Source organism: Vicugna pacos, unplaced genomic scaffold (genome assembly GCF_048564905.1).
Source record: "Vicugna pacos unplaced genomic scaffold, VicPac4 scaffold_19, whole genome shotgun sequence".
NCBI lineage: Eukaryota > Metazoa > Chordata > Mammalia > Artiodactyla > Camelidae > Vicugna > Vicugna pacos.
This window is the reverse complement of record NW_027328740.1, coordinates 25,362,703-25,651,060: the sequence shown is the minus strand read 5'-3', so window position 1 is coordinate 25,651,060 and position 288,358 is coordinate 25,362,703. Positions and strand designations below refer to the sequence as shown.

General features: G+C 45.3%; 1 protein-coding gene across 3 annotated transcripts; it reads right to left on the bottom strand.

Annotated features, from left to right (window-relative positions):
* Window positions 1–168,617: 168,617 nt before the first annotated feature.
* Window positions 168,618–284,172, bottom strand: LOC140693336 (trafficking protein particle complex subunit 9-like). 3 transcript variants are annotated; one of them, XM_072957272.1, is made up of 6 exons: window positions 283,783–284,172; window positions 282,832–282,971; window positions 278,174–278,392; window positions 253,689–253,809; window positions 246,918–247,044; window positions 168,618–169,137 (listed from the first exon to the last, which is right to left on the bottom strand). In XM_072957272.1, exons 1-6 carry the CDS (start codon window positions 283,896–283,898, stop codon window positions 168,889–168,891), a joined length of 972 nt encoding a protein of 323 aa, XP_072813373.1. In that variant the 5' UTR covers window positions 283,899–284,172; the 3' UTR covers window positions 168,618–168,888. The 3 variants fall into 3 exon arrangements, 1 of the variants encoding a protein (XP_072813373.1); XR_012069082.1 differs by lacking the exons at window positions 168,618–169,137; window positions 246,918–247,044; window positions 278,174–278,392; window positions 282,832–282,971; window positions 283,783–284,172 and adding exons at window positions 217,733–218,006; window positions 234,850–234,976 and having other exon boundaries at window positions 253,585–253,809; XR_012069083.1 differs by lacking the exons at window positions 168,618–169,137; window positions 246,918–247,044; window positions 253,689–253,809; ... (1 more) ...; window positions 282,832–282,971; window positions 283,783–284,172 and adding exons at window positions 217,745–218,006; window positions 222,023–222,267.
* Between the last annotated feature and the right edge of the window lie 4,186 nt (window positions 284,173–288,358).

The following is a 288,358-nucleotide window of genomic DNA, read 5'->3' as shown; positions in this document are numbered from 1 at the left end:
ACGAACGTCTCTCCACATGCTCAGTTCTGAGAGATAAGTGTGTGTGAAAGCCGTCCTTCACCTAGCTTGAAGGGAACACAAAGTTTCTTTTCAGTTGCCAACTCCACTCCATACATATATATGGGGAGGTACAAGCTCCAACTCGGTTTTACAGTGAAAACGGCAGGCACTTCAAACCGGCACTAGGAAACAGACTGAGAAACCAGAGTAAGGGTTTCTCCTGCAACCCGTTCCCGTTGTGCTGGATGAACGAACGTCTCTCCACATGCTCAGTTCTGAGAGATAAGTGTGTGTGAAAGCCGTCCTTCACCTAGCTTGAAGGGAACACAAAGTTTCTTTTCAGTTGCCAACTCCACTCCATACATATATATGGGGAGGTACAAGCTCCAACTCGGTTTTACAGTGAAAACGGCAGGCACTTCAAACCGGCACTAGGAAACAGACTGAGAAACCAGAGTAAGGGTTTCTCCTGCAAACCGTTCCCTTTGTGCTGGATGAACGATCGTCTCTCCACATGCTCAGTTCTGAGAGATAAGTGTGTGTGAAAGCCGTCCTTCACCTAGCTTGAAGGGAACACAAAGTTTCTTTTCAGTTGCCAACTCCACTCCATACATATATATGGGGAGGTACAAGATCCAACTCGCTTTTACAGTGAAAACGGCAGGCACTTCAAACCGGCACTAGGAAACAGACTGAGAAACCAGAGTAAGGGTTTCTCCTGCAACCCGCTCCCTTTGTGCTGGATGAACGAACGTCTCTCCACATGCTCAGTTCTGAGAGATAAGTGTGTGTGAAAGCCGTCCTTCACCTAGCTTGAAGGGAACACAAAGTTTCTTTTCAGTTGCCAACTCCACTCCATACATATATATGGGGAGGTACAAGCTCCAACTCGGTTTTACAGTGAAAACGGCAGGCACTTCAAACCGGCACTAGGAAACAGACTGAGAAACCAGAGTAAGGGTTTCTCCTGCAACCCGTTCCCGTTGTGCTGGATGAACGAACGTCTCTCCACATGCTCAGTTCTGAGAGATAAGTGTGTGTGAAAGCCGTCCTTCACCTAACTTGAAGGGAACACAAAGTTTCTTTTCAGTTGCCAACTCCACTCCATACATATATATGGGGAGGTACAAGCTCCAACTCGGTTTTACAGTGAAAACGGCAGGCACTTCAAACCGGCACTAGGAAACAGACTGAGAATCCAGAGTAAGGGTTTCTCCTGCAACCCGTTCCCTTTGTGCTGGATGAACGAACGTCTCTCCACATGCTCAGTTCTGAGAGATAAGTGTGTGTGAAAGCCGTCCTTCAACTAGCTTGAAGGGAACACAAAGTTTCTTTTCAGTTGCCAACTCCACTCCATACATATATATGGGGAGGTACAAGCTCCAACTCGGTTTTACAGTGAAAACGGCAGGCACTTAAAACCGGCACTAGGAAACCGACCCAGAATCCAGAGTAAGGGTTTCTCCTGCAACCCGTTCCCTTTGTGCTGGATGAACGAACGTCTCTCCACATGCTCAGTTCTGAGAGATAAGTGTGTGTGAAAGCCGTCCTTCACCTAGCTTGAAGGGAACACAAAGTTTCTTTTCAGTTGCCAACTCCACTCCATACATATATATGGGGAGGTACAAGCTCCAACTCGGTTTTACAGTGAAAACGGCAGGCACTTCAAACCGGCACTAGGAAACCTACCCAGAATCCAGAGTAAGGGTTTCTCCTGCAACCCGTTCCCTTTGTGCTGGATGAACGAACGTCTCTCCACATGCTCAGTTCTGAGAGATAAGTGTGTGTGAAAGCCGTCCTTCACCTTGCTTGAAGGGAACACAAAGTTTCTTTTCAGTTGCCAACTCCACTCCATACATATATATGGGGAGGTACAAGCTCCAACTCGGTTTTACAGTGAAAACGGCAGGCACTTCAAACCGGCACTAGGAAACAGACTGAGAAACCAGAGTAAGGGTTTCTCCTGCAACCCGTTCCCTTTGTGCTGGATGAACGAACGTCTCTCCACATGCTCAGTTCTGAGAGATAAGTGTGTGTGAAAGCCGTCCTTCACCTAGCTTGAAGGGAACACAAAGTTTCTTTTCAGTTGCCAACTCCACTCCATACATATATATGGGGAGGTACAAGCTCCAACTCGGTTTTACAGTGAAAACGGCAGGCACTTCAAACCGGCACTAGGAAACAGACTGAGAAACCAGAGTAAGGGTTTCACCTGCAACCCGTTCCCGTTGTGCTGGATGAACGAACGTCTCTCCACATGCTCAGTTCTGAGAGATAAGTGTGTGTGAAAGCCGTCCTTCACCTAGCTTGAAGGGAACACAAAGTTTCTTTTCACTTGCCAACTCCACTCTATACATATATATGGGGAGGTACAAGCTCCAACTCGGTTTTACAGTGAAAACGGCAGGCACTTCAAACCGGCACTAGGAAACAGACTGAGAAACCAGAGTAAGGGTTTCTCCTGCAACCCGGTCCCTTTGTGCTGGATGAACGAACCTCTCTCCACATGCTCAGTTCTGAGAGATAAGTGTGTGTGAAAGTCGTCCTTCACCTAGCTTGAAGGGAACACAAAGTTTCTTTTCAGTTGCCAACTCCACTCCATACATATATATGGGGAGGTACAAGCTCCAACTCGGGTTTACAGTGAAAACGGCAGGCACTTAAAACCGGCAATAGGAAACCGACCCAGAATCCAGAGTAAGGGTTTCTCCTGCAACCCGTTCCCTTTGTGCTGGATGAACGAACGTCTCTCCACATGCTCAGTTCTGAGAGATAAGTGTGTGTGAAAGCCGTCCTTCACCTAGCTTGAAGGGAACACAAAGTTTCTTTTCAGTTGCCAACTCCACTCCATACATATATATGGGGAGGTACAAGCTCCAACTCGGTTTTACAGTGAAAACGGCAGGCACTTCAAACCGGCACTAGGAAACAGACTGAGAAACCAGAGTAAGGGTTTCTCCTGCAACCCGTTCCCTTTGTGCTGGATGAACGAACGTCTCTCCACATGCTCAGTTCTGAGAGATAAGTGTGTGTGAAAGCCGTCCTTCACCTAGCTTGAAGGGAACACAAACTTTCTTTTCAGTTGCCAACTCCACTCCATACATATATATGGGGAGGTACAAGCTCCAACTCGGTTTTACAGTGAAAACGGCAGGCACTTCAAACCGGCACTAGGAAACAGACTGAGAAACCAGAGTAAGGGTTTCTCCTGCAACCCGTTCCCTTTGTGCTGGATGAACGAACGTCTCTCCACATGCTCAGTTCTGAGAGATAAGTGTGTGTGAAAGCCGTCCTTCCCCTAGCTTGAAGGGAACACAAAGTTTCTTTTCAGTTGCCAACTCCACTCCATACATATATATGGGGAGGTACAAGCTCCAACTCGGTTTTACAGTGAAAACGGCAGGCACTTCAAACCGGCACTAGGAAACAGACTGAGAAACCAGAGTAAGGGTTTCACCTGCAACCCGTTCCCGTTTTGCTGGATGAACGAACGTCTCTCCACATGCTCAGTTCTGAGAGATAAGTGTGTGTGAAAGCCGTCCTTCACCTAGCTTGAAGGGAACACAAAGTTTCTTTTCACTTGCTAACTCCACTCTATACATATATATGGGGAGGTACAAGCTCCAACTCGGTTTTACAGTGAAAACGGCAGGCACTTCAAACCGGCACTAGGAAACAGACTGAGAAACCAGAGTAAGGGTTTCTCCTGCAACCCGTTCCCGTTGTGCTGGATGAACGAACGTCTCTCCACATGCTCAGTTCTGAGAGATAAGTGTGTGTGAAAGCCGTCCTTCACCTAGCTTGAAGGGAACACAAAGTTTCTTTTCAGTTGCCAACTCCACTCCATACATATATATGGGGAGGTACAAGCTCCAACTCGGTTTTACAGTGAAAACGGCAGGCACTTCAAACCGGCACTAGGAAACAGACTGAGAAACCAGAGTAAGGGTTTCTCCTGCAAACCGTTCCCTTTGTGCTGGATGAACGATCGTCTCTCCACATGCTCAGTTCTGAGAGATAAGTGTGTGTGAAAGCCGTCCTTCACCTAGCTTGAAGGGAACACAAAGTTTCTTTTCAGTTGCCAACTCCACTCCATACATATATATGGGGAGGTACAAGATCCAACTCGCTTTTACAGTGAAAACGGCAGGCACTTCAAACCGGCACTAGGAAACAGACTGAGAAACCAGAGTAAGGGTTTCTCCTGCAACCCGCTCCCTTTGTGCTGGATGAACGAACGTCTCTCCACATGCTCAGTTCTGAGAGATAAGTGTGTGTGAAAGCCGTCCTTCACCTAGCTTGAAGGGAACACAAAGTTTCTTTTCAGTTGCCAACTCCACTCCATACATATATATGGGGAGGTACAAGCTCCAACTCGGTTTTACAGTGAAAACGGCAGGCACTTCAAACCGGCACTAGGAAACAGACTGAGAAACCAGAGTAAGGGTTTCTCCTGCAACCCGTTCCCGTTGTGCTGGATGAACGAACGTCTCTCCACATGCTCAGTTCTGAGAGATAAGTGTGTGTGAAAGCCGTCCTTCACCTAACTTGAAGGGAACACAAAGTTTCTTTTCAGTTGCCAACTCCACTCCATACATATATATGGGGAGGTACAAGCTCCAACTCGGTTTTACAGTGAAAACGGCAGGCACTTCAAACCGGCACTAGGAAACAGACTGAGAATCCAGAGTAAGGGTTTCTCCTGCAACCCGTTCCCTTTGTGCTGGATGAACGAACGTCTCTCCACATGCTCAGTTCTGAGAGATAAGTGTGTGTGAAAGCCGTCCTTCACCTAGCTTGAAGGGAACACAAAGTTTCTTTTCAGTTGCCAACTCCACTCCATACATATATATGGGGAGGTACAAGCTCCAACTCGGTTTTACAGTGAAAACGGCAGGCACTTAAAACCGGCACTAGGAAACCGACCCAGAATCCAGAGTAAGGGTTTCTCCTGCAACCCGTTCCCTTTGTGCTGGATGAACGAACGTCTCTCCACATGCTCAGTTCTGAGAGATAAGTGTGTGTGAAAGCCGTCCTTCACCTAGCTTGAAGGGAACACAAAGTTTCTTTTCAGTTGCCAACTCCACTCCATACATATATATGGGGAGGTACAAGCTCCAACTCGGTTTTACAGTGAAAACGGCAGGCACTTCAAACCGGCACTAGGAAACCGACCCAGAATCCAGAGTAAGGGTTTCTCCTGCAACCCGTTCCCTTTGTGCTGGATGAACGAACGTCTCTCCACATGCTCAGTTCTGAGAGATAAGTGTGTGTGAAAGCCGTCCTTCACCTAGCTTGAAGGGAACACAAAGTTTCTTTTCAGTTGCCAACTCCACTCCATACATATATATGGGGAGGTACAAGCTCCAACTCGGTTTTACAGTGAAAACGGCAGGCACTTCAAACCGGCACTAGGAAACAGACTGAGAAACCAGAGTAAGGGTTTCTCCTGCAACCCGGTCCCTTTGTGCTGGATGAACGAACGTCTCTCCACATGCTCAGTTCTGAGAGATAAGTGTGTGTGAAAGCCGTCCTTCACCTAGCTTGAAGGGAACACAAAGTTTCTTTTCAGTTGCCAACTCCACTCCATACATATATATGGGGAGGTACAAGCTCCAACTCGGTTTTACAGTGAAAACGGCAGGCACTTCAAACCGGCACTAGGAAACAGACTGAGAAACCAGAGTAAGGGTTTCTCCTGCAACCCGTTCCCGTTGTGCTGGATGAACGAACGTCTCTCCACATGCTCAGTTCTGAGAGATAAGTGTGTGTGAAAGCCGTCCTTCACCTAACTTGAAGGGAACACAAAGTTTCTTTTCAGTTGCCAACTCCACTCCATACATATATATGGGGAGGTACAAGCTCCAACTCGGTTTTACAGTGAAAACGGCAGGCACTTCAAACCGGCACTAGGAAACAGACTGAGAATCCAGAGTAAGGGTTTCTCCTGCAACCCGTTCCCTTTGTGCTGGATGAACGAACGTCTCTCCACATGCTCAGTTCTGAGAGATAAGTGTGTGTGAAAGCCGTCCTTCACCTAGCTTGAAGGGAACACAAAGTTTCTTTTCAGTTGCCAACTCCACTCCATACATATATATGGGGAGGTACAAGCTCCAACTCGGTTTTACAGTGAAAACGGCAGGCACTTAAAACCGGCACTAGGAAACCGACCCAGAATCCAGAGTAAGGGTTTCTCCTGCAACCCGTTCCCTTTGTGCTGGATGAACGAACGTCTCTCCACATGCTCAGTTCTGAGAGATAAGTGTGTGTGAAAGCCGTCCTTCACCTAGCTTGAAGGGAACACAAAGTTTCTTTTCAGTTGCCAACTCCACTCCATACATATATATGGGGAGGTACAAGCTCCAACTCGGTTTTACAGTGAAAACGGCAGGCACTTCAAACCGGCACTAGGAAACCGACCCAGAATCCAGAGTAAGGGTTTCTCCTGCAACCCGTTCCCTTTGTGCTGGATGAACGAACGTCTCTCCACATGCTCAGTTCTGAGAGATAAGTGTGTGTGAAAGCCGTCCTTCACCTAGCTTGAAGGGAACACAAAGTTTCTTTTCAGTTGCCAACTCCACTCCATACATATATATGGGGAGGTACAAGCTCCAACTCGGTTTTACAGTGAAAACGGCAGGCACTTCAAACCGGCACTAGGAAACAGACTGAGAAACCAGAGTAAGGGTTTCACCTGCAACCCGTTCCCGTTGTGCTGGATGAACGAACGTCTCTCCACATGCTCAGTTCTGAGACATAAGTGTGTGTGAAAGCCGTCCTTCACCTAGCTTGAAGGGAACACAAAGTTTCTTTTCACTTGCCAACTCCACTCTATACATATATATGGGGAGGTACAAGCTCCAACTCGGTTTTACAGTGAAAACGGCAGGCACTTCAAACCGGCACTAGGAAACAGACTGAGAAACCAGAGTAAGGGTTTCTCCTGCAACCCGGTCCCTTTGTGCTGGATGAACGAACGTCTCTCCACATGCTCAGTTCTGAGAGATAAGTGTGTGTGAAAGTCGTCCTTCACCTAGCTTGAAGGGAACACAAAGTTTCTTTTCAGTTGCCAACTCCACTCCATACATATATATGGGGAGGTACAAGCTCCAACTCGGGTTTACAGTGAAAACGGCAGGCACTTAAAACCGGCACTAGGAAACCGACCCAGAATCCAGAGTAAGGGTTTCTCCTGCAACCCGTTCCCTTTGTGCTGGATGAACGAACGTCTCTCCACATGCTCAGTTCTGAGAGATAAGTGTGTGTGAAAGCCGTCCTTCACCTAGCTTGAAGGGAACACAAAGTTTCTTTTCAGTTGCCAACTCCACTCCATACATATATATGGGGAGGTACAAGCTCCAACTCGGTTTTACAGTGAAAACGGCAGGCACTTCAAACCGGCACTAGGAAACAGACTGAGAAACCAGAGTAAGGGTTTCTCCTGCAACCCGTTCCCTTTGTGCTGGATGAACGAACGTCTCTCCACATGCTCAGTTCTGAGAGATAAGTGTGTGTGAAAGCCGTCCTTCACCTAGCTTGAAGGGAACACAAACTTTCTTTTCAGTTGCCAACTCCACTCCATACATATATATGGGGAGGTACAAGCTCCAACTCGGTTTTACAGTGAAAACGGCAGGCACTTCAAACCGGCACTAGGAAACAGACTGAGAAACCAGAGTAAGGGTTTCTCCTGCAACCCGTTCCCTTTGTGCTGGATGAACGAACGTCTCTCCACATGCTCAGTTCTGAGAGATAAGTGTGTGTGAAAGCCGTCCTTCCCCTAGCTTGAAGGGAACACAAAGTTTCTTTTCAGTTGCCAACTCCACTCCATACATATATATGGGGAGGTACAAGCTCCAACTCGGTTTTACAGTGAAAACGGCAGGCACTTCAAACCGGCACTAGGAAACAGACTGAGAAACCAGAGTAAGGGTTTCACCTGCAACCCGTTCCCGTTTTGCTGGATGAACGAACGTCTCTCCACATGCTCAGTTCTGAGAGATAAGTGTGTGTGAAAGCCGTCCTTCACCTAGCTTGAAGGGAACACAAAGTTTCTTTTCACTTGCTAACTCCACTCTATACATATATATGGGGAGGTACAAGCTCCAACTCGGTTTTACAGTGAAAACGGCAGGCACTTCAAACCGGCACTAGGAAACAGACTGAGAAACCAGAGTAAGGGTTTCTCCTGCAACCCGGTCCCTTTGTGCTGGATGAACGAACGTCTCTCCACATGCTCAGTTCTGAGAGATAAGTGTGTGTGAAAGCCGTCCTTCACCTAGCTTGAAGGGAACACAAAGTTTCTTTTCAGTTGCCAACTCCACTCCATACATATATATGGGGAGGTACAAGCTCCAACTCGGTTTTACAGTGAAAACGGCAGGCACTTCAAACCGGCACTAGGAAACAGACTGAGAAACCAGAGTAAGGGTTTCTCCTGCAACCCGCTCCCTTTGTGCTGGATGAACGAACGTCTCTCCACATGCTCAGTTCTGAGAGATAAGTGTGTGTGAAAGCCGTCCTTCACCTAGCTTGAAGGGAACACAAAGTTTCTTTTCAGTTGCCAACTCCACTCCATACATATATATGGGGAGGTACAAGCTCCAACTCGGTTTTACAGTGAAAACGGCAGGCACTTCAAACCGGCACTAGGAAACAGACTGAGAAACCAGAGTAAGGGTTTCTCCTGCAACCCGTTCCCGTTGTGCTGGATGAACGAACGTCTCTCCACATGCTCAGTTCTGAGAGATAAGTGTGTGTGAAAGCCGTCCTTCACCTAACTTGAAGGGAACACAAAGTTTCTTTTCAGTTGCCAACTCCACTCCATACATATATATGGGGAGGTACAAGCTCCAACTCGGTTTTACAGTGAAAACGGCAGGCACTTCAAACCGGCACTAGGAAACAGACTGAGAATCCAGAGTAAGGGTTTCTCCTGCAACCCGTTCCCTTTGTGCTGGATGAACGAACGTCTCTCCACATGCTCAGTTCTGAGAGATAAGTGTGTGTGAAAGCCGTCCTTCACCTAGCTTGAAGGGAACACAAAGTTTCTTTTCAGTTGCCAACTCCACTCCATACATATATATGGGGAGGTACAAGCTCCAACTCGGTTTTACAGTGAAAACGGCAGGCACTTAAAACCGGCACTAGGAAACCGACCCAGAATCCAGAGTAAGGGTTTCTCCTGCAACCCGTTCCCTTTGTGCTGGATGAACGAACGTCTCTCCACATGCTCAGTTCTGAGAGATAAGTGTGTGTGAAAGCCGTCCTTCACCTAGCTTGAAGGGAACACAAAGTTTCTTTTCAGTTGCCAACTCCACTCCATACATATATATGGGGAGGTACAAGCTCCAACTCGGTTTTACAGTGAAAACGGCAGGCACTTCAAACCGGCACTAGGAAACCGACCCAGAATCCAGAGTAAGGGTTTCTCCTGCAACCCGTTCCCTTTGTGCTGGATGAACGAACGTCTCTCCACATGCTCAGTTCTGAGAGATAAGTGTGTGTGAAAGCCGTCCTTCACCTAGCTTGAAGGGAACACAAAGTTTCTTTTCAGTTGCCAACTCCACTCCATACATATATATGGGGAGGTACAAGCTCCAACTCGGTTTTACAGTGAAAACGGCAGGCACTTCAAACCGGCACTAGGAAACAGACTGAGAAACCAGAGTAAGGGTTTCACCTGCAACCCGTTCCCGTTGTGCTGGATGAACGAACGTCTCTCCACATGCTCAGTTCTGAGACATAAGTGTGTGTGAAAGCCGTCCTTCACCTAGCTTGAAGGGAACACAAAGTTTCTTTTCACTTGCCAACTCCACTCTATACATATATATGGGGAGGTACAAGCTCCAACTCGGTTTTACAGTGAAAACGGCAGGCACTTCAAACCGGCACTAGGAAACAGACTGAGAAACCAGAGTAAGGGTTTCTCCTGCAACCCGGTCCCTTTGTGCTGGATGAACGAACGTCTCTCCACATGCTCAGTTCTGAGAGATAAGTGTGTGTGAAAGTCGTCCTTCACCTAGCTTGAAGGGAACACAAAGTTTCTTTTCAGTTGCCAACTCCACTCCATACATATATATGGGGAGGTACAAGCTCCAACTCGGGTTTACAGTGAAAACGGCAGGCACTTAAAACCGGCACTAGGAAACCGACCCAGAATCCAGAGTAAGGGTTTCTCCTGCAACCCGTTCCCTTTGTGCTGGATGAACGAACGTCTCTCCACATGCTCAGTTCTGAGAGATAAGTGTGTGTGAAAGCCGTCCTTCACCTAGCTTGAAGGGAACACAAAGTTTCTTTTCAGTTGCCAACTCCACTCCATACATATATATGGGGAGGTACAAGCTCCAACTCGGTTTTACAGTGAAAACGGCAGGCACTTCAAACCGGCACTAGGAAACAGACTGAGAAACCAGAGTAAGGGTTTCTCCTGCAACCCGTTCCCTTTGTGCTGGATGAACGAACGTCTCTCCACATGCTCAGTTCTGAGAGATAAGTGTGTGTGAAAGCCGTCCTTCACCTAGCTTGAAGGGAACACAAACTTTCTTTTCAGTTGCCAACTCCACTCCATACATATATATGGGGAGGTACAAGCTCCAACTCGGTTTTACAGTGAAAACGGCAGGCACTTCAAACCGGCACTAGGAAACAGACTGAGAAACCAGAGTAAGGGTTTCTCCTGCAACCCGTTCCCTTTGTGCTGGATGAACGAACGTCTCTCCACATGCTCAGTTCTGAGAGATAAGTGTGTGTGAAAGCCGTCCTTCCCCTAGCTTGAAGGGAACACAAAGTTTCTTTTCAGTTGCCAACTCCACTCCATACATATATATGGGGAGGTACAAGCTCCAACTCGGTTTTACAGTGAAAACGGCAGGCACTTCAAACCGGCACTAGGAAACAGACTGAGAAACCAGAGTAAGGGTTTCACCTGCAACCCGTTCCCGTTTTGCTGGATGAACGAACGTCTCTCCACATGCTCAGTTATGAGAGATAAGTGTGTGTGAAAGCCGTCCTTCACCTAGCTTGAAGGGAACACAAAGTTTCTTTTCACTTGCTAACTCCACTCTATACATATATATGGGGAGGTACAAGCTCCAACTCGGTTTTACAGTGAAAACGGCAGGCACTTCAAACCGGCACTAGGAAACAGACTGAGAAACCAGAGTAAGGGTTTCTCCTGCAACCCGGTCCCTTTGTGCTGGATGAACGAACGTCTCTCCACATGCTCAGTTCTGAGAGATAAGTGTGTGTGAAAGCCGTCCTTCACCTAGCTTGAAGGGAACACAAAGTTTCTTTTCAGTTGCCAACTCCACTCCATACATATATATGGGGAGGTACAAGCTCCAACTCGGTTTTACAGTGAAAACGGCAGGCACTTCAAACCGGCACTAGGAAACAGACTGAGAAACCAGAGTAAGGGTTTCTCCTGCAAACCGTTCCCTTTGTGCTGGATGAACGATCGTCTCTCCACATGCTCAGTTCTGAGAGATAAGTGTGTGTGAAAGCCGTCCTTCACCTAGCTTGAAGGGAACACAAAGTTTCTTTTCAGTTGCCAACTCCACTCCATACATATATATGGGGAGGTACAAGATCCAACTCGCTTTTACAGTGAAAACGACAGGCACTTCAAACCGGCACTAGGAAACAGACTGAGAAACCAGAGTAAGGGTTTCTCCTGCAACCCGCTCCCTTTGTGCTGGATGAACGAACGTCTCTCCACATGCTCAGTTCTGAGAGATAAGTGTGTGTGAAAGCCGTCCTTCACCTAGCTTGAAGGGAACACAAAGTTTCTTTTCAGTTGCCAACTCCACTCCATACATATATATGGGGAGGTACAAGCTCCAACTCGGTTTTACAGTGAAAACGGCAGGCACTTCAAACCGGCACTAGGAAACAGACTGAGAAACCAGAGTAAGGGTTTCTCCTGCAACCCGTTCCCGTTGTGCTGGATGAACGAACGTCTCTCCACATGCTCAGTTCTGAGAGATAAGTGTGTGTGAAAGCCGTCCTTCACCTAGCTTGAAGGGAACACAAAGTTTCTTTTCAGTTGCCAACTCCACTCCATACATATATATGGGGAGGTACAAGCTCCAACTCGGGTTTACAGTGAAAACGGCAGGCACTTCAAACCGGCACTAGGAAACAGACTGAGAATCCAGAGTAAGGGTTTCTCCTGCAACCCGTTCCCTTTGTGCTGGATGAACGAACGTCTCTCCACATGCTCAGTTCTGAGAGATAAGTGTGTGTGAAAGCCGTCCTTCACCTAGCTTGAAGGGAACACAAAGTTTCTTTTCAGTTGCCAACTCCACTCCATACATATATATGGGGAGGTACAAGCTCCAACTCGGTTTTACAGTGAAAACGGCAGGCACTTCAAACCGGCACTAGGAAACCGACCCAGAATCCAGAGTAAGGGTTTCTCCTGCAACCCGTTCCCTTTGTGCTGGATGAACGAACGTCTCTCCACATGCTCAGTTCTGAGAGATAAGTGTGTGTGAAAGCCGTCCTTCACCTAGCTTGAAGGGAACACAAAGTTTCTTTTCAGTTGCCAACTCCACTCCATACATATATATGGGGAGGTACAAGCTCCAACTCGGTTTTACAGTGAAAACGGCAGGCACTTCAAACCGGCACTAGGAAAAAGACCCAGAATCCAGAGTAAGGGTTTCTCCTGCAACCCGTTCCCTTTGTGCTGGATGAACGAACGTCTCTCCACATGCTCAGTTCTGAGAGATAAGTGTGTGTGAAAGCCGTCCTTCACCTAGCTTGAAGGGAACACAAAGTTTCTTTTCAGTTGCCAACTCCACTCCATACATATATATGGGGAGGTACAAGCTCCAACTCGGTTTTACAGTGAAAACGGCAGGCACTTCAAACCGGCACTAGGAAACAGACTGAGAATCCAGAGTAAGGGTTTCTCCTGCAACCCGTTCCCTTTGTGCTGGATGAACGAACGTCTCTCCACATGCTCAGTTCTGAGAGATAAGTGTGTGTGAAAGCCGTCCTTCACCTTGCTTGAAGGGAACACAAAGTTTCTTTTCAGTTGCCAACTCCACTCCATACATATATATGGGGAGGTACAAGCTCCAACTCGGTTTTACAGTGAAAACGGCAGGCACTTCAAACCGGCACTAGGAAACAGACTGAGAAACCAGAGTAAGGGTTTCTCCTGCAACCCGTTCCCTTTGTGCTGGATGAACGAACGTCTCTCCACATGCTCAGTTCTGAGAGATAAGTGTGTGTGAAAGCCGTCCTTCACCTAGCTTGAAGGGAACACAAAGTTTCTTTTCAGTTGCCAACTCCACTCCATACATATATATGGGGTTGTACAAGCTCCAACTCGGTTTTACAGTGAAAACGGCAGGCACTTCAAACCGGCACTAGGAATCAGACTGAGAAACCAGAGTAAGGGTTTCTCCTGCAACCCGTTCCCTTTGTGCTGGATGAACGAAAGTCTCTCCACATGCTCAGTTCTGAGAGATAAGTCTGTGTGAAAGCCGTCCTTCACCTAGCTTGAAGGGAACACAAAGTTTCTTTTCAGTTGCCAACTCCACTCCATACATATATATGGGGAGGTACAAGCTCCAACTCGGGTTTACAGTGAAAACGGCAGGCACTTAAAACCGGCACTAGGAAACCGACCCAGAATCCAGAGTAAGGGTTTCTCCTGCAACCCGTTCCCTTTGTGCTGGATGAACGAACGTCTCTCCACATGCTCAGTTCTGAGAGATAAGTGTGTGTGAAAGCCGTCCTTCACCTAGCTTGAAGGGAACACAAAGTTTCTTTTCAGTTGCCAACTCCACTCCATACATATATATGGGGAGGTACAAGCTCCAACTCGGTTTTACAGTGAAAACGGCAGGCACTTCAAACCGGCACTAGGAAACAGACTGAGAAACCAGAGTAAGGGTTTCTCCTGCAACCCGTTCCCTTTGTGCTGGATGAACGAACGTCTCTCCACATGCTCAGTTCTGAGAGATAAGTGTGTGTGAAAGCCGTCCTTCACCTAGCTTGAAGGGAACACAAACTTTCTTTTCAGTTGCCAACTCCACTCCATACATATATATGGGGAGGTACAAGCTCCAACTCGGTTTTACAGTGAAAACGGCAGGCACTTCAAACCGGCACTAGGAAACAGACTGAGAAACCAGAGTAAGGGTTTCTCCTGCAACCCGTTCCCTTTGTGCTGGATGAACGAACGTCTCTCCACATGCTCAGTTCTGAGAGATAAGTGTGTGTGAAAGCCGTCCTTCCCCTAGCTTGAAGGGAACACAAAGTTTCTTTTCAGTTGCCAACTCCACTCCATACATATATATGGGGAGGTACAAGCTCCAACTCGGTTTTACAGTGAAAACGGCAGGCACTTCAAACCGGCACTAGGAAACAGACTGAGAAACCAGAGTAAGGGTTTCACCTGCAACCCGTTCCCGTTTTGCTGGATGAACGAACGTCTCTCCACATGCTCAGTTATGAGAGATAAGTGTGTGTGAAAGCCGTCCTTCACCTAGCTTGAAGGGAACACAAAGTTTCTTTTCACTTGCTAACTCCACTCTATACATATATATGGGGAGGTACAAGCTCCAACTCGGTTTTACAGTGAAAACGGCAGGCACTTCAAACCGGCACTAGGAAACAGACTGAGAAACCAGAGTAAGGGTTTCTCCTGCAACCCGGTCCCTTTGTGCTGGATGAACGAACGTCTCTCCACATGCTCAGTTCTGAGAGATAAGTGTGTGTGAAAGCCGTCCTTCACCTAGCTTGAAGGGAACACAAAGTTTCTTTTCAGTTGCCAACTCCACTCCATACATATATATGGGGAGGTACAAGCTCCAACTCGGTTTTACAGTGAAAACGGCAGGCACTTCAAACCGGCACTAGGAAACAGACTGAGAAACCAGAGTAAGGGTTTCTCCTGCAAACCGTTCCCTTTGTGCTGGATGAACGATCGTCTCTCCACATGCTCAGTTCTGAGAGATAAGTGTGTGTGAAAGCCGTCCTTCACCTAGCTTGAAGGGAACACAAAGTTTCTTTTCAGTTGCCAACTCCACTCCATACATATATATGGGGAGGTACAAGATCCAACTCGCTTTTACAGTGAAAACGACAGGCACTTCAAACCGGCACTAGGAAACAGACTGAGAAACCAGAGTAAGGGTTTCTCCTGCAACCCGCTCCCTTTGTGCTGGATGAACGAACGTCTCTCCACATGCTCAGTTCTGAGAGATAAGTGTGTGTGAAAGCCGTCCTTCACCTAGCTTGAAGGGAACACAAAGTTTCTTTTCAGTTGCCAACTCCACTCCATACATATATATGGGGTTGTACAAGCTCCAACTCGGTTTTACAGTGAAAACGGCAGGCACTTCAAACCGGCACTAGGAATCAGACTGAGAAACCAGAGTAAGGGTTTCTCCTGCAACCCGTTCCCTTTGTGCTGGATGAACGAAAGTCTCTCCACATGCTCAGTTCTGAGAGATAAGTCTGTGTGAAAGCCGTCCTTCACCTAGCTTGAAGGGAACACAAAGTTTCTTTTCAGTTGCCAACTCCACTCCATACATATATATGGGGAGGTACAAGCTCCAACTCGGGTTTACAGTGAAAACGGCAGGCACTTAAAACCGGCACTAGGAAACCGACCCAGAATCCAGAGTAAGGGTTTCTCCTGCAACCCGTTCCCTTTGTGCTGGATGAACGAACGTCTCTCCACATGCTCAGTTCTGAGAGATAAGTGTGTGTGAAAGCCGTCCTTCACCTAGCTTGAAGGGAACACAAAGTTTCTTTTCAGTTGCCAACTCCACTCCATACATATATATGGGGAGGTACAAGCTCCAACTCGGTTTTACAGTGAAAACGGCAGGCACTTCAAACCGGCACTAGGAAACAGACTGAGAAACCAGAGTAAGGGTTTCTCCTGCAACCCGTTCCCTTTGTGCTGGATGAACGAACGTCTCTCCACATGCTCAGTTCTGAGAGATAAGTGTGTGTGAAAGCCGTCCTTCACCTAGCTTGAAGGGAACACAAACTTTCTTTTCAGTTGCCAACTCCACTCCATACATATATATGGGGAGGTACAAGCTCCAACTCGGTTTTACAGTGAAAACGGCAGGCACTTCAAACCGGCACTAGGAAACAGACTGAGAAACCAGAGTAAGGGTTTCTCCTGCAACCCGTTCCCTTTGTGCTGGATGAACGAACGTCTCTCCACATGCTCAGTTCTGAGAGATAAGTGTGTGTGAAAGCCGTCCTTCCCCTAGCTTGAAGGGAACACAAAGTTTCTTTTCAGTTGCCAACTCCACTCCATACATATATATGGGGAGGTACAAGCTCCAACTCGGTTTTACAGTGAAAACGGCAGGCACTTCAAACCGGCACTAGGAAACAGACTGAGAAACCAGAGTAAGGGTTTCACCTGCAACCCGTTCCCGTTTTGCTGGATGAACGAACGTCTCTCCACATGCTCAGTTATGAGAGATAAGTGTGTGTGAAAGCCGTCCTTCACCTAGCTTGAAGGGAACACAAAGTTTCTTTTCACTTGCTAACTCCACTCTATACATATATATGGGGAGGTACAAGCTCCAACTCGGTTTTACAGTGAAAACGGCAGGCACTTCAAACCGGCACTAGGAAACAGACTGAGAAACCAGAGTAAGGGTTTCTCCTGCAACCCGGTCCCTTTGTGCTGGATGAACGAACGTCTCTCCACATGCTCAGTTCTGAGAGATAAGTGTGTGTGAAAGCCGTCCTTCACCTAGCTTGAAGGGAACACAAAGTTTCTTTTCAGTTGCCAACTCCACTCCATACATATATATGGGGAGGTACAAGCTCCAACTCGGTTTTACAGTGAAAACGGCAGGCACTTCAAACCGGCACTAGGAAACAGACTGAGAAACCAGAGTAAGGGTTTCTCCTGCAAACCGTTCCCTTTGTGCTGGATGAACGATCGTCTCTCCACATGCTCAGTTCTGAGAGATAAGTGTGTGTGAAAGCCGTCCTTCACCTAGCTTGAAGGGAACACAAAGTTTCTTTTCAGTTGCCAACTCCACTCCATACATATATATGGGGAGGTACAAGATCCAACTCGCTTTTACAGTGAAAACGACAGGCACTTCAAACCGGCACTAGGAAACAGACTGAGAAACCAGAGTAAGGGTTTCTCCTGCAACCCGCTCCCTTTGTGCTGGATGAACGAACGTCTCTCCACATGCTCAGTTCTGAGAGATAAGTGTGTGTGAAAGCCGTCCTTCACCTAGCTTGAAGGGAACACAAAGTTTCTTTTCAGTTGCCAACTCCACTCCATACATATATATGGGGAGGTACAAGCTCCAACTCGGTTTTACAGTGAAAACGGCAGGCACTTCAAACCGGCACTAGGAAACAGACTGAGAAACCAGAGTAAGGGTTTCTCCTGCAACCCGTTCCCGTTGTGCTGGATGAACGAACGTCTCTCCACATGCTCAGTTCTGAGAGATAAGTGTGTGTGAAAGCCGTCCTTCACCTAGCTTGAAGGGAACACAAAGTTTCTTTTCAGTTGCCAACTCCACTCCATACATATATATGGGGAGGTACAAGCTCCAACTCGGGTTTACAGTGAAAACGGCAGGCACTTCAAACCGGCACTAGGAAACAGACTGAGAATCCAGAGTAAGGGTTTCTCCTGCAACCCGTTCCCTTTGTGCTGGATGAACGAACGTCTCTCCACATGCTCAGTTCTGAGAGATAAGTGTGTGTGAAAGCCGTCCTTCACCTAGCTTGAAGGGAACACAAAGTTTCTTTTCAGTTGCCAACTCCACTCCATACATATATATGGGGAGGTACAAGCTCCAACTCGGTTTTACAGTGAAAACGGCAGGCACTTCAAACCGGCACTAGGAAACCGACCCAGAATCCAGAGTAAGGGTTTCTCCTGCAACCCGTTCCCTTTGTGCTGGATGAACGAACGTCTCTCCACATGCTCAGTTCTGAGAGATAAGTGTGTGTGAAAGCCGTCCTTCACCTAGCTTGAAGGGAACACAAAGTTTCTTTTCAGTTGCCAACTCCACTCCATACATATATATGGGGAGGTACAAGCTCCAACTCGGTTTTACAGTGAAAACGGCAGGCACTTCAAACCGGCACTAGGAAAAAGACCCAGAATCCAGAGTAAGGGTTTCTCCTGCAACCCGTTCCCTTTGTGCTGGATGAACGAACGTCTCTCCACATGCTCAGTTCTGAGAGATAAGTGTGTGTGAAAGCCGTCCTTCACCTAGCTTGAAGGGAACACAAAGTTTCTTTTCAGTTGCCAACTCCACTCCATACATATATATGGGGAGGTACAAGCTCCAACTCGGTTTTACAGTGAAAACGGCAGGCACTTCAAACCGGCACTAGGAAACAGACTGAGAATCCAGAGTAAGGGTTTCTCCTGCAACCCGTTCCCTTTGTGCTGGATGAACGAACGTCTCTCCACATGCTCAGTTCTGAGAGATAAGTGTGTGTGAAAGCCGTCCTTCACCTTGCTTGAAGGGAACACAAAGTTTCTTTTCAGTTGCCAACTCCACTCCATACATATATATGGGGAGGTACAAGCTCCAACTCGGTTTTACAGTGAAAACGGCAGGCACTTCAAACCGGCACTAGGAAACAGACTGAGAAACCAGAGTAAGGGTTTCTCCTGCAACCCGTTCCCTTTGTGCTGGATGAACGAACGTCTCTCCACATGCTCAGTTCTGAGAGATAAGTGTGTGTGAAAGCCGTCCTTCACCTAGCTTGAAGGGAACACAAAGTTTCTTTTCAGTTGCCAACTCCACTCCATACATATATATGGGGTTGTACAAGCTCCAACTCGGTTTTACAGTGAAAACGGCAGGCACTTCAAACCGGCACTAGGAATCAGACTGAGAAACCAGAGTAAGGGTTTCTCCTGCAACCCGTTCCCTTTGTGCTGGATGAACGAAAGTCTCTCCACATGCTCAGTTCTGAGAGATAAGTCTGTGTGAAAGCCGTCCTTCACCTAGCTTGAAGGGAACACAAAGTTTCTTTTCAGTTGCCAACTCCACTCCATACATATATATGGGGAGGTACAAGCTCCAACTCGGGTTTACAGTGAAAACGGCAGGCACTTAAAACCGGCACTAGGAAACCGACCCAGAATCCAGAGTAAGGGTTTCTCCTGCAACCCGTTCCCTTTGTGCTGGATGAACGAACGTCTCTCCACATGCTCAGTTCTGAGAGATAAGTGTGTGTGAAAGCCGTCCTTCACCTAGCTTGAAGGGAACACAAAGTTTCTTTTCAGTTGCCAACTCCACTCCATACATATATATGGGGAGGTACAAGCTCCAACTCGGTTTTACAGTGAAAACGGCAGGCACTTCAAACCGGCACTAGGAAACAGACTGAGAAACCAGAGTAAGGGTTTCTCCTGCAACCCGTTCCCTTTGTGCTGGATGAACGAACGTCTCTCCACATGCTCAGTTCTGAGAGATAAGTGTGTGTGAAAGCCGTCCTTCCCCTAGCTTGAAGGGAACACAAAGTTTCTTTTCAGTTGCCAACTCCACTCCATACATATATATGGGGAGGTACAAGCTCCAACTCGGTTTTACAGTGAAAACGGCAGGCACTTCAAACCGGCACTAGGAAACAGACTGAGAAACCAGAGTAAGGGTTTCACCTGCAACCCGTTCCCGTTTTGCTGGATGAACGAACGTCTCTCCACATGCTCAGTTCTGAGAGATAAGTGTGTGTGAAAGCCGTCCTTCACCTAGCTTGAAGGGAACACAAAGTTTCTTTTCACTTGCTAACTCCACTCTATACATATATATGGGGAGGTACAAGCTCCAACTCGGTTTTACAGTGAAAACGGCAGGCACTTCAAACCGGCACTAGGAAACAGACTGAGAAACCAGAGTAAGGGTTTCTCCTGCAACCCGGTCCCTTTGTGCTGGATGAACGAACGTCTCTCCACATGCTCAGTTCTGAGAGATAAGTGTGTGTGAAAGCCGTCCTTCACCTAGCTTGAAGGGAACACAAAGTTTCTTTTCAGTTGCCAACTCCACTCCATACATATATATGGGGAGGTACAAGCTCCAACTCGGTTTTACAGTGAAAACGGCAGGCACTTCAAACCGGCACTAGGAAACAGACTGAGAAACCAGAGTAAGGGTTTCTCCTGCAACCCGCTCCCTTTGTGCTGGATGAACGAACGTCTCTCCACATGCTCAGTTCTGAGAGATAAGTGTGTGTGAAAGCCGTCCTTCACCTAGCTTGAAGGGAACACAAAGTTTCTTTTCAGTTGCCAACTCCACTCCATACATATATATGGGGAGGTACAAGCTCCAACTCGGTTTTACAGTGAAAACGGCAGGCACTTCAAACCGGCACTAGGAAACAGACTGAGAAACCAGAGTAAGGGTTTCACCTGCAACCCGTTCCCGTTTTGCTGGATGAACGAACGTCTCTCCACATGCTCAGTTCTGAGAGATAAGTGTGTGTGAAAGCCGTCCTTCACCTAGCTTGAAGGGAACACAAAGTTTCTTTTCACTTGCTAACTCCACTCTATACATATATATGGGGAGGTACAAGCTCCAACTCGGTTTTACAGTGAAAACGGCAGGCACTTCAAACCGGCACTAGGAAACAGACTGAGAAACCAGAGTAAGGGTTTCTCCTGCAACCCGGTCCCTTTGTGCTGGATGAACGAACGTCTCTCCACATGCTCAGTTCTGAGAGATAAGTGTGTGTGAAAGCCGTCCTTCACCTAGCTTGAAGGGAACACAAAGTTTCTTTTCAGTTGCCAACTCCACTCCATACATATATATGGGGAGGTACAAGCTCCAACTCGGTTTTACAGTGAAAACGGCAGGCACTTCAAACCGGCACTAGGAAACAGACTGAGAAACCAGAGTAAGGGTTTCTCCTGCAACCCGCTCCCTTTGTGCTGGATGAACGAACGTCTCTCCACATGCTCAGTTCTGAGAGATAAGTGTGTGTGAAAGCCGTCCTTCACCTAGCTTGAAGGGAACACAAAGTTTCTTTTCAGTTGCCAACTCCACTCCATACATATATATGGGGAGGTACAAGCTCCAACTCGGTTTTACAGTGAAAACGGCAGGCACTTCAAACCGGCACTAGGAAACAGACTGAGAAACCAGAGTAAGGGTTTCTCCTGCAACCCGTTCCCGTTGTGCTGGATGAACGAACGTCTCTCCACATGCTCAGTTCTGAGAGATAAGTGTGTGTGAAAGCCGTCCTTCACCTAACTTGAAGGGAACACAAAGTTTCTTTTCAGTTGCCAACTCCACTCCATACATATATATGGGGAGGTACAAGCTCCAACTCGGTTTTACAGTGAAAACGGCAGGCACTTCAAACCGGCACTAGGAAACAGACTGAGAATCCAGAGTAAGGGTTTCTCCTGCAACCCGTTCCCTTTGTGCTGGATGAACGAACGTCTCTCCACATGCTCAGTTCTGAGAGATAAGTGTGTGTGAAAGCCGTCCTTCACCTAGCTTGAAGGGAACACAAAGTTTCTTTTCAGTTGCCAACTCCACTCCATACATATATATGGGGAGGTACAAGCTCCAACTCGGTTTTACAGTGAAAACGGCAGGCACTTAAAACCGGCACTAGGAAACCGACCCAGAATCCAGAGTAAGGGTTTCTCCTGCAACCCGTTCCCTTTGTGCTGGATGAACGAACGTCTCTCCACATGCTCAGTTCTGAGAGATAAGTGTGTGTGAAAGCCGTCCTTCACCTAGCTTGAAGGGAACACAAAGTTTCTTTTCAGTTGCCAACTCCACTCCATACATATATATGGGGAGGTACAAGCTCCAACTCGGTTTTACAGTGAAAACGGCAGGCACTTCAAACCGGCACTAGGAAACCGACCCAGAATCCAGAGTAAGGGTTTCTCCTGCAACCCGTTCCCTTTGTGCTGGATGAACGAACGTCTCTCCACATGCTCAGTTCTGAGAGATAAGTGTGTGTGAAAGCCGTCCTTCACCTAGCTTGAAGGGAACACAAAGTTTCTTTTCAGTTGCCAACTCCACTCCATACATATATATGGGGAGGTACAAGCTCCAACTCGGTTTTACAGTGAAAACGGCAGGCACTTCAAACCGGCACTAGGAAACAGACTGAGAAACCAGAGTAAGGGTTTCACCTGCAACCCGTTCCCGTTGTGCTGGATGAACGAACGTCTCTCCACATGCTCAGTTCTGAGACATAAGTGTGTGTGAAAGCCGTCCTTCACCTAGCTTGAAGGGAACACAAAGTTTCTTTTCACTTGCCAACTCCACTCTATACATATATATGGGGAGGTACAAGCTCCAACTCGGTTTTACAGTGAAAACGGCAGGCACTTCAAACCGGCACTAGGAAACAGACTGAGAAACCAGAGTAAGGGTTTCTCCTGCAACCCGGTCCCTTTGTGCTGGATGAACGAACGTCTCTCCACATGCTCAGTTCTGAGAGATAAGTGTGTGTGAAAGTCGTCCTTCACCTAGCTTGAAGGGAACACAAAGTTTCTTTTCAGTTGCCAACTCCACTCCATACATATATATGGGGAGGTACAAGCTCCAACTCGGGTTTACAGTGAAAACGGCAGGCACTTAAAACCGGCACTAGGAAACCGACCCAGAATCCAGAGTAAGGGTTTCTCCTGCAACCCGTTCCCTTTGTGCTGGATGAACGAACGTCTCTCCACATGCTCAGTTCTGAGAGATAAGTGTGTGTGAAAGCCGTCCTTCACCTAGCTTGAAGGGAACACAAAGTTTCTTTTCAGTTGCCAACTCCACTCCATACATATATATGGGGAGGTACAAGCTCCAACTCGGTTTTACAGTGAAAACGGCAGGCACTTCAAACCGGCACTAGGAAACAGACTGAGAAACCAGAGTAAGGGTTTCTCCTGCAACCCGTTCCCTTTGTGCTGGATGAACGAACGTCTCTCCACATGCTCAGTTCTGAGAGATAAGTGTGTGTGAAAGCCGTCCTTCACCTAGCTTGAAGGGAACACAAACTTTCTTTTCAGTTGCCAACTCCACTCCATACATATATATGGGGAGGTACAAGCTCCAACTCGGTTTTACAGTGAAAACGGCAGGCACTTCAAACCGGCACTAGGAAACAGACTGAGAAACCAGAGTAAGGGTTTCTCCTGCAACCCGTTCCCTTTGTGCTGGATGAACGAACGTCTCTCCACATGCTCAGTTCTGAGAGATAAGTGTGTGTGAAAGCCGTCCTTCCCCTAGCTTGAAGGGAACACAAAGTTTCTTTTCAGTTGCCAACTCCACTCCATACATATATATGGGGAGGTACAAGCTCCAACTCGGTTTTACAGTGAAAACGGCAGGCACTTCAAACCGGCACTAGGAAACAGACTGAGAAACCAGAGTAAGGGTTTCACCTGCAACCCGTTCCCGTTTTGCTGGATGAACGAACGTCTCTCCACATGCTCAGTTCTGAGAGATAAGTGTGTGTGAAAGCCGTCCTTCACCTAGCTTGAAGGGAACACAAAGTTTCTTTTCACTTGCTAACTCCACTCTATACATATATATGGGGAGGTACAAGCTCCAACTCGGTTTTACAGTGAAAACGGCAGGCACTTCAAACCGGCACTAGGAAACAGACTGAGAAACCAGAGTAAGGGTTTCTCCTGCAACCCGGTCCCTTTGTGCTGGATGAACGAACGTCTCTCCACATGCTCAGTTCTGAGAGATAAGTGTGTGTGAAAGCCGTCCTTCACCTAGCTTGAAGGGAACACAAAGTTTCTTTTCAGTTGCCAACTCCACTCCATACATATATATGGGGAGGTACAAGCTCCAACTCGGTTTTACAGTGAAAACGGCAGGCACTTCAAACCGGCACTAGGAAACAGACTGAGAAACCAGAGTAAGGGTTTCTCCTGCAAACCGTTCCCTTTGTGCTGGATGAACGATCGTCTCTCCACATGCTCAGTTCTGAGAGATAAGTGTGTGTGAAAGCCGTCCTTCACCTAGCTTGAAGGGAACACAAAGTTTCTTTTCAGTTGCCAACTCCACTCCATACATATATATGGGGAGGTACAAGATCCAACTCGCTTTTACAGTGAAAACGGCAGGCACTTCAAACCGGCACTAGGAAACAGACTGAGAAACCAGAGTAAGGGTTTCTCCTGCAACCCGCTCCCTTTGTGCTGGATGAACGAACGTCTCTCCACATGCTCAGTTCTGAGAGATAAGTGTGTGTGAAAGCCGTCCTTCACCTAGCTTGAAGGGAACACAAAGTTTCTTTTCAGTTGCCAACTCCACTCCATACATATATATGGGGAGGTACAAGCTCCAACTCGGTTTTACAGTGAAAACGGCAGGCACTTCAAACCGGCACTAGGAAACAGACTGAGAAACCAGAGTAAGGGTTTCTCCTGCAACCCGTTCCCGTTGTGCTGGATGAACGAACGTCTCTCCACATGCTCAGTTCTGAGAGATAAGTGTGTGTGAAAGCCGTCCTTCACCTAGCTTGAAGGGAACACAAAGTTTCTTTTCAGTTGCCAACTCCACTCCATACATATATATGGGGAGGTACAAGCTCCAACTCGGGTTTACAGTGAAAACGGCAGGCACTTCAAACCGGCACTAGGAAACAGACTGAGAATCCAGAGTAAGGGTTTCTCCTGCAACCCGTTCCCTTTGTGCTGGATGAACGAACGTCTCTCCACATGCTCAGTTCTGAGAGATAAGTGTGTGTGAAAGCCGTCCTTCACCTAGCTTGAAGGGAACACAAAGTTTCTTTTCAGTTGCCAACTCCACTCCATACATATATATGGGGAGGTACAAGCTCCAACTCGGTTTTACAGTGAAAACGGCAGGCACTTCAAACCGGCACTAGGAAACCGACCCAGAATCCAGAGTAAGGGTTTCTCCTGCAACCCGTTCCCTTTGTGCTGGATGAACGAACGTCTCTCCACATGCTCAGTTCTGAGAGATAAGTGTGTGTGAAAGCCGTCCTTCACCTAGCTTGAAGGGAACACAAAGTTTCTTTTCAGTTGCCAACTCCACTCCATACATATATATGGGGAGGTACAAGCTCCAACTCGGTTTTACAGTGAAAACGGCAGGCACTTCAAACCGGCACTAGGAAACAGACTGAGAATCCAGAGTAAGGGTTTCTCCTGCAACCCGTTCCCTTTGTGCTGGATGAACGAACGTCTCTCCACATGCTCAGTTCTGAGAGATAAGTGTGTGTGAAAGCCGTCCTTCACCTTGCTTGAAGGGAACACAAAGTTTCTTTTCAGTTGCCAACTCCACTCCATACATATATATGGGGAGGTACAAGCTCCAACTCGGTTTTACAGTGAAAACGGCAGGCACTTCAAACCGGCACTAGGAAACAGACTGAGAAACCAGAGTAAGGGTTTCTCCTGCAACCCGTTCCCTTTGTGCTGGATGAACGAACGTCTCTCCACATGCTCAGTTCTGAGAGATAAGTGTGTGTGAAAGCCGTCCTTCACCTAGCTTGAAGGGAACACAAAGTTTCTTTTCAGTTGCCAACTCCACTCCATACATATATATGGGGTTGTACAAGCTCCAACTCGGTTTTACAGTGAAAACGGCAGGCACTTCAAACCGGCACTAGGAATCAGACTGAGAAACCAGAGTAAGGGTTTCTCCTGCAACCCGTTCCCTTTGTGCTGGATGAACGAAAGTCTCTCCACATGCTCAGTTCTGAGAGATAAGTCTGTGTGAAAGCCGTCCTTCACCTAGCTTGAAGGGAACACAAAGTTTCTTTTCAGTTGCCAACTCCACTCCATACATATATATGGGGAGGTACAAGCTCCAACTCGGGTTTACAGTGAAAACGGCAGGCACTTAAAACCGGCACTAGGAAACCGACCCAGAATCCAGAGTAAGGGTTTCTCCTGCAACCCGTTCCCTTTGTGCTGGATGAACGAACGTCTCTCCACATGCTCAGTTCTGAGAGATAAGTGTGTGTGAAAGCCGTCCTTCACCTAGCTTGAAGGGAACACAAAGTTTCTTTTCAGTTGCCAACTCCACTCCATACATATATATGGGGAGGTACAAGCTCCAACTCGGTTTTACAGTGAAAACGGCAGGCACTTCAAACCGGCACTAGGAAACAGACTGAGAAACCAGAGTAAGGGTTTCTCCTGCAACCCGTTCCCTTTGTGCTGGATGAACGAACGTCTCTCCACATGCTCAGTTCTGAGAGATAAGTGTGTGTGAAAGCCGTCCTTCACCTAGCTTGAAGGGAACACAAACTTTCTTTTCAGTTGCCAACTCCACTCCATACATATATATGGGGAGGTACAAGCTCCAACTCGGTTTTACAGTGAAAACGGCAGGCACTTCAAACCGGCACTAGGAAACAGACTGAGAAACCAGAGTAAGGGTTTCTCCTGCAACCCGTTCCCTTTGTGCTGGATGAACGAACGTCTCTCCACATGCTCAGTTCTGAGAGATAAGTGTGTGTGAAAGCCGTCCTTCCCCTAGCTTGAAGGGAACACAAAGTTTCTTTTCAGTTGCCAACTCCACTCCATACATATATATGGGGAGGTACAAGCTCCAACTCGGTTTTACAGTGAAAACGGCAGGCACTTCAAACCGGCACTAGGAAACAGACTGAGAAACCAGAGTAAGGGTTTCACCTGCAACCCGTTCCCGTTTTGCTGGATGAACGAACGTCTCTCCACATGCTCAGTTCTGAGAGATAAGTGTGTGTGAAAGCCGTCCTTCACCTAGCTTGAAGGGAACACAAAGTTTCTTTTCACTTGCTAACTCCACTCTATACATATATATGGGGAGGTACAAGCTCCAACTCGGTTTTACAGTGAAAACGGCAGGCACTTCAAACCGGCACTAGGAAACAGACTGAGAAACCAGAGTAAGGGTTTCTCCTGCAACCCGGTCCCTTTGTGCTGGATGAACGAACGTCTCTCCACATGCTCAGTTCTGAGAGATAAGTGTGTGTGAAAGCCGTCCTTCACCTAGCTTGAAGGGAACACAAAGTTTCTTTTCAGTTGCCAACTCCACTCCATACATATATATGGGGAGGTACAAGCTCCAACTCGGTTTTACAGTGAAAACGGCAGGCACTTCAAACCGGCACTAGGAAACAGACTGAGAAACCAGAGTAAGGGTTTCTCCTGCAACCCGCTCCCTTTGTGCTGGATGAACGAACGTCTCTCCACATGCTCAGTTCTGAGAGATAAGTGTGTGTGAAAGCCGTCCTTCACCTAGCTTGAAGGGAACACAAAGTTTCTTTTCAGTTGCCAACTCCACTCCATACATATATATGGGGAGGTACAAGCTCCAACTCGGTTTTACAGTGAAAACGGCAGGCACTTCAAACCGGCACTAGGAAACAGACTGAGAAACCAGAGTAAGGGTTTCTCCTGCAACCCGTTCCCGTTGTGCTGGATGAACGAACGTCTCTCCACATGCTCAGTTCTGAGAGATAAGTGTGTGTGAAAGCCGTCCTTCACCTAACTTGAAGGGAACACAAAGTTTCTTTTCAGTTGCCAACTCCACTCCATACATATATATGGGGAGGTACAAGCTCCAACTCGGTTTTACAGTGAAAACGGCAGGCACTTCAAACCGGCACTAGGAAACAGACTGAGAATCCAGAGTAAGGGTTTCTCCTGCAACCCGTTCCCTTTGTGCTGGATGAACGAACGTCTCTCCACATGCTCAGTTCTGAGAGATAAGTGTGTGTGAAAGCCGTCCTTCACCTAGCTTGAAGGGAACACAAAGTTTCTTTTCAGTTGCCAACTCCACTCCATACATATATATGGGGAGGTACAAGCTCCAACTCGGTTTTACAGTGAAAACGGCAGGCACTTAAAACCGGCACTAGGAAACCGACCCAGAATCCAGAGTAAGGGTTTCTCCTGCAACCCGTTCCCTTTGTGCTGGATGAACGAACGTCTCTCCACATGCTCAGTTCTGAGAGATAAGTGTGTGTGAAAGCCGTCCTTCACCTAGCTTGAAGGGAACACAAAGTTTCTTTTCAGTTGCCAACTCCACTCCATACATATATATGGGGAGGTACAAGCTCCAACTCGGTTTTACAGTGAAAACGGCAGGCACTTCAAACCGGCACTAGGAAACCGACCCAGAATCCAGAGTAAGGGTTTCTCCTGCAACCCGTTCCCTTTGTGCTGGATGAACGAACGTCTCTCCACATGCTCAGTTCTGAGAGATAAGTGTGTGTGAAAGCCGTCCTTCACCTAGCTTGAAGGGAACACAAAGTTTCTTTTCAGTTGCCAACTCCACTCCATACATATATATGGGGAGGTACAAGCTCCAACTCGGTTTTACAGTGAAAACGGCAGGCACTTCAAACCGGCACTAGGAAACAGACTGAGAAACCAGAGTAAGGGTTTCACCTGCAACCCGTTCCCGTTGTGCTGGATGAACGAACGTCTCTCCACATGCTCAGTTCTGAGACATAAGTGTGTGTGAAAGCCGTCCTTCACCTAGCTTGAAGGGAACACAAAGTTTCTTTTCACTTGCCAACTCCACTCTATACATATATATGGGGAGGTACAAGCTCCAACTCGGTTTTACAGTGAAAACGGCAGGCACTTCAAACCGGCACTAGGAAACAGACTGAGAAACCAGAGTAAGGGTTTCTCCTGCAACCCGGTCCCTTTGTGCTGGATGAACGAACGTCTCTCCACATGCTCAGTTCTGAGAGATAAGTGTGTGTGAAAGTCGTCCTTCACCTAGCTTGAAGGGAACACAAAGTTTCTTTTCAGTTGCCAACTCCACTCCATACATATATATGGGGAGGTACAAGCTCCAACTCGGGTTTACAGTGAAAACGGCAGGCACTTAAAACCGGCACTAGGAAACCGACCCAGAATCCAGAGTAAGGGTTTCTCCTGCAACCCGTTCCCTTTGTGCTGGATGAACGAACGTCTCTCCACATGCTCAGTTCTGAGAGATAAGTGTGTGTGAAAGCCGTCCTTCACCTAGCTTGAAGGGAACACAAAGTTTCTTTTCAGTTGCCAACTCCACTCCATACATATATATGGGGAGGTACAAGCTCCAACTCGGTTTTACAGTGAAAACGGCAGGCACTTCAAACCGGCACTAGGAAACAGACTGAGAAACCAGAGTAAGGGTTTCTCCTGCAACCCGTTCCCTTTGTGCTGGATGAACGAACGTCTCTCCACATGCTCAGTTCTGAGAGATAAGTGTGTGTGAAAGCCGTCCTTCACCTAGCTTGAAGGGAACACAAACTTTCTTTTCAGTTGCCAACTCCACTCCATACATATATATGGGGAGGTACAAGCTCCAACTCGGTTTTACAGTGAAAACGGCAGGCACTTCAAACCGGCACTAGGAAACAGACTGAGAAACCAGAGTAAGGGTTTCTCCTGCAACCCGTTCCCTTTGTGCTGGATGAACGAACGTCTCTCCACATGCTCAGTTCTGAGAGATAAGTGTGTGTGAAAGCCGTCCTTCCCCTAGCTTGAAGGGAACACAAAGTTTCTTTTCAGTTGCCAACTCCACTCCATACATATATATGGGGAGGTACAAGCTCCAACTCGGTTTTACAGTGAAAACGGCAGGCACTTCAAACCGGCACTAGGAAACAGACTGAGAAACCAGAGTAAGGGTTTCACCTGCAACCCGTTCCCGTTTTGCTGGATGAACGAACGTCTCTCCACATGCTCAGTTCTGAGAGATAAGTGTGTGTGAAAGCCGTCCTTCACCTAGCTTGAAGGGAACACAAAGTTTCTTTTCACTTGCTAACTCCACTCTATACATATATATGGGGAGGTACAAGCTCCAACTCGGTTTTACAGTGAAAACGGCAGGCACTTCAAACCGGCACTAGGAAACAGACTGAGAAACCAGAGTAAGGGTTTCTCCTGCAACCCGGTCCCTTTGTGCTGGATGAACGAACGTCTCTCCACATGCTCAGTTCTGAGAGATAAGTGTGTGTGAAAGCCGTCCTTCACCTAGCTTGAAGGGAACACAAAGTTTCTTTTCAGTTGCCAACTCCACTCCATACATATATATGGGGAGGTACAAGCTCCAACTCGGTTTTACAGTGAAAACGGCAGGCACTTCAAACCGGCACTAGGAAACAGACTGAGAAACCAGAGTAAGGGTTTCTCCTGCAAACCGTTCCCTTTGTGCTGGATGAACGATCGTCTCTCCACATGCTCAGTTCTGAGAGATAAGTGTGTGTGAAAGCCGTCCTTCACCTAGCTTGAAGGGAACACAAAGTTTCTTTTCAGTTGCCAACTCCACTCCATACATATATATGGGGAGGTACAAGATCCAACTCGCTTTTACAGTGAAAACGGCAGGCACTTCAAACCGGCACTAGGAAACAGACTGAGAAACCAGAGTAAGGGTTTCTCCTGCAACCCGCTCCCTTTGTGCTGGATGAACGAACGTCTCTCCACATGCTCAGTTCTGAGAGATAAGTGTGTGTGAAAGCCGTCCTTCACCTAGCTTGAAGGGAACACAAAGTTTCTTTTCAGTTGCCAACTCCACTCCATACATATATATGGGGAGGTACAAGCTCCAACTCGGTTTTACAGTGAAAACGGCAGGCACTTCAAACCGGCACTAGGAAACAGACTGAGAAACCAGAGTAAGGGTTTCTCCTGCAACCCGTTCCCGTTGTGCTGGATGAACGAACGTCTCTCCACATGCTCAGTTCTGAGAGATAAGTGTGTGTGAAAGCCGTCCTTCACCTAGCTTGAAGGGAACACAAAGTTTCTTTTCAGTTGCCAACTCCACTCCATACATATATATGGGGAGGTACAAGCTCCAACTCGGGTTTACAGTGAAAACGGCAGGCACTTCAAACCGGCACTAGGAAACAGACTGAGAATCCAGAGTAAGGGTTTCTCCTGCAACCCGTTCCCTTTGTGCTGGATGAACGAACGTCTCTCCACATGCTCAGTTCTGAGAGATAAGTGTGTGTGAAAGCCGTCCTTCACCTAGCTTGAAGGGAACACAAAGTTTCTTTTCAGTTGCCAACTCCACTCCATACATATATATGGGGAGGTACAAGCTCCAACTCGGTTTTACAGTGAAAACGGCAGGCACTTCAAACCGGCACTAGGAAACCGACCCAGAATCCAGAGTAAGGGTTTCTCCTGCAACCCGTTCCCTTTGTGCTGGATGAACGAACGTCTCTCCACATGCTCAGTTCTGAGAGATAAGTGTGTGTGAAAGCCGTCCTTCACCTAGCTTGAAGGGAACACAAAGTTTCTTTTCAGTTGCCAACTCCACTCCATACATATATATGGGGAGGTACAAGCTCCAACTCGGTTTTACAGTGAAAACGGCAGGCACTTCAAACCGGCACTAGGAAAAAGACCCAGAATCCAGAGTAAGGGTTTCTCCTGCAACCCGTTCCCTTTGTGCTGGATGAACGAACGTCTCTCCACATGCTCAGTTCTGAGAGATAAGTGTGTGTGAAAGCCGTCCTTCACCTAGCTTGAAGGGAACACAAAGTTTCTTTTCAGTTGCCAACTCCACTCCATACATATATATGGGGAGGTACAAGCTCCAACTCGGTTTTACAGTGAAAACGGCAGGCACTTCAAACCGGCACTAGGAAACAGACTGAGAATCCAGAGTAAGGGTTTCTCCTGCAACCCGTTCCCTTTGTGCTGGATGAACGAACGTCTCTCCACATGCTCAGTTCTGAGAGATAAGTGTGTGTGAAAGCCGTCCTTCACCTTGCTTGAAGGGAACACAAAGTTTCTTTTCAGTTGCCAACTCCACTCCATACATATATATGGGGAGGTACAAGCTCCAACTCGGTTTTACAGTGAAAACGGCAGGCACTTCAAACCGGCACTAGGAAACAGACTGAGAAACCAGAGTAAGGGTTTCTCCTGCAACCCGTTCCCTTTGTGCTGGATGAACGAACGTCTCTCCACATGCTCAGTTCTGAGAGATAAGTGTGTGTGAAAGCCGTCCTTCACCTAGCTTGAAGGGAACACAAAGTTTCTTTTCAGTTGCCAACTCCACTCCATACATATATATGGGGTTGTACAAGCTCCAACTCGGTTTTACAGTGAAAACGGCAGGCACTTCAAACCGGCACTAGGAATCAGACTGAGAAACCAGAGTAAGGGTTTCTCCTGCAACCCGTTCCCTTTGTGCTGGATGAACGAAAGTCTCTCCACATGCTCAGTTCTGAGAGATAAGTCTGTGTGAAAGCCGTCCTTCACCTAGCTTGAAGGGAACACAAAGTTTCTTTTCAGTTGCCAACTCCACTCCATACATATATATGGGGATGTACAAGCTCCAACTCGGTTTTACAGTGAAAACGGCAGGCACTTCAAACCGGCACTAGGAAACAGACTGAGAAACCAGAGTAAGGGTTTCTCCTGCAACCCGTTCCCTTTGTGCTGGATGAACGAACATCTCTCCACATGCTCAGTTCTGAGAGATAAGTGTGTGTGAAAGCCGTCCTTCACCTAGCTTGAAGGGAACACAAAGTTTCTTTTCAGTTGCCAACTCCACTCCATACATATATATGGGGAGGTACAAGCTCCAACTCGGTTTTACAGTGAAAACGGCAGGCACTTCAAACCGGCACTAGGAAACAGACTGAGAAACCAGAGTAAGGGTTTCTCCTGCAACCCGTTCCCTTTGTGCTGGATGAACGAACGTCTCTCGACATGCTCAGTCCTGAGAGATAAGTGTGTGTGAAAGCCGTCCTTCACCTAGCTTGAAGGGAACACAAAGTTTCTTTTCAGTTGCCAACTCCACTCCATACATATATATGGGGAGGTACAAGCTCCAACTCGGTTTTACAGTGAAAACGGCAGGCACTTCAAACCGGCACTAGGAAACAGACTGAGAATCCAGAGTAAGGGTTTCTCCTGCAACCCGTTCCCTTTGTGCTGGATGAACGAACGTCTCTCCACATGCTCAGTTCTGAGAGATAAGTGTGTGTGAAAGCCGTCCTTCACCTAGCTTGAAGGGAACACAAAGTTTCTTTTCAGTTGCCAACCCCACTCCATACATATATATGGGGAGGTACAAGCTCCAACTCGGTTTTACAGTGAAAACGGCAGGCACTTCAAACCGGCACTAGGAAACAGACTGAGAAACCAGAGTAAGGGTTTCTCCTGCAACCCGTTCCCTTTGTGCTGGATGAACGAACGTCTCTCCACATGCTCATTTCTGAGAGATAAGTGTGTGTGAAAGCCGTCCTTCACCTAGCTTGAAGGGAACACAAAGTTTCTTTTCAGTTGCCAACTCCACTCCATACATATATATGGGGAGGTACAAGCTCCAACTCGGTTTTACAGTGAAAACGGCAGGCACTTCAAACCGGCACTAGGAAACAGACTGAGAAACCAGAGTCAGGGTTTCTCCTGCAACCCGTTCTCTTTGTGCTGGATGAACGAACGTCTCTCCACATGCTCAGTTCTGAGAGATAAGTGTGTGTGAAAGCCGTCCTTCACCTAGCTTGAAGGGAACACAAAGTTTCTTTTCAGTTGCCAACCCCACTCCATACATATATATGGGGAGGCACAAGCTCCAACTCGGTTTTACAGTGAAAACGGCAGGCACTTCAAACCGGCACTAGGAAACCGACTGAGAAACCAGAGTAAGGGTTTCTCCTGCAACCCGTTCCCTTTGTGCTGGATGAACGAACGTCTCTCCACATGCTCAGTTCTGAGAGATAAGTGTGTGTGAAAGCCGTCCTTCACCTAGCTTGAAGGGAACACAAAGTTTCTTTTCAGTTGCCAACTCCACTCCATACATATATATGGGGAGGTACAAGCTCCAACTCGGTTTTACAGTGAAAACGGCAGGCACTTCAAACCGGCACTAGGAAACCGACCCAGAATCCAGAGTAAGGGTTTCTCCTGCAACCCGTTCCCTTTGTGCTGGATGAACGAACGTCTCTCCACATGCTCAGTTCTGAGAGATAAGTGTGTGTGAAAGCCGTCCTTCACCTAGCTTGAAGGGAACACAAAGTTTCTTTTCAGTTGCCAACTCCACTCCATACATATATATGGGGAGGTACAAGCTCCAACTCGGTTTTACAGTGAAAACGGCAGGCACTTCAAACCGGCACTAGGAAACTGACTGAGAAACCAGAGTAAGGGTTTCTATTGCAACCCGTTCCCGTTGTGCTGTATGAACGAACGTCTCTCCACATGCTCATTTCTGAGAGATAAGTGTGTGTGAAAGCCGTCCTTCACCTACCTTGAAGGGAACACAAAGTTTCTTTTCAGTTGCCAACTCCACTCCATACATATATATGGGGAGGTACAAGCTCCAACTCGGTTTTACAGTGAAAACGTCAGGTACTTCAAACCGGCACTAGGAAACAGACTGAGAAACCAGAGTAAGGGTTTCTCCTGCAACCCGTTCCCTTTGTGCTGGATGAACGAACGTCTCTCCACATGCTCAGTTCTGAGAGATAAGTGTGTGTGAAAGCCGTCCTTCACCTAGCTTGAAGGGAACACAAAGTTTCTTTTCAGTTGCCAACCCCACTCCATACATATATATGGGGAGGTACAAGCTCCAACTCGGTTTTACAGTGAAAACGGCAGGCACTTCAAACCGGCACTAGGAAACAGACTGAGAAACCAGAGTAAGGGTTTCTCCTGCAACCCGTTCCCTTTGTGCTGGATGAACGAACGTCTCTCCACATGCTCATTTCTGAGAGATAAGTGTGTGTGAAAGCCGTCCTTCACCTAGCTTGAAGGGAACACAAAGTTTCTTTTCAGTTGCCAACTCCACTCCATACATATATATGGGGAGGTACAAGCTCCAACTCGGTTTTACAGTGAAAACGGCAGGCACTTCAAACCGGCACTAGGAAACAGACTGAGAAACCAGAGTCAGGGTTTCTCCTGCAACCCGTTCCCTTTGTGCTGGATGAACGAACGTCTCTCCACATGCTCAGTTCTGAGAGATAAGTGTGTGTGAAAGCCGTCCTTCACCTAGCTTGAAGGGAACACAAAGTTTCTTTTCAGTTGCCAACCCCACTCCATACATATATATGGGGAGGTACAAGCTCCAACTCGGTTTTACAGTGAAAACGGCAGGCACTTCAAACCGGCACTAGGAAACAGACTGAGAAACCAGAGTAAGGGTTTCTCCTGCAACCCGTTCCCTTTGTGCTGGATGAACGAACGTCTCTCCACATGCTCATTTCTGAGAGATAAGTGTGTGTGAAAGCCGTCCTTCACCTAGCTTGAAGGGAACACAAAGTTTCTTTTCAGTTGCCAACTCCACTCCATACATATATATGGGGAGGTACAAGCTCCAACTCGGTTTTACAGTGAAAACGGCAGGCACTTCAAACCGGCACTAGGAAACAGACTGAGAAACCAGAGTCAGGGTTTCTCCTGCAACCCGTTCTCTTTGTGCTGGATGAACGAACGTCTCTCCACATGCTCAGTTCTGAGAGATAAGTGTGTGTGAAAGCCGTCCTTCACCTAGCTTGAAGGGAACACAAAGTTTCTTTTCAGTTGCCAACCCCACTCCATACATATATATGGGGAGGCACAAGCTCCAACTCGGTTTTACAGTGAAAACGGCAGGCACTTCAAACCGGCACTAGGAAACCGACTGAGAAACCAGAGTAAGGGTTTCTCCTGCAACCCGTTCCCTTTGTGCTGGATGAACGAACGTCTCTCCACATGCTCAGTTCTGAGAGATAAGTGTGTGTGAAAGCCGTCCTTCACCTAGCTTGAAGGGAACACAAAGTTACTTTTCAGTTGCCAACTCCACTCCATACATATATATGGGGAGGTACAAGCTCCAACTCGGTTTTACAGTGAAAACGGCAGGCACTTGAAACCGGCACTAGGAAACCGACCCAGAATCCAGAGTAAGGGTTTCTCCTGCAACCCGTTCCCTTTGTGCTGGATGAACGAACGTCTCTCCACATGCTCAGTTCTGAGAGATAAGTGTGTGTGAAAGCCGTCCTTCACCTAGCTTGAAGGGAACACAAAGTTTCTTTTCAGTTGCCAACTCCACTCCATACATATATATGGGGAGGTACAAGCTCCAACTCGGTTTTACAGTGAAAACGGCAGGCACTTCAAACCGGCACTAGGAAACTGACTGAGAAACCAGAGTAAGGGTTTCTATTGCAACCCGTTCCCGTTGTGCTGTATGAACGAACGTCTCTCCACATGCTCATTTCTGAGAGATAAGTGTGTGTGAAAGCCGTCCTTCACCTAGCTTGAAGGGAACACAAAGTTTCTTTTCAGTTGCCAACTCCACTCCATACATATATATGGGGAGGTACAAGCTCCAACTCGGTTTTACAGTGAAAACGTCAGGTACTTCAAACCGGCACTAGGAAACAGACTGAGAAACCAGAGTAAGGGTTTCTCCTGCAACCCGTTCCCTTTGTGCTGGATGAACGAACGTCTCTCCACATGCTCAGTTCTGAGAGATAAGTGTGTGTGAAAGCCGTCCTTCACCTAGCTTGAAGGGAACACAAAGTTTCTTTTCAGTTGCCAACCCCACTCCATACATATATATGGGGAGGTACAAGCTCCAACTCGGTTTTACAGTGAAAACGGCAGGCACTTCATACCGGCACTAGGAAACAGACTGAGAAACCAGAGTAAGGGTTTCTCCTGCAACCCGTTCCATTTGTGCTGGATGAACGAACGTCTCTCCACATGCTCATTTCTGAGAGATAAGTGTGTGTGAAAGCCGTCCTTCACCTAGCTTGAAGGGAACACAAAGTTTCTTTTCAGTTGCCAACTCCACTCCATACATATATATGGGGAGGTACAAGCTCCAACTCGGTTTTACAGTGAAAACGGCAGGCACTTCAAACCGGCACTAGGAAACAGACTGAGAAACCAGAGTCAGGGTTTCTCCTGCAACCCGTTCTCTTTGTGCTGGATGAACGAACGTCTCTCCTCATGCTCAGTTCTCAGAGATAAGTGTGTGTGAAAGCCGTCCTTCAACTAGCTTGAAGGGAACACAAAGTTTCTTTTCAGTTGCCAACTCCACTCCATACATATATATGGGGAGGTACAAGCTCCAACTCGGTTTTACAGTGAAAACGTCAGGTACTTCAAACCGGCACTAGGAAACAGACTGAGAAACCAGAGTAAGGGTTTCTCCTGCAACCCGTTCCCTTTGTGCTGGATGAACGAACGTCTCTCCACATGCTCAGTTCTGAGAGATAAGTGTGTGTGAAAGCCGTCCTTCACCTAGCTTGAAGGGAACACAAAGTTTCTTTTCAGTTGCCAACTCCACTCCATACATATATATGGGGAGGTACAAGCTCCAACTCGGTTTTACAGTGAAAACGGCAGGCACTTCAAACCGGCACTAGGAAACAGACTGAGAAACCAGAGTAAGGGTTTCTCCTGCAACCCGTTCTCTTTGTGCTGGATGAACGAACGTCTCTCCACATGCTCATTTCTGAGAGATATGTGTGTGTGAAAGCCGTCCTTCACCTAGCTTGAAGGGAACACAAAGTTCCTTTTCAGTTGCCATCTCCACTCCATACAGATATATGGGGAGGTACAACTCCAACTCGGTTTTACAGTGAAAACGGCAGGCACTTCAAACCGGCACTAGTAAACAGACTGAGAAACCAGAGTCAGGGTTTCTCCTGAAACCCGTCCCCTTTGTGCTGGATGAACGAACGTCTCCCCACATGCTCAGTTCTGAGAGATAAGTGTGTGTGAAAGCCGTCCTTCACCTAGCTTGAAGGGAACACAAAGTTTCTTTTCAGTTGCCAACTCCACTCCATACATATATATGGGGAGGTACAAGCTCCAACTCGGTTTTACAGTGAAAACGGCAGGCACTTCAAACCGGCACTAGGAAACAGACTGAGAAACCAGAGTAAGGGTTTCTCCTGCAACCCGTTCCCGTTGTGCTGGATGAACGAACGTCTCTCCACATGCTCAGTTCTGAGAGATAAGTGTGTGTGAAAGCCGTCCTTCACCTAGCTTGAAGGGAACACAAAGTTTCTTTTCAGTTGCCAACTCCACTCCATACATATATATGGGGAGGCACAAGCTCCAACTCGGTTTTACAGTGAAAACGGCAGGCACGTCAAACCGGCACTAGGAAACAGACTGAGAAACCAGAGTATGGGTTTCTCCTGCATCCCGTTCCCTTTGTGCTGGATGAACGAACGTCTCTCCACATGCTCAGTTCTGAGAGATAAGTGTGTGTGAAAGCCGTCCTTCACCTAGCTTGAAGGGAACACAAAGTTTCTTTTCAGTTGCCAACTCCACTCCATACATATATATGGGGAGGTACAAGCTCCAACTCGGTTTTACAGTGAAAACGGCAGGCACTTCAAACCGGCACTAGGAAACCGACCCAGAATCCAGAGTAAGGGTTTCTCCTGCAACCCGTTCCCTTTGTGCTGGATGAACGAACGTCTCTCCACATGCTCAGTTCTGAGAGATAAGTGTGTGTGAAAGCTGTCCTTCACCTAGCTTGATGGGAACACAAAGTTTCTTTTCAGTTGCCAACTCCACTCCATACATATATATGGGGAGGTACAGGCTCCAACTCGGTTTTACAGTGAAAACGGCAGGCACTTCAAACCGGCACTAGGAAACAGACTGAGAAACCAGAGTATGGGTTTCTCCTGCATCCCGTTCCTTTTGTGCTGGATGAACGAACGTCTCTCCACATGCTCAGTTCTGAGAGATAAGTGTGTGTGAAAGCCGTCCTTCACCTAGCTTGAAGGGAACACAAAGTTTCTTTTCAGTTGCCAACTCCACTCCATACATATATATGGGGACGTACAAGCTCCAACTCGGTTTTACAGTGAAAACGGCAGGCACTTCAAACCGGCAGTAGGAATCAGACCGAGTTGGAGCTTGTACCTCCCCGTATATATGTATGGAGTGGAGTTGGCAACTGAAAAGAAACTTTGTGTTCCCTTCAAGCTAGGTGAAGGACGGCTTTCACACACACTTATCTCTCAGAACTGAGCATGTGGAGAGACGTTCGTTCATCCAGCACAAAGGGAACCGGTTGCAGGAGAAACCCTTACTCTGGTTTCTCAGTCTGTTTCCTAGTGCCGGTTTGAAGTGCCAGCCGTTTTCACTGTAAAACTGAGTTGGAGCTTGTACCTCCCCGTATATATGTATGGAGTGGAGTTGGCAACTGAAAAGAAACTTTGTGTTCCCTTCAAGCTAGGTGAAGGACGGCTTTCACACACACTTATCTCTCACAACTGAGCATGTGGAGAGACGTTCGTTCATCCAGCACAACGGGAACGGGTTGCAGGAGAAACCCTTACTCTGGTTTCTCAGTCTGTTTCCTAGTGCCGGTTTGAAGTGCCTGCCGTTTTCACTGTAAAACCGAGTTGGAGCTTGTACCTCCCCATATATATGTATGGAGTGGAGTTGGCAACTGAAAAGAAACTTTGTGTTCCCTTCAAGCTAGGTGAAGGACGGCTTTCACACACACTTATCTCTCAGAACTGAGCATGTGGAGAGACGTTCGTTCATCCAGCACAAAGGGAACGGGTTGCAGGAGAAACCTTTACTCTGGAATCTCAGTCGGTTTCCTAGTGCCGGTTTGAAGTGCCTGCCGTTTTCACTGTAAAACCGAGTTGGAGCTTGTACCTCCCCATATATATGTATGGAGTGGAGTTGGCAACTGAAAAGAAACTTTGTGTTCCCTTCAAGCTAGGTGAAGGACGGCTTTCACACACACTTATCTCTCAGAACTGAGCATGTGGAGAGACGTTCGTTCATCCAGCACAAAGGGAACGGGTTGCAGGAGAAACCTTTACTCTGGATTCTCAGTCTGTTTCCTAGTGCCGGTTTGAAGTGCCTGCCGTTTTCACTGTAAAACCGAGTTGGAGCTTGTACCTCCCCATATATATGTATGGAGTGGAGTTGGCAACTGAAAAGAAACTTTGTGTTCCCTTCAAGCAAGGTGAAGGACGGCTTTCACACACACTTATCTCTCAGAACTGAGCATGTGGAGAGACGTTCGTTCATCCAGCACAAAGGGAACGGGTTGCAGGAGAAACCCTTACTCTGGTTTCTCAGTCTGTTTCCTAGTGCCGGTTTGAAGTGCCTGCCGTTTTCACTGTAAAACCGAGTTGTAGCTTGTACCTCCCCGTATATATGTATGGAGTGGAGTTGGCAACTGAAAAGAAACTTTGTGTTCCCTTCAAGCTAGGTGAAGGACGGCTTTCACACACACTTATCTCTCAGAACTGAGCATGTGGAGAGACTTTCGTTCATCCAGCACAAAGGGAACGGGTTGCAGGAGAAACCCTTACTCTGGTTTCTCAGTCTGTTTCCTAGTGCCGGTTTGAAGTGCCTGCCGTTTTCACTGTAAAACCGAGTTGGAGCTTGTACCTCCCCATATATATGTATGGAGTGGAGTTGGCAACTGAAAAGAAACTTTGTGTTCTCTTCAAGCTAGGTGAAGGACGGCTTTCACACACACTTTTCTCTCAGAACTGAGCATGTGGAGACACGTTCGTTCATCCAGCACAAAGGGAACGGGTTGCAGGAGAAACCCTTACTCTGATTTCTCAGTCTGTTTCCTAGTGCCGGTTTGAAGTGCCTGCCGTTTTCACTGTAAAACCGAGTTGGAGCTTGTACCTCCCCATATATATGTATGGAGTGGATTTGGCAACTGAAAAGAAACTTTGTGTTCCCTTCAAGCTAGGTGAAGGACGGCTTTCACACACACTTATCTCTCAGAACTGAGCATGTGGAGAGACGTTCGTTCATCCAGCACAAAGGGAACGGGATGCAGGAGAAACCTTTACTCTGGATTCTCAGTCGGTTTCCTAGTGCCGGTTTGAAGTGCCTGCCGTTTTCACTGTAAAACCGAGTTGGAGCTTGTACCTCCCCATATATATGTATGGAGTGGAGTTGGCAACTGAAAAGAAACTTTGTGTTCCCTTCAAGCTAGGTGAAGGACGGCTTTCACACACACTTATCTCTCAGAACTGAGCATGTGTAGAGACGTTCGTTCATCCAGCACAAAGGGAACGGGTTGCAGGAGAAACCCTTACTCTGGATTCTCAGTCGGTTTCCTAGTGCCGGTTTGAAGTGCCTGCCGTTTTCACTGTAAAACCGAGTTGGAGTTTGTACCTCCAAATATATATGTATGGAGAGGAGTTGGCAACTGAAAAGAAACTTTGTGTTCCCTTCAAGCTAGGTGAAGGACGGCTTTCACACACACTTATCTCTCAGAACTGAGCATGTGGAGAGAAGTTCGTTCATCCAGCACAAAGGGAACGGGTTGCAGGATAAACCTTTACTCTGGATTCTCAGTCGGTTTCCTAGTGCCGGTTTGAATTGCCTGCCGTTTTCACTGTAAAACCGAGTTGGAGCTTGTACCTCCCCATATATATGTATGGAGTGGAGTTGGCAACTGAAAAGAAACTTTGTGTTCCCTTCAAGCTAGGTGAAGGACGGCTTTCACACACACTTATCTCTCAGAACTGAGCATGTGGAGAGACGTTCGTTCATCCAGCACAAAGGGAACGGGTTGCAGGAGAAACCCTTACTCTGGATTCTCAGTCGGTTTCCTAGTGCCGGTTTGAAGTGCCTGCCGTTTTCACTGTAAAACCGAGTTGGAGCTTGTACCTCCCCATATATATGTATGGAGTGGAGTTGGCAACTGAAAAGAAACTTTGTGTTCCCTTCAAGCTAGGTGAAGTACGGCTTTCACAAACATTTATCTCTCAGAACTGAGCATGTGGAGAGACGTTCGTTCATCCAGCACAAAGGGAACGGGTTGCAGGAGAAACCTTTACTCTGGATTCTCGGTCGGTTTCCTAGTGCCGGTTTGAAGTGCCTGCCGTTTTCACTGTAAAACCGAGTTGGAGTTTGTACCTCCCCGTATATATGTATGGAGTGGAGTTGGCAACTGAAAAGAAACTTTGTGTTCCCTTCAAGCTAGGTGAAGGACGGCTTTCACACACACTTATCTCTCAGAACTGAGCATGTGGAGAGACGTTCGTTCATCCAGCACAAAGGGAACGGGTTGCAGGAGAAACCTTTACTCTGGATTCTCAGTCGGTTTCCTAGTGCCGGTTTGAAGTGCCTGCCGTTTTCACAGTAAAACCGAGTGGAGCTTGTACCTCCCCATATATATGTATGGAGTGGAGTTGGCAACTGAAAAGAAACTTTGTGTTCCCTTCAAGCTAGGTGAAGGACGGCTTTCACACACACTTATCTCTCAGAACTGAGCATGTGGAGAGACGTTCGTTCATCCAGCACAAAGGGAACGGGTTGCAGGAGAAACCCTTACTCTGGATTCTCAGTCGGTTTCCTAGTGCCGGTTTGAAGTGCCTGCCGTTTTCACTGTAAAACCGAGTTGGAGCTTGTACCTCCCCATATATATGTATGGAGTGGAGTTGGCAACTGAAAAGAAACTTTGTGTTCCCTTCAAGCTAGGTGAAGGACGGCTTTCACACACACTTATCTCTCAGAACTGAGCATGTGGAGAGACTTTCGTTCATCCAGCACAAAGGGAACGGGTTGCAGGAGAAACCCTTACTCTGGATTCTCAGTCTGTTTCCTAGTGCCGGTTTGAAGTGCCTGCCGTTTTCACTGTAAAACCGAGTTGGAGCTTGTACCTCCCCATATATATGTATGGAGTGGAGTTGGCAACTGAAAAGAAACTTTGTGTTCCCTTCAAGCTAGGTGAAGGACGGCTTTCACACACACTTATCTCTCAGAACTGAGCATGTGGAGAGACGTTCGTTCATCCAGCACAAAGGGAACGGGTTGCAGGAGAAACCCTTACTCTGGATTCTCAGTCGGTTTCCTAGTGCCGGTTTGAAGTGCCTGCCGTTTTCACTGTAAAACCGAGTTGGAGCTTGTACCTCCCCATATATATGTATGGAGTGGAGTTGGCAACTGAAAAGAAACTTTGTGTTCCCTTCAAGCTAGGTGAAGGACGGCTTTCACACACACTTATCTCTCAGAACTGAGCATGTGGAGAGACGTTCGTTCATCCAGCACAAAGGGAACGGGTTGCAGGAGAAACCCTTACTCTGGTTTCTCAGTCTGTTTCCTAGTGCCGGTTTGAAGTGCCTGCCGTTTTCACTGTAAAACCGAGTTGGAGCTTGTACCTCCCCATATATATGTATGGAGTGGAGTTGGCAACTGAAAAGAAACTTTGTGTTCCCTTCAAGCTAGGTGAAGGACGGCTTTCACACACACTTATCTCTCAGAACTGAGCATGTGGAGAGACGTTCGTTCATCCAGCACAAAGGGAACGGTTTGCAGGAGAAACCCTTACTCTGGATTCTCAGTCGGTTTCCTAGTGCCGGTTTGAAGTGCCTGCCGTTTTCACTGTAAAACCGAGTTGGAGCTTGTACCTCCCCATATATATGTATGGAGTGGAGTTGGCAACTGAAAAGAAACTTTGTGTTCCCTTCAAGCTAGGTGAAGGACGGCTTTCACACACACTTATCTCTCAGAACTGAGCATGTGGAGAGACGTTCGTTCATCCAGCACAAAGGGAACGGGTTGCAGGGGAAACCCTTACTCTGGATTCTCAGTCGGTTTCCTAGTGCCGGTTTGAAGTGCCTGCCGTTTTCACTGTAAAACCGAGTTGGAGCTTGTACCTCCCCATATATATGTATGGAGTGGAGTTGGCAACTGAAAAGAAACTTTGTGTTCCCTTCAAGCTAGGTGAAGGACGGCTTTCACACACACTTATCTCTCAGAGCTGAGCATGTGGAGAGACGTTCGTTCATCCAGCACAAAGGGAACGGGTTGCAGGAGAAACCCTTACTCTGGATTCTCAGTCGGTTTCCTAGTGCCGGTTTGAAGTGCCTGCCGTTTTTACTGTAAAACCGAGTTGGAGTTTGTAACTCCCCGTATATATGTATGGAGTGGAGTTGGCAACTGAAAAGAAACTTTGTGTTCCCTTCAAGCTAGGTGAAGGACGGCTTTCATACACACTTATCTCTCAGAACTGAGCATGTGGAGAGACGTTCGTTCATCCAGCACAAAGGGAACGGTTTGCAGGAGAAACCCTTACTCTGGATTCTCAGTCGGTTTCCTAGTGCCGGTTTGAAGTGCCTGCCGTTTTCACTGTAAAACCGAGTTGGAGCTTGTACCTCCCCATATATATGTATGGAGTGGAGTTGGCAACTGAAAAGAAACTTTGTGTTCCCTTCAAGCTAGGTGAAGGACGGCTTTCACACACACTTATCTCTCAGAACTGAGCATGTGGAGAGACGTTCGTTCATCCAGCACAAAGGGAACGGGTTGCAGGAGAAACCCTTACTCTGGATTCTCAGTCGGTTTCCTAGTGCCGGTTTGAAGTGCCTGCCGTTTTCACTGTAAAACCGAGTTGGAGCTTGTACCTCCCCATATATATGTATGGAGTGGAGTTGGCAACTGAAAAGAAACTTTGTGTTCCCTTCAAGCTAGGTGAAGGACGGCTTTCACACACACTTATCTCTCAGAACTGAGCATGTGGAGAGACGTTCGTTCATCCAGCACAAAGGGAACGGGTTGCAGGAGAAACCCTTACTCTGGTTTCTCAGTCTGTTTCCTAGTGCCGGTTTGAAGTGCCTGCCGTTTTCACTGTAAAACCGAGTTGGAGATTGTACCTCCCCATATATATGTATGGAGTGTAGTTGGCAACTGAAAAGAAACTTTGTGTTCCCTTCAAGCAAGGTGAAGGACGGCTTTCACACACACTTATCTCTCAGAACTGAGCATGTGGAGAGACGTTCGTTCATCCAGCACAAAGGGAACGGGTTGCAGGAGAAACCCTTACTCTGGATTCTCAGTCTGTTTCCTAGTGCCTGTTTGAAGTGCCTGCCGTTTTCACTGTAAAACCGAGTTGGAGTTTGTACCTCCCCGTATATATGTATGGAGTGGAGTTGGCAACTGAAAAGAAACTTTGTGTTCCCTTCAAGCTAGGTGAAGGACGGCTTTCACACACACTTATCTCTCAGAACTGAGCATGTGGAGAGACGTTCGTTCATCCAGCACAAAGGGAACGGGTTGCAGGAGAAACCTTTACTCTGGATTCTCAGTCGGTTTCCTAGTGCCGGTTTGAAGTGCCTGCCGTTTTCACAGTAAAACCGAGTGGAGCTTGTACCTCCCCATATATATGTATGGAGTGGATTTGGCAACTGAAAAGAAACTTTGTGTTCCCTTCAAGCTAGGTGAAGGACGGCTTTCACACACACTTATCTCTCAGAACTGAGCATGTGGAGAGACGTTCGTTCATCCAGCACAAAGGGAACGGGTTGCAGGAGAAACCCTTACTCTGGATTCTCAGTCGGTTTCCTAGTGCCGGTTTGAAGTGCCTGCCGTTTTCACTGTAAAACCGAGTTGGAGCTTGTACCTCCCCATATATATGTATGGAGTGGAGTTGGCAACTGAAAAGAAACTTTGTGTTCCCTTCAAGCTAGGTGAAGGACGGCTTTCACACACACTTATCTCTCAGAACTGAGCATGTGGAGAGACATTCGTTCATCCAGCACAAAGGGAACGGGTTGCAGGAGAAACCCTTACTCTGGATTCTCAGTCTGTTTCCTATTGCCGGTTTGAAGTGCCTGCCGTTTTCACTGTAAAACCGAGTTGGAGCTTGTACCTCCCCATATATATGTATGGAGTGGAGTTGGCAACTGAAAAGAAACTTTGTGTTCCCTTCAAGCTAGGTGAAGGACGGCTTTCACACACACTTATCTCTCAGAACTGAGCATGTGGAGAGACGTTCGTTCATCCAGCACAAAGGGAACGGGTTGCAGGAGAAACCCTTACTCTGGATTCTCAGTCGGTTTCCTAGTGCCGGTTTGAAGTGCCTGCCGTTTTCACTGTAAAACCGAGTTGGAGCTTGTACCTCCCCATATATATGTATGGAGTGGAGTTGGCAACTGAAAAGAAACTTTGTGTTCCCTTCAAGCTAGGTGAAGGACGGCTTTCACACACACTTATCTCTCAGAACTGAGCATGTGGAGAGACGTTCGTTCATCCAGCACAAAGGGAACGGGTTGCAGGAGAAACCCTTACTCTGGATTCTCAGTCTGTTTCCTAGTGCCGGTTTGAAGTGCCTGCCGTTTTCACTGTAAAACCGAGTTGGAGCTTGTACCTCCCCATATATATGTATGGAGTGGAGTTGGCAACTGAAAAGAAACTTTGTGTTCCCTTCAAGCTAGGTGAAGGACGGCTTTCACACACACTTATCTCTCAGAACTGAGCATGTGGAGAGACGTTCGTTCATCCAGCACAAAGGGAACGGGTTGCAGGAGAAACCCTTACTCTGGATTCTCAGTCGGTTTCCTAGTGCCGGTTTGAAGTGCCTGCCGTTTTCACTGTAAAACCGAGTTGGAGCTTGTACCTCCCCATATATATGTATGAAGTGGAGTTGGCAACTGAAAAGAAACTTTGTGTTCCCTTCAAGCTAGGTGAAGGACGGCTTTCACACACACTTATCTCTCAGAGCTGAGCATGTGGAGAGACGTTCGTTCATCCAGCACAAAGGGAACGGGTTGCAGGAGAAACCCTTACTCTGGATTCTCAGTCGGTTTCCTAGTGCCGGTTTGAAGTGCCTGCCGTTTTTACTGTAAAACCGAGTTGGAGTTTTTAACTCCCCGTATATATGTATGGAGTGGAGTTGGCAACTGAAAAGAAACTTTGTGTTCCCTTCAAGCTAGGTGAAGGACGGCTTTCATACACACTTATCTCTCAGAACTGAGCATGTGGAGAGACGTTCGTTCATCCAGCACAAAGGGAACGGGTTGCAGGAGAAACCCTTACTCTGGATTCTCAGTCGGTTTCCTAGTGCCGGTTTGAAGTGCCTGCCGTTTTCACTGTAAAACCGAGTTGGAGCTTGTACCTCCCCATATATATGTATGGAGTGGAGTTGGCAACTGAAAAGAAACTTTGTGTTCCCTTCAAGCTAGGTGAAGGACGGCTTTCACACACACTTATCTCTCAGAACTGAGCATGTGGAGAGACGTTCGTTCATCCAGCACAAAGGGAACGGGTTGCAGGAGAAACCCTTACTCTGGATTCTCAGTCGGTTTCCTAGTGCCGGTTTGAAGTGCCTGCCGTTTTCACTGTAAAACCGAGTTGGAGCTTGTACCTCCCCATATATATGTATGGAGTGGAGTTGGCAACTGAAAAGAAACTTTGTGTTCCCTTCAAGCTAGGTGAAGGACGGCTTTCACACACACTTATCTCTCAGAACTGAGCATGTGGAGAGACTTTCGTTCATCCAGCACAAAGGGAACGGGTTGCAGGAGAAACCCTTAGTCTGGTTTCTCAGTCTGTTTCCTAGTGCCGGTTTGAAGTGCCTGCCGTTTTCACTGTAAAACCGAGTTGGAGCTTGTACCTCCCCATATATATGTATGGAGTGGAGTTGGCAACTGAAAAGAAACTTTGTGTTCCCTTCAAGCAAGGTGAAGGACGGCTTTCACACACACTTATCTCTCAGAACTGAGCATGTGGAGAGACGTTCGTTCATCCAGCACAAAGGGAACGGGTTGCAGGAGAAACCCTTACTCTGGATTCTCAGTCTGTTTCCTAGTGCCTGTTTGAAGTGCCTGCCGTTTTCACTGTAAAACCGAGTTGGAGCTTGTACCTCCCCATATATATGTATGGAGTGGCGTTGGCAACTGAAAAGAAACTTTGTGTTCCCTTCAAGCTAGGTGAAGGACGGCTTTCACACACACTTATCTCTCAGAACTGAGCATGTGGAGAGACGTTCGTTCATCCAGCACAAAGGGAACGGGTTGCAGGAGAAACCCTTACTCTGGATTCTCAGTCGGTTTCCTAGTGCCGGTTTGAAGTGCCTGCCGTTTTCACTGTAAAACCGAGTTGGAGCTTGTACCTCCCCATATATATGTATGGAGTGGAGTTGGCAACTGAAAAGAAACTTTGTGTTCCCTTCAAGCTAGGTGAAGGACGGCTTTCACACACACTTTTCTCTCAGAACTGAGCATGTGGAGACACGTTCGTTCATCCAGCACAAAGGGAACGGGTTGCAGGAGAAACCCTTACTCTGGTTTCTCAGTCTGTTTCCTAGTGCCGGTTTGAAGTGCCTGCCGTTTTCACTGTAAAACCGAGTTGGAGCTTGTACCTCCCCATATATATGTATGGAGTGGAGTTGGCAACTGAAAAGAAACTTTGTGTTCCCTTCAAGCTAGGTGAAGGACGGCTTTCACACACACTTATCTCTCAGAACTGAGCATGTGGAGAGACGTTCGTTCATCCAGCACAAAGGGAACGGGTTGCAGGAGAAACCCTTACTCTGGTTTCTCAGTCTGTTTCCTAGTGCCGGTTTGAAGTGCCTGCCGTTTTCACTGTAAAACCGAGTTGTAGCTTGTACCTCCCCGTATATATGTATGGATTGGAGTTGGCAACTGAAAAGAAACTTTGTGTTCCCTTCAAGCTAGGTGAAGGACGGCTTTCACACACACTTATCTCTCAGAACTGAGCATGTGGAGAGACTTTCGTTCATCCAGCACAAAGGGAACGGGTTGCAGGAGAAACCCTTACTCTGGTTTCTCAGTCTGTTTCCTAGTGCCGGTTTGAAGTGCCTGCCGTTTTCACTGTAAAACCGAGTTGGAGCTTGTACCTCCCCATATATATGTATGGAGTGGAGTTGGCAACTGAAAAGAAACTTTGTGTTCCCTTCAAGCTAGGTGAAGGACGGCTTTCACACACACTTATCTCTCAGAACTGAGCATGTGGAGAGACGTTCATTCATCCAGCAGAAAGGGAACGGGTTGCAGGAGAAACCCTTACTCTGGTTTCTCAGTCTGTTTCCTAGTGCCGGTTTGAAGTGCCTGCCGTTTTCACTGTAAAACCGAGTTGGAGCTTGTACCTCCCCATATATATGTATGGAGTGGAGTTGGCAACTGAAAAGAAACTTTGTGTTCCCTTCAAGCTAGGTGAAGGACGGCTTTCACACACACTTATCTCTCAGAACTGAGCATGTGGAGAGACGTTCGTTCATCCAGCACAAAGGGAACGGGTTGCAGGAGAAACCCTTACTCTGGATTCTCAGTCGGTTTCCTAGTGCCGGTTTGAAGTGCCTGCCGTTTTCACTGTAAAACCGAGTTGGAGCTTGTACCTCCCCATATATATGTATGGAGTGGAGTTGGCAACTGAAAAGAAACTTTGTGTTCCCTTCAAGCTAGGTGAAGGACGGCTTTCACAAACACTTATCTCTCAGAACTGAGCATGTGGAGAGACGTTCGTTCATCCAGCACAAAGGGAACGGGTTGCAGGAGAAACCCTTACTCTGGATTCTGGGTCGGTTTCCTAGTGCCGGTTTGAAGTGCCTGCCGTTTTCACTGTAAAACCGAGTTGGAGTTTGTAACTCCCCGTATATATGTATGGAGTGGAGTTGGCAACTGAAAAGAAACTTTGTGTTCCCTTCAAGCTAGGTGAAGGACGGCTTTCATACACACTTATCTCTCAGAACTGAGCATGTGGAGAGACGTTCGTTCATCCAGCACAAAGGGAACGGGTTGCAGGAGAAACCCTTACTCTGGATTCTCAGTCGGTTTCCTAGTGCCGGTTTGAAGTGCCTGCCGTTTTCACTGTAAAACCGAGTTGGAGCTTGTACCTCCCCATATATATGTATGGAGTGGAGTTGGCAACTGAAAAGAAACTTTGTGTTCCCTTCAAGCTAGGTGAAGGACGGCTTTCACACACACTTATCTCTCAGAACTGAGCATGTGGAGAGACGTTCGTTCATCCAGCACAAAGGGAACGGGTTGCAGGAGAAACCCTTACTCTGGATTCTCAGTCGGTTTCCTAGTGCCGGTTTGAAGTGCCTGCCGTTTTCACTGTAAAACCGAGTTGGAGCTTGTACCTCCCCATATATATGTATGGAGTGGAGTTGGCAACTGAAAAGAAACTTTGTGTTCCCTTCAAGCTAGGTGAAGGACGGCTTTCACACACACTTATCTCTCAGAACTGAGCATGTGGAGAGACGTTCGTTCATCCAGCACAAAGGGAACGGGTTGCAGGAGAAACCCTTACTCTGGTTTCTCAGTCTGTTTCCTAGTGCCGGTTTGAAGTGCCTGCCGTTTTCACTGTAAAACCGAGTTGGAGCTTGTACCTCCCCATATATATGTATGGAGTGGAGTTGGCAACTGAAAAGAAACTTTGTGTTCCCTTCAAGCAAGGTGAAGGACGGCTTTCACACACACTTATCTCTCAGAACTGAGCATGTGGAGAGACGTTCGTTCATCCAGCACAAAGGGAACGGGTTGCAGGAGAAACCCTTACTCTGGATTCTCAGTCTGTTTCCTAGTGCCTGTTTGAAGTGCCTGCCGTTTTCACTGTAAAACCGAGTTGGAGCTTGTACCTCCCCATATATATGTATGGAGTGGCGTTGGCAACTGAAAAGAAACTTTGTGTTCCCTTCAAGCTAGGTGAAGGACGGCTTTCACACACACTTATCTCTCAGAACTGAGCATGTGGAGAGACGTTCGTTCATCCAGCACAAAGGGAACGGGTTGCAGGAGAAACCCTTACTCTGGATTCTCAGTCGGTTTCCTAGTGCTGGTTTGAAGTGCCTGCCGTTTTCACTGTAAAACCGAGTTGGAGCTTGTACCTCCCCATATATATGTATGGATTGGAGTTTGCAACTGAAAAGAAACTTTGTGTTCCCTTCAAGCTAGGTGAAGGACGGCTTTCACACACACTTATCTCTCAGAACTGAGCATGTGGAGAGACGTTCGTTCATCCAGCACAAAGGGAACGGGTTGCAGGAGAAACCCTTACTCTGGTTTCTCAGTCTGTTTCCTAGTGCCGGTTTGAAGTGCCTGCCGTTTTCACTGTAAAACCGAGTTGGAGCTTGTACCTCCCCATATATATGTATGGAGTGGAGTTGGCAACTGAAAAGAAACTTTGTGTTCCCTTCAAGCAAGGTGAAGGACGGCTTTCACACACACTTTTCTCTCAGAACTGAGCATGTGGAGACACGTTCGTTCATCCAGCACAAAGGGAACGGGTTGCAGGAGAAACCCTTACTCTGGTTTCTCAGTCTGTTTCCTAGTGCCGGTTTGAAGTGCCTGCCGTTTTCACTGTAAAACCGAGTTGGAGCTTGTACCTCCCCATATATATGTATGGAGTGGATTTGGCAACTGAAAAGAAACTTTGTGTTCCCTTCAAGCTAGGTGAAGGACAGCTTTCACACACACTTATCTCTCAGAACTGAGCATGTGGAGAGACGTTCGTTCATCCAGCACAAAGGGAACGGGATGCAGGAGAAACCTTTACTCTGGATTCTCAGTCGGTTTCCTAGTGCCGGTTTGAAGTGCCTGCCGTTTTCACTGTAAAACCGAGTTGGAGCTTGTACCTCCCCATATATATGTATGGAGTGGAGTTGGCAACTGAAAAGAAACTTTGTGTTCCCTTCAAGCTAGGTGAAGGACGGCTTTCACACACACTTATCTCTCAGAACTGAGCATGTGGAGAGACGTTCGTTCATCCAGCACAAAGGGAACGGGTTGCAGGAGAAACCCTTACTCTGGATTCTCAGTCGGTTTCCTAGTGCCGGTTTGAAGTGCCTGCCGTTTTCACTGTAAAACCGAGTTGGAGTTTGTACCTCCCCATATATATGTATGGAGAGGAGTTGGCAACTGAAAAGAAACTTTGTGTTCCCTTCAAGCTAGGTGAAGGACGGCTTTCACACACACTTATCTCTCAGAACTGAGCATGTGGAGAGAAGTTCGTTCATCCAGCACAAAGGGAACGGGTTGCAGGAGAAACCTTTACTCTGGATTCTCAGTCGGTTTCCTAGTGCCGGTTTGAAGTGCCTGCCGTTTTCACTGTAAAACCGAGTTGGAGCTTGTACCTCCCCATATATATGTATGGAGTGGAGTTGGCAACTGAAAAGAAACTTTGTGTTCCCTTCAAGCTAGGTGAAGGACGGCTTTCACACACACTTATCTCTCAGAACTGAGCATGTGGAGAGACGTTCGTTCATCCAGCACAAAGGGAACGGGTTGCAGGAGAAACCCTTACTCTGGATTCTCAGTCGGTTTCCTAGTGCCGGTTTGAAGTGCCTGCCGTTTTCACTGTAAAACCGAGTTGGAGCTTGTACCTCCCCATATATATGTATGGAGTGGAGTTGGCAACTGAAAAGAAACTTTGTGTTCCCTTCAAGCTAGGTGAAGGACGGCTTTCACACACACTTATCTCTCAGAACTGAGCATGTGGAGAGACGTTCGTTCATCCAGCACAAAGGGAACGGGTTGCAGGAGAAACCCTTACTCTGGATTCTCAGTCGGTTTCCTAGTGCCGGTTTGAAGTGCCTGCCGTTTTCACTGTAAAACCGAGTTGGAGCTTGTACCTCCCCATATATATGTATGGAGTGGAGTTGGCAACTGAAAAGAAACTTTGTGTTCCCTTCAAGCTAGGTGAAGGACGGCTTTCACACACACTTATCTCTCAGAACTGAGCATGTGGAGAGACGTTCGTTCATCCAGCACAAAGGGAACGGGTTGCAGGAGAAACCCTTACTCTGGTTTCTCAGTCTGTTTCCTAGTGCCGGTTTGAAGTGCCTGCCGTTTTCACTGTAAAACCGAGTTGGAGCTTGTACCTCCCCATATATATGTATGGAGTGGAGTTGGCAACTGAAAAGAAACTTTGTGTTCCCTTCAAGCAAGGTGAAGGACGGCTTTCACACACACTTATCTCTCAGAACTGAGCATGTGGAGAGACGTTCGTTCATTCAGCACAAAGGGAACGGGTTGCAGGAGAAACCCTTACTCTGGATTCTCAGTCTGTTTCCTAGTGCCTGTTTGAAGTGCCTGCCGTTTTCACTGTAAAACCGAGTTGGAGCTTGTACCTCCCCATATATATGTATGGAGTGGCGTTGGCTACTGAAAAGAAACTTTGTGTTCCCTTCAAGCTAGGTGAAGGACGGCTTTCACACACACTTTTCTCTCAGAACTGAGCATGTGGAGACACGTTCGTTCATCCAGCACAAAGGGAACGGGTTGCAGGAGAAACCCTTACTCTGGTTTCTCAGTCTGTTTCCTAGTGCCGGTTTGAAGTGCCTGCCGTTTTCACTGTAAAACCGAGTTGGAGCTTGTACCTCCCCATATATATGTATGGAGTGGATTTGGCAACTGAAAAGAAACTTTGTGTTCCCTTCAAGCTAGGTGAAGGACGGCTTTCACACACACTTATCTCTCAGAACTGAGCATGTGGAGAGACGTTCGTTCATCCAGCACAAAGGGAACGGGATGCAGGAGAAACCTTTACTCTGGATTCTCAGTCGGTTTCCTAGTGCCGGTTTGAAGTGCCTGCCGTTTTCACTGTAAAACCGAGTTGGAGCTTGTACCTCCCCATATATATGTATGGAGTGGAGTTGGCAACTGAAAAGAAACTTTGTGTTCCCTTCAAGCTAGGTGAAGGACGGCTTTCACACACACTTATCTCTCAGAACTGAGCATGTGGAGAGACGTTCGTTCATCCAGCACAAAGGGAACGGGTTGCAGGAGAAACCCTTACTCTGGATTCTCAGTCGGTTTCCTAGTGCCGGTTTGAAGTGCCTGCCGTTTTCACTGTAAAACCGAGTTGGAGTTTGTACCTCCCCATATATATGTATGGAGAGGAGTTGGCAACTGAAAAGAAACTTTGTGTTCCCTTCAAGCTAGGTGAAGGACGGCTTTCACACACACTTATCTCTCAGAACTGAGCATGTGGAGAGAAGTTCGTTCATCCAGCACATAGGGAACGGGTTGCAGGATAAACCTTTACTCTGGATTCTCAGTCGGTTTCCTAGTGCCGGTTTGAAGTGCCTGCCGTTTTCACTGTAAAACCGAGTTGGAGCTTGTACCTCCCCATATATATGTATGGAGTGGAGTTGGCAACTGAAAAGAAACTTTGTGTTCCCTTCAAGCTAGGTGAAGGACGGCTTTCACACACACTTATCTCTCAGAACTGAGCATGTGGAGAGACGTTCGTTCATCCAGCACAAAGGGAACGGGTTGCAGGAGAAACCCTTACTCTGGATTCTCAGTCGGTTTCCTAGTGCCGGTTTGAAGTGCCTGCCGTTTTCACTGTAAAACCGAGTTGGAGCTTGTACCTCCCCATATATATGTATGGAGTGGAGTTGGCAACTGAAAAGAAACTTTGTGTTCCCTTCAAGCTAGGTGAAGTACGGCTTTCACAAACATTTATCTCTCAGAACTGAGCATGTGGAGAGACGTTCGTTCATCCAGCACAAAGGGAACGGGTTGCAGGAGAAACCTTTACTCTGGATTCTCAGTCGGTTTCCTAGTGCCGGTTTGAAGTGCCTGCCGTTTTCACTGTAAAACCGAGTTGGAGTTTGTACCTCCCCGTATATATGTATGGAGTGGAGTTGGCAACTGAAAAGAAACTTTGTGTTCCCTTCAAGCTAGGTGAAGGACGGCTTTCACACACACTTATCTCTCAGAACTGAGCATGTGGAGAGACGTTCGTTCATCCAGCACAAAGGGAACGGGTTGCAGGAGAAACCTTTACTCTGGATTCTCAGTCGGTTTCCTAGTGCCGGTTTGAAGTGCCTGCCGTTTTCACAGTAAAACCGAGTGGAGCTTGTACCTCCCCATATATATGTATGGAGTGGAGTTGGCAACTGAAAAGAAACTTTGTGTTCCCTTCAAGCTAGGTGAAGGACGGCTTTCACACACACTTATCTCTCAGAACTGAGCATGTGGAGAGACGTTCGTTCATCCAGCACAAAGGGAACGGGTTGCAGGAGAAACCCTTACTCTGGATTCTCAGTCGGTTTCCTAGTGCCGGTTTGAAGTGCCTGCCGTTTTCACTGTAAAACCGAGTTGGAGCTTGTACCTCCCCATATATATGTATGGAGTGGAGTTGGCAACTGAAAAGAAACTTTGTGTTCCCTTCAAGCTAGGTGAAGGACGGCTTTCACACACACTTTTCTCTCAGAACTGAGCATGTGGAGACACGTTCGTTCATCCAGCACAAAGGGAACGGGTTGCAGGAGAAACCCTTACTCTGGATTCTCAGTCTGTTTCCTAGTGCCGGTTTGAAGTGCCTGCCGTTTTCACTGTAAAACCGAGTTGGAGCTTGTACCTCCCCATATATATGTATGGAGTGGAGTTGGCAACTGAAAAGAAACTTTGTGTTCCCTTCAAGCTAGGTGAAGGACGGCTTTCACACACACTTATCTCTCAGAACTGAGCATGTGGAGAGACGTTCGTTCATCCAGCACAAAGGGAACGGGTTGCAGGAGAAACCCTTACTCTGGATTCTCAGTCGGTTTCCTAGTGCCGGTTTGAAGTGCCTGCCGTTTTCACTGTAAAACCGAGTTGGAGCTTGTACCTCCCCATATATATGTATGGAGTGGAGTTGGCAACTGAAAAGAAACTTTGTGTTCCCTTCAAGCTAGGTGAAGGACGGCTTTCACACACACTTATCTCTCAGAACTGAGCATGTGGAGAGACGTTCGTTCATCCAGCACAAAGGGAACGGGTTGCAGGAGAAACCCTTACTCTGGTTTCTCAGTCTGTTTCCTAGTGCCGGTTTGAAGTGCCTGCCGTTTTCACTGTAAAACCGAGTTGGAGCTTGTACCTCCCCATATATATGTATGGAGTGGAGTTGGCAACTGAAAAGAAACTTTGTGTTCCCTTCAAGCTAGGTGAAGGACGGCTTTCACACACACTTATCTCTCAGAACTGAGCATGTGGAGAGACGTTCGTTCATCCAGCACAAAGGGAACGGGTTGCAGGAGAAACCTTTACTCTGGTTTCTCAGTCGGTTTCCTAGTGCCGGTTTGAAGTGCCTGCCTTTTTCACTGTAAAACCGAGTTGGAGCTTGTACCTCCCCATATATATGTAAGGAGTGGAGTTGGCAACTGAAAAGAAACTTTGTGTTCCCTTCAAGCTAGGTGAAGGACGGCTTTCACACACACTTATCTCTCAGAACTGAGCATGTGGAGAGACGTTCGTTCATCCAGCACAAAGGGAACGGGTTGCAGGAGAAACCCTTACTCTGGATTCTCAGTCGGTTTCCTAGTGCCGGTTTGAAGTGCCTGCCTTTTTCACTGTAAAACCGAGTTGGAGCTTGTACCTCCCCATATATATGTAAGGAGTGGAGTTGGCAACTGAAAAGAAACTTTGTGTTCCCTTCAAGCTAGGTGAAGGACGGCTTTCACACACACTTATCTCTCAGAACTGAGCATGTGGAGAGACGTTCGTTCATCCAGCACAAAGGGAACGGGTTGCAGGAGAAACCCTTACTCTGGATTCTCAGTCTGTTTCCTAGTGCCGGTTTGAAGTGCCTGCCGTTTTCACTGTAAAACCGAGTTGGAACTTGTACCTCCCCATATATATGTATGGAGTGGAGTTGGCAACTGAAAAGAAACTTTGTGTTCCCTTCAAGCCAGGTGAAGGACGGCTTTCACACACACTTATCTCTCAGAACTGAGCATGTGGAGAGACGTTCGTTCATCCAGCACAAAGGGAACGGGTTGCAGGAGAAACCCTTACTCTGGTTTCTCAGTCTGTTTCCTAGTGCCGGTTTGAAGTGCCTGCCGTTTTCACTGTAAAACCGAGTTGGAGCTTGTACCTCCCCATATATATGTATGGAGTGGAGTTGGCAACTGAAAAGAAACTTTGTGTTCCCTTCAAGCTAGGTGAAGGACGGCTTTCACACACACTTATCTCTCAGAACTGAGCATGTGGAGAGACGTTCGTTCATCCAGCACAAAGGGAACGGGTTGCAGGAGAAACCCTTACTCTGTATTCTCAGTCGGTTTCCTAGTGCCGGTTTGAAGTGCCTGCCGTTTTCACTGTAAAACCGAGTTGGAGCTTGTACCTCCCCATATATATGTATGGAGTGGAGTTGGCAACTGAAAAGAAACTTTGTGTTCCCTTCAAGCTAGGTGAAGGACGGCTTTCACACACACTTATCTCTCAGAACTGAGCATGTGGAGAGACGTTCGTTCATCCAGCACAAAGGGAACGGGTTGCAGGAGAAACCCTTACTCTGGATTCTCAGTCGGTTTCCTAGTGCCGGTTTGAAGTGCCTGCCGTTTTCACTGTAAAACCGAGTTGGAGCTTGTACCTCCCCATATATATGTATGGAGTGGAGTTGGCAACTGAAAAGAAACTTTGTGTTCCCTTCAAGCTAGGTGAAGGACGGCTTTCACACACACTTATCTCTCAGAACTGAGCATGTGGAGAGACGTTCGTTCATCCAGCACAAAGGGAACGGGTTGCAGGAGAAACCCTTACTCTGGATTCTCAGTCGGTTTCCTAGTGCCGGTTTGAAGTGCCTGCCGTTTTTACTGTAAAACCGAGTTGGAGTTTGTAACTCCCCGTATATATGTATGGAGTGGAGTTGGCAACTGAAAAGAAACTTTGTGTTCCCTTCAAGCTAGGTGAAGGACGGCTTTCACACACACTTATCTCTCAGAACTGAGCATGTGGAGAGACGTTCGTTCATCCAGCACAAAGGGAACGGGTTGCAGGAGAAACCCTTACTCTGGATTCTCAGTCGGTTTCCTAGTGCCGGTTTGAAGTGCCTGCCGTTTTCACTGTAAAACCGAGTTGGAGCTTGTACCTCCCCATATATATGTATGGAGTGGAGTTGGCAACTGAAAAGAAACTTTGTGTTCCCTTCAAGCTAGGTGAAGGACGGCTTTCACACACACTTATCTCTCAGAACTGAGCATGTGGAGAGACGTTCGTTCATCCAGCACAAAGGGAACGGGTTGCAGGAGAAACCCTTACTCTGGATTCTCAGTCGGTTTCCTAGTGCCGGTTTGAAGTGCCTGCCGTTTTCACTGTAAAACCGAGTTGGAGCTTGTACCTCCCCATATATATGTATGGAGTGGAGTTGGCAACTGAAAAGAAACTTTGTGTTCCCTTCAAGCTAGGTGAAGGACGGCTTTCACACACACTTATCTCTCAGAACTGAGCATGTGGAGAGACGTTCGTTCATCCAGCACAAAGGGAACGGGTTGCAGGAGAAACCCTTACTCTGGTTTCTCAGTCTGTTTCCTAGTGCCGGTTTGAAGTGCCTGCCGTTTTCACTGTAAAACCGAGTTGGAGCTTGTACCTCCCCATATATATGTATGGAGTGGAGTTGGCAACTGAAAAGAAACTTTGTGTTCCCTTCAAGCAAGGTGAAGGACGGCTTTCACACACACTTATCTCTCAGAACTGAGCATGTGGAGAGACGTTCGTTCATCCAGCACAAAGGGAACGGGTTGCAGGAGAAACCCTTACTCTGGATTCTCAGTCTGTTTCCTAGTGCCTGTTTGAAGTGCCTGCCGTTTTCACTGTAAAACCGAGTTAGAGCTTGTACCTCCCCATATATATGTATGGAGTGGCGTTGGCAACTGAAAAGAAACTTTGTGTTCCCTTCAAGCTAGGTGAAGGACGGCTTTCACACACACTTATCTCTCAGAACTGAGCATGTGGAGAGACGTTCGTTCATCCAGCACAAAGGGAACGGGTTGCAGGAGAAACCCTTACTCTGGATTCTCAGTCGGTTTCCTAGTGCCGGTTTGAAGTGCCTGCCGTTTTCACTGTAAAACCGAGTTGGAGCTTGTACCTCCCCATATATATGTATGGAGTGGAGTTGGCAACTGAAAAGAAACTTTGTGTTCCCTTCAAGCTAGGTGAAGGACGGCTTTCACACACACTTTTCTCTCAGAACTGAGCATGTGGAGACACGTTCGTTCATCCAGCACAAAGGGAACGGGTTGCAGGAGAAACCCTTACTCTGGTTTCTCAGTCTGTTTCCTAGTGCCGGTTTGAAGTGCCTGCCGTTTTCACTGTAAATCCGAGTTGGAGCTTGTACCTCCCCATATATATGTATGGAGTGGATTTGGCAACTGAAAAGAAACTTTGTGTTCCCTTCAAGCTAGGTGAAGGACGGCTTTCACACACACTTATCTCTCAGAACTGAGCATGTGGAGAGACGTTCGTTCATCCAGCACAAAGGGAACGGGATGCAGGAGAAACCTTTACTCTGGATTCTCAGTCGGTTTCCTAGTGCCGGTTTGAAGTGCCTGCCGTTTTCACTGTAAAACCGAGTTGGAGCTTGTACCTCCCCATATATATGTATGGAGTGGAGTTGGCAACTGAAAAGAAACTTTGTGTTCCCTTCAAGCTAGGTGAAGGACGGCTTTCACACACACTTATCTCTCAGAACTGAGCATGTGGAGAGACGTTCGTTCATCCAGCACAAAGGGAACGGGTTGCAGGAGAAACCCTTACTCTGGATTCTCAGTCGGTTTCCTAGTGCCGGTTTGAAGTGCCTGCCGTTTTCACTGTAAAACCGAGTTGGAGCTTGTACCTCCCCATATATATGTATGGAGTGGAGTTGGCAACTGAAAAGAAACTTTGTGTTCCCTTCAAGCTAGGTGAAGGACGGCTTTCACAAACACTTATCTCTCAGAACTGAGCATGTGGAGAGACGTTCGTTCATCCAGCACAAAGGGAACGGGTTGCAGGAGAAACCCTTACTCTGGATTCTCAGTCGGTTTCCTAGTGCCGGTTTGAAGTGCCTGCCGTTTTCACTGTAAAACAGAGTTGGAGTTTGTACCTCCCCGTATATATGTATGGAGTGGAGTTGGCAACTGAAAAGAAACTTTGTGTTCCCTTCAAGCTAGGTGAAGGACGGCTTTCACACACACTTATCTCTCAGAACTGAGCATGTGGAGAGACGTTCGTTCATCCAGCACAAAGGGAACGGGTTGCAGGAGAAACCTTTACTCTGGATTCTCAGTCGGTTTCCTAGTGCCGGTTTGAAGTGCCTGCCGTTTTCACAGTAAAACCGAGTGGAGCTTGTACCTCCCCATATATATGTATGGAGTGGAGTTGGCAACTGAAAAGAAACTTTGTGTTCCCTTCAAGCTAGGTGAAGGACGGCTTTCACACACACTTATCTCTCAGAACTGAGCATGTGGAGAGACGTTCGTTCATCCAGCACAAAGGGAACGGGTTGCAGGAGAAACCCTTACTCTGGATTCTCAGTCGGTTTCCTAGTGCCGGTTTGAAGTGCCTGCCGTTTTCACTGTAAAACCGAGTTGGAGCTTGTACCTCCCCATATATATGTATGGAGTGGAGTTGGCAACTGAAAAGAAACTTTGTGTTCCCTTCAAGCTAGGTGAAGGACGGCTTTCACAAACACTTATCTCTCAGAACTGAGCATGTGGAGAGACGTTCGTTCATCCAGCACAAAGGGAACGGGTTGCAGGAGAAACCCTTACTCTGGATTCTCAGTCGGTTTCCTAGTGCCGGTTTGAAGTGCCTGCCGTTTTCACTGTAAAACAGAGTTGGAGTTTGTACCTCCCCGTATATATGTATGGAGTGGAGTTGGCAACTGAAAAGAAACTTTGTGTTCCCTTCAAGCTAGGTGAAGGACGGCTTTCACACACACTTATCTCTCAGAACTGAGCATGTGGAGAGACGTTCGTTCATCCAGCACAAAGGGAACGGGTTGCAGGAGAAACCTTTACTCTGGATTCTCAGTCGGTTTCCTAGTGCCGGTTTGAAGTGCCTGCCGTTTTCACAGTAAAACCGAGTGGAGCTTGTACCTCCCCATATATATGTATGGAGTGGGGTTGGCAACTGAAAAGAAACTTTGTGTTCCCTTCAAGCTAGGTGAAGGACGGCTTTCACACACACTTATCTCTCAGAACTGAGCATGTGGAGAGACGTTCGTTCATCCAGCACAAAGGGAACGGGTTGCAGGAGAAACCCTTACTCTGGATTCTCAGTCGGTTTCCTAGTGCCGGTTTGAAGTGCCTGCCGTTTTCACTGTAAAACCGAGTTGGAGCTTGTACCTCCCCATATATATGTATGGAGTGGAGTTGGCAACTGAAAAGAAACTTTGTGTTCCCTTCAAGCTAGGTGAAGGACGGCTTTCACACACACTTATCTCTCAGAACTGAGCATGTGGAGAGACGTTCGTTCATCCAGCACAAAGGGAACGGGTTGCAGGAGAAACCCTTACTCTGGATTCTCAGTCGGTTTCCTAGTGCCGGTTTGAAGTGCCTGCCGTTTTCACTGTAAAACCGAGTTGGAGCTTGTACCTCCCCATATATATGTATGGAGTGGAGTTGGCAACTGAAAAGAAACTTTGTGTTCCCTTCAAGCTAGGTGAAGGACGGCTTTCACACACACTTATCTCTCAGAACTGAGCATGTGGAGAGACGTTCGTTCATCCAGCACAAAGGGAACGGGTTGCAGGAGAAACCCTTACTGTGGTTTCTCAGTCTGTTTCCTAGTGCCGGTTTGAAGTGCCTGCCGTTTTCACTGTAAAACCGAGTTGGAGCTTGTACCTCCCCATATATATGTATGGAGTGGAGTTGGCAACTGAAAAGAAACTTTGTGTTCCCTTCAAGCTAGGTGAAGGACGGCTTTCACACACACTTATCTCTCAGAACTGAGCATGTGGAGAGACGTTCGTTCATCCAGCACAAAGGGAACGGGTTGCAGGAGAAACCTTTACTCTGGTTTCTCAGTCGGTTTCCTAGTGCCGGTTTGAAGTGCCTGCCTTTTTCACTGTAAAACCGAGTTGGAGCTTGTACCTCCCCATATATATGTAAGGAGTGGAGTTGGCAACTGAAAAGAAACTTTGTGTTCCCTTCAAGCTAGGTGAAGGACGGCTTTCACACACACTTATCTCTCAGAACTGAGCATGTGGAGAGACGTTCGTTCATCCAGCACAAAGGGAACGGGTTGCAGGAGAAACCCTTACTCTGGATTCTCAGTCTGTTTCCTAGTGCCGGTTTGAAGTGCCTGCCGTTTTCACTGTAAAACCGAGTTGGAGCTTGTACCTCCCCATATATATGTATGGAGTGGAGTTGGCAACTGAAAAGAAACTTTGTGTTCCCTTCAAGCTAGGTGAAGGACGGCTTTCACACACACTTATCTCTCAGAACTGAGCATGTGGAGAGACGTTCGTTCATCCAGCACAAAGGGAACGGGTTGCAGGAGAAACCCTTACTCTGGATTCTCAGTCGGTTTCCTAGTGCCGGTTTGAAGTGCCTGCCGTTTTCACTGTAAAACCGAGTTGGAGCTTGTACCTCCCCATATATATGTATGGAGTGGAGTTGGCAACTGAAAAGAAACTTTGTGTTCCCTTCAAGCTAGGTGAAGGACGGCTTTCACACACACTTATCTCTCAGAACTGAGCATGTGGAGAGACGTTCGTTCATCCAGCACAAAGGGAACGGGTTGCAGGAGAAACCCTTACTCTGGATTCTCAGTCGGTTTCCTAGTGCCGGTTTGAAGTGCCTGCCGTTTACACTGTAAAACCGAGTTGGAGCTTGTACCTCCCCATATATATGTATGGAGTGGAGTTGGCAACTGAAAAGAAACTTTGTGTTCCCTTCAAGCTAGGTGAAGGACGGCTTTCACACACACTTATCTCTCAGAACTGAGCATGTGGAGAGACGTTCGTTCATCCAGCACAAAGGGAACGGGTTGCAGGAGAAACCCTTTCTCTGGATTCTCAGTCGGTTTCCTAGTGCCGGTTTGAAGTGCCTGCCGTTTTCACTGTAAAACCGAGTTGGAGCTTGTACCTCCCCATATATATGTATGGAGTGGAGTTGGCAACTGAAAAGAAACTTTGTGTTCCCTTCAAGCTAGGTGAAGGACGGCTTTCACACACACTTTTCTCTCAGAACTGAGCATGTGGAGACACGTTCGTTCATCCAGCACAAAGGGAACGGGTTGCAGGAGAAACCCTTACTCTGGTTTCTCAGTCTGTTTCCTAGTGCCGGTTTGAAGTGCCTGCCGTTTTCACTGTAAAACCGAGTTGGAGCTTGTACCTCCCCATATATATGTATGGAGTGGATTTGGCAACTGAAAAGAAACTTTGTGTTCCCTTCAAGCTAGGTGAAGGACGGCTTTCACACACACTTATCTCTCAGAACTGAGCATGTGGAGAGACGTTCGTTCATCCAGCACAAAGGGAACGGGATGCAGGAGAAACCTTTACTCTGGATTCTCAGTCGGTTTCCTAGTGCCGGTTTGAAGTGCCTGCCGTTTTCACTGTAAAACCGAGTTGGAGCTTGTACCTCCCCATATATATGTATGGAGTGGAGTTGGCAACTGAAAAGAAACTTTGTGTTCCCTTCAAGCTAGGTGAAGGACGGCTTTCACACACACTTATCTCTCAGAACTGAGCATGTGGAGAGACGTTCGTTCATCCAGCACAAAGGGAACGGGTTGCAGGAGAAACCCTTACTCTGGATTCTCAGTCGGTTTCCTAGTGCCGGTTTGAAGTGCCTGCCGTTTTCACTGTAAAACCGAGTTGGAGTTTGTACCTCCCCATATATATGTATGGAGAGGAGTTGGCAACTGAAAAGAAACTTTGTGTTCCCTTCAAGCTAGGTGAAGGACGGCTTTCACACACACTTATCTCTCAGAACTGAGCATGTGGAGAGAAGTTCGTTCATCCAGCACATAGGGAACGGGTTGCAGGATAAACCTTTACTCTGGATTCTCAGTCGGTTTCCTAGTGCCGGTTTGAAGTGCCTGCCGTTTTCACTGTAAAACCGAGTTGGAGCTTGTACCTCCCCATATATATGTATGGAGTGGAGTTGGCAACTGAAAAGAAACTTTGTGTTCCCTTCAAGCTAGGTGAAGGACGGCTTTCACACACACTTATCTCTCAGAACTGAGCATGTGGAGAGACGTTCGTTCATCCAGCACAAAGGGAACGGGTTGCAGGAGAAACCCTTACTCTGGATTCTCAGTCGGTTTCCTAGTGCCGGTTTGAAGTGCCTGCCGTTTTCACTGTAAAACCGAGTTGGAGCTTGTACCTCCCCATATATATGTATGGAGTGGAGTTGGCAACTGAAAAGAAACTTTGTGTTCCCTTCAAGCTAGGTGAAGTACGGCTTTCACAAACATTTATCTCTCAGAACTGAGCATGTGGAGAGACGTTCGTTCATCCAGCACAAAGGGAACGGGTTGCAGGAGAAACCTTTACTCTGGATTCTCAGTCGGTTTCCTAGTGCCGGTTTGAAGTGCCTGCCGTTTTCACTGTAAAACCGAGTTGGAGTTTGTACCTCCCCGTATATATGTATGGAGTGGAGTTGGCAACTGAAAAGAAACTTTGTGTTCCCTTCAAGCTAGGTGAAGGACGGCTTTCACACACACTTATCTCTCAGAACTGAGCATGTGGAGAGACGTTCGTTCATCCAGCACAAAGGGAACGGGTTGCAGGAGAAACCTTTACTCTGGATTCTCAGTCGGTTTCCTAGTGCCGGTTTGAAGTGCCTGCCGTTTTCACAGTAAAACCGAGTGGAGCTTGTACCTCCCCATATATATGTATGGAGTGGAGTTGGCAACTGAAAAGAAACTTTGTGTTCCCTTCAAGCTAGGTGAAGGACGGCTTTCACACACACTTATCTCTCAGAACTGAGCATGTGGAGAGACGTTCGTTCATCCAGCACAAAGGGAACGGGTTGCAGGAGAAACCCTTACTCTGGATTCTCAGTCGGTTTCCTAGTGCCGGTTTGAAGTGCCTGCCGTTTTCACTGTAAAACCGAGTTGGAGCTTGTACCTCCCCATATATATGTATGGAGTGGAGTTGGCAACTGAAAAGAAACTTTGTGTTCCCTTCAAGCTAGGTGAAGGACGGCTTTCACACACACTTTTCTCTCAGAACTGAGCATGTGGAGACACGTTCGTTCATCCAGCACAAAGGGAACGGGTTGCAGGAGAAACCCTTACTCTGGATTCTCAGTCTGTTTCCTAGTGCCGGTTTGAAGTGCCTGCCGTTTTCACTGTAAAACCGAGTTGGAGCTTGTACCTCCCCATATATATGTATGGAGTGGAGTTGGCAACTGAAAAGAAACTTTGTGTTCCCTTCAAGCTAGGTGAAGGACGGCTTTCACACACACTTATCTCTCAGAACTGAGCATGTGGAGAGACGTTCGTTCATCCAGCACAAAGGGAACGGGTTGCAGGAGAAACCCTTACTCTGGATTCTCAGTCGGTTTCCTAGTGCCGGTTTGAAGTGCCTGCCGTTTTCACTGTAAAACCGAGTTGGAGCTTGTACCTCCCCATATATATGTATGGAGTGGAGTTGGCAACTGAAAAGAAACTTTGTGTTCCCTTCAAGCTAGGTGAAGGACGGCTTTCACACACACTTATCTCTCAGAACTGAGCATGTGGAGAGACGTTCGTTCATCCAGCACAAAGGGAACGGGTTGCAGGAGAAACCCTTACTCTGGTTTCTCAGTCTGTTTCCTAGTGCCGGTTTGAAGTGCCTGCCGTTTTCACTGTAAAACCGAGTTGGAGCTTGTACCTCCCCATATATATGTATGGAGTGGAGTTGGCAACTGAAAAGAAACTTTGTGTTCCCTTCAAGCTAGGTGAAGGACGGCTTTCACACACACTTATCTCTCAGAACTGAGCATGTGGAGAGACGTTCGTTCATCCAGCACAAAGGGAACGGGTTGCAGGAGAAACCTTTACTCTGGTTTCTCAGTCGGTTTCCTAGTGCCGGTTTGAAGTGCCTGCCTTTTTCACTGTAAAACCGAGTTGGAGCTTGTACCTCCCCATATATATGTAAGGAGTGGAGTTGGCAACTGAAAAGAAACTTTGTGTTCCCTTCAAGCTAGGTGAAGGACGGCTTTCACACACACTTATCTCTCAGAACTGAGCATGTGGAGAGACGTTCGTTCATCCAGCACAAAGGGAACGGGTTGCAGGAGAAACCCTTACTCTGGATTCTCAGTCGGTTTCCTAGTGCCGGTTTGAAGTGCCTGCCTTTTTCACTGTAAAACCGAGTTGGAGCTTGTACCTCCCCATATATATGTAAGGAGTGGAGTTGGCAACTGAAAAGAAACTTTGTGTTCCCTTCAAGCTAGGTGAAGGACGGCTTTCACACACACTTATCTCTCAGAACTGAGCATGTGGAGAGACGTTCGTTCATCCAGCACAAAGGGAACGGGTTGCAGGAGAAACCCTTACTCTGGATTCTCAGTCTGTTTCCTAGTGCCGGTTTGAAGTGCCTGCCGTTTTCACTGTAAAACCGAGTTGGAACTTGTACCTCCCCATATATATGTATGGAGTGGAGTTGGCAACTGAAAAGAAACTTTGTGTTCCCTTCAAGCCAGGTGAAGGACGGCTTTCACACACACTTATCTCTCAGAACTGAGCATGTGGAGAGACGTTCGTTCATCCAGCACAAAGGGAACGGGTTGCAGGAGAAACCCTTACTCTGGTTTCTCAGTCTGTTTCCTAGTGCCGGTTTGAAGTGCCTGCCGTTTTCACTGTAAAACCGAGTTGGAGCTTGTACCTCCCCATATATATGTATGGAGTGGAGTTGGCAACTGAAAAGAAACTTTGTGTTCCCTTCAAGCTAGGTGAAGGACGGCTTTCACACACACTTATCTCTCAGAACTGAGCATGTGGAGAGACGTTCGTTCATCCAGCACAAAGGGAACGGGTTGCAGGAGAAACCCTTACTCTGTATTCTCAGTCGGTTTCCTAGTGCCGGTTTGAAGTGCCTGCCGTTTTCACTGTAAAACCGAGTTGGAGCTTGTACCTCCCCATATATATGTATGGAGTGGAGTTGGCAACTGAAAAGAAACTTTGTGTTCCCTTCAAGCTAGGTGAAGGACGGCTTTCACACACACTTATCTCTCAGAACTGAGCATGTGGAGAGACGTTCGTTCATCCAGCACAAAGGGAACGGGTTGCAGGAGAAACCCTTACTCTGGATTCTCAGTCGGTTTCCTAGTGCCGGTTTGAAGTGCCTGCCGTTTTCACTGTAAAACCGAGTTGGAGCTTGTACCTCCCCATATATATGTATGGAGTGGAGTTGGCAACTGAAAAGAAACTTTGTGTTCCCTTCAAGCTAGGTGAAGGACGGCTTTCACACACACTTATCTCTCAGAACTGAGCATGTGGAGAGACGTTCGTTCATCCAGCACAAAGGGAACGGGTTGCAGGAGAAACCCTTACTCTGGATTCTCAGTCGGTTTCCTAGTGCCGGTTTGAAGTGCCTGCCGTTTTTACTGTAAAACCGAGTTGGAGTTTGTAACTCCCCGTATATATGTATGGAGTGGAGTTGGCAACTGAAAAGAAACTTTGTGTTCCCTTCAAGCTAGGTGAAGGACGGCTTTCACACACACTTATCTCTCAGAACTGAGCATGTGGAGAGACGTTCGTTCATCCAGCACAAAGGGAACGGGTTGCAGGAGAAACCCTTACTCTGGATTCTCAGTCGGTTTCCTAGTGCCGGTTTGAAGTGCCTGCCGTTTTCACTGTAAAACCGAGTTGGAGCTTGTACCTCCCCATATATATGTATGGAGTGGAGTTGGCAACTGAAAAGAAACTTTGTGTTCCCTTCAAGCTAGGTGAAGGACGGCTTTCACACACACTTATCTCTCAGAACTGAGCATGTGGAGAGACGTTCGTTCATCCAGCACAAAGGGAACGGGTTGCAGGAGAAACCCTTACTCTGGATTCTCAGTCGGTTTCCTAGTGCCGGTTTGAAGTGCCTGCCGTTTTCACTGTAAAACCGAGTTGGAGCTTGTACCTCCCCATATATATGTATGGAGTGGAGTTGGCAACTGAAAAGAAACTTTGTGTTCCCTTCAAGCTAGGTGAAGGACGGCTTTCACACACACTTATCTCTCAGAACTGAGCATGTGGAGAGACGTTCGTTCATCCAGCACAAAGGGAACGGGTTGCAGGAGAAACCCTTACTCTGGTTTCTCAGTCTGTTTCCTAGTGCCGGTTTGAAGTGCCTGCCGTTTTCACTGTAAAACCGAGTTGGAGCTTGTACCTCCCCATATATATGTATGGAGTGGAGTTGGCAACTGAAAAGAAACTTTGTGTTCCCTTCAAGCAAGGTGAAGGACGGCTTTCACACACACTTATCTCTCAGAACTGAGCATGTGGAGAGACGTTCGTTCATCCAGCACAAAGGGAACGGGTTGCAGGAGAAACCCTTACTCTGGATTCTCAGTCTGTTTCCTAGTGCCTGTTTGAAGTGCCTGCCGTTTTCACTGTAAAACCGAGTTAGAGCTTGTACCTCCCCATATATATGTATGGAGTGGCGTTGGCAACTGAAAAGAAACTTTGTGTTCCCTTCAAGCTAGGTGAAGGACGGCTTTCACACACACTTATCTCTCAGAACTGAGCATGTGGAGAGACGTTCGTTCATCCAGCACAAAGGGAACGGGTTGCAGGAGAAACCCTTACTCTGGATTCTCAGTCGGTTTCCTAGTGCCGGTTTGAAGTGCCTGCCGTTTTCACTGTAAAACCGAGTTGGAGCTTGTACCTCCCCATATATATGTATGGAGTGGAGTTGGCAACTGAAAAGAAACTTTGTGTTCCCTTCAAGCTAGGTGAAGGACGGCTTTCACACACACTTTTCTCTCAGAACTGAGCATGTGGAGACACGTTCGTTCATCCAGCACAAAGGGAACGGGTTGCAGGAGAAACCCTTACTCTGGTTTCTCAGTCTGTTTCCTAGTGCCGGTTTGAAGTGCCTGCCGTTTTCACTGTAAATCCGAGTTGGAGCTTGTACCTCCCCATATATATGTATGGAGTGGATTTGGCAACTGAAAAGAAACTTTGTGTTCCCTTCAAGCTAGGTGAAGGACGGCTTTCACACACACTTATCTCTCAGAACTGAGCATGTGGAGAGACGTTCGTTCATCCAGCACAAAGGGAACGGGATGCAGGAGAAACCTTTACTCTGGATTCTCAGTCGGTTTCCTAGTGCCGGTTTGAAGTGCCTGCCGTTTTCACTGTAAAACCGAGTTGGAGCTTGTACCTCCCCATATATATGTATGGAGTGGAGTTGGCAACTGAAAAGAAACTTTGTGTTCCCTTCAAGCTAGGTGAAGGACGGCTTTCACACACACTTATCTCTCAGAACTGAGCATGTGGAGAGACGTTCGTTCATCCAGCACAAAGGGAACGGGTTGCAGGAGAAACCCTTACTCTGGATTCTCAGTCGGTTTCCTAGTGCCGGTTTGAAGTGCCTGCCGTTTTCACTGTAAAACCGAGTTGGAGCTTGTACCTCCCCATATATATGTATGGAGTGGAGTTGGCAACTGAAAAGAAACTTTGTGTTCCCTTCAAGCTAGGTGAAGGACGGCTTTCACAAACACTTATCTCTCAGAACTGAGCATGTGGAGAGACGTTCGTTCATCCAGCACAAAGGGAACGGGTTGCAGGAGAAACCCTTACTCTGGATTCTCAGTCGGTTTCCTAGTGCCGGTTTGAAGTGCCTGCCGTTTTCACTGTAAAACAGAGTTGGAGTTTGTACCTCCCCGTATATATGTATGGAGTGGAGTTGGCAACTGAAAAGAAACTTTGTGTTCCCTTCAAGCTAGGTGAAGGACGGCTTTCACACACACTTATCTCTCAGAACTGAGCATGTGGAGAGACGTTCGTTCATCCAGCACAAAGGGAACGGGTTGCAGGAGAAACCTTTACTCTGGATTCTCAGTCGGTTTCCTAGTGCCGGTTTGAAGTGCCTGCCGTTTTCACAGTAAAACCGAGTGGAGCTTGTACCTCCCCATATATATGTATGGAGTGGAGTTGGCAACTGAAAAGAAACTTTGTGTTCCCTTCAAGCTAGGTGAAGGACGGCTTTCACACACACTTATCTCTCAGAACTGAGCATGTGGAGAGACGTTCGTTCATCCAGCACAAAGGGAACGGGTTGCAGGAGAAACCCTTACTCTGGATTCTCAGTCGGTTTCCTAGTGCCGGTTTGAAGTGCCTGCCGTTTTCACTGTAAAACCGAGTTGGAGCTTGTACCTCCCCATATATATGTATGGAGTGGAGTTGGCAACTGAAAAGAAACTTTGTGTTCCCTTCAAGCTAGGTGAAGGACGGCTTTCACAAACACTTATCTCTCAGAACTGAGCATGTGGAGAGACGTTCGTTCATCCAGCACAAAGGGAACGGGTTGCAGGAGAAACCCTTACTCTGGATTCTCAGTCGGTTTCCTAGTGCCGGTTTGAAGTGCCTGCCGTTTTCACTGTAAAACAGAGTTGGAGTTTGTACCTCCCCGTATATATGTATGGAGTGGAGTTGGCAACTGAAAAGAAACTTTGTGTTCCCTTCAAGCTAGGTGAAGGACGGCTTTCACACACACTTATCTCTCAGAACTGAGCATGTGGAGAGACGTTCGTTCATCCAGCACAAAGGGAACGGGTTGCAGGAGAAACCTTTACTCTGGATTCTCAGTCGGTTTCCTAGTGCCGGTTTGAAGTGCCTGCCGTTTTCACAGTAAAACCGAGTGGAGCTTGTACCTCCCCATATATATGTATGGAGTGGGGTTGGCAACTGAAAAGAAACTTTGTGTTCCCTTCAAGCTAGGTGAAGGACGGCTTTCACACACACTTATCTCTCAGAACTGAGCATGTGGAGAGACGTTCGTTCATCCAGCACAAAGGGAACGGGTTGCAGGAGAAACCCTTACTCTGGATTCTCAGTCGGTTTCCTAGTGCCGGTTTGAAGTGCCTGCCGTTTTCACTGTAAAACCGAGTTGGAGCTTGTACCTCCCCATATATATGTATGGAGTGGAGTTGGCAACTGAAAAGAAACTTTGTGTTCCCTTCAAGCTAGGTGAAGGACGGCTTTCACACACACTTATCTCTCAGAACTGAGCATGTGGAGAGACGTTCGTTCATCCAGCACAAAGGGAACGGGTTGCAGGAGAAACCCTTACTCTGGATTCTCAGTCGGTTTCCTAGTGCCGGTTTGAAGTGCCTGCCGTTTTCACTGTAAAACCGAGTTGGAGCTTGTACCTCCCCATATATATGTATGGAGTGGAGTTGGCAACTGAAAAGAAACTTTGTGTTCCCTTCAAGCTAGGTGAAGGACGGCTTTCACACACACTTATCTCTCAGAACTGAGCATGTGGAGAGACGTTCGTTCATCCAGCACAAAGGGAACGGGTTGCAGGAGAAACCCTTACTGTGGTTTCTCAGTCTGTTTCCTAGTGCCGGTTTGAAGTGCCTGCCGTTTTCACTGTAAAACCGAGTTGGAGCTTGTACCTCCCCATATATATGTATGGAGTGGAGTTGGCAACTGAAAAGAAACTTTGTGTTCCCTTCAAGCTAGGTGAAGGACGGCTTTCACACACACTTATCTCTCAGAACTGAGCATGTGGAGAGACGTTCGTTCATCCAGCACAAAGGGAACGGGTTGCAGGAGAAACCTTTACTCTGGTTTCTCAGTCGGTTTCCTAGTGCCGGTTTGAAGTGCCTGCCTTTTTCACTGTAAAACCGAGTTGGAGCTTGTACCTCCCCATATATATGTAAGGAGTGGAGTTGGCAACTGAAAAGAAACTTTGTGTTCCCTTCAAGCTAGGTGAAGGACGGCTTTCACACACACTTATCTCTCAGAACTGAGCATGTGGAGAGACGTTCGTTCATCCAGCACAAAGGGAACGGGTTGCAGGAGAAACCCTTACTCTGGATTCTCAGTCTGTTTCCTAGTGCCGGTTTGAAGTGCCTGCCGTTTTCACTGTAAAACCGAGTTGGAGCTTGTACCTCCCCATATATATGTATGGAGTGGAGTTGGCAACTGAAAAGAAACTTTGTGTTCCCTTCAAGCTAGGTGAAGGACGGCTTTCACACACACTTATCTCTCAGAACTGAGCATGTGGAGAGACGTTCGTTCATCCAGCACAAAGGGAACGGGTTGCAGGAGAAACCCTTACTCTGGATTCTCAGTCGGTTTCCTAGTGCCGGTTTGAAGTGCCTGCCGTTTTCACTGTAAAACCGAGTTGGAGCTTGTACCTCCCCATATATATGTATGGAGTGGAGTTGGCAACTGAAAAGAAACTTTGTGTTCCCTTCAAGCTAGGTGAAGGACGGCTTTCACACACACTTATCTCTCAGAACTGAGCATGTGGAGAGACGTTCGTTCATCCAGCACAAAGGGAACGGGTTGCAGGAGAAACCCTTACTCTGGATTCTCAGTCGGTTTCCTAGTGCCGGTTTGAAGTGCCTGCCGTTTACACTGTAAAACCGAGTTGGAGCTTGTACCTCCCCATATATATGTATGGAGTGGAGTTGGCAACTGAAAAGAAACTTTGTGTTCCCTTCAAGCTAGGTGAAGGACGGCTTTCACACACACTTATCTCTCAGAACTGAGCATGTGGAGAGACGTTCGTTCATCCAGCACAAAGGGAACGGGTTGCAGGAGAAACCCTTTCTCTGGATTCTCAGTCGGTTTCCTAGTGCCGGTTTGAAGTGCCTGCCGTTTTCACTGTAAAACCGAGTTGGAGCTTGTACCTCCCCATATATATGTATGGAGTGGAGTTGGCAACTGAAAAGAAACTTTGTGTTCCCTTCAAGCTAGGTGAAGGACGGCTTTCACACACACTTTTCTCTCAGAACTGAGCATGTGGAGACACGTTCGTTCATCCAGCACAAAGGGAACGGGTTGCAGGAGAAACCCTTACTCTGGTTTCTCAGTCTGTTTCCTAGTGCCGGTTTGAAGTGCCTGCCGTTTTCACTGTAAAACCGAGTTGGAGCTTGTACCTCCCCATATATATGTATGGAGTGGATTTGGCAACTGAAAAGAAACTTTGTGTTCCCTTCAAGCTAGGTGAAGGACGGCTTTCACACACACTTATCTCTCAGAACTGAGCATGTGGAGAGACGTTCGTTCATCCAGCACAAAGGGAACGGGTTGCAGGAGAAACCCTTACTCTGGATTCTCAGTCTGTTTCCTAGTGCCTGTTTGAAGTGCCTGCCGTTTTCACTGTAAAACCGAGTTGGAGCTTGTACCTCCCCATATATATGTATGGAGTGGCGTTGGCAACTGAAAAGAAACTTTGTGTTCCCTTCAAGCTAGGTGAAGGACGGCTTTCACACACACTTATCTCTCAGAACTGAGCATGTGGAGAGACGTTCGTTCATCCAGCACAAAGGGAACGGGTTGCAGGAGAAACCCTTACTCTGGATTCTCAGTCGGTTTCCTAGTGCCGGTTTGAAGTGCCTGCCGTTTTCACTGTAAAACCGAGTTGGAGCTTGTACCTCCCCATATATATGTATGGAGTGGAGTTGGCAACTGAAAAGAAACTTTGTGTTCCCTTCAAGCTAGGTGAAGGACGGCTTTCACACACACTTTTCTCTCAGAACTGAGCATGTGGGGACACGTTCGTTCATCCAGCACAAAGGGAACGGGTTGCAGGAGAAACCCTTACTCTGGTTTCTCAGTCTGTTTCCTAGTGCCGGTTTGAAGTGCCTGCCGTTTTCACTGTAAAACCGAGTTGGAGCTTGTACCTCCCCATATATATGTATGGAGTGGATTTGGCAACTGAAAAGAAACTTTGTGTTCCCTTCAAGCTAGGTGAAGGACGGCTTTCACACACACTTATCTCTCAGAACTGAGCATGTGGAGAGACGTTCGTTCATCCAGCACAAAGGGAACGGGATGCAGGAGAAACCTTTACTCTGGATTCTCAGTCGGTTTCCTAGTGCCGGTTTGAAGTGCCTGCCGTTTTCACTGTAAAACCGAGTTGGAGCTTGTACCTCCCCATATATATGTATGGAGTGGAGTTGGCAACTGAAAAGAAACTTTGTGTTCCCTTCAAGCTAGGTGAAGGACGGCTTTCACACACACTTATCTCTCAGAACTGAGCATGTGGAGAGACTTTCGTTCATCCAGCACAAAGGGAACGGGTTGCAGGAGAAACCCTTACTCTGGATTCTCAGTCGGTTTCCTAGTGCCGGTTTGAAGTGCCTGCCGTTTTCACTGTAAAACCGAGTTGGAGCTTGTACCTCCCCATATATATGTATTTAGTGGAGTTGGCAACTGAAAAGAAACTTTGTGTTCCCTTCAAGCTAGGTGAAGGACGGCTTTCACAAACACTTATCTCTCAGAACTGAGCATGTGGAGAGACGTTCGTTCATCCAGCACAAAGGGAACGGGTTGCAGGAGAAACCCTTACTCTGGATTCTCAGTCGGTTTCCTAGTGCCGGTTTGAAGTGCCTGCCGTTTTCACTGTAAAACAGAGTTGGAGTTTGTACCTCCCCGTATATATGTATGGAGTGGAGTTGGCAACTGAAAAGAAACTTTGTGTTCCCTTCAAGCTAGGTGAAGGACGGCTTTCACACACACTTATCTCTCACAACTGAGCATGTGGAGAGACGTTCGTTCATCCAGCACAAAGGGAACGGGTTGCAGGAGAAACCTTTACTCTGGATTCTCAGTCTGTTTCCTAGTGCCTGTTTGAAGTGCCTGCCGTTTTCACAGTAAAACCGAGTGGAGCTTGTACCTCCCCATATATATGTATGGAGTGGAGTTGGCAACTGAAAAGAAACTTTGTGTTCCCTTCAAGCTAGGTGAAGGACGGCTTTCACACACACTTATCTCTCAGAACTGAGCATGTGGAGAGACGTTCGTTCATCCAGCACAAAGGGAACGGGTTGCAGGAGAAACCCTTACTCTGGATTCTCAGTCGGTTTCCTAGTGCCGGTTTGAAGTGCCTGCCGTTTTCACTGTAAAACCGAGTTGGAGCTTGTACCTCCCCATATATATGTATGGAGTGGAGTTGGCAACTGAAAAGAAACTTTGTGTTCCCTTCAAGCTAGGTGAAGGACGGCTTTCACAAACACTTATCTCTCAGAACTGAGCATGTGGAGAGACGTTCGTTCATCCAGCACAAAGGGAACGGGTTGCAGGAGAAACCCTTACTCTGGATTCTCAGTCGGTTTCCTAGTGCCGGTTTGAAGTGCCTGCCGTTTTCACTGTAAAACAGATTTGGAGTTTGTACCTCCCCGTATATATGTATGGAGTGGAGTTGGCAACTGAAAAGAAACTTTGTGTTCCCTTCAAGCTAGGTGAAGGACGGCTTTCACACACACTTATCTCTCACAACTGAGCATGTGGAGAGACGTTCGTTCATCCAGCACAAAGGGAACGGGTTGCAGGAGAAACCTTTACTCTGGATTCTCAGTCGGTTTCCTAGTGCCGGTTTGAAGTGCCTGCCGTTTTCACAGTAAAACCGAGTGGAGCTTGTACCTCCCCATATATATGTATGGAGTGGGGTTGGCAACTGAAAAGAAACTTTGTGTTCCCTTCAAGCTAGGTGAAGGACGGCTTTCACACACACTTATCTCTCAGAACTGAGCATGTGGAGAGACGTTCGTTCATCCAGCACAAAGGGAACGGGTTGCAGGAGAAACTCTTACTCTGGATTCTCAGTCGGTTTCCTAGTGCCGGTTTGAAGTGCCTGCCGTTTTCACTGTAAAACCGAGTTGGAGCTTGTACCTCCCCATATATATGTATGGAGTGGAGTTGGCAACTGAAAAGAAACTTTGTGTTCCCTTCAAGCTAGGTGAAGGACGGCTTTCACACACACTTATCTCTCAGAACTGAGCATGTGGAGAGACGTTCGTTCATCCAGCACAAAGGGAACGGGTTGCAGGAGAAACCCTTACTCTGGTTTCTCAGTCGGTTTCCTAGTGCCGGTTTGAAGTGCCTGCCGTTTTCACTGTAAAACCGAGTTGGAGCTTGTACCTCCCCATATATATGTATGGAGTGGAGTTGGCAACTGAAAAGAAACTTTGTGTTCCCTTCAAGCTAGGTGAAGGACGGCTTTCACACACACTTATCTCTCAGAACTGAGCATGTGGAGAGACGTTCGTTCATCCAGCACAAAGGGAACGGGTTGCAGGAGAAACCCTTACTCTGGTTTCTCAGTCTGTTTCCTAGTGCCGGTTTGAAGTGCCTGCCGTTTTCACTGTAAAACCGAGTTGGAGCTTGTACCTCCCCATATATATGTATGGAGTGGAGTTGGCAACTGAAAAGAAACTTTGTGTTCCCTTCAAGCTAGGTGAAGGACGGCTTTCACACACACTTATCTCTCAGAACTGAGCATGTGGAGAGACGTTCGTTCATCCAGCACAAAGGGAACGGGTTGCAGGAGAAACCTTTACTCTGGTTTCTCAGTCGGTTTCCTAGTGCCGGTTTGAAGTGCCTGCCTTTTTCACTGTAAAACCGAGTTGGAGCTTGTACCTCCCCATATATATGTAAGGAGTGGAGTTGGCAACTGAAAAGAAACTTTGTGTTCCCTTCAAGCTAGGTGAAGGACGGCTTTCACACACACATATCTCTCAGAACTGAGCATGTGGAGAGACGTTCGTTCATCCAGCACAAAGGGAACGGGTTGCAGGAGAAACCCTTACTCTGGATTCTCAGTCTGTTTCCTAGTGCCGGTTTGAAGTGCCTGCCGTTTTCACTGTAAAACCGAGTTGGAGCTTGTACCTCCCCATATATATGTATGGAGTGGATTTGGCAACTGAAAAGAAACTTTGTGTTCCCTTCAAGCTAGGTGAAGGACGGCTTTCACACACACTTATCTCTCAGAACTGAGCATGTGGAGAGACGTTCGTTCATCCAGCACAAAGGGAACGGGTTGCAGGAGAAACCCTTACTCTGGATTCTCAGTCGGTTTCCTAGTGCCGGTTTGAAGTGCCTGCCGTTTTCACTGTAAAACCGAGTTGGAGCTTGTACCTCCCCATATATATGTATGGAGTGGAGTTGGCAACTGAAAAGAAACTTTGTGTTCCCTTCAAGCTAGGTGAAGGACGGCTTTCACACACACTTACCTCTCAGAACTGAGCATGTGGAGAGACGTTCGTTCATCCAGCACAAAGGGAACGGGTTGCAGGAGAAACCCTTACTCTGGATTCTCAGTCGGTTTCCTAGTGCCGGTTTGAAGTGCCTGCCGTTTTCACTGTAAAACCGAGTTGGAGCTTGTACCTCCCCATATATATGTATGGAGTGGAGTTGGCAACTGAAAAGAAACTTTGTGTTCCCTTCAAGCTAGGTGAAGGACGGCTTTCACACACACTTATCTCTCAGAACTGAGCATGTGGAGAGACGTTCGTTCATCCAGCACAAAGGGAACGGGTTGCAGGAGAAACCCTTACTCTGGATTCTCAGTCGGTTTCCTAGTGCCGGTTTGAAGTGCCTGCCGTTTTCACTGTAAAACCGAGTTGGAGCTTGTACCTCCCCATATATATGTATGGAGTGGAGTTGGCAACTGAAAAGAAACTTTGTGTTCCCTTCAAGCTAGGTGAAGGACGGCTTTCACACACACTTATCTCTCAGAACTGAGCATGTGGAGAGACGTTCGTTCATCCAGCACAAAGGGAACGCGTTGCAGGAGAAACCCATACTCTGGATTCTCAGTCTGTTTCCTAGTGCCGGTTTGAAGTGCCTGCCGTTTTCAGTGTAAAACCGAGTTGGAGCTTGTACCTCCCCATATATATGTATGGAGTGGAGTTGGCAACTGAAAAGAAACTTTGTGTTCCCTTCAAGCTAGGTGAAGGACGGCTTTCACACACACTTATCTCTCAGAACTGAGCATGTGGAGAGACGTTCGTTCATCCAGCACAAAGGGAACGGGTTGCAGGAGAAACCCTTACTCTGGTTTCTCAGTCGGTTTCCTAGTGCCGGTTTGAAGTGCCTGCCGTTTTCACTGTAAAACCGAGTTGGAGCTTGTACCTCCCCATATATATGTATGGAGTGGAGTTGGCAACTGAAAAGAAACTTTGTGTTCCCTTCAAGCTAGGTGAAGGACGGCTTTCACACACACTTATCTCTCAGAACTGAGCATGTGGAGAGACGTTCGTTCATCCAGCACAAAGGGAACGGAATGCAGGAGAAACCTTTACTCTGGATTCTCAGTCGGTTTCCTAGTGCCGGTTTGAAGTGCCTGCCGTTTTCACTGTAAAACCGAGTTGGAGCTTGTACCTCCCCATATATATGTATGGAGTGGAGTTGGCAACTGAAAAGAAACTTTGTGTTCCCTTCAAGCTAGGTGAAGGACGGCTTTCACACACACTTATCTCTCAGAACTGAGCATGTGGAGAGATGTTCGTTCATCCAGCACAAAGGGAACGGGTTGCAGGAGAAACCCTTACTCTGGATTCTCAGTCGGTTTCCTAGTGCCGGTTTGAAGTGCCTGCCGTTTTCACTGTAAAACCGAGTTGGAGCTTGTACCTCCCCATATATATGTATGGAGTGGAGTTGGCAACTGAAAAGAAACTTTGTGTTCCCTTCAAGCTAGGTGAAGGACGGCTTTCACAAACACTTATCTCTCAGAACTGAGCATGTGGAGAGACGTTCGTTCATCCAGCAGAAAGGGAACGGGTTGCAGGAGAAACCCTTACTCTGGATTCTCAGTCGGTTTCCTAGTGCCGGTTTGAAGTGCCTGCCGTTTTCACTGTAAAACAGAGTTGGAGTTTGTACCTCCCCGTATATATGTATGGAGTGGAGTTGGCAACTGAAAAAAAACTTTGTGTTCCCTTCAAGCTAGGTGAAGGACGGCTTTCACACACACTTATCTCTCAGAACTGAGCATGTGGAGAGACGTTCGTTCATCCAGCACAAAGGGAACGGGTTGCAGGAGAAACCTTTACTCTGGATTCTCAGTCGGTTTCCTAGTGCCGGTTTGAAGTGCCTGCCGTTTTCACAGTAAAACCGAGTGGAGCTTGTACCTCCCCATATATATGTATGGAGTGGAGTTGGCAACTGAAAAGAAACTTTGTGTTCCCTTCAAGCTAGGTGAAGGACGGCTTTCACACACACTTATCTCTCAGAACTGAGCATGTGGAGAGACGTTCGTTCATCCAGCACAAAGGGAACGGGTTGCAGGAGAAACCCTTACTCTGGATTCTCAGTCGGTTTCCTAGTGCCGGTTTGAAGTGCCTGCCGTTTTCACTGTAAAACCGAGTTGGAGCTTGTACCTCCCCATATATATGTATGGAGTGGAGTTGGCAACTGAAAAGAAACTTTGTGTTCCCTTCAAGCTAGGTGAAGGACGGCTTTCACACACACTTATCTCTCAGAACTGAGCATGTGGAGAGACGTTCGTTCATCCAGCACAAAGGGAACGGGTTGCAGGAGAAACCCTTACTCTGGATTCTCAGTCGGTTTCCTAGTGCCGGTTTGAAGTGCCTGCCGTTTTCACTGTAAAACAGAGTTGGAGTTTGTACCTCCCCGTATATATGTATGGAGTGGAGTTGGCAACTGAAAAGAAACTTTGTGTTCCCTTCAAGCTAGGTGAAGGACGGCTTTCACACACACTTATCTCTCAGAACTGAGCATGTGGAGAGACGTTCGTTCATCCAGCACATAGGGAACGGGTTGCAGGAGAAACCTTTACTCTGGATTCTCAGTCGGTTTCCTAGTGCCGGTTTGAAGTGCCTGCCGTTTTCACAGTAAAACCGAGTGGAGCTTGTACCTCCCCATATATATGTATGGAGTGGAGTTGGCAACTGAAAAGAAACTTTGTGTTCCCTTCAAGCTAGGTGAAGGACGGCTTTCACACACACTTATCTCTCAGAACTGAGCATGTGGAGAGACGTTCGTTCATCCAGCACAAAGGGAACGGGTTGCAGGAGAAACCCTTACTCTGGATTCTCAGTCGGTTTCCTAGTGCCGGTTTGAAGTGCCTGCCGTTTTCACTGTAAAACCGAGTTGGAGCTTGTACCTCCCCATATATATGTATGGAGTGGAGTTGGCAACTGAAAAGAAACTTTGTGTTCCCTTCAAGCTAGGTGAAGGACGGCTTTCACACACACTTATCTCTCAGAACTGAGCATGTGGAGAGACGTTCGTTCATCCAGCACAAAGGGAACGGGTTGCAGGAGAAACCCTTACTCTGGATTCTCAGTCTGTTTCCTAGTGCCGGTTTGAAGTGCCTGCCGTTTTCACTGTAAAACCGAGTTGGAGCTTGTACCTCCCCATATATATGTATGGAGTGGAGTTGGCAACTGAAAAGAAACTTTGTGTTCCCTTCAAGCTAGGTGAAGGACGGCTTTCACACACACTTATCTCTCAGAACTGAGCATGTGGAGAGACGTTCGTTCATCCAGCACAAAGGGAACGGGTTGCAGGAGAAACCCTTACTCTGGATTCTCAGTCGGTTTCCTAGTGCCGGTTTGAAGTGCCTGCCGTTTTCACTGTAAAACCGAGTTGGAGCTTGTACCTCCCCATATATATGTATGGAGTGGAGTTGGCAACTGAAAAGAAACTTTGTGTTCCCTTCAAGCTAGGTGAAGGACGGCTTTCACACACACTTATCTCTCAGAACTGAGCATGTGGAGAGACGTTCGTTCATCCAGCACAAAGGGAACGGGTTGCAGGAGAAACCCTTACTCTGGTTTCTCAGTCGGTTTCCTAGTGCCGGTTTGAAGTGCCTGCCGTTTTCACTGTAAAACCGAGTTGGAGCTTGTACCTCCCCATATATATGTATGGAGTGGAGTTGGCAACTGAAAAGAAACTTTGTGTTCCCTTCAAGCTAGGTGAAGGACGGCTTTCACACACACTTATCTCTCAGAACTGAGCATGTGGAGAGACGTTCGTTCATCCAGCACAAAGGGAACGGGTTGCAGGAGAAACCTTTACTCTGGATTCTCAGTCGGTTTCCTAGTGCCGGTTTGAAGTGCCTGCCGTTTTCACTGTAAAACCGAGTTGGAGCTTGTACCTCCCCATATATATGTATGGAGTGGAGTTGGCAACTGAAAAGAAACTTTGTGTTCCCTTCAAGCTAGGTGAAGGACGGCTTTCACACACACTTATCTCTCAGAACTGAGCATGTGGAGAGACGTTCGTTCATCCAGCACAAAGGGAACGGGTTGCAGGAGAAACCTTTACTCTGGATTCTCAGTCTGTTTCCTAGTGCCGGTTTGAAGTGCCTGCCGTTTTCACTGTAAAACCGAGTTGGAGCTTGTACCTCCCCATATATATGTATGGAGTGGAGTTGGCAACTGAAAAGAAACATTGTGTTCCCTTCAAGCTAGGTGAAGGACGGCTTTCACACACACTTATCTCTCAGAACTGAGCATGTGGAGAGACGTTCGTTCATCCAGCACAAAGGGAACGGGTTGCAGGAGAAACCTTCACTCTGGATTCTCAGTCGGTTTCCTAGTGCCGGTTTGAAGTGCCTGCCGTTTTCACTGTAAAACCGAGTTGGAGCTTGTACCTCCCCATATATATGTATGGAGTGGAGTTGGCAACTGAAAAGAAACTTTGTGTTCCCTTCAAGCCAGGTGAAGGACGGCTTTCACACACACTTATCTCTCAGAACTGAGCATGTGGAGAGACGTTCGTTCATCCAGCACAAAGGGATCGGTTTGCAGGAGAAACCCTTACTCTGGATTCTCAGTCTGTTTCCTAGTGCCGGTTTGAAGTGCCTGCCGTTTTCACTGTAAAACCGAGTTGGAGCTTGTACCTCCCCATATATATGTATGGAGTGGATTTGGCAACTGAAAAGAAACTTTGTGTTCCCTTCAAGCTAGGTGAAGGACGGCTTTCACACACACTTATCTCTCAGAACTGAGCATGTGGAGAGACGTTCGTTCATCCAGCACAAAGGGAACGGGTTGCAGGAGAAACCCTTACTCTGGTTTCTCAGTCTGTTTCCTAGTGCCGGTTTGAAGTGCCTGCCGTTTTCACTGTAAAACCGAGTTGGAGCTTGTACCTCCCCATATATATGTATGGAGTGGAGTTGGCAACTGAAAAGAAACTTTGTGTTCCCTTCAAGCTAGGTGAAGGACGGCTTTCACACACACTTATCTCTCAGAACTGAGCATGTGGAGAGACGTTCGTTCATCCAGCACAAAGGGAACGGGTTGCAGGAGAAACCCTTACTCTGGTTTCTCAGTCGGTTTCCTAGTGCCGGTTTGAAGTGCCTGCCGTTTTCACTGTAAAACCGAGTTGGAGCTTGTACCTCCCCATATATATGTATGGAGTGGAGTTGGCAACTGAAAAGAAACTTTGTGTTCCCTTCAAGCTAGGTGAAGGACGGCTTTCACACACACTTATCTCTCAGAACTGAGCATGTGGAGAGACGTTCGTTCATCCAGCACAAAGGGAACGGGTTGCAGGAGAAACCTTTACTCTGGATTCTCAGTCGGTTTCCTAGTGCCGGTTTGAAGTGCCTGCCGTTTTCACTGTAAAACCGAGTTGGAGCTTGTACCTCCCCATATATATGTATGGAGTGGAGTTGGCAACTGAAAAGAAACTTTGTGTTCCCTTCAAGCTAGGTGAAGGACGGCTTTCACACACACTTATCTCTCAGAACTGAGCATGTGGAGAGACGTTCGTTCATCCAGCACAAAGGGAACGGGTTGCAGGAGAAACCCATACTCTGGATTCTCAGTCTGTTTCCTAGTGCCGGTTTGAAGTGCCTGCCGTTTTCACTGTAAAACCGAGTTGGAGCTTGTACCTCCCCATATATATGTATGGATTGGAGTTGGCAACTGAAAAGAAACTTTGTGTTCCCTTCAAGCTAGGTGAAGGACGGCTTTCACACACACTTATCTCTCAGAACTGAGCATGTGGAGAGACGTTCGTTCATCCAGCAGAAAGGGAACGGGTTGCAGGAGAAACCCATACTCTGGATTCTCAGTCTGTTTCCTAGTGCCGGTTTGAAGTGCCTGCCGTTTTCACTGTAAAACCGAGTTGGAGCTTGTACCTCCCCATATATATGTATGGAGTGGAGTTGGCAACTGAAAAGAAACTTTGTGTTCCCTTCAAGCTAGGTGAAGGACGGCTTTCACACACACTTATCTCTCAGAACTGAGCATGTGGAGAGACGTTCGTTCATCCAGCACAAAGGGAACGGGTTGCAGGAGAAACCCTTACTCTGGTTTCTCAGTCTGTTTCCTAGTGCCGGTTTGAAGTGCCTGCCGTTTTCACTGTAAAACCGAGTTGGAGCTTGTACCTCCCCATATATATGTATGGAGTGGAGTTGGCAACTGAAAAGAAACTTTGTGTTCCCTTCAAGCTAGGTGAAGGGCGGCTTTCACACACACTTATCTCTCAGAACTGAGCATGTGGAGAGACGTTCGTTCATCCAGCACAAAGGGAACGGGTTGCAGGAGAAACCCTTACTCTGGATTCTCTGTCTGTTTCCTAGTGCCGGTTTGAAGTGCCTGCCGTTTTCACTGTAAAACCGAGTTGGAGCTTGTACCTCCCCATATATATGTATGGAGTGGAGTTGGCAACTGAAAAGAAACTTTGTGTTCCCTTCAAGCTAGTTGAAGGACGGCTTTCACACACACTTATCTCTCAGAACTGAGCATGTGGAGAGACGTTCGTTCATCCAGCACAAAGGGAACGGGTTGCAGGAGAAACCCTTACTCTGGATTCTCAGTCTGTTTCCTAGTGCCGGTTTGAAGTGCCTGCGTTTTCACTGTAAAACCGAGTTGGAGCTTGTACCTCCCCATATATATGTATGGAGTGGAGTTGGCAACTGAAAAGAAACTATGTGTTCCCTTCAAGCTAGGTGAAGGACGGCTTTCACACACACTTATCTCTCAGAACTGAGCATGTGGAGAGACGTTCGTTCATCCAGCACAAAGGGAACGGGTTGCAGGAGAAACCCATACTCTGGATTCTCAGTCTGTTTCCTAGTGCCGGTTTGAAGTGCCTGCCGTTTTCACTGTAAAACCGAGTTGGAGCTTGTACCTCCCCATATATATGTATGGAGTGGATTTGGCAACTGAAAAGAAACATTGTGTTCCCTTCAAGCTAGGTGAAGGACGGCTTTCACACACACTTATCTCTCAGAACTGAGCATGTGGAGAGACGTTCGTTCATCCAGCACAAAGGGAACGGGTTGCAGGAGAAACCTTCACTCTGGATTCTCAGTCGGTTTCCTAGTGCCGGTTTGAAGTGCCTGCCGTTTTCACTGTAAAACCGAGTTGGAGCTTGTACCTCCCCATATATATGTATGGAGTGGAGTTGGCAACTGAAAAGAAACTTTGTGTTCCCTTCAAGCCAGGTGAAGGACGGCTTTCACACACACTTATCTCTCAGAACTGAGCATGTGGAGAGACGTTCGTTCATCCAGCACAAAGGGAACGGGTTGCAGGAGAAACCCATACTCTGGATTCTCAGTCTGTTTCCTAGTGCCGGTTTGAAGTGCCTGCCGTTTTCACTGTAAAACCGAGTTGGAGCTTGTACCTCCCCATATATATGTATGGAGTGGAGTTGGCAACTGAAAAAAACTTTGTGTTCCCTTCAAGCTAGGTGAAGGACGGCTTTCACACACACTTATCTCTCAGAACTGAGCATGTGGAGAGACGTTCGTTCATCCAGCAGAAAGGGAACGGGTTGCAGGAGAAACCCATACTCTGGATTCTCAGTCTGTTTCCTAGTGCCGGTTTGAAGTGCCTGCCGTTTTCAGTGTAAAACCGAGTTGGAGCTTGTACCTCCCCATATATATGTATGGAGTGGAGTTGGCAACTGAAAAGAAACTTTGTGTTCCCTTCAAGCTAGGTGAAGGACGGCTTTCACACACACTTATCTCTCAGAACTGAGCATGTGGAGAGACGTTCGTTCATCCAGCACAAAGGGAACGGGTTGCAGGAGAAACCCTTACTCTGGTTTCTCAGTCGGTTTCCTAGTGCCGGTTTGAAGTGCCTGCCGTTTTCACTGTAAAACCGAGTTGGAGCTTGTACCTCCCCATATATATGTATGGAGTGGAGTTGGCAACTGAAAAGAAACTTTGTGTTCCCTTCAAGCTAGGTGAAGGACGGCTTTCACACACACTTATCTCTCAGAACTGAGCATGTGGAGAGACGTTCGTTCATCCAGCACAAAGGGAACGGGTTGCAGGAGAAACCCTTACTCTGGATTCTCTGTCTGTTTCCTAGTGCCGGTTTGAAGTGCCTGCCGTTTTCACTGTAAAACCGAGTTGGAGCTTGTACCTCCCCATATATATGTATGGAGTGGAGTTGGCAACTGAAAAGAAACTTTGTGTTCCCTTCAAGCTAGTTGAAGGACGGCTTTCACACACACTTATCTCTCAGAACTGAGCATGTGGAGAGACGTTCGTTCATCCAGCACAAAGGGAACGGGTTGCAGGAGAAACCCTTACTCTGGATTCTCAGTCTGTTTCCTAGTGCCGGTTTGAAGTGCCTGCGTTTTCACTGTAAAACCGAGTTGGAGCTTGTACCTCCCCATATATATGTATGGAGTGGAGTTGGCAACTGAAAAGAAACTATGTGTTCCCTTCAAGCTAGGTGAAGGACGGCTTTCACACACACTTATCTCTCAGAACTGAGCATGTGGAGAGACGTTCGTTCATCCAGCACAAAGGGAACGGGTTGCAGGAGAAACCTTTACTCTGGATTCTCAGTCGGTTTCCTAGTGCCGGTTTGAAGTGCCTGCCGTTTTCACTGTAAAACCGAGTTGGAGCTTGTACCTCCCCATATATATGTATGGAGTGGAGTTGGCAACTGAAAAGAAACTTTGTGTTCCCTTCAAGCTAGGTGAAGGACGGCTTTCACACACACTTATCTCTCAGAACTGAGCATGTGGAGAGACGTTCGTTCATCCAGCACAAAGGGAACGGGTTGCAGGAGAAACCCTTACTCTGGATTCTCAGTCTGTTTCCTAGTGCCGGTTTGAAGTGCCTGCGTTTTCACTGTAAAACCGAGTTGGAGCTTGTACCTCCCCATATATATGTATGGAGTGGAGTTGGCAACTGAAAAGAAACTATGTGTTCCCTTCAAGCTAGGTGAAGGACGGCTTTCACACACACTTATCTCTCAGAACTGAGCATGTGGAGAGACGTTCGTTCATCCAGCACAAAGGGAACGGGTTGCAGGAGAAACCCATACTCTGGATTCTCAGTCTGTTTCCTAGTGCCGGTTTGAAGTGCCTGCCGTTTTCACTGTAAAACCGAGTTGGAGCTTGTACCTCCCCATATATATGTATGGAGTGGATTTGGCAACTGAAAAGAAACATTGTGTTCCCTTCAAGCTAGGTGAAGGACGGCTTTCACACACACTTATCTCTCAGAACTGAGCATGTGGAGAGACGTTCGTTCATCCAGCACAAATGGAACGGGTTGCAGGAGAAACCTTCACTCTGGATTCTCAGTCGGTTTCCTAGTGCCGGTTTGAAGTGCCTGCCGTTTTCACTGTAAAACCGAGTTGGAGCTTGTACCTCCCCATATATATGTATGGAGTGGAGTTGGCAACTGAAAAGAAACTTTGTGTTCCCTTCAAGCCAGGTGAAGGACGGCTTTCACACACACTTATCTCTCAGAACTGAGCATGTGGAGAGACGTTCGTTCATCCAGCACAAAGGGAACGGGTTGCAGGAGAAACCCATACTCTGGATTCTCAGTCTGTTTCCTAGTGCCGGTTTGAAGTGCCTGCCGTTTTCACTGTAAAACCGAGTTGGAGCTTGTACCTCCCCATATATATGTATGGAGTGGAGTTGGCAACTGAAAAAAACTTTGTGTTCCCTTCAAGCTAGGTGAAGGACGGCTTTCACACACACTTATCTCTCAGAACTGAGCATGTGGAGAGACGTTCGTTCATCCAGCAGAAAGGGAACGGGTTGCAGGAGAAACCCATACTCTGGATTCTCAGTCTGTTTCCTAGTGCCGGTTTGAAGTGCCTGCCGTTTTCAGTGTAAAACCGAGTTGGAGCTTGTACCTCCCCATATATATGTATGGAGTGGAGTTGGCAACTGAAAAGAAACTTTGTGTTCCCTTCAAGCTAGGTGAAGGACGGCTTTCACACACACTTATCTCTCAGAACTGAGCATGTGGAGAGACGTTCGTTCATCCAGCACAAAGGGAACGGGTTGCAGGAGAAACCCTTACTCTGGTTTCTCAGTCGGTTTCCTAGTGCCGGTTTGAAGTGCCTGCCGTTTTCACTGTAAAACCGAGTTGGAGCTTGTACCTCCCCATATATATGTATGGAGTGGAGTTGGCAACTGAAAAGAAACTTTGTGTTCCCTTCAAGCTAGGTGAAGGACGGCTTTCACACACACTTATCTCTCAGAACTGAGCATGTGGAGAGACGTTCGTTCATCCAGCACAAAGGGAACGGGTTGCAGGAGAAACCCTTACTCTGGATTCTCTGTCTGTTTCCTAGTGCCGGTTTGAAGTGCCTGCCGTTTTCACTGTAAAACCGAGTTGGAGCTTGTACCTCCCCATATATATGTATGGAGTGGAGTTGGCAACTGAAAAGAAACTTTGTGTTCCCTTCAAGCTAGTTGAAGGACGGCTTTCACACACACTTATCTCTCAGAACTGAGCATGTGGAGAGACGTTCGTTCATCCAGCACAAAGGGAACGGGTTGCAGGAGAAACCCTTACTCTGGATTCTCAGTCTGTTTCCTAGTGCCGGTTTGAAGTGCCTGCGTTTTCACTGTAAAACCGAGTTGGAGCTTGTACCTCCCCATATATATGTATGGAGTGGAGTTGGCAACTGAAAAGAAACTATGTGTTCCCTTCAAGCTAGGTGAAGGACGGCTTTCACACACACTTATCTCTCAGAACTGAGCATGTGGAGAGACGTTCGTTCATCCAGCACAAAGGGAACGGGTTGCAGGAGAAACCTTTACTCTGGTTTCTCAGTCTGTTTCCTAGTGCCGGTTTGAAGTGCCTGCCGTTTTCACTGTAAAACCGAGTTGGAGCTTGTACCTCCCCATATATATGTATGGAGTGGAGTTGGCAACTGAAAAGAAACTTTGTGTTCCCTTCAAGCTAGGTGAAGGACGGCTTTCACACACACTTATCTCTCAGAACTGAGCATGTGGAGAGACGTTCGTTCATCCAGCACAAAGGGAACGGGTTGCAGGAGAAACCCTTACTCTGGATTCTCAGTCTGTTTCCTAGTGCCGGTTTGAAGTGCCTGCGTTTTCACTGTAAAACCGAGTTGGAGCTTGTACCTCCCCATATATATGTATGGAGTGGAGTTGGCAACTGAAAAGAAACTATGTGTTCCCTTCAAGCTAGGTGAAGGACGGCTTTCACACACACTTATCTCTCAGAACTGAGCATGTGGAGAGACGTTCGTTCATCCAGCACAAAGGGAACGGGTTGCAGGAGAAACCCATACTCTGGATTCTCAGTCTGTTTCCTAGTGCCGGTTTGAAGTGCCTGCCGTTTTCACTGTAAAACCGAGTTGGAGCTTGTACCTCCCCATATATATGTATGGAGTGGATTTGGCAACTGAAAAGAAACATTGTGTTCCCTTCAAGCTAGGTGAAGGACGGCTTTCACACACACTTATCTCTCAGAACTGAGCATGTGGAGAGACGTTCGTTCATCCAGCACAAAGGGAACGGGTTGCAGGAGAAACCTTCACTCTGGATTCTCAGTCGGTTTCCTAGTGCCGGTTTGAAGTGCCTGCCGTTTTCACTGTAAAACCGAGTTGGAGCTTGTACCTCCCCATATATATGTATGGAGTGGAGTTGGCAACTGAAAAGAAACTTTGTGTTCCCTTCAAGCCAGGTGAAGGACGGCTTTCACACACACTTATCTCTCAGAACTGAGCATGTGGAGAGACGTTCGTTCATCCAGCACAAAGGGAACGGGTTGCAGGAGAAACCCATACTCTGGATTCTCAGTCTGTTTCCTAGTGCCGGTTTGAAGTGCCTGCCGTTTTCACTGTAAAACCGAGTTGGAGCTTGTACCTCCCCATATATATGTATGGAGTGGAGTTGGCAACTGAAAAAAACTTTGTGTTCCCTTCAAGCTAGGTGAAGGACGGCTTTCACACACACTTATCTCTCAGAACTGAGCATGTGGAGAGACGTTCGTTCATCCAGCAGAAAGGGAACGGGTTGCAGGAGAAACCCATACTCTGGATTCTCAGTCTGTTTCCTAGTGCCGGTTTGAAGTGCCTGCCGTTTTCAGTGTAAAACCGAGTTGGAGCTTGTACCTCCCCATATATATGTATGGAGTGGAGTTGGCAACTGAAAAGAAACTTTGTGTTCCCTTCAAGCTAGGTGAAGGACGGCTTTCACACACACTTATCTCTCAGAACTGAGCATGTGGAGAGACGTTCGTTCATCCAGCACAAAGGGAACGGGTTGCAGGAGAAACCCTTACTCTGGTTTCTCAGTCGGTTTCCTAGTGCCGGTTTGAAGTGCCTGCCGTTTTCACTGTAAAACCGAGTTGGAGCTTGTACCTCCCCATATATATGTATGGAGTGGAGTTGGCAACTGAAAAGAAACTTTGTGTTCCCTTCAAGCTAGGTGAAGGACGGCTTTCACACACACTTATCTCTCAGAACTGAGCATGTGGAGAGACGTTCGTTCATCCAGCACAAAGGGAACGGGTTGCAGGAGAAACCCTTACTCTGGATTCTCTGTCTGTTTCCTAGTGCCGGTTTGAAGTGCCTGCCGTTTTCACTGTAAAACCGAGTTGGAGCTTGTACCTCCCCATATATATGTATGGAGTGGAGTTGGCAACTGAAAAGAAACTTTGTGTTCCCTTCAAGCTAGTTGAAGGACGGCTTTCACACACACTTATCTCTCAGAACTGAGCATGTGGAGAGACGTTCGTTCATCCAGCACAAAGGGAACGGGTTGCAGGAGAAACCCTTACTCTGGATTCTCAGTCTGTTTCCTAGTGCCGGTTTGAAGTGCCTGCGTTTTCACTGTAAAACCGAGTTGGAGCTTGTACCTCCCCATATATATGTATGGAGTGGAGTTGGCAACTGAAAAGAAACTATGTGTTCCCTTCAAGCTAGGTGAAGGACGGCTTTCACACACACTTATCTCTCAGAACTGAGCATGTGGAGAGACGTTCGTTCATCCAGCACAAAGGGAACGGGTTGCAGGAGAAACCTTTACTCTGGATTCTCAGTCGGTTTCCTAGTGCCGGTTTGAAGTGCCTGCCGTTTTCACTGTAAAACCGAGTTGGAGCTTGTACCTCCCCATATATATGTATGGAGTGGAGTTGGCAACTGAAAAGAAACTTTGTGTTCCCTTCAAGCTAGGTGAAGGACGGCTTTCACACACACTTATCTCTCAGAACTGAGCATGTGGAGAGACGTTCGTTCATCCAGCACAAAGGGAACGGGTTGCAGGAGAAACCCTTACTCTGGATTCTCAGTCTGTTTCCTAGTGCCGGTTTGAAGTGCCTGCGTTTTCACTGTAAAACCGAGTTGGAGCTTGTACCTCCCCATATATATGTATGGAGTGGAGTTGGCAACTGAAAAGAAACTATGTGTTCCCTTCAAGCTAGGTGAAGGACGGCTTTCACACACACTTATCTCTCAGAACTGAGCATGTGGAGAGACGTTCGTTCATCCAGCACAAAGGGAACGGGTTGCAGGAGAAACCCATACTCTGGATTCTCAGTCTGTTTCCTAGTGCCGGTTTGAAGTGCCTGCCGTTTTCACTGTAAAACCGAGTTGGAGCTTGTACCTCCCCATATATATGTATGGAGTGGATTTGGCAACTGAAAAGAAACATTGTGTTCCCTTCAAGCTAGGTGAAGGACGGCTTTCACACACACTTATCTCTCAGAACTGAGCATGTGGAGAGACGTTCGTTCATCCAGCACAAAGGGAACGGGTTGCAGGAGAAACCTTCACTCTGGATTCTCAGTCGGTTTCCTAGTGCCGGTTTGAAGTGCCTGCCGTTTTCACTGTAAAACCGAGTTGGAGCTTGTACCTCCCCATATATATGTATGGAGTGGAGTTGGCAACTGAAAAGAAACTTTGTGTTCCCTTCAAGCCAGGTGAAGGACGGCTTTCACACACACTTATCTCTCAGAACTGAGCATGTGGAGAGACGTTCGTTCATCCAGCACAAAGGGAACGGGTTGCAGGAGAAACCCATACTCTGGATTCTCAGTCTGTTTCCTAGTGCCGGTTTGAAGTGCCTGCCGTTTTCACTGTAAAACCGAGTTGGAGCTTGTACCTCCCCATATATATGTATGGAGTGGAGTTGGCAACTGAAAAAAACTTTGTGTTCCCTTCAAGCTAGGTGAAGGACGGCTTTCACACACACTTATCTCTCAGAACTGAGCATGTGGAGAGACGTTCGTTCATCCAGCAGAAAGGGAACGGGTTGCAGGAGAAACCCATACTCTGGATTCTCAGTCTGTTTCCTAGTGCCGGTTTGAAGTGCCTGCCGTTTTCAGTGTAAAACCGAGTTGGAGCTTGTACCTCCCCATATATATGTATGGAGTGGAGTTGGCAACTGAAAAGAAACTTTGTGTTCCCTTCAAGCTAGGTGAAGGACGGCTTTCACACACACTTATCTCTCAGAACTGAGCATGTGGAGAGACGTTCGTTCATCCAGCACAAAGGGAACGGGTTGCAGGAGAAACCCTTACTCTGGTTTCTCAGTCGGTTTCCTAGTGCCGGTTTGAAGTGCCTGCCGTTTTCACTGTAAAACCGAGTTGGAGCTTGTACCTCCCCATATATATGTATGGAGTGGAGTTGGCAACTGAAAAGAAACTTTGTGTTCCCTTCAAGCTAGGTGAAGGACGGCTTTCACACACACTTATCTCTCAGAACTGAGCATGTGGAGAGACGTTCGTTCATCCAGCACAAAGGGAACGGGTTGCAGGAGAAACCCTTACTCTGGATTCTCTGTCTGTTTCCTAGTGCCGGTTTGAAGTGCCTGCCGTTTTCACTGTAAAACCGAGTTGGAGCTTGTACCTCCCCATATATATGTATGGAGTGGAGTTGGCAACTGAAAAGAAACTTTGTGTTCCCTTCAAGCTAGTTGAAGGACGGCTTTCACACACACTTATCTCTCAGAACTGAGCATGTGGAGAGACGTTCGTTCATCCAGCACAAAGGGAACGGGTTGCAGGAGAAACCCTTACTCTGGATTCTCAGTCTGTTTCCTAGTGCCGGTTTGAAGTGCCTGCGTTTTCACTGTAAAACCGAGTTGGAGCTTGTACCTCCCCATATATATGTATGGAGTGGAGTTGGCAACTGAAAAGAAACTATGTGTTCCCTTCAAGCTAGGTGAAGGACGGCTTTCACACACACTTATCCCTCAGAACTGAGCATGTGGAGAGACGTTCGTTCATCCAGCACAAAGGGAACGGGTTGCAGGAGAAACCCTTACTCTGGATTCTCAGTCTGTTTCCTAGTGCCGGTTTGAAGTGCCTGCCGTTTTCACTGTAAAACCGAGTTGGAGCTTGTACCTCCCCGTATATATGTTTGGAGTGGAGTTGGCAACTGAAAAGAAACTTTGTGTTCCCTTCAAGCTAGGTGAAGGACGGCTTTCACACACACTTATCTCTCAGAACTGAGCATGTGGAGAGACGTTCGTTCATCCAGCACAAAGGGAACGGGTTGCAGGAGAAACCCTTACTCTGGTTTCTCAGTCGGTTTCCTAGTGCCGGTTTGAAGTGCCTGCCGTTTTCACTGTAAAACCGAGTTGGAGCTTGTACCTCCCCATATATATGTATGGAGTGGAGTTGGCAACTGAAAAGAAACTTTGTGTTCCCTTCAAGCTAGGTGAAGGACGGCTTTCACACACACTTATCTCTCAGAACTGAGCATGTGGAGAGACGTTCGTTCATCCAGCACAAAGGGAACGGGTTGCAGGAGAAACCCTTACTCTGGTTTCTCAGTCGGTTTCCTAGTGCCGGTTTGAAGTGCCTGCCGTTTTCACTGTAAAACCGAGTTGGAGCTTGTACCTCCCCATATATATGTATGGAGTGGAGTTGGCAACTGAAAATAAACTTTGTGTTCCCTTCAAGCTAGGTGAAGGACGGCTTTCACACACACTTATCTCTCAGAACTGAGCATGTGGAGAGACGTTCGTTCATCCAGCACAAAGGGAACGGGTTGCAGGAGAAACCCTTACTCTGGATTCTCAGTCGGTTTCCGAGTGCCGGTTTGAGGTGCCTGCCGTTTTCACTGTAAAACCGAGTTGGAGTTTGTACCTCCCCATATATATGTATGTAGTGGAGTTGGCAACTGAAAAGAAACTTTGTGTTCCCTTCAAGCTAGGTGAAGGACGGCTTTCACACACACTTATCTCTCAGAACTGAGCATGTGGAGAGACGTTCGTTCATCCAGCACAAAGGGAACGGGTTGCAGGAGAAACCCTTACTCTGGTTTCTCAGTCGGTTTCCTAGTGCCGGTTTGAAGTGCCTGCCGTTTTCACTGTAAAACCGAGTTGGAGCTTGTACCTCCCCATATATATGTATGGAGTGGAGTTGGCAACTGAAAAGAAACTTTGTGTTCCCTTCAAGCTAGGTGAAGGACGGCTTTCACACACACTTATCTCTCAGAACTGAGCATGTGGAGAGACGTTCGTTCATCCAGCACAAAGGGAACGGGTTGCAGGAGAAACCCTTACTCTGGATTCTCAGTCGGTTTCCTAGTGCCGGTTTGAAGTGCCTGCCGTTTTCACTGTAAAACCGAGTTGGAGTTTGTACCTCCCCATATATATGTATGGAGTGGAGTTGGCAACTGAAAAGAAACTTTGTGTTCCCTTCAAGCTAGGTGAAGGACGGCTTTCACACACACTTATCTCTCAGAACTGAGCATGTGGAGAGACGTTCGTTCATCCAGCACAAAGGGAACGGGTTGCAGGAGAAACCTTTACTCTGGAATCTCAGTCGGTTTCCTAGTGCCGGTTTGAAGTGCCTGCCGTTTTCACTGTAAAACCGAGTTGGAGCTTGTACCTCCCCATATATATGTATGGAGTGGAGTTGGCAACTGAAAAGAAACTTTGTGTTCCCTTCAAGCTAGGTGAAGGACGGCTTTCACACACACTTATCTCTCAGAACTGAGCATGTGGAGAGACGTTCGTTCATCCAGCACAAAGGGAACGGGTTGCAGGAGAAACCCTTACTCTGGTTTCTCAGTCGGTTTCCTAGTGCCGGTTTGAAGTGCCTGCCGTTTTCACTGTAAAACCGAGTTGGAGCTTGTACCTCACCATATATATGTATGGAGTGGAGTTGGCAACTGAAAAGAAACTTTGTGTTCCCTTCAAGCTAGGTGAAGGACGGCTTTCACACACACTTATCTCTCAGAACTGAGCATGTGGAGAGACGTTCGTTCATCCAGCACAAAGGGAACGGGTTGCAGGAGAAACCTTTACTCTGGTTTCTCAGTCTGTTTCCTAGTGCCGGTTTGAAGTGCCTGCCGTTTTCACTGTAAAACCGAGTTGGAGCTTGTACCTCCCCATATATATGTATGGAGTGGAGTTGGCAACTGAAAAGAAACTTTGTGTTCCCTTCAAGCTAGGTGAAGGACGGCTTTCACACACACTTATCTCTCAGAACTGAGCATGTGGAGAGATGTTCGTTCATCCAGCACAAAGGGAACGGGTTGCAGGAGAAACCTTTACTCTGGATTCTCAGTCGGTTTCCTAGTACCGGTTTGAAGTGCCTGCCGTTTTCACTGTAAAACCGAGTTGGAGCTTGTACCTCCCCATATATATGTATGGAGTGGAGTTGGCAACTGAAAAGAAACTTTGTGTTCCCTTCAAGCTAGGTGAAGGACGGCTTTCACACACACTTATCTCTCAGAACTGAGCATGTGGAGAGACGTTCGTTCATCCAGCACAAAGGGAACGGGTTGCAGGAGAAACCCTTACTCTGGTTTCTCAGTCGGTTTCCTAGTGCCGGTTTGAAGTGCCTGCCGTTTTCACTGTAAAACCGAGTTGGAGCTTGTACCTCCCCATATATATGTATGGAGTGGAGTTGGCAACTGAAAAGAAACTTTGTGTTCCCTTCAAGCTAGGTGAAGGACGGCTTTCACACACACTTATCTCTCAGAACTGAGCATGTGGAGAGACGTTCGTTCATCCAGCACAAAGGGAACGGGTTGCAGGAGAAACCCTTACTCTGGTTTCTCAGTCGGTTTCCTAGTGCCGGTTTGAAGTGCCTGCCGTTTTCACTGTAAAACCGAGTTGGAGCTTGTACCTCCCCATATATATGTATGGAGTGGAGTTGGCAACTGAAAATAAACTTTGTGTTCCCTTCAAGCTAGGTGAAGGACGGCTTTCACACACACTTATCTCTCAGAACTGAGCATGTGGAGAGACGTTCGTTCATCCAGCACAAAGGGAACGGGTTGCAGGAGAAACCCTTACTCTGGATTCTCAGTCGGTTTCCGAGTGCCGGTTTGAGGTGCCTGCCGTTTTCACTGTAAAACCGAGTTGGAGTTTGTACCTCCCCATATATATGTATGTAGTGGAGTTGGCAACTGAAAAGAAACTTTGTGTTCCCTTCAAGCTAGGTGAAGGACGGCTTTCACACACACTTATCTCTCAGAACTGAGCATGTGGAGAGACGTTCGTTCATCCAGCACAAAGGGAACGGGTTGCAGGAGAAACCTTTACTCTGGAATCTCAGTCGGTTTCCTAGTGCCGGTTTGAAGTGCCTGCCGTTTTCACTGTAAAACCGAGTTGGAGCTTGTACCTCCCCATATATATGTATGGAGTGGAGTTCGCAACTGAAAAGAAACTTTGTGTTCCCTTCAAGCTAGGTGAAGGACGGCTTTCACACACACTTATCTCTCAGAACTGAGCATGTGGAGAGACGTTCGTTCATCCAGCACAAAGGGAACGGGTTGCAGGAGAAACCCTTACTCTGGTTTCTCTGTCGGTTTCCTAGTGCCGGTTTGAAGTGCCTGCCGTTTTCACTGTAAAACCGAGTTGGAGCTTGTACCTCCCCATATATATGTATGGAGTGGAGTTGGCGACTGAAAAGAAACTTTGTGTTCCCTTCAAGCTAGGTGAAGGACGGCTTTCACACACACTTATCTCTCAGAACTGAGCATGTGGAGAGACGTTCGTTCATCCAGCACAAAGGGAACGGGTTGCAGGAGAAACCTTTACTCTGGTTTCTCAGTCTGTTTCCTAGTGCCGGTTTGAAGTGCCTGCCGTTTTCACTGTAAAACCGAGTTGGAGCTTGTACCTCCCCATATATATGTATGGAGTGGAGTTGGCAACTGAAAAGAAACTTTGTGTTCCCTTCAAGCTAGGTGAAGGACGGCTTTCACACACACTTATCTCTCAGAACTGAGCATGTGGAGAGACGTTCGTTCATCCAGCACAAAGGGAACGGGTTGCAGGAGAAACCTTTACTCTGGATTCTCAGTCGGTTTCCTAGTACCGGTTTGAAGTGCCTGCCGTTTTCACTGTAAAACCGAGTTGGAGCTTGTACCTCCCCATATATATGTATGGAGTGGAGTTGGCAACTGAAAAGAAACTTTGTGTTCCCTTCAAGCTAGGTGAAGGACGGCTTTCACACACACTTATCTCTCAGAACTGAGCATGTGGAGAGACGTTCGTTCATCCAGCACAAAGGGAACGGGTTGCAGGAGAAACCTTTACTCTGGATTCTCAGTCGGTTTCCTAGTGCCGGTTTGAAGTGCCTGCCGTTTTCACTGTAAAACCGAGTTGGAGCTTGTACCTCCCCATATATATGTATGGAGTGGAGTTGGCAACTGAAAAGAAACTTTGTGTTCCCTTCAAGCTAGGTGAAGGACGGCTTTCACACACACTTATCTCTCAGAACTGAGCATGTGGAGAGACGTTCGTTCATCCAGCACAAAGGGAACGGGTTGCAGGAGAAACCCTTACTCTGGTTTCTCAGTCTGTTTCCTAGTGCCGGTTTGAAGTGCCTGCCGTTTTCACTGTAAAACCGAGTTGGAGCTTGTACCTCCCCATATATATGTATGGAGTGGAGTTGGCAACTGAAAAGAAACTTTGTGTTCCCTTCAAGCTAGGTGAAGGACGGCTTTCACACACACTTATCTCTCAGAACTGAGCATGTGGAGAGACGTTCGTTCATCCAGCACAAAGGGAACGGGTTGCAGGAGAAACCCTTACTCTGGTTTCTCAGTCTGTTTCCTAGTGCCGGTTTGAAGTGCCTGCCGTTTTCACTGTAAAACCGAGTTGGAGCTTGTACCTCCCCATATATATGTATGGAGTGGAGTTGGCAACTGAAAAGAAACTTTGTGTTCCCTTCAAGCTAGGTGAAGGACGGCTTTCACACACACTTATCTCTCAGAACTGAGCATGTGGAGAGACGTTCGTTCATCCAGCACAAAGGGAACGGTTTGCAGGAGAAACCCTTACTCTGGTTTCTCAGTAGGTTTCCTAGTGCCGGTTTGAAGTGCCTGCCGTTTTCACTGTAAAACCGAGTTGGAGCTTGTACCTCCCCATATATATGTATGGAGTGGAGTTGGCAACTGAAAAGAAACTTTGTGTTCCCTTCAAGCTAGGTGAAGGACGGCTTTCACACACACTTATCTCTCAGAACTGAGCATGTGGAGAGACGTTCGTTCATCCAGCACAAAGGGAACGGGTTGCAGGAGAAACCCTTACTCTGGTTTCTCAGTCTGTTTCCTAGTGCCGGTTTGAAGTGCCTGCCGTTTTCACTGTAAAACCGAGTTGGAGCTTGTACCTCCCCATATATATGTATGGAGTGGAGTTGGCAACTGAAAAGAAACTTTGTGTTCCCTTCAAGCTAGGTGAAGGACGGCTTTCACACACACTTATCTCTCAGAACTGAGCATGTGGAGAGACGTTCGTTCATCCAGCACAAAGGGAACGGGTTGCAGGAGAAACCTTTACTCTGGATTCTCAGTCGGTTTCCTAGTGCCGGTTTGAAGTGCCTGCCGTTTTCACTGTAAAACCGAGTTGGAGCTTGTACCTCCCCATATATATGTATGGAGTGGAGTTGGCAACTGAAGAGAAACTTTGTGTTCCCTTCAAGCTAGGTGAAGGACGTCTTTCACACACACTTATCTCTCAGAACTGAGCATGTGGAGAGACGTTCGTTCATCCAGCACAAAGGGAACGGGTTGCAGGAGAAACCCTTACTCTGGATTCTCAGTCGGTTTCCTAGTGCCGGTTTGAAGTGCCTGCCGTTTTCACTGTAAAACCGAGTTGGAGTTTGTACCTCCCCATATATATGTATGGAGTGGAGTTGGCAACTGAAAAGAAACTTTGTGTTCCCTTCAAGCTAGGTGAAGGACGGCTTTCACACACACTTATCTCTCAGAACTGAGCATGTGAAGAGACGTTCGTTCATCCAGCACAAAGGGAACGGGTTGCAGGAGAAACCTTTACTCTGGATTCTCAGTCGGTTTCCTAGTGCCGGTTTGAAGTGCCTGCCGTTTTCACTGTAAAACCGAGTTGGAGCTTGTACCTCCCCATATATATGTATGGAGTGGAGTTGGCAACTGAAAAGAAACTTTGTGTTCCCTTCAAGCTAGGTGAAGGACGGCTTTCACACACACTTATCTCTCAGAACTGAGCATGTGGAGAGACGTTCGTTCATCCAGCACAAAGGGAACGGGTTGCAGGAGAAACCCTTACTCTGGATTGTCAGTCGGTTTCCTAGTGCCGGTTTGAAGTGCCTGCCGTTTTCACTGTAAAACCGAGTTGGAGCTTGTACCTCCCCATATATATGTATGGAGTGGAGTTGGCAACTGAAAAGAAAATTTGTGTTCCCTTCAAGCTAGGTGAAGGACGGCTTTCACACACACTTATCTCTCAGAACTGAGCATGTGGAGAGACGTTCGTTCATCCAGCACAAAGGGAACGGGTTGCAGGAGAAACCCTTACTCTGGATTCTCAGTCGGTTTCCTAGTGCCGGTTTGAAGTGCCTGCCGTTTTCACTGTAAAACCGAGTTGGAGCTTGTACCTCCCCATATATATGTATGGAGTGGAGTTGGCAACTGAAAAGAAACTTTGTGTTCCCTTCAAGCTAGGTGAAGGACGGCTTTCACACACACATATCTCTCAGAACTGAGCATGTGGAGAGACGTTCGTTCATCCAGCACAAAGGGAACGGGTTGCAGGAGAAACCCTTACTCTGGTTTCTCAGTCGGTTTCCTAGTGCCGGTTTGAAGTGCCTGCCGTTTTCACTGTAAAACCGAGTTGGAGCTTGTACCTCCCCATATATAAGTATGGAGTGGAGTTGGCAACTGAAAAGAAACTTTGTGTTCCCTTCAAGCTAGGTGAAGGACGGCTTTCACACACACTTATCTCTCAGAACTGAGCATGTGGAGAGACGTTCGTTCATCCAGCACAAAGGGAACCGGTTGCAGGAGAAACCCTTACTCTGGTTTCTCAGTCTGTTTCCTAGTGCCGGTTTGAAGTGCCTGCCGTTTTCACTGTAAAACCGAGTTGGAGCTTGTACCTCCCCATATATATGTATGGAGTGGAGTTGGCAACTGAAAAGAAACTTTGTGTTCCCTTCAAGCTACGTGAAGGACGGCTTTCACACACACTTATCTCTCAGAACTGAGCATGTGGAGAGACGTTCGTTCATCCAGCACAAAGGGAACGGGTTGCAGGAGAAACCCTTACTCTGGTTTCTCAGTCGGTTTCCTAGTGCCGGTTTGAAGTGCCTGCCGTTTTCACTGTAAAACCGAGTTGGAGCTTGTACCTCCCCATATATATGTATGGAGTGGAGTTCGCAACTGAAAAGAAACTTTGTGTTCCCTTCAAGCTAGGTGAAGGACGGCTTTCACACACACTTATCTCTCAGAACTGAGCATGTGGAGAGACGTTCGTTCATCCAGCACAAAGGGAACGGGTTGCAGGAGAAACCCTTACTCTGGTTTCTCAGTCTGTTTCCTAGTGCCGGTTTGAAGTGCCTGCCGTTTTCACTGTAAAACCGAGTTGGAGCTTGTACCTCCCCATATATATGTATGGAGTGGAGTTGGCAACTGAAAAGAAACTTTGTGTTCCCTTCAAGCTAGGTGAAGGACGGCTTTCACACACACTTATCTCTCAGAACTGAGCATGTGGAGAGACGTTCGTTCATCCAGCACAAAGGGAACGGGTCGCAGGAGAAACCCTTACTCTGGTTTCTCAGTCTGTTTCCTAGTGCCCGTTTGAAGTGCCTGCCGTTTTCACTGTAAAACCGAGTTGGAGCTTGTACCTCCCCATATATATGTATGGAGTGGAGTTGGCAACTGAAAAGAAACTTTGTGTTCCCTTCAAGCTAGGTGAAGGACGGCTTTCACACACACTTATCTCTCAGAACTGAGCATGTGGAGAGACGTTCGTTCATCCAGCACAAAGGGAACGGGTTGCAGGAGAAACCCTTACTCTGGATTCTCAGTCGGTTTCCTAGTGCCGGTTTGAAGTGCCTGCCGTTTTCACTGTAAAACCGAGTTGGAGCTTGTACCTCCCCATATATATGTATGGAGTGGAGTTGGCAACTGAAAAGAAACTTTGTGTTCCCTTCAAGCTAGGTGAAGGACGGCTTTCACACACACTTATCTCTCAGAACTGAGCATGTGGAGAGACGTTCGTTCATCCAGCACAAAGGGAACGGGTTGCAGGAGAAACCCTTACTCTGGTTTCTCAGTCGGTTTCCTAGTGCCGGTTTGAAGTGCCTGCCGTTTTCACTGTAAAACCGAGTTGGAGTTTGTACCTCCCCATATATATGTATGGAGTGGAGTTGGCAACTGAAAAGAAACTTTGTGTTCCCTTCAAGCTAGGTGAAGGACGGCTTTCACACACACTTATCTCTCAGAACTGAGCATGTGAAGAGACGTTCGTTCATCCAGCACAAAGGGAACGGGTTGCAGGAGTAACCTTTACTCTGGATTCTCAGTCGGTTTCCTAGTGCCGGTTTGAAGTGCCTGCCGTTTTCACTGTAAAACCGAGTTGGAGCTTGTACCTCCCCATATATATGTATGGAGTGGAGTTGGCAACTGAAAAGAAACTTTGTGTTCCCTTCAAGCTAGGTGAAGGACGGCTTTCACACACACTTATCTCTCAGAACTGAGCATGTGGAGAGACGTTCGTTCATCCAGCACAAAGGGAACGGGTTGCAGGAGAAACCCTTACTCTGGTTTCTCAGTCTGTTTCCTAGTGCCGGTTTGAAGTGCCTGCCGTTTTCACTGTAAAACCGAGTTGGAGCTTGTACCTCCCCATATATATGTATGGAGTGGAGTTGGCAACTGAAAAGAAACTTTGTGTTCCCTTCAAGCTAGGTGAAGGACGGCTTTCACACACATTTATCTCTCAGAACTGAGCATGTGGAGAGACGTTCGTTCATCCAGCACAAAGGGAACGGGTTGCAGGAGAAACCCTTACTCTGGATTCTCAGTCGGTTTCCTAGTGCCGGTTTGAAGTGCCTGCCGTTTTCACTGTAAAACCGAGTTGGAGCTTGTACCTCCCCATATATATGTATGGAGTGGAGTTGGCAACTGAAAAGAAACTTTGTGTTCCCTTCAAGCTAGGTGAAGGACGGCTTTCACACACACTTATCTCTCAGAACTGAGCATGTGGAGAGACGTTCGTTCATCCAGCACAAAGGGAACGGGTTGCAGGAGAAACCCTTACTCTAGATTCTCAGTCTGTTTCCTAGTGCCGGTTTGAAGTGCCTGCCGTTTTCAATGTAAAACCGAGTTGGAGCTTGTACCTCCCCATATATATGTATGGAGTGGAGTTGGCAACTGAAAAGAAACTTTGTGTTCCCTTCAAGCTAGGTGAAGGACGGCTTTCACACACACTTATCTCTCAGAACTGAGCATGTGGAGAGACGTTCGTTCATCCAGCACAAAGGGAACGGGTTGCAGGAGAAACCCTTACTCTGGTTTCTCAGTCTGTTTCCTAGTGCCGGTTTGAAGTGCCTGCCGTTTTCACTGTAAAACCGAGTTGGAGCTTGTACCTCCCCATATATATGTATGGAGTGGAGTTGGCAACTGAAAAGAAACTTTGTGTTCCCTTCAAGCTAGGTGAAGGACGGCTTTCACACACACTTATCTCTCAGAACTGAGCATGTGGAGAGACGTTCGTTCATCCAGCACAAAGGGAACGGGTTGCAGGAGAAACCCTTACTCTGGATTCTCAGTCGGTTTCCTAGTGCCGGTTTGAAGTGCCTGCCGTTTTCACTGTAAAACCGAGTTGGAGCTTGTACCTCCCCATATATATGTATGGAGTGGAGTTGGCAACTGAAAAGAAACTTTGTGTTCCCTTCAAGCTAGGTGAAGGACGGCTTTCACACACACTTATCTCTCAGAACTGAGCATGTGGAGAGACGTTCGTTCATCCAGCACAAAGGGAACGGGTTGCAGGAGAAACCCTTACTCTGGTTTCTCAGTCTGTTTCCTAGTGCCGGTTTGAAGTGCCTGCCGTTTTCACTGTAAAACCGAGTTGGAGCTTGTACCTCCCCATATATATGTATGGAGTGGAGTTGGCAACTGAAAAGAAACTTTGTGTTCCCTTCAAGCTAGGTGAAGGACGGCTTTCACACACACTTATCTCTCAGAACTGAGCATGTGGAGAGACGTTCGTTCATCCAGCACAAAGGGAACGGGTTGCAGGAGAAACCCTTACTCTGGTTTCTCAGTCGGTTTCCTAGTGCCGGTTTGAAGTGCCTGCCGTTTTCACTGTAAAACCGAGTTGGAGCTTGTACCTCCCCATGTATAAGTATGGAGTGGAGTTGGCAACTGAAAAGAAACTTTGTGTTCCCTTCAAGCTAGGTGAAGGACGGCTTTCACACACACTTATCTCTCAGAACTGAGCATGTGGAGAGACGTTCGTTCATCCAGCACAAAGGGAACGGGTTGCAGGAGAAACCCTTACTCTGGTTTCTCAGTCTGTTTCCTAGTGCCGGTTTGAAGTGCCTGCCGTTTTCACTGTAAAACCGAGTTGGAGCTTGTACCTCCCCATATATATGTATGGAGTGGAGTTGGCAACTGAAAAGAAACTTTGTGTTCCCTTCAAGCTAGGTGAAGGACGGCTTTCACACACACTTATCTCTCAGAACTGAGCATGTGGAGAGACGTTCGTTCATCCAGCACAAAGGGAACGGGTTGCAGGAGAAACCCTTACTCTGGTTTCTCAGTCGGTTTCCTAGTGCCGGTTTGAAGTGCCTGCCGTTTTCACTGTAAAACCGAGTTGGAGCTTGTACCTCCCCATATATATGTATGGAGTGGAGTTGGCAACTGAAAAGAAACTTTGTGTTCCCTTCAAGCTAGGTGAAGGACGGCTTTCACACACACTTATCTCTCAGAACTGAGCATGTGGAGAGACGTTCGTTCATCCAGCACAAAGGGAACGGGTTGCAGGAGAAACCCTTACTCTGGATTCTCAGTCTGTTTCCTAGTGCCGGTTTGAAGTGCCTGCCGTTTTCACTGTAAAACCGAGTTGGAGCTTGTACCTCCCCATATATATGTATGGAGTGGAGTTGGCAACTGAAAAGAAACTTTGTGTTCCCTTCAAGCTAGGTGAAGGACGGCTTTCACACACACTTATCTCTCAGAACTGAGCATGTGGAGAGACGTTCGTTCATCCAGCACAACGGGAACGTGTTGCAGGAGAAACCCTTACTCTGGTTTCTCAGTCTGTTTCCTAGTGCCGGTTTGAAGTGCCTGCCGTTTTCACTGTAAAACCGAGTTGGAGCTTGTACCTCCCCATATATATGTATGGAGTGGAGTTGGCAACTGAAAAGAAACTTTGTGTTCCCTTCAAGCTAGGTGAAGGACGGCTTTCACACACACTTATCTCTCAGAACTGAGCATGTGGAGAGACGTTCGTTCATCCAGCACAAAGGGAGCGGGTTGCAGGAGAAACCCTTACTCTGGTTTCTCAGTCTGTTTCCTAGTGCCGGTTTGAAGTGCCTGCCGTTTTCACTGTAAAAGCGAGTTGGATCTTGTACCTCCCCATATATATGTATGGAGTGGAGTTGGCAACTGAAAAGAAACTTTGTGTTCCCTTCAAGCTAGGTGAAGGACGGCTTTCACACACACTTATCTCTCAGAACTGAGCATGTGGAGAGACGATCGTTCATCCAGCACAAAGGGAACGGTTTGCAGGAGAAACCCTTACTCTGGTTTCTCAGTCTGTTTCCTAGTGCCGGTTTGAAGTGCCTGCCGTTTTCACTGTAAAACCGAGTTGGAGCTTGTACCTCCCCATATATATGTATGGAGTGGAGTTGGCAACTGAAAAGAAACTTTGTGTTCCCTTCAAGCTAGGTGAAGGACGGCTTTCACACACACTTATCTCTCAGAACTGAGCATGTGGAGAGACGTTCGTTCATCCAGCACAAAGGGAACGGGTTGCAGGAGAAACCCTTACTCTGGTTTCTCAGTCTGTTTCCTAGTGCCGGTTTGAAGTGCCTGCCGTTTTCACTGTAAAACCGAGTTGGAGCTTGTACCTCCCCATATATATGTATAGAGTGGAGTTAGCAAGTGAAAAGAAACTTTGTGTTCCCTTCAAGCTAGGTGAAGGACGGCTTTCACACACACTTATCTCTCAGAACTGAGCATGTGGAGAGACGTTCGTTCATCCAGCAAAACGGGAACGGGTTGCAGGTGAAACCCTTACTCTGGTTTCTCAGTCTGTTTCCTAGTGCCGGTTTGAAGTGCCTGCCGTTTTCACTGTAAAACCGAGTTGGAGCTTGTACCTCCCCATATATATGTATGGAGTGGAGTTGGCAACTGAAAAGAAACTTTGTGTTCCCTTCAAGCTAGGGGAAGGACGGCTTTCACACACAATTATCTCTCAGAACTGAGCATGTGGAGAGACGTTCGTTCATCCAGCACAAAGGGAACGGGTTGCAGGAGAAACCCTTACTCTGGTTTCTCAGTCTGTTTCCTAGTGCCGGTTTGAAGTGCCTGCCGTTTTCACTGTAAAACCGAGTTGGAGCTTGTACCTCCCCATATATATGTATGGAGTGGAGTTGGCAACTGAAAAGAAACTTTGTGTTCCCTTCAAGCAAGGTGAAGGACGGCTTTCACACACACTTATCTCTCAGAACTGAGCATGTGGAGAGACGTTCGTTCATCCAGCACAAAGGGAACGGGTTGCAGGAGAAACCCTTACTCTGGATTCTGGGTCGGTTTCCTAGTGCCGGTTTGAAGTGCCTGCCGTTTTCACTGTAAAACCGAGTTGGAGCTTGTACCTCCCCATATATATGTATGGAGTGGAGTTGGCGACTGAAAAGAAACTTTGTGTTCCCTTCAAGCTAGGTGAAGGACGGCTTTCACACACACTTATCTCTCAGAACTGAGCATGTGGAGAGACGTTCGTTCATCCAGCACAAAGGGAACGGGTTGCAGGAGAAACCCTTACTCTGGATTCTCGGTCGGTTTCCTAGTGCCGGTTTGAAGTGCCTGCCGTTTTCACTGTAAAACCGAGTTGGAGCTTGTACCTCCCCATATATATGTATGGAGTGGAGTTGGCAACTGAAAAGAAACTTTGTGTTCCCTTCAAGCTAGGTGAAGGACGGCTTTCACACACACTTATCTCTCAGAACTGAGCATGTGGAGAGACGTTCGTTCATCCAGCACAAAGGGAACGGGTTGCAGGAGAAACCCTTACTCTGGTTTCTCAGTCTGTTTCCTAGTGCCGGTTTGAAGTGCCTGCCGTTTTCACTGTAAAACCGAGTTGGAGCTTGTACCTCCCCATATATATGTATGGAGTGGAGTTGGCAACTGAAAAGAAACTTTGTGTTCCCTTCAAGCAAGGTGAAGGACGGCTTTCACACACACTTATCTCTCAGAACTGAGCATGTGGAGAGACGTTCGTTCATCCAGCACAAAGGGAACGGGTTGCAGGAGAAACCCTTACTCTGGATTCTGGGTCGGTTTCCTAGTGCCGGTTTGAAGTGCCTGCCGTTTTCACTGTAAAACCGAGTTGGAGCTTGTACCTCCCCATATATATGTATGGAGTGGAGTTGGCAACTGAAAAGAAACTTTGTGTTCCCTTCAAGCTAGGTGAAGGACGGCTTTCACACACACTTATCTCTCAGAACTGAGCATGTGGAGAGACGTTCGTTCATCCAGCACAAAGGGAACGGGTTGCAGGAGAAACCCTTACTCTGGATTCTGGGTCGGTTTCCTAGTGCCGGTTTTAAGTGCCTGCCGTTTTCACTGTAAAACCGAGTTGGAGCTTGTACCTCCCCATATATATGTATGGAGTGGAGTTGGCAACTGAAAAGAAACTTTGTGTTCCCTTCAAGCTAGTTGAAGGACGGCTTTCACACACACTTATCTCTCAGAACTGAGCATGTGGAGAGACGTTCGTTCATCCAGCACAAAGGGAACGGGTTGCAGGAGAAACCCTTACTCTGGATTCTCAGTCTGTTTCCTAGTGCCGGTTTGAAGTGCCTGCCGTTTTCACTGTAAAACCGAGTTGGAGCTTGTACCTCCCCATATATATGTATGGAGTGGAGTTGGCAACTGAAAAGAAACTTTGTGTTCCCTTCAAGCTAGGTGAAGGACGGCTTTCACACACACTTATCTCTCAGAACTGAGCATGTGGAGAGACGTTCGTTCATCCAGCACAACGGGAACGGGTTGCAGGAGAAACCCTTACTCTGGTTTCTCAGTCTGTTTCCTAGTGCCGGTTTGAAGTGCCTGCCGTTTTCACTGTAAAACCGAGTTGGAGCTTGTACCTCCCCATATATATGTATGGAGTGGAGTTGGCAACTGAAAAGAAACTTTGTGTTCCCTTCAAGCTAGGTGAAGGACGGCTTTCACACACACTTATCTCTCAGAACTGAGCATGTGGAGAGACGTTCGTTCATCCAGCACAAAGGGAGCGGGTTGCAGGAGAAACCCTTACTCTGGTTTCTCAGTCTGTTTCCTAGTGCCGGTTTGAAGTGCCTGCCGTTTTCACTGTAAAAGCGAGTTGGATCTTGTACCTCCCCATATATATGTATGGAGTGGAGTTGGCAACTGAAAAGAAACTTTGTGTTCCCTTCAAGCTAGGTGAAGGACGGCTTTCACACACACTTATCTCTCAGAACTGAGCATGTGGAGAGACGATCGTTCATCCAGCACAAAGGGAACGGTTTGCAGGAGAAACCCTTACTCTGGTTTCTCAGTCTGTTTCCTAGTGCCGGTTTGAAGTGCCTGCCGTTTTCACTGTAAAACCGAGTTGGAGCTTGTACCTCCCCATATATATGTATGGAGTGGAGTTGGCAACTGAAAAGAAACTTTGTGTTCCCTTCAAGCTAGGTGAAGGACGGCTTTCACACACACTTATCTCTCAGAACTGAGCATGTGGAGAGACGTTCGTTCATCCAGCACAAAGGGACCGGGTTGCAGGAGAAACCCTTACTCTGGTTTCTCAGTCTGTTTCCTAGTGCCGGTTTGAAGTGCCTGCCGTTTTCACTGTAAAACCGAGTTGGAGCTTGTACCTCCCCATATATATGTATAGAGTGGAGTTAGCAAGTGAAAAGAAACTTTGTGTTCCCTTCAAGCTAGGTGAAGGACGGCTTTCACACACACTTATCTCTCAGAACTGAGCATGTGGAGAGACGTTCGTTCATCCAGCAAAACGGGAACGGGTTGCAGGTGAAACCCTTACTCTGGTTTCTCAGTCTGTTTCCTAGTGCCGGTTTGAAGTGCCTGCCGTTTTCACTGTAAAACCGAGTTGGAGCTTGTACCTCCCCATATATATGTATGGAGTGGAGTTGGCAACTGAAAAGAAACTTTGTGTTCCCTTCAAGCTAGGTGAAGGACGGCTTTCACACACACTTATCTCTCAGAACTGAGCATGTGGAGAGACATTCGTTCATCCAGCACAAAGGGACCGGGTTGCAGGAGAAACCCTTACTCTGGTTTCTCAGTCTGTTTCCTAGTGCCGGTTTGAAGTGCCTGCCGTTTTCACTGTAAAACCGAGTTGGAGCTTGTACCTCCCCATATATATGTATGGAGTGGAGTTGGCAACTGAAAAGAAACTTTGTGTTCCCTTCAAGCTAGGTGAAGGACGGCTTTCACACACACTTATCTCTCAGAACTGAGCATGTGGAGAGACGTTCGTTCATCCAGCACAAAGGGAACGGGTTGCAGGAGAAACCCTTACTCTGGTTTCTCAGTCTGTTTCCTAGTGCCGGTTTGAAGTGCCTGCCGTTTTCACTGTAAAACCGAGTTGGAGCTTGTACCTCCCCATATATATGTATGGAGTGGAGTTGGCAACTGAAAAGAAACTTTGTGTTCCCTTCAAGCTAGGTGAAGGACGGCTTTCACACACACTTATCTCTCAGAACTGAGCATGTGGAGAGACGTTCGTTCATCCAGCACAAAGGGAACGGGTTGCAGGAGAAACCCTTACTCTGGCTCTCAGTCTGTTTCCTAGTGCCGGTTTGAAGTGCCTGCCGTTTTCACTGTAAAACCGAGTTGGAGCTTGTACCTCCCCATATATATGTATGGAGTGGAGTTGGCAACTGAAAAGAAACTTTGTGTTCCCTTCAAGCTAGGTGAAGGACGGCTTTCACACACACTTATCTCTCAGAACTGAGCATGTGGAGAGACGTTCGTTCATCCAGCACAAAGGGAACGGGTTGCAGGAGAAACCCTTACTCTGGTTTCTCAGTCTGTTTCCTAGTGCCGGTTTGAAGTGCCTGCCGTTTTCACTGTAAAACCGAGTTGGAGCTTGTACCTCCCCATATATATGTATGGAGTGGAGTTGGCAACTGAAAAGAAACTTTGTGTTCCCTTCAAGCTAGGTGAAGGACGGCTTTCACACACACTTATCTCTCAGAACTGAGCATGTGGAGAGACGTTCGTTCATCCAGCACAAAGGGAACGGGTTGCAGGAGAAACCCTTACTCTGGTTTCTCAGTCTGTTTCCTAGTGCCGGTTTGAAGTGCCTGCCGTTTTCACTGTAAAACCGAGTTGGAGCTTGTACCTCCCCATATATATGTATGGAGTGGAGTTGGCAACTGAAAAGAAACTTTGTGTTCCCTTCAAGCTAGGTGAAGGACGGCTTTCACACACACTTATCTCTCAGAACTGAGCATGTGGAGAGACGTTCGTTCATCCAGCACAAAGGGAACGGGTTGCAGGAGAAACCTTTACTCTGGATTCTCAGTCGGTTTCCTAGTACCGGTTTGAAGTGCCTGCCGTTTTCACTGTAAAACCGAGTTGGAGCTTGTACCTCCCCATATATATGTATGGAGTGGAGTTGGCAACTGAAAAGAAACTTTGTGTTCCCTTCAAGCTAGGTGAAGGACGGCTTTCACACACACTTATCTCTCAGAACTGAGCATGTGGAGAGACGTTCGTTCATCCAGCACAAAGGGAACGGTTTGCAGGAGAAACCTTTACTCTGGATTCTCAGTCGGTTTCCTAGTGCCGGTTTGAAGTGCCTGCCGTTTTCACTGTAAAACCGATTTGGAGCTTGTACCTCCCCATATATATGTATGGAGTGGAGTTGGCAACTGAAAAGAAACTTTGTGTTCCCTTCAAGCTAGGTGAAGGACGGCTTTCACACACATTTATCTCTCAGAACTGAGCATGTGGAGAGACGTTCGTTCATCCAGCACAAAGGGAACGGGTTGCAGGAGAAACCCTTACTCTGGTTTCTCAGTCTGTTTCCTAGTGCCGGTTTGAAGTGCCTGCCGTTTTCACTGTAAAACCGAGTTGGAGCTTGTACCTCCCCAAATATATGTATGGAGTGGAGTTGGCAACTGAAAAGAAACTTTGTGTTCCCTTCAAGCTAGGTGAAGGACGGCTTTCACACACACTTATCTCTCAGAACTGAGCATGTGGAGAGACGTTCGTTCATCCAGCACAAAGGGAACGGGTTGCAGGAGAAACCCTTACTCTGGTTTCTCAGTCTGTTTCCTAGTGCCGGTTTGAAGTGCCTGCCGTTTTCACTGTAAAACCGAGTTGGAGCTTGTACCTCCCCGTATATATGTATGGAGTGGAGTTGGCAACTGAAAAGAAACTTTGTGTTCCCTTCAAGCTAGGTGAAGGACGGCTTTCACACACACTTATCTCTCAGAACTGAGCATGTGGAGAGACGTTCGTTCATCCAGCACAAAGGGAACGGGTTGCAGGAGAAACCCTTACTCTGGATTCTCAGTCTGTTTCCTAGTGCCGGTTTGAAGTGCCTGCCGTTTTCACTGTAAAACCGTGTTGGAGCTTGTACCTCCCCATATATATGTATGGAGTGGATTTGGCAACTGAAAAGAAACTTTGTGTTCCCTTCAAGCTAGGTGAAGGACGGCTTTCACACACACTTATCTCTCAGAACTGAGCATGTGGAGAGACGTTCGTTCATCCAGCACAAAGGGAACGGGTTGCAGGAGAAACCCTTACTCTGGATTCTCAGTCTGTTTCCTAGTGCCGGTTTGAAGTGCCTGCCGTTTTCACTGTAAAACCGAGTTTGAGCTTGTACCTCCCCATATATATGTAAGGAGTGGAGTTGGCAACTGAAAAGAAACTTTGTGTTCCCTTCAAGCTAGGTGAAGGACGGCTTACACACACACTTATCTCTCAGAACTGAGCATGTGGAGAGACGTTCGTTCATCCAGCACAAAGGGAACGGGTTGCAGGAGAAACCCTTACTCTGGTTTCTCAGTCGGTTTCCTAGTGCCGGTTTGAAGTGCCTGCCGTTTTCACTGTAAAACCGAGTTGGAGCTTGTACCTCCCCATATATATGTATGGAGTGGAGTTGGCAACTGAAAAGAAACTTTGTGTTCCCTTCAAGCTAGGTGAAGGACGGCTTTCACACACACTTATCTCTCAGAACTGAGCATGTGGAGAGACGTTCGTTCATCCAGCACAAAGGGAACGGGTTGCAGGAGAAACCCTTACTCTGGTTTCTCAGTCTGTTTCCTAGTGCCGGTTTGAAGTGCCTGCCGTTTTCACTGTAAAACCGAGTTGGAGCTTGTACCTCCCCATATATATTTATGGAGTGGAGTTGGCAACTGAAAAGAAACTTTGTGTTCCCTTCAAGCTAGGTGAAGGACGGCTTTCACACACACTTATCTCTCAGAACTGAGCATGTGGAGAGACGTTCGTTCATCCAGCACAAAGGGAACGGGTTGCAGGAGAAACCCTTACTCTGGTTTCTCAGTCTGTTTCCTTGTGCCGGTTTGAAGTGCCTGCCGTTTTCACTGTAAAACCGAGTTGGAGCTTGTACCTCCCCATATATATGTATGGAGTGGAGTTGGCAACTGAAAAGAAACTTTGTGTTCCCTTCAAGCTAGGTGAAGGACGGCTTTCACACACACTTATCTCTCAGAACTGAGCATGTGGAGAGACGTTCGTTCATCCAGCACAAAGGGAACGGGTTGCAGGAGAAACCCTTACTCTGGATTCTCAGTCGGTTTCCTAGTGCCGGTTTGAAGTGCCTGCCGTTTTCACTGTAAAACCGAGTTGGAGCTTGTACCTCCCCATATATATGTATGGAGTGGAGTTGGCAACTGAAAAGAAACTTTGTGTTCCCTTCAAGCTAGGTGAAGGACGGCTTTCACACACACTTATCTCTCAGAACTGAGCATGTGGAGAGACGTTCGTTCATCCAGCACAAAGGGAACGGGTTGCAGGAGAAACCCTTACTCTGGTTTCTCAGTCTGTTTCCTAGTGCCGGTTTGAAGTGCCTGCCGTTTTCACTGTAAAACCGAGTTGGAGCTTGTACCTCCCCATATATATGTATGGAGTGGAGTTGGCAACTGAAAAGAAACTTTGTGTTCCCTTCAAGCTAGGTGAAGGACGGCTTTCACACACACTTATCTCTCAGAACTGAGCATGTGGAGAGACGTTCGTTCATCCAGCACAAAGGGAACGGGTTGCAGGAGAAACCCTTACTCTAGATTCTCAGTCTGTTTCCTAGTGCCGGTTTGAAGTGCCTGCCGTTTTCACTGTAAAACCGAGTTGGAGCTTGTACCTCCCCATATATATGTATGGAGTGGAGTTGGCAACTGAAAAGAAACTTTGTGTTCCCTTCAAGCTAGGTGAAGGACGGCTTTCACACACACTTATCTCTCAGAACTGAGCATGTGGAGAGACGTTCGTTCATCCAGCACAAAGGGAACGGGTTGCAGGAGAAACCCTTACTCTGGTTTCTCAGTCGGTTTCCTAGTGCCGGTTTGAAGTGCCTGCCGTTTTCACTGTAAAACCGAGTTGGAGCTTGTACCTCCCCATATATATGTATGGAGTGGAGTTGGCAACTGAAAAGAAACTTTGTGTTCCCTTCAAGCTAGGTGAAGGACGGCTTTCACACACACTTATCTCTCAGAACTGAGCATGTGGAGAGACGTTCGTTCATCCAGCACAAAGGGAACGTGTTGCAGGAGAAACCCTTACTCTGGTTTCTCAGTCTGTTTCCTAGTGCCGGTTTGAAGTGCCTGCCGTTTTCACTGTAAAACCGAGTTGGAGCTTGTACCTCCCCATATATATGTATGGAGTGGAGTTGGCAACTGAAAAGAAACTTTGTGTTCCCTTCAAGCTAGGTGAAGGACGGCTTTCACACACACTTATCTCTCAGAACTGAGCATGTGGAGAGACGTTCGTTCATCCAGCACAAAGGGAACGGGTTGCAGGAGAAACCTTTACTCTGGATTCTCAGTCGGTTTCCTAGTACCGGTTTGAAGTGCCTGCCGTTTTCACTGTAAAACCGAGTTGGAGCTTGTACCTCCCCATATATATGTATGGAGTGGAGTTGGCAACTGAAAAGAAACTTTGTGTTCCCTTCAAGCTAGGTGAAGGACGGCTTTCACACACACTTATCTCTCAGAACTGAGCATGTGGAGAGACGTTCGTTCATCCAGCACAAAGGGAACGGTTTGCAGGAGAAACCTTTACTCTGGATTCTCAGTCGGTTTCCTAGTGCCGGTTTGAAGTGCCTGCCGTTTTCACTGTAAAACCGAGTTGGAGCTTGTACCTCCCCATATATATGTATGGAGTGGAGTTGGCAACTGAAAAGAAACTTTGTGTTCCCTTCAAGCTAGGTGAAGGACGGCTTTCACACACACTTATCTCTCAGAACTGAGCATGTGGAGAGACGTTCGTTCATCCAGCACAAAGGGAACGGGTTGCAGGAGAAACCCTTACTCTGGTTTCTCAGTCTGTTTCCTAGTGCCGGTTTGAAGTGCCTGCCGTTTTCACTGTAAAACCGAGTTGTAGCTTGTACCTCCCCAAATATATGTATGGAGTGGAGTTGGCAACTGAAAAGAAACTTTGTGTTCCCTTCAAGCTAGGTGAAGGACGGCTTTCACACACACTTATCTCTCAGAACTGAGCATGTGGAGAGACGTTCGTTCATCCAGCACAAAGGGAACGGGTTGCAGGAGAAACCCTTACTCTGGTTTCTCAGTCTGTTTCCTAGTGCCGGTTTGAAGTGCCTGCCGTTTTCACTGTAAAACCGAGTTGGAGCTTGTACCTCCCCGTATATATGTATGGAGTGGAGTTGGCAACTGAAAAGAAACTTTGTGTTCCCTTCAAGCTAGGTGAAGGACGGCTTTCACACACACTTATCTCTCAGAACTGAGCATGTGGAGAGACGTTCGTTCATCCAGCACAAAGGGAACGGGTTGCAGGAGAAACCCTTACTCTGGATTCTCAGTCGGTTTCCTAGTGCCGGTTTGAAGTGCCTGCCGTTTTCACTGTAAAACCGAGTTGGAGCTTGTACCTCCCCATATATATGTATGGAGTGGAGTTGGCAACTGAAAAGAAACTTTGTGTTCCCTTCAAGCTAGGTGAAGGACGGCTTTCACACACACTTATCTCTCAGAACTGAGCATGTGGAGAGACGTTCGTTCATCCAGCACAAAGGGAACGGGTTGCAGGAGAAACCCTTACTCTGGATTCTCAGTCGGTTTCCTAGTGCCGGTTTGAAGTGCCTGCCGTTTTCACTGTAAAACCGAGTTGGAGCTTGTACCTCCCCATATATATGTATGGAGTGGAGTTGGCAACTGAAAAGAAACTTTGTGTTCCCTTCAAGCTAGGTGAAGGACGGCTTTCACACACACTTATCTCTCAGAACTGAGCATGTGGAGAGACGTTCGTTCATCCAGCACAAAGGGAACGGGTTGCAGGAGAAACCCTTACTCTGGATTCTCAGTCGGTTTCCTAGTGCCGGTTTGAAGTGCCTGCCGTTTTCACTGTAAAACCGAGTTGGAGCTTGTACATCCCCATATATATGTATGGAGTGGAGTTGGCAACTGAAAAGAAACTTTGTGTTCCCTTCAAGCTAGGTGAAGGACGGCTTTCACACACACTTATCTCTCAGAACTGAGCATGTGGAGAGACGTTCGTTCATCCAGCACAAAGGGAACGGGTTGCAGGAGAAACCCTTACTCTGGTTTCTCAGTCTGTTTCCTAGTGCCGGTTTGAAGTGCCTGCCGTTTTCACTGTAAAACCGAGTTGGAGCTTGTACCTCCCCATATATATGTATGGAGTGGAGTTGGCAACTGAAAAGAAACTTTGTGTTCCCTTCAAGCTAGGTGAAGGACGGCTTTCACACACACTTATCTCTCAGAACTGAGCATGTGGAGAGACGTTCGTTCATCCAGCACAAAGGGAACGGGTTGCAGGAGAAACCTTTACTCTGGATTCTCAGTCGGTTTCCTAGTACCGGTTTGAAGTGCCTGCCGTTTTCACTGTAAAACCGAGTTGGAGCTTGTACCTCCCCATATATATGTATGGAGTGGAGTTGGCAACTGAAAAGAAACTTTGTGTTCCCTTCAAGCTAGGTGAAGGACGGCTTTCACACACACTTATCTCTCAGAACTGAGCATGTGGAGAGACGTTCGTTCATCCAGCACAAAGGGAACGGTTTGCAGGAGAAACCTTTACTCTGGATTCTCAGTCGGTTTCCTAGTGCCGGTTTGAAGTGCCTGCCGTTTTCACTGTAAAACCGAGTTGGAGCTTGTACCTCCCCATATATATGTATGGAGTGGAGTTGGCAACTGAAAAGAAACTTTGTGTTCCCTTCAAGCTAGGTGAAGGACGGCTTTCACACACACTTATCTCTCAGAACTGAGCATGTGGAGAGACGTTCGTTCATCCAGCACAAAGGGAACGGGTTGCAGGAGAAACCCTTACTCTGGTTTCTCAGTCTGTTTCCTAGTGCCGGTTTGAAGTGCCTGCCGTTTTCACTGTAAAACCGAGTTGTAGCTTGTACCTCCCCAAATATATGTATGGAGTGGAGTTGGCAACTGAAAAGAAACTTTGTGTTCCCTTCAAGCTAGGTGAAGGACGGCTTTCACACACACTTATCTCTCAGAACTGAGCATGTGGAGAGACGTTCGTTCATCCAGCACAAAGGGAACGGGTTGCAGGAGAAACCCTTACTCTGGTTTCTCAGTCTGTTTCCTAGTGCCGGTTTGAAGTGCCTGCCGTTTTCACTGTAAAACCGAGTTGGAGCTTGTACCTCCCCGTATATATGTATGGAGTGGAGTTGGCAACTGAAAAGAAACTTTGTGTTCCCTTCAAGCTAGGTGAAGGACGGCTTTCACACACACTTATCTCTCAGAACTGAGCATGTGGAGAGACGTTCGTTCATCCAGCACAAAGGGAACGGGTTGCAGGAGAAACCCTTACTCTGGATTCTCAGTCTGTTTCCTAGTGCCGGTTTGAAGTGCCTGCCGTTTTCACTGTAAAACCGAGTTGGAGCTTGTACCTCCCCATATATATGTATGGAGTGGAGTTGGCAACTGAAAAGAAATTTTGTGTTCCCTTCAAGCTAGGTGAAGGACGGCTTTCACACACACTTATCTCTCAGGACTGAGCATGTGGAGAGACGTTCGTTCATCCAGCACAAAGGGAACGGGTTGCAGGAGAAACCCTTACTCTGGATTCTCAGTCTGTTTCCTAGTGCTGGTTTGAAGTGCCTGCCGTTTTCACTGTAAAACCGAGTTTGAGCTTGTACCTCCCCATATATATGTATGGAGTGGAGTTGGCAACTGAAAAGAAACTTTGTGTTCCCTTCAAGCTAGGTGAAGGACGGCTTTCACACACACTTATCTCTCAGAACTGAGCATGTGGAGAGACGTTCGTTCATCCAGCACAAAGGGAACGGGTTGCAGGAGAAACCCTTACTCTGGTTTCTCAGTCGGTTTCCTAGTGCCGGTTTGAAGTGCCTGCCGTTTTCACTGTAAAACCGAGTTGGAGCTTGTACCTCCCCATATATATGTATGGAGTGGAGTTGGCAACTGAAAAGAAACTTTGTGTTCCCTTCAAGCTAGGTGAAGGACGGCTTTCACACACACTTATCTCTCAGAACTGAGCATGTGGAGAGACGTTCGTTCATCCAGCACAAAGGGAACGGGTTGCAGGAGAAACCCTTACTCTGGATTCTCAGTCGGTTTCCTAGTGCCGGTTTGAAGTGCCTGCCGTTTTCACTGTAAAACCGAGTTGGAGCTTGTACCTCCCCTTATATATGTATGGAGTGGAGTTGGCAACTGAAAAGAAACTTTGTGTTCCCTTCAAGCTAGGTGAAGGACGGCTTTCACACACACTTATCTCTCAGAACTGAGCATGTGGAGAGACGTTCGTTCATCCAGCACAAAGGGAACGGGTTGCAGGAGAAACCCTTACTCTGGTTTCTCAGTCGGTTTCCTAGTGCCGGTTTGAAGTGCCTGCCGTTTTCACTGTAAAACCGAGTTGGAGCTTGTACCTCCCCATATATATGTATGGAGTGGAGTTGGCAACTGAAAAGAAACTTTGTGTTCCCTTCAAGCTAGGTGAAGGACGGCTTTCACACACACTTATCTCTCAGAACTGAGCATGTGGAGAGACGTTCGTTCATCCAGCACAAAGGGAACGGGTTGCAGGAGAAACCCTTACTCTGGTTTCTCAGTCTGTTTCCTAGTGCCGGTTTGAAGTGCCTGCCGTTTTCACTGTAAAACCGAGTTGGAGCTTGTACCTCCCCATATATATGTATGGAGTGGAGTTGGCAACTGAAAAGAAACTTTGTGTTCCCTTCAAGCTAGGTGAAGGACGGCTTTCACACACACTTATCTCTCAGAACTGAGCATGTGGAGAGACGTTCGTTCATCCAGCACAAAGGGAACGGGTTGCAGGAGAAACCCTTACTCTGGATTCTCAGTCGGTTTCCTAGTGCCGGTTTGAAGTGCCTGCCGTTTTCACTGTAAAACCGAGTTGGAGCTTGTACCTCCCCATATATATGTATGGAGTGGAGTTGGCAACTGAAAAGAAACTTTGTGTTCCCTTCAAGCTAGGTGAAGGACGGCTTTCACACACACTTATCTCTCAGAACTGAGCATGTGGAGAGACGTTCGTTCATCCAGCACAAAGGGAACGGGTTGCAGGAGAAACCCTTACTCTGGATTCTCAGTCGGTTTCCTAGTGCCGGTTTGAAGTGCCTGCCGTTTTCACTGTAAAACCGAGTTGGAGCTTGTACCTCCCCATATATATGTATGGAGTGGAGTTGGCAACTGAAAAGAAACTTTGTGTTCCCTTCAAGCTAGGTGAAGGACGGCTTTCACACACACTTATCTCTCAGAACTGAGCATGTGGAGAGACGTTCGTTCATCCAGCACAAAGGGAACGGGTTGCAGGAGAAACCCTTACTCTGGATTCTCAGTCGGTTTCCTAGTGCCGGTTTGAAGTGCCTGCCGTTTTCACTGTAAAACCGAGTTGGAGCTTGTACCTCCCCATATATATGTATGGATTGGAGTTGGCAACTGAAAAGAAACTTTGTGTTCCCTTCAAGCTAGGTGAAGGACGGATTTCACACACACTTATCTCTCAGAACTGAGCATGTGGAGAGACGTTCGTTCATCCAGCACAAAGGGAACGGGTTGCAGGAGAAACCCTTACTCTAGATTCTCAGTCTGTTTCCTAGTGCCGGTTTGAAGTGCCTGCCGTTTTCACTGTAAAACCGAGTTGGAGCTTGTACCTCCCCATATATATGTATGGAGTGGAGTTGGCAACTGAAAAGAAACTTTGTGTTCCCTTCAAGCTAGGTGAAGGACGGCTTTCACACACACTTATCTCTCAGAACTGAGCATGTGGAGAGACGTTCGTTCATCCAGCACAAAGGGAACGGGTTGCAGGATAAACCCTTACTCTGGTTTCTCAGTCGGTTTCCTAGTGCCGGTTTGAAGTGCCTGCCGTTTTCACTGTAAAACCGAGTTGGAGCTTGTACCTCCCCATATATATGTATGGAGTGGAGTTGGCAACTGAAAAGAAACTTTGTGTTCCCTTCAAGCTAGGTGAAGGACGGCTTTCACACACACTTATCTCTCAGAACTGAGCATGTGGAGAGACGTTCGTTCATCCAGCACAAAGGGAACGGGTTGCAGGAGAAACCCTTACTCTGGTTTCTCAGTCTGTTTCCTAGTGCCGGTTTGAAGTGCCTGCCGTTTTCACTGTAAAACCGAGTTGGAGCTTGTACCTCCCCATATATATGTATGGAGTGGAGTTGGCAACTGAAAAGAAACTTTGTGTTCCCTTCAAGCTAGGTGAAGGACGGCTTTCACACACACTTATCTCTCAGAACTGAGCATGTGGAGAGACGTTCGTTCATCCAGCACAAAGGGAACGGGTTGCAGGAGAAACCCTTACTCTGGTTTCTCAGTCTGTTTCCTAGTGCCGGTTTGAAGTGCCTGCCGTTTTCACTGTAAAACCGAGTTGGAGCTTGTACCTCCCCATATATATGTATGGAGTGGAGTTGGCAACTGAAAAGAAACTTTGTGTTCCCTTCAAGCTAGGTGAAGGACGGCTTTCACACACACTTATCTCTCAGAACTGAGCATGTGGAGAGACGTTCGTTCATCCAGCACAAAGGGAACGGGTTGCAGGAGAAACCCTTACTCTGGTTTCTCAGTCTGTTTCCTAGTGCCGGTTTGAAGTGCCTGCCGTTTTCACTGTAAAACCGAGTTCGAGCTTGTACCTCCCCATATATATGTATGGAGTGGAGTTGGCAACTGAAAAGAAACTTTGTGTTCCCTTCAAGCTAGGTGAAGGACGGCTTTCACACACACTTATCTCTCAGAACTGAGCATGTGGAGAGACGTTCGTTCATCCAGCACAAAGGGAACGGTTTGCAGGAGAAACCTTTACTCTGGATTCTCAGTCGGTTTCCTAGTGCCGGTTTGAAGTGCCTGCCGTTTTCACTGTAAAACCGAGTTGGAGCTTGTACCTCCCCATATATATGTATGGAGTGGAGTTGGCAACTGAAAAGAAACTTTGTGTTCCCTTCAAGCTAGGTGAAGGACGGCTTTCACACACACTTATCTCTCAGAACTGAGCATGTGGAGAGACGTTCGTTCATCCAGCACAAAGGGAACGGGTTGCAGGAGAAACCCTTACTCTGGTTTCTCAGTCTGTTTCCTAGTGCCGGTTTGAAGTGCCTGCCGTTTTCACTGAAAAACCGAGTTGGAGCTTGTACCTCCCCAAATATATGTATGGAGTGGAGTTGGCAACTGAAAAGAAACTTTGTGTTCCCTTCAAGCTAGGTGAAGGACGGCTTTCACACACACTTATCTCTCAGAACTGAGCATGTGGAGAGACGTTCGTTCATCCAGCACAAAGGGAACGGGTTGCAGGAGAAACCCTTACTCTGGTTTCTCAGTCTGTTTCCTAGTGCCGGTTTGAAGTGCCTGCCGTTTTCACTGTAAAACCGAGTTGGAGCTTGTACCTCCCCGTATATATGTATGGAGTGGAGTTGGCAACTGAAAAGAAACTTTGTGTTCCCTTCAAGCTAGGTGAAGGACGGCTTTCACACACACTTATCTCTCAGAACTGAGCATGTGGAGAGACGTTCGTTCATCCAGCACAAAGGGAACGGGTTGCAGGAGAAACCCTTACTCTGGATTCTCAGTCTGTTTCCTAGTGCCGGTTTGAAGTGCCTGCCGTTTTCACTGTAAAACCGAGTTGGAGCTTGTACCTCCCCATATATATGTATGGAGTGGAGTTGGCAACTGAAAAGAAACTTTGTGTTCCCTTCAAGCTAGGTGAAGGACGGCTTTCACACACACTTATCTCTCAGAACTGAGCATGTGGAGAGACGTTCGTTCATCCAGCACAAAGGGAACGGGTTGCAGGAGAAACCTTTACTCTGGATTCTCAGTCGGTTTCCTAGTACCGGTTTGAAGTGCCTGCCGTTTTCACTGTAAAACCGAGTTGGAGCTTGTACCTCCCCATATATATGTATGGAGTGGAGTTGGCAACTGAAAAGAAACTTTGTGTTCCCTTCAAGCTAGGTGAAGGACGGCTTTCACACACACTTATCTCTCAGAACTGAGCATGTGGAGAGACGTTCGTTCATCCAGCACAAAGGGAACGGTTTGCAGGAGAAACCTTTACTCTGGATTCTCAGTCGGTTTCCTAGTGCCGGTTTGAGGTGCCTGCCGTTTTCACTGTAAAACCGGGTTGGAGCTTGTACCTCCCCATATATATGTATGGAGTGGAGTTGGCAACTGAAAAGAAACTTTGTGTTCCCTTCAAGCTAGGTGAAGGACGGCTTTCACACACACTTATCTCTCAGAACTGAGCATGTGGAGAGACGTTCGTTCATCCAGCACAAAGGGAACGGGTTGCAGGAGAAACCCTTACTCTGGTTTCTCAGTCTGTTTCCTAGTGCCGGTTTGAAGTGCCTGCCGTTTTCACTGTAAAACCGAGTTGGAGCTTGTACCTCCCCAAATATATGTATGGAGTGGAGTTGGCAACTGAAAAGAAACTTTGTGTTCCCTTCAAGCTAGGTGAAGGACGGCTTTCACACACACTTATCTCTCAGAACTGAGCATGTGGAGAGACGTTCGTTCATCCAGCACAAAGGGAACGGGTTGCAGGAGAAACCCTTACTCTGGTTTCTCAGTCTGTTTCCTAGTGCCGGTTTGAAGTGCCTGCCGTTTTCACTGTAAAACCGAGTTGGAGCTTGTACCTCCCCGTATATATGTATGGAGTGGAGTTGGCAACTGAAAAGAAACTTTGTGTTCCCTTCAAGCTAGGTGAAGGACGGCTTTCACACACACTTATCTCTCAGAACTGAGCATGTGGAGAGACGTTCGTTCATCCAGCACAAAGGGAACGGGTTGCAGGAGAAACCCTTACTCTGGATTCTCAGTCTGTTTCCTAGTGCCGGTTTGAAGTGCCTGCCGTTTTCACTGTAAAACCGAGTTGGAGCTTGTACCTCCCCATATATATGTATGGAGTGGAGTTGGCAACTGAAAAGAAACTTTGTGTTCCCTTCAAGCTAGGTGAAGGACGGCTTTCACACACACTTATCTCTCAGAACTGAGCATGTGGAGAGACGTTCGTTCATCCAGCACAAAGGGAACGGGTTGCAGGAGAAACCCTTACTCTGGATTCTCAGTCGGTTTCCTAGTGCCGGTTTGAAGTGCCTGCCGTTTTCACTGTAAAACCGAGTTGGAGCTTGTACCTCCCCATATATATGTATGGAGTGGAGTTGGCAACTGAAAAGAAACTTTGTGTTCCCTTCAAGCTAGGTGAAGGACGGCTTTCACACACACTTATCTCTCAGAACTGAGCATGTGGAGAGACGTTCGTTCATCCAGCACAAAGGGAACGGTTTGCAGGAGAAACCTTTACTCTGGATTCTCAGTCGGTTTCCTAGTGCCGGTTTGAAGTGCCTGCCGTTTTCACTGTAAAAGCGAGTTGGAGCTTGTACCTCCCCAAATATATGTATGGAGTGGAGTTGGCAACTGAAAAGAAACTTTGTGTTCCCTTCAAGCTAGGTGAAGGACGGCTTTCACACACACTTATCTCTCAGAACTGAGCATGTGGAGAGACGTTCGTTCATCCAGCACAAAGGGAACGGGTTGCAGGAGAAACCCTTACTCTGGTTTCTCAGTCTGTTTCCTAGTGCCGGTTTGAAGTGCCTGCCGTTTTCACTGTAAAACCGAGTTGGAGCTTGTACCTCCCCGTATATATGTATGGAGTGGAGTTGGCAACTGAAAAGAAACTTTGTGTTCCCTTCAAGCTAGGTGAAGGACGGCTTTCACACACACTTATCTCTCAGAACTGAGCATGTGGAGAGACGTTCGTTCATCCAGCACAAAGGGAACGGGTTGCAGGAGAAACCCTTACTCTGGATTCTCAGTCTGTTTCCTAGTGCCGGTTTGAAGTGCCTGCCGTTTTCACTGTAAAACCGAGTTGGAGCTTGTACCTCCCCATATATATGTATGGAGTGGAGTTGGCAACTGAAAAGAAACTTTGTGTTCCCTTCAAGCTAGGTGAAGGACGGCTTTCACACACACTTATCTCTCAGAACTGAGCATGTGGAGAGACGTTCGTTCATCCAGCACAAAGGGAACGGGTTGCAGGAGAAACCCTTACTCTGGTTTCTCAGTCTGTTTCCTAGTGCCGGTTTGAAGTGCCTGCCGTTTTCACTGTAAAACCGAGTTTGAGCTTGTACCTCCCCATATATATGTATGGAGTGGAGTTGGCAACTGAAAAGAAACTTTGTGTTCCCTTCAAGCTAGGTGAAGGACGGCTTTCACACACACTTATCTCTCAGAACTGAGCATGTGGAGAGACGTTCGTTCATCCAGCACAAAGGGAACGGGTTGCAGGAGAAACCCTTACTCTGGTTTCTCAGTCGGTTTCCTAGTGCCGGTTTGAAGTGCCTGCCGTTTTCACTGTAAAACCAAGTTGGAGCTTGTACCTCCCCATATATATGTATGGAGTGGAGTTGGCAACTGAAAAGAAACTTTGTGTTCCCTTCAAGCTAGGTGAAGGACGGCTTTCACACACACTTATCTCTCAGAACTGAGCATGTGGAGAGACGTTCGTTCATCCAGCACAAAGGGAACGGGTTGCAGGAGAAACCCTTACTCTGGTTTCTCAGTCTGTTTCCTAGTGCCGGTTTGAAGTGCCTGCCGTTTTCACTGTAAAACCGAGTTGGAGCTTGTACCTCCCCATATATATGTATGGAGTGGAGTTGGCAACTGAAAAGAAACTTTGTGTTCCCTTCAAGCTAGGTGAAGGACGGCTTTCACACACACTTATCTCTCAGAACTGAGCATGTGGAGAGACGTTCGTTCATCCAGCACAAAGGGAACGGGTTGCAGGAGAAACCCTTACTCTGGATTCTCAGTCGGTTTCCTAGTGCCGGTTTGAAGTGCCTGCCGTTTTCACTGTAAAACCGAGTTGGAGCTTGTACCTCCCCATATATATGTATGGAGTGGAGTTGGCAACTGAAAAGAAACTTTGTGTTCCCTTCAAGCTAGGTGAAGGACGGCTTTCACACACACTTATCTCTCAGAACTGAGCATGTGGAGAGACGTTCGTTCATCCAGCACAAAGGGAACGGGTTGCAGGAGAAACCCTTACTCTGGTTTCTCAGTCTGTTTCCTTGTGCCGGTTTGAAGTGCCTGCCGTTTTCACTGTAAAACCGAGTTGGAGCTTGTACCTCCCCATATATATGTATGGAGTGGAGTTGGCAACTGAAAAGAAACTTTGTGTTCCCTTCAAGCTAGGTGAAGGACGGCTTTCACACACACTTATCTCTCAGAACTGAGCATGTGGAGAGACGTTCGTTCATCCAGCACAAAGGGAACGGGTTGCAGGAGAAACCCTTACTCTGGATTCTCAGTCGGTTTCCTAGTGCCGGTTTGAAGTGCCTGCCGTTTTCACTGTAAAACCGAGTTGGAGCTTGTACCTCCCCATATATATGTATGGAGTGGAGTTGGCAACTGAAAAGAAACTTTGTGTTCCCTTCAAGCTAGGTGAAGGACGGCTTTCACACACACTTATCTCTCAGAACTGAGCATGTGGAGAGACGTTCGTTCATCCAGCACAAAGGGAACGGGTTGCAGGAGAAACCCTTACTCTGGATTCTCAGTCGGTTTCCTAGTGCCGGTTTGAAGTGCCTGCCGTTTTCACTGTAAAACCGAGTTGGAGCTTGTACCTCCCCATATATATGTATGGAGTGGAGTTGGCAACTGAAAAGAAACTTTGTGTTCCCTTCAAGCTAGGTGAAGGACGGCTTTCACACACACTTATCTCTCAGAACTGAGCATGTGGAGAGACGTTCGTTCATCCAGCACAAAGGGAACGGGTTGCAGGAGAAACCCTTACTCTGGATTCTCAGTCGGTTTCCTAGTGCCGGTTTGAAGTGCCTGCCGTTTTCACTGTAAAACCGAGTTGGAGCTTGTACCTCCCCATATATATGTATGGAGTGGAGTTGGCAACTGAAAAGAAACTTTGTGTTCCCTTCAAGCTAGGTGAAGGACGGCTTTCACACACACTTATCTCTCAGAACTGAGCATGTGGAGAGACGTTCGTTCATCCAGCACAAAGGGAACGGGTTGCAGGAGAAACCCTTACTCTAGATTCTCAGTCTGTTTCCTAGTGCCGGTTTGAAGTGCCTGCCGTTTTCACTGTAAAACCGAGTTGGAGCTTGTACCTCCCCATATATATGTATGGAGTGGAGTTGGCAACTGAAAAGAAACTTTGTGTTCCCTTCAAGCTAGGTGAAGGACGGCTTTCACACACACTTATCTCTCAGAACTGAGCATGTGGAGAGACGTTCGTTCATCCAGCACAAAGGGAACGGGTTGCAGGAGAAACCCTTACTCTGGTTTCTCAGTCGGTTTCCTAGTGCCGGTTTGAAGTGCCTGCCGTTTTCACTGTAAAACCGAGTTGGAGCTTGTACCTCCCCATATATATGTATGGATTGGAGTTGGCAACTGAAAAGAAACTTTGTGTTCCCTTCAAGCTAGGTGAAGGACGGCTTTCACACACACTTATCTCTCAGAACTGAGCATGTGGAGAGACGTTCGTTCATCCAGCACAAAGGGAACGGGTTGCAGGAGAAACCCTTACTCTGGTTTCTCAGTCTGTTTCCTAGTGCCGGTTTGAAGTGCCTGCCGTTTTCACTGTAAAACCGAGTTGGAGCTTGTACCTCCCCATATATATGTATGGAGTGGAGTTGGCAACTGAAAAGAAACTTTGTGTTCCCTTCAAGCTAGGTGAAGGACGGCTTTCACACACACTTATCTCTCAGAACTGAGCATGTGGAGAGACGTTCGTTCATCCAGCACAAAGGGAACGGGTTGCAGGAGAAACCCTTACTCTGGTTTCTCAGTCGGTTTCCTAGTGCCGGTTTGAAGTGCCTGCCGTTTTCACTGTAAAACCGAGTTGGAGCTTGTACCTCCCCATATATATGTATGGAGTGGAGTTGGCAACTGAAAAGAAACTTTGTGTTCCCTTCAAGCTAGGTGAAGGACGGCTTTCACACACACTTATCTCTCAGAACTGAGCATGTGGAGAGACGTTCGTTCATCCAGCACAAAGGGAACGGGTTGCAGGAGAAACCCTTACTCTGGTTTCTCAGTCTGTTTCCTAGTGCCGGTTTGAAGTGCCTGCCGTTTTCACTGTAAAACCGAGTTGGAGCTTGTACCTCCCCATATATATGTATGGAGTGGAGTTGGCAACTGAAAAGAAACTTTGTGTTCCCTTCAAGCTAGGTGAAGGACGGCTTTCACACACACTTATCTCTCAGAACTGAGCATGTGGAGAGACGTTCGTTCATCCAGCACAAAGGGAACGGGTTGCAGGAGAAACCTTTACTCTGGATTCTCAGTCGGTTTCCTAGTACCGGTTTGAAGTGCCTGCCGTTTTCACTGTAAAACCGAGTTGGAGCTTGTACCTCCCCATATATATGTATGGAGTGGAGTTGGCAACTGAAAAGAAACTTTGTGTTCCCTTCAAGCTAGGTGAAGGACGGCTTTCACACACACTTATCTCTCAGAACTGAGCATGTGGAGAGACTTTCGTTCATCCAGCACAAAGGGAACGGTTTGCAGGAGAAACCTTTACTCTGGATTCTCAGTCGGTTTCCTAGTGCCGGTTTGAAGTGCCTGCCGTTTTCACTGTAAAACCGAGTTGGAGCTTGTACCTCCCCATATATATGTATGGAGTGGAGTTGGCAACTGAAAAGAAACTTTGTGTTCCCTTCAAGCTAGGTGAAGGACGGCTTTCACACACACTTATCTCTCAGAACTGAGCATGTGGAGAGACGTTCGTTCATCCAGCACAAAGGGAACGGGTTGCAGGAGAAACCCTTACTCTGGTTTCTCAGTCTGTTTCCTAGTGCCGGTTTGAAGTGCCTGCCGTTTTCACTGTAAAACCGAGTTGGAGCTTGTACCTCCACAAATATATGTATGGAGTGGAGTTGGCAACTGAAAAGAAACTTTGTGTTCCCTTCAAGCTAGGTGAAGGACGGCTTTCACACACACTTATCTCTCAGAACTGAGCATGTGGAGAGACGTTCGTTCATCCAGCACAAAGGGAACGGGTTGCAGGAGAAACCCTTACTCTGGTTTCTCAGTCTGTTTCCTAGTGCCGGTTTGAAGTGCCTGCCGTTTTCACTGTAAAACCGAGTTGGAGCTTGTACCTCCCCGTATATATGTATGGAGTGGAGTTGGCAACTGAAAAGAAACTTTGTGTTCCCTTCAAGCTAGGTGAAGGACGGCTTTCACACACACTTATCTCTCAGAACTGAGCATGTGGAGAGACGTTCGTTCATCCAGCACAAAGGGAACGGGTTGCAGGAGAAACCCTTACTCTGGATTCTCAGTCTGTTTCCTAGTGCCGGTTTGAAGTGCCTGCCGTTTTCACTGTAAAACCGAGTTGGAGCTTGTACCTCCCCATATATATGTATGGAGTGGAGTTGGCAACTGAAAAGAAACTTTGTGTTCCCTTCAAGCTAGGTGAAGGATGGCTTTCACACACACTTATCTCTCAGAACTGAGCATGTGGAGAGACGTTCGTTCATCCAGCACAAAGGGAACGGGTTGCAGGAGAAACCCTTACTCTGGTTTCTCAGTCTGTTTCCTAGTGCCGGTTTGAAGTGCCTGCCGTTTTCACTGTAAAACCGAGTTGGAGCTTGTACCTCCCCATATATATGTATGGAGTGGAGTTGGCAACTGAAAAGAAACTTTGTGTTCCCTTCAAGCTAGGTGAAGGACGGCTTTCACACACACTTATCTCTCAGAACTGAGCATGTGGAGAGACGTTCGTTCATCCAGCACAAAGGGAACGGGTTGCAGGAGAAACCCTTACTCTGGATTCTCAGTCTGTTTCCTAGTGCCGGTTTGAAGTGCCTGCCGTTTTCACTGTAAAACCGAGTTGGAGCTTGTACCTCCCCATATATATGTATGGAGTGGAGTTGGCAACTGAAAAGAAACTTTGTGTTCCCTTCAAGCTAGGTGAAGGACGGCTTTCACACACACTTATCTCTCAGAACTGAGCATGTGGAGAGACGTTCGTTCATCCAGCACAAAGGGAACGGGTTGCAGGAGAAACCCTTACTCTGGTTTCTCAGTCTGTTTCCTAGTGCCGGTTTGAAGTGCCTGCCGTTTTCACTGTAAAACCGAGTTGGAGCTTGTACCTCCCCATATATATGTATGGAGTGGAGTTGGCAACTGAAAAGAAACTTTGTGTTCCCTTCAAGCTAGGTGAAGGACGGCTTTCACACACACTTATCTCTCAGAACTGAGCATGTGGAGAGACGTTCGTTCATCCAGCACAAAGGGAACGGGTTGCAGGAGAAACCCTTACTCTGGATTCTCAGTCGGTTTCCTAGTGCCGGTTTGAAGTGCCTGCCGTTTTCACTGTAAAACCGAGTTGGAGCTTGTACCTCCCCATATATATGTATGGAGTGGAGTTGGCAACTGAAAAGAAACTTTGTGTTCCCTTCAAGCTAGGTGAAGGACGGCTTTCACACACACTTATCTCTCAGAACTGAGCATGTGGAGAGACGTTCGTTCATCCAGCACAAAGGGAACGGGTTGCAGGAGAAACCCTTACTCTGGTTTCTCAGTCTGTTTCCTTGTGCCGGTTTGAAGTGCCTGCCGTTTTCACTGTAAAACCGAGTTGGAGCTTGTACCTCCCCATATATATGTATGGAGTGGAGTTGGCAACTGAAAAGAAACTTTGTGTTCCCTTCAAGCTAGGTGAAGGACGGCTTTCACACACACTTATCTCTCAGAACTGAGCATGTGGAGAGACGTTCGTTCATCCAGCACAAAGGGAACGGGTTGCAGGAGAAACCCTTACTCTGGATTCTCAGTCGGTTTCCTAGTGCCGGTTTGAAGTGCCTGCCGTTTTCACTGTAAAACCGAGTTGGAGCTTGTACCTCCCCATATATATGTATGGAGTGGAGTTGGCAACTGAAAAGAAACTTTGTGTTCCCTTCAAGCTAGGTGAAGGACGGCTTTCACACACACTTATCTCTCAGAACTGAGCATGTGGAGAGACGTTCGTTCATCCAGCACAAAGGGAACGGGTTGCAGGAGAAACCCTTACTCTGGATTCTCAGTCGGTTTCCTAGTGCCGGTTTGAAGTGCCTGCCGTTTTCACTGTAAAACCGAGTTGGAGCTTGTACCTCCCCATATATATGTATGGAGTGGAGTTGGCAACTGAAAAGAAACTTTGTGTTCCCTTCAAGCTAGGTGAAGGACGGCTTTCACACACACTTATCTCTCAGAACTGAGCATGTGGAGAGACGTTCGTTCATCCAGCACAAAGGGAACGGGTTGCAGGAGAAACCCTTACTCTAGATTCTCAGTCTGTTTCCTAGTGCCGGTTTGAAGTGCCTGCCGTTTTCACTGTAAAACCGAGTTGGAGCTTGTACCTCCCCATATATATGTATGGAGTGGAGTTGGCAACTGAAAAGAAACTTTGTGTTCCCTTCAAGCTAGGTGAAGGACGGCTTTCACACACACTTATCTCTCAGAACTGAGCATGTGGAGAGACGTTCGTTCATCCAGCACAAAGGGAACGGGTTGCAGGAGAAACCCTTACTCTGGATTCTCAGTCGGTTTCCTAGTGCCGGTTTGAAGTGCCTGCCGTTTTCACTGTAAAACCGAGTTGGAGCTTGTACCTCCCCATATATATGTATGGAGTGGAGTTGGCAACTGAAAAGAAACTTTGTGTTCCCTTCAAGCTAGGTGAAGGACGGCTTTCACACACACTTATCTCTCAGAACTGAGCATGTGGAGAGACGTTCGTTCATCCAGCACAAAGGGAACGGGTTGCAGGAGAAACCCTTACTCTGGTTTCTCAGTCTGTTTCCTAGTGCCGGTTTGAAGTGCCTGCCGTTTTCACTGTAAAACCGTGTTGGAGCTTGTACCTCCCCATATATATGTATGGAGTGGAGTTGGCAACTGAAAAGAAACTTTGTGTTCCCTTCAAGCTAGGTGAAGGACGGCTTTCACACACACTTATCTCTCAGAACTGAGCATGTGGAGAGACGTTCGTTCATCCAGCACAAAGGGAACGGGTTGCAGGAGAAACCCTTACTCTGGATTCTCAGTCGGTTTCCTAGTGCCGGTTTGAAGTGCCTGCCGTTTTCACTGTAAAACCGAGTTGGAGCTTGTACCTCCCCATATATATGTATGGAGTGGAGTTGGCAACTGAAAAGAAACTTTGTGTTCCCTTCAAGCTAGGTGAAGGACGGCTTTCACACACACTTATCTCTCAGAACTGAGCATGTGGAGAGACGTTCGTTCATCCAGCACAAAGGGAACGGGTTGCAGGAGAAACCCTTACTCTGGTTTCTCAGTCTGTTTCCTTGTGCCGGTTTGAAGTGCCTGCCGTTTTCACTGTAAAACCGAGTTGGAGCTTGTACCTCCCCATATATATGTATGGAGTGGAGTTGGCAACTGAAAAGAAACTTTGTGTTCCCTTCAAGCTAGGTGAAGGACGGCTTTCACACACACTTATCTGTCAGAACTGAGCATGTGGAGAGACGTTCGTTCATCCAGCACAAAGGGAACGGGTTGCAGGAGAAACCCTTACTCTGGATTCTCAGTCGGTTTCCTAGTGCCGGTTTGAAGTGCCTGCCGTTTTCACTGTAAAACCGAGTTGGAGCTTGTACCTCCCCATATATATGTATGGAGTGGAGTTGGCAACTGAAAAGAAACTTTGTGTTCCCTTCAAGCTAGGTGAAGGACGGGTTTCACACACACTTATCTCTCAGAACTGAGCATGTGGAGAGACGTTCGTTCATCCAGCACAAAGGGAACGGGTTGCAGGAGAAACCCTTACTCTGGATTCTCAGTCGGTTTCCTAGTGCCGGTTTGAAGTGCCTGCCGTTTTCACTGTAAAACCGAGTTGGAGCTTGTACCTCCCCATATATATGTATGGAGTGGAGTTGGCAACTGAAAAGAAACTTTGTGTTCCCTTCAAGCTAGGTGAAGGACGGCTTTCACACACACTTATCTCTCAGAACTGAGCATGTGGAGAGACGTTCGTTCATCCAGCACAAAGGGAACGGGTTGCAGGAGAAACCCTTACTCTAGATTCTCAGTCTGTTTCCTAGTGCCGGTTTGAAGTGCCTGCCGTTTTCACTGTAAAACCGAGTTGGAGCTTGTACCTCCCCATATATATGTATGGAGTGGAGTTGGCAACTGAAAAGAAACTTTGTGTTCCCTTCAAGCTAGGTGAAGGACGGCTTTCACACACACTTATCTCTCAGAACTGAGCATGTGGAGAGACGTTCGTTCATCCAGCACAAAGGGAACGGGTTGCAGGAGAAACCCTTACTCTGGTTTCTCAGTCGGTTTCCTAGTGCCGGTTTGAAGTGCCTGCCGTTTTCACTGTAAAACCGAGTTGGAGCTTGTACCTCCCCATATATATGTATGGAGTGGAGTTGGCAACTGAAAAGAAACTTTGTGTTCCCTTCAAGCTAGGTGAAGGACGGCTTTCACACACACTTATCTCTCAGAACTGAGCATGTGGAGAGACGTTCGTTCATCCAGCACAAAGGGAACGGGTTGCAGGAGAAACCCTTACTCAGGATTCTCAGTCGGTTTCCTAGTGCCGGTTTGAAGTGCCTGCCGTTTTCACTGTAAAACCGAGTTGGAGCTTGTACCTCCCCATATATATGTATGGAGTGGAGTTGGCAACTGAAAAGAAACTTTGTGTTCCCTTCAAGCTAGGTGAAGGACGGCTTTCACACACACTTATCTCTCAGAACTGAGCATGTGGAGAGACGTTCGTTCATCCAGCACAAAGGGAACGGGTTGCAGGAGAAACCCTTACTCTGGTTTCTCAGTCTGTTTCCTTGTGCCGGTTTGAAGTGCCTGCCGTTTTCACTGTAAAACCGAGTTGGAACTTGTACCTCCCCATATATATGTATGGAGTGGAGTTGGCAACTGAAAAGAAACTTTGTGTTCCCTTCAAGCTAGGTGAAGGACGGCTTTCACACACACTTATCTCTCAGAACTGAGCATGTGGAGAGACGTTCGTTCATCCAGCACAAAGGGAACGGGTTGCAGGAGAAACCCTTACTCTGGATTCTCAGTCGGTTTCCTAGTGCCGGTTTGAAGTGCCTGCCGTTTTCACTGTAAAACCGAGTTGGAGCTTGTACCTCCCCATATATATGTATGGAGTGGAGTTGGCAACTGAAAAGAAACTTTGTGTTCCCTTCAAGCTAGGTGAAGGACGGCTTTCACACACACTTATCTCTCAGAACTGAGCATGTGGAGAGACGTTCGTTCATCCAGCACAAAGGGAACGGGTTGCAGGAGAAACCCTTACTCTGGATTCTCAGTCGGTTTCCTAGTGCCGGTTTGAAGTGCCTGCCGTTTTCACTGTAAAACCGAGTTGGAGCTTGTACCTCCCCATATATATGTATGGAGTGGAGTTGGCAACTGAAAAGAAACTTTGTGTTCCCTTCAAGCTAGGTGAAGGACGGCTTTCACACACACTTATCTCTCAGAACTGAGCATGTGGAGAGACGTTCGTTCATCCAGCACAAAGGGAACGGGTTGCAGGAGAAACCCTTACTCTGGATTCTCAGTCGGTTTCCTAGTGCCGGTTTGAAGTGCCTGCCGTTTTCACTGTAAAACCGAGTTGGAGCTTGTACCTCCCCATATATATGTATGGAGTGGAGTTGGCAACTGAAAAGAAACTTTGTGTTCCCTTCAAGCTAGGTGAAGGACGGCTTTCACACACACTTATCTCTCAGAACTGAGCATGTGGAGAGACGTTCGTTCATCCAGCACAAAGGGAACGGGTTGCAGGAGAAACCCTTACTCTAGATTCTCAGTCTGTTTCCTAGTGCCGGTTTGAAGTGCCTGCCGTTTTCACTGTAAAACCGAGTTGGAGCTTGTACCTCCCCATATATATGTATGGTGTGGAGTTGGCAACTGAAAAGAAACTTTGTGTTCCCTTCAAGCTAGGTGAAGGACGGCTTTCACACACACTTATCTCTCAGAACTGAGCATGTGGAGAGACGTTCGTTCATCCAGCACAAAGGGAACGGGTTGCAGGAGAAACCCTTACTCTGGATTCTCAGTCGGTTTCCTAGTGCCGGTTTGAAGTGCCTGCCGTTTTCACTGTAAAACCGAGTTGGAGCTTGTACCTCCCCATATATATGTATGGAGTGGAGTTGGCAACTGAAAAGAAACTTTGTGTTCCCTTCAAGCTAGGTGAAGGACGGCTTTCACACACACTTATCTCTCAGAACTGAGCATGTGGAGAGACGTTCGTTCATCCAGCACAAAGGGAACGGGTTGCAGGAGAAACCCTTACTCTGGTTTCTCAGTCTGTTTCCTAGTGCCGGTTTGAAGTGCCTGCCGTTTTCACTGTAAAACCGTGTTGGAGCTTGTACCTCCCCATATATATGTATGGAGTGGAGTTGGCAACTGAAAAGAAACTTTGTGTTCCCTTCAAGCTAGGTGAAGGACGGCTTTCACACACACTTATCTCTCAGAACTGAGCATGTGGAGAGACGTTCGTTCATCCAGCACAAAGGGAACGGGTTGCAGGAGAAACCCTTACTCTGGATTCTCAGTCGGTTTCCTAGTGCCGGTTTGAAGTGCCTGCCGTTTTCACTGTAAAACCGAGTTGGAGCTTGTACCTCCCCATATATATGTATGGAGTGGAGTTGGCAACTGAAAAGAAACTTTGTGTTCCCTTCAAGCTAGGTGAAGGACGGCTTTCACACACACTTATCTCTCAGAACTGAGCATGTGGAGAGACGTTCGTTCATCCAGCACAAAGGGAACGGGTTGCAGGAGAAACCCTTACTCTGGATTCTCAGTCTGTTTCCTAGTGCCGGTTTGAAGTGCCTGCCGTTTTCACTGTAAAACCGAGTTGGAGCTTGTACCTCCCCATATATATGTATGGAGTGGAGTTGGCAACTGAAAAGAAACTTTGTGTTCCCTTCAAGCTAGGTGAAGGACGGCTTTCACACACACTTATCTCTCAGAACTGAGCATGTGGAGAGACTTTCGTTCATCCAGCACAAAGGGAACGGGTTGCAGGAGAAACCCTTACTCTGGTTTCTCAGTCTGTTTCCTAGTGCCGGTTTGAAGTGCCTGCCGTTTTCACTGTAAAACCGAGTTGGAGCTTGTACCTCCCCATATATATGTATGGAGTGGAGTTGGCAACTGAAAAGAAACTTTGTGTTCCCTTCAAGCTAGGTGAAGGACGGCTTTCACACACACTTATCTCTCAGAACTGAGCATGTGGAGAGACGTTCGTTCATCCAGCACAAAGGGAACGGGTTGCAGGAGAAACCCTTACTCTGGATTCTCAGTCGGTTTCCTAGTGCCGGTTTGAAGTGCCTGCCGTTTTCACTGTAAAACCGAGTTGGAGCTTGTACCTCCCCATATATATGTATGGAGTGGAGTTGGCAACTGAAAAGAAACTTTGTGTTCCCTTCAAGCTAGGTGAAGGACGGCTTTCACACACACTTATCTCTCAGAACTGAGCATGTGGAGAGACGTTCGTTCATCCAGCACAAAGGGAACGGGTTGCAGGAGAAACCCTTACTCTGGTTTCTCAGTCTGTTTCCTTGTGCCGGTTTGAAGTGCCTGCCGTTTTCACTGTAAAACCGAGTTGGAGCTTGTACCTCCCCATATATATGTATGGAGTGGAGTTGGCAACTGAAAAGAAACTTTGTGTTCCCTTCAAGCTAGGTGAAGGACGGCTTTCACACACACTTATCTCTCAGAACTGAGCATGTGGAGAGACGTTCGTTCATCCAGCACAAAGGGAACGGGTTGCAGGAGAAACCCTTACTCTGGATTCTCAGTCGGTTTCCTAGTGCCGGTTTGAAGTGCCTGCCGTTTTCACTGTAAAACCGAGTTGGAGCTTGTACCTCCCCATATATATGTATGGAGTGGAGTTGGCAACTGAAAAGAAACTTTGTGTTCCCTTCAAGCTAGGTGAAGGACGGCTTTCACACACACTTATCTCTCAGAACTGAGCATGTGGAGAGACGTTCGTTCATCCAGCACAAAGGGAACGGGTTGCAGGAGAAACCCTTACTCTGGATTCTCAGTCGGTTTCCTAGTGCCGGTTTGAAGTGCCTGCCGTTTTCACTGTAAAACCGAGTTGGAGCTTGTACCTCCCCATATATATGTATGGAGTGGAGTTGGCAACTGAAAAGAAACTTTGTGTTCCCTTCAAGCTAGGTGAAGGACGGCTTTCACACACACTTATCTGTCAGAACTGAGCATGTGGAGAGACGTTCGTTCATCCAGCACAAAGGGAACGGGTTGCAGGAGAAACCCTTACTCTGGATTCTCAGTCGGTTTCCTAGTGCCGGTTTGAAGTGCCTGCCGTTTTCACTGTAAAACCGAGTTGGAGCTTGTACCTCCCCATATATATGTATGGAGTGGAGTTGGCAACTGAAAAGAAACTTTGTGTTCCCTTCAAGCTAGGTGAAGGACGGCTTTCACACACACTTATCTCTCAGAACTGAGCATGTGGAGAGACGTTCGTTCATCCAGCACAAAGGGAACGGGTTGCAGGAGAAACCCTTACTCTGGATTCTCAGTCGGTTTCCTAGTGCCGGTTTGAAGTGCCTGCCGTTTTCACTGTAAAACCGAGTTGGAGCTTGTACCTCCCCATATATATGTATGGAGTGGAGTTGGCAACTGAAAAGAAACTTTGTGTTCCCTTCAAGCTAGGTGAAGGACGGCTTTCACACACACTTATCTCTCAGAACTGAGCATGTGGAGAGACGTTCGTTCATCCAGCACAAAGGGAACGGGTTGCAGGAGAAACCCTTACTCTGGTTTCTCAGTCGGTTTCCTAGTGCCGGTTTGAAGTGCCTGCCGTTTTCACTGTAAAACCGAGTTGGAGCTTGTACCTCCCCATATATATGTATGGAGTGGAGTTGGCAACTGAAAAGAAACTTTGTGTTCCCTTCAAGCTAGGTGAAGGACGGCTTTCACACACACTTATCTCTCAGAACTGAGCATGTGGAGAGACGTTCGTTCATCCAGCACAAAGGGAACGGGTTGCAGGAGAAACCCTTACTCTGGTTTCTCAGTCGGTTTCCTAGTGCCGGTTTGAAGTGCCTGCCGTTTTCACTGTAAAACCGAGTTGGAGCTTGTACCTCCCCATATATATGTATGGAGTGGAGTTGGCAACTGAAAAGAAACTTTGTGTTCCCTTCAAGCTAGGTGAAGGACGGCTTTCACACACACTTATCTCTCAGAACTGAGCATGTGGAGAGACGTTCGTTCATCCAGCACAAAGGGAACGGGTTGCAGGAGAAACCCTTAGTCTGGTTTCTCAGTCTGTTTCCTAGTGCCGGTTTGAAGTGCCTGCCGTTTTCACTGTAAAACCGAGTTGGAGCTTGTACCTCCCCATATATATGTATGGAGTGGAGTTGGCAACTGAAAAGAAACTTTGTGTTCCCTTCAAGCTAGGTGAAGGACGGCTTTCACACACACTTATCTCTCAGAACTGAGCATGTGGAGAGACGTTCGTTCATCCAGCACAAAGGGAACGGGTTGCAGGAGAAACCCTTACTCTGGTTTCTCAGTCGGTTTCCTAGTGCCGGTTTGAAGTGCCTGCCGTTTTCACTGTAAAACCGAGTTGGAGCTTGTACCTCCCCATATATATGTATGGAGTGGAGTTGGCAACTGAAAAGAAACTTTGTGTTCCCTTCAAGCTAGGTGAAGGACGGCTTTCACACACACTTATCTCTCAGAACTGAGCATGTGGAGAGACGTTCGGTCATCCAGCACAAAGGGAACGGGTTGCAGGAGAAACCCTTACTCTGGATTCTCAGTCGGTTTCCTAGTGCCGGTTTGAAGTGCCTGCCGTTTTCACTGTAAAACCGAGTTGGAGCTTGTACCTCCCCATATATATGTATGGAGTGGAGTTGGCAACTGAAAAGAAACTTTGTGTTCCCTTCAAGCTGGGTGAAGGACGGCTTTCACACACACTTATCTCTCAGAACTGAGCATGTGGAGAGACGTTCGTTCATCCAGCACAAAGGGAACGGGTTGCAGGAGAAACCCTTACTCTGGTTTCTCAGTCGGTTTCCTAGTGCCGGTTTGAAGTGCCTGCCGTTTTCACTGTAAAACCGAGTTGGAGCTTGTACCTCCCCATATATATGTATGGAGTGGAGTTGGCAACTGAAAAGAAACTTTGTGTTCCCTTCAAGCTAGGTGAAGGACGGCTTTCACACACACTTATCTCTCAGAACTGAGCATGTGGAGAGACGTTCGTTCATCCAGCACAAAGGGAACGGGTTGCAGGAGAAACCCTTACTCTGGTTTCTCAGTCGGTTTCCTAGTGCCGGTTTGAAGTGCCTGCCGTTTTCACTGTAAAACCGAGTTGGAGCTTGTACCTCCCCATATATATGTATGGAGTGGAGTTGGCAACTGAAAAGAAACTTTGTGTTCCCTTCAAGCTAGGTGAAGGACGGCTTTCACACACACTTATCTCTCAGAACTGAGCATGTGGAGAGACGTTCGTTCATCCAGCACAAAGGGAACGGGTTGCAGGAGAAACCTTTACTCTGGATTCTCAGTCGGTTTCCTAGTGCCGGTTTGAAGTGCCTGCCGTTTTCACTGTAAAACCGAGTTGGAGCTTGTACCTCCCCATATATATGTATGGAGTGGAGTTGGCAACTGAAAAGAAACTTTGTGTTCCCTTCAAGCTAGGTGAAGGACGGCTTTCACACACACTTATCTCTCAGAACTGAGCATGTGGAGAGACGTTCGTTCATCCAGCACAAAGGGAACGGGTTGCAGGGGAAACCCTTACTCTGGTTTCTCAGTCGGTTTCCTAGTGCCGGTTTGAAGTGCCTGCCGTTTTCACTGTAAAACCGAGTTGGAGCTTGTACCTCCCCATATATATGTATGGAGTGGAGTTGGCAACTGAAAAGAAACTTTGTGTTCCCTTCAAGCTAGGTGAAGGACGGCATTCACACACACTTATCTCTCAGAACTGAGCATGTGGAGAGACGTTCGTTCATCCAGCACAAAGGGAACGGGTTGCAGGAAAAACCCTTACTCTGGTTTCTCAGTCTGTTTCCTAGTGCCGGTTTGAAGTGCCTGCCGTTTTCACTGTAAAACCGAGTTGGAGCTTGTACCTCCCCATATATATGTGTGGAGTGGAGTTGGCAACTGAAAAGAAAGTTTGTGTTCCCTTCAAGCTAGGTGAAGGACGGCTTTCACACACACTTATCTCTCAGAACTGAGCATGTGGAGAGACGTTCGTTCATCCAGCACAAAGGGAACGGGTTGCAGGAGAAACCTTTACTCTGGATTCTCAGTCGGTTTCCTAGTGCCAGTTTGAAGTGCCTGCCGTTTTCACTGTAAAACCGAGTTGGAGCTTGTACCTCCGCATATATATGTATGGAGTGGAGTTGGCAACTGAAAAGAAACTTTGTGTTCCCTTCAAGCTAGGTGAAGGACGGCTTTCACACACACTTATCTCTCAGAACTGAGCATGTGGAGAGACGTTCGGTCATCCAGCACAAAGGGAACGGGTTGCAGGAGAAACCCTTACTCTGGATTCTCAGTCGGTTTCCTAGTGCCGGTTTGAAGTGCCTGCCGTTTTCACTGTAAAACCGAGTTGGAGCTTGTACCTCCCCATATATATGTATGGAGTGGAGTTGGCAACTGAAAAGAAACTTTGTGTTCCCTTCAAGCTGGGTGAAGGACGGCTTTCACACACACTTATCTCTCAGAACTGAGCATGTGGAGAGACGTTCGTTCATCCAGCACAAAGGGAACGGGTTGCAGGAGAAACCCTTACTCTGGTTTCTCAGTCGGTTTCCTAGTGCCGGTTTGAAGTGCCTGCCGTTTTCACTGTAAAACCGAGTTGGAGCTTGTACCTCCCCATATATATGTATGGAGTGGAGTTGGCAACTGAAAAGAAACTTTGTGTTCCCTTCAAGCTAGGTGAAGGACGGCTTTCACACACACTTATCTCTCAGAACTGAGCATGTGGAGAGACGTTCGTTCATCCAGCACAAAGGGAACGGGTTGCAGGAGAAACCCTTACTCTGGTTTCTCAGTCGGTTTCCTAGTGCCGGTTTGAAGTGCCTGCCGTTTTCACTGTAAAACCGAGTTGGAGCTTGTACCTCCCCATATATATGTATGGAGTGGAGTTGGCAACTGAAAAGAAACTTTGTGTTCCCTTCAAGCTAGGTGAAGGACGGCTTTCACACACACTTATCTCTCAGAACTGAGCATGTGGAGAGACGTTCGGTCATCCAGCACAAAGGGAACGGGTTGCAGGAGAAACCCTTACTCTGGATTCTCAGTCGGTTTCCTAGTGCCGGTTTGAAGTGCCTGCCGTTTTCACTGTAAAACCGAGTTGGAGCTTGTACCTCCCCATATATATGTATGGAGTGGAGTTGGCAACTGAAAAGAAACTTTGTGTTCCCTTCAAGCTGGGTGAAGGACGGCTTTCACACACACTTATCTCTCAGAACTGAGCATGTGGAGAGACGTTCGTTCATCCAGCACAAAGGGAACGGGTTGCAGGGGAAACCCTTACTCTGGTTTCTCAGTCGGTTTCCTAGTGCCGGTTTGAAGTGCCTGCCGTTTTCACTGTAAAACCGAGTTGGAGCTTGTACCTCCCCATATATATGTATGGAGTGGAGTTGGCAACTGAAAAGAAACTTTGTGTTCCCTTCAAGCTAGGTGAAGGACGGCATTCACACACACTTATCTCTCAGAACTGAGCATGTGGAGAGACGTTCGTTCATCCAGCACAAAGGGAACGGGTTGCAGGAAAAACCCTTACTCTGGTTTCTCAGTCTGTTTCCTAGTGCCGGTTTGAAGTGCCTGCCGTTTTCACTGTAAAACCGAGTTGGAGCTTGTACCTCCCCATATATATGTGTGGAGTGGAGTTGGCAACTGAAAAGAAAGTTTGTGTTCCCTTCAAGCTAGGTGAAGGACGGCTTTCACACACACTTATCTCTCAGAACTGAGCATGTGGAGAGACGTTCGTTCATCCAGCACAAAGGGAACGGGTTGCAGGAGAAACCTTTACTCTGGATTCTCAGTCGGTTTCCTAGTGCCAGTTTGAAGTGCCTGCCGTTTTCACTGTAAAACCGAGTTGGAGCTTGTACCTCCGCATATATATGTATGGAGTGGAGTTGGCAACTGAAAAGAAACTTTGTGTTCCCTTCAAGCTAGGTGAAGGACGGCTTTCACACACACTTATCTCTCAGAACTGAGCATGTGGAGAGCCGTTCGTTCATCCAGCACAAAGGGAACGGGTTGCAGGAGAAACCCTTACTCTGGATTCTCAGTCGGTTTCCTAGTGCCGGTTTGAAGTGCCTGCCGTTTTCACTGTAAAACCGAGTTGGAGCTTGTACCTCCCCATATATATGTATGGAGTGGAGTTGGCAACTGAAAAGAAACTTTGTGTTCCCTTCAAGCTAGGTGAAGGACGGCTTTCACACACACTTATCTCTCAGAACTGAGCATGTGGAGAGACGTTCGTTCATCCAGCACAAAGGGAACGGGTTGCAGGAGAAACCCTTACTCTGGATTCTCAGTCGGTTTCCTAGTGCCGGTTTGAAGTGCCTGCCGTTTTCACTGTAAAACCGAGTTGGAGCTTGTACCTCCCCATATATATGTATGGAGTGGAGTTGGCAACTGAAAAGAAACTTTGTGTTCCCTTCAAGCTAGGTGAAGGACGGCTTTCACACACACTTATCTCTCAGAACTGAGCATGTGGAGAGACGTTCGTTCATCCAGCACAAAGGGAACGGGTTGCAGGAGAAACCCTTAGTCTGGTTTCTCAGTCGGTTTCCTAGTGCCGGTTTGAAGTGCCTGCCGTTTTCACTGTAAAACCGAGTTGGAGCTTGTACCTCCCCATATATATGTATGGAGTGGAGTTGGCAACTGAAAAGAAACTTTGTGTTCCCTTCAAGCTAGGTGAAGGACGGCTTTCACACACACTTATCTCTCAGAACTGAGCATGTGGAGAGACGTTCGTTCATCCAGCACAAAGGGAACGGGTTGCAGGAGAAACCCTTACTCTGGATTCTCAGTCTGTTTCCTAGTGCCGGTTTGAAGTGCCTGCCGTTTTCACTGTAAAACCGAGTTGGAGCTTGTACCTCCCCATATATATGTATGGAGTGGAGTTGGCAACTGAAAAGAAACTTTGTGTTCCCTTCAAGCTAGGTGAAGGACGGCTTTCACACACACTTATCTCTCAGAACTGAGCATGTGGAGAGACGTTCGTTCATCCAGCACAAAGGGAACGGGTTGCAGGAGAAACCCTTACTCTGGATTCTCAGTCTGTTTCCTAGTGCCGGTTTGAAGTGCCTGCCGTTTTCACTGTAAAACCGAGTTTGAGCTTGTACCTCCCCATATATATGTATGGAGTGGAGTTGGCAACTGAAAAGAAACTTTGTGTTCCCTTCAAGCTAGGTGAAGGACGGCTTTCACACACACTTATCTCTCAGAACTGAGCATGTGGAGAGACGTTCGTTCATCCAGCACAAAGGGAACGGGTTGCAGGAGAAACCCTTACTCTGGTTTCTCAGTCGGTTTACTAGTGCCGGTTTGAAGTGCCTGCCGTTTTCACTGTAAAACCGAGTTGGAGCTTGTACCTCCCCATATATATGTATGGAGTGGAGTTGGCAACTGAAAAGAAACTTTGTGTTCCCTTCAAGCTAGGTGAAGGACGGCTTTCACACACACGTATCTCTCAGAACTGAGCATGTGGAGAGACGTTCGTTCATCCAGCACAAAGGGAACGGGTTGCAGGAGAAACCCTTACTCTGGTTTCTCAGTCGGTTTCCTAGTGCCGGTTTGAAATGCCTGCCGTTTTCACTGTAAAACCGAGTTGGAGCTTGTACCTCCCCATATATATGTATGGAGTGGAGTTGGCAACTGAAAAGAAACTTTTTGTTCCCTTCAAGCTAGGTGAAGGACGGCTTTCACACACACTTATCTCTCAGAACTGAGCATGTGGAGAGACGTTCGTTCATCCAGCACAAAGGGAACGGGTTGCAGGAGAAACCCTTACTCTGGATTCTCAGTCGGTTTCCTAGTGCCGGTTTGAAGTGCCTGCCGTTTTCACTGTAAAACCGAGTTGGAGCTTATACCTCCCCATATATATGTATGGAGTGGAGTTGGCAACTGAAAAGAAACTTTGTGTTCCCTTCAAGCTAGTTGAAGGACGGCTTTCACACACACTTATCTCTCAGAACTGAGCATGTGGAGAGACGTTCGTTCATCCAGCACAAAGGGAACGGGTTGCAGGGGAAACCCTTACTCTGGTTTCTCAGTCGGTTTCCTAGTGCCGGTTTGAAGTGCCTGCCGTTTTCACTGTAAAACCGAGTTGGAGCTTGTACCTCCCCATATTTATGTATGGAGTGGAGTTGACAACTGAAAAGAAACTTTGTGTTCCCTTCAAGCTAGGTGAAGGACGGCATTCACACACACTTATCTCTCAGAACTGAGCATGTGGAGAGACGTTCGTTCATCCAGCACAAAGGGAACGGGTTGCAGGAGAAACCCTTACTCTGGATTCTCAGTCTGTTTCCTAGTGCCGGTTTGAAGTGCCTGCCGTTTTCACTGTAAAACCGAGTTGGAGCTTGTACCTCCCCATATATATGTATGGAGTGGAGTTGGCAACTGAAAAGAAACTTTGTGTTCCCTTCAAGCTAGGTGAAGGACGGCTTTCACACACACTTATCTCTCAGAACTGAGCATGTGGAGAGACTTTCGTTCATCCAGCACAAAGGGAACGGGTTGCAGGAGAAACCCTTACTCTGGTTTCTCAGTCTGTTTCCTAGTGCCGGTTTGAAGTGCCTGCCGTTTTCACTGTAAAACCGAGTTGGAGCTTGTACCTCCCCATATATATGTATGGAGTGGAGTTGGCAACTGAAAAGAAACTTTGTGTTCCCTTCAAGCTAGGTGAAGGACGGCTTTCACACACACTTATCTCTCAGAACTGAGCATGTGGAGAGACGTTCGTTCATCCAGCACAAAGGGAACGGGTTGCAGGAGAAACCCTTACTCTGGATTCTCAGTCGGTTTCCTAGTGCCGGTTTGAAGTGCCTGCCGTTTTCACTGTAAAACCGAGTTGGAGCTTGTACCTCCCCATATTTATGTATGGAGTGGAGTTGGCAACTGAAAAGAAACTTTGTGTTCCCTTCAAGCTAGGTGAAGGACGGCATTCACACACACTTATCTCTCAGAACTGAGCATGTGGAGAGACGTTCGTTCATCCAGCACAAAGGGAACGGGTTGCAGGAGAAACCCTTACTCTGGATTCTCAGTCTGTTTCCTAGTGCCGGTTTGAAGTGCCTGCCGTTTTCACTGTAAAACCGAGTTGGAGCTTGTACCTCCCCATATATATGTATGGAGTGGAGTTGGCAACTGAAAAGAAACTTTGTGTTCCCTTCAAGCTAGGTGAAGGACGGCTTTCACACACACTTATCTCTCAGAACTGAGCATGTGGAGAGACTTTCGTTCATCCAGCACAAAGGGAACGGGTTGCAGGAGAAACCCTTACTCTGGTTTCTCAGTCTGTTTCCTAGTGCCGGTTTGAAGTGCCTGCCGTTTTCACTGTAAAACCGAGTTGGAGCTTGTACCTCCCCATATATATGTATGGAGTGGAGTTGGCAACTGAAAAGAAACTTTGTGTTCCCTTCAAGCTAGGTGAAGGACGGCTTTCACACACACTTATCTCTCAGAACTGAGCATGTGGAGAGACGTTCGTTCATCCAGCACAAAGGGAACGGGTTGCAGGAGAAACCCTTACTCTGGATTCTCAGTCGGTTTCCTAGTGCCGGTTTGAAGTGCCTGCCGTTTTCACTGTAAAACCGAGTTGGAGCTTGTACCTCCCCATATATATGTATGGAGTGGAGTTGGCAACTGAAAAGAAACTTTGTGTTCCCTTCAAGCTAGGTGAAGGACGGCTTTCACACACACTTATCTCTCAGAACTGAGCATGTGGAGAGACGTTCGTTCATCCAGCACAAAGGGAACGGGTTGCAGGAGAAACCCTTACTCTGGTTTCTCAGTCTGTTTCCTTGTGCCGGTTTGAAGTGCCTGCCGTTTTCACTGTAAAACCGAGTTGGAGCTTGTACCTCCCCATATATATGTATGGAGTGGAGTTGGCAACTGAAAAGAAACTTTGTGTTCCCTTCAAGCTAGGTGAAGGACGGCTTTCACACACACTTATCTCTCAGAACTGAGCATGTGGAGAGACGTTCGTTCATCCAGCACAAAGGGAACGGGTTGCAGGAGAAACCCTTACTCTGGATTCTCAGTCGGTTTCCTAGTGCCGGTTTGAAGTGCCTGCCGTTTTCACTGTAAAACCGAGTTGGAGCTTGTACCTCCCCATATATATGTATGGAGTGGAGTTGGCAACTGAAAAGAAACTTTGTGTTCCCTTCAAGCTAGGTGAAGGACGGCTTTCACACACACTTATCTCTCAGAACTGAGCATGTGGAGAGACGTTCGTTCATCCAGCACAAAGGGAACGGGTTGCAGGAGAAACCCTTACTCTGGATTCTCAGTCGGTTTCCTAGTGCCGGTTTGAAGTGCCTGCCGTTTTCACTGTAAAACCGAGTTGGAGCTTGTACCTCCCCATATATATGTATGGAGTGGAGTTGGCAACTGAAAAGAAACTTTGTGTTCCCTTCAAGCTAGGTGAAGGACGGCTTTCACACACACTTATCTCTCAGAACTGAGCATGTGGAGAGACGTTCGTTCATCCAGCACAAAGGGAACGGGTTGCAGGAGAAACCCTTACTCTGGATTCTCAGTCGGTTTCCTAGTGCCGGTTTGAAGTGCCTGCCGTTTTCACTGTAAAACCGAGTTGGAGCTTGTACCTCCCCATATATATGTATGGAGTGGAGTTGGCAACTGAAAAGAAACTTTGTGTTCCCTTCAAGCTAGGTGAAGGACGGCTTTCACACACACTTATCTCTCAGAACTGAGCATGTGGAGAGACGTTCGTTCATCCAGCACAAAGGGAACGGGTTGCAGGAGAAACCCTTACTCTAGATTCTCAGTCTGTTTCCTAGTGCCGGTTTGAAGTGCCTGCCGTTTTCACTGTAAAACCGAGTTGGAGCTTGTACCTCCCCATATATATGTATGGAGTGGAGTTGGCAACTGAAAAGAAACTTTGTGTTCCCTTCAAGCTAGGTGAAGGACGGCTTTCACACACACTTATCTCTCAGAACTGAGCATGTGGAGAGACGTTCGTTCATCCAGCACAAAGGGAACGGGTTGCAGGAGAAACCCTTACTCTGGTTTCTCAGTCGGTTTACTAGTGCCGGTTTGAAGTGCCTGCCGTTTTCACTGTAAAACCGAGTTGGAGCTTGTACCTCCCCATATATATGTATGGAGTGGAGTTGGCAACTGAAAAGAAACTTTGTGTTCCCTTCAAGCTAGGTGAAGGACGGCTTTCACACACACTTATCTCTCAGAACTGAGCATGTGGAGAGACGTTCGTTCATCCAGCACAAAGGGAACGGGTTGCAGGAGAAACCCTTACTCTGGTTTCTCAGTCGGTTTCCTAGTGCCGGTTTGAAATGCCTGCCGTTTTCACTGTAAAACCGAGTTGGAGCTTGTACCTCCCCATATATATGTATGGAGTGGAGTTGGCAACTGAAAAGAAACTTTTTGTTCCCTTCAAGCTAGGTGAAGGACGGCTTTCACACACACTTATCTCTCAGAACTGAGCATGTGGAGAGACGTTCGTTCATCCAGCACAAAGGGAACGGGTTGCAGGAGAAACCCTTACTCTGGATTCTCAGTCGGTTTCCTAGTGCCGGTTTGAAGTGCCTGCCGTTTTCACTGTAAAACCGAGTTGGAGCTTATACCTCCCCATATATATGTATGGAGTGGAGTTGGCAACTGAAAAGAAACTTTGTGTTCCCTTCAAGCTAGGTGAAGGACGGCTTTCACACACACTTATCTCTCAGAACTGAGCATGTGGAGAGACGTTCGTTCATCCAGCACAAAGGGAACGGGTTGCAGGGGAAACCCTTACTCTGGTTTCTCAGTCGGTTTCCTAGTGCCGGTTTGAAGTGCCTGCCGTTTTCACTGTAAAACCGAGTTGGAGCTTGTACCTCCCCATATTTATGTATGGAGTGGAGTTGACAACTGAAAAGAAACTTTGTGTTCCCTTCAAGCTAGGTGAAGGACGGCATTCACACACACTTATCTCTCAGAACTGAGCATGTGGAGAGACGTTCGTTCATCCAGCACAAAGGGAACGGGTTGCAGGAGAAACCCTTACTCTGGATTCTCAGTCTGTTTCCTAGTGCCGGTTTGAAGTGCCTGCCGTTTTCACTGTAAAACCGAGTTGGAGCTTGTACCTCCCCATATATATGTATGGAGTGGAGTTGGCAACTGAAAAGAAACTTTGTGTTCCCTTCAAGCTAGGTGAAGGACGGCTTTCACACACACTTATCTCTCAGAACTGAGCATGTGGAGAGACGTTCGTTCATCCAGCACAAAGGGAACGGGTTGCAGGAGAAACCCTTACTCTGGATTCTCAGTCGGTTTCCTAGTGCCGGTTTGAAGTGCCTGCCGTTTTCACTGTAAAACCGAGTTGGAGCTTATACCTCCCCATATATATGTATGGAGTGGAGTTGGCAACTGAAAAGAAACTTTGTGTTCCCTTCAAGCTAGGTGAAGGACGGCTTTCACACACACTTATCTCTCAGAACTGAGCATGTGGAGAGACGTTCGTTCATCCAGCACAAAGGGAACGGGTTGCAGGGGAAACCCTTACTCTGGTTTCTCAGTCGGTTTCCTAGTGCCGGTTTGAAGTGCCTGCCGTTTTCACTGTAAAACCGAGTTGGAGCTTGTACCTCCCCATATTTATGTATGGAGTGGAGTTGACAACTGAAAAGAAACTTTGTGTTCCCTTCAAGCTAGGTGAAGGACGGCATTCACACACACTTATCTCTCAGAACTGAGCATGTGGAGAGACGTTCGTTCATCCAGCACAAAGGGAACGGGTTGCAGGAGAAACCCTTACTCTGGATTCTCAGTCTGTTTCCTAGTGCCGGTTTGAAGTGCCTGCCGTTTTCACTGTAAAACCGAGTTGGAGCTTGTACCTCCCCATATATATGTATGGAGTGGAGTTGGCAACTGAAAAGAAACTTTGTGTTCCCTTCAAGCTAGGTGAAGGACGGCTTTCACACACACTTATCTCTCAGAACTGAGCATGTGGAGAGACTTTCGTTCATCCAGCACAAAGGGAACGGGTTGCAGGAGAAACCCTTACTCTGGTTTCTCAGTCTGTTTCCTAGTGCCGGTTTGAAGTGCCTGCCGTTTTCACTGTAAAACCGAGTTGGAGCTTGTACCTCCCCATATATATGTATGGAGTGGAGTTGGCAACTGAAAAGAAACTTTGTGTTCCCTTCAAGCTAGGTGAAGGACGGCTTTCACACACACTTATCTCTCAGAACTGAGCATGTGGAGAGACGTTCGTTCATCCAGCACAAAGGGAACGGGTTGCAGGAGAAACCCTTACTCTGGATTCTCAGTCGGTTTCCTAGTGCCGGTTTGAAGTGCCTGCCGTTTTCACTGTAAAACCGAGTTGGAGCTTGTACCTCCCCATATTTATGTATGGAGTGGAGTTGGCAACTGAAAAGAAACTTTGTGTTCCCTTCAAGCTAGGTGAAGGACGGCATTCACACACACTTATCTCTCAGAACTGAGCATGTGGAGAGACGTTCGTTCATCCAGCACAAAGGGAACGGGTTGTAGGAGAAACTCTTACTCTGGATTCTCAGTCTGTTTCCTAGTGCCGGTTTGAAGTGCCTGCCGTTTTCACTGTAAAACCGAGTTGGAGCTTGTACCTCCCCATATATATGTATGGAGTGGAGTTGGCAACTGAAAAGAAACTTTGTGTTCCCTTCAAGCTAGGTGAAGGACGGCTTTCACACACACTTATCTCTCAGAACTGAGCATGTGGAGAGACTTTCGTTCATCCAGCACAAAGGGAACGGGTTGCAGGAGAAACCCTTACTCTGGTTTCTCAGTCTGTTTCCTAGTGCCGGTTTGAAGTGCCTGCCGTTTTCACTGTAAAACCGAGTTGGAGCTTGTACCTCCCCATATATATGTATGGAGTGGAGTTGGCAACTGAAAAGAAACTTTGTGTTCCCTTCAAGCTAGGTGAAGGACGGCTTTCACACACACTTATCTCTCAGAACTGAGCATGTGGAGAGACGTTCGTTCATCCAGCACAAAGGGAACGGGTTGCAGGAGAAACCCTTACTCTGGATTCTCAGTCGGTTTCCTAGTGCCGGTTTGAAGTGCCTGCCGTTTTCACTGTAAAACCGAGTTGGAGCTTGTACCTCCCCATATATATGTATGGAGTGGAGTTGGCAACTGAAAAGAAACTTTGTGTTCCCTTCAAGCTAGGTGAAGGACGGCTTTCACACACACTTATCTCTCAGAACTGAGCATGTGGAGAGACGTTCGTTCATCCAGCACAAAGGGAACGGGTTGCAGGAGAAACCCTTACTCTGGTTTCTCAGTCTGTTTCCTTGTGCCGGTTTGAAGTGCCTGCCGTTTTCACTGTAAAACCGAGTTGGAGCTTGTACCTCCCCATATATATTTATGGAGTGGAGTTGGCAACTGAAAAGAAACTTTGTGTTCCCTTCAAGCTAGGTGAAGGACGGCTTTCACACACACTTATCTCTCAGAACTGAGCATGTGGAGAGACGTTCGTTCATCCAGCACAAAGGGAACGGGTTGCAGGAGAAACCCTTACTCTGGATTCTCAGTCGGTTTCCTAGTGCCGGTTTGAAGTGCCTGCCGTTTTCACTGTAAAACCGAGTTGGAGCTTGTACCTCCCCATATATATGTATGGAGTGGAGTTGGCAACTGAAAAGAAACTTTGTGTTCCCTTCAAGCTAGGTGAAGGACGGCTTTCACACACACTTATCTCTCAGAACTGAGCATGTGGAGAGACGTTCGTTCATCCAGCACAAAGGGAACGGGTTGCAGGAGAAACCCTTACTCTGGTTTCTCAGTCGGTTTCCTAGTGCCGGTTTGAAGTGCCTGCCGTTTTCACTGTAAAACCGAGTTGGAGCTTGTACCTCCCCATATATATGTATGGAGTGGAGTTGGCAACTGAAAAGAAACTTTGTGTTCCCTTCAAGCTAGGTGAAGGACGGCTTTCACACACACTTATCTCTCAGAACTGAGCATGTGGAGAGACGTTCGTTCATCCAGCACAAAGGGAACGGGTTGCAGGAGAAACCCTTACTCTGGATTCTCAGTCGGTTTCCTAGTGCCGGTTTGAAGTGCCTGCCGTTTTCACTGTAAAACCGAGTTGGAGCTTGTACCTCCCCATATATATGTATGGAGTGGAGTTGGCAACTGAAAAGAAACTTTGTGTTCCCTTCAAGCTAGGTGAAGGACGGCTTTCACACACACTTATCTCTCAGAACTGAGCATGTGGAGAGACGTTCGTTCATCCAGCACAAAGGGAACGGGTTGCAGGAGAAACCCTTACTCTGGATTCTCAGTCGGTTTCCTAGTGCCGGTTTGAAGTGCCTGCCGTTTTCACTGTAAAACCGAGTTGGAGCTTGTACCTCCCCATATATATGTATGGAGTGGAGTTGGCAACTGAAAAGAAACTTTGTGTTCCCTTCAAGCTAGGTGAAGGACGGCTTTCACACACACTTATCTCTCAGAACTGAGCATGTGGAGAGACGTTCGTTCATCCAGCACAAAGGGAACGGGTTGCAGGAGAAACCCTTACTCTGGTTTCTCAGTCGGTTTCCTAGTGCCGGTTTGAAGTGCCTGCCGTTTTCACTGTAAAACCGAGTTGGAGCTTGTACCTCCCCATATATATGTATGGAGTGGAGTTGGCAACTGAAAAGAAACTTTGTGTTCCCTTCAAGCTAGGTGAAGGACGGCTTTCACACACACTTATCTCTCAGAACTGAGCATGTGGAGAGACGTTCGTTCATCCAGCACAAAGGGAACGGGTTGCAGGAGAAACCCTTACTCTGGTTTCTCAGTCGGTTTCCTAGTGCCGGTTTGAAGTGCCTGCCGTTTTCACTGTAAAACCGAGTTGGAGCTTGTACCTCCCCATATATATGTATGGATTGGAGTTGGCAACTGAAAAGAAACTTTGTGTTCCCTTCAAGCTAGGTGAAGGACGGCTTTCACACACACTTATCTCTCAGAACTGAGCATGTGGAGAGACGTTCGTTCATCCAGCACAAAGGGAACGTGTTGCAGGAGAAACCCTTACTCTGGTTTCTCAGTCTGTTTCCTAGTGCCGGTTTGAAGTGCCTGCCGTTTTCACTGTAAAACCGAGTTGGAGCTTGTACCTCCCCATATATATGTATGGAGTGGAGTTGGCAACTGAAAAGAAACTTTGTGTTCCCTTCAAGCTAGGTGAAGGACGGCTTTCACACACACTTATCTCTCAGAACTGAGCATGTGGAGAGACGTTCGTTCATCCAGCACAAAGGGAACGGGTTGCAGGAGAAACCCTTACTCTGGTTTCTCAGTCGGTTTCCTAGTGCCGGTTTGAAGTGCCTGCCGTTTTCACTGTAAAACCGAGTTGGAGCTTGTACCTCCCCATATATATGTATGGAGTGGAGTTGGCAACTGAAAAGAAACTTTGTGTTCCCTTCAAGCTAGGTGAAGGACGGCTTTCACACACACTTATCTCTCAGAACTGAGCATGTGGAGAGACGTTCGTTCATCCAGCACAAAGGGAACGGGTTGCAGGAGAAACCCTTACTCTGGTTTCTCAGTCTGTTTCCTAGTGCCGGTTTGAAGTGCCTGCCGTTTTCACTGTAAAACCGAGTTGGAGCTTGTACCTCCCCATATATATGTATGGAGTGGAGTTGGCAACTGAAAAGAAACTTTGTGTTCCCTTCAAGCTAGGTGAAGGACGGCTTTCACACACACTTATCTCTCAGAACTGAGCATGTGGAGAGACGTTCGTTCATCCAGCACAAAGGGAACGGGTTGCAGGAGAAACCCTTACTCTGGATTCTCAGTCGGTTTCCTAGTGCCGGTTTGAAGTGCCTGCCGTTTTCACTGTAAAACCGAGTTGGAGCTTGTACCTCCCCATATATATGTATGGAGTGGAGTTGGCAACTGAAAAGAAACTTTGTGTTCCCTTCAAGCTAGGTGAAGGACGGCTTTCACACACACTTATCTCTCAGAACTGAGCATGTGGAGAGACGTTCGTTCATCCAGCACAAAGGGAACGGGTTGCAGGAGAAACCCTTACTCTGGTTTCTCAGTCGGTTTCCTAGTGCCGGTTTGAAGTGCCTGCCGTTTTCACTGTAAAACCGAGTTGGAGCTTGTACCTCCCCATATATATGTATGGAGTGGAGTTGGCAACTGAAAAGAAACTTTGTGTTCCCTTCAAGCTAGGTGAAGGACGGCTTTCACACACACTTATCTCTCAGAACTGAGCATGTGGAGAGACGTTCGTTCATCCAGCACAAAGGGAACGGGTTGCAGGAGAAACCTTTACTCTGGATTCTCAGTCGGTTTCCTAGTGCCGGTTTGAAGTGCCTGCCGTTTTCACTGTAAAACCGAGTTGGAGCTTGTACCTCCCCATATATATGTATGGAGTGGAGTTGGCAACTGAAATGAAACTTTGTGTTCCCTTCAAGCTAGGTGAAGGACGGCTTTCACACACACTTATCTCTCAGAACTGAGCATGTGGAGAGACGTTCGTTCATCCAGCACAAAGGGAACGGGTTGCAGGAGAAACCCTTACTCTGGTTTCTCAGTCGGTTTCCTAGTGCCGGTTTGAAGTGCCTGCCGTTTTCACTGTAAAACCGAGTTGGAGCTTGTACCTCCCCATATATATGTATGGAGTGGAGTTGGCAACTGAAAAGAAACTTTTTGTTCCCTTCAAGCTAGGTGAAGGACGGCTTTCACACACACTTATCTCTCAGAACTGAGCATGTGGAGAGACGTTCGTTCATCCAGCACAAAGGGAACGGGTTGCAGGAGAAACCTTTACTCTGGATTCTCAGTCGGTTTCCTAGTGCCGGTTTGAAGTGCCTGCCGTTTTCACTGTAAAACCGAGTTGGAGCTTGTACCACCCCATATATATGTATGGAGTGGAGTTGGCAACTGAAAAGAAACTTTGTGTTCCCTTCAAGCTAGGTGAAGGACGGCTTTCACACACACTTATCTCTCAGAACTGAGCATGTGGAGAGACGTTCGTTCATCCAGCACAAAGGGAACGGGTTGCAGGTGAAACCCTTACTCTGGATTCTCAGTCGGTTTCCTAGTGCCGGTTTGAAGTGCCTGCCGTTTTCACTGTAAAACCGAGTTGGAGCTTGTACCTCCCCATATATATGTATGGAGTGGAGTTGGCAACTGAAAAGAAACTTTGTGTTCCCTTCAAGCTAGGTGAAGGACGGCATTCACACACACTTATCTCTCAGAACTGAGCATGTGGAGAGACGTTCGTTCATCCAGCACAAAGGGAACGGGTTGCAGGAAAAACCCTTACTCTGGTTTCTCAGTCTGTTTCCTAGTGCCGGTTTGAAGTGCCTGCCGTTTTCACTGTAAAACCGAGTTGGAGCTTGTACCTCCCCATATATATGTATGGAGTGGAGTTGGCAACTGAAAAGAAACTTTGTGTTCCCTTCAAGCTAGGTGAAGGACGGCTTTCACACACACTTATCTCTCAGAACTGAGCATGTGGAGAGACGTTCGTTCATCCAGCACAAAGGGAACGGGTTGCCGGAGAAACCTTTACTCTGGATTCTCAGTCGGTTTCCTAGTACCGGTTTGAAGTGCCTGCCGTTTTCACTGTAAAACCGAGTTGGAGCTTGTACCTCCCCATATATATGTATGGAGTGGAGTTGGCAACTGAAAAGAAACTTTGTGTTCCCTTCAAGCTAGGTGAAGGACGGCTTTCACACACACTTATCTCTCAGAACTGAGCATGTGGAGAGACGTTCGTTCATCCAGCACAAAGGGAACGGGTTGCAGGAGAAACCCTTACTCTGGATTCTCAGTCGGTTTCCTAGTGCCGGTTTGAAGTGCCTGCCGTTTTCACTGTAAAACCGAGTTGGAGCTTGTACCTCCCCATATATATGTATGGAGTGGAGTTGGCAACTGAAAAGAAACTTTGTGTTCCCTTCAAGCTAGGTGAAGGACGGCTTTCACACACACTTATCTCTCAGAACTGAGCATGTGGAGAGACGTTCGTTCATCCAGCACAAAGGGAACGGGTTGCAGGAGAAACCCTTACTCTGGTTTCTCAGTCTGTTTCCTAGTGCCGGTTTGAAGTGCCTGCCGTTTTCACTGTAAAACCGAGTTGGAGCTTGTACCTCCCCAAATATATGTATGGAGTGGAGTTGGCAACTGAAAAGAAACTTTGTGTTCCCTTCAAGCTAGGTGAAGGACGGCTTTCACACACACTTATCTCTCAGAACTGAGCATGTGGAGAGACGTTCGTTCATCCAGCACAAAGGGAACGGGTTGCAGGAGAAACCCTTACTCTGGATTCTCAGTCGGTTTCCTAGTGCCGGTTTGAAGTGCCTGCCGTTTTCACTGTAAAACCGAGTTGGAGCTTGTACCTCCCCATATATATGTATGGAGTGGAGTTGGCAACTGAAAAGAAACTTTGTGTTCCCTTCAAGCTAGGTGAAGGACGGCTTTCACACACACTTATCTCTCAGAACTGAGCATGTGGAGAGACGTTCGTTCATCCAGCACAAAGGGAACGGGTTGCAGGAGAAACCCTTACTCTGGATTCTCAGTCGGTTTCCTAGTGCCGGTTTGAAGTGCCTGCCGTTTTCACTGTAAAACCGAGTTGGAGCTTGTACCTCCCCATATATATGTATGGAGTGGAGTTGGCAACTGAAAAGAAACTTTGTGTTCCCTTCAAGCTAGGTGAAGGACGGCTTTCACACACACTTATCTCTCAGAACTGAGCATGTGGAGAGACGTTCGTTCATCCAGCACAAAGGGAACGGGTTGCAGGAGAAACCCTTACTCTGGTTTCTCAGTCTGTTTCCTAGTGCCGGTTTGAAGTGCCTGCCGTTTTCACTGTAAAACCGAGTTGGAGCTTGTACCTCCCCATATATATGTATGGAGTGGAGTTGGCAACTGAAAAGAAACTTTGTGTTCCCTTCAAGCAAGGTGAAGGACGGCTTTCACACACACTTATCTCTCAGAACTGAGCATGTGGAGAGACGTTCGTTCATCCAGCACAAAGGGAACGGGTTGCAGGAGAAACCCTTACTCTGGTTTCTCAGTCGGTTTCCTAGTGCCGGTTTGAAGTGCCTGCCGTTTTCACTGTAAAACCGAGTTGGAGCTTGTACCTCCCCATATATATGTATGGAGTGGAGTTGGCAACTGAAAAGAAACATTGTGTTCCCTTCAAGCTAGGTGAAGGACGGCTTTCACACACACTTATCTCTCAGAACTGAGCATGTGGAGAGACGTTCGTTCATCCAGCACAAAGGGAACGGGTTGCAGGAGAAACCCTTACTCTGGTTTCTCAGTCTGTTTCCTAGTGCCGGTTTGAAGTGCCTGCCGTTTTCACTGTAAAACCTAGTTGGAGCTTGTACCTCCCCATATATATGTATGGAGTGGAGTTGGCAACTGAAAAGAAACTTTGTGTTCCCTTCAAGCTAGGTGAAGGACGGCTTTCACACACACTTATCTCTCAGAACTGAGCATGTGGAGAGACGTTCGTTCATCCAGCACAAAGGGAACGGGTTGCAGGAGAAACCCTTACTCTGGATTCTCAGTCGGTTTCCTAGTGCCGGTTTGAAGTGCCTGCCGTTTTCACTGTAAAACCGAGTTGGAGCTTGTACCTCCCCATATATATGTATGGAGTGGAGTTGGCAACTGAAAAGAAACTTTGTGTTCCCTTCAAGCTAGGTGAAGGACGGCTTTCACACACACTTATCTCTCAGAACTGAGCATGTGGAGAGACGTTCGTTCATCCAGCACAAAGGGAACGGGTTGCAGGAGAAACCCTTACTCTGGATTCTCAGTGGGTTTCCTAGTGCCGGTTTGAAGTGCCTGCCGTTTTCACTGTAAAACCGAGTTGGAGCTTGTACCTCCCCATATATATGTATGGAGTGGAGTTGGCAACTGAAAAGAAACTTTGTGTTCCCTTCAAGCTAGGTGAAGGACGGCTTTCACACACACTTATCTCTCAGAACTGAGCATGTGGAGAGACGTTCGTTCATCCAGCACAAAGGGAACGGGTTGCAGGAGAAACCCTTACTCTGGTTTCTCAGTCGGTTTTCTAGTGCCGGTTTGAAGTGCCTGCCGTTTTTACTGTAAAACCGAGTTGGAGCTTGTACCTCCCCATATATATGTATGGAGTGGAGTTGGCAACTGAAAAGAAACTTTGTGTTCCCTTCAAGCTAGGTGAAGGACGGCTTTCACACACACTTATCTCTCAGAACTGAGCATGTGGAGAGACGTTCGTTCATCCAGCACAAAGGGAACGGGTTGCAGGAGAAACCCTTAGTCTGGTTTCTCAGTCTGTTTTCTAGTGCCGGTTTGAAGTGCCTGCCGTTTTCACTGTAAAACCGAGTTGGAGCTTGTACCTCCCCATATATATGTATGGAGTGGAGTTGGCAACTGAAAAGAAACTTTGTGTTCCCTTCAAGCTAGGTGAAGGACGGCTTTCACACACACTTATCTCTCAGAACTGAGCATGTGGAGAGACGTTCGTTCATCCAGCACAAAGGGAACGGGTTGCAGGAGAAACCCTTACTCTGGTTTCTCAGTCGGTTTCCTAGTGCCGGTTTGAAGTGCCTGCCGTTTTCACTGTAAAACCGAGTTGGAGCTTGTACCTCCCCATATATATGTATGGAGTGGAGTTGGCAACTGAAAAGAAACTTTGTGTTCCCTTCAAGCTAGGTGAAGGACGGCTTTCACACACACTTATCTCTCAGAACTGAGCATGTGGAGAGACGTTCGTTCATCCAGCACAAAGGGAACGGGTTGCAGGAGAAACCCTGACTCTGGTTTCTCAGTCTGTTTCCTAGTGCCGGTTTGAAGTGCCTGCCGTTTTCACTGTAAAACCGAGTTGGAGCTTGTACCTCCCCATATATATGTATGGAGTGGAGTTGGCAACTGAAAAGAAACTTTGTGTTCCCTTCAAGCTAGGTGAAGGACGGCTTTCACACACACTTATCTCTCAGAACTGAGCATGTGGAGAGACGTTCGTTCATCCAGCACAAAGGGAACGGGTTGCCGGAGAAACCTTTACTCTGGATTCTCAGTCGGTTTCCTAGTACCGGTTTGAAGTGCCTGCCGTTTTCACTGTAAAACCGAGTTGGAGCTTGTACCTCCCCATATATATGTATGGAGTGGAGTTGGCAACTGAAAAGAAACTTTGTGTTCCCTTCAAGCTAGGTGAAGGACGGCTTTCACACACACTTATCTCTCAGAACTGAGCATGTGGAGAGACGTTCGTTCATCCAGCACAAAGGGAACGGGTTGCAGGAGAAACCCTTACTCTGGATTCTCAGTCGGTTTCCTAGTGCCGGTTTGAAGTGCCTGCCGTTTTCACTGTAAAACCGAGTTGGAGCTTGTACCTCCCCATATATATGTATGGAGTGGAGTTGGCAACTGAAAAGAAACTTTGTGTTCCCTTCAAGCTAGGTGAAGGACGGCTTTCACACACACTTATCTCTCAGAACTGAGCATGTGGAGAGACGTTCGTTCATCCAGCACAAAGGGAACGGGTTGCAGGAGAAACCCTTACTCTGGTTTCTCAGTATGTTTCCTAGTGCCGGTTTGAAGTGCCTGCCATTTTCACTGTAAAACCGAGTTGGAGCTTGTACCTCCCCATATATATGTATGGAGTGGAGTTGGCAACTGAAAAGAAACTTTGTGTTCCCTTCAAGCTAGGTGAAGGACGGCTTTCACACACACTTATCTCTCAGAACTGAGCATGTGGAGAGACGTTCGTTCATCCAGCACAAAGGGAACGGGTTGCAGGAGAAACCCTTACTCTAGATTCTCAGTCTGTTTCCTAGTGCCGGTTTGAAGTGCCTGCCGTTTTCACTGTAAAACCGAGTTGGAGCTTGTACCTCCCCATATATATGTATGGAGTGGAGTTGGCAACTGAAAAGAAACTTTGTGTTCCCTTCAAGCTAGGTGAAGGACGGCTTTCACACACACTTATCTCTCAGAACTGAGCATGTGGAGAGACGTTCGTTCATCCAGCACAAAGGGAACGGGTTGCCGGAGAAACCTTTACTCTGGATTCTCAGTCGGTTTCCTAGTGCCGGTTTGAAGTGCCTGCCGTTTTCACTGTAAAATCGAGTTGGAGCTTGTACCTCCCCATATATATGTATGGAGTGGAGTTGGCAACTGAAAAGAAACTTTGTGTTCCCTTCAAGCTAGGTGAAGGACGGCTTTCACACACACTTATCTCTCAGAACTGAGCATGTGGAGAGACGTTCGTTCATCCAGCACAAAGGGAACGGGTTGCAGGAGAAACCCTTACTCTGGTTTCTCAGTCGGTTTCCTAGTGCCGGTTTGAAGTGCCTGCCGTTTTCACTGTAAAACCGAGTTGGAGCTTGTACCTCCCCATATATATGTATGGAGTGGAGTTGGCAACTGAAAAGAAACTTTGTGTTCCCTTCAAGCTAGGTGAAGGACGGCTTTCACACACACTTATCTCTCAGAACTGAGCATGTGGAGAGACGTTCGTTCATCCAGCACAAAGGGAACGGGTTGCAGGAGAAACCCTTACTCTGGTTTCTCAGTCTGTTTCCTAGTGCCGGTTTGAAGTGCCTGCCGTTTTCACTGTAAAACCGAGTTGGAGCTTGTACCTCCCCATATATATGTATGGAGTGGAGTTGGCAACTGAAAAGAAACTTTGTGTTCCCTTCAAGCTAGGTGAAGGACGGCTTTCACACACACTTATCTCTCAGAACTGAGCATGTGGAGAGACGTTCGTTCATCCAGCACAAAGGGAACGGGTTGCAGGAGAAACCCTTACTCTGGATTCTCAGTCGGTTTCCTAGTGCCGGTTTGAAGTGCCTGCCGTTTTCACTGTAAAACCGAGTTGGAGCTTGTACCTCCCCATATATATGTATGGAGTGGAGTTGGCAACTGAAAAGAAACTTTTTGTTCCCTTCAAGCTAGGTGAAGGACGGCTTTCACACACACTTATCTCTCAGAACTGAGCATGTGGAGAGACGTTCGTTCATCCAGCACAAAGGGAACGGGTTGCAGGTGAAACCCTTACTCTGGTTTCTCAGTTGGTTTCCTAGTGCCGGTTTGAAGTGCCTGCCGTTTTCACTGTAAAACCGAGTTGGAGCTTGTACCTCCCCATATATATGTATGGAGTGGAGTTGGCAACTGAAAAGAAACTTTGTGTTCCCTTCAAGCTAGGTGAAGGACGGCTTTCACACACACTTATCTCTCAGAACTGAGCATGTGGAGAGACGTTCGTTCATCCAGCACAAAGGGAACGGGTTGCAGGAGAAACCCTTACTCTGGATTCTCAGTCGGTTTCCTAGTGCCGGTTTGAAGTGCCTGCCGTTTTCACTGTAAAACCGAGTTGGAGTTTGTACCTCCCCATATATATGTATGGAGTGGAGTTGGCAACTGAAAAGAAACTTTGTGTTCCCTTCAAGCTAGGTGAAGGACGGCTTTCACACACACTTATCTCTCAGAACTGAGCATGTGGAGAGACGTTCGTTCATCCAGCACAAAGGGAACGGGTTGCAGGAGAAACCTTTACTCTGGATTCTCAGTCGGTTTCCTAGTGCCTGTTTGAAGTGCCTGCCGTTTTCACTGTAAAACCGAGTTGGAGCTTGTACCTCCCCATATATATGTATGGAGTGGAGTTGGCAACTGAAAAGAAACTTTGTGTTCCCTTCAAGCTAGGTGAAGGACGGCTTTCACACACACTTATCTCTCAGAACTGAGCATGTGGAGAGACGTTCGTTCATCCAGCACAAAGGGAACGGGTTGCAGGAGAAACCCTTACTCTGGATTCTCAGTCTGTTTCCTAGTGTCGGTTTGAAGTGCCTGCCGTTTTCACTGTAAAACCGAGTTGGAGCTTGTACCTCCCCATATATATGTATGGAGTGGAGTTTGCAACTGAAAAGAAACTTTGTGTTCCCTTCAAGCTAGGTGAAGGACGGCTTTCACACACACTTATCTCTCAGAACTGAGCATGTGGAGAGACGTTCGTTCATCCAGCACAAAGGGAACGGGTTGCAGGAGAAACCCTTACTCTGGTTTCTCAGTCTGTTTCCTAGTGCCGGTTTGAAGTGCCTGCCGTTTTCACTTTAAAACCGAGATGGAGCTTGTACCTCCCCATATATATGTATGGAGTGGAGTTGGCAACTGAAAAGAAACTTTGTGTTCCCTTCAAGCTAGGTGAAGGACGGCTTTCACACACACTTATCTCTCAGAACTGAGCATGTGGAGAGACGTTCGTTCATCCAGCACAAAGGGAACGGGTTGCAGGACAAACCCTTACTCTGGATTCTCAGTCGGTTTCCTAGTGCCGGTTTGAAGTGCCTGCCGTTTTCACTGTAAAACCGAGTTGGAGCTTGTACCTCCCCATATATATGTATGGAGTGGAGTTGGCAACTGAAAAGAAACTTTGTGTTCCCTTCAAGCTAGGTGAAGGACGGCTTTCACACACACTTATCTCTCAGAACTGAGCATGTGGAGAGACGTTCGTTCATCCAGCACAAAGGGAACGGGTTGCAGGAGAAACCCTTACTCTGGTTTCTCAGTCTGTTTCCTAGTGCCGGTTTGAAGTGCCTGCCGTTTTCACTGTAAAACCGAGTTGGAGCTTGTACCTCCCCGTATATATGTATGGAGTGGAGTTGGCAACTGAAAAGAAACTTTGTGTTCCCTTCAAGCTAGGTGAAGGACGGCTTTCACACACACTTATCTCTCAGAACTGAGCATGTGGAGAGACGTTCGTTCATCCAGCACAAAGGGAACGGGTTGCAGGTGAAACCCTTACTCTGGTTTCTCAGTTGGTTTCCTAGTGCCGGTTTGAAGTGCCTGCCGTTTTCACTGTAAAACCGAGTTGGAGCTTGTACCTCCCCATATGTATGTATGGAGTGGAGTTGGCAACTGAAAAGAAACTTTGTGTTCCCTTCAAGCTAGGTGAAGGACGGCTTTCACACACACTTATCTCTCAGAACTGAGCATGTGGAGAGACGTTCGTTCATCCAGCACAAAGGGAACGGGTTGCAGGAGAAACCCTTACTCTGGTTTCTCAGTCTGTTTCCTAGTGCCGGTTTGAAGTGCCTGCCGTTTTCACTGTAAAACCGAGTTGGAGCTTGTACCTCCCCATATATATGTATGGAGTGGAGTTGGCAACTGAAAAGAAACTTTGTGTTCCCTTCAAGCTAGGTGAAGGACGGCTTTCACACACATTTATCTCTCAGAACTGAGCATGTGGAGAGACGTTCGTTCATCCAGCACAAAGAGAACGGGTTGCAGGAGAAACCCTTACTCTGGATTCTCAGTCGGTTTCCTAGTGCCGGTTTGAAGTGCCTGCCGTTTTCACTGTAAAACCGAGTTGGAGCTTGTACCTCCCCATATATATGTATGGAGTGGAGTTGGCAACTGAAAAGAAACTTTGTGTTCCCTTCAAGCTAGGTGAAGGACGGCTTTCACACACACTTATCTCTCAGAACTGAGCATGTGGAGAGACGTTCGTTCATCCAGCACAAAGGGAACGGGTTGCAGGAGAAACCCTTACTCTGGATTCTCAGTCGGTTTCCTAGTGCCGTTTTGAAGTGCCTGCCGTTTTCACTGTAACACCGAGTTGGAGTTTGTACCTCCCCATATATATGTATGGAGTGGAGTTGGCAACTGAAAAGAAACTTTGTGTTCCCTTCAAGCTAGGTGAAGGACGGCTTTCACACACACTTATCTCTCAGAACTGAGCATGTGGAGAGACGTTCGTTCATCCAGCACAAAGGGAACGGGTTGCAGGAGAAACCTTTACTCTGGATTCTCAGTCGGTTTCCTAGTGCCTGTTTGAAGTGCCTGCCGTTTTCACTGTAAAACCGAGTTGGAGCTTGTACCTCCCCATATATATGTATGGAGTGGAGTTGGCAACTGAAAAGAAACTTTGTGTTCCCTTCAAGCTAGGTGAAGGACGGCTTTCACACACACTTATCTCTCAGAACTGAGCATGTGGAGAGACGTTCGTTCATCCAGCACAAAGGGAACGGGTTGCAGGAGAAACCCTTACTCTGGATTCTCAGTCTGTTTCCTAGTGTCGGTTTGAAGTGCCTGCCGTTTTCACTGTAAAACCGAGTTGGAGCTTGTACCTCCCCATATATATGTATGGAGTGGAGTTTGCAACTGAAAAGAAACTTTGTGTTCCCTTCAAGCTAGGTGAAGGACGGCTTTCACACACACTTATCTCTCAGAACTGAGCATGTGGAGAGACGTTCGTTCATCCAGCACAAAGGGAACGGGTTGCAGGAGAAACCCTTACTCTGGTTTCTCAGTCTGTTTCCTAGTGCCGGTTTGAAGTGCCTGCCGTTTTCACTTTAAAACCGAGATGGAGCTTGTACCTCCCCATATATATGTATGGAGTGGAGTTGGCAACTGAAAAGAAACTTTGTGTTCCCTTCAAGCAAGGTGAAGGACGGCTTTCACACACACTTACCTCTCAGATCTGAGCATGTGGAGAGACGTTCGTTCATCCAGCACAAAGGGAACGGGTTGCAGGAGAAACCCTTACTCTGGATTCTCAGTCGGTTTCCTAGTGCCGGTTTGAAGTGCCTGCCGTTTTCACTGTAAAACCGAGTTGGAGCTTGTACCTCCCCATATATATGTATGGAGTGGAGTTGGCAACTGAAAAGAAACTTTGTGTTCCCTTCAAGCTAGGTGAAGGACGGCTTTCACACACACTTATCTCTCAGAACTGAGCATGTGGAGAGACGTTCGTTCATCCAGCACAAAGGGAACGGGTTGCAGGAGAAACCCTTACTCTAGATTCTCAGTCTGTTTCCTAGTGCCGGTTTGAAGTGCCTGCCGTTTTCACTGTAAAACCGAGTTGGAGCTTGTACCTCCCCATATATATGTATGGAGTGGAGTTGGCAACTGAAAAGAAACTTTGTGTTCCCTTCAAGCTAGGTGAAGGACGGCTTTCACACACACTTATCTCTCAGAACTGAGCATGTGGAGAGACGTTCGTTCATCCAGCACAAAGGGAACGGGTTGCAGGAGAAACCCTTACTCTGGTTTCTCAGTCGGTTTCCTAGTGCCGGTTTGAAGTGCCTGCCGTTTTCACTGTAAAACCGAGTTGGAGCTTGTACCTCCCCATATATATGTATGGAGTGGAGTTGGCAACTGAAAAGAAACTTTGTGTTCCCTTCAAGCTAGGTGAAGGACGGCTTTCACACACACTTATCTCTCAGAACTGAGCATGTGGAGAGACGTTCGTTCATCCAGCACAAAGGGAACGGGTTGCAGGAGAAACCCTTACTCTGGTTTCTCAGTCTGTTTCCTAGTGCCGGTTTGAAGTGCCTGCCGTTTTCACTGTAAAACCGAGTTGGAGCTTGTACCTCCCCATATATATGTATGGAGTGGAGTTGGCAACTGAAAAGAAACTTTGTGTTCCCTTCAAGCTAGGTGAAGGACGGCTTTCACACACACTTATCTCTCAGAACTGAGCATGTGGAGAGACGTTCGTTCATCCAGCACAAAGGGAACGGGTTGCAGGAGAAACCCTTACTCTGGATTCTCAGTCGGTTTCCTAGTGCCGGTTTGAAGTGCCTGCCGTTTTCACTGTAAAACCGAGTTGGAGCTTGTACCTCCCCATATATATGTATGGAGTGGAGTTGGCAACTGAAAAGAAACTTTGTGTTCCCTTCAAGCTAGGTGAAGGACGGCTTTCACACACACTTATCTCTCAGAACTGAGCATGTGGAGAGACGTTCGTTCATCCAGCACAAAGGGAACGGGTTGCAGGAGAAACCCTTACTCTGGATTCTCAGTCGGTTTCCTAGTGCCGGTTTGAAGTGCCTGCCGTTTTCACTGTAAAACCGAGTTGGAGCTTGTACCTCCCCATATATATGTATGGAGTGGAGTTGGCAACTGAAAAGAAACTTTGTGTTCCCTTCAAGCTAGGTGAAGGACGGCTTTCACACACACTTATCTCTCAGAACTGAGCATGTGGAGAGACGTTCGTTCATCCAGCACAAAGGGAACGGGTTGCAGGAGAAACCCTTACTCTGGTTTCTCAGTCTGTTTCCTAGTGCCGGTTTGAAGTGCCTGCCGTTTTCACTGTAAAACCGAGTTGGAGCTTGTACCTCCCCGTATATATGTATGGAGTGGAGTTGGCAACTGAAAAGAAACTTTGTGTTCCCTTCAAGCTAGGTGAAGGACGGCTTTCACACACACTTATCTCTCAGAACTGAGCATGTGGAGAGACGTTCGTTCATCCAGCACAAAGGGAACGGGTTGCAGGTGAAACCCTTACTCTGGTTTCTCAGTTGGTTTCCTAGTGCCGGTTTGAAGTGCCTGCCGTTTTCACTGTAAAACCGAGTTGGAGCTTGTACCTCCCCATATATATGTATGGAGTGGAGTTGGCAACTGAAAAGAAACTTTGTGTTCCCTTCAAGCTAGGTGAAGGACGGCTTTCACACACACTTATCTCTCAGAACTGAGCATGTGGAGAGACGTTCGTTCATCCAGCACAAAGGGAACGGGTTGCAGGAGAAACCCTTACTCTGGATTCTCAGTCGGTTTCCTAGTGCCGGTTTGAAGAGCCTGCCGTTTTCACTGTAAAACCGAGTTGGAGTTTGTACTTCCCCATATATATGTATGGAGTGGAGTTGGCAACTGAAAAGAAACTTTGTGTTCCCTTCAAGCTAGGTGAAGGACGGCTTTCACACACACTTATCTCTCAGAACTGAGCATGTGGAGAGACGTTCGTTCATCCAGCACAAAGGGAACGGGTTGCAGGAGAAACCTTTACTCTGGATTCTCAGTCGGTTTCCTAGTGCCTGTTTGAAGTGCCTGCCGTTTTCACTGTAAAACCGAGTTGGAGCTTGTACCTCCCCATATATATGTATGGAGTGGAGTTGGCAACTGAAAAGAAACTTTGTGTTCCCTTCAAGCTAGGTGAAGGACGGCTTTCACACACACTTATCTCTCAGAACTGAGCATGTGGAGAGACGTTCGTTCATCCAGCACAAAGGGAACGGGTTGCAGGAGAAACCCTTACTCTGGATTCTCAGTCTGTTTCCTAGTGTCGGTTTGAAGTGCCTGCCGTTTTCACTGTAAAACCGAGTTGGAGCTTGTACCTCCCCATATATATGTATGGAGTGGAGTTTGCAACTGAAAAGAAACATTGTGTTCCCTTCAAGCTAGGTGAAGGACGGCTTTCACACACACTTATCTCTCAGAACTGAGCATGTGGAGAGACGTTCGTTCATCCAGCACAAAGGGAACGGGTTGCAGGAGAAACCCTTACTCTGGTTTCTCAGTCTGTTTCCTAGTGCCGGTTTGAAGTGCCTGCCGTTTTCACTTTAAAACCGAGATGGAGCTTGTACCTCCCCATATATATGTATGGAGTGGAGTTGGCAACTGAAAAGAAACTTTGTGTTCCCTTCAAGCTAGGTGAAGGACGGCTTTCACACACACTTATCTCTCAGAACTGAGCATGTGGAGAGACGTTCGTTCATCCAGCACAAAGGGAACGGGTTGCAGGAGAAACCTTTACTCTGGATTCTCAGTCGGTTTCCTAGTGCCGGTTTGAAGTGCCTGCCGTTTTCACTGTAAAACCGAGTTGGAGCTTGTACCTCCCCATATATATGTATGGAGTGGAGTTGGCAACTGAAAAGAAACTTTGTGTTCCCTTCAAGCTAGGTGAAGGACGGCTTTCACACACACTTATCTCTCAGAACTGAGCATGTGGAGAGACGTTCGTTCATCCAGCACAAAGGGAACGGGTTGCAGGAGAAACCCTTACTCTGGTTTCTCAGTCTGTTTCCTAGTGCCGGTTTGAAGTGCCTGCCGTTTTCACTGTAAAACCGAGTTGGAGCTTGTACCTCCCCGTATATATGTATGGAGTGGAGTTGGCAACTGAAAAGAAACTTTGTGTTCCCTTCAAGCTAGGTGAAGGACGGCTTTCACACACACTTATCTCTCAGAACTGAGCATGTGGAGAGACGTTCGTTCATCCAGCACAAAGGGAACGGGTTGCAGGAGAAACCCTTACTCTGGATTCTCAGTCGGTTTCCTAGTGCCGGTTTGAAGTGCCTGCCGTTTTCACTGTAAAACCGAGTTGGAGCTTGTACCTCCCCATATATATGTATGGAGTGGAGTTGGCAACTGAAAAGAAACTTTGTGTTCCCTTCAAGCTAGGTGAAGGACGGCTTTCACACACACTTATCTCTCAGAACTGAGCATGTGGAGAGACGTTCGTTCATCCAGCACAAAGGGAACGGGTTGCAGGAGAAACCCTTACTCTGGATTCTCAGTCGGTTTCCTAGTGCCGTTTTGAAGTGCCTGCCGTTTTCACTGTAAAACCGAGTTGGAGTTTGTACCTCCCCATATATATGTATGGAGTGGAGTTGGCAACTGAAAAGAAACTTTGTGTTCCCTTCAAGCTAGGTGAAGGACGGCTTTCACACACACTTATCTCTCAGAACTGAGCATGTGGAGAGACGTTCGTTCATCCAGCACAAAGGGAACGGGTTGCAGGAGAAACCTTTACTCTGGATTCTCAGTCGGTTTCCTAGTGCCTGTTTGAAGTGCCTGCCGTTTTCACTGTAAAACCGAGTTGGAGCTTGTACCTCCCCATATATATGTATGGAGTGGAGTTGGCAACTGAAAAGAAACTTTGTGTTCCCTTCAAGCTAGGTGAAGGACGGCTTTCACACACACTTATCTCTCAGAACTGAGCATGTGGAGAGACGTTCGTTCATCCAGCACAAAGGGAACGGGTTGCAGGAGAAACCCTTACTCTGGATTCTCAGTCTGTTTCCTAGTGTCGGTTTGAAGTGCCTGCCGTTTTCACTGTAAAACCGAGTTGGAGCTTGTACCTCCCCATATATATGTATGGAGTGGAGTTTGCAACTGAAAAGAAACTTTGTGTTCCCTTCAAGCTAGGTGAAGGACGGCTTTCACACACACTTATCTCTCAGAACTGAGCATGTGGAGAGACGTTCGTTCATCCAGCACAAAGGGAACGGGTTGCAGGAGAAACCCTTACTCTGGTTTCTCAGTCTGTTTCCTAGTGCCGGTTTGAAGTGCCTGCCGTTTTCACTTTAAAACCGAGATGGAGCTTGTACCTCCCCATATATATGTATGGAGTGGAGTTGGCAACTGAAAAGAAACTTTGTGTTCCCTTCAAGCTAGGTGAAGGACGGCTTTCACACACACTTATCTCTCAGAACTGAGCATGTGGAGAGACGTTCGTTCATCCAGCACAAAGGGAACGGGTTGCAGGAGAAACCCTTACTCTGGATTCTCAGTCGGTTTCCTAGTGCCGGTTTGAAGTGCCTGCCGTTTTCACTGTAAAACCGAGTTGGAGCTTGTACCTCCCCATATATATGTATGGAGTGGAGTTGGCAACTGAAAAGAAACTTTGTGTTCCCTTCAAGCTAGGTGAAGGACGGCTTTCACACACACTTATCTCTCAGAACTGAGCATGTGGAGAGACGTTCGTTCATCCAGCACAAAGGGAACGGGTTGCAGGAGAAACCATTACTCTGGTTTCTCAGTCTGTTTCCTAGTGCCGGTTTGAAGTGCCTGCCGTTTTCACTGTAAAACCGAGTTGGAGCTTGTACCTCCCCATATATATGTATGGAGTGGAGTTGGCAACTGAAAAGAAACTTTGTGTTCCCTTCAAGCTAGGTGAAGGACGGCTTTCACACACACTTATCTCTCAGAACTGAGCATGTGGAGAGACGTTCGTTCATCCAGCACAAAGGGAACGGGTTGCAGGAGAAACCCTTACTCTGGATTCTCAGTCGGTTTCCTAGTGCCGGTTTGAAGTGCCTGCCGTTTTCACTGTAAAACCGAGTTGGAGTTTGTACCTCCCCATATATATGTATGGAGTGGATTTGGCAACTGAAAAGAAACTTTGTGTTCCCTTCAAGCTAGGTGAAGGACGGCTTTCACACACACTTATCTCTCAGAACTGAGCATGTGGAGAGACGTTCGTTCATCCAGCACAAAGGGAACGGGTTGCAGGAGAAACCCTTACTCTGGATTCTCAGTCGGTTTCCTAGTGCCGGTTTGAAGTGCCTGCCGTTTTCACTGTAAAACCGAGTTGGAGCTTGTACCTCCCCATATACATATATGGAGTGGGGTTTGCAACTGAAAAGAAACTTTGTGTTCCCTTCAAGCTTGGTGAAGTTCGGCTTTCACACTCATTTATCTCTCAGACCTGAGTATGTGGAGAGACCTTCGTTCATCCAGCACAAAGGCAACGGGTTGCAGGAGAAACCCTTACTCTGGTTTCTCAGTCGGTTTCCTAGTGCCGGTTTGAAGTGCCTGCCGTTTTCACTGTAAAACCGAGTTGGAGCTTGTACCTCCCCATATATATGTATGGATTGGAGTTTGCAACTGAAAAGAAACTTTGTGTTCCCTTCAAGCTAGGTGAAGGACGGCTTTCACACACACTTATCTCTCAGAACTGAGCATGTGGAGAGACGTTCGTTCATCCAGCACAAAGGGAACGGGTTGCAGGAGAAACCCTTACTGTGGTTTCTCAGTTTGTTTCCTAGTGCCGGTTTGAATTTCCTGCGGTCTACACTGTAAACCCGAGTTGGAGGTTGTTCCTCCCCATATTTATGTATGGACCATATGCCGACACAAAAGAAGAGATTGTAGTAAATATAAAGTGGCTGAAATCAATGTCCGGAAAACCTAGCTAAGTTTCCTAAATGTCCCAACTTAACTAGCCACAGGACTGCCGCATCAAGAATGGGGCAAATAGCACCTTGTGAATTTTTTTTAATAAATAAATAATGATCCACTTCCTACCACCGGCAATTATGATAAGACTGAGTATAAGTTCTTACAACAAATAATGTAGAAATCATAATTTCTACTTGATTCAAACCACTTCTTCTATATAATTTGAATCTTTTTTCTTCAGACGGATTTGTGCCATTTGACCTAGTGATAAAATTTTCAACTTGCTTTTATTAAAAATATTCACCATAGTGAGAGTTTATTATATCAACTATTCCTTTATGGGAAACCCTTGTGCCTTGTCACTCTGTTTCATAATATTTCCTGTGGAAAATTCAATCCTTCATTCAGGAAAAGTCTGAGCAATATTTCTCATGGAAATCCGTCCTAAACTGCAACCCAAGAAAATGAAATTGACACTGAGCAGCCCGTGAAGCCGGCAGACACATGCAGTGCACTGTTGTGTTCCCGCCTCGTATTTCTGTAACCAGCAGGGAAATTTGTATCTCAAGAAATAGACATAAACAATTTTCAGGACCTGAGCACACAGTTTCCCTTTCAGGGTTTAGTGGGCTTCCATTTAATTCTATGAGAAATGTTTAAAACAACAGGACAACAGCTGAGATAGGGTTTAAAATAACTTTTATTTCAGTGAAAATAAAGCCAACTGACTGTTATCATTTTTACTTTATTTGATCTCACTCTCTTACTTTACCTTCCCAACCTCCTCCACAAAATGATGGTGAACATCCCCTCCTGGGTCAGAAATCTAAGTAGAAATTACCAATCACATTGAGGTGTGCTTTGTTGTTTTGTTTTTCAAAACAACCAAGTTTCATTCATATGATTTAATAATTAAGATCAGAAACAAAGTCTACTCAATAAATGGTAGACAACACATGTCGTCATAGCTGCTCATCAGGTTTGGCCCCACGTTACACACTTTTACATGGACATGTGCCATGTGCTGTCATGGGAAACGGTGAGTGGGGACAGGGCCTCTGCTCTCACAGGGCACACAGCCTGGTGGGGCAGGCGGTGTTCAATCATTGCCCTTTTGTCTTTAATATACTTACAAATTATGGGAAATGCTATTTAAAAAGAACAAAATGAGTCACTGAAAGTGAAAAATACAAGGACAGTATTTAGGCTGAGGGAAGACAGGGAATCTCTTTGAAGATCTGACACTCCACTGAGACCCAAAGGACAACTCTGGCACTGAAGGTGAAGGGCAGGGACACACTGATAAAGGGCTGAAATCCAGAATATACCAAAATTTCTTTACACTCAACAAGAAGGATGAATAACCTGATTAAAAAATGAGCAAAATGCCTGAACACACACCTCATCAAAGAAGAAATCTGGATGCCAAAGAAGCCTTTGGAAAGATGCTCCACAGCACCTGTCATCAAGGGGATGCAGACTGAAACAGCGAGATACCACTGCACACCTGTCAGAACTGCCAAAATGCAGAACACTGACAGCACCGAATGCTGGTGAGGATGTGGAGCACCAGAAATTATAATGCATTGTTGGTGGGAATGAAAAATGGCCCAGGTACTTTGGAAGACGGTCTGGCAATTTTTTACAGAGCTAGACGTAATTCTAACATATGATCCGGCAACTGTGCTCCTTGGTGTTTACTCGATGAAATGGAAACTTATGTTCACACACAAATCTGCATACAGATGTTAATAGCAGCTTTATTCATACTCAACAGGATTCAGAAGCAACTAAGCTCTTCTTCAGTAGGTGAATGGATAAATAAACTGTGGTCCCGCCAGAAAATGGACTATTATTTGGTGCTAAAATGAAATGAGTTATCAAGGAATGAAAAGACATGGAGGAACCTTAAATGCATATTACCAAGTGAAAGAAGCCAATCTGGGAAGTTTCAGCAACTGTCTGATTCCAACTGTATGGTGTTCTGGGAAAGGGAAAAACACAGAGACTGAAAGATCAGTGGCTGCCAGAGGCTAGAGGGGAAAGAGCAATGAATGAGGTGCAGCACGGAGCATTTTAAGGTCACTAAGACACACGACTCTGTATGATGCTGTGATGGTGGATACATGTCATTGTACATCTGTCCAAACCCACAGAGTGCACAACACAATGTGTAAATCCTAGTGTCAACTATGGGCTATGGGTGATGATGACATGTCAGTGTAGGTTCACCCATTGTCACAAATGTACACTCTGGTGCAGGTGTCAATATTGAGGAGGCTGTGGGGGCAAACTGCAGTTCATACACCCAATCCAGCCCCAGCCACCGCTGTTAATAAAGCTCTATGGGTGTGTGGACTATCTGGCTGTTCTGGCATCTAATCAGTAGAGCTGAGCAGCTGCACCAGAGATCAGGAGGTTTTCAGACCCTGAAATATTTACCCCCAAGCCCTTGAAAGGAAAAGTCGGCTGAGCCCTGTTCTAAATGAATCAAGATTCACCCTGATGAGGCAGGACAGCAGGGCCCAAACCAGGCATGGTTAATGGGGCTGAAGCAATGTTTTAGTTCCAACACATTTGCTGAAGTCCTGCAAGTCCAGTGACAGACTGTAGCCAGGAAGCGTCTGCAGGAGGAGTCGGGAGCAGGCCTTCCCGCCAGGCTCCGGGATGCCGGGGGCCGCGTGCCGCACGGGGGCCACCCGCTTGAAGAAGGTGGACTTGCAGTGGAAGCCGATCAACTCGTAGAGCTCGGAGAGGATGCTGCACGGCTGAATTTTCTCCTCGGAACGCTGAAGCACAGGGAGAAAAGCAACAAGCATCTGAATGAAACACGTAAGTGAAAAAAGACCCATAAAAATGGTTTTCCCTTAAAACAGAGACCCGATGACACAGGAAGGAAGAGGAAGGCTGACTTAGTGCACTGATGGGACCAGATGCAGAAACGCAGGGAAGCAGCACTGTGCAGACACTCCAGACCCCCTCTGGGCCCCACCTCTCCGCATTCCACCTGTCCCTTTACTAGAAAAGCCCGTATTCCCTGAAATAGAGGAATCTGCTACCTAAACATGGGACACAGAGAAGGGAAAGAGGAAAAGGAAGGGAAAGTAAAGGAACAACAGTTCATCTAGACCCTAGGGTCTGGGCGGGACTTTCACCAAACACACAACTTCTCAAAGCACAGAGCGCACAGGGAGAGGCTGACAGAGTGATTGCGACTTCTGCTCCTAAAGCACCCAGCTACTTGTCAGCACACGCTGCGCCCATTACTGAATCATTACAATCATCTCAGAAACAACTACTACCCCGGCTCACAGGCAAGGAAATCTGAAACTCGGGGAGGAATTATTATCATCCTGGACAAAGTCCCACAGCCCAGTAGTCTCAGAGCCTCCGGCAGACCCTGGGCTAAAATGCTCCTCATCACCACGGGCCCTGAGACTCAGGCTGAGGCCACGTCAGGTCTGCACGGGCCCAGAGCACAGTCTGTGGGACAGGGAATGCTCCCACTCGAAGTGCCAGGTCAAGGCCCTCAGGAACTTGTGTAATGAAACCAAATCCCCAAACTCATTTCCAACCCACTGCCCTGTCCGGGAGGACTGCTCGGCACAACTGCGCTGTCACCTGTGCACAGGCTGAGCAAGGGGCCCAGACAGTGATGTGACATCCCAGTGGAAGTGGCTCGGAGACCACTTCATCACAGGACAGATTCTCCCGGCTTCCAACGTTAACTCTCCATTCCATTTCCAACTGGAAAGTAAGTTTAGACTTGTTTTCCTCTCTTAGAAACAAAGAGAGCGGTAACATCAGAGGGAAACTCAAGACAGAGGAAGAGTCTCCTGGTCATTTGCAAGGATAGGCCGGGGAGGGAACAGAGACAGGGATCAGAAAGACCCGTGTTCCAGTCCAAAGTCTGCACGTCACTCGCTTTGACAGTTTCCTTTTTAATACAGGTGATAAAATCTAATTATGATTTTTGGGAAAACTAAATGAAATAACGTATTCCACTAGCATAGGTGTAAAATCCTCCATGAGTGTTCCAGAAATGGACGTGATCGTGGTTAGTTACTGTCTGCCAATTCTTGTGTTCTCAGCTCACATCACCCAACCAGAGATGTGCGAGAGATTGCCTCACCAGCCAGCAGCCTTCTCCAACTTGGAAACTTACAGTGTCCGAAGAGCAGGCAGTGTTGGATGCTTTGCGGCACTCTGGAGGTAGCACTCCAGTGATGACTTTAAAAAGCTGGGGAGAATTTAGGGGACCATACAGTTCAAATACAGAGTACTCATTCCATGTCTACAAATATTCATCTCTAGCCATGATGAGTAAGAGAGGAAATACATATTCAAACATACATCATTTTCCCACATAAGTGCATCAAAACAATTTGGAAAGAGTGTAACTTTCTTCTCTAGATCACACAGCGGGGATTACAAGGTTTGTACTGACAGCCCTACTTGTAAATCATCTGCAAACGTAACTGGGTCCACTATCAGTCATCATAATTTGAAGGGAATGTTAGAAAAGAAAAAAGCCAAGCTAATACTCTCCAATCTTTTGTTTGGTTACGATGTAACAGAGGAGATGGACAGCTCAATAAGGAACCACTCTGCCGTGATCACGGAGCCGGGGAGCGGGATGTGCGGCAAGATGTATGACGCAGCCGCAACTGTGCCCATGATTCTAGGCAGGTACCCAAAGTCACCTTGACAAGGTGTGAAACGTTTATGCCCACGTCCTCATAACCTGACATGTATTAAGGAGAAATGGAAACTTATAAACGGCCAATACCCTTGGTGGATACACCGTCCAAAGAGCAAAGTCACAGTTTGACAACTGGCCATCCCGGTACCTTGGGATTCATTCTTGAAGAACCTTAAAAACCACTCCTCTGTCCTCAAGAAGTGCTGCCTACTAGTCCTATCTTTGGCTCATGGATACCACATGTTGAAGTGAACTTCAATGTCTGCACAGATTTGACTGTCTTTCTCCAGGTTCACTTGTCCATTCTGAAGAGGCCTGAGCTAAGTCCAAATTCCTTAAGATTAATTCCCTCCAGTGACAACTCAACGAGCCTGTAATTACAAGCCAACAGAACAGGACTGTCCTCAGCGAAAAATGTCACCAACCCTTCACTGCTTTCTTAAACTCCTCTCCTGGTTAATTGCAACATACTAACACCACCCTCCACCAAGTTCCCCAACTATGTCAAATAGAAAGTAAGGTCCATAAAAGAGGAGACAACTCCATAGTCACCTTTGAATTCCTAGCATAAAGTAATGTCAATAAATAGAACTATGATTATGGCTTCTTTCCTTTAAAACCTTTCTGGTTATTTAAATGAGACCATGGAAGGGAGGTGTTTGAGTCCAGTATCTTGATCCAGAAGACTCTGGAGGCCTTTTTCAGAATGGCTGTCCACTGATTCATTCAAAACACACCTTCTCTTTCCGGGAGGAGCTGTGATTTTCTGCCATGGGTTTGTGGTCACTCTCATGCCAGAACAGCTTTAAACTAAATCCTTACTTTGGATATGTTATTTTTCCCGCTTCCAAAAAATTTTACTTTCCTTACTTCCTTGCCTTGAGGAATGCTTTTATTCTTTTCTTTCTAATTCAACCTTTTATAAAGCAGGATTCTCAGGATGTGTTTGGCCTTATATAAGAACAGCCATCCAACTCCCAGTGTGAGAGGCCACAGGCTCACCTCCTGCCCTCCTGCCAGGGCAACTGAAACTCAGTTCAGGAGCCAACCGGCACCCCAGGGCTTCTAAGGCTCACGTATCTCCCAGAATCCCTGCTTTCTGGTTTGTCTTGGCTTCTGAGAATTTCCCCTCACTTTCTTGACAATTAGCTGTGCAGCTTGAAAGATGAGGAAGGAAGGTTTTATTTCTTAATCAGAATTTAAAGGAACTTATGTAATGAAGCTTTTCACGAGTTTCTAGAACCCTCCATTGCTGAGACAGAAAACACACAAGATATTTTCTAAATTTAGCTATCATGTGCATTTTTTCTTTGCTTTTGTTTTGTTAACTGCTAATAGACATTTTTTAATTAAAAAATAAAATAAGGTCCCAAATAAGATAGAAAATTGAAGGGGCAAACAAAATTAAAGAGCAAAGACAGAAAAATGATAAGTACTCTACAAAGTTAATAGAATAAATACACTATGGATCAGACCAGCAATTCTCAGTAACAGCTAATTGAAACCTGACCATGAGGTAAAACGTCTCTCCTGTCAGGAGATGACCAACAGAAAATAGAATTAAATCAACAACCTAAAATTCTAAGTCTGGCGAGGTATAGAAGTCTACCAGCTAAGTGTGTCTTCTTCTGGAAAAGAGGGAGACTCACCAGCTCTTTTCTGTGGAGCCTGGGCCCAGGGGAGGACAGTGAAGTGTGTTCTGTAAGTACCCAATTAGCAAAGTGAGTGATGAATAAAGAGATGTGAGCTTTGATGAGAGATGATACTACTATTCACTTGTCCTGTAAAGTATGTCTTCGCGTTCAGAGATCAATATCTCAGCAGGAAAATGCACAGCCCGGGACCAGACCACTTCTGTGATTGTGACACTGCACTTAGATGTCTCAAGGGCACCTCCAACTCCACCTGCAAAGAGCTAACTTCACGGTGTTCCTCCCATAGCCATCCTGCCCAGGGCCCTTGGTCGGGGGCAAGGTCTCCCTGCCTCTCCCAGCTCAGGCCAATCACTCACAGATGTGACAAGACCCCTCCTTCAGGGGCAAATTTCCTCAGTCAACGAGATCCACCACCCACACCTGTCCTACCAGGTACTCACTGGCACTCCCTCAGCACTGACTCTGTGCTGGGGACCATGCTGCACACTGTGCACACGTTATCTCACTGGATCTACACAGCAGTCCTGGGAGTTCGGTACATCACTGCTTCTATTGATTAGATAAATTGTTTCACTTCCTTGGGTGTGTCATCCAAAATGACACGGCTACTGAGCCACAAACCTGGGACTGAAAATCACTTGAAAATTGAACACTGCTACACCTCGCAGCCACCCTACTCTGACTCATCACATCACCTCCTGCCGAGCCTTCTAAATGTTTCTAAGCATTCTACAAGACAAAAGTGATCTACGAGAGCATCGCACTAGCCTACTTAAAATCTGTCAATGACGGTCCACTGCTCTTAGGAGAAAGCCCCACCGGGCCTGAGCACAGCCCAACGGACCGGCATCCGCTTTCCCTGCGCGGCCGCGCCGCCTCACCCACCACGCAGCTCTACACGTGCAGCGTCCAGGACAGGGATGCTGACTCCGTACAACCCGGGGCTCGTCTCACTCAAACAATGATCACCCTCTTCAGTGGTTACCTTCTTCAATACTGAATCTCAGAAAAATATTTTCTCTGGATGAATCAATATCTTTTTCCTTACAACTTCCCATCATTGATAATGAGCTCCCCCCAAAAGAGAGAAGACCTAATCCTCAGTCTCCTTATCTGTAAAGTGCAAATAACAGGGAAATATGAGAGGTTTTATTAGAAGTAATATTCATGTGAGGCTGAGGGACAATTCCCAACATACAGTAAGTACTCAATATGTGCTTACTTAATATTAATAAGAATAGATTACATTCCAGCAACCTTAAATCAATGCTTTATGGCTTTGTCTAAAAGACTACCGACAAACTGTTGGACGAACTGTTTTGAGCAGATCAGCACAAGTGTACTGGGCGAGGTAAGCGCTGACTCCAGTTACAGCTGCAACCAACCAGCACTACGGGGCGGGAGCAGTTTGCTCAAACTCTTACATGTTGCTTGAGCATTTAGTTGTAGTTATTGAATAAAGACAGGTATTATTTACTCAAAGCTCCTGAAACATAAATCTTCAAAGATTGATGCAAATTATGTTTCAAGTACAACACTCTCACTAGAAATTACTTGAAAATTATAGTCTTAGCTCCTCCGCACATCAAAACAGCATTTTCCTAATGTATCTGACTATGTACTCTGAAAGGATTGTTTAAAAGAAATTAAGATGAAGCCATCCTGAATAAGATCTCAGTATCATCTACACAAACCCCACCCAAAGGTCTCATTTCTCACTTCCACATAGGTGTTCAGATGGCTTAAGCTGGGTCTTGGTTTCTTATGACACGGGGGTGGGAAGAATTGTGGATAGATCAATGTAGCAAATATAAACCTAGTGTATTTGCTATGTAGGAATCCTAGAAATAAATAAATTGATATATATAGTCCCACCCTTATGAAGCTAAGCCGTTCCATTTACAACTGCATAAAAAATAAAATGAGAGATACATTTAACAAAAGTTTACAAGATTTGTACATTGAATATTTTGAAGTATCACCAAAAAAATTTTAAAATATCTTCATATATGGAAGGCATCCCATGATCATGCAATGGTAGAAAATATTGTTAAAAATGTTAAGACTTCCCAAAGTAATCTACATATTTAATGGAATCCCTATCAAAATTCCAGCTGACTTCTTTGCAAAAATTGAAAAACTGATCCCAAAATTCATATTGAAAGCAAGGGACCCAGGTCAGCCAAAACAATCTTGAAAAAGAAGAGCAAATTTGGAGGACTCACTCAAAGGTTACAGCAAATCTAGAGCACTCAAGTCATTATGCTTCTGTCATAAGTTTGGATGCAGAAATCTATGAGACACAATAAAAAATCCTGGGGGGAAACTTACATTTACAGTCAGTTTTCCAGAAATGTGCCAACAACACTCCATTGAAAGTATAGTCTATCCAACAAATGGAGCAGAGACACCTGGGTATCTGAAGGCAAAAGAATGAATCTGGAATCTGGACCCCGTATTTTATATAACAAATATTAATTCAAAATGGATCACAGACAGAAACGTAAAAACTAAATATATGAACTTTCTAAAAGAAGACATAGTATGAATCTTTGTGGTCATAGGATAGGCTATGGCTTCCTAGATACAATACCAAGAGCACAAGTGATAAAACAAAATAGATAAAATGGACTTCATCAAATTAAAATCATTTGTTACAAAGGACAACATCAAGAGTGTGAAATGAAAGGGGAAAGGGGTAGCTCAAATGATAGAGTGTGTGCTAAGGAAGAAAAACAAAATGAATAAATCTAATTACCTCCCCTATAAAGAAATTGTTTTAATGTTTAAAAAAATTAAAGTGAAATGACAATCTGCAGAATAGGAGAAAAATCTTGCAAAGCATATATCTAATAAGAGACTAGTATCCAGGATATAAAACAAATGCTTACAACTGAACAATACAAAGAAAATCGACCCAATTTTTTAATTTGCCAAGGATTTAAATAGATACACAATTGGCCAATAAGCATCTGAAAAGATGGTCAGCATCACTAGCGAAATCAAAATCAAAATGAGATCTCATTTTAAACTCACTAGGATGGTTATAATCAAAACATGGACAATAACAAGTGTCAGTCAGGAGGCAGAGAAATGGATACCCTCAATATGCAGCCGTTGGAAAGGGGCAATGGTGCAGCTTCTTTGGAAGAGCCCGATGTTTCCTCAAAAGGTTAGAGTTATGTGGCTGAGCAATTCCACTCCTACATGTAGAGTCATCCTTCAGTGTCCTCGGGGGGTTGGTTTCAGGAACCCCCACCCTGGATACCATAATCCAAGGATGATCAAGTCCCTTTGCAATCAGCCATCTGGATCCATGAAGTGGAAACTACAGATATGGTGGGCCAACTGTACAGCCAACAGAATGGAAATGTATTCTCACAAAAACTTGCACATCAATATTCATAGCAGTATCATTCAGAGTAGCTAAAAGTCACTAAAAATATCCATCCATCAATGAATGGATAAACAAAATTACCAAGAATAGTCCCACAAACTTTTGGTAATTGAATCTTTGACAAAGGAGGTGAGAACATACAATTGAGCAAAGACAGCCTCTTCAGCAAATGGTGCAGGGAAAACTGCACAGCTGCATGTAAATCAATGAAGTTAGACTACCCCCTCACAACATACAAAAAAATGAATTCAAAATGGCTTAAAGACTAAAAATTGTAGACAAGACACTATAAACCTCTTAGAAGAAGACATAGGCAAAACATCTGACATATATCTCAACAATATTTTCCAAGAGCAGTCTACTATAGCAATAGAAATACAAGCAAAAATATACAAGTGGGTTCTAATTAAACTTACAAGCTTTTGCACAGAAAAGAAAACAAAAATTAAAGCAAAAAGACAACCTATGGAGTGGGAGAAAATAGTTGCATTAAATGAAAGTGACAAGGGCTTAATTCCCAGAATATGTAAACAGCTTTTACACTTGATAAAAAAGAAAAACAAACAATTCAATCCAAAAATGGGCAGAAGACCTAAAGAAACATTTCTCCAATGAAGACATACAAATGGCCAATAGGCACATGAAAAAATGCTCAATATCATTATCAGAGAAATGCAAATCAAAACTGCAAACAAGTATCACCTTTCACCAGTCAGAATAGCCATCATTCAGAAGTTCATAGACACTAAATGCTGGAGAGGCTGTGGAGAATTGGGAACACTCCTACACTGTGGTGGGAATGCAGTTTGGTGGAGCCATTGTGGAAAACTGTATAGAGGTTCCTCAAAAGACAAAACCTTGGGGGCCCAGATGACACAGCAATCCCACTCCAGGGCATATATCCGAAAGGAAACGTAATTCAAAAAGACAGTTTCACCCCAATGTTCACAGCAGCATTATTTACAATATCAAGACATGGAAACAACCTAAATGTCCACTGACAGACGACTGGATAAAGAGGTTGTAGTATATATGTCCAATAGACTACTATTCAGCAATAAAATAATAATAAAATAATGCCATTTGCAGCAATATGAATGGACCAGGAGAATGACATTCTAAGTGAAATAAGCCAGAAAGAGAAAGAAAAATACCATATGAGATCGCTCACATGTGGAATCTAAAACAAAAAAACAAACAAAAACAAAGGAACAAAAAGATAAACTTATCTACAGAACAGAAACAGACACAGAGACATAGAAACCAAACTATGGTTACCAGAGGGGAGAGGGTGTGGAATGAATAAATTGGGAGTTCAAGATTTGCAGATGCTGAGTATGTATACAATAAACAGCAAGTATATACTGTATAGCACAGGAGAATATATTTAATAACTTATAGTAACTTATGTTTAAAAAGAATATGAAAATGAATGCAGGTATGTTCCTATTTAACTGAAGTTTTGTGCTGTACACAAGAAACTGATGCAACACTATAAACTGACTAGACTTCAATGAAAATATTTTTAAATAGACCAAAAACGAAAAAAAAGGAAAAGGATATTATCAAACAAAAAGAATAATGTACTGATTCAGGCTACAATATGAATGAACTTTGAAAATTTATGCTAAAATAAGCCCGTCACAAAAGGGCAAATAGTGCCCTTTAAGGTGAACTGTATCTAAGCATTTATTGTACTACTCCTGTAAATTTTCCGGAGTTTTGAAGTCTATCAATATCAAAATAAAATGTATTATTCATTAAAAACTTAAAACCCTTCCTCACAGGAGGGCTTTAATTATTAAATGCAGAAAAGCATGTAAAACTCTTGGAACAACAATTTTCACGTCCACACACAGTCACTGCTGTCACTGCCACTCAGAGTGTGGTGCCAGCGCTGATAAGAGCTGCCTCCACTCGCTCCCCTGCAGAAAGGAGTGAAGGCCTGAGCTCTGACAGGCAGGGTGAGCGTGAACCTGAGTCATACACAGCCACGTTCCAGACTCTGCGTTACCCAACTTTCTTATACAAACTGCAACATGTAATGTAAACACTCTAGAGGGATGTATCTTACAACACAGGGAATACAGACAATGTTTTACAGTAACTATAAATGGAGCATCTATTGTACACCTGAAACATATATTTTAAATCAGCTATGTCTTTATAAAAAATTAAAAAATAATTTAAAAATGTTATCCCTTTAATATTCAATTTGGTTTTTAATTAACTACTAAACAGCTTAGAATATATAAAAGCATTTAAGTGTGATGTTTGTTTACATATTTATTTACTTCAGCCTCCTGCTAAAAGAGAAATTAAACAATTTTTTAAACACAGCTTAACAACCATAACAACAAAAAGGCAAAACTGAGAGTGAAGAGAAAATGGAGATTCAATACTTAAATGAAACCAGGGGGAGGTAAACTCATAAAAATGGATTCCATGAAGTCAGGGCAAGTGTTAAAGGCCGACTAGAAATTCAGCTGTAAGATTCTTGGCAGCTAAAGCAAAAAGAAAAAGATGATGGGGCAGGTGGTAGAGCGTGTGCTTAGTGTGAACAGGGTCCTGGGTTCAAGCCCCAGGGCCTCCACTAACAGATAAATATACCTAATTACCTACCCCCCAAAAGAGCCCCAAAGAAAAGAAAAAGAGAAATTTCTTTCCAAAAAAATCCTGATATTAAATTTGGATTAAATACTTTAAAAATAAAAGGAAAATAGAAAAGATGAGTGACACTGTGAACAAAAACCCCAGCTGGGCTAACAAGCTAAGTCACAAATCTAAGTGTGATAAGTGTCGGTTTACTGATCTAAGTTTTGCTGGGCTAACTCGTAAATCTGAAGTTCAGTGTCAGTTTACTGGGCTAACAAGCTAACTCGTAAATCCAAGGTCAACAATTGTCAGTAACGTGATCTGTTCCAAATTGATAAGCTTCAGTGTACTGATTCCTTGCTTTTTGTTGTTCGAGCCTTATTGGCTAAAAGCCCCATACTTGTAATTAACCCTATAAAACCTCATGTGCACGTCTTGGATGTGCTCAGGGCTTGGGAACAGAAGCCCCTCTGAGCCCGCTGGCATAATAAATCTCAGTACTCCCACCCTCTGAGTGCTGCTTATTTCTTGGCTGGCCTGTTGTTTCCGTAACAACACAAGCGATAATGCCCGTGAGATAAATCTGCAATGGCTGCTGGCAGGTCCCCATGTCTCATGTGGGAAAATCTGAAACATATTTCTCACCACTCAGAGTCATCCTCAGCCCACCCCACATCTCCCGCTGTTAAATGCAGGAACACACGCAGGGCCCGGCCTTTGCTCTCTCTGTGTCATCACAGTGAGACAGGATGGAAGGGGGCAGAGCAAGCCATTCAAGAAAGACCACAGCAATTAACATCAAAATGGTGGAGAATTCAACCCCCAATAGGTCTTGAGGCTCAGGATGAAGAGATTTAACTTCTAGTAGATCCTGAGCTTCATTATACACCCATTGTAATAGTAACATGGTGAATAACACGGCCCCAGGCACCATGGCCGTCACAAGGCTAGCCACAAAAGGTCAAAGGGTGGAAAATGGCCAACTCCCTGGAATCCCAGCCCCTTGCCCTAAGGCTGGTCCTTCTACTTATTAGCATATGAAACCACGAAGCCCAAGAAAAGGAGCAACACAGAGCCACATCCCAGGAACCCCTCTCTCTACCTCTTCGGAGAAGGCCCACACTATTTCTGTGGAGTGTGTGCCTACTTTTAATCTGAGCATCAAACCCCCATACTTCGTGACGTTTCTCATGCCTGTCAATGTATCTCTCTGAATAAATCTACCTTTACTCAACACTGGCTTGTTCTTGAATTCTTTACTGCATGAAGCCAAGGAACAAAATCTGGTGGGGCACATCCCAGGGGCTCAACGGAAGCCTGGGACACAGCCCTTCTCATGCCCCACATATTTTTTCTTGTATCAACAGGACTGGGATGTGAAGTGAGGTCTGAGGCCCCAGCTAAGGGACAGAAGCAGCCTCCAGGTCTCCAATTGGTGGGCAGCCTCTCCCCCATCAGGGGCCATGGGGTCTGCCTGGTTCTGTGTGTTTTTTTGTTGTGCTGACTCCCCAGTCAGAGAGATTTCTCCTTAGGCCTGGCTCCACAAAACCCTTCTCTCCAAAATACAAGCACATCATGTCACAATCCTCTTGTTCAACCATGAATTGTTCAGCCAACTTTTTCCTTCCCCAGTTAAGTACCTAAATGTCCTCCCTGCCATCCCACCACTTCTTTCTTTTTGAGAACTCTGCACTCCCCACACACCATCCTGAACGCAGGTGCCTTGCTGGCTGGGACCGAGATGTTTCAGTCTCAAACATCCTGAGTCCTTTCTCTTTCCACTTGCTAACTTAAAAAGGCCTTCCTGTGTCTCCCACCGCTCTGATTCTGAACGTCAAAAAATGCTCAGGTTACATTCACTCTGTGAATACCTCCCAGGTTTTGGCTAGGTTTCCTTCCCAAGATCTTCATTAAGGAGCTGCATCAAGAAGTTTAAAGGGGCTATTCTTACATTTGAGTGGAGGAGCCTGCAAGAAATTTAAATGGCTTTGAAGAGAGAGTTAACCAGGGACAGAGAGGTCGCAGGTCCTAGTCAACAGTGTCATGAGGCAAAATGTTCTTCAAAGGCTCAGAGTGGCTTCTGAACACGGAGTCGGCAGGGAGGAGGTGACAGGCAGTGAGTGGGGTGAGAGACACAGGGTACGGTCCCCCAGCAGGGGAAGAATTGGTTATTTTCTAGTTTTCCAATTTCTTACTACCTTTTTCTCTTATTGCCACATACCATTTCCTACGAATTAAGCATATCAATGTCAGTCATTTGGGCCACTTGGGAGAAGCTGCACGATGCCATTCACAGGGCTGGGACATGACAGCCACACCAGTCTAGGTTGAAAGACCAGTGGGGGTATTTCCATGGTAATCACGGGCATGCAGCAAACTCCCCAGCTTCAATGACCTCCTCTCAAAGTTGGCGCCAATAAAACTACCAAGCAAAATGCGTGATGATTCTGGCCAACATCTGTTTATTAGTTAAGTGCCTGTGACACCTGCCACTTAATAGGGAATGAGTACGATCAACGAGGCCCTGTCTACCTGGCCACACGCGCCCTGCCTTCCTGCCTTGGTGCAGCAGCACAGCTTGTTTAGCTGAGATGAGCGCCCCCAGAGCAGCCCCGATGGGAAAGCTCCCAGCTCTGCACGGCCAGACGTGTTCCTTTCCTTCTCAGAGCTGATCACAATTTGCTGTCGTCTGTTTTTATGTTTATCCCTTTTGTAACTGTCTCTCCTCCGGAGATTTTGCTCAAGCAGCACAGGACCAGGTGTGTCTTGTGGCCTGCCGGATATTCTGGGCTGGGAAACAGCCGAGCCCACATCTGGCTCTGGTGCTGAACGGAGAGAGCAGAAGGCCCAGGAGCCCATGCTGAACCGAGGCCCCTGCACACAAAATTATGGTCTGACTTTGGGCAAATTACACAGTCTTTTTTACCCTGAGATTCCTCATCTGTCCATAAAAATAACTGCCCATGGCACACAGAGTTACAAGTATTAAAGGAAATCACCAAATTCACAAAGTAGCCAAGGGGCTACCAGTGCATCCTAAACAGACACATGCTGCCTTTAAGGCTCTGACACACACCAAGCGTGGTGGTCGAACAAAGTGTACACTGCTAAGTGTCAGTGTGTTAAGTGCTTCATGTGTGCTATAATAATCTTCAGAACTTACAGCAAGCCCAGGAAGTAACGAATATTATCATGCCCATTTCACAGACTCACCATCAGTTTAAGAGAGGTTACATTCAAGTCCAAGGCGCTATGGTGAGTAAATGGCGATTTCAACCTGAATATGGGCCCAGGCCTGGGCTCCATCTCTGTCCCATCCACCTGACCACTGCCTATGAATTCCACCTGTCCAATACCCAAGTTGAAGCCAGCCAGCTCTTAAATGCAATGTGTGTCACCGTTTGTCAATGTTGGTTCATTACCATAAACAGTTCTCAGAAAGCACTTCAGAAAGGAAAGTTGGACTCACATACCTGCCCACAAAGAAGAAGAATTCTGCCTTGCCTTCTCCTGTAACGTGCAGAAACCCTTCCCATTCACCACCGAATCCTTTTGTATGCTTCCTCCGTGTTCATGTTTACACATGGCTTATTAAAGTAGAAGTTACCTGCAGTAATTCCATCTCGGTTCCATTCCAAGCTTCCAGATTATCCATAATCAGGGTAATACCATAATTTTCTGTGAATGAAAACACTACAAATTGAATGAAAATATTGCAACCATGTCACTAAACAAAGAATGCTGAAAACAAGTCATCAGCGGCTGCCGCCACCCCCCAGTGAAGACAGGCCTGCAGCCATTCACAACGGTGCCCTCTGAGCAGACTCAGAATAAGAAAGGACAGATTACTGGCCCTAGATAGCTAGGTGCTTGTCTAAAGTATATATTCAGTCAGCCCAAATGTTGGCTTCCTCCCATATATTGAAAAGCATTAAATTCATGAACTTGAGATACCTGGCTTTCTTTAGATAACAAGCAATGTTTTATTGTTCTGACTACCTGGTCTTTGTTGTAAAGCTCCTATATAATCCTAGCTTCTCCCCTACTCTTGCGAGCAGTCCCTCAGAGTGTTCTGAGAGGCGGTCATCCTGGCTCGAGTCCTTCTGACAAATAAAACATAACTCTTAATATTCAGGCTGCACGTTTATTTCAATCAAGTCCCAGAATAGACACAACTCATCAATTGTGTAATGGGACACACTGGATCAGGAACCAAAAGAGTGTAGTAGTCCCTAAGAACTACGGCTCCCTCTTTCTTCCTGTCATTATACAATCCCACCAGAACTCATTACTTTGCTGTCTGCTCCTCTGGCAACCAAACTCAGAGAAGAGTCAACTCAGCAGAGCGTTCCGCTGGGGAGAACCCCTGCAGCAGCACTGCAGGCTGCCTGCCCTCCCGCACGCTCTGACGACTGCTAGTGTCCTCCGTGGAAACCAGGCCAACAGAGCTGTTCCCTACAGCTACAAAGTCCCAAATATTAAATAAAACCTTTCATTTTATACTATATGTTACATATATACCCATCTCTGAAAACAGCTTTGCCAGAAGCCCAAATCTTCAACATTAATCTGCAAAGGCAAATCAGGTCCCCAAGGGAAAACAAGTCTTAAGACGATGCTAAGACCTCCAAAGTCCTCTCCACGACCATAAACCAAACTGCCTCTAGGTCTGCAGCTGCAGGAGGCTACATGTCTGCTTTTAAAGCAACCCCTTCTTGCCCTCGGGTGCTACAATGCCCTTCTACGCCCTCCCATCTCAGGGTAAGAGCACCCACTGCAGAACCTTGCAGGGCAGCACTGACAGGACTGGACAATGAGGATCAGAGCTAAACTAAGCCTTCTGATGACACGAGTTGTCACTCGGTCACTTTACAGATGAAGATATATATAGAGAGAGGTGGGGTGTTATTGTTCAAAGTCACACAGATAAAAAGTGACAAAGTCTATAACTCTGCTCCTCCCTCTGGTGTGACGCCCCAACTGGGACAACCACAGGGTTCTTTCGTGCCTGCCTGACCAGTTCTTTCCTATCACTCATGACCCACCACAGGGTCTGAAATTAGCCTGCATTTGCAGCATCTTTTCCCTCCAGTTTCTCAGGAACAAGGCTGTTCGGGCCACTTTATGACTTCCAGGTCCCCGAAATCTCCGTGCTCAGGCTGCTCTTGCCTGTGCATCCGGCCCGCTGCTCAGAGGCTCTTCCTCCCCTGCAGGAGGACGTTTCTACTCTTCACAGGGACACCCCCTTAGGGGATCCCTCCTCTCGCCCTCAGCATGGCAGGTGTCCCAGGCCACATCGCGAGATGCCCCAATAGGACTGCATCTGCCCAGGTCTGCTAGTCAGACCAGCAGCCTCAGAGCCAGGGATTATGCCCAGGTCACACTGCAAACCTACTGCCCGCCTCACAGACCCCAGCCAGCAGGTCACCTGGAAGTCACAGCAAGTGCCCCACCCAATTCAGAAGCCTCTTCATTTCCCAGCACCACTGATGACTGGTTTCCAAACTTTGGTCAGTTTCGCACAAAACAACACCTTCTACTGTGTAGTGGGTGGTTTTTGCTTCTGCACCCCATTCTTACTGAAAACGTTAAGGGAAACCAAAAAGCCTCTTCTCAACCCTTTTCTGATGATACCCTCCCACCCACAATATACATATGCTCAAGAGATTTGGATCCACGTGATTTTGTTTCCCTTACGATAAGTGGCTCAAAACACTGCGGGATTATTTTTCCTTTGAGGGTATTAGGACTCAGTTTCTCGGCTTTAATCTGTTTTTGTCTTTGTCTTCTTTGTTCCTAGCAGTTGCCACCTCTTACTCCCTTCAGCAGCCTCCCTCCCAACTTCTAGTCTAGGAAATCAGCTGTGATGAGGGGCACGGGGGCATTCACAGAAGATGCAACAAAGGCAAAAAGAGGCTATATAATTTGCCAAAGATATCACCTTCAACCCCCAACAGAGTGTGTCATGTCCCTGTGTTTAACTCTTATTCTAAGCAAGTTAACTTTTTGTAGATTATGTTTATAAAAATGAGAAATCAAAATACATACAAGGACACACATCAACTCTAAGATATTCATTAACTCCACTATTTTGTTTCTATTTATTTTATTTGTATTAAAAAATTAAGAACCCCTGCAACCAATATAACAAAATGTTACTGGGTTTTAAATACAGAATATAGAGGGGTTAAGTGTGTCATTACTCATCCTTATATGTATGTTCACAAGATAAAATTATTTGAAAGTCTCTCTCCCCTCTCCCTACTCACTACTGGCTCTCACCTGAGATCCCAGACCACACATCTAACAACCTTTCACTTTACCCACAGCTGAACTCATCAGTTTTCCCCCAGAAATCCCTCTGCAGCTTTCCCTCCTCAGAGCACAGCAGGACCATCATTTAACTCATTAATCCACCCAGAAACCTGGGCCTTACTCCATCCTACCTTCACAGACAGCTTTAAATCTTTCTTTTTACCATCTAAACATGCCTTCAATCTGTTCGCTTTTACCCACTATCCTACCGCTCAAGTGGAAGCCACCAACACTGCCCACCTGGACTCACAAGTCTCCCAAGTGGCCCCACAGCCACTCTCCCCTACTTGAGACAAATGGGATTGTGTCACTCCCATGCTTTTTGGGCTCTTTTCAGACCCACTCTTCATAGAAGAAACCCCAATTTCTTCACCTTGTGAAGGTGTTTGCCATGAAACTGTCAGCTCATGGAGGGCAGGGCACGCCCTCTCCCCTCAACCCCACTCTCTGGCAGAGCATCAGCTTGGGAGGACCCGCTGAGCTACATCAGCCTGTATCCTAAACCTGGTCTTGGGTTCTTAGCAAACTGCTTCACTTATCCATACATATCCAAGGTAGATAAGAAAGATTTTAGATGTTGAGCTAGACTATTCATTTGGGGATTTTGCACTGGCAACCTGCAAGTATATGTTCTAATGTTTGTGTCTTGTTAAAACCACACCCAGATTAAAGGAGTATTTGTGGAATGTCTTCGGAGTAAAAGGGTTCTGTACTTTTACAGATTTTATGTTTTATAACATGAATAACCCGGACAGGGTCACAAATGGAACCGCCTCACAAGTGACAGAAGACAGGTGAGATGCATATAGCAACAGGTCACAAAGATGGTAAGAGCAAAGTTGTTTCTCCAAACCCCAAAAAAATTCCTCCAAGAACAGAAAACTCAGAATTTTGAAAGTAAAATACTATCATATAAGGAAAGAAAATAAATAATCCTCTTCATCAGGGTTTCAAGATCTGACTGCAGAGTTATTAGCAGGCTATACTGAATCCTAGCACAGAAAATTCAGATGGACTAGTGGTGAGTAAGTTCCAGGAAAATGGCAGTAATTCCTCCACTTGAAAGAGGACACACACTCACTTGTTCAAGGTGATTGCAAACAACATTCTGCAGAAATTCAGAATATTCAGGCACCGCTTCTAGATGGTGATGACACGGAAGGATGGCTTGGATGCATGCTTCTAACTGAGTCACCGGCATTCTTACACTGCAGGGGGAAACGGAGGCCCTCAGCCAAGAGCAGAGATGTTCCTGTCATGTATCCCAGGTCGTGCCTCGGGGACTCAGTGTCCTGTAGCAGTCCGGCCCCAGGCGAGGACCAGCAGCGTGGCCCACCCAAGCAGGAAGGGCACTGTGCTTGAGAAAGCCCACACCAGATGGGAGCAAGAGTGGCTGGTGGGGTTTTGTGAACCTATGAATGCTCATAGAAAAACACCTGCATACATTCAAGTGATACAATTAACAGTAGCATTCTTTTTAACAAAATTTCAAATGTCAGTGGTAATTTTACCATTCCTTTTCTCTTGTCCCCTGCACTCTGAGACAGGCTTAGGTTCTCTCACACTTGCAGCTCTGATGCAATAGTTGTGAAGTTATTTTACTTTACTGCAAGTGTCTTCGCTCCACGTGTCACTGTGACTGTCGTCTCTTAACACAGTCAGATATCTTCCTGGATCTCTCCATGAGTTCCTTGCTCCTGCTTCTCAGATCCTGAGATAAAGAACAGGTGAAGGCACATGACTGGAAAAGTCAATGTGGACTTGAGCAAAGTCCTCAGTGACCCCCTAGGTGAGTGTTGACCACCCCTTAGCTTCGATTCTCAAAGTTCTGCCCAGGGTGACATCCAGACAGGAGGGAGTCCTGGGCCCAATTAAAAGCTGTGTGGCTTGGGTGCGGGGAAAGGTGCAGGAGCTAGTTCCGTAGCCGGGACCCTCCACACCTCTGCTCCTCTCTCTCCCGAGGCCCCGCTGCCAAGCCCCCACGTTCCCTGATATTCTGTCCTTCTCTTCTACTCTACTTCAAGCCCTTTTCCTCTTCCTTTATTCCCTGATTATCTGCAGCTGGAGAGATTTTTCCATCACAAAATCTGAAAAAATTTCCTGCAGCTGAAAAAGAGGTCTCCAGAGGTCAATGCCAATATGGTGGTTCCCAAAGAGAGCCCCTGGTTAGGGGGACCCTCACCAACACTCACGGGACATCCGGTATGTTACAGGGTCGACCACCCCCAACAAGAGTTTGCTGTGACCCCAAGGCACGCACAGCATCCCTGCTCACTAAAGTGTAGTTGTAATCCGTTATTAAGAAGCAAAAATAAAAAAAAATTTCTCATGTTTCTTACTAAAATTATTTATGAGTTAGAAAAAGAAATTGTAAAAGAAAAGAACAAATTTGACTCCATGTTAGATGTGTTCGTTTGGCTTTAAACCTGTACCTTGTTTTCTAGGCTCCGACTTGCTATCTCTGCACCTTTTGTAAAAAAAAGTTGCCTTTAGCCTGAAATATCCAGGACAGCCTATTCTCCGGGCTCTGATCTTTAAGGATATTAGCTCTTCTACACTTATGTACAGATGGCAAGTTGCAAAATAGATAATAACCTTTCTTTCATTTGGAGGTTTTATGGGGGCACCTTAATTTGACCCACCATGGACAGCTGCAGGAACAAAGGATTCCAAGGACAAACAATTCGTACAGCGAGAAGTTTGCAACAACCAACCACATCCCCGCCGCTTTTTAGTATAAAAGGAGACTGAATTCTGCTTTGGGGAAGAGAGTTCTACTGGATATCAATATGCCATTTTCTGGGTCTGCCAGATTTTCAAATGAAGTCACTATTCCTTACTCCAACATCTCATCTCCCCATTTATTGGCCTGTCATGCAGCAAGCAGAACGAGTTTGGACTTGGTAACAAAATGACTGCATTAGAGGTAGTATGTCTCCACTGTTTCCTCATTTCCAGTATGTCACAGCCTATCAATTTTATATGCTGTTTAACAACATGACAAAGACCTATTATACGGAATTGATTCCACAGAAATAAAATTATTTCTACTCCCTCAAGACTTTTTTCTTTTCTATTTTATTTTGTTTTGCTTATTGAAAAGAAAATAAAAGTCAAATCATTTTATTTCATGTATTTTTATAGCTACATAATGTAAATACTACAAAAATATTTAAATTGCAATAAAACTTGTTAATATATTTGTATAAAGATATATAAACAATCAATGCAGATTAGGAAAGGAGTAGATATTTAGTAAAAATCTACTGCACATCCAGTCTTTTACAAGCATATCCTGGAATATAAGCTCTATTATCCAGGGGTCCCCCACCCCCATTCTCACTGCCAATTCCCTTAGTAATCAACTACCAAGGCACCAGCATAGAACCATGCGGTCGCTATTTTAGGTATACATGAATGAATTAGCTCATTCAATTCTAAAACAGAAACCTTAAAATAAATACTGAACTTATTTACAGATAAACAAATTTGGACACAAAAAAGTACAGTTTCTCCCCCAAGACACAAAGATAATAATTGGTAAAGGCAAGATTTGAACTAATCTGCCTGATTATAAAGCTAAGGTGGAAATCCCCTTCGACTGTGTAGGTCCAGCAGCACAGCCCATCACCCTATCTTTGTTCAGATCTGGCTTTAGACAGCCTGAGACAGCACCCCATTCCTATGGAACTCGAGGGGAAACGATAACAATAAGGATTTTATATTCAGTAGTTTCTTAGGTCTCAATTATATAAAGTGTCAGCAGGTCAGCAGAAAACTCTGGGAAATATGAGTGGGTCCAGAGCTTTTCGCTGATAAGAAACTCAATCTATCAGGACAGAGTGACCTTCCCATGAGTGGCCTCATGAACATAAACTAAAGGCAGCTGAAATGAAAACTAGCAAGAACATGGAAGTGAAGCAGGAAGGATCCCTACTATCCCCTGCCCAGTTGCCTCTTCACCCGCGTGGACAAGATGGCAGAAGACCCAGGTTCTTGTCTAAGTTACAACATCATGGATTCTCACCCATAAAATGTTGCGACTCTATGCTGTCTTAAGTCCTTTACAACTAAAATATGATGACACCAATATCTCAGCGGAATGTCTATGTCTCCACTTTCTCTCTTCTATTAGGAGACTATATCTATGGCCACAAACAGAAATTCAATTAAAAACACCATGCACGAAGCCTGGTGAAAGTCTGTGTAAGAGACATTGTTCTCACTCTCTGTGAATGAAAACTCAGAAAAAGTGGACCTTCTCCCTCTGTAAGTGGGAGGTAGACTGATTTTGTGTGTGTGTGTGTTTGCACGCACATGTGTGTGTGTAAATCATATAAAATATATTCTGGGATTTGCACAGTTTTTTTTATGATACTATCATTTCATGAGGATGAGCCAACCTTTAAAGTAATTTGAATCTATTTTTCTGAGAGGCTCTTTTGGTGGAGGATGGGAAAGGGGAAAGGAAAGGAGGAAAGAAGTAAATGAAGCAAAGCTGTAAGAATACTGCTAGGGAAAGGCAAGACATTAATTTTGTTCCTACTTGCATCACACACAAATTAGGGACTGGCTTTCCCCCATGTCTTGTCAAGCACTGAGCTGCAGAAGAACAGGCGACAGCCCATTTCTCACTGAGCTTGTGACTGTATGTGACATCTTATAGACACAAATTATTTAACCTGATCAAACACTCTAGCAGCAGGATGTAATTCTCCTAATTTGAGAGACAAGAAAACAGGAAGTGAAAGACGGTATATAGCTTGACAAAAGTCAGAGGACAAGTAAACTAAAGAGGATGAATTCAAACTCAGATCTGAATGCAGAGTCTGATATTCCCACTCCCAGGGCTGGAAAATCCTTAACACAAGGTTCCCCAGCTCCTCTGCATTGTTCCTGGCACCAAGCATTTCCCATGGCGATGGTCTCCAATTCTCAGACACAGTGCTCTGTGCAGCCAATAACCTCCATTCGACCTTGATCATCTACCTGCCATGCCTACCAGGCTTCACCATACAGGCAGGAAAGCTGGATTTCAAGTGCATACAAAGCCACCCTGGTTTAAGCTGGACTGTTTATCAGCTTTTCCAGCATAAAGGCAGCCATGAAAGTGCTCACAGTTTGTACATGAGCCACACTACCTCTCTCCATCTGTCTCCCCACCTATACTACTTAGCTATGACCATTTTGAGAATCTTGGAAACAAATTTTTAAAAACAGAAAAGAAAGGATTCTGTAACAAGTACTTAATACTTACAATTTTAAATGAGAAGTTACAAAGTGAGTATTTACAAACCGAATCTGCCTTCCTAGGTGTCAGTTTTAACAGTTAAAAAATATAATAGCAAAAATTCCTCACTTAAAAAATTAACAAAAACATCAACAATAATCTGGAATAAACTCAAAAACAATGCCCATGTTGTACATGGAGAAAGTACAGGACTGTACTGAGGGGTAAAGTAAAAGTGTGAAAGTAGAGACATCAACCTTTTGTATGGAGGAAAGCAGTTTTAAAGATGTACGTTCTCCTAAAGATAATTCAAAAGTACTAAAAAATCCCATGACAACACTTATCTTTTTTTTTTAACTTGAAAAAATTATATTAGAATTCTTCAGGAATAATAAAGTCATAATACAAGCCAAGAAATTTAGGGATCGAAAAAAGAATCAAAAAATTCACACTGTAATATATTAAATAAATTTTTACAATATGTAAGATATAGTGCTAGAGTAAGAAAGTAAGATTGACAGAAATAAATCATGAGCTCAAAAAGAGACTCTAGTATACATAAGTATTTTTTACAGGTGGGATTTCAAATTAAAAAGCAAAGTATGAATTTAATAATTGTCTTGTTACAATCAGAGAATACCTGGAAAAAACAAATTCTATTCCCGTCAAAATGACCACAAGAAAAATTACAGAAAATGATGTAAATATTAGAAAGTACTAATAAGAGCAAATACAACTCTTTGCTCATATCAATTCAGCTTCTCCTCACTGTAACAAGTACCATTATCATCTCCATCTTAGAGATTAAAAAAACCTACAGAAGAAATTTATACCATTATAAGAAAGCATTTCTAAGAATAAAACCCAAAAAGAAGACATTTACTATCTTAAGATTATTTTGGGCCACAACAATAATGAACCTACTGAACAAAATGAAAGGCAAGAAATGACAAGTAAAAGCTCTCTGATACATGTTGATGAAGACAAGGGGTTAATGTTCATAATACACATTGAGCTGTCACAAAGCAGCAAGAAGCTCCCCCACTTAAATGTTTGCAAAGGACAAAAGGGATCATTCACTTTTTAAAAGTCAGATGGCTAATGAGTGAAAAATGCTCAAAACCTCACTGGTCATCAAGTGCAAACTAAAATAATGAAAATCATTTTGCTCGTCATATTGGCAAATATGTTTAAAAGATATTATAGCTAGTGTCCATCTTTGAGACAACAAACTGTGAGCGATCTTTTGGAGGATGACATGTCAATGGATACGTAAACTCTGAAAAACGTGTGTGCACACAGGCTGAACTCCACTTTTAGGAATCGTTACATTTAGAAAAAATCAGTTCAAAAAGATGTACTCATCAGAAAATTTGCACAGCACTGTTTACAATGGTGGGAAGAAATGCTGAAGTGAAATCATATCCAGCGATAGAGAATTGGTTACATAAGTTATTCTACATCTTTTCATGCCCCACAGGAGAAGGAATTTCAAGATTCACTTGAAAGCATCCTGTGATGTATGAAGTTGTCACATCCAAGGACTAAATTTCCAGAAACCTTAGCTAAAGGAATACTCATACAAGATCACAGGAATGTTTGTACAAGAAGGATGCCAGTCAAACACCCTTTCTGACAGTGGAAAATGGAGAAAACTTAAGTGTTCACCATCAAGACAATGATGCGGTAAATCACGGAGAGCTGTGGTCACTAAAGTTGCAGCGTTTCAGCGTGGTCCAAGGCCTGGTCCACAGTACTCTCCCACGAAAGGTGTCGTTACACAAGAGACCAAACCTGCACATCAGGAGACCCCTTTACTCTATCTGAAAGGACCGGGTGAGTCTGGAGTGGGAGGAGGTCTATGATATATACGTTAGTGAATAAACCGAGCTACAGAAAACATATAGTATGGCCTTATTTTTCAATAAAGCATATATACACACACATATACATAGATTTCTCATATACGTGTATGTATGTGTGTATATATATATGACAAAGGCATAAAGGTCATGAAATATATACTCCACATTGTCAGCAGCTTTTACTCTCAGGAAAAAAGGGGAAGGGAAGTAGGGGACTTTCGGTACCACCACAGTTCTCTTTTCAGAATTTCAATTAAGTATACTTGGAATTTAAAAGTTTACTTAAGTACAAAGTAAAATGGACGATGCCTCCACAAAACAGAATGCTATACTGGTCATTAAAAATCATGTCAGGGGAGATAGAATATTGTAGAAAAATGTGTAATAAGCCGAATGGAAAATGGAGGTCTCCACACAGTAAACAGGCACACAGTGCTCACTGGTTTTTATGACAGAGCTGATACACACTGATGAAAAGAACAGAAAATAGATGTTAATGTGTTAATTATTATCTTTGAGTACTGGGACCAGGATAGACCCTTTTGACTCTTTTTTCAGACTTTTATATTAAATACACATTATTTTTCATCTGAAAAATGCATTTTTAGATGTCTAGTACCACACATTGGAAAAAATACATGAGTAGTTACAGAAACAAATAACTAGGAGACACCGCAGCACCGTCACACAGTGTAGAAAGGGCGATCCTGAATAACACCACACAGTTACATAAGGACCCACAAAGTGAGAGCACCCGCTGTAACAGGACGCGGCTCCCTTCCATTTGTCAGTTGTGTCTTCAGGGCTGAGGCATTTCTGAGCACGGCCAGTGTCAGTGCTGGTGTCTGGATGGATGCCACTGGAGGTGAGGGCACCTGCAAGCCGAGAGGAAGAACAGAAGTAATCCTCTGCTTTTTCTGTCTTGTTTCTTTGTTACTTTTAAAGAGAGGCGTAAATAAGATAAACTGAATCTTCCTTACTGAAATTTCACTAATGAAGCCATTTTTAAAGTGTTCACAACTTATATTCTGCCTATAACTGTCTTTTCAAAAAAGCCTCATATTTATTAAATGTTAATTAACTCAGTTAATTAACTACATGTTGAAACCTTTTAAAAAACATGAAATGCACTACGTGAAAGCACCACACATGCAGTGACTAGCTCAGCTGTCTTTACGGCAGTGCAGTCAGCCCCCACCATCCCGAGACCCTGAACTCCTGATGCTGGGAAGAGAGCACGCTGCTTCCTCAGATGGAGAGAAACGGTAAAAGCATTTTCTGAAATCTACAGCACTGACAAAACATAACTGCTTAATCCCAGGCTCCTTGGATGCTGTCATTTTCCGTTTCTGGCCAACACCCGTCAATGAGCAGAACCACCCCATTCCCGAGTCATGGGACTCACGTGGGCAGCAGTTTTGGAGAAATTTCCAGTTATAGAATGTTAACCAACTATACATAAAACTCTGAAAAAGAAAAGATGCAATACTCAGATTTTGGAAGACACTCAAAATATTCTCCTAAGTCTTAGTATTTGGAAAGGCTGGGCTTCTCCTAAGCCACTTATTTATTTCACAGCCAGTGAGCATCTCCCACAAACCCTGCTTCCCTGTGTGTGCTGGGAGCCTCAGGAACATTGATGCTGTCTATCTTATAAGTCACAAGGCAGAGGCGTGTGTCTCACGCCTGCAACTCTCACACAGGCTCAACTCCGAGCCTCAATTTGTGAACTTGGCCCCATTTTCTCACCTGTTTATTTGGTATCTGTTCTTCTGTAAGCTGCCTGAAGTGCTTCTTGGAACAAGTCAGAAGAATGAGTGGGTAGAGAAATGGACAGATGGACAGGTGAGAGATGGGCAGACAAACAGGGAGACTCCAAGAGAAGGGGAGCAAACAAAATTTCCTATGCAAAACCCTCTTCTAGTCAAGGAAGAAAACCATCACGAAGAAGTGTGAAGAGGCAGGTGGCTTAGGACTGTTTCCTGGATTCCATCAAAAGTCACACCACGTGATGAGAGGGTAGAAGTATAAATAATAAAAGAAAAAAAGCATGCATGTTTGAAAAATATATCTACATTATGTACTTTCTAAAGAATAGATTTATATCAGCAAGGCTCAATAACACAATCTTTGGGTATTTACAGAAGTGAGAATCCCATCTCCAATCCGCAAGACATCCCTTCGGAGCACTGAGGGTCTACACGGTGCGATCATAAAGCCGTAACCGCAAAAGCTGTGCTATCCTGCACTTACGAGGAACGAGCAGCTGTGCTTGGCCTGCCCACGCGCGTCGTTTACAACCCACAGCACCTCTACGGGGGAGGGATGACTAGCGAGCCCTGTCTCTGCAGGAAAGAAAAAAGTCCGGGAGAGGCTAAGCCGACCTACAAGTTCTCCATTTCACAGGACTTGTCACTCCAGAGCAGGACTCGAACTCGGCCCACGTTTGTAACCACAGTACTACCGTAATTTATGTGCTTTTTGTGTGTATAATACATTTGTTTCTGGCATGAAAGTGTATTTAATAAATGATCGGTTGTCTTGTATATTTCATTAGCTCACAATCTTTATATTTTTGAATTGTACTCTTCCCCTGGAGAAATGAACGGAAAGAGCAGTGGTCAGAATGAGGTGGGGCTTCATTCTTTATCTGTTACCTCATCTCATCCAAGTCCCCAAGCAGGGAGAAGGAGCAAATGTTCTCTTCATCTTTTAAAGAGAGGGCTCCAGTGATGGTGATTTACTCAACTCCAAAACTAAGTCTGGTAGGAAGGGCACATACAGCAACGAGAGCAGTATCACCTGTAGGAAGGCAAAAAGAGCTCAGGGGATGGCTCAATGGGTCAGCCTGATTTAATTTCAATTGATAATTCAATAACACACTCTAAAAATACTAGCATGCAATGGATTTGCTCTTTCTTGACATCTAGCAAGTTTCCACAGCCGACATGTAACATTATCATGAACTAGTGAAAAGAAGAGTCCACAGACAAGGAAAATCAATGCCACAGGCAGGCTGAAACCCAGGCTGGAGGAAAGGAAGAGAAAGGGCATATTTAAGAAGAGGGGAAAGTCTGGGAAAAAGACATCATCACAAGGACTCTCAAGCATCATCCAGCAATCATATAATCATTCTTTCAAGAGAGAGTTACTTAGGTCCTATTTTGTGCGAGATTTTACAAAGGGCAAAGAGAGACCACAGCGTCCATGGTGGCAGCAAGTTGCGGGGCTATAATACAATTCTAATCTTGGTACCTTGCACAATTGTCCTCAGTATAAAGGCAAAAATTAAAGTAAAATAATACTATGTAAACCATACACATTGCTGAAATAAATTAAAGAAGACCTAAATACCTGGAAAGACAAACCACGCAAATTCCTGGATCACATGACAATATTCTTGGGATGGCAGTGCTCCCCAGAGTGAAGCACACATACAACGTGGTCTTGATCACAATCCCAGCGGGCTCCTCAGCAATAACTGACTAGCTTCTGCTACAATTCATATGGGAATTCGAGGGTCTCAGTAACCAAAACGTACCTGAAAGAGTAGAACAAAGTGAGAGGACTTGTAATTCTCAATTTCAAACATTACAACTGTATCTACAAGTGAGATTAGAGGCCATTTTTAAGGTATTATTGTGTTTATCCTTATTTTCTAAATTCTGTACAACGAATATACCTGTTAGAATAAGAAAAATAAAAACTAAAGTATCTTTTAAAACATGCACACCGATTCATTCATTGGGGAAAATTATTTTAACTATAAAGAGGTAAACAAATATCTAGTGAAAAAGGACTACTTAAAAACAAGTCTGCATTTACAATTTTCATAAATTGAAAACTGAAAAGCACAAACACATCAAATTTCTAGGAAGACTGGTGAAACATATTAATAATTATTTTCAAAAATTCTAATTGCACAATGAAAACACAAGAAAGAGAAAATCGTGATTGACAGGAAACTGCGAACACGTGGAGAGCAAAGGCCTTGAAATCACTGTTCCTTTAACTCTGCTACTAGCTCAATAGGAGAGGAAATTCCTCACTGAGGGGACAGTGGAATCCCATGCATAAGATAGGATACACAGTACAAACTGCAGTAGTATCGGGAGTGAATATGTTAGAAGAATTCTGAAGTTACAACATTGCTGAAAAACTATAAAAACACTGACAGACAGATTAAAACACACAGTCATACATATTATATAGAAACATGAACTCTGCTCCCATGTTGCATAGAAATACAAACATATTTGTTCATTTATGGGCACTGATTACTTTATCCCAGGTAGAATATTTCAACTAAAACAAATAATCAATATTACACTCCTATTGTCAAATGTACTTGATAACTTACTCTGCTATGTAACCATATGTGTCTAAGATAGATCTAAAATTAGTGAAAAAGAGCTTTGTATGGTTTCTTGAATTCTTGTCAAAATTCCAAGCTTAATTTTAAAATAGATCTGAGCAGTATTTCTATATTATCTTTTCCCTTGTGAAATGAACAACACAGTCTGTTGTCAAAATTCTGTCCTTACAATGATTCACGAGCACCATATCCTCACAAAACTGCTGGACAGCAAGTCACTATCCAGACACTGTGACCAAATAAATGAAACAGAAGGAAGACAGTGATCCTATTCTGGAGGGCTTATAGTCTGTGTCAACACTGGGGTTTTTACTTGATTGGTTTGATTGGGTAGCAAAATAAAATCAATCAAGTACTTTCTTTGAGCATTCTATAAGTCATGACTGTTTTTAGTGTCATTAGCAGGAAAGACTTAAGCATGACTTGGTTAGGTCAACTAGCAACAATCATCACTGGAGAGTGAGTAATAAAGAAGTTAACTGATAGCAATGCTTCTGCCTACATGAGACCTAAAATAAATCTACACTGATATCCGAAAGGAAAATAAGGAGATGAGGTCCTCAATGAGAAAACAAACTAACAAGAAATCAAAAAATGAAAGTCATTTTCATTAACGATTCCAGGCAGTAGTGGAGCATGGTGGTGAAGATCACAAATGCTGGGGACAAACATGAGGGTCTGAAATCCCACAGCACTAGGTAGATGTGACACTGATATTTCAGTGAAATTTTCTGCATCTCAGTCTCCTATCCATAGACTGGGGACAACAACTGCACCCATCTCCTATAACGGTCCTAAGAATTAAGTTATTTTATATATAAAAGCTTAAATAAAATACCTCAGAGTTTAAATAATACCCCAAAAGCACAAGAAACAAAGAAAACAGAGACAAATTGCAGTTCATCAAAATTTAAAACTTTGCTTCAAAGGGCACCATCCAGAAAGTGAAACAACAACACAGAGGAGAAAATTTTTTCAAATCACTTATCTGGTAAGGAATTTGTATCTCAAAATGAAGAAAAAAAAACCCTACAACTCAACAATAAAAAGGCAACTCAATTAAAAGGTTAATAAAGTATCTGAAAAGGTATTTTTCAAGGAAAATATACAAATGTCCATAAAGCACAATGTAATGATGTTCAATACCATTAGCTGTAAGGGAAATCAAGTCAAAACCACTAGGAGAAACCGCTTCACACTCACTACAATAGGGTATAATAAAAAAAAGCGTAACAAGCACTAAAGAGGACACAGAGGAAGCGGAGCACGCAGCCCTTGCTGGTGAGGATGTAACACAGCGTGGCCACTTTGGAAAACAGCTTGGCAGGGCCTCAGAGAGTTGAACATTTCGTTTCTGACTTACCCAGCAATTCTGCTCTCTGGGCACACACGTAAGAGAACTGAAAACAAATATCCACATAAATAATACCACATGAGTGTTCACGGCGACATTACTCATCACAGCCAAAAACAGAAACAACCCAAATGCATATCACCTGATGAATGGGTAAACAGTGGGGCCCAGCCATAGAGTGGAATGTTATTCAGCAATAGCATAGCATAGAATAGTGACTAAGGCCACAACATGAGCAAATATTGAAAACGTTACTCAGTGTGAAAGAAGTCAGTCACAATAGACGTTTCCACTTATATGAAGTGACTCGATTTACATGAAATGTCCAGCACAGGCAAATCCACAGAGAGAAAAGTGGCTCCTTGGGGCTGGGGGAGGATGGGGAAGATGGGAATGTCTGTTTATGCGTACAGGGCTTCCTGTTGGGGGGATGAAAATATTCTAAGATTGAATGGGATGCACAATTCTGGGCATAGAGTAAAAACCGATGTACATTTTAATGGGTGAATTGTATTAAAACTCTTAAGAACAAAAGGACCTTGGGCCAGTATCTTCCATAGTAAATGCAAATTGCTAACTTTTATTAGAGGAAAAAGAAACTGCTCTCAGCATGAAAGCAGGAGATCAGCAAATGTGAGTTAACCGAAATTGGACAAGAGCATTTCACTTGAAACAGTTGCTGAGTGTACACGAAATATTCAGAAATAGGAAAATCACCTTGACATCACGAGGAAGCATTCTGTTTCAAATACAGATCAAGGATTCGGCAAGCCCAGCTGCCAGAAATGACCAGAGAAGAAACCTGGTTTATAAAACTAGCACCAGAGACAACAAGGAATGGTGATGAGGAAAGCAGGCGGCAAATATCTGGAACAGTTCACTACAAATAATTTCTCCACCAAAAATTGAAAAATAAAATGAAAGTGATGAAATGCTCTGTTGACATCTCGAGAATGGGCTTCCTTCTGTGCTCGACTGTTCTGTAACCCCGATTGAGAGACTAAGGAGAATCAGCATGGCTCCTGGGGGTCCCCAAAGGACTGCCCGCCAGCACGCTGACCACCATCACATCTGCCAGGTTTGAATTGCAGAGAAGAGACCAAGTTCTGAAAGGCACAGGAAATATTGACAAGGGAAGAAAACGCTGAGGTCAGTCCTGGGACAGAGGCCCTCTGAGCAGAGGCCAGAAGGCTGCAGGTGAACTGCAGTAGACCTGGGGCAGGAAGGGATCACGGGGGAGCATATCTCAATTCTCTTCTGTCTCTGCCTCCGGTAGGAGAGATAAAGCCTGCATCCTTCTCACCTGGAACTGTGGGTTCTGGCTGGAAGAAGTCTTACTGACAAGGAATGATTATTCAAGACTCTGTGGAAAAAGTCAAGAAATCGAGAGGGATTAGGGAGCCATCTCCATAAGCCTCTCAAATGCTCCCATATTTATAGGGTATAATCAAAGGAAAACTTCGTTAACAGTTGTGAGATAGTAAGGAGGAAATTCGGGAAAGACAGGATGAGGCAGAGATTGTAGAATACACAATGAGTACAAAGGATTAGTGTATCTTTAGGGAAGTCATGGGGTGAGGGGAACAAGATACATTTTTAGATATGTTCATTAAAAAGCAGACCACCAGACCAGCCAGGTCCTTGTTTTGGGGATAATACATTATCTAACAACACACAAGCCCAGCGTTTATAGCTGAGGGTCTCGGTCCTTGCTTTACAACCAGCAGAGTGCTATCTAAAACCTCAACTACACAAGCAAAGCATTGTCTCTGCTTTTTAAGGCAAGGCGTCTGGAGTGAGGATGCATAGGAACTTGCTTGTAAAGCAGTATCAAAGCATATTTTTTCTTCTTAAAATTCAGAGGCGACTGGGGTGTGTTACAATTTGTTAACCCAATCATCTGCTTCCACATGGAACCATTATGGAGGACACCCTAGGATGAAAATCCTGGATGTGGGTCTCTTCCTGCCATCTTCAGCCACTCTATCAGGGTCTAGGCACATCCGTGAATAACGATCCTACAGTACCACTCACTCTCTTAACTCCTGGTGATTGAAACTTAATTTTAGCTCTACACAACTTAACGTAGAAAAGTTTCAGCAATAAAAGATATAATATTCCATTTATATCTCATCATATTACTGATTTTCTGATTGCTCTAAGCTGCTTCTACTTGGTAAAGCACCTCATTCTGAAGCTGAATTCAGTAATTTCCATTGTGCATTTCTAGCCAGTTTGGGCTCGCTAACTTCTTTTGGTCAAATATCGATATACTTAATTGATTTCTTTGTTTATCAATTTCAACCAGGAGGAGAGGGAGTGTCACTCTTTTCCTCAGCCCACCCTCAACTCTTTTCCCATCAACTCAGGCCTCCTGAAAACAAAACAAAGTATTTTTTTCCCTTCTACTCTTTCCACAAACCCAACAGGAAACATCAGCCTGGAGAAAGAATTCAACACAAATGTTAAAACAAAAATCTATAAACCTGAAACAATACCATCTCCGAATCATGATACACAATGACATGAGATTAAGTGTGTCAGGCACAAAGCATGAGGGAGCCTGACTACCTGATTTCTATTCTTCAAAGGAAGGAAGGTTTTCGTATTTTTTATTATCATTCTTGGTCATTGTTTCTGATTATGCCAAAAAATAATTTATGAAATATTTATGCACTGCAATAACTGATTTTTATTGTATCAATTTTAGAAGGCATTCAGAGGGGATAGGAAAACCCACCTCTGTAAAAAATGCAAAATTTCTTCCCCTGTAAAGAACACGTATACAAAATGCAACAGAGAATTCAAATTCTTGTGGAGAGGAGCAAAAGACACAGAATCAAATCAAAGTCATCACAATGAGTCAATTTAAAATTCACTGGACAAACATGCTCAATGCATACAAATAATTTTAAAGGCACACTGCAAACCATTCACTTAATGATCTGCAGGCTAGAGGAAGAATTTCACTCTTTAACAGACAACAGAAATCAATAGGGTGCCCCACCAAACAAAGAGCAGTGAACAATCAGGTTTTTAACAGTTCTGAGAAATCAGCATGTTCTAAAGATCAAAATCCAGAAATTTTAAACATTCATTCAAACCACAATGAAAAAAGCACTTAAAGAAAAAAAAAAAAGAAAGTAAGCACATAGATCATTGCAACAGAACAATGAGAATTTCTTGTACCGCTAGAAGAAAGAACAGGCTATAGCCTTTTACTTGAAAAGAGACTACTTTTAAAAATAACTGCTAAAACACATTTCATCATTCATGTTGCATTTAAAAATCTGAGGTACATGTATCTGATCAGAAAAGCAATTCTGAGTAATAGTATGTTACAATTCAGTGCCAGTTTGCTTTAGAAGAAAAGAGAAAAGTTACTGTTTCTAATTCTGCACAAAGTTTAAAGAACCTCCCTGCCTCTATCTCCTCCCATTTCCTAAGCTCATGCTCCCTAATCCTTCTGAAACAAGTATGAGAAAGTCTTATTCCCAATATGCCAAATGACAACTGAATATCAATTTATTAGTGTAAATATATGCCAACACCTTGAAATGGAGGAGAAAGGTATCAGAAGTCTATATGGAATTTCTTTCTACCTTCCTGAAATCACACACACCAACGTTCACACAGACACAGACACAGACACAGACACATACCCCCTGGATTACTGGGCACTTCACAAGCTTAGTACTTACAACTTGTAGAAGGTAACTTTGTAGTTACTTTAAAATACAAAACTGTCAGCTTTTGAAAGCCTTCATCATCTGCTAAACCATCTAAATATCAAAGAGACCCAATTAGCCTTCTCTGTAGAATGTAATTTCCCTTGATGGCAAAACAGTCTCTAAGAAGTACTGGATCAAAGATTCGTGTTTATCACTACCTATGATCGTTTTTAAGCACATTAACAGATTCAGAAATGTATGTCTCAAAAACATTTATTCCTATTGAAATAGTATACGTGTTCAATTGTCTATACAGTGACTAGGTCCCATGATGGTGTTTAAGAGCTATTTTGTGTATAGCAATATTTACCTTCAAGTGCAGAAAAGGAGGGTGTGTATTACTCAGTTGTAGAGCACCTGCTTAGCATGCACAATGTCCTGGCTTCAGTCCCCAGTACCTCCAAAAAAAATAAATAAAAATAAGTGCATATTTAAAAATAAGAATAAAGTTATAAAAAATGCAGACTAAACACCACTGCAATCTAGGTGCTACAATTATACTAAAAAAACAAGTGTTTCTATCAAATATTAACTATATGCCAATCACAGAGACAACCAAAAGTCACACCTGAAGCATCACGTGTGATTCTCAGCAACCCTACTAAGTAGACACGGATGAGAAACCCGGCTCTGCGGATGAGGAGACGGAGCTCGGAGGAGCCGGGGACGCTGACTGTCCTGCTCCCCGTGACACCGCGTCAGCCCAGGGCAAGCGCTGACAGAGCTGCACTGAGGGGACACCCAGCTGCATGGAACCTTGGGGCACTGGGGAGTCCCAGAAAACACTAAAAACTTTTCAGTGAAAAACCAGCTAAAATATATTACACTGTGCTGCATCCTTTAAACAGGGAAAGTGACTGAGACCTTTTTGATGCCTCCGTGTCCTTTCTGCCATTATCAGTTACTTGCCCTCACAGTGCGACCAGTGATGATCTGGACCCCATATGAAGTGCACTCAGATGGAAGAGCTTTTAAAGCTGGTTTATGAAGTTTGTAAGACTGTCTATGACTCACAAAGGCGGTCATTCATCACTTCTCACCGGTGTGGACGTACCACCTGAAATCACTCCTTTCTGCTTTTTAAAATCCCTTCATCTACTCCAGACTTTTCAACAGCAAAGAAGTAGCTCAACCACAGACAGTGGACAGCTTTTCACCAAATGGACTCGAACAGCCCATCTGACAACCTGGAAGCCCTTGTCTTCTATTAAACCCACTTCCAGGTACTTCATCATTTTCTGATTGGTGGACTCGGCCTCTGACTGGCCTACTCAGAGAGCTCCCAACCTCACATCCAGGGGTGGGAGAGGACCATGCTGTTGGGGGAAATCAGTGAGGAAGCTGGACATCCTCCAGCCACGTCTGCACGGGTAGAAGTGCCTCAACGTGCTCAGAAATTATACCGTCATCATCCCTGGGCTCCCATGGACTGGTTTCACATTAACCAAGCTCATGAGACACTGATGCAAGGAAACCAGAAACTTAAATTTTTAATGTAACAGAAGACGTGAATCTATGAACCAGACTGAAATATCAGAGTTCAACCATGAGTACATTTTCTCCTCCACGGCCCAATCACGGGCAGGCAGTCACATGGCAAGCATGGACAGAAACGGAGCAGGAAGGGTTTCTAGATTAATTCAATGGACTATATTTCTATTATACGAACAGATCTACTGCCCAGAAGTCAATTAAGGCCAATCACGGTGCACTCTCCGTGGACAGCGGCCAAGAAATGACTATGAGCTCCTGTGTAACACTCCTTTCCCTGTCCTTTCTAGGCTAACTGATGCACAGAGGTATAAAGATTCAGGGATGTCGATAATGCTAAACACCCAAAGCCCATCTCTGGGAACCTCAAAACCAGACAGCCAGGGTTTAAATACCAGCTCTGCCAATTACTAGTTCTGTGACTTTGCCAACTTAATTACCCTCTGTGTGCCTCAATTTCCACACTGTAAAACTGGGATAACAATCAAACCTTCCTTACTCGCTTGTTGAGAAGATTGAAGGATTCATTTCTGTAAAATGCTCAGAAAAGAATGTAGCACATTTTGGGTGTTCAACAAATGTCAACTTAATATCAAATTGTTTTACAAGTGTCCCCTCTAATCATCTTATCTGTTTCCTGGCTAGCCTAAGTCCCAAATAAAATCCTTATTTCTCCTTTTACACACTCTTGGGGAGCACCCTTATGTTCCATCCAACCACCTGTTTAAACTGAGGGAGTGGATGTCTCCTAACCACTCCTCTGGGCCATGGAGGGTGCTTCTCCCTTCACACCCCTGGCCCCTGGCCCACAGCTAGCACTCATTACACTAACAGAGTGAGGTGTGAGTCCGGGGAGACAAGCAGGGCATGTGAAACCCTTCCTTTCACTCCAGTGTTGGTCACCATTGGGAAGCACGCGGGATGCTCAGCTCCATGTCAGGAAAGCCCTGTGCATGAAAGGGCAGGTCTTCTCAAGGGAAGGCTCGCTGTGGCCCAGAGCTACATGGGACAGGGTGAGTCTGTATTTCTGGGACACAGTATCATGACACGCATTTTCCCACAGCCTTGAAGTTCATGGAGAACGTGGCTTCATCAGTAACAAAGAAGACATTTATTGCCTGTCTACTCTTTTGTGTCATCTCTCAGTAGGCTGCTGGAGACAACATATGTATAAGTATTGGATCTCCTTAAACCCCAAAATATATGAAGTAACAAATAATTCTGTGGCTTAACGTTGGTTTAGGGCGACTGTGTAACAGTTCTGACTCTGCTGATGCTAAATTATGGGTATAGGAAATATGGAACCTCCTCAAATATCTTTCATCATAAAACCATCTCTTCTTATTTTCCTGTTTCTTAGTAATTGCCAAAGACTCTCAAATGATGGCTTCACACAAAACAGCAGCTAAAGTTTAAGAGCCCTCTTGACATACACACTGTGGTAAACACTGCACATAATTTCTAATTCTCACAATTCTACAAATCAGATACGAATGTCCCCATCTCACAGACGAGGGAAAAACTCAAAACGAACTGACTCAGGCTCAAGTGGCTCAGTGGCAGCGCGTGCAGGCAAACCATATCAAAAACTACACCCCTTCGTATATGTACCAAATCTCCTACCACCAATTAACACACAGCGGCGGGGTCAAAACTCAGGGAACTCAATACACTTTTCACCTTTAAGGTCCTCCAGATGCCGCTTCTAGCTGTTTTATAAAATCCCGGCTCACTGGTTTCTAACACTAGAAGAAAAGCCCGATTTTGCTATTGTTTGCACAGCAAGTCTGAAATGTTCACAGTGAGATGACAGAATAAATCTAAGATATAAGCAGAATAACTTTTCCAGTTAGACAGACATAATGGACATTGGGCTATTCTGAAGCATTAAGTAAAGTAATCAAAATAAAATAACGTTGTTTAAGCCTCCTTTTACAAACAGGAAAGTTAAGACTGTAAGTAGGTGCAACAGTGCCACCTATGGGTAAAATGACCTTCCAGGTTACCAGGAAAGATGCAACACAAAAATTGCCTGTAGGATCAGTAACGAGAATCAGATAAATAAAACTTATATAGCACATGCTGCACTTTGATTCGGGGGAAAGGAGGGATATTCAGTATTTAATCTGATATTGCTAATACTCCTGAATATAAACAGAAGATATAGGCTCATGGAAACTCATCTTAGAAGAGGAAAGAATCCAGTTCAGCCACTTCATTTTACAGGAGGGGAAACTGAGACATGGGATCTGTCCTCCTGGCAATCAGCAGCAAAGTTCTCCTATGCCTCATGTCTTGCACTGTAGCAAAAACCAACAGATCTGTACTAGGCCTATATTCATAAAATTCACGTTTGTATTTTTCCAACAGTAGGTTATCTAAGTATCTTGCAAAATACTAAAAGAGCCAGGATATCATACAATTTTGTTGCCATACAAAAACATTTATTTACATAATAAAACAGCATGAGCTTTATTCTCTCTATTAAAAAAGTGACATGTCAAATCAATGTTTTGATATTTTAAACCTGTTAAGAATGTAGAAAAAAATCAAAATTTTCTTTAATCACAAAATAGAGGAGTTTATTCCCTGAAAATGATCAATATGGATTTTACTAAACTTAACGGATCTGGTCAGAATCCCACGAATTTAAATGTCTGAGTGGATGGTTACACGGCAACATAAATTCTGATTTGTAACAATACATATTCTGTGTAAATAATCTTCAAGGTCATCTGATTAAGGCAATTTAACTAGTCCCTGTCTCACTAGAATGATACAGATTTCATTAAAACTTCATACTACACCAAAAAAAAAATGAATCCTTGTTACTTTAAACCATATTCAAATATATCATACAAATACATATTGAATATGTATCAGAAATAAGCGACACTCTTTAGTATTCAGAGTTGATCCTTCTAAAATATCTGTCATTGTGACAGCACACTTTTATTAAGCACCTCTTGGGTTCTTTGTATACAAGGCATCTACCTCTCACAGTCAGACAAATTAAACGATATTACTCAAATTTCACAAATGAGGAAATGTACTTAAGCCATGAAAATAAAGTACATATTCATCAACAGGAAAGAAAAGAGTAAAGACTTTTCTTACAATATTCACTGACAATCTTTTCTTCCATATTAAAACTACATAAAACCAATTCAGTCTTTGTAAGTATTTCTGTCAAAAAGGGCCACAAGAGGAAAACAAGCAACATCATTAGCAGTGGTTGGACTTTAAGAGCTCACTTCTCTTTTGCACTATAATTATTTTTAATGTTTTGTTTTTAGTGCTTACAGAGCACTAAAATAAAAAAAAATAACTTTTTATGTAATTACCTGAGAATTAAAAATTTGTGAAAGTGAACAATTTTAATTTCTGCCACTCTGTCTCAACTTCTCAATGGTGTCTCTCCTTTCAAGGCCTCATCAGTCTGAGGTCACTAAACTCGGCCGTTTATGGAGTCACAGGTGTTCGGGTAACCACTTAACGGGAGGCTGATAAGAGGAGCAATTAAGAATGCATTCTGTGCAGCCTGGGTTCCAGCACCGAGCTAGCCACAGCCTGCTGCGTGTAATTGGGACAAGCTGCTCCATCTCTCAATCCCTCAGCTGCAAAAAAGGAGACACTGATACCTACAATCAAACACCTGCTATGAATTAAAACATGAGGAAAACATTTTAGCCTTAGGTAGGTGTCCACTCACAGTGAGTTTGGTCATTATGATGATGAGGATGGCTGTTAACAAATTAAGCTAGACCAAACAGGAGAAATCCCCTTAAAGGAGAAACATTTTAAGTCAATGAGCATTTCTTTTTGGATGAATTGCAGAATATTCTAATGATTTTTAATAAACCAAATTTTGTCCATTAATTATAGATTTACAGGTTCATGGACAAGTCTCCAGAAAAAGAATTAGAGGCCTCTTACCTCTGTAAACTAAGAAAGTAAATTTTAACAAAAATCACGGAGGAGATTATACCTCATTTGGGAGAGTAAGTGCTTAACATGCATGAGGCACTCAGTTCAGTCCCCATTAACTCCATTTAAAAACATGGTTTTTTAGGAAATGGAAAATTAAAGCAAAAAGATGGAGGAATACAGAATTTTTTAGAGACTCATCTCAGATTTAAGATGGGGAAGAAACCATCCATTTCTCAGAAGAAATCTTGAGGACTATGTAAACTGGATCTGAGATGTCTAGTCCTTTAACATTATTCAAGAATTCATATTACCAAGTCTTAAAATTACCTGATAACGCACAGTGGTGATACTGATCATAACAGCTTCCATCACGGATCGAGCTCCGGCTAGGACTGCTCTATTCTGACATCTCTGCCCCTCAGGCCTCACCAGGCTGAGAGCACTAAATTCGGTCATTCAAGAGCATCTTTTGTAAGTCCTCCATTTGTGCTTCTGACTCTCCCCTCACCAGCTCCTCTGAGGGAAGCACTGTTATCATCTTTCCCACTCACAGATAAGGCCACTGAGGCACAGAGACTAAACTCGTTCCAGGTCACATTGGCATTAAAGGAATTCTGTATTTCTGCTGTTTGCTTTTGACAAAGGAATCTGAGATATCAATTCAAGGCAGACTGTTAAATAATCAAGTCTGTCAGGTCTTCACCTCAAAGAGCAGATAGTATAAATTCCTGATGTAGGATGAGGCTGCCGCCACAAACTGACTCAGCTTGAAATTAATATCCAAGATGAAGCAGCGGATACACGTAAATATTCACGATTGTCAAGTCTGCTCACGGGTCTGGGCCCTTCACTGCCTGAACGGGGGTGAAATCCCCACCCGTGTCTGGGAGAGATGCACGGTGCTTCCCAGGCTCAAACAGGCTTCACGGGCTATTTCCTCCCACAGACTGGCCTCAACGATTAAAAGCTCTCAAGGTTTTTACACCATGCAAAACAAAAAGACATTTCTGCAGATGGAGCACTTTCTTAGGCTTAAATCTTTTTTTGCCTACACTCACCCAGGGGGAAAAAAGAAACATGACTCTGCAAAGTCTCTGACCCTCACCACTCAAAGGAGTAGAACAGCCACAGCAGAAGATGGCTCTTCACATTGCAGGATGAGAACAAAATAAAGATGCCCCAACAACAGGCACTCCCAGACACAGCGCTCAGCAGTCTTCTGCAAACTCACGGTTGTGTAGCACCCATCACCTTCTATTTCCAGAACACTTCATCACCCCTAAAGAATCCGCCTATCACTAGCAGTCACTCCCTAATCCCCCTCCAACCAGCCCCTTCCAGCCATCACCTGCTCTCTGCCTCTGCATGTGCCTTTTCTGGGCATTTCAGATCACTGAAATCAACAATATTTGACCGTTTGTGTCTGCTTCCTTTCAATTAACAAGCTGTTATCAAGGCTTGTATATTTTGAAGTGGTATCAGCATCTCTTTCTTTTTTTTTTTTTGAAAACGTTAAAGATTATTAGAAGGTGGTAAGCACTATCAAAAAGAGTAGAGTGGAGCATAAGTGATTGGGTTTCAAAGGGAAAAGTGTGGGTTGAACAGTCAGGGTGGACTTCCAAAAACAGGTGGCCTTTTTCATTTTCCTCTTTTTTTTTTTTCTTTTTTATTCACTCTTACGTGTGAATAATCTTCCACTACATGGAGATACTACATTCTGTTCATCCATTCAGCAGCTATTTATGGACGAGTTCCAGAAAACTGAGTGTAAGAGTTGACTAGCATGGATGGCATTTAAGCAAAGGGCAAAATGTGCTTTCAAAAAAAAGCCAACAAACAGAGGCACAAGGAAATTCAGTACGTTTCTGAGCAAAGTGCTTGCTTGCTTCGGCAGGACTACCGTGCAGGACTGTGGCGGATATTGGCAGGAGTCACGGTGTGGGAGAAACATGAGAAGACTCCCCACTGCAAGTAGCTCAGACAATTCTCCTCCCTCATCCTGTATTGTTAGAGCAATGTTTCTAGGTTACTCTTATTTCAAGTAATAGCACTTTAACTGCACATCTGATCATCTCCATCAGACCACCTTTCCTCCAAGCAACAGAAAAGCATTCAATGACCTGAGCAGCTCCAGGACATAATGGTGATGGATTAGGGAGTCCTGCAGCATTCCAGCCTGCAGGCACAAACCCCACATGTGCCCTGGTGATGTCCAGAAAATAAAATGCATGGAAATATCTCACTGTTTTTACACGACATCTGCCCTCAATTTGCCCCAAAATCATGCTCACAAAGCACTAATCAACCCTCTCAATACAAAAATAAAAAAGCTAAGAAGGCAAATTTAGGCTCTTTCATTGAAAACCAGCAACCATCACTGCCAGTATCTGAGCTGGAATGCTCCTGACTTTGAAAACCACTGCGCAGTTACTTTTCAAGCGTAAAACTCATATATGTATTCCATGTAGATGATATTGCAGTAGGATTTTTCTTTTCAAAATTTCCACTTGCAACATTAGCACAAGAAAGTTTGTGTATAGGCTTTAAAAAAATCAATTATCCTCCACTTTCTTAATTTTGAACTAATTATTATTTTATAAATGTGGCTATGCTGCGTATTATAAACCGTTTGATTTCTGAAAACAAGACCTTTATGACCTCACTATTTCAGAGAAAACTTTAACGATTCTTTGAGAGGTGGGGCCTGGGGCGCCCACTATCAGCTCTTTAAATACTGACAAGGATGTGCTATGAAGTAATGCAAAGGCTCTAACTCCACATTAGCTCAGAAAGCAAAGAAACTACACCAAAGACTTCCTTAAATATTTTATATATTTCTATTCTTTTGAATATTAAAGTTCTTAAATGATATGATTTTTTTGAAAAAGACAACAGCTGTATTAAATTTCCTCTCACCAAGAAAGCAATCTTTATGAAGTAAAAAACCCCTATGGAAATCGAAATGACAGGACGTTTCTAGCTAAGTGAACATCCAGATCTGAACACAAACCTAAATCCGATCAGATCTCACTCGAAGGAGCTCTACAAAGTCCTGGGCAACCCTGGAAATTAGCTCTTTTGTTCCAAATGTAGGCTGAGCTAAGATCATCACACTAGGCAGGGAAGGAGAGAAGAGGAAAATCCACCTGGCGGCCTACATCAGTTTTCTTCCAGCCACAAAATGCCTCTAGGTCGGCCCGCTAACAAGTCCCCCAATAAGGAAAGCCGGCATCCACACTGCCCCTGCCATCCCCAAGTAGCCCCGATGCCCATATCCCAGCCTGTGAATGGTCTTCTAATGATCCCCCAGTTGGTGGCACCCACCCCCTCTTTCCCGCTATACAAACACAGAGAGCCACGGCAGCCTTCCCAAATCACAAATTTGATTACATCAACCCCCACTTCAAACCCTTTAGAGGCTCCCTGTTAGAGTTCTAGCCCCACCCCAGACCCTGCTCGCCCATCCTCACCTAAGTACACAGGTCCCCAGTGACCACAGGGGCCCCTGACCTGCTCCTACTTCCCACTTGCTCCAGTCTCATTTTGACTGTTTCCCAAGGAAGCCTTCCCTCCCTCCAACCTCCACAATTTGTTCCTCTCTTCCTAGAACATTCTAGGCTAAGTCAACTTCTGACAATGCTAAGCTCTCAAGAATCAAATACATTTTGCTTACTAAAGTGGCTACACGCTCTCTCCCCTAGACTCACAGAAGTGCACGTGTAATGTATAAATGAATGACCGGTTGGGTCTCAAAGGGACAGACAAACCTGCTCTCGCCCGTCCCGATCCTTCGGTCTGTAGAATATCAGAAGCAAAACCAGAAGTACCTTTCCTGAGGGTCACTTCTGTTGACACCCTTCACTGCCTACTGTGTCAGTTCTAGTAAAACTCAACTTCTTCCAAAGCCCTACATCCCGGACTCTCTCCAGTGTCCTCCCCAGCAGGGGCTCCCTCCACCCTGGACTGCACAGGGCACTCTCCCCGGGTGCCCACGCCAAAAGCCTCCAGGCCTCTGCCCGGGCTGCACCTGCGATCTGAGACACATTCTTGACTCCTTCTCCTGGCTGACTCTTACTCTGTCCTCACAACTGAATGTAGAGCCCATTTCTTCCAGGAATTCCTCTCCGATAATGTCCTTTAGGTCTTGTCTGGTCTCTATCTATAGCAGCAGTACATGGTGACCAACTGGGTGTTTGCCCGCTCCTTTGAGACCACGAACACTTGGGAACCACGTGGGAAGGAGTGAGAGATTACAAGACGGTTGAGGGAACCAAAAAGCAGAAATCACAGTCCAAGTCCCAAATTCAAGGATACTTTCTCAGAAAAAAGTATAAACTATTTCACACGTGTGCAATTTGGCTACTATTTTTGTGGCTTGGGGACAGCAAGAACTTGGTGTTCTAGTCCAAAACCTAGGTTACATGCAAAGAAATGTATATATTCATATCCAAAGGAAACAAGAGCTGCTCAACAACAGTTTGCAGTTAGAACTGAAAGGAACTTTGATAAAGGCAATCTCTCTCTCTCTCTTCTTTCTTTTCTGGCATCATATAATTTTAGAAGTATTTGCGTGACTAACAGACGTCTACAGCCCGTGATTCTGCACTGAAGTGTTTGGGGCTGAGGAAGCCCAGATTACATTCACTCTGTAAATGCAATCACACCAACACACTGATAGGTGCCGTGAGTGGTGGAGCTGATGTTCCAAAGCAGGCAACATTATTCTGTAAGAGAACTCTGAATAGAAAGGAAGAAATGCAATGTCCTATACTGAATTTCATTTGCTATATGGGCCATTAACTGATAGTATATCTTGACTAATGAAACCCAAAAATAAATTGTCAATGTCGGTTTTCTTCATCTGACCATTTTATGCTAACTTCGGATATTAAATCCTCACTCCATACGGAAGCTCAGGCCTATGCTGCAGCACAGTTACACCCCGTGGAAGAAAGCCGACCAAGGGAGAATTGGAGAGTTTCCCTTTAGAAGCTGCGAAGTGTGGTTTTACACCTGTATATCATTTGCAACTACATCATCGACAATGGAGTTAGACGTTACCTCTGTGGGGCGAAAAGCACTGCATGCTTCAGAACCATCAAAGAACGCTGAGCTTTGTGAAACAGTCCTGAGGCACTTAAATCATACTTTTTCTGAAAGGCTCCAAATCTGACCCACTTCACCATTCCAGGTATAACAGGGAAGTACTGGAAACAGTAGAGAGAACATGCCCTTGAAGTCTGACAAGGCTCTGCTTGAATCCTGCTACAGCATTTATCAACCGCTAAACAAACCAATTCCTTAACCCCTCTGAGAAGGCTTCCCAATCCCCAAAAGGGGGCTGCCACCGCCCACCTGGGAGTCATGGATGTGAATGAAACACGCAAGTAGGGCGGCCGACTGCTACCTGACACGGGGCCTGGCTAGTTTCGCTCCGCTGCCCTTCTGCCCCTTTAAACTTGCACTGATCACCCTGGTAAGGATCAAGTCCCCGGAACAGACTGCCCGTATCTTCTGTGTATCCCTGGATACATGACTTACACTTAGGAGGCCAGAAAAACAACTGCCTCCTCCCAAGTCACTAACAATATTCTTAAGAGTCTGGGTATTTTTAACTCTATTTTTCAGGGAGACTATTCCAGAACTTTCCAAGCACCATTCTCCAGGTTGGCTCCCCTCCCAGTGCCCATCCTTCTTACCTCAGATCCTCTGTCTGACTGCCTCCTGTTCATGGGAAAGCGAGTCCGGTAGGGTGGGGACTCCCTAGGCCTCCCTCCCTCCCTCACAGGTGACTGTGAATACCTTCTCCCCACTCCAACTCCAGCTTCTGAGGATTCTAACCTTCCGTATCCTGCAGCCTCTGCACCTTCCTAAGACGCACACGTGGCCAAGACTCTCCCTTTGGATTTCTTTCTGGCTGGCCCTGCTGACCCCCAGGCCCCTTAAGGATAAATGGGATTGCTCTGAAAATGATAAACGCCGCTGGCTGACACACCAAAGCTGCATGGTCTGGGCTTACCTCCAACCGAGGCACAGCCCTCCCCTCCCTCAGCCTCAGTCTGCAGCTCTCGAGATGATCTAATTCACATGCAAGGCTGTGAACACCAGCTAAGAATGACGACTCCCAACTTGTATCTCTAGTCCAGCTCCTTCACCTGAGCCCCAGTCTCATAGAGCCGAGTGCCTCTTTGAAGTCCTAACTTGGATGAAAAATGGCATCTTAAAAATGCCTCATGTCCACCATTTACTCTGGAATTCGATTCCTGGCAGGTACCTCCCAGACTCCCCATTTTAGTAACGGCCTCAGCACCCACCTAGTTGTCTCAGCTCACATTCAATTTCCACTGTTCCCTCCCCCCGGCCCTGCCCTGGAATCAGTCCTGTTATTTTCGCCAATAAGCTGATCTCAAGTGTGGTTTTGCAGGGACCATGGCCGGAAACACACAAGCTCACAGCATGGTGCACTAACAGTCCGCCGTAGGGTGCTCCCTGGAGGGGGAGGCATCTCCTGCCGCTGGTCACCTCAGAAGGCACTGGATTCTCACACAGGAGGCCCAGGAGAAGGGACTCAAGATTTTCCCGTGGTCTGAGCTTTGAAGGGCCCGAGGTCTGGGGGAGCTCCTAATTAGCAGACACACTTGCCAGTGAGCAGATGAGGATGGGGGAACCCACGCAAGGCTGTTATCACTCCAACTCCTGGGCTCTCGGGAGCCACGGGAAAGACCTGTGTCCAGTGTACAGCCCAGCCATCACAGATCCCAGCCTGCATTTGCCAACCCGGACAGCCTAGACTCCATCTACTTGCGACACTTACTTCTGTTCTGTTCCCCACCCAGAATGTGATGGACTCATTCAGATATTCTGGCCTGCCTCAAGCGAGACAGATTCAGTGAAAAATGAAGTGTCCACATTTGGACCAGAGCATGAAAGGAGAAACAAGGCCTCATGGTCAGCATGATGGTGGTGGCCACACCCTTCCACCGGGTGAGATGAACCATGGTGAGGGTGAGAATCCAGGGTCCTAGGTCGGCCAAATCATCTTCCTTCACGGTTGTCTGGGGTGTTGGAGACTGACTACCACAAACTAACGACATGGCTGTCAGTGGTGGATGTCAGCTGCAACAGAAACGGATTCAACTCTTTACTGCCAACATGGGTTAAAAGTAAAGGCCGGGGCAGGGAGGTCTGCACGGCTGCTGAGGCAAACCACAGACCCAGCTCTGAATGCCCACTGGCTGGAGCAGAGAGGAAGCTACGGCCCTTTTAGCTGTCCCTGTGTCCAACAGATCCAGGTGAGCCAGCTACTTAGGAGAAGGTCATGTTGTCCTGATACCCAGAAAAACCAGCCTCGTAAAGGGAACAAATAGTGTCATGGATTTTAGACCCAATTCTGCCCCTTTATGAAGGCAAAGTAAAGTAAATGGCACGGGGAAGTTGAATGCAAAAAAAAAAAATTAAAGAACCAAACGGTGACCGCTTCCTCCAACAGCGTCCCCTGCAGCTGTCACCCCCGAGCCGGCCACTTCCTCACCAGTGACCGCCGGCCAGGAAGCGCCGTCACGCACGTCACACAGCGACAGCCAGGAACCGCGTGCCGAGCACGTTTGTGTAAAAGCAGGAATCGAGCAAAATGCTGCAGAGTTTGACCTTACAAGTTTAAATACTCCATGAAAAGAATCCCTGAGCAGCCGACTAAATCAATTCGCATCTTACTTCTTGAAAACAATCAAACAAATTTAATAAGGGCGCATTTGTCACCAAATAAAAGGAGGACCAAACAGGTCCCTCAAAGCAAGGATTTTAACAGGTATCTAACACCAGTGGGTAATGTGCTAACAAAGCAAATATTCCAAAACATTAGAAAATACAAAATGACTAGGATAATACATGGATCAAGACAGATATTAAGATTTTGCTTTTTAAAGCGATGGAGACAGTATGGAGGGCAATCTGGCTATTTCCAATGCAGGGTGTGCACAGCCCACATTTTCAGATGCAACAACATGCTCACTGGGCAGTACAAATGAAAAAGGAATAAAGAAAAAGGAAAAGAGGAACAAGAGAAAATTAGAAACACACAAGAACAAAAATGATTTTGACAGCATGTACAAGAATTTACATGAGTGTGTGAGGCCAGGGACGAGGGGATGGTGAGACCCACCCTCACCCCCTGCTCCAGGGAAAGCAGGGACCTAAGGGGAGCGGCGCTGCCGGGGGACCCCAACGTGGTCAGCGCCCCTAACCAAAATTCCACCTACAAGCTTCAAGGCAGCTTTTGAGCTACAAATTGTGGTCGCATTTCAGTCTGGACCGTTTTACTCACTTCCACCAAGAGTAGCAGGAGAGAATTAGGCTCTGCTCCTGTACCAAAGAATTGTTTAAATAATTAATGACTGTGGAATACTAAAAGCAACAATGGGGTAAAAGTGACTGGAGGAGAATGTGCTTGACCCGAGCTCACTGGCCGCGTTATCTCACTGACGTTCAGAAGCTGGCTGAGCCCTTATGGTACCAGAACAGACAGACCCAAAAGGAGGGAGGTTTAATGCGCTGCTGTATTTCGATACTGGGAGCCATGCCTGGTACACGAGGTTCTGGGTAAACAATGGGGACAGTGTCAACCACTGTGGGCTAATTACACATCCGGATACTCCGCCAAGTCCCAAGGGCAGACTTCAAAAGACAAAAACAATCTGGCATTCTCTGGTGGGGCTGCAGACTCAGAGACAAGCATTTGTTGAGCAAAAATATCACCAGTGCCTCCTATGACAAAAGAGGAGGCACTGGCGTGGGGGCTGGGGCAGGGCTCCAGGCTTCCACTGCTCACTCACCAGTCTGTCCAGGGGGAGAAGTGGTCCCTGCTTATGTTGCACTGATGCACCTACCTTGACTAATGCCTGGGGCCTCAGCAGGTGTTGACAGGAGAGGTGAACGGAGCCAGACTTGGTGTAGCACGGTGCTGGCAGCTATGCCCTCAGCAGTGCCCAGGCTCCTATACATGCCAGCTCATCTTAAGAAGCAGATGGGGAGTGCGGGCATGTAGATCACAGGGCCCTGAGAGGACAAGTACAGATCATGGCTACAGCATGCCTCTCCCCTTCCTTAAGTCATAGAGGTATGTCTGGGAGGAACAGAAAATTCATCCAGAGCCCGCTACATTATCTCTCGCAGGTGGGACTCGTGTCCCCTGTGCTTCTCACTCACAGGGCTGGTCTAGACATTCTTTTTATCAATTCTCTAGCATCTTCTCCTCCAACTTACCAACAACCAGAGAGTAGGATCTGATCTTAGCTAAGTTCAAGAGTCACAGAGCACTTCCTTCACAGCGGGCCCAGAAACATGTGCCAGGTTCTCCGACCGTCACCTGTGGGACCACCATGAGCCCTCTCCAGACTCAAGGACAGAGGCCGTAGGCCGGGGGAACACAGCTTCCCTCACCCTCCCCAGCAAAGGTTTCCACGTCTCGGAAAAGGCATCTCACCCTCTTCTGCCTGAGGGACAGCACAACAGATACACCAGGAAACAGAGCTGAAGTTGGGGGGTAGGCAGCCCAGAAGAGCTCGTCTGTACTTCCGAGGCAATGTGGGGCCGTTGACTTAATCACAGGGAAAAAGTGAGAATGAACATTTCCCTGCTCTGTCCCATACACCGTGATACGCCTTTCCCTGCATAAGGAGTTCATTCGGAAGTCCCCGGCGGTGTTTCTGATGTCCTAACTTGGCATGGAGGCTGTCGGGCAAGAAGAGAGGGCCTGAGCAGAATAGGTGCTGGGCCTGGGAGGCAGGAGACACCGGCTCCAGACCCAGCTCAACCAGCTCCTCGTTCCGCCTCTCGGGGTTCAGCATCTCATCTATAAGCAAAGGGATGAGACTGTCCCAGGACAGGCTGCCCAACAGAAATGAAATGAGAGCCATGTAAATAACGTTTCCCATTTGCCACGTTTAAAATGGTAAACAAAGAAACAAACCAACAAACAAAAAACAAATACTAGAAACTGATTTTAAGAACAGATCTTACTTAATCTACTGTATGTAAAATGCTATCATTTTGACATGTAATCAATATAGGAAGTAAAGAGATAGTTTATATACTTTTACTAGACAAGCCTCAGTGTCTGATGTGCATTTGACCTAGAGCACATCTCAGCTCAGTCCAGCCTCCTCCCCAGTGCTCCTAGCATCAGTGGCTTTGGCTACTTTATTGGACAGCAACCCCAGGGGTCCCACCATGGTCATGGCTGTAAAGCGGGAGTAAGTGTCCACACTAACCCTAAAAGGATCTCTCTGAAACAAAGGCGGATTCACTTTGAAATGTCTGTAAACCGGCGGGCTGCATCTCCATCCCCCCTTGGCTACAAGACAGACTTCTTCCTTGCTGATCCCTTTCTGGATGTAGGGAAGCAATCCGGCACAAAGCCAGGGTGGACTGGCCTCCAGGTAAACTTACCTGCTGTCTGTGTCCAGTCCCATGAAGTCCTCCTTCTCAAACGGGATGCAGGGGAGGGGGATCTTGTCCCCAGAATTCTTGGGGCCACCATCCAGCCACTTGGAATTGAGCAAGATGAAGAGTGACTCAGTGAAGTCCTCGATCCTCTTCTCCACCACCCTGCAGTCCTCTAAATTTGAAGGCAACGTCGGTGCGCGGCTGCTCGACTTCCTCCACATGCAGTACAAAGACAAAGAGCTGAGAGTCATTATCGAGGTGCCATACAGCTCCTCTGCACGTGGAGCTTCTCCAAGGCCTTGGCAGAGAGACAGTCGGTAATGGTGACAAGGCCCACGACCTTGCAGTGTTTCTGGAAGATGCTCCACCCATTCTCGGGCACATAGCGGTGCCTGTAGTGGATACAGAGTGTCCACTGGGAGCCACATGGGCTGATATGGCTCACCGAGGTGAGTAGCTGATAGATGCAAAAGAAATTCTCCTCTGAGATGATCTCCATGGTTTGGACTACAACGGGAAGAGTCTGGTGGTCCTCAGCACACTGCACGTAGTCAGGGATGCTCATGTTGCAGGCCCTGCCGAGACAGGAGAGGAGATCGAGGTACATACTCTGCTGTGTGCTATGGGCCCATCTGGGTTGCGGTGACCTGGTGTGTACCAGACAGAAGGCAAGGGAAGCCAAAGCAAATCCGGGGGTACAGTTTGACCTCATAGTCTGCACATGGCTACTGTTGCTCGGATCACATTACCCAGCTTTTGGTCTAGGCTTCCTGCCTCTGCAGAGAAAGGTCATTTCTTATTTTCTATTTCCAAGCACCTAGCAAGGCCCTGATGCAAAGTCACTGCTCAAAAATGCTGAATAAAGAAATGAACAAAGGAAATGCTTCCCCAACCCCCTTCAGCAGAATATAAAGAGAAGGACCACAGTAGGATCAAAAGATCTGGATTCCTATTCAATTTATTTGAACCCCTTAGCTTCATAGTAATGGATAAGAAAACTTGCCTTGGGGTAGAGGGTACTGTTCATTGGTGGAGCACATGCTTAGCATGTACGAGGTCCTGGGTTCAAACCCCAGTACCTCATTTTAAAAAATCAAACAAATAAATACACCTAATTTCCCTCCTGAAAAAGTATTTTTTAATTCAAAAGTCAAAAAACACCTTGCAATTGACACAACATTGTAAACTTGACTATACATCAATTAAAAAAAATCCTTGCCTTGCAAGAATATATCTGGATTACGGATGTTTGCAAATGTAAAATGCCTAGGGAACCACCTGCATAAAAAGTGGTGACTGTACAATTGTACTATCCCCCCTTTATGAGCTATTCTTCCTTTGGGGGAGTTATAACCTCTCAGAGCTAATTTTCTCAGTTTAAAAAATATAAATATTTCCTGGTTCTCAGTACTGCTGAAGAATCAGATAACCCTAAGAAAGCATCTGACCCACAGAATTTACTCAATAAATGTTTCTTGAATGAATGAATAAACAAGCAAAGTGAATGCTGCTCCCTGCCAAAGACCATCATAATGATACTTCCTGGGAATCCCAAGCCCACGTTCACCAGACTCTGCACTAACAATGTGGGTGACCTGGGCAGGCCTGTGTGCTTCTCTAAGCCCCAATTTAATCGTGGATAGAAATGAGGGCAATAACACAAACCTCAAATTGTTAGTGAGTCAGTAATTAATTGTACCCCAATATTGCAAGATGGAACCATTAAGGAAAACTGGGCAAAGAGTCCATAGGCTCTCTCCATATTATCTCTTACTACCACATGGGAATCTACATTACATCTCAAAATAAAAAGTCTAATTTTTTAAAGAGGTTTTCGAGGTTAGGTGAGCTCACTGTCTCAAATAAGGAACACACAGTACAAATAGGACAATGCCCAGCCCATGAGATACACTCAGTTAACATTCCCACTGAGCCCACTAGTCCCTCCAACTTCTAATGGTGTCCACTTCCAAGAGCCCATGTGACCATCCTTGTTCTAATTTTCTATTTGTAATTTTTTTCTTTTCATTAAATAGAAACACCCAATTCCATAGAATTCTTACCAGATATCATGATGGCAGCCCTTCAAAACCTGACCACAGAGATCATGATGGCAGCCCTTCTTGGTGAAACAATAAAATGAATAGCCATTTTCACAAGACCTCTGAGTAAATCTACTAGGGAACTTCATCCTGGACTGAGGAAGAGGACTGGGGAGGAGGGGGCATTCAGGGGCACAGAGAATCATGGGCCACCTGATCCACGATGGACTTTAGACTCACCCTCACCCTTCAGGAACTACTAAATACACACAGACAGAGTGCTATGGACAAGATTTTTTTTTTAAACAAATCCCTGAATCCCTAGCAGGTCTTGTTTCTACCCATACACAAATGGCTTATTTGCATAATGTTTCACAAAAGCCTTAAAATATTATCACCCCAACTTGACACATCAAGAAACTGAGGTAGAGTAGTTTATCACATTCTACAAGATTAGAGAGAGGCCACGTCAGACACCGTATTTAAATCCAAGCCCCTGCTCCAGTGCTCACACTAGAAAGTGTGACATACTGCCCCTTTCCTGCCCTCTCCCTGCAATCAATCTCTGAAGAGTCTTTTCTGTGTCACCTGGAATCACAATCACATTCATTTTCCACAAAGAGCTATGTCACTCCTTGGAGGACTTTTCAAAATCTAAAGGGTTGGTTTGAGAGGAGAGATTTGCATTTTCTGTTTCTCAAAGGAAACATGGCTTTAAAAGAAACTGAAAAGTAGTTATCTAGTCTAAGCCCTCATTGTGCAGAGAAAGAACCGGAGGCTCAGAAGAGATGAGGAAAGGGCCTTATTAACAAATATTGCCTCAGTGCAGCACCAAGCCAGACCTGGCACTTCTAGGGGAGGATCTGGAAGGCCCAGGAGAATGAGTGTTAGAAAACAGAAAGAGAAGAAGCATACAAGGCCCCGTCTCTTCACCACCATAACATGAATTTCCACCAAATTACCCAGAATGGGTGCAGCCAATATTAAGTTTGTCAAAAGAGGTTATAGAATTCTCAACCATAGTGGAAATTCCAACATTTACTGTGCTTTTTTCCCAGTTCAAGCATCAATTCAGTGGGCACTCTGTACCAGGGACTACACGAGGCCTGGGGTTCTCCCAAATACAGATCTCTATTACCACGTGTGCAAACCACATTAAGGCCACCAGAAGAAAAGCGCCCACAGATAAGATGGAATTACTGAAACTGAAAGCAGCAAAAGAGCATATATTACTAGGAAAAACGGTGCTCCTAGTAATGGACTCATGGACATAGAAAGCAAACTGTGTTTAGCAGGCAGGAAAGGGGGGATTAACAGATACAAATTAGTAAATATAAAATAAATGACAAGGACCTCCTACATAACACAGGGAACTATATTCAATTTCTTGTAGTGATTTATACTAAAAACAATCTAAAACATATATATATACATATGCATATGTTTATAACTGAATCTCTGCTGTACACTTGAAACTAACATTGTAAATTGAATACACTTAAATAAAAAATAACTTTAAAAAATAAGTAAAAATAAATGCAATGCCATTAAGAAAAAATAAAAGAACTCTCTAATCCCCTTAACTGTAGGTGGTCGAGAAATCTAGCTGCAAACACCAAGTCCACTGGATCACTCCAGCACTGGCTGTCACTCTTTCTGACCATCAGAGAGTCACTTGCTTCACTGAGGTTACTTTTCTCTTCTGTGAAAGGCTACAGTTGCAACTAACGATGTATAGAATCTCATCATTCACAAGCCCAAAAAGTAGTGAGGACTTCACATGGGCCAGGCTCTGGTCAGATGAAAAGATAGGGTCCCAGATATATTCATGGGTAGAAGAAGTTTATGCCATAAAGGTATAAATTCTTCCTGTTTTGATAGACAGATTCATTTCAATTCTGGTTAGAATTCCTACCAGATTTTTCTTGGAATATAACAAGTTAATTTATGGTCAGGAATAGCCAAGAAATTTCTTTAGAACCACCACTTGGGAGGGGTGGATAGGTCATTCATTTCCACTGCTCTTTCTGAAGTGATGAAAACGTTCTGGAATAATAATGGATGCACCACTGTGAATATGCAAAAAGCTGCTGAATTGTACCATTTAAATGGATGGAATTCATGGTTTGTGAACTATATCACAATAAAACTGTCCTATGAAAATTATTTCTTGACAATTATTTTTCAGTTTATACACTAGTCTGTCCCACAATTTAAGAAAAACAAAAAACCTAAACAAGCCAAACTATGCCAGGAGCACTTTAGGACTGCAATAACCCTGGGTCTCCAAGGCCTCTGGTGGTGCTGTTCCTGTTAACACACAATAGCTGGGCTGGGCTAGTTAGGACTGTAACTATCTTTTGAAAATCGAGGATCACTCCTTTCACCCTGGGAGAGGGAAGGAAGGAGGATGTCACAGCCTCATGCCTTCAGCACATTTTTAACAGAACCAAGCCCTGCTTTCACCACTGCAATCCCTCTCACTATAAAAACACGTGACATCAACAAGCACCGCCATCATAACACCTGTAAGTGTTCAAGGTACTTACCTGAGGCAGAAACATGGAGGGGGGAGACAGAACCTCGCTTAGCAGTGACGCTCCCTTTTCCCGACTCCACCAGGAGAAGCTGGGCGTTAGAGCCGGAGGCTTTCAGCCCAGGTAGCAGCGCCCACGCCACAGAGCTGGTCCTCAGGGAGCGGGAAAGGGAGAGCAGGGCAGCCCCGGGGTCGCGGGGCAGGGAAAGCGGGGAGGGGGACGCGGGCTGCAGCCTCGCTCGGAGGCCAGCCCCAGCCACAGTCCCAGGCGCCCGCCCCCGTCCGGGTCCGCAGACCCCGCCCGCCCGGGACACAGCCCGCCCAGGGGCGGGGACGGGCCGCCGGACGAGAAGAGGAAGCCCGGGAGGAGAGGACTAGCGGGAGGGAGAGGGGAAGGGGACGCCAGCCGCGGACTGAGGGGATCCCGGCTGGGTGAGAGATGGCAGGTGCACACCAGGCCCTGGACACTGTGGCCGGGACGCCGGGGCAGGTGGCGCTGGCAGAGGGGTCTGGCCTGAGCAATTCATCTGAACACGGGCTGACTAGCGCCCTTGGGGTCTGTGACAGGCGGACCGCCCTCCCGCAGCCGCCTGACCCCTTTCCCAGGAGCCCCCCACCTTGCACTTCCACAGTCAGAGGCCCCGACCCCAGGCAGGAACCAAAGGCCTACCGGGCGACGTAGTTGAGAAGCCTTTGGGCCCGATCCCCGGCTCGGATATGGAGCTCCCAACCAGCGGACCACTTGGCACTGACTGCGCATGCGCAGGAGGGCCAGCGATCCTCTCTGGGTTCTGTGAGAGAAGGTGGGACAGCGAGGGAGGGAGAAGATGGGAGCGGGTGGAGAGGACGGGAAAATTGGAGGGATACAGATGGACAGGATGAGCAGAGAGAAGGAAGGGATCTGGAGAAGGGAGGGTCTTAGAGGAGTTGGAGAAAAAAAGCTTTACCTCTGGGGCACCCCTAGGCGGCAGACCTGCCTCTGTACCCTTCTGTTACCCTTCAAGCCCCGCAGCTCAATTTTACCACCGTGATCCAACCCTCCGTCCGATGCTTCTGCAGAAACCCTAGGGAGATCACACCCGTTGCCCCCACGCGGAGCTGGGTTTTCTGTTGCTCTGAGAACCAAGCACCCGCAGGTGTTGTCGCTCAGAACTACCTTGGGAAGCGCACATATTCCCCTTTTACACGCTGGGAAACAGGCAGGCAGGATCTCTGCCTTAGCTCCACTGTCCCAGGTGTTGGGCTGGCGGGGAGCGGGATGGTACAAGATCAGAGCCCCAGATAGAGCAGACTGCCTGAGTGTTGGTGCATAGTCCCCATCCCTCCTGGGTAAACCATACCCCACCCTAGTGGAAACATCAAGGGCTCACAGTAGTTCCCTGGGTGTGGGAGAGCTGTCCTCATGTGAAGGAAAAGTCCAGCTGGGCTAACAAGCTAAGTCACAAATCTAAGTGTGATAAGTGTCAGTTTACTGATCTAAATTCTGCTGGGCTATCTCGTAAATATGAAGTTTAGTGTCAGTTTATTGGCCTAACAACCTAACTCGTAATTCCAAGCTCAACAAGTGTCAGTAATGTGATCTGTTACAAATTGATAAGCTCCAGTGTACTTATTCCTTGCTTTTTGTTCTTTGAGCCTTATTGGCTAATCCCCCCTTACTTGTAACTAAGCCTTTAAAACCTCATGTGCACGTCTTGGAGGTACTCAAAACTTCGGAGCCGAAGCCCCTCTGAGCCCACCGGCATAATAATTCTGAGTACTCCAGCACTCCGATTGGTGCTTTTGTCTTGGCTGGCCTGTTTCCATAACACTCAGCTCCAGTGCCCAGCTTTCTAGGTAGATAGGAGTGTTACCAAGTCCAAATTAATTCTCCTCAGTGCAGGACAGGCCAATAAGTTGGGAGACCAGATGTTGGGGCATGGAATAGCAAGTTTCTGTAGACCTAGATGGCAAACTAATGTCCTGGAAAACCATCTCCCCAAGTCACAATTCAGGCTCCTTTCCTATGTGCTTGGTTAGTGCAAACTTCTTAGTGTAGGAATTCCTTCTTGTTAGAATCCTTTCTTCTTGCAGCTATCTGCGTGGGTCAGATCCCTGTAAACCTCCAACAAAAGAAACGTAATTTTCTATTCTGCAATTTGCTATCTTTTAATGAATGAAAAAGTGTTAAATATCCTTAAAGGTCAGAGCCTTCAGAATAGGGTCTCCTGTTTATTTCAGGCTCTAGGCAACATTGTTTTACAAGCAAGATGAAGCCTAGGTGACAGAGCATAGGGTTAAATTCAAAGGAAAAAATCTAATATGGAGTCAGATTTGTTCTGTTATATTACCCGGCCAGATGCCACTTGAGGATTTAAACCCCTTTAAGTTAAAAATAACTAAAATTTTAAAGGAATTTACATACATAGGTGGGAATGTGCAAAGCATATCTGGAAAAGCACCCAAAGGATAGTAAACAGAGGCATCTCCAGACAGGGCTGAAAGAACAGAGGATGAGGGAAAACTTCTTTCACTTGTGTATTTTTGTTCTCTGAGTTTTTTTTAAACCATTTCCTTGTATTTCTTTTTCAGATAAAAGAAATGTGTAATGGAGCAAAGGAGTAATTAGCTTAGCAAATACAGCAGCCATGGAATCACTAGTCATCACTTTTGATTTAAGCCAGAAAGCATTTTTTGACTCTCTCCAATGTGCTCTGTCCTGTTTTAAGACTTCTATTAATATTATTATTATTATTATTATTATTGTTATTATTATTATTATTATTATTATTATTATTACTATTACTACAAGTACTACTACTATGACTATTACTATTATTACTATTATTTTATGAAATAATAACACGGTTTACCTCACCCCTGCCCATGGCTGGTGGAAAACCAACTGAGTTTATCTTGAGTTGTTTTCCAAGGAGTAGAGATGAGTTTATAAACAGAACACATCTTCAGGGCAAAACAGGCAGTGTGCATTACCAGCAGGCCAGACAGCAATGAAGGGTTTTCAATAGAGGCACCCAGAAGCTGAGAGAGAAAGCCTCCAGGACACTACAAAAAGCTGCCCAAACTGCCATCTCCATGGTACTACTGAAATAGGAAAGAACAAATCTGACTCCATATTTGATCTGTTTCTTTGACTTTAACAAAGCCAAGTTAATATGCTCCGGTCTTTTCATGGGTTATGATGTCACAGAGGAAACGGACAGGTCAACAAGGAACCACTCTGCCGTGATCACGGAGCCGGGGAAAGGGATGGGCTGCAAGATGTATGAAGCAGCCACAACTGTGCCCGTGCTTCTAGGCAGGTATCCAAAATCGCCTCGACAAGGTGTCAAACATTTGTGCCCATGTCCTCATCAACAGACATGTATTAAAGACAAATGGAACCATATAAAAGGCCAATACCCTTGCTGGGTACACCGTCCAAAGAACAAAGTCTCAGTTTGACAACTGGCCATCTCGGTTCCATGGGATTCATTCTTGGAGAACCTTAAAAACCACTCTTCTGTCCTCAAGAATTGCTGCATATTTGTCCTATCTTTGGCTAAGGGATGCAGCACGTTCAAGTGAACTTTAATGTCTGCACAGATTTGACTGTCTTTTTCCAGTTTCACTTGTCCATTCAAAAGAGGCCTGAGCTAAGTCCATCCTCCGTAAGATCTAGTCCCTCCAGTGACAGCTCATTGAGCCTGCAATTAAAAGCCAAGTGAACAAGACTGTCCTCAGCTAAAAAGTTCACCCATCTTTCACTGTTTTCTTAATCTCCTCTCCTGGCTAATTGCAACAGACTAACACCTCCCTCCACCAAGATACCCAACTATGTCATTTTTCTCCCCAAAGAGAAAATAAGGTCCATAAAAGAGGAGACAACTCCATAGTCACCTCTGAATTCTTAGCATATAGTAATGTCAATAAATACAACTCAGATTATTGTTAGTTTCCTTTAAAACCTTTCTGGTTATTTGAATGAGACCTTGGAAGAGAGGTGTTTGCTGTCCAGTATCTTGATCCACAAGACTCTGGAGGCCTTTTTCGGAATAGCTGTTCACTGATTCATTCAAAACACAACTTATCAATCAAGGAGTAGCTGTGCTTTTCTGCCAGGAGTTTGTGGTCACTCTCATGCCAGAACAGCTTTAAACTATATCCTTACTTTGGATTTGTTATTTTTCCCCTCTTCCAACAAAATTGACTTTTCTTATTTTCTTGTCTTGAGGAATTTTTTTTTTTCCTATTCCACCCTTTAGTAAAGCAAGATTCTCAGGATGGGCTTGGCCCATTATATGATCACCCATCCAACTCCTAGTGTGAGAGGCCTGGGGCTCACATCCTTCCCTCCTGTCAAGGCAACTGAAAATCAGTTCAGGAGCCAACCAGCACACCACGGCTTCTAACGCTCACGTATCTCTCAGAAACCCTGCTTTCTCGTTTGTCTTGGCTTCTGAGAATTTTCCCTCACTTTCTTGACAATGAGTTGTGCAGCTTGAAAGATGAGGAAGGAAGGTTTTATTTCTCAATCAGCATTTTAAGGAACTTGTGTAATGAAGGTTTTCAGGAGTTTTAGTACCCTCCATTGCCGAGACAGAAAACACACTAGACATTTTCTAAATTTAGTTCTCATGTGCATTTTTTCTTTCCTATTTTTTTCTTAACTGCTAACAGACATTTTTTAATTTAAAAAAAATAAGGCCCCAAAAAGAATAGAACACTGAAGGGGCAAACAAAATTAAAGGGCAAAGCAGAAAAATGATAACTACTCTACAAAGTTAATGTAATACATACACTATGTATCAGATCAGCAATTCTCAGTAACAGCTAATTGAAACATGACCATGAGGTAAAATTTCTCTCCTGTCAGGACATGGCCAACAGAAAATACAATTAAACCAACAAACTAATTTCCTAAGTCTGGCGAGGTACAGAAGGCTACAAGCTAAATGTGTCTTATTCTAGAAAAGAGGAAGACACACCAGCTCTTTTCTGTGGAGCCTGAGCCCACGGGAGGACGGTGAAGTGAGCTCTGTAAGTACCCAATTAGCAAAGTGAGTGATGAATAAATAGACGTGAGCTTTGATGACAGAGATAATACTACTATTCGTTTGTCCTTTAAAGTATGACTTCACTTTCAGTGATCAATACTTCGGCGTCCTTAGGAGTTGAGATTTTAGGAAAATGCACAACCTGGGCCCAGATCTCCTCTTTAAGCTCGTGACACTGCAGTTAGTTGTCTCAAAGGCAGCTCCAACTCCACATGCAAAGAGCTGACTTCACGGTGTTCCTCCCATAGCCGTCCTTACCAGGGCCCCTGGTCGGAGGGTAAGGTCTCCCTGCGTCTCCCAACTCAGGCCCATCACTCACAGATGTGAATGGACCCCTCCTTCAGGGACCAGATATCCTCAGACACCGAGTCCCACCACCCTCAACTGACCTACCAGATACTCACTGGCACTCACTCAGCACTGACTCTGTGCTGGAGACCACGCTGCACACTGCACAGTGTATCTCACTGGATCTCCACAACAGTCCTGGGAATTGGGTACATCACTGCTTCAATTGATTAGATAAATTGTTTCACTTCCTTGCGTGCGTCCTTCAAACTGACACGGCTACTAAGCCACAAGCCTGGGCCTGAAAACCACTTGAAAATTGGACACTGCTACACCTCGCAGCCACCCTACTCTGACTCATCACATCATCTCCTGCCAAGCCTTCTAAATGTTTCCAAACATTCTAGAAGACAAATATGAACTATGAGAGCACCCCACTCTCCTACTTAAAATCTGTCAATGATGGTTCACTCCCCTTAGGAGAAAGCCCAACCAGGCCTGAGCACAGCCTAAGGCCCCAGCATCCGCTTTCCCTGCACGGCCGCGCCGCCTCACCCACCACGCAGCTCTACACGTGCCGTGTCTAGGACAGGGATGCTGACTCCGCACAACCCAGGGCTTGTCTCACTCGAACAATGATCACCTTCTTCAGTGTTCATCTTCTTCATTGCTGACTCTCACAAAAATGTTTTCTCATGATGAATCAATATCTTTTTCCTTACAACTGCCCATCATTAATAATGAGCTCCCCCCAAAGAGAGAAGACCTAATTCTCAGTCTCCTTATCTGTAAAGTGAGAATAACAAGGAAATATGTGAGGTTTCAAGAGAAATAATATTCATGTGAGGCTGAGGGACAATTCCATCATACAGTAAGCATTCAATATGTGCTTACTTAATATTAATAAGAATATATTGCATTCTAGCAACCTTCAATCAATGTTTTATGACTTTGTCCAACAGACTACTGACAAACTGTTGGACGAACCACTTTGAGCAGATCAGCACAAGCATACTGGGAGAGGTAAGTGCTGACTCCAGTTACAGCTGCAGCCACCCAGCACTACGGGGCGGGGGCAGTTTGCTCAAACTCTTACATGTTGCTTGAGCATTTAGTTCTCATTATAGAATAAAGACAGTTGTTCTTTAGTCAAAGCTCCTGAAACATAAATCTTCAAAGATTGATGCAAATTAGGTTTCAAGTACAACACTCTCACTAGAATTTATTTGAAAATTATAGTCTTAGCTACTCCGCACATCAAAAGGGCATAATCTTAATGTATCTGACTAAATACACTGAAAGGGTTGTTTAAAAGTAATTAAGAAGAAGCCATTCAGAATAAGCTCTCAGTATCATCTGCACAAAGACCCACCCAAGGGTCTCATTTCTCACTTCCACATAGGTGTTTTCAAGTAGCTTACCTTGGGTCTTGGTTTCTTATAACACGGGGCGGGGAATAGTTGTGGATAGATTTATGTAGCAAATATATACCAAGGGTATTTGTTGTGAAGGAATTCTACAAATAAGAAGATTGATACATAGTCCCACCCATAAGAAATTCAGCCTTTCCATTTACAACAGCATTAAAAATAAAGTGAGAGATACATTTAACAAAAATTTACAAGATTTGTACATTGAACTTTTTGAAGTATCACCAGAATAAATTTTAAAAGATCTACATATATGGAAGACATCCCATTTTCATGGAATGATTGACAATATTATTAAAAATGTTAAGAATCCTCAAAGTGAACTATATATTCAGTGGAATCCCTATCAAAATTCCAGCTGACTTCTATGCAAAATTGAAAAACTGATCCCAAAATTCACATGGACGTGCAAGGGGCCCAGGACAGCAAAAACAACCTTGAAAAAGAAGAGTAAAGTTGGAGGACTCACTTTAAAGTGTACTAAAATGCTATAGTACTAAGTCAGTATGATACTGGCATAAGTTTGGATAAATAAGTCTAAGAGACACAATAAAAACCCACGGGGAAAAACTTACCTTTACAGACACTTTTCCACTAGGGGGCCAAAAACACTCCATTGAAAGAATAGTCTATTCAACTAATGGTTCAGGGACAGCTGGGTATCTGCAGGCAAAAGAATCAATCTGGAATCTGAACACCCATATTTTATATAACAAATAAAATTAATTGAAAATAGATCACAGACAGAAATGTAAAAATTAAACCTATAAACTTTCTAAAAGAAGACACAGTATAAATCTTTGTGGGCCTAGGATAGGCTTTGGTTTCCTAGATACAAAACCAAGAGCACAAGTGATAGAAGGAAAAAGCAGATAAACTGGACTTCATCAAAACTAAAACCTTTTTCTTACAAAGGACATCATCAAGAAAGTGAAATGACAGGGGAAAAGGGTATCTCAAGTCAGAGAGTGCGTGCTTTGCAAAAAAATAAAATAAATCTTTACATCAAACTACCTCCCTTGTAAAGAAATTGTTTTAATGTTTAAAAAAATATAGTTAAAGGACAATGTGCAGAATAGAAGAAAAATTTTGCAAAGCATGTATCTAATAAGAGAGTAGTATCCAGGATATATAACGAATGCTTACAACTGAACAATACAAAAAAATACACCCAATTTTTAAATTTACCACGAATTTAAATAGATATACAAATGGCCAATAATCATATGAAAAGATGCTCAGCATCACTAGGGAAGTCAAAAACAAAATGAGATCTCATTTTACACCCACTAGGATGGTTATAACCAAAACATGGACAATAACAAATGTCGTTCAGGAGGCAGAGAAACCTCATATGCGGCCAGGGGAAAGGAAAAATGTTGCAGCTTCTTTGGAGAAGTCTGGTATTTCCTCAAAAGCTTAGAGTTATATGTCTCAGCAATTCCACTCCTACATATAGAGTCATCTCTCAATATCCTTGGGGGGTTGGTTTCAGGAACCCCACACCCTGGATACCATAATCCAAGGATGTTCGAGTCCCTTTACAATCAACCATCTGGATTCATGTAGTGGAAACTACAGATATGGCGGGGCAAATGTACAGCCAACAGAATGAAAACATATTCTCATAAAAAATTTCACATCAATATTCATAGCAGTATCATTCAGAGTAGCCAAAAGTTACTAACAATATCCATCCATCAATGAACGGATAAACAAAATTACCAAGAATAGGCCCACAAACTTTTGGTCATTGAAACTTTGACAAAGGAGGTGAGAACATACAATGGAGTAAAGACAGCCTCTTCAGCAAATGGTGTAGGGAAAACTTAACAGCTGCATGTAAATCATTGAAGTTAGACTACTCCCTCACAGAATATACAAAAATGAATACAAAATGTGTTAAAGACTTAAACATGTAGACAAGACACTATAAACCTCTTAGAAGCAACCATAGGCAAAACATCTGACATACATCTCAGCAATGTTTTCCTAGAGCAGTCTACTCAAGCAATAGAAAAACAACCAAAAATATACAAGAGGGATCTAATTAAACTTACAAGCTTTTGCACAGCTATGGAAACAGTAAGCAAAACAAAAAGACAACCAACCTATGGAATGGGAGAAAATATTTACAATAAATGAAACTGCTAGGGGCTTAATTCCCAGAATATGTAAACAGCTTTTACACTTAATAAGAAAGAAAAACAAACAATTCAATTCAAAAATTGGCAGAAGTCCTAAAGAAACATTTCTCCAATGAAGACGTACAAATGGCCAGTAGCCACATAAAAAAATATTCAATATCATTATCAGAGAAATGCAAATCAAAACTGCAATCAAGTATCACCTCTCACCAGTCAGAATAGCCATCATTCAGAAGTTCACTGACAATAAATACTGGAAAGTCTGCGGAGAATTGGGAACACACCTACACTGTGGTGGGGATACAGTTTGGTGGAGCCATTGTGGAAAAGTGTATAGATGTTCCTCTAAAGACATAAAATTGACCTCCCAGATGACCCAGCAATCCCACTCCTGGGCATATATCCAGAAGGAACCCTAATTGAAAAAGACACCTACACCCCAATGTACACAGCAGCACTATTTACAATATCAAGACATGGAAGCAACCGAAATGTCCACTGAGAGATGACTGGATAAAGAGGTTGTAGCATATTTGTCCAATAGACTACTATTCAGCCATAAAATAATAATAAAATAATGACATTGGCAGCAACATCAATGGACCTGGAGAATGTCATTCTAAGTGAAGTAAGCCAGAAAGAGAAAGGAAAATACCACATGAGATTGCTCACATGTGGACTCTAAAAAAAAAAAAAAATAGAAAGAAACAAAAAAATAAACTTATCTACAGAACAGAAACAGACACAGAGACATAGAAACCAAACTATGGTTACCAGTGGGGAGAGGGTGTGGGAAGGAATAAACTGGGAGTTCAAGATTTGCAGATACTGAGTATGTAAAGAATAAACAGCAAGTTTATACTGTATAGCACAGGAGAATATATTTAATATCTTATAGTAACTTATGTTTAAAAAGAGGATGAAAATGAATACAGGTAGGTTCCTATTTAGCTGAAGTGTTGTGCTGTACACAAGAAACTAACACAAAATTATAAACTAACAAGACTTCAATGAAAATATTTTTAAATAGACCAAAAACGAAAACAAAGGAAAAGGATATTATCAAGCAAAAAGAATAAAGTACTGATTCAGGCTACAATTATGGATGAACCTTGAAACTTTATGCTAAAATAAGCCAGACACAGAAAGCCAAATAGTGCCCTTTAAAGTGAACTGTATCTAAGCGTTTATTGTACTACTCCTGTAAATTTTCCAGAGGTTTGAAATCTATCAATATCAAAATAAAATGTATTATGCATTAAAAACTTAAAACGCTTCCTCACAGGAGGGCTTTAATTATTAAATGCAGAAACGCATATAAAGCTCTTGGAAAAACAATTTGCACGTCCACACACAGTCACTGCTGTCACTGCCACTCAGAGGGTGGTGACAGCGCTGATGAGAGCTGCCTCCACTCGCTCCCCTGCAGAAAGGAGTGAAGGCCTGAGCTCTGACAGGCAGGGTGAGCGTGAACCTGAGTCATACACAGCCACGTTCCAGACTCTGCGTTACCCAACTTTCTTATACAAACTGCAACATGTAATGTAAACACGCTAGAGGGATGTATCTTACAACACAGGGAATACAGACAATGTTTTACAGTAACTATAAATGGAGCATCTATTGTACACCTGAAACTAATATCATATTTTAAATCAGCTATATTTTTATGAAAAATTAAAAAATATTTTTAAAATGCTATCACTTTAATATTCAATTCGGTTTTTAAGTTACTACTAAACAGCTCAGAATGTATAAAAGCATTTAATTGTGCTGTTTGCTTACATATTTATTTACATTCAGCCTCTTGCTAAAAGAGAATTTAAACAATTCTGTTAAACACAGCTTAACAACCATAACAACAAAAGGCAAAACGGAGAGTGAAGAGAAAATGGAGATTCAATACTTAAATGAAACCAGGGGGAAGTAAACTCATAAAAATGGATTCCATGAAGTCAGGGCAAGTGTTAAGGCTGACTAGAAATTCAGCTGTAGGATTCTTGGCAGCGAAACCAAAAAGAAAAGATGATGGGGTGGGTGGTAGAGCGTGTGCTTAGCGTGCACGGGGTCCTGGGTTGAAGCCCCAGGGCTTCCACTAACAGGTAAATACATCTAATTAACTGCCCCCCTAAAAGATCACCAAAGAAAAGAAAAAGAGAAATTTCTTTCCCAAAGAACCCTGATATTAAATTTGGATTAAATATTAAAAAAAAGAAAAAAAGAAAAATTCAAAAGATAAGTGACACTGAAGGAAAACCACAGCTGGCCTAACAAGCTAAGTCACAAATCAAAGTGTGATAAGTGTCGGTTTCCTGATCTAAGTTTTGCTGGGCTACCTGGTAAATCTGAAGTTTAGTGTCAGTTTACTGGGCTAATAAGCTAACCCGAAAATCCAAGGTCAACAGTTGTCAGTAACGTGATCTGTTCCAAATTGATAAGCTTCAGTGTACTGATTCCTTGCTTTTTGTTGTTTGAGCCTTATTGGGTATTAGCCCCATACTTGTAATTAACCCTATAAAACCTCATGTGCACGTCTTGGAGGTGCTCAGAGCTTTGGAAAAGAAACCCCTCTGAGCCCGCCAGCGTAATAAATCTCAGTACTCCAACCCTCTGTGTGATTCTTATTTCTTGGCTGGCCTTTTGTTTCCATAACAACACAAGCGATAATGCCCGTGAGATAAATCTGGGGAGGCTGCTGGTAAGTCGCCATGTCTCACGTGGGAAAATCTGAAACATCCTTCTCACCACTCAGAGTCATCATAAGCCCACACCACACCTCCTGCCGTTAAATGCAGGAGCACGGTTAGGGCCCGGCCTTTGCTGTCTTTGTGTCATCACAGTGATACAGGATGGAAGGGGGAAGAGCACAGCCATTCAAGGAAGGCCGCAGCAATTGACATCAAAATGGTGAAGGATTCAACCCCCAATAGGCCTTGAGGCTCAGGATGAAGAGATTTAACTTCTAGCAGATCTTGAGATTCAGTAAACATCCATTGTAATAGTAACCTGGTGAATAACATGCCCCAGGCACCATGGCAGTCCCAATGATAGCCACAAAAGGTCAAAGGGTGGGAAATGGCCAACTCCCTGGGAATCCTAGCCCCTTGCCCTAAGGCTGGTCCTTCTACTTATTAGCATATGAAACCACCAAGCCCAAGAAAACAAGCAACACAGCGCCACCTCGCGGTCACCACTCTCTGTCCCTCTTTGGAGAAGACAGACCTTCTGTCTGTGGGGTGTGTACCTACTTCTAATCTGTGCATGAAACCCCCACACCTCGTGACGTTTCTCTTGCATTTCAATGTATCTGTCTGAATATATATACCTTTACTCAACACTGGCTTGCTCTTGAATTCTTTACTGCATGAAGTCAAAGAACAAAATCTGGTGGGGCACATCCCAGGGGCTCAACGAAAGCCTGGGACACAGCCCTTCTCATGCCCAACGTTTTTTATTCTTGTATCAACAGGACTGGGCTGTGAAGTGACGTCTGAGGCCCCAGCTAAGGGACAGAACCAGCTTCCAGGGTTCCAATTTGCGGGCAGCCTCTCCCCCAGCTTGGGCCTTGGGGTCTGCCCGGTTCTCTGTGTTTCTCTGTTGTGCTGACTCCCCAGCCATACAGCGTACTCCTAGGCCTGTCCCCACAAAACCCTTCTCTCCAAAATACAAGCACGTCATGTCACAATCCTCTTGTTCAACCAGGAAATGTTCAGCCCACTTTTTTCCTCCCCAATAAATTACCCAACTGTCCTCCCTCCCATCACATCACTTCTTTCTTTGTGAGAACTCTGCACTCGCCACACCCCATCATGAACACAGGTGTCTTGCTGGCTGTGACCGAGATGTTTCTTTCTCACACAGCAAGCATCCTTTCACTTTCCCCTTGTTACCTTAAAAAAGCCTTTCCTGAGTCACCCACCCCTCTGATTATGAACTCACAATGTGCTGAAGTTGCAGTCACTATGTGCATACATCCCAGTTTTGGCTAGGTTTCCATCACAAGATCTTCATTAAGGAGCTGCATCAAGAAGTTATACAGGGTATTCTTACATCAGAGTGGAGGAACCTGCAAAAAATTTAAACGGCTTTGAAGAGAGTGTTAACCAGGGACAGAGATGTCGCGGGTCCTAGTCAAAAGTGTCATGAGGAAAAATGTTCTCCCAAGGCTCAGAGTGGCTTCTGAACACAGAATCCTCAGGGAGGAGGTGACAGGCAGTGATTAGGGTGGGTGATATAGGTTACGCTCCCCCAGCTGGGGAAGAATAGGTTTTTTTCTTGTTTTCCAAACAATTTCTTACTATCTTTTTCTCTTATTGCCACATACCATTTCCTACGAATTAAGCATATCAATGTCAGTCACTTGGGCCACTTGGGAGAAGCTACACGATGCCATTCACAGGGATGGGGCATGACAGCCACACCAGTCTAGGTTGAAAGACCAGTGGGGGTATTTGCAAGGTAATCACGGGCATGCAACAAACTCCCCAGCTTCAATGACCTCATCTCAAAGCTGGGGTCAATAAAACTACCAAGCAAATTGCGTGAAGATTATGGCCAATGTTTACTAGGTAAGTGCCCGTGAAAGCTGCCGCTTAATGGGGAATGAGTACGATCAATGAGGCCCTGTCTACCTGCCCACATGCGCCCTGCCTTCCTGCCTTGCTGCAACAGCAGAACTTGTTTAGCTGAGATGAACAACCCCAGAGCAGCCCAGACGGGAAAGCTCCCAGCTCTGCACGGCGAGACGTGTTCCTTTCCTTCTCAGAGCTGATCACAGTTTGCTGTCGTCTGTTTTTATGTTTATCCCTTTTGTAACTCCCTCTCCTCCGGAGTTTTTGCTCAAGCAGCACAGGGCCAGGTGTGTCTTGGGTCCTGCCGGATATTCTGGGCAGGGAAACAGCCAACTCCATATCTGGCTCTGGTGCTGAACGGAGAGAGCAGAAGGCCCAGGGGCCCATGCTGAACTGAGGCCCCTGCACCCAAAATTATGGTCTGACCTTGGGCAAATTACACAGTCTTCTTTACCCTGAGATTCCTCATCTGTCCATGAAAATAACTGCCCATGTCACACAGAGTTACAAGTATTAAAGGAAATCAACAAATTCACAACCTAGCCAAGGGGCTACAAGTGCATCCTCAACAGACAAATGCTGCCTTTATGGCTCTGACGCACGCTAAGCGGGGCGGCCCCACACAGTGAACACTGCTAAGTGCCAGGGTGTTAAATGCTTCATGTGTGCTATAATACTCTTTAGATCTTACAACAATCCCAGGAAGAAATGAATATTATTATGCCCATTTCACAGATTCACCAACAGGTTGAGAGTATGCATTCTATTCCAAGTCCCTATGGTGAAGAAATGGCAATTTAAACCGGAATCTGGGCCCAGGCCTTGGCTCCATCTCTCTCCCATCCACCTGACCACTTGCCTATGAATTCCACCTGTCCAATATAAAAGTTTGCAGCCGGCCATCTCTTAAAAGCAATGTGTGCCACCGTTTGTCAATGTTGTTTAATTACCATAAACTGTTCTCAGAAACCACTACAGTAAAGAAAGTTGGACTTAAGGAATTCTGCATTGCATTCTCCTGCAATGTGCAGGATCCCTTTCCTACACCTCCAAATCTAAGTGTATGCTTCCTCCGTGTTTATGTTTGCACACGGCTTATTAAAGCAGAAGGTATCTGCAGTAATTCCATCTCGGTTGCTTTCCAAGTTTGCAGATTATCCATATTCGGTCTGTGAACGAAAATACTACAATGTGAATGAGAATACTGCAACCATGTCAGTAAACAAAGAATACTGATACCAAGTCATTAAAGGCTTCCGCCACTCCCCGGCGAGGACAGGCCTGCAGCCCAGCCACTGCAGCAACTCACAATGGTGCCCTCTGAGCAGACTCAGAATAAGAAAGGACGGGCTACTGGCCTGAGATAGCTAGGTGCTTGTCTAAAAAATGAATTCAGTGAGTCCTAATATTTGCTTCCTCCCATTCATACAAAATCACTAAATTCTTGAACTTGAGATACCTGGCTTTCTTTAGATAACAAGTAATCTTTTATTGTTCCAACAACCTGGTCTTTGTTGTAAAGCTCCTATATATCCTAGCTCTTCCTCAACCTCTTGGGAGCAGTCCCTCAGAGAGTTCTGAGAGACGGTCATCCTGGCTCGAGTCCTCCCGCCAAATGAAACATAACTCTTAACTTTTAGGCTGCACGTTTATTTCAGTCAACAGTTTTGGACACCATGAAGCACCACAGCAGATTTCTCTCCACCTGAACTCTCCAAGTAACCAGAGCCTTGGTACCAGCAGTGGCCCTTTGTGCTCATCCGCCTCCTCGGGGGGTCCAGATGAATTTGGCTGAGTCTCTCCTGGTTCTCAGATCTCACATATTGGTTGATGATCCTAAGTTTTATCTGGCGGTGTATCCAGGTACGTGGCCCTCCAGTTGAAAGAAACTGAGGTGAATTACCCACCCAGTGGAGACATCCCGAGTGGGTCCAAGTTGAAAGACACTGGGTTCAGGACTGAGTGGTTAGGTAAGAGGCTGGTCTAATGTTTTCCTCAATTTGGTTACCTCCATTGAATTTTTCAGGATAAAAGTAAAACTCTTATGAGGAAACTTTCAACTCCAAATTTTGGACCATCCTCCTGGCTGGTAACAGCATTCTCGGGTGACAGGGAATCTTCCAGGAGTGGTAGACACAAAGACTTCATGCCACAGAGTTGTCCCTGTGGGAAATCTTACTAGCAAATTTATTCTGAGAACCCGACCTTACAATGGGGAATAGAACTTTCAAAAAAAAAATAAAGAACAGAAAAGAAAAGAAAAAGAAATGACAGATTGCCAGTCTCCAAGTAAAACCCCAGCCAGATTTATGTACATACAAAACTTACAACATTAATCGGGAATAAGAAAAAAAAAAAAACTCACTCTGGAAATAACCAGGCCTGATAAAAACATTTTTTGGCATTCTGAACTTATAAAAACAAAATCCCCTTTAGTGGGAACTTGGATTTCTCTTCCTGTGTCCTTGAAATGTAAACGTTTTATCTTTCTCTGGATGTTTTAAGTGTGTGCATGTAAGTATATATATGTTTAGTTTAGTTTTTAAAGGAAACCTTGGACTCTGCCATACAAAAGTTCAAGTATTGTGTACATACGGTGGCCACGCAAATAAATTGGGATTCTAAGCAATTCTTTGATTGTACCAATTTTCAGATATTTTGCCATCTTAAACTTTGTTGCATCAGCCTGGACCACGAAGGCTTTAAGCTTTTGGAGAGTAAACCTTTGAATTTTATTTAGGCAACACCCCGACTCTCATGTGGAAGGGCCTCTTCATCTTATTGGTTTAAAATCACTATATATATATATATATATATATATATATATATATATATATATATATTTATTTATATATATATAAATTGATGGCCATATGATGGATTTTTTAATTTGGAAAAACTTTTTAATTGGTGAAAGTTTAAAGAGATCTCATTATAAACGGCTGTTTTATTGGTACCTATTAAAATAAAGTTTAAATGCAGAAAAATATATCTAATGGTTAACCTAAGAACTCAGATATAACAATATAACTGGTTTGAAAAGCTACATTTTTGTTTTTCCTTTCTGATAAATGTTTCTAGAGATGCTAATAAAAACTTAGTATAATTAATGTTAATTAGGTTGAATAACTGGAAAAAGGATTGTAAAAATGTCAAAAAAACAGATAAGTGGCTTATCCCAAAAGGATAAATATTTTTATATGGTTATTTTGAATGAGATAAATAAAATGGACATTTTTGGATTTACATACAGGGTTTTGATACTACACTACGTAAAGTTAAAAAAAAAGGGCCAAAGAGTTCACCTACTCCATCCCAACATTAAAGTTCAAACAAGTCCGTTTTATTTACCACAGTTTAAAATATATTTATATGTAGACTGAAATACTTGATCAAGGATTGGGACAACAGACCAATTAATGAAATTAAAAATCGAGAAGGGCCTAAGCTCTTTGGCTGAAACTTGGGCAACCTAGAGACTTCTATAAAATTATATACAATGTACACCCACAAAAAAAAGGTTTCTGTCACTCCTTCTAGAAATAAGAATTATTGATTAAACTTAATAAATATAAAAATTAAAGGTATAAGATTTAATAAAATTGAGATAAAAGTTTGTGAAATTGGTATATTTAGATGGTCTTTATATAAACCTTTTGCTTATGTTGTGGGATAGATATGTTTCAGTGGAAAAACGCTTCCCCTTCTTGGTATTATAAGGCTGGGCACATGTCTATCCCTCTGAAAATATTAATTGAACAAATTAAAGGAAACCAATACAGTTACTTGAGACGTCCAATATAACGTAAATCTAAAAAGTAATTTGAGTAGCTAAAAAAAAAAATATAGGTTTACCCTGGTTTTAACTTATAACTCAAGGAAAAGAGACCTTAATAAATGTCTTATGCAAGATTTGGAAGACAAAATAAAGAAAACCTTAGTTTTAAAACATGGAATTCTTTGTTTACAGCTCTTCTCACTGATACAAAAATGCCAATTAAGGAGATAAGATTGGGTCTGGGTGACAGAGCATTTATCTGTGGACCTTGAAGAGAGTGTCTTTGTCTTGCAGATCAGAAATATAAATACAACAAACAGTGACCTAGGACTGAGCCTAATTAGCTCAACGAAATAAAACTTGAGGCCATGAAATTTTTGGCATTTTAGAACTCAGAACTCTGACGGGTCCTTCAGACTTTGTGAGGAAATCTTAATTATCTGTTTCATAAATAGTAAGCCTTAGTGATTTGAGCAAGCAAATTCAGCTTACTCCAACTATTATTATAAATATAAGTAAGTTTTAAAGTGAAGCTATGAGATCTCTAGCTTTTGTCTGTTTATAAGCCTGCATACAGATTATAGAAGTGAGATATTTCTACTGCTAAAAAAAAAAATTTCGAAGTCAAAGAGCTCTGCTTAATTGATGTAAAAATATAAGAGCTTAAAAATTAAGTATTTTTAAAATAAAAACTTAACAAATTGACTTTCAGTGTCATGTGAATTGGAAAATATTCAATATTAAGGTAATATTTGATATTGTTTAGTTTAAGTATGTTCTAATAAATATAGACATCTTTAAAATCATCCATCTTAACTATAATACCTTTACTGTACCTAGGTTTAATGAAAGTCAAATAAGATCCTGTTATATCTGTTGCAGATTTGTCAAAAAAAAAATAACAGTAATGTGCTGTGGTAAAATTTTAAGTAAATTAAATGCAAATGAGATGAGAGCTTTGGGTAAATATTTAAAATATATTTTTAAAATGTATGCTTAAAATAATCTCTAAATGTTTGATATCTTTAAATTCTAGAGTTGTGCTAAATTAAGTTAAATGACAAGATTTTATTAAATAGCTATGCCATTTTCAGATAAAATAAGATTGAAATATGAATTACTTAACATTTAACTTCCTCTTACAGTGAAACTAAAGGTGTTTAGAAATATCAATAAATGGTTGGTGTCACACAGAAATAGTCTCTATTAGTAAGGGAATGATCTCAGTATCCTAGGAAAGTAATATAAATGCGTAAAGGAAGATGTAAGAATGGAATAATACTTTGTTAATGAAAAATAGTGACTTTCTCCTGAAGCTGGTTACCTCTGAATGGAAGACAAAATAAGGGACACACTAATATAAGTATAGAAAGCTGTGGAAGGCTTGTGGAAAAGGAACCCTGAGGAAAGTTTTGTACGTGGTCAGAATTGGCTAAGTTTAGAATCAAATTGGGCAACGTAAATGAATCTTAGAAGTTAGCTGGAACAAGATTAGATTTGGTTTTCTCTCTGTTAAGAGGAAAAAATTTTCTTAAAATATTAATCCACCTTCAGTAACAGATTGTAAAACTTCTTATACCACTTAGCTGATCTGTTCTGCCTTTACATTTGACATATTTTCTTGTTAATGAATTAGTACTACTTTACAGTGATCTATATGTTTATCTGATCAAGTGTTCTGAAATCTTTCACAAAGCTCCCCAAATATAAAATTCTAATTAATTAAATAAAAATTAATTTAATTAATTAAAATTCTTTTAATCTCCAGTTAAGTTTGGGATGCTACAGAAGGCCCCTGAAACATCCCAAAGAGAGATTTTTAACTATAAAGTTTCATTTGGCATTTTAAATAACATGGAATTGTCAAATGAATCATAAAACTTCTAAGGTTATATTGAATGAGAAATATTATTAATATAGGTATTGTAGAAATTATATGGACTCCCTAAAATTCTGGTTTATCTGAAATGTTACCAGTGATAATTATGGGTATAGTGAACAGGTTTCTTTATTGATTATAGTGTAACGGTGTTTAACCATGCTTTTAAATCTTTTGTCATTTATAGACAGTTAATTGTTTTCTTCTGATGGTTTTGCAAAATGCTTTCTCTTCAAGGAGATTTACTGATTTCTAATAAATTTCAAACTACAGCACTGAACTAAACTGGGTAAGAAATTTTAAAGTTCTAATGAAAACTCTCATTAAAAGAATTAGTTACATGGGACTGATTAAGCAGCTGAATATGGTTATAATTTTTGATATTGTTTGAAATACTACTGCCTTTTAACCTGTTTCCCAGACATAAAGAATCTCTTCTCCTTAAGCTAGTTATGGTTCACAGCAATTTGATAAATTATAACTATGTATACAGACTTGGAACAGTTATCTTTTCTCTCTATCTGATCCCTCAAAAGACTAAAAATACTTAGGTCCCCAGTGGCTCTATCAGACAAATTGGGGAGATCATCTCCTATATAAAGGTATTTTAAGGATTTTAAAGAGAAAAGAATTTACCTAAATCTGTAAGGCAAAAATCCATGAAAAGCCTTGACGTGGCTTTCTTGGCCTTAGAAAACCTTATTAACATTCTACCCTGAGACTCCGTATTAAAACTTCCAACACAGTCAATTTAAAAAGCCTATATGATCAAATAATCAGATTTAATTTGTAAAGAAATTAATCTTGATTTGGCTATATTTGAGAAAACTGAGGGTAACTTTAGAGAGAAAAAAATTATATTTTAGTCGATATTAAATTCTAGTTTTGTTAATTGAGGTCCATATTTACTAAGACACTTCCCAGATCATTCCTTGCTGTTATGTCACACTGCTCTACAGTTTAATTGAATTATGAAAAGAATACTCTAGGTTTGATTCTGAAGCTCAGTAATCTATCCTTGGGTAAAATTCCAATGCCCCATGACCTGCAGCCAGGGGATTATACATACTGCAACAGGCATGACTTAAAGAACTGTCTCCAAACTGAATGGAAAGACCCTTTTTCAGATACTCTTAACTAGACCATACACACCAAAGCTGAAGGAAACGGAGTCTCGGATTCATTTCCTATCTGAAACAGCCCCTGCAGTGCACTGGCCTATAGAGCGCTGCTCACCTTAAAACAATGCCCAAATGGAGAAAAAGCTTCCATACCAGGATGAGAAGAAGACGACATCTGAGCTAGACTGCTGACCCAAGACACCGGACCAGGACTGTATACCAATTACTTTGATAATTTCTCCAACCTTTGATTATGAACTACTCCAATTGTTAAGTTTATGATAAATTACCTATGTCTAGTACTTCTGTGTTACCTTGGTGGGTTTCCCTACTCCAAGGCTCTAACTAGATAGCCCTCAGAAACGTTATTCTAAAAAGAATTTATAGTTCTGTTTAGGCCACTGTTGATCTTACAAGGTGGGAGATTTCAACTGGCCAATTAATACCTGCTCTGACCCTGACCATAAATATGAACTTTCTCATAGGATCAAACTCAGAAACACAAGCAAAATTTTAACCCAAAAATACAACTTCTCGACTATTAAATTCTTACTCGTGACTTTATTAACGTTACTAGCTATATTACTTATATCCTGTCTATTTTATAAAATTGTTGTCTGTTACATTTCCCAATGTGTAACTAGGCCCACAAGATGGATGATGGCTAAACATCTTGAAGAAACAGATAAAATTTATAACCCTGAATAAAATAAATATAATAGTGTGATTCTAGGTATGGGAATGAGCAAAGATGGGTAAACACTTCCTGGATCATAATAGAGTAGTAAGACAGGTGATCCAGAGAACTTTTAGTATCAACAGGGCCTGATAAAAATACTAACACCTTGAATGGCAACTCAGAAGATTCTTCACCTGAACTAGGAATGAGCCATCCTAGCACCGTGGGACAAAATTGGTCATGAAATGTCTCTCAAAATATTGGTCGAATTTAGGACCAAGGGGGAACACTGTGAATGAAAATACTACAATGTGCATGAAAATACTGCAACCATGTCAGTAAACAAAGAATGCTGAATCCAAATCATCAGCGGCTGCTGCCAACCCCCAGCGAGTTCATGCCTACAGCCCAGCCTCTCAGCCACTCACAGTGGTGCCCTCTGAGCAGACTCAGTGCAAGAAAGGACAGGATACTGGCCCTAGATAGCCAGGTGCTTGCCAAAGGAATGAATTCAATGACCCAAATGTTTGCTTCCCATCATACATAGAAAACCACTAAATACTTGAACTTGAGATATCTGGTTTTCTTTAGATAACAAGCAATATTTTATTGTTCCAATTACCTGATATTTGTTGTAAAGATTCTATTTATCCTAGCTCCTCCACTACCTCTTGGGAGCAGTCCCTCAGAGTGATCTGAGAGGCTGTCATCCCGGCTCGAGTCCTCCAGCCAAATAAATCAAAGCCCTTAACATTTAGGCTGAACGTTTATTTCAATGACGTTCCAGAATAGACACAACTCATCAATTCTGTAATGGAACACACTGAATCAGGAACCAAAAGCGTGTTTTAGTCCAGAAAATCTCCGGGTTCCTATTTCTTCCTGTCATTATACAATCCCTCCAGAACTCATTACTTTGCTGTCTGCTCCTCTGGCAACCAAACTCAGAGAAGAGACAACTCAGCAGAGCGCCCTGCTGGGGAGAACACCCCGCAGAAGCACTGCAGGCTGCCTTCCCTCCCGCACGCTCTGCTGACCCTTGGTGTCCCCCGTGGAGACCAGGCCAACACAGCTCTTCCCAACAGCTGCAAAGTCGCACACGTTAAATAAATCATTTTATTTTATATGATATTTTACGTATATACCCATCTCTGAAAACAGCTTTGCCAGAAGCCCAAATCTTCAACATTAATCTGCAAAGGCAAATCAGGTCCCCAAGGGAAAACAAGTCTTAAGACGACGCTAAGGCCTCCAAAGTCCTCTCCACGACCATGAACCAAACTGCCTGCAGGTGTGCAGCTGCAGGAGGCTACATGTCTGCTTTTAAAGCAACCCCTTTCTGCCCTCGGGTGCTACAATGCCCTTTTATGCCCTCCCATCACAGGGCAAGAGCAGCCGCTGCAGAACCTTGCAGGGCAGCACTGACAGGACTGGACAAAGGGGATCAGAGTTAAACAAAGCATTCTGATGACACGAGCTTGTCACTGTGTCTCTTTACAGATGTAGATATATAGAGAGAGAAGTGGGGTGATATTGCTCAAAGTCACACAGCTAATAAGTGGCAAAGTATATAACTCTGCTCCTCCCTCCTGTGTGACGCCCAACTGGGACAACCACAGGGTTCTCTCGTGGCTGCCTGAACAGTCTTTTCCTATCACTCATGACACACAATAGTGTCTGAACTTAGCCTGCATTTGCAGCATCTTTTCCCTCCAGTTTCTCAGGAACAAGGCTGTTCGGGCCTGTATGAATTCCGGCTTCCTGAAATCTCCGTGCTCAGGCTGGTCTTGCCTGTGCATCCGGCCCGCTGCTCAGAGGCTCTTCCTCCCCTGCAGGAGGACGTTTCTAATCTTCACAGGGACACAACCTCAGGGGAGCTCTCCTCTCGCCCTCAGCATGGCAGGTGTCCCAGGCCTCATCCCGAGCAGCCCCATTAGGACGGTGTCTGCCCAGCTCTGCTAGTCAGATCAGCAGCCTCACTGCCAGGGATTATACCCAGGTCACACTGCAAACCTACTGCCCGCCTCACAGCCCCCAGCCAGCAGGTCACCTGGAAGTCACAGCAAGTGCCCCACCCAATCCAGAAGTCTCTTCTTTTGCCAGCACCACTGATGAATGGTTTCCAACCTTCGGACAGTTTCGCACAAAACAGCACCTTCTACAGTGAAACGGGTGGTTTTACTTCTGCGCCTCATCCTTACTGGAAACGTAAAAGGAAACCAAAAGGCCTTTTCTCAACCCTTTTCTGATGAAACCCTCCCACCCACAATACTCATATGCTCAAGAGCTTTGGATCCACATGATTTTCGTTCTCTTAGGCTAAGTGGCTCAAAAAACTAAGGGATTCTTTCTCCTTTGAGGTTATTAGCACTCAGTTTCTCGGCTTTAATCTGTTTTTGTCTCTCTCTTCAGTGACCCTAGCAGTTGCCACCTCTTACTCCCTTCAGCAGCCTCCCTCCCAACTTCAAGTCTAGGAAATCAGCTGTGATGAGGGGCACGGGGGCAGTCACAGAAGATGCAACTAAGGCACAGAGAGGCTACATAATTTGCCCAAGAAATCACCTTGAACCACCAACAGAGTGTGTCACGTCCCTCTGTTTAACTCTAATGCTAAGCAAGTTAACTTTTTGTAGATTATGTTTATAAACAGATGAGGTATGAAAATACATACAAGGACACACATCAACTCTAAGATATTCATTAACTCCACTATTTTGTTTCTATTTATTTTATTTCTATTAAAAAATTAAGAACCCCTGCAGTCAATATAGCAAAATGTTACTGGGTTTTAAATCCAGAATATACAGGGGTTGTGTCATTACTCATTCTTGTATGTATTTTCACAAGACAAAATGATTTGAAAGTCTCTCTCCCCGCCCCCTACTCACTACTGGCTCTCACCAGAGCTCCCAGACCACACATCTAACAGCCTTTCACTTTACCCACAGCTGAACTCATCAGTTTTCCCCCAGAACTCCCTCTGCTGCTTTCCCTCCTCAGAACACAGCAGGACCATTATTTAACTCATTAATCCACCCAGAAACCTGGGCCTTACTCCATCCTACCTTCACAGACAGCATTGATCCTTTCCTCTTTACCATCTAAACATGCCTTCAATCTGTTCGGTTTTACCCACTGACCGTCCCACCACTCAATTGGAAGCCAACAACACTGCCCACCTGGACTCATGAGTCTCCCAGGTGGCCCCACAGCCACTCTCCCCTACTTGAGACAAATGTGATTGTGTCTCTCCCACGCTTTTGGACTCATTTCAGACCCACTGTTCTTAGAAGAAACTTCAATTTCTTCACCTGGTGAAGGTCCTTGCCATGAAACTGTCAGCTCAGTAAGGGCAGGACACACCCTCGTCCCTCGGCTCCACCATCTGGCAGAGCATCAGCTTGGGAGGATTGAGTTCTTAGCAAACTACTTCACTTATCCATACAAATCCATGGTAGATGAGAAAGATTTTAGATGTTGAGCTCGACTATTAATTTGGGGATTTTGCACTGGCAACCTGCAAGTATATATTCCAATTATTGTGTCTTCTTAAAACCATACCCAGATTAAAGGAGTATTTGTGGAATGTCTTCAGAGTAAAAGGGACTGTACTTTTACAGATTTTATGTTTTAAAATATGAACAACCCGGACAGGGTCAAAAATAGAACCGCCTCACAAGTGACAGAAGACAGGTGAGACGCATATAGCAACAGGTCACAAAGATGGTAAGAGCAAAATTGTTTCTCCAACCCCCAAAACATTCCTCCAAGAACTGAAAACTCAGAAATTTGAAAGTAAAATACTATCATATAAAGAAAGAAAATAAATAATCCTCTTCATCAGGGTTTCTAGATCTGACTGCAGAGTTATTAGCAGGCCATACTGAATCCTAGCACAGAAAAATCAGATGGACTAGTGGTGAGTAAGTTCCAGGAAAATGGCAGTAACTCCTCCACTTGAAAGAGGACACACACTCACTTGTTCAAGGTGATTGTAAACCACATTCTGCAGAAATTCAGAAGATTCAGGCACCGCTTCTAGATGGTGATGACACGGAAGGACGGCTTGGATGCATGCTTCTAACTGAGTCACCGGCATTCTTACACTGCAGGGGGAAATGGAGGCCCTCAGCCAAGAGCACAGTTGTTCCTGTCATGTATCCCAGGCCGTGCCTCGGGGACTCAGTGTACTGTAGCAGTCCGGCCCCAGGTGAGGACCCGCAGCGTGGCCCAAGCAAGCAGGAGGGGCACTGTGCTTGAGAAATCCCATCCCCCATGGGGGCAAGAGGGGCTGGTGGGGTTGTGTGAACCTATAAATGCTCATAGAAATACACCTGCATACATTGAAGTGATAAAATTAAAAGTAGCAGGCTATTTAACAAAATTTCAATTGTCAGTGTTAATTTTACCATTCCATTCCGCTTGTCCCCTGCACTCTGAGACAGGCTTAGGCTCTCTCACACATGCAGCTCTGATGCAATGGTTGTGAAGTTATTTTACTTTGCTGCAAGTGTCTTCGCTCCCAGTGTCACTGTGACTGTCGTCTCTTAACACAGTCAGATATCTTCCTGCATCTCTCCCTGAGTTCCTTGCTCCTGCTTCTCAGATCCTGAAATAAAGAACAGGTGAAGGCACATGACTGGAAAAGTCAATGTGGACTTGACCAAAGTCCTCAGTGACCCCCTAGGTGAGTGCTGCCCACCCCTTACCTTCGATTCTCAAGGTTCTGCCCAGGGTGACATCCAGCCAGGAGAGAGTCCTGGGCCCTATTAAAAGCTGTGTGGCTTGGGTGCAGGGAAAGCTGCAGGAGCTGGTTCTGTAGCCGGTCCCATCCACACCTCTGCTCCTCTCTCTCCCGAGGCAGCACTGCCAAGCCCCCAGGCTCCCTGAGCTTCTGTCTTTCTCTTCTACTCTACTTCAAGCCCTTTTCCTCTTCCTTTACTCCCTGATTATCCCTAGCTGGAGTGATTTTTCTATCATAGAATCTGAAAAAATTTCCTGCAGCTGAAAAAGAGGTGCCAGAGGTCAACGCGCATATGGTGGTTCCTGAATAGAGCCCCTGGTTAGGGGGACCCTCACCAACACTCACAGGGCATCAGGCATGTTGCAGGGTCGACCACCACCAACAAGAGTTTGCTGTGACACCAAGGCACGCACAGCATCCCTGCTCACTAAAGTGTAGTTGTAGTCCTTTATTAAGAAGCAAAAATAAAAAAATTGCTCATGTTTCTTACTAAAATTATTTATGAGGGAGAAAAAGAAATTGTAATAGAACGAACAAATTTCACTCCATGTTAGATGTGTTCATTTGGCTTTAATCCTGTACCTTGTTTTCTAGGCTCAGACATGCTATCTCTGCACCTTTTGTAAAAGAAAGTTGCCTTTAGCCTGAAATATCCAGGAGGGCCTATTCTCCGGGCTCTGATCTTTAAGGATATTTGCTCTTCTACACTTATGTATAGATGGCAAGTTGTAAAATAGTGAATAACCTTTCTTTTTTTTTGGAGGTTTTACAGGGGCACCATAATTTGACCCACATGGACAGCTGCAGGAACAAAGGATTTCAAGGACAAACAATTCATACAGCAAGAAGTTTGCAACAACCAGCCACATCCCCGCCGCTTTTTAGTATAAAAGGAGACTGAATTCTGCCCTGGGGAAGAGAGTTCTACTGGATAACAATATGCCATTTTCTGGGTCTGCCAGCTTTACAAATAAAGTCTCTTTTCCTTACTCCAACATCTCATCTCCCGATTAATCGGCCTGTCATGCAGCAAGCAGAACGAGTTTGGACTTGGTAACAAATTGACTGCCTTAGAGGTAGTATGTCTCCTCATTTCCAGTATTTCACCACCTATCAATTTTATATGCTTTTTAACAACATGAACAAAAAACCTATTACAAGGAATTGATTCCACAGAAATAAAATTATTTCTACTCCTTCAAAACTTTTTTCTTTTCTATTTTATTTTGTTTTGCTTATTGAAAAGAAAATAAATTCAAATCTTTTTATTTCACGTATTTTTATAACTAGATATTGTAAATACTACAAAGATATTTAAATTGCAATAAAAATTGTTCATATATTAGTATAAAGATATATACACAATCAATGCAGATTAGGAAAGGAGTAGATATTTACTAAAAATCCACTGCACATCCAGTCTTTTACAAGCATATCCTGGAATATAAGCTCTATTATCCAGGGTCCCCCACCCCCAATCTCACTGTGGAGTCCCTTAGTAATCAACTACCAAGGCACCAGCATAGAACCATGAGATCACTATTTTAGGTATAAATGAGAGTATTAGCTCATTCAATTCTAAAACAGAAACCTTAAAATAAATACTGAACTTACTTACAGATAAACAAATTTGGACACAAAAAAGTACAGTTTCTCCCCAAATTCACAAAGATAATAACTGGTAAAGGCAAGATTTGAACTCATCTGCCTTGAATATAAAGCTAAGTTGGAAATCCCCTTCAACTGTGGAGGACCAGCAGCACAGCCTGTCACCCTATCTTTGTTCAGATCTGGCTTTAGACAGCCTGAGACAGCACCCCTTCCTATGGAACTCGAGGGCAAACAATAACAATAAGGATTTTATATTCAGTAGTTTCTTAGGTCTCAATTATATAAAGTGTCAGCAGGTCAGCAGAAAACTCTGGGAAATATGAGTGGGTCCAGAGCTTTTTGCTGATAAGAAACTCAATCTATCAGGACAGAGTGACCTTCCCATGAGAGGCCTCATGGACCTAAACTAAAGGCAACTGAGCAATGAAAACTAGCAAGAACATGGAACTCAAGCAAGAAGGATCCCTACCATCCCCTGCCCAGTTGCCTCTTCACCTTTGTGGACAAGACGGCAGAAGGTCCATGTTCTTGTCCAAGTTACAACATCATGGATTCTCACCCATATAATATTACGACTCTATGCTGTCTTAAGTCCTTTCCAACTAAAATATGATGACACCAATATCTCAGCGGAATGTCTATGTCTCCACTTTCTCTCTTCTATTAGGAGACTATATCTATGGCCACAAAGCCGAAATTCAATTAAAAACACCATGCACGAAGCCTGGTGAAAGTCTGTGTAAGAGACATTGTTCTCAAGCTCAGTGAGTGAAAACTCAGAAAAAGTGGTCCTTATCCCTCTGCAAGTGGAAGGTAGCCTGATTGTGTGTGTGTATGTGTGCACACGTGTGTGTGTAAATCAAATACAATGTATTCTGGGATGTGCACAGATTTTTTTTATGTTACTCTCATTTCATGAGGATGAGCCAACCTTTAAAGTAATTTGAATCTACTATTCTGAGAGAGTCTCAGGATCTTTTGGTGGAGGATGGGAAAGGGGAAAGGAAAGGAGGAAAGAAGTAAATGAAGCAAAGCTGTAAGTATACTGCTAGGGAAAGGCAAGACATTAATTTTGTTCCTACTTGCATCACACACAAATTAGGGACTGGCTTTCCCACATGTCTTGTCAAGCACTGAGTTGCAGAAGAACAGGTGACAGCCCATTTCTCACTGAGCTTGTGACTGTACGTGGCATCTTATAGACACTAATTATTTAACCTGATCAAACAATCTGGCAGCAGGCTGTAATTCTCCTATTTTGAGAGATAAGAAAACAGGAAGTGAAATAGGGTATATAGCTTGACCAAAGTCAGAGGACAAGTAAACTAAAGAGGATGAATTCAAACTCAGATCTGAATGCAGAGTCTGATCTTCCCACTCCGAGGGCTGGAAATTCCTTAACACACAGGGTCCCCAGCTCCTCTGCTTTGTTCCTGGCACCAAGCATTTCCCATGGCGATATTCTCCAGTTCTCAGACACAGCGCTCTGTGCAGCCAATAACCTCCATTCGACCTTGATCATCTACCTGTCACGCCCACCAGGCTTCACCAGGCAAGAAAGCTGGCTTTCAACTGCATACAAAGCCACCCCTGTTTTATCCTGGACTCTTCAGCGGCTTTTCCAGCGTAAACACAGCCATGAAAGTGCTCACAGTTTGTACATGAGCCACACTACCTCTCTCCATCTCTGTCCCCACCTATACTACTTTGCTATGACCATTTTGAGAATCTTGGAAACAAATTTTTAAAAACAGAAAAGAAAGGATTCTGTAACAAGTACTTAATACTTACAATTTTAAATGAGAAGTTACAAAGTGAGTATTTACAAACCGAATCTGCCTTCCTAGGTGTCAGTTTTAACAGTTAAAATATACAATAGCAAAAAATTCTGACTTAAATAATTAACAAAAACATCAACAATAATCTGGAATAAACTCAAAAATAATGCCCATGTTGTACATGGTGGAAGTACAGGACTGTACTGTGGGGTAAAGTAAGAGGTGTGAAAGTAGAGACATCAACATTTTGTATGGAGGAAAGCAGTTTTGTAAAAATGTACGTTCTCCTAAAGATAATTCAAAAGTACTAAAAAATCCCACGAGAGCACTTCTTTTTTTTTTTAACTTGAAAAATTATATTAGAATTCTTCAGGAATAATAAAGTCATAATACTAACCAAGAAAATTTGGGATCGAAAAGAGAATCAAAAAATCGCACTGTCAGATATTAAATAAATGTTTACAATATGTAAGATATAGTGCTAGTGTAAGAAAGTAAGATTGATAAAAATAAACCATGAGCTCAAAAAGAGACTCTAGTGTACATAAGTATTCTTTACAGGTGGGATTTCAAGTTAAAAAGCAAAGTAGGAATTCAATAATTGTCTTGGGACAATCAGAGAATCCCCTGGAAAAAACAAATTCTATTCCAGTCATAATGACCGCAAGAAAAATTACAGAATGTGATGTGAATATTAGAAAGTACTAATAACAGCGAATATAATTCTTTGCTCATATTAATTCAACTTCTCTTCACTATAACAAGTACCATCATCATCTCCATCTTAGAGATTAAAAAAACCTACAGAAGAAATTTATACCATTATAAGAAAGTATTTCTAAGAATAATATCAGGAATTAAACCCAAAAAGAAGACATTTACAATCTTAAGATTATTTTGGGCCACAACAAAAATGAACCTACTGAACAAAATGAAAGGCAAAATATGACAAGGAAAAGCTCTCTGATACATGTTGATGAAGACAAGGGGTTAATGTTCATAATATACATAGAGCTGTCACAAAGCAACAAGAAGCTGCCTCACTTAAATGTGTGCAAAGGACAAAAGAGATCATTCACTTTTTAAAAGTCAGATGGCTAATGAGTGAAAAATGCTCAATACCTCACTGGTCATCAAGTGCAAATTAAAACAATGAAAAAGTACTTTTGCTCATCATATTGGCACATATTTTTAAAAGATATTCTAGCTAGTGTCCATCTTTGAGAGAACAAACTGTGAGCGATCTTTTGGAGGATGACATGTCAATGGATATGTAAACTCTGAAAAACGTGTGTACACACAGGCTGAACTCCACATTTTGGAATCGTTTCATTTAGAAAAATTCAGTTCAAAAAGATGTACTTATCAGAGCATTTACACAGCACTGTTTACAATGGTGAGAAGAAAAGCTGAAGTGAAATCATATCCAGCGATAGAGAATTGGTTACATAAGTTATTCTACATCTTTTCATGCCCCACAGGAGAAGGAATTTCTTGATTCACTTGAAAGGAGCCTGTGATTTATGTAGTTGTCACATCCAAGGACTAAATTTCCAGAAAACTTAACGAAAATAATACTCATACAAGATCACAGGAATGTTTGTATAAGAAGTATGCCAGTCAAACACCCTTTCTGACAGTGGAAAATGGAGAAAACTTAAGTGTCCACCATCAAGACAATGATGCGGTAAATCACGGTGAGCTGTGGGCACTAAAGTTCCGGTGTTTCGGCGTGGTCCAAGGCCTTGTCCACAGTACGCTCCCACGAAAGGTGTCCTTACACAAGAGACCAAACCTGCATATCAGGAAAACCCTCTACTCTATCTGAAAGGACCGGGTGAGTCTGGAGAGAGAGGACGTCTGTGATATATACCTGAGTGAATAAACCGAGCTGCAGAAAACATATAGTATGGCCTTATTTTTCAATAAAGCATATATACACACACATAGACATAGATTTCTCATATACGTGTATGTATGTGTTTATTTATATGACATAGGCATAAAGGTCATGAAATATATACTCCACATTGTCAGCAGTTTTTACTCTCAGGAAAAAAGGGGAAGGGATGTAGGGGACTTTCGGTACCACAACAGATCTCTTTTCAGAATTTCAGTTAAGTATACTTGGAATTTAAAAGTTTATTTAAGTCCAAAGTAAAATGGACGAGGACTCCACAAGACAGAATGCTATACTAGTCATTAAAAATCATGCCAGGGGAGATAGAATATTGTAGAAAAATGTGTAATAAGCCGAATGGAAAATGGAGGTCTCCACACAGTATACAGGCACACATTGCTCGCTGGTTTTTATGACAGAGGTAATACACACTGATGAAAAGAACAGAAAATAGATGTTAATGTGTTAATTATTATCTCTGAGTACTGGCACCAGGATAGATCCATTTGAACCTTTTTTCATACATTTATATTAAATACACACTATTTTTCATCTGAAAAATGCATTTTTAGATGTCTAGTACCACACATTGGAAAATTACACGAGTACTTACAGAAACAAATAACTAGGAGACACCGCAGCAGCGTCACAAAGTGTAGAAAGGGCGATCCTGAATAACACCGCGCAGTTACATAAGGACCCACAAAGTGAGAGCACCTGCTGTAACAGGGCGCGGCCCCCTTCCATTTGTCAGATGTGTCTTCAGGGCTGAGGCAGTTCTGAGCACGGCCAGTGTCAGTGCTGGTGTCTGGATGGATGCCACTGGAGGTGAGGGCACCTGCAAGCCGAGAGGAAGAACAGAAATCATCCTCTGCTTTTTCTGTCTTGTTTCCTTGTTACTTTTAAAGAGAGGCGGAAATAAGATAAACTGGATCTTTCCTACTGAAATTTCAGTAATGAAACCATTTTTAAAGTGATCACAACTTATATTCTGCCTATGACTGTCTTTACAACAAAGCATCATATTTATAAAATGTTAATTAACTCAGTTAATTAACTCCCTGTTGAAACATTCTAGTAAAGAGCATGAACTGCAGTATGTAAAAGAACCACACCTGCAGTGACTAGCTCAGCTGTCTTGACGGCAGTGCAGTCAGCCCCCACCATCCCGTGGCCCTGAGCTCCTGATGCTGGTAAGAGAGCGCGCTGCTGCCTCAGATAGAAAGAAAAGGTGAAAGCATTTTCTGAAATCTACAGCACTGACAAAACATAACTGATAAATCCCAGGCTCCTTTGAGGCTGTCATTTTCCGTTTCTGGCCAACACCCGTCAATGAGCAGAACCACCCCATTCCCGAGTCATGGGACTCACGTGGGCAGAAGTTTTGGAGAAATTTCCAGGTATAGAATGTAAACCAACTATACATAAAACTCTGAAAAAGAAAAGATGCAATAATCTGATTTTGGAAGACACTAAAATATTCTCCTAAGCCTTAGTACTTGGAAAGGCTGGGCTTCTACTGAGCCACTTATTTATTTCACAGCCAATGAGCATCTCCCACAAACCCTGTTTCCCTGTGTCTGCTGGGAGCTTCAGGCACATTGATGTTGTCTATCTTATAAGTCACAAGGCAGAGGCGTGTGTCTCACGCTGGCAACTCTCACACAGGCTCAACTCCTAGCCTCACTGTATGAACTTGGCCCCATTTTCTCACCTGTTTATTTGGTACCTGTTCTTCTGTAAGCTGCCTGAAATGCTTATTGAAACAAGTCAGAAGAATGAGTGGGTAGAGAAATGGACAGATGGACAGGTGAGAGATGGGCAGAAAAACAGAGAGTCTCCAAGAGAAGGGGAGCAATCAAAATTACCTATGCAAAACCCTCTTCTAGTCAGGGAAGGAAACCACCACGGAGAAGTGTGAAGAGGCAGGTTGCTTAGGACTGTTTCCTGGATTCCATGAAAAGTCACACCAAGAGATGAGAGGGTAGAACTATAAATAATAAAAGAAAAAATCATGCATGTTTGAAAAATATATCTACATTATGTACTTTCTAAAGAATAGAGTCAAATTAGCAAGGCCCAATAACACAATCCTTGGGTATATACAGAAGTGAGAATCCCATCTCCAATCTGCAAGGCATCCCTTTGGAGCACTGAGAGTCTACACGGTGCAGTCATAAAGCCATCACCGCAAAAGCGATGCTATCCTGCACTTACGAGGAAAGAGCAGCTGTGCTCGGTCTGCCTACACGTGTCTTTTACACCCCTCAGCACCTCTACGGGGGAGGGACGCCTAGCGAGCCCCATCTCTGCAGGACAGAAAACAAGTCCAAGAGAGGCTAAGCCGACCTACCAATTCTCCATCTCACAGGACTTGTCACTCCAGACCAGGACTCGAACTCGGACCCACGTTTGTAACCACAGTACTACCGTATTTTATGTGCTTTTTGTGTGTATAATACATTTGTTTCTGGCATGAAAGGGTATTTAATAAATGATCGGTTGTCTTGTCTATCTCATTAGTTCACAATCTTTATATTTTTGAATTGTACTCTTCCCCTGGAGAAAGGAACGGAAAGAGCGGGGGTCAGAATGAGGTGGGGCTCCATTCTTTATCTGTTGCCTCATCTCATCCAAGTCCCCAAACAGGGAGAAAGAGCAAATGTTCTCTTCATCATTTAAAGAGAGGGCTCCAGTGACGGTGACTTACTCAACCCCAAAACCAAGTCTGGGGGAAGGGCACATGCAGCAACGAGAGCAGTATCACCTGTAGGAAGGCAAAAAGAGCTCAGGGGATGGCTCAATGGGTCAGCCTGATTTCATTTCAATCGATAATACAATAGCACACTCTAAAAAAACTAGAATGCAATGGATTTCCTCTTTCTTGACATCTAGCAAGTTTCCACATCTCACATGTAACATTATCACGAACTAGTGAAAGGAAGAGTCCACAGACAAGGAAAATCAATGCCACAGGCAGGCTGAAACACAGGCTGGAGGAAAGGAAGGGAAAGGGCATAGTAAAGAAGAGGGGAAATTCTGGGAAAAAGACATCATCACAAGGACTCTCAAGCATCATCCAGCAATCATATAATCATTCTTTCAAGAGAGAGTTACTTAGGTCCTATTTTGTGCAACATTGTACAGTGGGCGAAGCAAGAGCACAGCGTCCATGGTGGCAGCAAGCTGCGGAGCTCCAATACACTTCTGATCCCGGTACCTTGCACACTTGTCCTCAGTATAAAGGCAAAATATATAGTAAAATAATCCAATGTAAACTCTATGCAATGCTGAAAAAAATTAAAGAATACCTAAATACCTGGACAGACACACCACGCACATTCCTGAATCAAATGACAGCATTCTTGGGATGGCAGTGCTCCCCAGAGCGATCCATATATTCAACGTGGACTCGATCACAATCCCAGTGGGTTCCTCTGCAGAAACTGACTATCTGCTGCTACAATTCATATGGGAATTCGAGGATCTCAGTAACCAAACCGTACTTGAAATAGAAGAACAGTTTGAGAGGACTTGTAATTCTCAATTTCAAACCTTACAACTGTATCTCCAGGTGAGATTAGAGGCCATTTTTAAGTTATAATTGTGTTTATCCTTATTTTCTAAATTCTGTACAACGAATATACCTGTTAGAATAAGAAATTTAAAAAGTAAGGTATCTTTTAAAACATGCAAACCTATTCATTCATTGGGAAAAAAATATTTTGACTATAAAGAAGTAAACAAATATCTAGTGAAAAAGGACTATTTAAAAACAAGAGTGCATTTACATTTTTTGTAAATTGGAAACTGGAAAGCACAAACACATCAAGTTTCTAGGGAGAGTGTTGCAACATATTAATTGTTATTTCCAAAATTCTAATTGAACAATGAAAACTCAAGAAAGAGAAAATCTTGATTGACAGCCAACTGCAAACACATGGAGAGCAAAGGCCTAGAAATCACAGTTCCTTTAACTCTGCTACTAACTCAATAGGAGAGGAAATTCCTCAGTGAGGGGACAGTGGAATCCCATGCATAAGACAGGATACACAGTACAAACTGCACTAGAATTGGGGGTGATTTCCATAGAAGAATTCTAAAGTTACAACATTGATGAAAAACTATAAAAACACTGACAGACAGATTAAAACACACAGTCATATATATTATATAAAAACATATGAAGTCTGCCCCCATGTTGCATAGAAATACAAACATATTTGTTCATTTATGGGCACTGATTACTTTATCCCAGGTAGAATATTTCAACTAAAATAGATAATCAATAATACACTCCTCTTGTCAAAACTAGTTGATAAGTTACTCTGCTATGTATGCATAATGTGTCTAAGATAGATTTAAAATTAGTGAAAAAGATTTTTGTATGGTTTCTTGAACCCTTCTCAAAACACCAAGCTTAATTTTAAAATAAATCTGAGCAGTATTTCTATATGATCTTTTCCCTTGTGAAATGAACAACACAGTCTGTTGTCAAAATTCTTTCCTTACAATGATTCACGAGCACCGTATACTCACAAAACTGCTGGACAGCAAGGCACTATCCAGACACTGTGACAAATCAAATGAAACACAAGGAAGACAGTGACCCTATTCTGCAGGGCTTATAATCTGTTCCAACACCGGGTTTTTATTTGATTTGTTTGATTGGTTAGAAAAATAAAATCACTCAAGTACATTCTTCTTTGAGCATTATGTAAATCATGACTCTCTTTTTAGTGTCATGAGCAGGAAAGACTTGAGTATGAATTGATTAGATCAACTAGGCACAATCATCGCTGGAGCCTGTGTAATAAATAAGTACATGAGATCTAAAATAAACCTACACAGATCTCTGCAAGGAAAATGAAGAGGTGAGTTCCCCAATGAGAAAACAAACAATCAAGAAATCAAAAAAGGAAAACTTTTTCATTAATGATTCCAGGCAGTAGTGGAGCATGGTGGTGAAGATCACAAATGCTGGGGACAAACATGAGGGTCTGAAATCCCACAGCACTGGGTAGCTGTGACACTGATATTTCAGTGAAATTTTCTGCACCTCAGTCTCCTATCCATAGACTGGGGACAGCCACAGCACCCATCTCCTAGAACAGTCTTAAGAATTAAGTTATTTTTTATATAAAAGTTTAAATAAAATACCTCAGATTTTAAATATTACCCCAAAAGCTCAAGGAACAAAGAAAACAGTGATAAATTGGAGTTCATCAAATGTTAAAAATTTGCTTCAAAGGACACCATCCAGAAGGTGAAAAAACATCAGAGAGGAGAAAATTTTTTCAAATTATTTATCTGATTAAGTATTTGTATCTTCAAATAAAAGAAAAAACTCCTACAACTCAACAAGAAAAAGAGAACTCAATTAAAATGTGTATAAAGTATCTGAAAATGTATTTTTCAAAGAAAATATACAAATGGCCAATAAGCACAATCAAACGATGTTCAATATCATTAGCTGTAAAAGAAATCAAGTCAAAACCACTAGGAGAAACCGCTTCACACTTACTACAATAGGTTATAATAAAAAAAATGTGTAACAAGCACTAATGAAGACACAGAGGAAGCGGAGCGCGCAGCCCTTGCTTTTGAGGATGTAACACAGGGTGGCCACTTTAGAAAACAGCCTGGCAGGTCCTCAGAGAGTTGAACATTTGGTTTATGAATGACCCAGCATTTCTGCTCTCTGGTCACACAAGTAAGAGAACTGAAAACAAATGTCCACATAAAAATTCCTACAGGAGTATTCACGGCGCCATTACTCTTCACAAACAAAAAGCAGACACAACACAAACGACTATCACCTGATGAATGGGTAAACAGTAGGGCCCAGATATACAGTAGAATATAATTCAGCAATAGCAAAGCATAGAGTACTGACCCAGGCCACAACCTGGAAATACATTGAAAAAGTTACTCAGTGTGAAAGAAGTCAGTCACAATAGACAGTTCCATTTACATGAAATAACTTGTTTTACATGAAATGTCCAGCACAGGCAAATCCATAGAGAGAGAACAATGGCTGCCTGGGGCTGGGGGAGGATGAGGAAGATGGGAATGACTGCTTGTGCATACAGGGCTTCCTGTTGGGGGATGAAAATATTCTAAGATTGACTGCGATGCACAATTCTGGGCTTTGAGTAAAAACCGCTGCACATTTTAATGGGTGAATTGTATTAAAACTGTTAAGGACAAAAGCACCTAGGGCCAGAACCTTCAAATAGTAAATGCAAATTGCTAACTTTTATTACAGGAAGAAGAAACTGCCCTCAGCATGAAAGCAGGAGATCGGCAAATATGGGTTAACAGAATTGGACAAGAGCATTTCACTTGAAAGAGTTGCTGAGTGTACACGAAATATTCAGAAATAGGAAAATCAGCTTGACATCACGAAGAAGCATTCTGCTTCAAATGCAGATCAAGGATTCGGCAAGCCCAGCTGCTAGAAATAACCAGAGAAGAAACCTGGTTCTTACAACAAGCACCAGAGCCAACAAGGAAATGGTGGTGAGGAAAGCAGGCAGCCAAAAATCTGGAACAGTTTGCTACAAATAATTTCTCCACTGAAAATTCAAAAATAAAATGAAAGTGATGCAATGCTGAGCTGGCCTCACGTTAAAGGGCTTCCTCTGCTGCTCGACAGTTCTGTAACCCCGAATGAGAGACTCAGGAGAATCAGCATGGCTCCTGGCAGTCCCCAAGTGACTGCCCTCCAGCACGTTTACCACCATCACATCTGCCAGGGTTGTATTGCAGAGAAGAGACCAACTTCTAAAAGGCACAGGAAATGTTTACCAGGGAAGAAAAGGCTGCTGTCAGTCCTGGGACAGAGGCAGTGTGAGCAGAGGCCAGAAGGCTGCAGGTGAACTGGAGCAGACCTGGGGCAGGAAGGGACCACGGAAGAGCAGATCTCAATTTTCTACTCTCTCTCCCTAGAGGTAGGAGAGATAAAGCCTGCATCCTTCTCACCTGGAACTGTGGGTTCTGGCTGGCAGAAGTCTTACGTACAGGGAATGAATACTCAAGACTCTGTGGAAAAAGTCACGAAAGAGAGAGGGCGTAGGGACCCAACTCCACGAGCCTCTCAAATGATCCCATATTTATTGTGTATAATCAAAGGAAAACGTCATTAACAGTTGTGTGATAGTAAGCAGGAACTTGGGGAAAGAAGGATGAGACAGAGATTGTAGAATCCACCATGAGTACAAAGGCTTAGTGTATCTTTAGGTAAGTCATGGGGTGAGGGGAATAAGATACATTCTTTAGACATGTGAATTACAAAGCAGACCACCAGACCAGCTAGGTCCTTGCTTGGGGGATAATAGAGTATCTAACTGCACACAAGCGCAGCCTTTATAGCTGTGGGCCTGGGTCATTGCTTTGCGATGAGCAGAGTGCTATCTAAAACATCATCTACGCAAGCAAAGCATTATCTCTGCTTTTTAAGGCAAGGAGACAGGAGTGAGGATGCACAGGCACTTGCTTGCAAAGCAGTTACTAAGCATACGTTTTCTTCTTAAATTTGACAGGCGGCTGGGGTCTGTTACAATTTGTTAACCCAATCATGGGCTCCCACATGGAACCATTATGGAGGACACCCTAAGGTGACAAATCCTGGCTCTGGGTCTTTTCCTGCCAGCTTCAGCCACTCTAGCAGAGTCTAGGCACATTCCTGAATAATGATCATACAGAACCACCCACACTGTTAACTCCTGGTGCTTGAAACTTAATTTTAGCTCTACACAACTTAACGTAGAAAAGTTTCAGAAATAAAAGATATTATATTTACTTTATATCTCATCATAGGACTGATTTTTCTGATTGCTCTAAGCTGCTTCTTCTTGGTAAAGCACCTAATTCTGCAGGTGAATTCAGTACTTTCTTTGGGCATAACTAGCCAGTTTGGGCTCGCTAACTTCTATTGGTCAAATACCGATACACTTAATTGATTTCATTGTTCATCACTTTCAGCTGGGAGCAGAGGGAGTGTCACTCTGTTCCTCAGCCCACCCTCAACCCTTATCATCAGCAACTCAGGCCTCCGGAAACCAAAAAAAGCTTTTGTTTCCCTTCTACAGTTTCAACAAACCCAACAGGATACATAAGCCTGGAGAAAGAATTCAACACAAATGTTAAAACAAAAATCAATAAACCTGAAGCAACTCCATCTCCGAATCATGATACACAATGACATGAGATTAAGTGTGTCAGGCCCAAAGCATGGGTGAGCCTGACCACCTGATTTCTATTCTTCAAAGGAAGGAAAGTTTTCCTATTTTTTATTATCACTCTGTCATTGTTTCTGATTAAGCCAAAAACTAGTTTATGAAATAATTAAGCATTGAAATAACAGATTTTTGTTGTATCAATTACAGAAGGCATTCAGAGGTGTTAGGAAAAACCACCTCTGTAAAAAATGCAAAATTTCTTCCACTGTGAAGAACACGTATACAAAATGCAACAGAGAATTCAAGCTCTTGTGGAGAGGAGCAAAAGCCACAGAATCAAAGCAAAGTCATTACTATGAGTCAACTCAAAATTCACTGGACAATCATGTTCAATGCATTCAATGAAATTTAAAGGCATACTGCAAACCATACACTTAATGATCTGCAGGCTAGAGGAAGAATTTCTCTCTTTAACAGACAAGAGTAATCAATGGGGTGCCCCACCAAACAAGGACCAAAGAACAATCAGGTTTTTAACAGTTCTGATATATCAGCATTTTCTAAAGATCAAAATCCAGAAATTTTAAACATTGATTCACACCACAATGAAACAAGCACTTAAAAAAAAAGAAAAGAAAATAAGCACATAGAACATGTACATAGATCAATGAGAATTTCTTGAGACGCTGGAAGAAACAGGCTATAGTCTTTTACTTGAGAAATAAAACTACTTTTAAAGATAAATGCTAAAACACATTTCATCATTCATGTTGCCTTGAAAAATCTGAGGCACTTGTATCTGATTAGAAAAGCAATTCTGAGTAATAGTGTGTTACAATTCAGAGCCAGTTTGCTTTAGAAGAAAAGAGAAAAGAAAAGCTACCGTTTCTCATATACTGCACAAAGTGTGAAGTGTCTCCCTGCCTCTTTCTCCTCCCGTTTTCTAAGCTCATGCTTCCCAACCCTTCTGAAACAAGTATGAGAACCTCTTATTCCCGCCAATATGCCAAATGACAAAAGAAAATCAATTTATTTGTGTAAGTATATGCTTAAACCTTGAACTGGAAGAGAAAGATATCAGAAGTCTATATGGAACTTATTTCTACATTCCTGAAATCACACACACAAACGTTCACACAGACACAGACACAGACACATACCCCCTGGATTACTGGGAAATTCACAAGCTTAGGATTTCCATCTTCTAGAAGATAACTTTGTAGTTAGTTTAAAATACAAAACTGTCAGCTTTGGAAAGCCTTGATCACCTGCTAAACCATCCAAATATCAAAGAGACCCAATTAGCCTTCTCGGTAGAATGTAATTTCCCATGATGGCAAAACATACCCTAAAAAGTCCTGGATCTAAGTCTCGTGTTTATCACTAGCTATGATCGTTTTTAAGCACATTAACAGATTCAGAAACTTATGTCTCAACAGCATTTATTCTTATTGAAATAGTATACGTGTTCATTTGCCTATACAGAGACCAGGTCCCATGATGGAGTTTAAGAGCTATTTTGTGTATTGCAATATTTATTTTTAAGTGCAGAAAAGGAGGGTGGGTATTACTCAGTTGTAGAGCACCTGCATAGCATGCACAATGTCCTGGCTTCAGTCCCCAGTACCTCAAAAAAAAAATAAATAAAATAAGGGCATATTTAAAAATGAGTAAAGTTATAAAAAAATGCAGACTAAAAACCACTGCAATCTAGGAGACACAATTACAATAAAAAAAAACAAGAGTTTCTATCAATTATTGGCTATTTGCCAATCGCAGAGACAACCATCACGTGTGATTCTCAGCAACCCTACTAAGTAGACACGGATGGGAAACCAGGCTCTGCAGGTGAGGAGACGGAGCTCAGAGGAGCCGGGGACGCTGACCGTCCTGCTTCCCGTGACACCACATCAGCCCAGGGCAAGCGCTGACGGAGCTGCAATGAGGGGACACCCAGCTGCATGGAACCTTGGGGCACTGGGGAGTCCCAGAAAACACTAAAAACTGTTCAGTGAAAAACCAGCTCAAATATAATACACTGTGCCACATTCTTTAAACAGGGAACATGAGTGAGACCTTTTTGATGCCTCCGTGTCCTTTCTGCCATCGTCAGTTACTTGCCCTCACAGCGTGACCAGTGATGAACTGGACCCCATATGAAGCGCACTCAGATGGCAGAGCATTTGAAGCTGTTTTATGAAGTTTGTAAGACTCTGTCTGTGCCTCACACAGGCGGTCATCCATCACTTCTCACCGGTGTGGATGTACCACCTGAAATCACTCCTTTCTGCTTTTTAAAATCCCTTCATCTACTCCAGACTTTTCAATAGCAAAGAAGCAGCTAAACCACAGACAGTGGACAGCTTTTCACCAAATTTCTTGAACAGCCCATCGGACTACCTGGAAGCCCTTTACTTTTATTAAACCCACTTCCAGGTACTTCATCATTTTCGGATTGGTGGACTTGGCCTCTGACTGAGCTACTCAGAGAGCTCCCAGCCTCACATCCGTGAGAGGACCCTGCTGTTGGGAGAAATCAGTGAGAAAGGCGTACATCCCCCAGTCATGTCTGCATGGCTAGAAGTGCCACAACGTGCTAAAAATTTATACCATCATAACCCCTGGGCTCCCATGGACTGGTTTCACATTAACCAAACTCATGAGACACTGATGCAAGAAAACCAGAAATTTAACTTATTAATGTAACAGAAGATGTGAAACTATGAACCAGACTGCAATATCAGAGTTCAACCATGAGTATATGTTCTCCTCCACGGCCCAAACACGGGCAGGCAGTCACATGGCAAGTGTGGACAGAAGCAGAGCAGGAAGGATTTCTAGATGAATTCAATGGACTAAATTTCTGTTATACCAACAGATCTGCTGCCTGGAAAACAATTAATTCTAATCACGGTGCACTCTTCGTGGACAGTTGCCGAGACACGACTGTGAGCACCTGTGTAACTCTCCTTTCCCTGTCCTTTCTGGGCTAATTGATGCACAGACGTACAGAAATCCAGGGATGCAGATACATCTAAACACCCAAAGCCCATTCTGGGAACCACAATACCATACAGCCAGGGTTAAAATACTTGCTCTGCCACTTACTAGTTCTGTGACCTTGGTCAACTTACCCTCTGTGTGCCTCAATTTCCACACTGTGAAACTGGGATAACAATCAAACCTTCCTTACTCGCTTGTTGAGAAGATTGAAGGATTCATTTCTGTAAAACGCTCAGAAAAGAATGTAGCACATTTTGGGTGCTCAACAAATGTCAAATTAATATTACAGTGGTTTACAAGTCTCCTTCCTAATCATCTTCTGTGTTTCCTGGCTAGACTAATACCCAAAGGAAATTCTTATTTCTCCTTTTATAAACTCATGGGATGAACCCTTCTGTTCCATCCCACCACCTGTTTAAACTGATGGAAGGGATACCTCCTCCCCACTCCTCTGGGCCATGCAGAGCGCTACTCCCTTCACAGCCCTGACCCCTGGCCCACAGCTAGCCCTCCTCACATTAACAGATTGAGTTGTGATTCCGGGGAGACAAGCAGGGCATGTGAAACCCTTCCTTTCCCTCCAGTGTTGACTACCCTAGGGAAGCACCCTGGATGCTCAGCTCCATTGCAGAACAGCCCTGTGCATGATGGGGCTCATTCTCTCAAGGGAAGGCTTGCTGTGGCCCAGAGATACCTGGGACAGGGTGAGTCTCTACTTCTGGGACACAGTATCATGACACTCATTTATCCACAGCCCTGAAGTTCATGGAGAACGTGGCTTCATCAGTAACAAAGAAGACATTTATCGCCTGCCTACTCTTTTGTGTCATCTCTCAGTTGGCTGCTGGAGACAACATGTGTATAAGTATTGGTTCCCCTTAGGCCCCAACATATATGAAGTAACAAAAATTTCTGTGGCTTAACGTTGGTCCAGGGCGACTGTGTAACAGTTCTGACTCTGCTGATGCTAAATTATGGGTGTAGGAATTATGGAACGTCCTCAAATATCTTTCATCATAAAATCAGCTTTTCTTATTTTCTTGTTTCTTTGTAATTACCAAAGACTATAAAATGATGGCTGCACACAAAACAGCAGCTAAAGTTTATGAGCTCTCTTGACATACCCACTGTGGTAAACATGTTACATAATTACTAATTCTCACAATTCTACAAAGCAGATATGAGTGTCCCCTTCTCACAGACGAGGGGAAAACTCAGAACGAGCTGACTCAGGATCACATGGTTCAGTGTCAGCACGTGCAGGCAAACCCAAGTCAAGAAACTACACCCCATCATATATGTACCAAATCAACTCCCACCAATTAACACACAGCGGCGGGGTCAATACTCAGGGAACTCAACACACCTTTCAGCTTTATGGTGCTCCAGAGGCAGCTTCTAGCTGTTTTATAATATCCCGGCTCACTGGTTTCTAACACTAGAAGAAAAGCCCGATTTTGCCATTGTTTGCACAGCAAGTCTGAAATGTTCACAGCGAGATAAAAGAATAAAACTATGATATAAGCAGAAAAAATTTTCCAGGTAGAAAGACATAATGGACGTTGTGCTATTCTGAAGCATTAAGCAAAGGAATCAAAATAAAATCACATTGTTTAAGCCTTATTTTACAAACAGAAAAATTAAGACTGTAAAAAGTTGCAACAGCGCCACCTATGGCTAAAAAGACCTTCCAGGTTGCCGGGAAACATGCAACACAAAAATTGACTGTAAGATGAGAAACGAGAATCAGATAACTAGAAGCTTATGTAGCATATACTGCACTTTGCTTCGGGGGGATGGAGGGGTATTCAGTATTTAATCTGATATTGCTAATACTCCTAAATATAAACAAAAGACATAGGCTCATGGAAGCTCATCTTAGAAGAGGAAAGAATCCAGTCCAGCCACTTCATTTTACACGAGGGGAGACTGAGACCTGAGATCTGTCCTCCTGGCAATCAGCAGCAAAGCTCTCCTAGGTCTCATGTCTTGCACTGTAGTAAAAACCAACAGAACTGTACTAGGCCTATATTCATAAAAGTCACGTCTGTATTTTTCCAACAGTAGGTAATCTAAGTATCTTGCAAAATACTTCTCAAAGAGCCAGGAAATCATAGAAGGGTATTGAAATACAAAAACATTTATTTACATATTAAAACAGCATGAGCTTTATTCTCTCTATTAAAAAAGTGACATGTCAAATCAAAATTTTGAAATTTTAAAACCTGAAAAGAGTGCAGAAAAAAATCAAAATTTTCTTTAGTCACAAAAGAGAGAAGCTTATTCCCTGATAATAATCAATGTGGATTTTTCTAAACTTAATGGTTCTGGTCAGAATCCCGAGAAATTAAATGTCTGATGGATGGTTACACGGCAACATGAATTCTGAGCTTACATTCTGTGTAAATAATCTTCAAGGTCGTCTGCTTAAGGCAATTTAAGTAGTCCCTGTCTCACTAGAATGACACAGATTTCATTAAAGCTTCATACTGCACTTAAAAAAAACAATCCTAGTTACTTTAAGCCATATTAATGTATATCATATATACACATATTGAATATGCATCAGAAATAAGCTACCCTTTTTAGTATTCAGAGTTGATACTTCTAAACTATCAGTCACTGTGAAAGCGCATTTTTATTAAGCACCTCTACGGTGCTTTGTATACAAGGCGTCCAGCTCTCACAGTCAGACAAGGTAAACCATATTACTCAAATTTCACAAATGACGAAATATACTTAAGCCATGTAAACAACTAAGATATTCATCATCAGGAAAGAAAAGAGTAAGGATTTTACTTACAATACTCACTGACAAAGTTTTCTTTCATACTAAGACTACATAAAACAAATTCAGTGTTTGGAAATTTTTCAGTAAATAAGCACCACTAGAAAAAACAAGTAACATCATTAGCAACAGTTGGACTTTCAAAGACCACTTCTCTCTTGCACAATAGTTATTTTAAATGTTTTGTTTTTAGTTCTCACAAAGCACTAAATTAAAAAACTATTTCCTTTACAGTCATTACCTGAGAATAAAACATTTGTGAAAATGTACAATTTTAATTTATGCCACTCTGCCTCTCATTCTCACTGGTGTCTCTCCTTTGAAGACCTCATCAGGCTGAGATAGCTAAAATCGGTCATTTATGGGCTCACAGGAGTTCGGGAAAACACTCAACGGGAAGCTGATTAGAGGAGCAATTGAGAATTCATCCTGTGCAGCCTGGATTCCAGCATCGAGCTAGCCACCGCCAGCTGCGTGTCATTTGGGGCAAGCTGACCCATCTCTCAATCCCTCAGCTACAAAAAAGGAGACACTGATACCTACAATCAAACACTTGCTATGAAGTAAAATATGAGCAAAGCATTTTAGCCTCAGTTAGGCGTCCACTCACAGCGAGTTTGGTCATTATGATGATGAGGATGGCTGTTAACAAATTAAGCTCGACCAAACAGGAGAAATCACCTTAAAGGAGAAACATTTTAAGTCCATGAGTAGAGTATTTCCTTTTGGGTGGACTGTAGAATATTCTATAGATTTTTTTTTAATAAACCAAATTTTGTCCATTAATTGTAGATTTACAGGTTCATGGACAAGTCTCCAGAAAAATAATTAGAGGCCTCTAACCTCTGAAAATTAAGATGTAAATTTAAAAAAAAATCAGGGAAGAGATTATACCTCATTTGGGAGAGTATGTGCTTAGCATGCATGAGGCCCTCAATTCAGTCCCCAGTAACTCCATCTAAAAACTTTGTTTTTTAAGAAATAGAGAATTAAAGCAAAAGGATGGAGGAATACGGAAATTTTTAGAGACTCATCTCAGATTTAAGATAGGGAAGAAACCATCCAATTCTCAGAAGAAATCTTGAGGACTATGTAAACTGGATCTGAGATGTCTAGTCTTTTAACATTATTCATGAAATCATATTACCAAGTCTTAAAACTACCTGATAACCCACAGTGGTGATACTGATCATAACAGCTACCATCACGTATCGAGCTCCGGCTAGGACTGCTCTGTTCTGACATCTCTACCCCTAAGGCCTCACCAGGCGGAGAGCACTAAATTCGGTCATTTATGAGCATCTCGTGTAAGTCCTCCATTTGTGCTTCTCACTCTCCCCTCACCAGCTCCTCTGAGGGAAGCACTGTTATCATCTTCCCCACCCGCAGATAAGGCCACTGAGGCACAGACACTAAACCCGTTCCAGGCCACATTGGAATTAAAGGACGTCTGTATTTCTGCTGTTTTGCTTTTGACAAAGGAATCTGAGATATCAATTCAAAGCAGACTGTTAAATAATCAAGTCTGTCAGGTCTTCACCTCAAAGAGCAGATACTATAAATTCCTGATGTAGGATGAGGCTGCCGTCACAAACTGACTCAGCTTGAAATTAATATCCAAGATGAAGCAGCGGATACACGTAAATATTCACGATTGTCAAGTCTGCCCACGGGTCTGGGCCCTTCACTGCCTGAAAGGGGGTGAAATCCCCACCCGTGTCTGGGAGGGAAGCGCGGCTCTTCCCGGGCTCACCCAGGCTTCATAGGCTATTTACCCCCACAGACTAGCCTCAACGGTTAAAAGCTCTCAAGATTTTTACACCAGGCAAAACTGAAAGACATTTCTGTAGATGGAGCACTTTCTCAGGCTTAAATTTTTTTGCCTACACTCAGCCAGAGGGAGAAAAGAAACAGGACTCTACAAAGTCCTGACCCTCACCACTCACAGGAGTAGAATGACCACAGCAGAAGATGGCCCTTCACATTGCAGGATGTGAACAAAATAAAGATGCCCCAACAACAGGCACTCCCAGACACAGCGCTCAGCAGTCTTCTGCACAATCACAGTTGTGCAGCCCTCAACACCTTCTATTTCCAGAACACTTCATCAGCCCAAAAGAATCCCCCTATCACTAGCATTCACTCCGTAATCCCCCTCCACCCAGCCCCTTCCAACCATCACCTGCTCTCTGCCTCTGCATGTGCCTTTTCTGGGCTTTTCAGATCACTGAAATCAACAATATCTGGCCGTTTGTGTCTGCTTCCTTTCAATTAACATGCTGTTAGCAAGGCTTGTATATTTTGAAGTGGCATCAGCATCTCTTTATTTTTTATTTTTTTTGGAAACGTTAAAGATTATTAGAAGGTGGTAAGTACTATCAAAAAGAGTAGAGTGGAGCATAAGTGATTGTGTTTCAAAGGGAAAAGTGTGGGTTGAACAGTCAGGGTGGACTTCCCAAAACAGGTGGCATTTTTCATTTTCCTCTTTTTTTTTTCTTTTTTATTCACTCTTACGTGTGAATAATGTTCCACTACATGGAGATACTACATTCTGTTCATCCATTCAGCAGCTATGTATGGACGAGGTCCGGAAGAATGAGTGTAAGGGGTGACTAGCATGGATGGCATTTAAGCAAAGGGCATAATGTGTTTTCAAAAAAAAGCCAACAAACAGAGGCGCAAGGAAATTCAGTGCGTTTCTGAGCAAAGTGCTTGCTTGCTTCGGCAGGACTACCGTGCAGGGCTGGGGCGGATATTGGCAGGAATCACGGTGAGGGAGTCACCTGAGAAGACATCCCACTGCAAGCAGCTCAGCCAATCCTCCTCCCTCATCCTGTATTGTTAGAGCAATGTTTCTAGGTTACTCTTATTTCAATTAATAGCATTTAACTGCACGTCTGATCATCACCATCAGACCACATTACCTCCAAGTCACAGAAAATCATTCACTGACCGGAGCAGCACCAGGACATAATGGTGATGGATTAGGGAGTCCTGCAGCATTCCAGCCTGCAGGCACAAACCCCACATGTGCCCTGGTGATGTCCAGAAAATAAAATGCATGGAAATATCTCACTGCTGGAACACGACATCTGCCCTCAAATTGCCCGAAAATCATGCTGGCAAAGCACTACTCAACCTTCTCAGTACAAAAAAAAAAAAAAGCTAAGAAGGCAAATTTAGGCTCTTCCATTGAAAACCAGCAGCCACCACTGCCAGTATTTGAGCTGGAATGCTCCTGACTTTGAAAACCACTGCGCAGTTACTTTTCAAACGTGAAACTCATATATATATACCACGTAGATGATATTGCAGTAGGATTTTTCTTTTCAAAATTTCCAGTTGCAAAATTAGCACAAGAAAGTTTATGTTTAGGCTTTAAAAAAAGTCAATTATCCTCCATTTTCTTAATTTTGAACTTATTATTATTTTATAAATGGAGCTATGGTGCGTATTTAAAACCTTTTGATTTCTGAAAACAAGACGTTTATGACCTCACTATTTCAGAGCAAACTTTAACGATTCTTTGAGAGGTGGGGCCTGGGGTGCTCACTAACAGCTCTTTAAATACTGACAAGGATGTGCTATTAAGTAATACAAAGGCTCTAAGTCCACATTAGCTCAGAAAGCAAAGAAACCACACCAAAGACTTCCTTAAATATTTTATATATTCCTATTCTTTTGAATATTAAAGCTCTTAAAACATATGATTTTTTTTGAAAAAGACAACAGCTGTAATAATTTTCCTCTCACCAAGAAAGCAATCTTTATCAGGAATAAAAACCCCTATGGAAATCGAAATGACAGGACGTTTCTAGCTAAGTGAACATCCAGATCTGAACACAAACCTAAATCCTATCAGATCTCACTCGAAGGAGCTCTACAAAGGCCTGGGCAACCCTGGAGATTAGCTCTTTTGTTCCAAATGTTGGCTGAGCTAAGATAATCACACTAGGCATGGAAAGAGAGAAGAGGAATGTCCACCTGGCAGCCTCCATCAGTTTTCTTCCAGCCACAAGGTGCCTCTAGGGCAGCCCCGCTAACAAGTCCCCCATAAGAAAAGCCGGCATCCACACTGCCCCTGCCGTCCCCAAGTAGCCCCGAAGCCCATATCCCAGCCTGTGAATGGTCTTCAAATGATCCCCCAGTTGGTGGCACCCTCCACCTCTTCCCCGCTACACACACACACAAAGCCACGACAGCCTTCCCAAAGCACAAATTTGATTACATCAACCCCACTTCAAACAGTTCAGAGGCTCCCTGGTAGAGTTCTAGCCCCACCCCAGACCCTGCTCGCCCAGCCTCATCTCAGTACATAGGTCCCCAGTGACCTCAGGAGCCCCCTGACCTGCTCCTACTTCCCACTTGCCTCCAGGTTCATTTTGACTGTTTCCCAAGGAAGCCTTCCCTCCCTCCAACCTCCACAATTTGTTCCTCTCTTCCTAGAACATTCTAGGCTAACTGACAACGCTAAGCTCTCAAGAAGCAAATACATTTTGCTTATTTATGTGGCTACACTCTCTCTCCCCTAGACTCACTGAAGTGCACGTGTTATGAATAAATGAATGACGGGTTGGATCTCAAAGGGACAGACATACCTGCTCTCACCCGTCCCGACCCTTTTGTCTGTAGTATATCAGAAGCAAAACCAGAAGTACCTTCCCTGAGGGTCACTTCTGTTGACACCCTTCACTGCCTACTGTGTCAGTTCTAGTAAAACTCAACTTCTTCCAAAGCCCTACACCCCGGACTCTCTCCAGTGTCCTCCCCAGCAGGGGCTCCCTCCACCCTGGACCGCACAGGGCACTCTCCCCGGGTCCCCACGCCAAAAGCCTCCAGGCCTCTGCCCGGGCTGCACCTGCGACCTGAGCCACATTCTTGACTCCTTCTCTTGGCTGACTCTTACTCTGTCCTCACAACTGAATGTACAGCCCATTTCTTCCAGGAAGTCCTCTCTGATAATGTCCTTTAGGTCTTGTCTGGGCTCTATCTATAGCAGCAGTACATGGTGACCAACTGGGTGTTTGCCCGCTCCTTTGAGACCACGAACACTTGGGAACCACGTGGGAAGGAGTGAGAGATTACAAGACAGGTGGGGGAATCAAAAAGCAGAAATCACAGCCCAAGTCCCAAATTCAAGGATACTTTCTCAGAAAAAAGTATAAACTATTTCACACGTGTGCCATTTGGCTACTATTTTTGTGGCTTGTGGACAGCAAGAACTTGGTGTTCTAGCCCAAAACCCAGGTTACATGCAAAGAAATGTATATATTCTTATCCAAAGGAAACCAGAGCTGCTCAACAACAGTTTTCATTTAGAACTGAAAGGAAATTTGATAAAGGCAATCTCTCTCTCTCTCTGCTTTCTTTTCTGGAATCATATAATTTTAGAAGTATTTGCGTGACTAACAGACGGCTACAGCCCGTGATTCTGCACTGAAGTGTTTGGGGCTGAGGAAGCCCAGATTACATTCACTCTGTAAATGCAATCACACCAACACACTGATAGGTGCCGTGAGTGGTGGAGCTGATGTTCCAAAGCAGGCAACATTATTCTGTAAGAGAACTCTAAATAGAAAGTAAGAAATGCAATGTCCTGTACTCAATTTCATTTGCTATATGGGCCATTAACTGATAGTATATCTTGACTAATGAAACCCAAAAATAAATTGTCAACTTCGATTTTCTTCATCTGACCGTTTTATGCTAACATCGGATATTAAACTCTCACTCCATATGGAAAGCTCAGGCCTACGCTGCAGCACAGTTACATCCCGTGGAAGAAAGCCGACCAAGGGAGAACTGGAGAGTTTCCCTTCAGAAGCTGCAAAGTCTGGTTTTGCACCTGTACACCATTTGCAACCACGTCATCATCAAAGGAGTTAGACGTTACCTCTCTGGGACGAAAATCACTGCGTGCTTCAGAACCATCAAAGAATGCTGAGCTTTGTGAAACAGTCCAGAGGCGCTTAAATCATACTTTTTCTGAAAGGCTCCAAAACTGACCCACTTCACCATTCCAGGTATAACAGGGAAGTACTGGAAACAGTAGAGAGAACATGCCCTTGAATTCTGACAAGGCTCTGCTTGAATCCTGCTACAGCATTTACTAGTCGCTAAATGGACCAATTCTTTAACCCCTCTGAGAAGGCTTCCCAATCCCCTAAAGGGGGCTGCCACCGCCCACCTGGGAGGCATGGATGTGAATGAAACACGCAAGTGGGGCGGCCGACTGGTACCTGACACGGGGCCTGGCTAGTTTCCCTCCGCTGCCCTTCTCCCCCTTTAAACTTGCACTGATCCCCCGGTAACGATCAAGCCCCCGGAACAGACTGCCCGTATCTTCTGTGTATCCCTGGATACATGCCTTACCCTTAGGAGGCCAGAAAAACAACTGCCTCCTCCCAAGTCACTAACAATGTTCTTAAGAGTCTGGGTATTTTTAACTCTATTTTTCAGGGAGACTATTCCAGAATTTTGCAAGCACCATTCTCCAGGTTGGCTCCCCTCCCAGTGCCCATCCCTTCTCACCTCAGATCCTCTGTCTGACTGCCTTCTGTTCATGGGAAAGCGAGTCCGGTAAGGTGGGGCTCCCTAGGCCTCCCTCCCTCCCTCACAGGTGATTGTGACTAACTTCTCCCCACTCCTCACTGCAACTCTAGCTTCTGAGGAGTCTACCCTCCCGTACCCTGCAGCCTCTGCACCTTCCCAAGACGCACACGTGGCCACGACCCTCCCTTCAGATTTCTTCCTGGCTGGCCCTGCCCAGCCCCTGGCCCCTTAAGGATAACTGGCATTGCTTTGAAAATGGCAAACGCCACTGACTGACACACCAGAGCTGTATGGTCTGGGCTTTCCTCCAACCAAGACACAGCCCTGCCCCCCTCAGTCTCAGTCTGCAGCTCTCGAGATGATCTAATTCACATGCAAGGCTGTGAACACCAGCTAAGAATGACGACTCCCAACGTGTATCTCTAGTCCGGCTCCTTCACCTGAGCCCCAGGCTCATCGACCCGAGTGCCTCTTTGAAGTCCTAATTTGGATGACAAATGGCATCTTAAAAATGCCTCATGTCCACCATTTACTCTGGAATTCCATTCCTGTCAGGTATCTCCCAGACTCCCCATTTTAGTAACAGCCCCAGCACCCACCGAGGTGTCTGAGGTCACATTCAATTTCCACTGTTCCCTCCCCCAGGCCCTGCCCTGGAATCAGTCCTGTTATCTCCATCAATAAGCCCATCTCAAGTGTAGTTCTGTAGGGACCATGGCCGGAAACACACAAGCTCACAGCATGGTGCACTAACAGTCCTCCGTAGGGTGCTCCCTGGATGGGGAGGCATCTCCTGCCGCTGTTCACCTCAGAAGGCAGTGGATTCTCACACAGGAGGCCCAGGAGAAGGGACTCAAGGTTCTCCCATGGTCTGAGCTTTGAAGGGCCCGAGGTCTGGGGGAGCTCCTAATTAGCAGACACACTTGCCAATGAGCAGATGAGGATGGGGGAACCCACGCAAGGCTGTTATCACTTCAACTCATGGGCTCTCAGGAGCCATGGGAAAGGCCTGTGTCCAGTGTACAGCCCAGCCATCACAGATCCCAGCCTGCATTTGCCAACCCGGACAGCCTAGACTCCATCTACTTGCGACACTTACTTCTGTTCTGTTCCCCACCCAGAATGTGATGGACTCATTCAGATATTCTGGCCTGTCTCAAGCGAGACAAATTCAATGAAAAATGAAGTGTCCACATTTGGACCAGAGCATGAAAGGAGAAACAAGGCCTCATGGTCAGCATGATGGTGGTGGCCAGACAATTCCACCAGGTGAGATGAACCAGGGTAGGGTTGAGAATCCAAGGTCCTGGGTTGGACAAATCATCTTCCTTCATTGTTGACTGGGGTGTTGGGGACTGACTACCACAAACTAACGACACGTTAGGGGGCCCACGTGGTGGGCGTCAGCTGCAACAGAAACGGATTCAGCTCTTTACTGCCAACATGGGTTAAAAGTAAAGGCCGAGGCAGGAAGGTCTGCACGGCTGCTGAGGCAAACCACAGACCCAGCTCTGAATGCCCACTGGCTGGAGCAGAGAGGAAGCTACGGCCCTTTTAGCAGTCCCTTTGCCCAACAGATCCAGGTAAGCCAGCTACTTAGGAGAAGGCCATGTTGTCCTGATACTCAGAAAAACCAGCCTCGTAAAGGGAAAAAATAGTGGCATGGATTTTAGACCCAATTCTGCCCATTTATGAAGGCAAAGTAAAGTAAATGGCACGGGGAAGTTGAATGCAAAAAAAAAAAAATTAAAGAATCAAACGGTGACCGCTTCCTCCAACAGCGTCCCCTGCAGCTGTCACCTCCGTGGCGGCCACATCCTCACCAGTGACCGCCGGCCAGGAAGCGACGTCACGCACGTCACACAGCGACAGCCAGGAACCACGTGCTGAGCACGTTTGTGTAAAAGCAGGAATCGAGCAAAATGCTGCAGAGTTTGACCTTACAAGTTTAAATACTCCATGAAAAGAATCCCTGAGCAGCCGACTAAATCAATTCACATCTTACTTCTTCAAAACAATGAAACAAATTTAATAAGGGCGCATTTGTCACCAAATAAAAGGAGGACCAAACATGTTCCTCAAAAGCAAGGATTTCAACAGGTATCAAACACCAGTGGGTGATGAGCTAACAAAGCAAATATTCCAAAAAATTAGAAAATAAAAAATGACTAAGATAATAGATGGATCAAAACAGCTGTTAAGTTGTTGCTTTTTAAAGCGATGGAGACTGTACGGAGGGCAATCTGGCTATTTCAAATGCAGGGTGTGCACAGCCCACATTTTCAGAAGCAACAACATGCTCACTGGGCAGTACAAGTGAAAAAGGAGTAAAGAAAAAGGAAAAGAGGAACAAGAGAAAATTAGAATCACACAAGAACAAAAATAATTTTGACTGCATGTACAAGAATTTATGTGAGTGTGTGAGGCCAGGGACGCGGGGATGGTGAGGCCCAACCTCACCTCCTGCTCAAGGGAAAGCAGGGGCCTGAGGGGAGCGGCGCTGCCGGGGGACCACAACGTGTTCAGCTCCCCTAACCAAAATTCGACCTACAAGCGACTAGGCAGCTTTTGAGCTACAAATTATTGTCGCATTTCAGTCTGGACCGTTTTACTCACTTCCACCAAGAGTAGCAGGAGAGAATGAGGCTCTGCTCCTGCACCAAAGCATTGTTTAAAAAATTAATGACTGTGGAATAGTAAAAGAAACAATGGAGTAAAAGTGACTGGAGGAGAATGTGCTTGACCCGAGCTCACTGGCCGCGTTATCTCAATGACGTTCAGATGCTGGCTGAGCCCTTATGGTACCAGAATAGACAGACCCACAAGGAGGCAGGTTTAATGCGCTGAACCACTGTCGGCTAAGTACACATCCGGCTACTCCGCCAAGTCCCAAGGGCAGACTTCAAAAGGCAAAAACAAGCTGGCATTCTCTGGTGGGTCTGCAGACTCAGAGACAAGCATTTGTTGAGCAAAAATGTCACCAGTGCCTCCTATGACAAAAGAAGTGGCACTGGTGTGGGGGCTGGGGCAGGGCTCCAGGCTTCCACTGCTCACTCACCAGTCTGTCCAGGGGGAGAAGGTGGTCCCTGCTTAGGTTTCGCTGATGCACCTACTTGACTAATGTCTGGGGCCTCAGCAGGAGTTGACAGATGAGGTGAACGGAGCGAGACTCTGTGTAGCACGGTGCTGGGAGCTATGCCCTCAGCAGTGCCCAGGCTCCTAAACATGCCAGCTCATCTCCAAGAAGCAGATGGGGAGTGCGGGCATGTAGATCACAGGGCCCTGTGAGGACAAGTACAGATCATGGCCACGACATGCCTCTCCTCTTCCTTAAGCCATAGAGGTATTTCCGGGGAGGAACAGAAAATTCATCCAGAGCCTGCTAGGTGGGCTCTCGCAGGTGGGACTAGTGTCCCCTGTGCTTCTCACTCACAGGGCTGGTCTAGACATTCTTTTTATTAATTCCCTAGCATCTTCTCCTCCAACTTACCAACAACCAGAAAGTAGGATCTGATCTTAGGTAAGTTCAAGAATCACAGAGCACCACCTCCAAAGCGGGCCCGGTAGCACATGCCAGGTCTTCTGACCGCCACCTGTGGGACCACCATGAGCCCTCTCCAGACTCAAGGACCGAGGCCGTAGGCCGGGGGGACACAGCTTCCCTCACTCACCCCAGCAAAGGGGGACCACGTCTCGGCAAAGGCATCTCACCCTCTTCAGCCCGAGGGAAAACATGATAGATGTACGGGGAAACAGAGCAGAAGGTGGGGGGTAGGCAGCCCAGAAGAGCTCATCTGTACTTCCGAGGCAAAGTGGGGCCATTGACTTAATCACAGGGACAAAGTGGGAATGAACATTTCCCTGCTCTGTCCCATACACCGTGATACGCCTTTCCCTGCATAAGGAGTTCATTCGGAAGTCCCTGGCGGTGTTTCTGATGTCCTAACTTGGCATGGTGGCTGTCGGGCAGGAAGAGACGGCCTGAGCTGAAAAGGTGCTGGGCCTGGGAGGCAGGTGACAGCGGCTCCAGCCGCAGCTCAACCAGCGCCTCGTTCTGCCTCTCGGGGCTCAGCATCTCATCTATAAGCAAAGGGATGAGCATGTACCAGGACAGGCTGCGCAACAGAAATGAAATGAGAGCCATGTAAAGAAAGTTTCCCAGTTGCCACGTTTCAAATTTGAAACAAAGAAACAAACCAACAAACAAAAAACAAATACTAGAATGTGATTTTAAGAACAGATCTTACTTAATCTACTGTATGTAAAATACTATTATTTTGACATGTAATCAATATAGGAAGTAGAGAGATAGTTTATGTACTTTTACTAGACAAGCCTCAGCGTCTGATGTGCATTTGACCTACAGTACATCTCAGCTGAGTCCAGCCTCCTCCCCAGTGCTCCTAGCATCAGTGGCTTTGGCTACTTTATTGGACAGCAACTCCAGGGGTCCCACCATGTTCCTGGCTGTAAAGCGGGAGTAAGTGTCCACACTAACCCTAAAAGGATCTCTCTGAAATAAAGGCGGATTCACTTTGAAATGTCTGGAAACCGGCGGGCTGCACCTCCCTCCCCCCTTGGCTACAAGATTGACTTCTTCCTTGCTGATTCCTTTCTGGATGTAGGGAAGCAATCCAGCACACAGCCAAGGTGGACTGGATTCCAGGTAAACTTACCTGCTGTCTGTGTCCAGTCCCATGAAGTCCTCCTTCTCAAACGGGATGCAGGGGAGGGGGATCTTGTCCCCAGAATTCTTGGGGCCACCATCCAGCCACTTGGACTTGAGCAAGATGAAGAGTGACTCAGTGAAATCCTCGATCCTCTTCTCCACCACCCTGCAGTACTCTTAGATTGAAGGCAACGTCGGTGCGCGTCTGCTCGGCTACCTCCCCATGCTGCACAAAGACAAAAAGCTGAGAGTCATTAAGCGATGCGCCATACAGCTCCTCTGCATGTGGAGCTTCTCGAAGGCCTTGGCAGAGAGACATTCGGTAATGGTGACAAGGCCCACGACCTTGGGGTGTTTCTGGAAGACGCTCCACCGATTCTCGGGCACATAGCGGTGCCTGTAGTGGATACAGAGTGTCCACTGGGAGCCACAAGGGCTGATATGGCTAACCGAGGTGAGTAGCTGATAGATGCAAAAGAAATTCTCCTCTGAGATGATCTCTATGGATTGGACCACAACGGGACGAGTCTGGTGGTCCTCAGCACACTGCACGTAGTCAGGGATGCTCATGTTGCAGGCCCTGCCGAGAGGGGAGAGGAGATCGAGGTACATTCTCTGCTGTGTGCTACGGGCCCATCTGGGTTGCGGTGACCTGGTGTGTACCAGCCAGAAGACAAGGGAAGCCAAAGCAAATCCAAGGGTACAGTTTGTCCTCAGAGTCTGCATATGGCTACTGTAGCTCGGATCACATTACCCAGCTTTTGGTCTAGGCTTCCTGCCTCTGCAGAGAAAGGTCATTTCTTATTTTCTATTTCCAAGCACCTAGCAAGGCCCTGATGCAAAGTCACTGCTCAAAAATGCTGAATAAAGAAATGAACAAAGGAAATGCTTCCCCAACCCCCTTCAGCAGAATATAAAGAGAAGGACCACAGTAGGATCAAAAGATCTGGATTCCTATTCAATTTATTTGAACTCCTAAGCTTCATAATAATGGATAAGAAAACTTGCCTTGGGGTAGAGGGTACTGTTCATTGGTGGAGCACATGCTTAGCATGTACGAGGTCCTGGGTTCAAACCCCAGTACCTCATTTTAAAAAATCAAACAAATAAATACACCTAATTTCCCTCCTGAAAAAGTATTTTTTAATTCAAAAGTCAAAAAACACCTTGCAATTGACACAACATTGTAAACTTGACTATACTTCAATTAAAAAAAAAGCCTTGCCTTACAAGAATATATCTGGATTACGGATGTTTGAAAATGTAAAATGCATAGGGTACCACCTGCATAAAAGGAGGTGACTGTACACATGTTCTATCCCTCCTTTATGAGTTATACTTCCTTTGGGGAGGTTATAACCTCTCAGAGCTAATTTTCTCAGATTAAAAAATATAAACATTACCTGATTCTCAGTACTGCTGAAGAATCAGATAACTCTATGAAAGCATCTGACCCACAGAGTTTACTCAATAAATGTTTGTTGAATGAATGAATAAACAAGCAAAGTGAATGCTGCTCCCTGCCACAAACCATCATAATGGTACTGCCTGGAAATCCCAAGCCCACGTTCACCCGACTCTGCATTAACAATGTGGGTGACCTGGACAGGCCTGCGTGCTTCACGAAGCCCCAGTTTAATCGTGAATAGAAATAAGGGCAATAACACAAACCTCAAATTGTTAGTGAGTCAGTAATGAATTGTACCCCAACACTGCATGATGGAATCATTAAGAAAACTGGGCAAAGGGTCCATAGGCCCTCTCCATATAATCTCTTACTACCACATGGGAATCTACATTACATCTCAAAATTAAAAGTCTAATATTTTAAAGAGGTTATCGAGGTTAGGTGAGCTCACTGTCTCAAATAAGGAACACACAGTACAAATAGGACAATGCCCAGCCCATGAGATACACTCAGTTAACATTCCCACTGAGCCCACTAGTCCCTCCAACTTCAGAGCAAGAGGATGGGTCCTCGTGGCAACAGGCCACAGCACCTGAAGCTAACAAAGCTAATGGTGTCCACTTAAAAGAGCCCCTGTCACCACCCTTGTTCTAATTTTCTATTTGTAATTTTTTTCTTTTCATTAAATTGGAACTCCAAATTGCATAGAATTCTTACCAGATATCATGATGGCAGCCCTTCAAAACCTGACCACAGAGATCATGATGGCAGCCCTTCTTGGTGAAACAATAAAATGAAAAGCCATTTCCACAAGACCTCTGTGTAAATCTACTAGGGAACTTCATCCTGGACTGAGGAAGAGGACTGGGGAGTAGGGGGTAAACTGGGACACGGAGAAATATGGGCCACCTGTCCCACAATGGACTTTAGACTCACCCTCACCCTCCAGGAACTTCTAAATACACACAGACAGAGTGCTATGGACAAGAATTTTTTTTAAACAAATCCCTGAATCCCTAGCAGATCTTGTTTCTACCGAGACACAAATATCTTATTTGTATAATGTTTCACAGAAGCCTTAAAATATTATCACCCCAACTTGACACATCAAGAAACTGAGGTAGAGAAGTTTATCACATTCTACAAGATTAGAGAGAGGCCACGTCAGACACCGTATTTAAATCCAAGTCCCTGCTCCGTTGCTCACACTAGAAAGTGTCACATACTGCCTCTTTCCTGCCCTCTCCCTGCAATAAATCTCTGAAGAGTCTTTTCTGTGTCACCTGCAATCAAAATCACATCAATTTTTCACAAAGAGCTATGTCACTCCTTGGAGGACATACCAAAATCTAAAGGGTTGGGTTGAGAGGAGATATTTGCATTTTCTGTTTCTCAAAGGAAACATGGCTTTAAAAGAAACTGAAAAGTATTTATCTAGTCTAAGCGCTCATTGTGCACAGAAAGAAACGGAGGCTCAGAGGAGAAGAGGAAAGGGCGTTATTAACAAATATTGCCTCAGCGCAGCACTAAGCCAGCCCTGGGCACTTCTGGGGGAGGATCTGGAAGGCCCAGGAAAATGAGTGTTAGAAAATAGAAAGAGAAGAAGAATATAAGGTCCAGTCTCTACACCACCATACCATGAATTTCCACCAAATTACCCAGTATGGGTGCAGCCAATAGTAAGGTTGTCTAAACAGGTTATTGAAACCTGGAATTCTCAACCATAGTGGAAATTCCAGCATTTACTGTGCTTTTTTCCCAGTTCAATCATCAATTCAGTGGGCATTCTGTACCAGGGACTACACGAGACCTGGAGTTCTCCCAAATAAAGATCTCTATTACCACGTGTGCAAACCACATAAAGACCACCAGAAGAAAAGCGCCCACAGATAAGATGGAATTACTGAAACTGAAAGCAGCCAAAGAGCATATATTACTAGGAAAAATGGTGCTCCTATAAATGGACTCATGGACATAGAAAGCAAACTGTATTTAGCAGGCAGGAAAGGAGGGATTAACAGATACAAATTAGTAAATATAAAATAAATGACAAGGACCTGCTATATAACACAGGGAACTATATTCAATTTCTTGTAATGAGTTATACTAAAAACAATCTAAAACATATGTATATACATATGCATATGTTTATAACTGAATCTCTGCTGTACACCTGAAACTAACATTGTAAATTGACTACACTTAAATAAAAAATAATTTAAAAAATAAGTAAAAATAAAAGCAACGCCATTAAGAAAAAATAAAAGAACACTCTAATCCCCTTAGCTGTAGGTGGTGGAGAATTCTGGTTGAAAACACCAAGTCCACTGGATCACTCCAGCAATGGCTGTCACTCTTTCTGACCATCAGAGAGTCACTTGCTTCACTGAGGTTTCTTTTCTCTTCTGTGAAAGGCTACAGCTGCAACTAACGATGTATAGAATCTCATCATTCACAAGCCCAACAAGTAGTGAGGACTTCCCATGGGCCAGGCTCTGGACAGAGGAAAATATAGGGTCCGAAATATATTCATGGGTAGAAAAAGTTTGTGCCATAAAGACGTTAATTCTTCCTGTTTTGATAGACAGATTCATTGCAATTCTGATTAGAATTCCTACCAGATTTTTCTTGGAATGTAACAAGTGAATTTATGGTCAAGATTAGCCAAGAAATTTCTTTAGAACCACCACTGGGGAGGGGTGGATAGGTCATTAATTTCCACTGCTCTTTCTGAAGTGATAAAAACGTTCTGGAATAATAATGGTTGCACAACTGTGAATATGCTAAAAGCTGCTGAATTTTACCATTTAAATGGATGGAATTCATGGTGTGTGAACTATATCACAATAACGCTGTTATATGAAAAAATATTTCTTGACAAATATTTTTCTTTTTATACCACTAGTCTGTCCCACAATTTAAGAAAAAAAAAAAAACCAATACAAACAAAACTGTGCCAGGAGTTCTTTAGGACTGCAATATCCCTGGGTCTCCAAGGCCTCTGGTGATGCTGTTCCTGTTAACACACACTAGCTGGGCTGGGCTAGCTAGGGACTGTAACTATCTTTTTAAAATTGACTGTCACACGTTTCACCCTTGGAGAGGGAAGGAAGGAGGATATCACAGCTTCATGCCTTCAGCTCATTTTTAACAGAACCAAGCCCTGCTTTCACCACTGTTAATCCCTCTCACTATAAAAACACGTGACATCAACAAGCACCGCCATCATAACACCTGAAAGTGTTCAAGATACTTACCTGCGGCAGAAACACTGAGGGAGGAGACAGAAGCTTGCTCAGCACTGATGCTCCCTTTTCCCGACTCCACCAGGTGAAGCTGGGCGCTACAGCCAGAGGCTCTCAGTCCGGGGAGCAGCACACACGCCACTGAGCTGGTCCTGAGGGAGGGTGAAAGGGAAAGGAGGGCAGCCCTAGGGGGGAGGGAAAGGGGGGGTGCGGGCTGCAGCCCCGCTCGGAGGCCAGCCCCAGCACCAGCATAAGCCGCCCGCTCCCGTCCAGGTCCGCAGACCACGCCCACCCGGGAAACAGCCCGCCCATTGGTGGGGACGGGCAGGCGGCCGAGGAGAGGAAGCCCGGGAGGAGAGGACTCGCGGGCGGGAGAGGGGAAGGGGACGCCAGCCGTGGACTGAGGGGATCCTGGCTGCGTGAGAGGTGGCAGGCGCACACCTGGACCTGGACAGCTGTGGCCGGGGCGCCGGGGCAGGTGGTGCTGTCAGAAGGGTCTGGCCAGAGAAATTCAGCTGAACACGGGCTGACTGGCGCCCTTGGGGGCTGTGAAAGGCGGATCACCCTCCCGAAGCCGCCTGAACCCTTTCCCTGGAGCCCCCCACCTTGCACTTCCACAGCCAGAAGCCCCGGCCCCAGGCAGGAACCAAAGGCCTAACGGGCGACAGAGTTGAGAAGCATTTGGGGCCAATCCCCGGCTCGGACATGGAGCTTCGAACCAGGGGACCACCAGGCACCGACAGCGCATGCGCAGGAGGGACATGGATCCTCTCTGGATTCTGCGAGAGAAGGTGGGACAGCGAGGGAGGGAGAAGATGGGAGCGGGTGGAGAAGAGGGGAAAAGTGGAGGGATACAGATGGACAGGAAGAGCAGAGAAGGGATGGGTCTGGATAGGGGAGTGTCGTAGCGGAGTTGGAGAGAAAAAGCTTTACCTCTAGGGCACCCTGAGATGGCAGACCTACCTCTGTACCCTTCTGTAACCGTTCAAGTCCCGCAGCTCATGTTTTACCTCCCTGATCCAGCCCTCCATCAGATGCTTCTGCAGAAACACTACGGGGATCACACCCGTTGCCCCCATGCGGAGCTGGGTTTTCTGTTGCTCTGAGAACCAAGCACCCGCAGGTGTTGTCGCTCAGAACTTCCTTGGGAAGAGTACATATTCCCCTTTTACACGCTGGGAAACAGGCAGGAAGGATCACTGCCTTAGCTCCACTGTCCCAGGTGTTGGGCTGGCGGGGAGAGGTGTGGTACAAGATCAGAGCCCCAGACAGAGCAGACTGCCTGAGTGTTGGTGCATAGTCCCCATCCCTCCTGGGTAAACCATACCCCAACCTAGTGGAAACATCAAGGGCTCACAGTGGTTTCCTGGGGGTGGGAGAGCTGTCCTCATGTGAAGGAAAAGTCCAGCTGGGCTAACAAGCTAAGTCACAAATCTAAGTGTGATAAGTGTCGGTTTACTGATCTAAGTTCTGCTGGGCTATCTCGTAAATCTGAAGTTTAGTGTCAGTTTATTGGGCTAACAACCTAACTCGTAATTCCAAGCTCAACAAGTGTCAGTAATGTGAACTATTACAAATTGATAAGCTCCAGTGTACTGATTCCTTGCATTTTGTTCTTTGAGTCTTATTGGCTAATATCCCCTTACTTGTATTGAAGTCTTTAAAACCTCATGTGCACGTCTTGGAGGTGCTCAGAAATTCGGAGCAGAAGCCCCTCTGAGCCCGCCGGCATAATAATTCTGAGTACTCCAGCACTCCGATTGGTGCTTGTTTCTTGGCTGGCCTGTTTCCATAACACTCAGCTCCAGTGCCCTGCTTTCTAGGTAGATAGGAGTGTTACCAAGTCCAAATTCATTCTCCTCAGTGCAGGACAGGCCAATAAGTTTGGAAACCAGATGTTGGGGCTTGGAATAGCAAGTTTCTGTAGACCTAGTTGGCAAACTAATGTTCTGGAAAACCATCTCCCCAAGTCACAATTCAGGCTGCTTTCCTACGCGCTTGGTTGTTGCAAACTTCTTAGTGTAGGAATTCCTTCTTGTTAGAATCCTTTGTTCTTACAGCTATCTGCGTGGGTCAGATCCCTGTAAATCTCCAACAAAACAAACGTTATTTTCTATTCTGCAATTTGCTATCTTTTAATGAATGAAAAAATGTTAAATATCCTTAAAGGTCAGAGCTTCAGAATAAGCTCTCCTGTGTATTTCAGGCTCTAGGCAACAATTTTTTACAAGCAAGATGAAGCCTAGGAGACAGAGCATAGGGTTAAATTCAAAGGAACAGATCTAATATGGAGTCAGATTTGTTCTGTTCTATTACCCGGGCAGAAGCCACTTGAGGATTTAAATCTCTTTAAGTTAAAAATAACTAAAATTTTAAAGGAATTTACATACATAGGTGGGAATGTGCAAAGCATATCTGGAAAAGCACCCAAAAGATAGTAAACAGTGGCATCTCCAGACAGGGCTGAAAGAACAGAGGATGAGGGAAAACTTCTTTCACTTGTGTATTTTTGTGCTCTGTTTGAGTTTTTTTTTTTAACCTTTTGCTTGCATTTCTTTTTCAGTTAAAATAATGTGTAATGGAGCAAAGGAGTAACTAGCTTAGCAAATACAGCAGCCATGGAATCACTAAGTCATCACTTTTGATTTAAGCCAGAAAGCATTTATTGACTCTCTCCAATGTGCTCAGTCCTGTTTTAAGACTTCTTTTATTATAATAATAATAATAATAATAATAATAATTATTATTATTATTATTATTATTATACTATTATTATTTCTAGTACTATTACTATTACTATTATTACAATTATTTTATGAAATAATAACACGGTATACCTCACCCCTGTCCATGACTGGTGGAAAACCAACTGAGTTTTTCTTGTGTTGTTTTCCAAGGAGTAGAGATGAGTTTATAAACAGAACACATCTTCAGGGCAAAACAGGCAGTGTGCATTACCAGCAGGCCAGACAGCAATGAAGGGTTTTCAATTGAGGCGCAAAGAAGCTGAGAGAGAAAGCCTCAAGGACACTACAAAAAGCTGCCCAAACTGCCATCTCCATGGTACTACTGAAATAGGAAAGAACAAATCTGACTCCACATTTGATCTGTTTCTTTGACTTTAACAAAGCCAAGTTAATATGCTCCGGTCTTTTCATGGGTTATGATGTCACAGAGGAAACGGACAGGTCAACAAGGAACCACTCTGCCGTGATCACGGAGCCGGGGAAAGGGATGGGTTGCAAGATGTATGAAGCAGCCGCAACTGTGCCCGTGCTTCTAGGCAGGTATCCAAAATCGCCTCGACAAGGTGTCAAACATTTGTGCCCACGTCCTCATCAACAGACATGTATTAAAGACAAATGGAAACATATAAAAGGCCAATACCCTTGCTGGGTACACCGTCCAAAGAACAAAGTCTCAGTTTGACAACTGGCCATCTCGGTTCCATGGGATTCATTCTTGGAGAACCTTAAAAACCACTCTTCTGTCCTCAAGAATTGCTGCATATTTGTCCTATCTTTGGCTCAGGGATGCAGCACGTTCAAGTGAACTTTAATGTCTGCACAGATTTGACTGTCTTTCTCCAGGTTCATTTGTCCATTCCAATGAGGCCTGAGCTATGTCCATCCTCCGTAAGATCTATTCCCTCCAGTGACAGTTCATTGAGCCTGCAATTAAAAGCCAAGTGAACAAGACTGTCCTCAGCTAAAAATTTCACCCACCCTTCACTGTTTTCTTAATCTCCTCTCCTGGCTAAGTGCAACAGACTAACACCTCCCTCCACCAAGATTACCAACTATGTCATTTTGTCTCCCCAAAGAGAAAGTAAGGTCCATAATAGAGGAGACAACTACATAGTCACCTCTGAATTCGTAGCATATAGAACTGTTAATAAATAGATCTATGATTATGGCTTCTTTCCTTTAAAACCTTTCTGGTTATTTGAATGAGACCTTGGAAGGGAGGTGTTTGCTGTCCAGTATCTTGATCCACAAGACTCTGGAGGCCTTTTTCAGAATGGCTGTTCACTGATTCATTCAAAACACAACTTATCAATCAAGGAGTATCTGTGCTTTTCTGCCAGGTGTTTGTGGTCACTCTAATGCCAGAACAACTTTAAATTATATCCTTACTTTGGATTTGTTATTTTTCCCCTCTTCCAACAAAATTGACTTTCCTTAATTTCTTGCCTTGAGGAATTTTTTTTTTCCTATTTCACCCTTTAGTAAACCAAGATCCTCAGGATGGGCTTGGCCCATAATATGATCCCCCATCCAACTCCTAGTGTCAGAGGCCTGGGGCTCACATCCTGCCCTCCTGTCAAGGCAACTGAAAATCAGTTCAGGATCAAACCAGCACCCCAGGGATTCTAAGGCTCGCATATCTCCCAGAAACCCTGCTTTCTCATTTGTCTTGGCTTCTGAGAATTTTCCCTCACTTTCTTGACAATTAGTTGTGCAGCTTGAAAGATGAGGAAGGAAGGTTTTATTTCTTAATCAGCATTTTAAGGAACTTGTGTAATGAAAGTTTTCACGAGTTTCTAGAACCCTCCATTGCCGAGATAGAAAACACACTAGACATTTTCTAAATTTAGCTCCCATGTGCATTTTTTCTTTGTTTTTGTTTTCTTAACTGTTAACAGACATTTTTTAATTAAAAAAAAATAAGGCCCCAAAAAGGATAGAACACTGAAGGGGCAATCAAAATTAAAGGGCAAAGACAGAAAAATGATAACTACCCTACAAAGTTAATATAATACATACACTATGTATCAGATCAGCAATTCTCAGTAACAGCTAATTGAAACATGACCATGAGGTAAAATTTCTCTCCTGTCAGGACATGGCCAACAGAAAATACAATTAAACCAACAAACTAATATCCTAAGTCTGGCGAGGTACAGAAGGCTACAAGCTAAATGTGTCTTCTTCTGGAAAAGAGGAAGACACACCAGCTCTTTTCTGTGGAGCCTGAGCCCACGGGAGGACGGTGAAGTGAGCTCTGTAAGTACCCAATTAGCAAACTGAGTGATGAATAAATAGACGTGAGCTTTGATGACAGAGGTGATACTACTATTCATTTGTCCTGTAAAGTATGACTTCCGTTCAGTGATCAATACTTCGGTGTCCTCAGGAGTTGACATTATTCGAAAATGCACAGCCTGGGCGCAGACCTCCACTTTCAGCTCGTGACACTGCACTTAGATGTCACAAGGGCACCTCCAACTCCACCTGCAAAGAGCTGACTTCACGGTGCTCCTCCAATAGCCGTCCTGCCCAGGGCCTCTGGTCGGGGGCTAAGTTCTCCGTGCCTCTCCCAACTCAGACCCATCACTCACAGATGTGAATGGACCCCTCCTTCAGGGCCCAGATATCCTCAGACACCGAGTCCCACCACCCACACCTGACCTACCAGATACTCACTGGCACTCACTCAGCACTGACTCTGTGCTGGGACCATGCTGCACACTGCAAACGTTATCTCACTGGATCTCCACAACAGTCCTGGGAATTGGGTACATCGCTGCTTCAATTGA

Coding starts and splice junctions, on each gene's coding strand:
- LOC140693336 (XM_072957272.1), bottom strand. CDS start 283,898: ATGGGGGCAACGGGTGTGATCCCCGTAGTGTTTCTGCAGAAGCATCTG. Junction 247,045..253,688: donor GCCGCGCCCTGTTACAGCAG/GTGCTCTCACTT, acceptor TTCCCCCTGCAG/TGTAAGAATGCCGGTGACTC. Junction 169,138..246,917: donor TTTACAATCACCTTGAACAA/GTGAGTGTGTGT, acceptor CCTGTGCTTCAG/CGTTCCGAGGAGAAAATTCA.